General features: G+C 42.1%; 4 protein-coding genes across 15 annotated transcripts; 2 read left to right on the forward strand and 2 right to left on the reverse strand.

The window, feature by feature from the left end:
* Nucleotides 1–74,606: 74,606 nt before the first annotated feature.
* On the reverse strand, nucleotides 74,607–86,800 carry TIGD4 (tigger transposable element derived 4). The gene is made up of 3 exons (XM_061142510.1): nucleotides 86,587–86,800; nucleotides 78,138–78,233; nucleotides 74,607–77,975 (listed from the first exon to the last, which is right to left on the reverse strand). The coding sequence occupies exon 3, from the start codon at nucleotides 77,440–77,442 to the stop codon at nucleotides 75,904–75,906; it is 1,539 nt and encodes a 512-aa protein (XP_060998493.1). The 5' UTR covers nucleotides 77,443–77,975; nucleotides 78,138–78,233; nucleotides 86,587–86,800; the 3' UTR covers nucleotides 74,607–75,903.
* Nucleotides 86,801–87,003: 203 nt separating this feature from the next.
* ARFIP1 (ADP ribosylation factor interacting protein 1) lies at nucleotides 87,004–215,379 on the forward strand. 10 transcript variants are annotated; one of them, XM_061142516.1, is made up of 10 exons: nucleotides 87,005–87,157; nucleotides 106,200–106,279; nucleotides 135,937–136,038; nucleotides 155,223–155,331; nucleotides 162,423–162,518; nucleotides 164,059–164,171; nucleotides 170,122–170,343; nucleotides 176,667–176,824; nucleotides 188,519–188,693; nucleotides 213,511–215,379. In XM_061142516.1, the coding sequence occupies exons 2-10, from the start codon at nucleotides 106,202–106,204 to the stop codon at nucleotides 213,664–213,666; spliced, it is 1,209 nt and encodes a 402-aa protein (XP_060998499.1). In that variant the 5' UTR covers nucleotides 87,005–87,157; nucleotides 106,200–106,201; the 3' UTR covers nucleotides 213,667–215,379. The 10 variants fall into 10 exon arrangements, with proteins under 10 accessions (XP_060998503.1, XP_060998499.1, XP_060998498.1 ...); XM_061142515.1 differs by having other exon boundaries at nucleotides 87,019–87,292; XM_061142519.1 differs by lacking the exons at nucleotides 87,005–87,157; nucleotides 106,200–106,279 and adding exons at nucleotides 110,123–110,263; nucleotides 112,082–112,395.
* Nucleotides 120,975–122,668, reverse strand: LOC133056778 (sorting nexin-2-like). Its single transcript, XM_061142511.1, has one exon. The coding sequence runs from the start codon at nucleotides 122,652–122,654 to the stop codon at nucleotides 121,104–121,106; it is 1,551 nt and encodes a 516-aa protein (XP_060998494.1). The 5' UTR covers nucleotides 122,655–122,668; the 3' UTR covers nucleotides 120,975–121,103.
* A 17,180-nt stretch (nucleotides 215,380–232,559) lies between the features above and the next one.
* FHDC1 (FH2 domain containing 1) lies at nucleotides 232,560–273,527 on the forward strand. Of its 3 annotated transcripts, none has more exons than XM_061142524.1 (12): nucleotides 232,560–232,667; nucleotides 238,401–239,013; nucleotides 249,512–249,573; nucleotides 250,237–250,339; nucleotides 255,963–256,048; nucleotides 256,136–256,236; nucleotides 259,427–259,497; nucleotides 259,601–259,708; nucleotides 261,435–261,505; nucleotides 263,571–263,688; nucleotides 267,132–267,296; nucleotides 269,306–273,527. In XM_061142524.1, exons 2-12 carry the CDS (start codon nucleotides 238,537–238,539, stop codon nucleotides 271,352–271,354), a joined length of 3,411 nt encoding a protein of 1,136 aa, XP_060998507.1. In that variant the 5' UTR covers nucleotides 232,560–232,667; nucleotides 238,401–238,536; the 3' UTR covers nucleotides 271,355–273,527. The 3 variants fall into 3 exon arrangements, with proteins under 3 accessions (XP_060998507.1, XP_060998506.1, XP_060998508.1); XM_061142523.1 differs by lacking the exon at nucleotides 232,560–232,667 and adding an exon at nucleotides 233,363–233,499; XM_061142525.1 differs by lacking the exon at nucleotides 232,560–232,667 and adding an exon at nucleotides 233,897–233,984.
* Nucleotides 273,528–288,358: the final 14,831 nt, after the last annotated feature.

Genomic DNA, 288,358 nt, shown 5'->3' on the forward strand with positions numbered 1-288,358 from the left:
AGCACCCACAGGCTAGCTTCAACTCCACTCCATGCAAAGAGGCTACTTCCTTCTAGGTCTCACTGTGAGGTTTTCCTCTTTGAGGAAAATAGCAACTCCTTATAGCTGATTCGATAACTGTTCCCAGTTCTTGATGCTGTCTCTGAATGACAGGAATTTCCTCCTTGCCCTGTGACTTGGCGGTCTCTCCCACTCACGTAGGCACTGTTTACCTCCCTGCCTTACTGATCTTGAGCCAGGCCATGTATGACTTGCTCTGACCAAAAAAGCATGAGTGGAAGAGACAGTGTGGGCTGAATTCTTTGAGCGCCATCACACAGTACGGCTCACTGTCTCCTGTTTGTTCCTGGAATCTTGCATTTCTGAGATCTGATACCCCAAGCCCCGTGATGTGAAGCAGACCTCAGCAAGACCGGCAACCTGGAATCCTGCCCGGCCCAGCCCGGATCAGCCATCTCAGCTGACTGACAGAGCCATGAACAAGGACATAATGTGTATGATTGTAAGCTGCGGAGAGATTTAGGGCTGTCTTTCACATAGCATCAGTGCAGCAGTAGCTGACTAATAATACAGCTCTTAAGATCATTCATTCACAAGTGGCAGACCTGAGCAGAAAAAGTCAGAGAAGAAAATCAGAGCTGCTTCTGGCAAAACCATGAAAGCACGGAGAAATGTGACTGCCACATCATCCTGTAGACAGTAAGGATAAGGCTTGTGAAGGCAGGGCTGTCCACACTCAACTCGCCACTCTCCTCTTCCTACCCCCACCTGCGGGACCCATGTTCGACCCACAGCCAGCAAATACCCATGGCTGAGTGGTGCTGCGCTGTCGCCCATGGCCTTTCTGGATTTCTTGATCCCTGGACAACTAGGTGTGCTAGAAACACTGTTTACGGCAGTGTTCATTGGAAAAGAAGTATATTGCTAGCATCTGCAGCATGTTAGCTGTCCTCATGACCTTTATCACATTATATTTGCATTATATAATGTAGACAATCTCTTTCTTCCCTGAAAGAGAGCAGTATCCATGTCTCAGTCAACTTGATGACTTCTTCTGCACGCCCCCCAAGACAGCCCCAAACTAATACATGCTGAATGAACAAAGGAATCAGAGAAAGAATCTAAAAATGGCCCTTATTCAAATGGTATTTTAAAAAATCTTTCCTTTGCACACTGACACCTGTATTTGTAAATGGTCACGAGTTACCGAACCAGAAACAAAATAATTCTTGCTGTCTCTCAGCCAAGAATTTAAATCCGTAAGCCTTTTCAAAGCAGCACGGTCCCTGGAACGAGCTCCGGTCACACCACGCCTAATTCTCCTCCTCTGGTGTAGCTATTTTTTGCTGTTGCATAAACCTGTCTGTACTCTCTCATCAGGGTCCTTTGCAAAATTTGTTGCTTCTTTGGAAAAAAGAAAAGAATGAAACAGAATGGAATGGAAGTCTTAACATGTGGGTTAGGGTGTGAATACCTGCAGGGGTTCTCTTGGCCATGTTGGGCCACCAGTGTTTCCAGAGCTTGGTGGTGGCTCCTGTGGGGCTATTGCAAGAGGGAAATCTGTTTCCAATACCTGCAGAGCACTAATAAAACCCCCTCTTTGACCATCTTCAGCGATGGAGAATTAGTCTGGCTAGGGACAGAATAAGAGAAATCTCATCATCTTCATATACAAACATTAGCATGTTGAAAAAACAGTGAGGAAAAAATATGCTTCTGGATAGACCACTAGAAGATAAGATCCACCAGGAATTAACATTTATCTCTGGAGGGAGAAGGGGCTTCCCTGATGGCTCAGACGACAAAGAGTCTGCCTGCAATGCGGGAGACCCAGGTTCAATCCCTGGGTCAGGAAGATCCCCTGAAGAAGGAAATGACAGCCCACTCCAGTATTCTTGCCTGGAGAATCCCACGGACAGAGGAGCCTAATGGGCTACAGTTTATAGAGTCACAGAGTTGGACGCAATTGAGTGACTAACACTTTCAACTTTTCAACTTTCTAGAGAGAGATGGTAAAAGCTGGGTGGGAGGGGCAAAGAGGAGGAGGGGAAACCAAGGGGACAGATCTCCTTTAATACATCTCGGTACTATTGGGGAAAAAATGTAATACATGTGTTACCTTCTTCATATTAAAAAACAGAACAAAAAAGATGTGTGAGGGAAAAAAGAGACCCACAATAGGGCTGCAGGTAGGTTGGAAAAAATGTATATTTTTAAGGGAGATTGTGTGTCAAAAGTAGGATTGTTTAGTAAACAAAGATGGAAGGATGAACTAGAAAAGAGGAAGTGTTTTTGAGTTTAGTGCCCAGGAAATGATGTTCTCTTCAGGGAGATTCTGTGGACAGAATCCAGAGAAGCTACTAAGTCTGCACATGGGTAACTGCAAAAACATCTTTATAACAGGTTGACTGAGAGTAGGGGAAGGCACTGGACATGGAATTTCTTAAAGTTCTGTTCATTTGATGACCACAAAAGCCTGCAGATGGGGCCGAGGGAGCAGGGTGAGGAGGAAGATGGAAGGGTGACCAGAACCCAACTCTAAAAGTTCACCCTACACCCAGCGTTCTCCCCAGGGCACTTTCTCCCCAGGGACATTTGGCAGTGTCCATTTTGAGTGGTGCTACTGGCATCTACTGAGCACACATCCACGCAGGCCTGTTCCCCACCAGCAAAGACTCGTCCAGCCATCCGAGATATCAGTAGCCCTGAGGCTGAAAACCCCTATGCTAAACTAAAGTGAGAGCTGAGATTTACTGAGACGTGAATGCCTCTGTTTCCACATCCATGTACTCTTCATCCCAAACTCTGAGGGAAGCAGGGCAGGCATCCTCATTCCCCAGAGGCAGCTGAAGAAGCTGAAGTCTGAGACCAGAAGTCTGGGACCAACCCAAGGTCCCTCAGCTTGGAATCCAGGCTCTGGGCTCCAGTTGCATGTTCATCTGAGTCTCTCGTGGAACCCAGGGGACACTCCAAAGTCCTCTTGCAACCAAATGGTCGAGTGAACATGTGCTGTCCTCAGGGGATGGGGCTGCCATTGAAAGGCATGGTTGGAAGGTCCCCGTTCCTGGCAGTAATGATTGGAGGAAACTGATGGAAAACTATCCAAGTGTCAGTGACCTAACTACAGAGTCTTCTCCTCACTGTGGTCCTTGGTCATGTTTGTGGTACACTCACAGGACGAATATTTTAACATAAGAGATCAGAAAATGCTAGGCTTGCTCAGGAAAGGGCAGTCTCAGATGGTTGGAAAGTGGGGTGTATCAAGAGATGTTGGGGGGTGATAAGGTTGGAGAAAAAGTTGGGACAAGGGCTGGAGATGGAGTGGGGAAGAGAACCACGTTCTGTCAGTGATGAGGAACCCTGGACGTTGTTAAGGGCAGTGGTGACCTGGCCTGACTGGTATTTAGTCAGCCCACTCCTCAGAGAAAACTGTCTTTCAAAGCACCTTTATTCCTCCTGCCCCTATTACAAAGTGGGTTGCTTTTTAAGTGGCTGCATTTGACTTTGATGGGTTTTCATTGAGGACTGAGTGCTTAGATACAGCTTGGATGAAACCGCTTACCCGGGACTGGAGGCAGATGAAAATAGTGTCTTGCACAGCTGTCCATCCTCTATTTAAGGACATAGTAAGTGAAGTCACAGCACAAATGCTCACATGACCACCACCAACTGACACTACCCACATGGGCTTAGTACTTCAATTCTAAATTCAAATGCGCCAAAATAGTCTCCAGTGTGTTTCCAGGATGTCTGTGTCCTTTCCATGTGCTAACTCTGGAATGGAGATCATCACCCTCAAAGGCATTAGAGAGGAAAGCCTCTATTTACTTACGGCGCCATGCTGGCTGCTACACCAGATACATTGCTGTCTTTTCCTTTTAACTGCTTACAATTCATATACAAAATACAACACTTAAATTTTTCTACATTCTGACTGTAGAAACAATAGAAAATGCAGATAAGTAAATGGCAGAAAGTGTCACTCCCTATTTCTTTCTAGAGTTGTTTTCAAATTAATAAGGATAAGTTATCTTTTTCTTTTAAGAATTTTCTTCTAATAATGCTGAAATCACACTTGTGTTTTCCTGTTTAAAAATTAAAATCTTCCGTTTAAGTGATTATATACACTGAATCTATCTAGTTAGCTCTGCTTTTTCTTGGTTAAATTCATGCCAATGTGATCACCTCTCTGGAAATATAATCACATGCCCAGGAGTATCTGACCGTAAAAAAACTACAACATTGCTTCATCCATTGTTTTTCTCTTAACTAGTTAATTTAACATTTTCAAGTATTTTTAGTCCTTCAGAAATGATGACACTGTGGATGATTTGTTCCTATAGAGCACATTTTTGTTCCAGCTTTGATAATTCAGTTTCTATTTCTTTTCTTCAAAACAGGTTAAGAATCATTGCTGATTCTATTAAAAGAGAGACTTTGATTCCATTTTACTTCATGCTTTAAACCTGTGGTGGGAAGTCAACGCGCCTCACTCAGTACAGCTCTCCAGGACACGGAGACGCAGGGGGTACTGTATCAGACCACGGACAGAGAGCCTAACTTTAGAGTTATTTTCCTTCTTTCTTTTTTAAAGTCTTTATTGAACTTGTTACAGTATTGTTTCTGTTTTTTATGGTTTGGTTTTTTGGCCATGAGGCATATGGGATCTTAACTTCCCAGTCAGGGATTGAACCCATACCCCCCAGCATAGGAAGGTGAAGTCTTAACTGCTGGACCATCAGAGAAGTTCCTAGAGTTATTTCTAAGTCATCCTTTTAGACATCCAAGTCACAGGGCCTTTCACTCCTAAATTCCTCTTATAGTTTCAAGGAAAACACATCAGAATATTTTACTGTCTAGAGACTCATTGTCGCCAAACAGATACTCGATCTAATGCTGTTCCGTGACCCACAAGGTAGTGGGCTTGAGGGCTTTGACCCTGTAAAGGTGATCATAAGCTAATCGAAATTTTCCCTTCTGATATCTGGACTAAATGATGCATGATCTCTTGGTCAGTGGGTAGTGAAAGAAGGAGAATTCACAAGCAGAAAAGAGAGGTGCAAACAGGAGACCACATGGGTCAGATAAGCTGGAGGCAAGGAGAAGATAAACTCAACTGTGAGTGGTCCATCTGCTCGCATCCTCATAAGAAACCAACTTTCTCTTTAAGAGGATGAGATGCCTTGTTTTCGTTTTGAACAATCAAAAATGCCCCATGCTTATTTGCATTCTAGAGTTCACAGTGATTAGCATAAGCTTGACACAAAGTGAGTCTTAATGTTTATGGAAATAAATAATTCATTTGTTTTCTCAAACAACATTGCATTCAAGACTTTGGAAAAATTCCACATAAAATGTCATGATTCTGAAGACAATCTCAAGAGAATTAGCAGACAAGACCCAGACTGAGAGAAAATACTTGCAAAAGATAAAGGATCTGATAAAGGACTGTCATCCAAAATATACAAAGAACTCATGAAACTCAACAATAAGAAAACAAACAGCTCAATTAAAAAGGGGGCCAAAGACCTTGACATTTCACCAAATAAGTGCATGGAATGATGCTCTACATATGTCATTAGAGAAATGCTAATGAAAATAGCAGTAAGAATCTACTACACACCTATTTAGTTCAGTTCAGTCACTCAGTCGTGTCCAACTCTTTGTGACCCCATGAACCACAGCATACCAGGCCTCCCTGTCCATCACTAACTCCTGGAGTTCACCCAAACCCATGTCCACTGAGTCGGTGATGCCATCCAACCATCTCATCCTCTGTCGTCTCCTTCTCCTCCCTCCCTCAATCTTTCCCAGCATCAGGGTCTTTTCCAATGAGTCAGCTCTTCGCACCAGGTGGCCAAAGTACTGGAGTTTCAGCTTCAGCATCAGTTAGAACACACCTATTAGAATGACCAAAATCTGGAACACTGGCAGCACCGCGTGCTGGCAAGGATGTGGAGCAACGGGAGTGCTCCTTTATTGTTGGGGGGAAAGCAGAATGGTACAGCTACTCTGGAAGACAGTTTCTTACAAAAGGAAACAAACCCTTCTTACCACATGATTCAGCAATCATGCTTCTTGGTATTTACCGGGAAGAGTTAAAAAATTTAAGTGCACAGAGCATCCTGCACATGGATGTTTCTAGCAACTTTATTCATAATTGCCAAAACTCGGAAGCAATCAGGATGTCCTTCATCTGGTGAATGGATAAATAAACTCTGATATATCCAGACAATGGAATATTATTGAGTGCTAAAAAGAAATGAGCTCTCAAGCCATGAAGAGACTTGGAGGAACCTTAAATGCTTATCACTAAATAAAGGAAGCCAATCTGAAAAGGCTATGCATACTCTTTGATTCCCACTATATGCCATTCTGGGAAAAAATAAAACTATGGAGACAGTAAAAAGATTGGGAGTTTCCAAGGTTTGAGTGGGGGAGGGATGAATACGTAGAGCACAGAAAATTTTTAAATCAGCGAAACTACTTTGTATGATACTATTAAATATCGTGGTGGACTTATTTACATTTGTCTAAACCCATGAAATGTCCCTGAAGAAAGGAAAGGCAACCCAATCCAGTATTTTTGCTTGTTGAATTCCATGGACAGAGGAGCCTGGCAGGCTACAGTCCATGGGGCCGCAGAGTCGGACATGACTGAGCGAATCACACACACACACACACCCATAAATGTACAGCACCAAGAGTGAACCCTAATGTAAACTGTGGTCTTTGGGGGATGATGATGTGTCAGTGTAGATCCCTTATTTGCTGTTGTCCAGTTGGTACACTGTTCCACCCGTAACAAATGTACCACTCTGATGGGAGATCTTTTAATGGAGGTGGGGGGTAGGGGGTGGGGACTATACAAGTGTCAGGGCAGGAGTATACAGGAAATCTTTGTACCTTCTTAATTTTGCTATAAACCTGAAACTGTTTTTAAAAATATGAAAAAAGCATGATTCAGTCTCAAGGAATGTATGAGATATACACACAAATATCTGCAGACAAATAAAAAATACAGTAATTTTAAGATGGCTAAAATAACATGTATCATTTAGGACGCTTTTGACTTCAACAAGCAGAAGACCTAGCTTAAATGGCTTGAACAAAGAGAATCTCACATACTCAGAATCTGGAGATAAGGCAGGTCCAGGGCTGGTTGGTTCAGCCAGTCTCAACAAGTCTCAGGACCGAGTTCCTCCCATCTTTGTGCTCTGCCACTTTCAAGGCAGTGACGTTGGTCCTGAGACTTGTTTCCTCATAGATATCCTCCAAGGGTCAACCCTCACACGGCAGTCTGAAGACTGGTACAGAGAATGTTCCTGAGTCCCGGGAAACTTTCCCAGAGACCAACCAGCTGACTTCCTTTCACATGTATTGCCATTTTTATATCAGTCACTTGCAAGGGAAATGCAATTACCTTTATTGGTTTAGCCTAATCAGGAGTCACACCTGATTACACTGTATTATATAATTGAAATTTGCCAAATGAAATGTTCCCTATCTGTCTCTCTCTCTCACACACACAAGATAAATATAGAAGATGACAGATGGTTAATTAACTAGATGAGAACCCTTTCACAGTATATACGTATATCAAATCATATGCTTTAAGTATCTTACAATTTTACTTGTCAATTATACCTCAATAAAGCTGAAAAACCCTTTAGAGGAGCTCATGAAGCACTATTGTTGTTTAGTCACTAAGTTGTCCTAAGTCACTAAGTCCGACTCTTTTGTTACCCCCGCCAGGCTCCTCTGTCCATGGGATTCTCCAGGCAAGAATACTGGAGTGGGTTGCCATTCCCTTCTTCAGGGGATCTTCCCGAGCCAAGGATCGAACCCGTGTCTCTTAGCATCGGCAGGCAGATTCTTTACCACTGAGCCATCTGGGAAGCGAGATGCAACAGGGCTACTAAGCCCGAACACCACAACTGGAGAAAGTCCACATGCCACAACAAAGATCCAACACAGCCAAAAAAATTATAAAACTGAAAAGATCAACAGGCAAACAGAGCAAAATAAAAACCAGCACCTGGACCAGTCCCAGGGGCAATGGCCCTCTGAGCCTCTTTAGCACCCCACCCTTCACCGTTCCTTCCTGAGTGATCACCTGTTTAGTTGCCCAGCCAAAGCTAAAACCAGTGGCTTTCACCCTGACTATGCTTTCGAATCACCTGGAGAATATTTAAATAAAGTTTATATCTTGGATCCCACCTCAAACCAATTAAGTCGGGATCCCTAGAGGTGGGGCCCTGGCATCCATTTTTAAGAAATCCTTAGGTGATGCTTTTGATGCCATTGCTTTGACCCACTGGCCTAGAGCCTCTGAGCTGACAGCTGAGGTTCAGAGAGGCATCCTGCTCTCCGTGGTGCCCATGGCCTCACCTGTGCAGCTCGTACCCCAACAGCCTGGCTGAGAACGTTTAGGAAACGAGGAAGCCAGCACAGGTGCAGCTCGCTTCTTTCGCAGGTCTACAGATTGTGCATACTACCACTCATCTGACCCTCAGATAACTCCACCTGAATCCCAGGTTGCCCTGTGTGGGAAAGCGCAGGCCAAAGCTGAAGTCCTTTCTGTCCTCTGTGTTTCCTAAACTCCTGCCGGGAACACAGTGCCCTCCAGCAAGGCAGCATCAGATCAGGGCAGCTGCTTTGGACGGAGGCTGGGCGTGGCAAATAAAAGCAAACCACAGTGTCAGCAATTCATCCAAGCGCTCCCCCGAAGAGTGCCCTGACCAGGCTGAGCCGGTGCTTCACTCTTCCTCCAAGAACGCAGCACCCTGTTTATCACAGTCTTGGGCAGGTGTAGGAGCCAGTTATCCTTCCTGGCTCGTTTATCCTTCCTGGCTCGTTTTCACCCCCTCTCACCTGATCCTTCAGCCTAAGTTCTGACTCCAGGGTCCACGGCCCACACCACTGACCTCTCATTGATCAGCAGTGCCTGCAAGGTAAGACACTGCCGGTTCAGCTGGAGAAGGATTTCTGGAGTCCTGAACATTAGACCAGAATCCCGGCCTCTGGTCCTTTCCTGAGTCATCCCCCTGAACGTGAAGACAGACTTCTTCTCCCTGCACCCCCGCCCCCCGCGCCTGTCTGCCTGTCCACTCACCCTGGGATCTGCTGACTCATTTCCCCCACGTGTCCCGCAGTCAGCGAACCTGACCTGCAGGGTCCCCTCATCACACACCCTGAATGTCTGAACCAGTGGCTCTTGATCATGGCTGGACTCCCCTGAGAAGATTACATGTATAGATTCGTACTGATAGTGCTTTGTGGTCGTGATGGTGAGTGCAGAGAGGAAACCAGGGGGGGCCTAAGGAAGGAGCCTGAGGGAAAGTAAGGAGTTTGTTATATATATTTTATAATTATATATAAGTATAAAGAATTTATATGATGTGTATATAATGTATGTACAAAGGAATTTATGTATAATGTCATGACATGTAATAGGTAAGTTTATATTAAAGAATTTATATATATAGTATAATTATTATCTATCATATATAATTTAGTATTATATTGTTTATGTTATATTAAATTCATTTATATATTATATAATCATACATATACATGAGTTTCTAAGAAATTACATATAATACTTTATATATAAGGTTCTAATTAATATAATATGATGTATTAATTATATATAATTACATAGCATATGTAATTATATACAAATTCCTTTATATATTATGTCATTATAATATTATGATGACATGATTTCATAACATTATAATGACAATATGTATATTATAATGATATATAATATCTAAAGGAATTTTATATAGCATTATAATTAATATAATATATGAGATACTAATTACATATGATTATGTATTATTGTGTATATAAATTCTTTATATAAATTCACTTATACTCAAGGTAATATATAAAAAATCCTTTAGCTATTATGCTTGTTATTTTATATAGCATATATAAATTATTTTATATTTATATTATATATACATAAATTCCCTAAGTTCCCTTTTTAGAGATTCTGATTTAAGCAGTCTAGAGTGAGATCTGAGCATTCTAGAAGTTTCTCAGATGATCTTCCTATGCAGCCAGGATTGAGAACCATTGATTTAGAGTGAAACCTTTGTAAACTCAGATTTTTAGAAAAGATAAGTATAACATCTTTAAGGCCAAGGGAGGAACACAGCTAACAGAAGTCCCCACGTGACTCACGTCGGGGGAAGAAGTTGTGGCCAGTGGCCCGCTCTGCCCTCATCCTCTGCAGAAGCCTCGCAGAGACACGGTCAGCAGCCTCCAGAGCCGCGCGGACGCCCCCGCTGAACCTCCGTCTTCCGTCACGGCCCGAAGGCCTTGCTCACCCTCCCCAGCCCCAGTAGGGAACCCTTTACACCTACGTCTGCTGCGCGGTCTCCCTGCAACCACACACACGGCGGATGATCCCGAGGCGTCTCGTCTCTGAGGCCAGCTTTGCGGAACCTCCCGGTGCTGGCAAAGTGAGACACGCGAGAGAAGTGCCTCGTGGGCACCAGCAGGCACCCACAGCGGTTCAGCAGAGCAGAGGGCTGGAGGTGGGCGACCAGCTGCCCCGGCTTGCTTGTCTCAGAGCTGAAACTGGGACAGCCTAGGACAAGCCGGGTCAGGGCTTTGTACCCTTCTGGAATGGAAACTCGTGTAGGGCAGTGAGCCTTCTTTAACACAAGCATATTCTGTCTTCCTTTTGCTCTGTACCCATGCAGGAGTTAATTTTCCAGTTTTGTCTTTTTGTTTTTCAAAAAATTAAGCAATTAATGTATCAATCACAGAAAAATTTAAATATCCAGAGAAGCAAAAAAAAATGAAATCATGTGTAATCTCATTCCCTAGGGTTAACTACTTTTAAAGTAGTTTCTTAAAGAAAGTAATTTCTCCTCTCCTTCTTTTTGTGCATATATATTCTAAATTTCTATGCATATATAAATATTAAATTAATGTTTCTGTTAGAGAAATTAAAGCTACTGGGAGAATAGAAAAGACCCTCAGGTGCAAATAAAAGGTGGTATACCAAAGAAATAGGAAAATGAAAACATGAATGGCTAGGTTCGTTAGAGTGGAACACATCTGAGTCTCACCAGAGCCGCAGCCTGCCTCTGAGGCACTGGGCTGGTGTTGTGTCCATGGAGGGAGGTGATTAGATGCATGAGGCCATGATCCCCGCATCCCCTCTGATGGTGACCAGGGTTCTGTGTACGTTCAGGCTCCAGAACTCAGGGGGCTGGACCACACTTTCCTGAGAGGCTGTTGCTATATATAGCATAGGGCAAAGGCTTAGAGAAGAGCAGCAGAGATGACCCAAGGGAGCACAACAAAGCCTTTGAACAGAGGCTAAAAACTAGAACTCTTCAGCCTGGAAAGACGGGAAGTGAGGAGCAACTTAGCAACCTTCATGGAGATGAAGGGTTTGCCCCACAGGGCGACCTGTGTTTCTTGGTCTTCACTCAGGACCAAGAAACGAAAACAAATAAAGGTACCTCTCCCGTGTAGGGGCTGTTTACTTTGCCCAGTGACTTTTCTATATTGATAACGCCCCGAGAACATCCCTGAGATGCTGAAGGAGCTCATACGTGGGATTTAGGTCCCACAGGAGAAAATGCTGTGAGTGTCAGAAAAGCATCCAATGAGATTTCCCGTGGAGGTCACAGACTCTTCTTTAAAAGAGTTTTATAAAAATAAAACCATTTTTCATCAACTAGGGATGCTTTATACATCACCCTGCCTAATCAGTATACCTTCCATTTATACTGGGTTGGCCAAAAAATTTCTTTGGGGTTTTCTGGCAAAACCTGAATGAACTTTTTGGCCAACCCAATATATGATACATTTTTGTATATCTTTCACCTGCCTAAGTTCAGTCAGTCTATGAAAGAATCATTTGAGGTCACAAAGAGATGTTATTTTCCCATTTTCCGGTTGAGGAAAATGAAGGTTTAAAGAAATGAAGTGACTTGCCCCAGGTCCCATAGTGAATTGGGAGGTAGAGTGTATTCTAAACCTAGTGGTTATTGGTTTCCAGGCCTCCTGCCGCACTAGTGGTTCTCAGCTTTGAGCACACATCAGAATCCCCAGGAGGGCTTGTTAAAACACAGGTCACTGGGCCCACCGCCACAGTTTCTGATTCAGTAAGTCAGAATTTGCATTTCTAACAAGTTCCCAGGCAAAGCTGATGCCGCTGTCTGGGAACCACACTCAGGCCTTCCAGCCAACTAGACTAGCAATAGAAACAGTTTCATAAAGGCGTTAGACCCGTAGAAGTGGTATTTAACTTGAAACATCATCTCCATGGAAATCATCAGCTCCTGACTGCCTTTACAAGAGGCCCCTGGGCGATCAGAGCACAGCGGCCCAGGCGTCTGCTCACAGCCAGGGGCCACCCCTCCTGCAGAGCAGTACAGCCCAAAGGCCGGAAGTGATGCAGGAGACAAAGACGTTTTCAGCATCTCTTCTATTCTTCTCTAAAAATTATTTTAAATTTATTTTTTGATTTTTAAACTTATTTTTATTTATACCTATTCTATGACAGGCACTCTTCAGGTCTTTTATAATTATTTTACATTTGCAGTTACTCTTTGATATAGACACAATTATTCCCATTGTGTAGATTTAAGAAACTGAGGCTCAAAAAAACCTATGCAACTTGCCTAAGAAAAGAATTAGAACTTCCAGTTTCAAAACTACTTTTCTTTGGCATCATAGATTTATTTTAGATCCATTACCTGATTTCTATTATTCTCAGCCTAATTTTTGTTAGGTCCTCAGCATATTACACAATGGTTCTTTCCCCTATTCCGCATCGTTAGTAATTTTCCCCAGCCTAAGGCGTTGTACTTAATTTCATTCTAGTTCATAAAGTTCTTTCCTGGACTTTGTAGCCAGAATCATTTAGAACTTGTTAGCTGGCTGATTAGTTTGATGCAAAAGGTATACCTAGGAGGAAATTAATTAGGAAATTGTGGTACAGCCATACTGTAATGTCTTATTAGTACATATTGACAGGAAAAGATTGTCATGATATATTTGATTTTTTAAAAGCAAGTTATGAAACATGCACAGAATGCTGTTTTGTAAAAGAAAAATTGTATGTAAACACACATATGCATATGCAAGGGCAAATACTCACAATTCCAATATATGCACTTAGAGCAAACGTCAAAATGTTAATTAACTCAGAATCAGGGGCTAATGGGTGACTTTTTAATTTTATCCAATTTGCTTCTCTGAATTTTATAATTTCTCTTCCATGGGTGTGTATTATTTTTTGTAAGAAGGTCCTCCTTGCCCATCCTTAAAATTTCCCTCTTCTCTCCCCAGACTAAGTTCTTTATGTGTTCCTGGTGTTTGTTCTCCTAATGAAATATTTAGCTCTATGTTATTCTCTATACCAGAAAATGAGTTGTTTTGGGAGCAGAAAGGAAAAAAACACCCATCCTCCCACCTGTGTCTAGTTAGTATAGACAATCTTATTTACAAAGCAAAAACAGAAACATAGAGGTAGAGAACAAACACGTGGATAGCAAGGGGAAAGGATGGGTTGGGAGACAGGGATTAGTATGTATTTATGCTATTGATACTCCGTATAAGGTAGACAACTGATGAGAACCTATATGGCACAGGGCACGCTACTAAATACTCTGTGGTGAGCTGAATGGGAAGGAAATCCAAAAAAGAAGGGATATATGTGTACATATAACTGATTCACTTTGCTGTACAGTAGAAAGTAACACAACATTGTAAAGCAACTGTACTCCAATAAAAATTAATTTAAAAAAAGAGAGAGAAAGCAAGACAGCCGCCCTTGGACTCCCATTTTGTATGTGCAGTGACAGCGCTGTTCAAGGGCATCTAAGGGGAGAACATTTGTAATAATGATTTCTCCAGGTTCCAGGGCTGGGCAAGCTATGTGTAAGAATTTATTAATCATTTAGACTTATGTATAAATCTAAATGATTAATGATAACAGCAAATACACCATAATAAATTGTTACAGGAATCAATGAACTAAACTTATACGTGGCATCAATGCCTAAACAATTAAAAGCTGGTATTTGAAGCCTCTATAGAATAAATTCTCTAGCAACTCTCCACCCAAGTGACTCTGCTGGAGACTCCAGTACAGTAGGGGCCAAAGCTGTGTAAGTTTGAAGAAGGAAGATTTTGCAGTGTGGAGCCAGGGCCCCTTGAGGAATAAGCCCCAGGTCCAGGCCTCGTTTTCTTTTCTTAGTGTTAATTTATTATTTGGTTGCATGGGTCTCAGTTGTGGTAGGTGAGGTCTTCACTGCGTTACGTGGGGTTTTTGTTGTGGCTCATGGACTCTCTTGTGGCTTGGTTGCTCCTCCCCATGTGGGATCTTAGTTCCATAATCAGGGTTCGAACCCACATCCCCTGCCTTGCAGGGTAGATTCTTAACCACTGGACCACCAGGGAAGTCCCCAGGCCTCTTCTAATAACGATCTTTCTCCAGTGAAATGGGAATGACCAGCTGATGCCCTGGGTCGGGGAACCCGGTCACACTTGATCCTCTGGGTCAATCCACCCACCCAGTTAAAGGGAGTAGATCATCAGGAACAGAATCACCTTTGATCTCTAACGTGGTTAGAGCCAGAAAACAGAAGGAATGTGCCTTCTTTCATGTGAGTTTATAGGAAGGACAGCGTCAGGAGGTGGGGAGTGACGGGGCAGGGAATTATTCACTGTGCAAATAGAAATGTTTGAAACTAGGTTGTCTCTAAGCCTGCAAATAAAAAATCTATAAATCTTCAGAATAGGATTATGAGAGTGAAAGTAATTTCTGGCCCAGGTCCCAACCCTTACTAAGGGCTTCATGGGGACAGCTTTCCTGAGCAAAACAAACACAGCGACCCACTAGGCCCGTGGGGCCTGGCCTTGGGGCTGGTTGCTTAACACTGATTGTCTTCTAAGGAGCTCTGCTGAGAGCAAAAGTCATACAAGCTTCCCAAGTTTTCTTCCTGGGAGAGCCAGCCTCTGGCATTCCCGGCCCTCCTCCTGCCTTATCTGTCCTGTTACGTTAAATAGGTGCTGCAGGCACAGGGCATACAAAGAGAATGACCACAGGCCCTGCCCTGCAGGCTCGGGACCAGCACAACAACCAGCACAGCAGGAGGGTGTCTGGTGCCCAGAGCAACGTGCGCCCTGCTGCACTTCCACGAGGCAGATCCCACTTGAACAGATTCCCTCTGCCTCCTCTCTTGGCCCTGTGGTGGATGAATGTATCCCAGACTCGCTTGCTCTCTGCAGTGATCTTTGGGAACAGACATGTGTGGAAGGCAGCCGCTCCTGGCCCAGTCGGCCTGCCTGCTATGAATTAAATCCACATCTCGAGCCCCACTTTAGCAACACCCCGGGCTGTCTGTGGCCTGTTCCTTCTCCCCCTCCTCAGAGGCTCTGCACAGACTGAGGCCCCTGGAAGGCGGGCTGGGCAGAACAGCGGGGAAATAAGCCACCTGGGGGCCCCCTCACACCCTGAGTCCTCAACCGAAACAGCACTGAGATGTTTCTTGAGTAATCTAAGCCAGGATGGAAACGCAGAGCAATCATGGGAACGTCTCTGCCTCAGCAGAGAAGCAAACCATCACCTCGAATCCGCCAAGGAGGAGAGAGCTCTCAGAGTCTTTAGAGACCTTGACAAGAAGCTAAATACCATGAGGTTAAACACAATGTGGATTTTCTAGCCGCACTTTTTGCAGTTCTGTGTTTTGTGTTTCTAATTCCTAACCACTCACTTTATCACTCTGCCTCCTACTTCTCCAGAAAGGTCCAAGGAAGTAGAGTCTCACTGAGCTGACTTCCAGAATCGCAGTGTTTCTTGCCGTCTGCAGTATTGGGACCCGTCTTCTCTACCTGTCCTCCTCCATGCAGGAGAGCCATTGAGAACACATTCCCTCTGCCTTTCTACATTTTATCTAAACACCATGACACTGATCCTTCTGATCCACCCTCCCCCTCCCCACCTATTTCTCAGGGTGCACTGCATTACTGAATTTCTAAAACCACTTGTTTCGACAGCTACGAGAGCCCTATTGTGTAGAGAGCCTCAATCTCAGCTACTAAGAATGAAGCTAGAGCAACCATTTGAATGGGCCCGTTAAAAGTTAGATGGATGGCAAACAAGCACGTGACAAGATGCTCAGTACCACTTGTCCTTAGAGAAAAGCAAATTAAAGCCACACTGAGATACTACCACCTATTAGAATAGCTAAAACTAAACTACTCCAACAATACCAACTGCTAGTGTGAAACAGTTGGTTTCGCAACTGAGGATGAAACCATCCTCCAACTGAGAATGTGAAACAACTAGAATGTTCACACACTGCTGGTGGGAACATAAAATGGCACAACTGTTTCAGAAATCAGTCTGCCAGTTCCTTATAAGGTTAAACACATACCATATGACCCAACAATCCCAGTCTTAACAGAAATAAAAACCTATGGGCATATAACAAACTTGATGTGAATGTTTACGGTAGCCTTATTAAAAACTGCCCAAAGCTGGAAACAACCTTAGGTGTCCCTTCACTGGGAATGGATAAACGATTCTGTACCCATACAATGAAATATTACTCAGCAAAGAAGAGTAAAGGATATTTTTAATAATACATTCCACAACAGGAATGACCCTCTAAAACATTACACTAATATAGGTCATAGGGACTTAAGATCCTGCATTCATCTCTGGTTTCTCAAACTATGAATGTTGGTGGTCTCCAAAGGTCTACCATTAATGGAGGCTGAGGAGCAGACTTAGAGGAGAGACGAGGCAGGTTTGGAAGAAGAGACTGTTAGATTTAGAATATCTAATTTAGATTTTAGCATTGTTAAAATAATAAGACTTTATGTACCAATTAAATGGAGCTAAAATGACTATAAAAGGCAAAAGTATCTATAGACATAGACATTTGTCCACACTGAGACATATAACCACATAGAGATAGTGAATGAATCTTTGATTTACCACTCATTTTGCAAGACTTAAAACCAAAACAACAGATTTTCAGATTGTTAAAGTATTATTCTGAGGAAACAAACAAAAAAACATTACACTAAGCAAAAGAAGTCAGACTCAAAAGCCCACATAATGTATGTTTTTCCTCTGTTATGATATTTTCATGAGCATCTTGCAAAGGCAAAACTTTAGGGGCAGAAAACAGACCAGCAGTTGCCAGGGCCTGGGGGTGAGGAGAGGGGTTGACTATGAAGCAGTGTGGGGAGATTCTGGGAGTGATGGAGTGCTCTAGACCCTACTCAGATCCTACTTAGGGTGGTGGTTACACTGCTGCGCACATTCCTCAAAACCCACCGGAACTTTACAGTGAGCATGAGTTTTACCCTATGTAACTTGTGCCTTAAATTTAACATGAAGCCAGACATTGACTCTGTAAGCAGGCTGTATAAACACCCACGACATCACATTCCCAGCCAACCTCTCCTGAGGGGCCACGTCACTGCTTCTCCCCTCCCCATCCGTATGAGAAACGTCACCCTGCTGTCCGTCAGCTCGAGTGTGCGCTTAGTAGTATCCCGCTCCAGTACTCTTGTCTGGGAAAGTCCATGACAGAGAAGCCTGGTGGGCTACAGTCCATGGGGTCGCAAGAGTCAGACACAACTGAGCGACTAAACTGCAGCCACATCCAGGAAGCCCTCAGAGGAATCGAGGCAGAGAAGCTGTCGCCCCCACAGGGTTCCTGGTGCCCCCTCGGAAGTCCCTCCTCCTGCCCTTGCTTGCCCCTCAGTCTCAAGAACCACTAACCTGCTATCGCTGTAGGTTAGTTGCATTTTTACAGTTTTACATAAATGCAATCATACAAAATTGCACTTTTTGGGGGGAGGGTCTGGCTACTTTCAGAAAAATTATTTTAAGATTTATCCATGTTCCCACATGCATCAAAAATTCACTCCATTTCAGCAATGAGATGGTTGGATGGCATCACTGACTCAATGGACATGAGTTTGAGCAAGTTCTGAGATGGTGAAGGACCGGGAAGCCTGGCATAATGCAAAGAGTCAGACACGACTGAGTGACTAAACAAAAAAAAGGATTCCACCGTGTGGCTACACCACAATCTAGTTATCCATTCATCTCTTGATGGACATTTCAATTGTTTCAAGTTTGGAGCAGCCTCTCTCTTGAACCAGTCAGACTGGCAGTTATTTAGGAAATACCCAGAGCTCCTCACTCTGGCTTCTTGCCTTGACCCCCTCCTACCCTGCCCCGTGGGAATGGCAGGAGTCATTCTGAGGTAGCAGACAGATAGGACTCAGGTTAATCTGCTGCAGCCAGTTTGATGCTGACCCTATAAGATAAAGGGTCCTGACTGAGTGAAAGACAAAACGGCCCTCCATAACGGCCTCAATTTTGTGGTTGAGACGATTTCCCAGACTGACAGGTGCACAGAAGGGGTCTTAAGACATCTTCTAGTAACCTTGGTTTCTTTGTATTATCATTACAATATCATAAGTATTGTGGTTTTGACACATACACCCTCGTGGGTTTTGTTTCTGGAAAGATTCAAGATGGCACCTGGAGGAAGCCCAAATAAGAAATTATAGATAAGGCGATCACAGGGGAGGGAAAAAGGGAGTCACCCTTATCCAAATCCTGGAAGACTAATAACCTAAGCTTCCCCTGTAGGGTGTGCCCCACTCTGCAAGCTTGCCAGGGCACAATACCCCACAGGTATTGTACTTCTCATAAACTCCTTGCCTGCTCTGCCATCTTGGTCACTTTAATGAATTCTTCCTTCAAAGAAGATGAGGCACTTCACCTGCCGAAAACAATTCCACAGAACATGAGAACAGCAGTGGGGAGCAGGAGCTTCTCTTTATGGCCCCTCCACTGCCCTCCTCCTCCCCATTGCCCCCACTCCAGTGGCCTCTCAAATCACAACTGCCCCTTGATTTGAGCCAGAAAGAGAGGCGACCCTGTGAGGACTGGGGCAAATGGGGCAGTTCAGTAGTGACACCTCCTCTCTGTCTCTGCAGGGTGACTGGTTGCTGCCAGTTTCTATACTGGCTCTTGGAACACATTTTTAAGAGCCCAGCATAGAATGTCCGTGGCAGTGCTTCTTAAACTTTGATGTGAACGGAAATCATTATAGAATCATGCTAAAATACAGATTCTGACTCAGGCCTGGGAAAGAGGCCTCAGATTCTAGATTTCTAGCAAGATCCTAGATGACTTGATGCTGGTGGGCTTCATACCACACTCCTGGGAAGGGTCAGCCACAGGTGTGTAATCATTTAGTAATTGCTTTTTAACAAGAGTTTAATCAGTACCTGCAAAACTCCACTAAATGCAGGCTGGTTGCAGGCTTCCACTCTCCTGCAGAGCCCCACGGCTCTTCTGATCCGGCCAGGGCTGCCTACTGAGCACCTCCTGTGCGCCCTTGAAGCCAGGAGGCAGAAGGACTGGATGATGTCAGATGGTGGAGGGTTAAGAACAGCATCTCTTGTTGGCAAAATATCTGATGCTTCTCTTATCCTCTGCCTTGTACAATAGTTCCTGGGAAATATCAAGTTCAGGAACTAAGATTCTGTAGAAATGGGTTATAGGATAGGCTGAGAGACAGAAAAAGGGGGAAAGGAAACAAGGATATTCAGAAGAAAGCCAGGAGGAACTCCTAAGTATGTTCCCAGGCTAATCTAGTGTCAGACCAAGGACCAAACAGGGAATCAGATGTGCTGTGAGTTTAAAACCTCAGTCCTCAAGAAAACTTTCCAGCAGGTCTTAACTTCTCCACTGGCCCCATGAAATGCCCCTTCCCTTCCTCTGAGTGGCCCTCAATAACCCCCATGTCTGAGAAATGTTTGCATCACTTTGGCTCATTCTTTAGGCTGTATATACTTGGCACAGAGCCTAATCCTAATGGAATCTTTTTTTCCATAGGGACCAACCATCACAGACCTATCACGGGTGGAGATGAGCTGTTAATGGTAACTGTGGAAAAATCTCAGATCTCTGGGAGAAAAGTTTCCATAAAGTGATTCACTCAATCAGGCAAATGAATGTCCATCTCCTCTTACGTGCCGGGCACTGTGGACACAGCGCTCCCCTCAAGAGGGGACATGACACAGACTAAGGTGTCTCCACTCCTTCGTGTGGGGAGGCACAAGCAAGCTGCTTCTCAGGAGACCCGAGAAGAGAGGACCACTTCGAACCATGGCTACAGGGAAGGCAGCCTCGGGCAGATGGCACTTGGCTGGTGAAATCTAGGGAGAGGGTTTTCCAAGACAAAGTTAACTAGGTGAGAAGGCCTGCTGTCTGTGGAGAAAGGAGGTCACCCGGTGTTTGTGTTGAGAGGAATCGGACAGGGAGATGTGGCGTGAGGCCTGAGGCCTACCTGCATGCTCACTCATGAGTGAGCACTCTGACTACTTGTGACCCTACGGACTATAGCCCGCCAGGCTCCTCAGTCCATGGGATTCTCCAGGCAAGGATACTGGAGTGGGTTGCCATTTCCTCCTTCAGAGGATCTTCCCGACCCAGGGATCAAACCCATATGTCCTGTATCTCCTGCTTTGCAGGCAGATTTTCTTACTAGTAAACTATGTTTTACTAGTAAACTACGTAATAGTAAACTATTACAGAAGGGACAGAACCAAAACAGTTCTTTAAGGCTGATTGGCCCCAGCGTGCTCGGATCAGAGAACCGAGAGTCGGGAGGTGAGGGGAGCAGTTAGGAGGCCCGTGTGTCAGTCCAGGTGGGAGGGCCTCAGCTGGGAAGAGGTTCTGAGAACAGAAAAGTGGTTCGGTTGAGCGGTAGGGAAGGAAGACGCCCCCGGATTGGGCGGCTGCATGTCAGATGTAACGGAGAGCAGCTGCGGTGTTGAGTCTTTCTGGGAGAATGAGTTTTGAACCGGAGTTTGGTCTTTGGGACATTGAGACATTTATGCGACTATGCCCAGTAGACAGTTAGAAACACAGACCTGCAGCCTTGAGAGCCACGGCCTCCTAGAGACACATACTCAGGTTGCTCCTGCCGAGGTCCTTCTACGAGCAAGCCGACAAGAGAATCTCTAGTACCCCAGCAGTGCCGCTCATTGGGCTCAGAGTGAGTCAGAAAGCTCGTGGAATGCTCGTGTTTGTAGAGGGAACAGGCCACCCTGCAATAACAGACCCAGGGCCGAGCACTGCCCACAGTGGAAGTGCGTGTGGAGCTGTGGGAACACGGCTTGCGGCGGGGAGAGGGCAGGCTCTTTTCTCTCAGGCCTGCATTTTCCTGGTGCTCACAACACCAGGCAGTGGATGAAGCTCAGCTAAGTGCAGGCTCACCCCAGTAGGTTCTGTCTGCCTTCTGTGTGCAGAGCAGAGAAACTAGTCCAAGAAGGAAACAGTCCCAGGGGCAGGAATTTAAGATGCTGAGATGCCCCTGCAGTCAAAAACAAAACAATTTCAAGTGATAGCCATGCTTATCATTGTCAAATGCTCCCAAAAAGTCAGGAAGGAGAACTGAGCAGAGGGGACCAAACTGGGGACTTCAAGGTCACAGTGACCTTTGGTAGCAATTTCAGAAAGACAAAAACAAATATTGTATATTAACACATATCTGGAGGAGAAAATGGCAACCACCTCCAATATTCTTGCCTGGAAAACCCCATGGACAAAGGAGCCTGGTGGGCTACAGTCCATGGGGTCACAAAGAGTCAGACATGGCCGTGCAACAAACCACATATCAATGCATATATGTGCAATCTTGGAGAAGGGAATGGCAACCCACTCCAGTATTCTTGCCTAGAAAATTCCAGGGACAGAGCAGCCTGGAGAGATACAGTCTATGGGGTCCTAAAGAGTTGGATTGGAGGAGGAAATGGCAACCCACTCCAGCATTCTTGCCTGGAGGATCCCATGGACAGAGGAGCCTGGCGGACACGACTGAGTGACGAAGAACATGCACACATGTGGAGTCTAGAAAAGTGGTGCAGATGAACCTGTTTGCAGGGCGGGATAGAGACGCAGACACAGAAAAAGGACTTGGGACACAGTAGGGCCAGGAGAGGTGGGATGAATTGAGAGACAGGCAGTGAGTAGGAAGCAGCTGTTCGGCTCAGGGACTGCAGCTCAGCCTCTGTGATGGCTACAGGGCTGGGAGTGGGCTGGGAGGCCCAAGAGGGGCGGGGTGTATGTATGCATGTAGCTGAGTCACTTCGTTCTACAGCAGGAACTAACACAACATTGTAAAGCAATTATACTCCAATAATCAAGTTAAAAACCAAAATATCAGTATTTTTAAAAATTATATATATGTGTGTGTACGTATGTGTTTATATACATATATATATGTACATATTTAGGAAAAGTCTTCTTTAAAAAGTCAATAAGGAGAGCTGAGCAGAGGCCAATCCCAACTGGGGACTTAGAGGTCTTGGGGACCTTTGGTAGCAATACCAGTTAAGAAACCTCCAAGAAAGTCATATTCTAAGAAATTAAGGGAGGTGGAGGAGGGATATTCAGTATAGATGTCTTTTTGAAAAATTTTGGTAATAAAAGGGAAAATGAGTGCTGGTAGTTAAGTGAGAGCAATGTATGATTCCTCTTTCTTTTACAGTAAGAGAGCCTGGGGCAGGTTGATATTCAGAGGAAGAAAGAACCGATGGGATGGGAATGCTCAAAGATGAAGGAGGTAATTAACATACTAGATTCAAGAATGTAAAACTCTCCTGGGCTGCCCACCTCTGGGGGCCCTGCCCTCCGCCAGGTCCTCACCTGTGCCCACAGCCCTCAGTGGGGAAATGGGGTCCGCAGTCGGCATCCCTCTGGTTGGACCTCGAGTCCTTCTGGAGCCGCCCTGCGGGGATCTGTGGTTTCTCTCTTTTGCTTTATTTCCCTGGCAATGAATCATTGGCCTGAAGCCCAGTTTCCTAGTGGTATTAATTCTGCGTGTTCTCACCTGCAAATAAACTCCTGCCCAGACCCAAGATCTCAAGAAACTGGTTTTTCTAGTCCTGGACACCAGAATCCCCTGATATCCAATGACTCCTCTTTAAGTGCTGACCACTTGTCCACCTCGATCTCTATGAACCCCAGCTTTGTGAACGTGAACACCAAGGATATGGGACTTGGTTTGGAAATTTCACTAGTTGTCCTTCTCCCAAGAGACTTCACCTGGGGAAAAAAAAAAAAACCTTTTAACCCGTAATTATTGAATAGCTTGCTTTATTTGCCCCAAACAGCCAGTGTTTGGCTTTCTCCAGTTTGGGCAGCCTGCTGTTGCTTTCGCTTCGGGGTTGAGACCAGGAAAAACTGCTCCAGGGCGTGGGTAGGGGTGGGGTGAGGGCTGGCACACCCCTCCCTCCAGGAAGTTTAAAGGAGGGGAGAGTTCAAGGAATTCCAGCAGGTCAGCCTGAGCTCCCCAAGCTCCCCAGTCAGCCATCCGCCTGTCTGTCCTTTCATTCAGCCTCTATAGCATCCAGTTCCCTGTTTGCCACAAAACGTTACTGAAACACCTGCAACACTCCAGGCTCCAGAAACAAGAGGGAAAAATCACTGAGAAAGACTTAGGAAAGACTGAAACTGGCCCATCCGTGACTCAGAGACCTGGACACACCCAAATCTCTTTGCTTTCAGCTAAAGAGGAAGGGGAAACCTGTTTTATTTGCAATCTCAGCGCTGGGGCTTCCCTTAACCAGTAAGACCTCAGGCCTCTCACCCCCCACCCTAGTCCTCCCATAGGAGGTGGAGGAAGCAAAGCCATCCCTGGGCATTGCTGGGCACGATGGCCAACACAGGATGCCAGGCACTTCTACACTGCAAGCCTGGAGGTGAGCATGAATGAATGCAGCCTGCCTGATCATTCTTGTTATTCATCATAGCAACAGAAGCATAAGCAATTTTAAAATTTTTTATTTTGTACTGGGGTCTCGCCAATAACAATATTGTGAAAGTTTCAGGGAACAGCAAAGAGACTCAGCCGTTCATATCCATGTATCCATTCTGCCCGAAACTCCCCTCCCATCCAGGCCGCCACATGACAATGAGCAGATTTCCCTGTGCTACACAGTCGGCCCTTGTTGGTTATCCATTTTAAATACAGCAGTGTGTACACGTTCATCCCAAACTCCCTAACTATTCCTGCCCCCTGTCCTGTATCCCTGGGAACCGTGTTTGTTCTCTCACTCTATGAGTCTGTTTCTGTTTTGTAAATAAGGAACATGATGAGTATTTTGAGTGTTTGAAACTCAGCTCATACACCTGGCCCTGCTTCAGCAGAAGCCCCATCCCCAGCGGCGTCTCCACCTTCTACTGTTTAGCAGTTAGAGAGCAGCAAGGGCCCCCACATCAGGGTCCCCTTAAAACAACCACGAAGAACTATTCCTTAGTAAATTGCTAAGAAAAACTGAATTGAACATCCTTGAATATACAACTTTGTACACATGCTTAATTATTTCTTTTCAATAATTCCTAGGTCAAAGGAAAAACTTACTTTTAAGACTTTTGATAACAACTTATATTCTACATATATGAAGGTATGACTTTTTAAAGGATGCTTACCAATGCTGGGTATTTTTTCTTAATAATTTACTAAGTAAATGGTTCTTCATGATTGTTTTAATGTGCATTTCCTGGTGGCTCAGATGGTAAAGAATCCGCCTCCAATGCAGGAGACCAGCGTTCGACCCCTGAGTCGGGAAGATCCCCTGGAGAAGGAAATGGCAACCCACTCCAGTATTCTTGCCTGGAGAATCCCAAGGACAGAGGAGCCTGGTGAGCTATAGCCCATGGGGTCACAAAGAGTCCGACAAGACTGAGTGACTGACACTCAATTTCCTTGTTTACAAGTTTTATAGAAATTTTGTTCACAAAATTTTAGCTACTTGATTTTTTCTTATAAATACCCATTTTGATTGTTAACAGATTTTTTTCTGTTAGAGTATTCTCTTTTCTTTTAATTAGAAGAGTTTCTTGTATATTAAGATTTTAAATCTTAGGTCCGCTATGTGTGTTGGAAATACCACTCAAGGTTGTCCTTTGCCTTTTAATGTCGTTTACAGTGGTTTTAAAAATATACAGACATGTTCGTTTTTACTGTGTCCAATTCACTGATTTTTCCCCTTATGTTCTGTGTTTAACGCCATGTTTAGAAAGCATTTCTCTACCTCGAGAGATTAATGTTCACTTATATTTACTTGCAGTTCTTTCTGAACAACAACATTTAATGGCTTTATGATCCAGTGAGGAAAACTGAAGAAAATCAGAGCAACTTTCCAATGACTTGATTGAGTGCCCAGCTCAATATCTACTTTGCTGTCATTTAAAAGATGTCCCTCTTGGGAAAGAACAGGATTCCGTGGCATTTTGTGAGCCTCCTGGGAACTGCCTAGCATTCAGACTCAGGAAATTTTCCCCTCATCCCCCGAGGCTTCATTTCCCGTCTCAGAGGTTACCTGCTTGAGTTAAGCTGATTTCTTTGCTGCTGTTGATGAAAGCCATGGGTTTACCATCTGTGTGTACTTGGACCACTTATCTTCCTCTCCAGTCTTCTCCAAAGAATATGTTTAGGAAAAATAAACACCTAGGGCTCCCAAAGACATTGAAAATTGGTCCAAGGACCCCAACACTTCCTTTCTTAAAAAAGAAGAAGATCATTGCCTTTGTAGACCCTCACTAAACCTTCTTCCTGCAGGAACAGCCCACCCAGGGGAACACCTCATTCTGGCTCTGATCCTCACTCAGTAAACTTGTTTTCCAAGCTCTCCTGGGCATTCTTGAGTAGTGAAAGAAGACTTGGGTATTCAGCAGCACCATCTCGGCAGCCACCTGAAGTAGGAAAAGATCATCTAAGCGCACGATCATCACACACTGCGGGCACAGCGTGTCCTTCTGGACAGACTTTACCAGGTGGGGAATGAATGCCTCAGTAAGAGGCAACAAGACAGTCAAGTGAATGGACCACTTGTGAGTGAAGAGCCAGTGAATTCCCGAACCTTGTAATATTTCTCCCTCCTTATTGTGAACAAAAATGAAGAAAAATATTTTCTCTGCGTAATTTATCTTCATCCCCTCATCTCACCATCTTTTCCCCCTTGTATTACAATTATTACAATTACTACCATTGTATTTTTCCTCTTGTATTACAATGACTAAAGAAAAATATTTTCCATGCATAATTTATCTTCATCCCCTCACTTTACCATCTTTTCACCCTCTGTTACCATTACTGCCAGGGTCTCTCAAGAGTCATCCCAGAGAACTACAAGGACAAAGATAGAAAGGAGAGACACCTCAGCTGAGACAGGGGTGGAGGGACTCTGTTCAACCCAACCGGATTCTTAGAAAACAGCCTCACTGGGCTAACCCAGGGTTTCTCCCTGCCCTCCTGCACCCCCTCCCCAAGAAGACTCAGGACTGCCAGGGTGTCTGCCGTCCCTGCCCTGGGAACTAGCAGTGGGTCTGAAGCTGGCAGCAGCCTGCTCCTTCTTCTGAAACAGAAGAGCTTCAAACTTAGGAGAGAAATAAATGCCTGTGAAATACCAGCTTTCAGTCGTGTTCCCTTTCTCCTCTCAGAAACAGACTTAAACAGTCTTTACCAAGGAGTGCAGGACCTCTGGGGGCAAAAGCCCACTGCTACAGAGAAGAGAAATCCTGAGAATCTCAGCACAGCAAACGACCACACGAAACCCAACCATTAACGGTTTTGTTTGTCTCAATACACTTTCCTTTTTAGAGTTTACTTTCAGATTTACAGAATTATTGTGAAGAGAGAGTTCCCATATACCCAGTTTCTCCTATTATTAACATCTGACATTCGTATGGCACATTTCTTACAGTTAAAGAACCAAATATTGATACACTATTATTAAAGCCATACATTATTGAGGTTTCTTGGGTTTTATTCAATATTTTTTTCTGTTCCAGGTTCCTATCCATGACTTCTCCCTACCATTGCGTGTATTTGTCATGTCTCTTTGGGCCCCTCTTGGCTGTGAGTTTCTCAGACTTGACTTGTTTTGAGCGCCTTGACAATTATGAGAACTGGTCAGGTATTTCATAAAACGGCCTTCAGTTTGAGTTTGTCTGATGCCACTCTCAAGATTAGACTGAGTTACTACATTTTTAGGAGGAAGATGGCAGAGGCAAAGGCTCATGCTCGTCACATCCTGTCATACCATCAACACCTTCACCACTGCTGACATTATCCTTGATCGTCTGGCCTGAGGTGGCATGGGGCAGGCTTCTCCACTGAACAGCTGCTCTTTATCTAGCTGTTTCCATTGACTTCCCTGGGGGTCCGATGGTAAAGACTGTGTTTCCAATGCAGGGGGCATGGGTTCGATCCCTGGTCAGGGAACTAAGATTGCAGTGTGGCCAAAAAAAAAGGAAGAAAGTTAACATGCTGAGGCCACACTGAAGGAGTGGGGAGCTGTGCCCTGTCTCCCTGAGGACAGTTTTCCACACTAATGATTTGGAGTTCTTCTCTTCTTCCACATTTATTTATTTTATTTATATCACTATTGATAATATTATATTATAATACATTTAAGTTCTATTTATGAGTTACATATGTTATAATTATAGTATAACTTTAGGTTATATTTCAATATGACTTTAACCAATAGTTATTTTTTTACTTTTTATTACAAAATATTTTGAATATATGTACAAAAGTAAAAAAAAAAAAAAATAGTAAAATGAGCCCTCACATACCAGTCACCCAGCCCCAATACCCATTAAACAACAGCAATTCTACCCCCCAAATATCCTTAAGTATTTCTATATGTATCCCTAATAGACAAGGATTTAAAAAAAAAATAACTAGGATACAATGAACACAGCTAAAACAATTAATAAATCCTGAAAAGCAAATAGTCAAAATTCAAATTTTACATTATTTTATAATTGTAAATTTTATAGTTTTTCTTATAAATCAAGATCTGAATCAGAGCCACACATTGTGATTAATATGTGCCCATTAAGTCTTAAGAAATCTATAAATTCCCTTTTTATCTCTCTTTTTTTAAATTTTGCAATTTACTTGATTAAGGAAACAATTGTACCTCCTGAGAGTTTGCCACACTGGTTAGGCTGATGATATTACTCAGGTATAGTCAACGATTCCTCCAGCCTCTGTAGCTCCTTTAAATTGGTAGTTGATCTAAAGCCACTGCTGGTTTTCAAAGCTTACGTCAGTCTTCGGTGCATAATGAGACAGAAGGCATCTGTCCTTGTCAGTGAGACCAAGGACACGGAAGCTGGTCTGGGCAGGGTCGCCTTTGAGCCTTGAACCGGCGTTGCCTTCAGGTGGACATGTGCCATGAGCCTTCAGAACACCATCCTCGCCTGGAGCCCCGTGCAGGATACCCCCTGGCTGGCTGTGGAAATGGCAGCATGCTACCTTGGCATGAACTGCAACAGAATCCCCACGGAGTTCAGGCTCAAAGTGGTCTGCACAGACCTCAACCTCCTGTTTCTATTAATTTTTAAATGTTTCTGAGGTTCTTTATAAGCAGCTGCTGATATGCTGTTTCTTTTTTAAATTTACTTATTTTTTAATTGAAGGATAATTGCTTTACAGAATTTTGTTGTTTTCTGTCAAATCTCAACATGAATCAGCCATAGGTATACATGTGTCCCTTCACTCCTGAACCCCCTCCCATCTCCTTCCCCATCCCACCCCTTAGGTGGATACAGAGCCCCTGTTTGAGTTTCCTGAGCCACACAGCAAAGTCCCGTTGGCCATCTATTTTACATATGGTAATGTGAGTTTCTATGTTACTCTCTGCAAATATCCCACCCTCTCCTCCCTTCTCCCCATGTTCATAAGTCTGTTCTCTATGTCTGTTTCTCCACTGCTGCCCTGCAAATAAATTCTTCAGCACCATCTTTCTAGATTCCATATATATGCGTTAGTTATATGATATTTATTTTTCTCTTTCTGACTTACTTCACTCTGTATAATAGGCTCTAGTTTCATCCACCTCATTAGAATGGTCTCAAATGCATTCCTTTTTATGGCTGAGTAATATTCAAATTAACTATTCAAATCCTGTGCCCTTTGATCAGAAAGAGCTACTTAATAGGTATGAAGTCTAGGTTTTGAAGAGGTGGGGTCCCTTGTTCAAATTAATAAGAATTTCAAGATGACAACAGCATAGCTTTAAACCAAGTGCTGGGCCCTTCTGAATGTAGGACCCCATGTGACTCCAGGACCCAGGAAGCCCTTCCTGCCTGAGATAATCCTTAAGAGGTAGATGGGGAGATGGGTACTCTTAGCATCTCCATCCCTTATACAGGCTGAAGGAAAGGCAGCTCTGTAGACAGACCACTTCCAGCCAGGGCCCTCCACATTCTCTGTGGCACAGCCTAGGACACCAACACATACCACCCTCCAGGGCAAAACCCTCGTGATCTGACCCAGGGACACCGTCAGCAAAAGCATCGGCTCTGCATCCAGGCAGGGTGGAAGAGTTTGGGGGCCAGTTGTGTAACAGGCAAGACCATAACAGGACTCCATGTTGGATCTGTTCCTTTGACTTTCACCTTTGCTTTTCATTACTTTTGTAATTATAATCATACATCATGGCCTGCCTCAGGGAACCCTGCCCTCATTTGGAAGCCTGCGGTAAAGAAGAAATTAACACAACCCCTCCCTGATGCTGGTCAAAGCAGACAAAACTAACAGCCTTTTTACTTTACTTCCTCACCTTCTCTCTCTCTTTGTTCTATAAAGGAAACTGGCATCCAGACCAATAAGATGGCTTTGGGGGACCCTAGTCCATAATCTTCTCTGTCTGCTGGCTTTCCAAATAAAGTCATTATTCCTTGACTCCCAGTTTATTGGCCTGTTGTGTGGTGAGCAGAGGAACTTGGACTCGGTAACAGTTCCACTTCTTGGCACCAGGGAGTTCAGATTCCAAGAGCCCTAGCTTTAGTGTCGTGATTATGTGGGAAATGTCTCTTATTCTCGAGATAAATGCTTAAGTATTTTGGGGTGAAGCATTAAAATGCTTGCAACTAATTTTCAGGAGATTCAGGATATATCAGATTAGCCAAAAAGTTCACCTGGGTTTTCCATAATATGGAAAAACCCAAATATATATGCTCCATATATAACATACATGTAGTAGTAAGGGAAGGCCTCTCTAAGAGTGTGTCAATTGGACTCTTAGGAGTGTGTCAATTGGAAATCTGGGGAAAGAATGTTCCAGAACAGAGAACCACAGGAGCAAGCCTTGAGCCAGGGTGTGGTAGCCAGGCAACCAGCATGGCAGAACTAAAAGCTTAAATTGAGGGTTTCAAAACCGAACTGATATCCCCCACAGATCCCACTGTATTCCATCACGGCATTGGTGGCTGTAGGAACTCATCCTGCTCCATCATTTGTTCTCCCTTGCCCCACTCTGCTAGAAAGGGAGGTTATTGGAGAAGGAAGCTTGGGTTCCTGACTCTTCCTGGCCCACCTGGTCCCAGCACCCTGAACAGGGCTGCACCTGGAGGAAGTCCGGATTTGTCAGCTGGGTGACGGTGGATGAATAAGTGGTCAAAATGAGCATTTAACTCAAGAACATCCTTGGGGCCCATTTCTCTTGTCCTCCCAGCACTGTTGGGAAGAAGGGAATCAGTGATGTCAGTCACATTGACCCATCAGGGCTGCTGCAGCGTCTCTGGTGTATGAGACATTTCAAAGAAAGCCAAGGAGAGGAAAGTGCTTTTGCTAGATCGGCCAACATCTGTGGCAGAGACAGCTGGGGTGGGTGGGAGAGGCGGATGAACGGGGCGCTTTCCTGCTGCTCAAATCATTCCACACAAACAGAGTCTGGGTCCCTCCCTTCCTTTCCTTTTGTGGACTCTCCTAAAATGTGGAGGGTGGAGGAGTCACCATGCTATATTTCATCTTTGCTCAGCAGCCCTCTCATATCAGAAATAGAAATTCAAAGGCCCCAGGAATAAACTACCATGAAGCTCCCTCACCAGGCTCCCCAGGGCGCTTTACAACCTGTTTGAATTAATCTCCTGATTAGGCATAAACCACAGACGGAGGGGACTACTAGAATTTTTCAATCTGGAAAGACACAGGAGCAGGCCAATTTAAAGGGAGATTTACATTAACCTGCTTAGAATGATCTGGCAGAATTACAATGGAATCCAGGGCCACATTTTCAAAATAATTTTTAGCAGACGGGCCTAGTCTGGTGCCAAGAAAAAGAAAACAACTGTCTGGGAGATCAAATAAAACGATAATTCCAGACCCTGAGAAGCAGAATCGGGTACACACCATAGAGCTCGGGACTCCTGTTGAACATGTTTTAAGAGCAGCGGGTTTCTTAAAAACAGCCCCACATGTAGTATTGAGCAACCTGTGAGGTTGTTTCGCTGCCTTGTGAAAATGTGTGCATTTATTCATTCTAAAACACCCTGAGTTTGTCAGATATTAAAAAGCAAAAATAGGACTTGTCATGTCAGACAGGATTTATGAACCAAATATGACTTGTACATCAGAGAATAAACAGAAAAAGCATCTGAAGAGCTAGAAGTTTGAAAATCTGAAGTCTTTTCCCCTATCATTTCCCAAAACCAAGCAAGCAAAATAAAAATTATGCCAAATGATTCCAGTGTTTGTTTCTGTTGGTGAGTTTAAAATCTTTTTAGGGAACAGTCCATCTGTTTAGACAAAAGAGCAGCAGGCCCTTAGCCTTGACACAGGTCAAACTTTTTAAGAGACTTGGCCCTTTGCCTCAAATAAAAGCTAGACACGCCAAGTCCATAGACATATCAGAAATAAAGGTGATTCCCTTCCAGGAATTAGTTCAGTCATTTGGCAAATGAATACGTAAGTGTCTCGTTGACAGACAGATAAAAGTGGCTTGAAAGTTTCTGTAGCTTCTCTCACAGTCAAAGAATAGAACGCTGGTGAAATGAACCAGCCCATTATGGACTAGAAAAATTGGAACTAAGTATTGTATTGCAGCAGAGCTTGTATCATACAAACAACTAATCTAACCAATCAATCATCTAACAATAATTAGACATTTGCTTAAGAAGAATTGTCATCTAAATCTTCATCTTAAGTCATCATAAGTTTTAAGAACAAACTTAAAACCAGCGAGATCAAGCAAATCCCTCAGATGGTAAGCAAGGGTTTAAAGATAAACTAGGAAATAAATGTAAGGGAAGGCCAAGCTCATTGTCTTACTTTTCTTTGGGTCTTTACTTCTGCTTCTTTTGCTTTCACGCTGAGACAAGTCCTTTCTTAACAGCATCCAGCTAATGTCTTACAAACTAAACCAGCAAGAACTGATATGGGGAAACATGCTATTGAGATATTCTTCAAAACACATTGGTTAAATAGTAAGTGTTTTAAAAAATAGTTTGAAATCTGAAACTATTTTCTCCAACCTATGTCTAAATATTAGCGAACTTTTTAAAAGACCAAGATTTCATGAATTCATTTGGGGAAAAATGTCTGTTCTGTATGCATGTGTTAGTCACTTAATCATACTATTTGCAACCCTATGGACTGTAGCCCACTAGGCTCCTCTGCTGGTGGAATTCTCCAGTCAAGAATACTAGAGTGGGGATTCCCTCCTCCACGGCACCTTTCTGACCCAGGGATCAAATCCAGGTCTTCTGCATTGCAGGCAGATTCTTAACCATCTGAGCCACCAGGGAAGCTTGTTATATATGTTGTAACCAAAACAACATCTTTAATTTTTAAATCTCAGTTTCTTTATTCATATAAATGAAGTCATTATTTCTATCTTATGATTGCTGCTAGAGAGGAAGACGATTATATACTAAGATTCCCAGCAAAGAGGGCTGATTATACGATCATGTGTGCATCTTTGGTCTCTCTTGCCTATAATGGTATACAACACTCGTCCTCTATTTCCTGAGACTCACTATGTGCAAAGAAATGCAATAAAGGCTTTGGTGCACACAGAGATGGCGCAGATGTAGACAATTTTGCACGAGGTGTATAGGACAAGGGACACCCAGAGTTAATTAAAGGATTGAGCTCTAGTCCTGGGTCTTCCACCCACTACCTGACTCTTGGCAAATCAACCTCTGGAGGTTTCGTTTTCTTCATCTGTAATAAGAGGAAGAAACTAGATCGGTATTTCCAAACCTGGGGTCTATGACCCACCCCTGAGGTGTCCAAGGATAATATTCAGGGTTATCAAACTTGTGCAGGGGGAAAAAAATGCATTATATTTCCACTAACTGAAAACGAACATTTCCTCCCATTGTGAACGCAGGTAACAAGCCGCAGTGCTATTAGCTGTATATCAGTAGTGCTTTGTCACCAGGAGAAATCACAGATATCTTCATTTGGCAATTGTTGCAGATATCTTGAAAAATTGCTTAGGCCCATTATTACTTTGAAATTATGGTAGTTATTAAGACCAGCTGCTAGAGTTTTTTAAACTATCATCTTATTAAAAAGCATATATATCTATTACTATATTACAATTTTATTTTTTAAATATGTAGAAAACTCCACCTTATATCCGTTAGGATGGTTACTATTCTTTAAAAAAAAGAAAATAGCAAGTGTTCGTAAGACTGTAGAGAAAGTGGAACATGTATGCACTGTTGGTGGAAATGTAACATTAACAAGGTGCAGACACTGTGGAAAGCAGTATTTTAGGTCCTCAAAAAATTAAACTTAGAATTACCATATGATCCAGCAATTCCACTTCTGAGTAGATAGCCAAAAGAATGGAAAGAAAGAGCTCAAACAGTTATTTGTAAACCCATATTCATAGAAGCATGATTCACAATAGCCAAAAAATGGAACTCAAATGTCCATCAATGGATGAATAAATAAATAAAGTATGGACTATACTTAACAACAGAATATTACTTGGCTATAAAAAGGAAGAAAATTCTGATACATACTACAACATGGACAAACGTTGAAGACATAATACTAAATGATAGAAGCCAGTCACAAAAGGGTAATACTTTTGATTCCCATTTTTCAAGGTACTTAACAGCAGTCAAATTTATAGAAACAGAAAGTAGAAGGGTGATTGTTGCCTGGGGCAGTGTTGGGTTGGATGGAGAACAGAGAGTGTTTGTTTAATCAGGGCAGAGTTTCAGTTTTGAGGATGAAAAGAATTCTAGAGATGGATGGTGGTGATGTTTGCACAACAATGTGAATGTACTTAAAGTCACTGAATAGAACATTCTCTTAATAAAATGGTTAAGATGATGAATTTTATGTGCATTTTATCACAATTTAAAAAATAATACTATATTGATAACTATATTTCAATGTGGTTGACATTTATGGAATCTTATACATTTTATTTTATTTATGTAAAAATATTGTCCTGAAAGGGGTCAGTGGGCATCACAAGAATACCAAAGGGATCCATGACAGAAAAAGACTAAAAACTCCTTAAAAATCTCCAAAGTAGTTGTCAGTATGGAAACTCTAGAATTCTCTGAAATGGAAAGGGAAGCAAGAGAAAAAATTAGCTGTTTTATCAAATGAAAGAATGCAGCCCTACAAATATTAAAATCTTCACTATAAAGTATTTTTTTCTAATAAAAATTTTAAGCTGGATTCAGAAATATTTAAAATGCTCTTCAAGTCTCAAGAAAGAACAATCACATTATTAGCTGCCCTTTTCAAAATGCTTACCTTGGGCATCTTGTCAGGAGCTCTATGAATGATTTTAATTATCAATTAGAACTAATCAAGCCAGATTTCTTTTCAGCATTTATCAAGATACTGTAGCAGGCTAAGGACTTTTATATCCTTTTGCATGTAGGAAAAAAAAAAAAAAACAGGAGAAAATCTCCTTTCCCTTTTTTAAAATCTTGACTTCAAACAGGAAGAAGATAGTAATTCAAATCTTTAAGGCAGTTTATGTGCTCATTTGCTCTGATGCCACTGCTCTGGGAGCTGGCCCTCCCCTTGTCGGGCTCAATCGGTCCCACTGCACAAAGCCGGCCAGGCTGGGCAAAGGTCAAAGGGAATTTCCTTCCTCAAGTAGAAGCAAAGTCCCCTCCACCAGTTCTATTTCTCTTACCCGGTCCCCAAGGTTTTCTCCAATTACTGAAGCTGCAAGCAGGTCATTTTCAGTTGTAAATGACTTTTATATAAACTGCTAAACAGGGTGTCCTTTGTACAGCTGTCTGCCCTGCAGAATGTCTTCATGCTCCTCATCTCAGTCGTCCCGATTTTGTCCCCCAGAGGACGCTGGCCACAAGTGTCTCTGATCATCGGGACTTGGGGTGGGGGAAGTACTGACATTTAGTGGCGAGACGGGGGCCAAGAATGCTGCTACACCATGCTGCAGTGGGACATGCTGCAATGGGCTGCAGGACAGCCTGTTACCCCCAAGAAAACGTTGTCCTGCTCCAAGTGTTGTTCAGTCGCTAAGTCACATCTGACTCTTTCCGATCTCAAGAACTGTAGCACGCCAGGCTTCCCTGTCCTTTGTTGTCTCCCAGAGTTTGCTCAAACTCATGTCCATTGAGTCAGTGATGCCACCCAACCATCTCATCCTCTGCTATCCTCTTTTCCTCCTGCCCTCGATCTTTCCCAGCATCAGGGTCTTCTCCAAAGAATCGCCAAAGTATTGGTGCTTCAGCATCAGTTTTTCTAATGAATAATCAGGGTTGATTTCCTTTAGGATTGACTAACTCAAAGTGTCCATAATGTTAAAATTGAGAAACCCTACTTTATCTGATTTTGTCCTAAAGCAAATTAGTCTCAGACGCCTCTTGGGAGCCATCTTGGGGGAGAGGGAGTGGGCAAGGAAGGAGAGCAGAAAGTCATACTGAGCACTTTAGGCTTTGCTTACAAACACCTGTCATTCTGACTGCAATCATGTATCAAATGAAGAAATAGGCTCTGAACAAGCCACTTGTTGGGGCTGTAACCTGACAGGTCTAGAATGAACTCGGGCCAGGCTGGCCCCAAAGCCTATGAGTTCTCTATTATTTGTGATCTAAGTACTGAAAATTCAACTGCAGTGTAATAGAACAAAATTTCAAAAACCCAGGTCCCTAGTCTTTATTAAACCCTTATCATGCTAGGGACAGAGACCTAGGATCTCATATGAGACCCCATCCCATCTAGCGTAAACTTTTGTTGCTAAAGCAGCTTACCAAAGAAGTATTAGATTGTCTGAGTGGGGCAGAAATGAACTGAGGAGGAAAAAAATGAATCAATATGAAGTTACTAAATAGTAGTACAACATATTATAGCACAGTGTATTGAACTGAAATAATAGCACAGCGTATGACATGAGTTGAATTATCTGGCATCAGCAGTGTGTGATGGGAGCTGAGAAGGGGCGCCTCCCGTGTGCACGGGTATAGGCAGGATGGTTTCATGAAGGAACGCTTTCAGAGAGCACAGGCTTTGAAGACAGAGTCAAATTCAGGAGAGTAAGGTAATTTCCCTGATCGCTCAGACACTGAAGAACCTGCCTGCAATGCAGGAGATGCAGGAGACTTGGGTCCCATCCCTGGGTCGGGAAGATCCCCTGGAGAAGGGGATGGCAACCACTGCAGTATTCCTGCCTGGAGGATCCCATGGACAGAGGACCCTGGCGGGCTGCAGCCTGCGGAGTCACAGAGTTGGACACGGCTGAGTGACTAACACACACACACAGGCCGCTGGTCATTGTGGTGAGCATGAGGTGCTTTGGCAACAGATTCCCTAGGTTTAAGTCCTTCCTCTAGCACTTAATAACCTTGGGCAAAGCACTGAAACTTTTGGTGTTTGTTTTTTCTTGTGTAGAATCCAAATATTACATTTAGATTGCTAAGAGAATTAAATAAGATAATGCATGTAAAGGCTTAGCATTGGGCTTGCCCCATGGTAAATGCTCACTGACTATTAGATTAAAAAAAGAGAGAAAGACAGGGTGTGTGTGTCTGTGTGCACATGCGTGTGCATGAACCATGCCAACAGGGATACTTATTTGGAAGCAACAAAAATCAAGCTAACCTAAGCGGGGACTAATTTTGCTAGAAGGCTACAAGGTAACTTCAAGAATTGACAGAAGGCAGGAAACTTGGATCAAGAAGCCAAGGGCAGCTGGTCACTGAAATTACAGCCCAGATTGTGGGATGACGGTCCTGCCCCCCACCACAACTTACACAGGAGGGAGTCCCCCAAGGAGGAAGGGGCCGAGGAAGTGGGGTAGCTCCTCAATTAGCAAATATCTACTAAGATGGGTGTTGTGTTTGGGGGGAAATAGAATAGATTTTAGGGGTTTGATGATGAGGGATAACAGAAGAAAAGCCTCAAATATTGAATGGGCACAGGGCTGGGGGTGCAACAGAATCTTCCATGGGTGCCTGTGAGAGCAAGGAGAATGAAAGGAGGTGTGAGTGGAGGGAACTCAACTTCACCGGCAGGTGAATGAGAATGAAGTCTTATCTCTGACAGACCAGAGCGAGCAATCCAGAGGGACCTGCCACAAACTGAAAACTTCTTTTAAGTGTCCTGTTCGGTCTTTAAAGTTGCTATGAATTTAACCTTCTTGTTCCTAATAGGTTGGTTTTAATATATAATATGATTTACCTAAATTTAGCTATACTAGTTAAACTTTTTAATGTTTTTCTCCTAAATCTCCAAGTAAAACAAATGTTTACAGGGAAATACGTTTTATCCATGTGTCTCCACACATCCCCACCTAACCTGGCCTTTACCCTCCTGGGGGTACTCACAGTTTCAAGCACTCCTTCATCAAACATTGATTAAGGCCTGCCTATGAGCCAGACACTAAGGATACAGAAGTGAGTAGCAACCATTGAGGCCCCTTCCCACGTGGAGTGATGGTCTAGGTTAGGCTCTGGTCTAAGGAGCACGAATCCTAGGGGACTGTGAATAAATACAGCTGGAGAAATATGGATGGGGCAGACCACGGAGTTGATCTCAGTTCAATAAACACTGATCCTTAACTAGAATAACAAATTTACACCAAACAGGAGTGGCAGACAGGGAGAGGAGAAAATTAGACTCAGAATGTGGGCAGAATTATATATAAAGACTTATGAATGATGTGATTCCTAATAGAAATATCTATAAGGAAGAGAGATGACACAAAGGAGGCAGAAATAGATTTTGCAGGGAAGGAGCTCTTGGCCTGAAGACGGTTTTAAAGAAGCTGTCCAGACAGACAAGGAGGGAAGGGCCTTCCAGGTGAGGAAGATGGGCCTAGTGACCCAGCGTGGGGTCTTGGAGGGTTTTAAGTGTAAGGTAAAAAGTGGAGAGGAGACCAGGGGCCAGATAGTGGTCTGTCTGTCTGTCACATAAACGCTGAGACTTAATCTGAAAGCAGTGGGGAGTCACCGAAAAGTTTTATAACAGGGGAATTTAACTATCATATTTGTTTTCAAGAGACATAACTATGGAAGCATAGGGTAGGTCTAAAGCAGGCCAAGCCAGGGACTGAAAGACTACTTTTGAGAGTAGTGAGATAGTCTAGGCAAGAGCTAGTAAGAGCCTGAGGTGGTGAGGATGGAGAGGAGGAGATAAATCCAGCAATGATGAAGATGATGATAATTATAGCAATAAAAATACTGGTTAAGACAAATAAAACTATTACTATAGTATAGGTACTGTTCTAAGGCCATTCAGTGAATTATTTCATTTTATGAATTCACTCAATAAATATTTATTGACCATCTACTATATGCTAGATACAGAGCCAGGCAATAGGATGCAGCAATGAAAAAAAATCAATAAAAAAAAAATCCTTGTCTTTATAGAGCTTACATTCTACCAAGGGAAACAGGATAACCAACAAGACAATAAATAAAATTTAGTAACTTTTTAGATAATGCTAAGAACTAAGGAGAAAAATCTAATGAAGGAAAGGGAAATAAAGTATTGTGAGGGTATAAAGATTCTAGAGAGCAGAGTGGGGCAAGGCCTCAATAAAAGATGAGATTTGAATAGACTTGAAGAAATGAGGAAACCAGGCACAGAGATGTCTGGGGGAAGGGCACTGTATGCAGAGTGGACACAATGTGTGAGACAGAGGCAGGAGTGTCCATGGTCAGTTCCAGAAACAGCAGGAAGGTCGGCTGGTCGTAGTCAATAAGGAGAAGAGGAACTGGAGACATGCTGAAAGCAGTGACCGAGTCCCAATTTTGTTGAGACTTTGAAAGTCATAATAAGGACTTTGGCTTTTACTCTGAGTGAGTTGGGAACTGGAGCACCTGGAGCAGGAGAGTGACATGGTGGGGACTTTAAAAGGGTCACTCAGGCTGATTTCTGAGACTAGACTGCAGGGATCAGGGCAGACCCAGAGAAACCAGTGTGATGCTGCCATCCAAAAGAGAAACGATGGCAGCTCAGAGCGAAATAGTGTAACAGGGATGGTGAAAAGTGATCAGTTTCTGATTAGAATTTGAAGGTTGAATCAATAAACTTTGCTGATGAATCAGATACTCTGTGTAAGAGAGAGAGAGAAAGAGAAGAGAAAGAAGACAGGAACCAAGGATGTTTAAGGATTTTGGCTGGGCAACTGGGAAAAAAAGTGGAATGACCTTTAGGGGAAGAGTGGCAGGGAGGTAGATCAGCACTTCTGTTTGGGACCTGATAAATTAGCAAAGTCAAGTTGGTTTCTGGATGTATTGGCCTGGACTTCAGGGGCATGGTCTGTGCTGGAGATAAAAATGTAAGAGGCATATAGGTGATGTTTAAAGCTTGATGAGATCAACTAAGAAGTGAATAAATAGGGGGAAAAAAAGGCTCAAGGACTAAGGCTTCTGACAATGAGAGGCTGAGGAGGTAAGGAAGAAAAAGAAACTCTTATAGCAGATGAAGACAGAGCAGCCAGAAAGCTGGAAGGAGAATAAGGATGTGTGTTGTCCCAGAAGCCAAGTGAAGAAAATGTTTCAAGGAGGAAGGTGTCAGAAAGATCACCTGTGTGTAACTTGAAACTGCTGAGACTTCAGACAGGGGTAACACTGGAGACACGGAAGGTGAGACTATCAAAACAATAAAAAATCCCAAGAATGCCTGGAGACTCAGTACTGCATCTGAGGACAAGATCATGGTTGAAGCAGCAAGGAGGAGCCCTGCCCCACCTCCAGCCCCCAGTGGAGGGCACAGGGGAAGTAGTATCCCCAAAGGACTGAGCCACGGTTCAGTGAAGGAGGGCAGGGACCGCTCAGGAGGGCTGTGGGATGGAGGATTTTGCTGATGATTGACCCAGGTTCCAAAACAACAAAGTCTCTCACTGTTTCCATTGCTTCCCCATCTATTTGCCAACAAGTGATGGGACCGGATGCCCATGATCTTAATTTTCTGAATGTAGAGCTTTAAACCAGTTGTTTTACTCTCCTCTTTCACTTTCATCAAGAGGCTCTTTAGTTATTCTTCACTTTCTGCCATAAGGGTGGTGTCATCTGCATAACTGAGGTTATTGATATATCCCCCAGCAATCTTGATTCCAGCTTGTGCCTCATCCAGCCCAGCATTTCTGCATATAAGTTAAATAAGCAGGGTGACAATATAGAGCCTTGACATACATCTTTCCCGATTTGGAACCAGTCTGTTGTTCCATGTCCAGTTCTGTTACTTCCTGACCTGCATACAGATTTCTCAAGAGGTGGACCAGGTGGTCTGGTGTAGCACTTTAGCTAAAACAGTGAAATTGGGAGTGAGTGGGGGTGGGGGTAAAGGCTCTAAGGTCATGCTGAGGGTTCTGGAGACTGAGGATGGTGACAGGGCAGTCGTTTCCCACTGGTTATTGCTGCTCCCGTGATTCCCTCTCCAGACCTGCAGCCCAACATCTAGGATGCTGCCTATATGGAGAAGGAAAAGGCAACCCACTCCAGTATTCTTGCCTGGAAAATCCCACTTCATGGCAAATAGATGGGGAATCAATGGAAACAGTAACAGACTTTATTTTTGGGAGTTCCAAATTCACTGCAGATGGTGACTACAGCCGTGAAATTAAAAGATGCCTGCTCCTTGGGAGAAAAGCCATGACCAACCTAGACAACATATTAAAAAGCAGAGACATTATTTTGCCAACAAAGGTCCATCCAGTCAGAGTCATGGTTTTTCCAGTAGTCATGTATGGATGTGTGAGTTGGACTATAAAGAAAGCTGAGTGCTAAAGAATTGATGCTTTTGAACTGTAGTGTTGGAGAACACTCTTGAGAGTCCCTTGGACTGCAAGGAGATCCAACCTGTCCATCCCAAAGGAGATCAGTCCTGGGTGTTCATTGGAGGGACTGATGTTGAAACTGAAACTCCAACACTTTCGCCACCTGATGCGAAGAGCTGACTCATTTGAAAAGACCCTGATGCTGGAAAAGATTGAAGGTGGGAGGAGAAGGGGACGACAGAGGATGAGATGGTTGGATGTCATCACCGACTCAATGGACATGAGTCTGAGTAAACTCCGGGAGCTGGTGATGGACAGGGAGGCCCGGCGTGCTGCAGGCCATGGGGTTGCAGAGTCAGACACGACTGAGCGACTGGACTGGCTGACTGACTGACCCAGGTTCCAGAGGACAGGTGAAAGTGTCTCAGGGTGCAGAGGGGCCAGATGAGGTCAGAAAAGGAATGGGATTAGACTGCCAGGTTTGAAAGATGACCTGTGAGTCCTGGGTCTTGTGGGGCTGGACATCAGTGGGGATAAGGCACATGGCAGGGTTAGTCCTGATGGTCACAGCAAATAGCAAGGGATCTTGGTGGTCTTTTTGTCAAAAAGAATTTTTGATGTGGACCATTTTTTAAAATCTCTATTAAATTTGTTATATTACTGCTGCTGCTGCTTTTTTTTTTTTTTTTTTTTTTAACCTTTTTGGGTGTTTTGGCCTCAAGGCTTATGGGATCTTAGCTGGCTGACCAGGGATCAAACCTGCATTTCCTGCAGTGGAAAGTGAAGCCTTAACCGCTGAACTTCCAGGGAAGTCCTGAATATGGGGGTGTTGATAGGAGTTGGGCAGGTTCTGGGGCTCAGCTGACGGCTGCTGGGAAGGGTGTGGAGCCCTGCACCGCGGGGGGCTCACCCTAAGCTGGGCCCTCTCTAGGGCTCTGTTTAATCCAAATCACATTGTGATGTGATTATTGTCACTATTCTGACTTTATGGAAGAAGATGTGTTCAAAATGCAAGGAGGATGGAAAAGCAGTAGGGCTTGGTGAATAAAGGCCTTAAATCACAGGGTGAATCTGGTCTTAATCATCAGTAAGGGAGTTGAGAAAAGAGGCTATTTGGGTGTGAAAGTGGAGAGAAGAACTGACTGGGAAGTTGATTCCTGTTTAACAGGTTTTGAGTTGAAGCTGCAGGCAGAGGGGACTGACAAATGAAAATGAGTTGAAGACAATGGGAAATCTAGATGTGGGCTTGGCTGATGCATCAGAGCAGGAGAGATTGACTTAGAAGTCATCAGTCCGAGCCAGGGCACATCTTCCCACCCCAGTAGGGATCTCACTGCCACAAGGAAAACAGATTTGTTTTCCAGGGATGAGAAACAGGAGATTAGAAGCGGATTTCAGTTTTGGAACTTGATAAAATGTCAGCTGCTGCTTTCAAAATACCCGTATAATACCTTCTCACTTGGTGTACTCTGAAGGATTTGTTCTCAATTTTATTGCTGATGTAGCTTCTGAAATATTGCTGTAACAGTGACCTCTAGTGTTATAAAGAGATCTCTACTAGCCGCTGAGGCAGTCTGAAAAGGAAAATTCCGTTAACCTAAGAGTCACTGTGAAGATTCATGTTGCCAGAAGGTACCTTCATAAATTATTCAGTTCATCTCTCTGCCTTTAGGGAGGACATCACTTGAACAATTCCAGGTCGCTTCCCTTCAAGGCAGATGTAATAGAGCTTGAGAAAGCTCCGAGAATGGCTACTAGAGTAAACAAGGAGAAAAATGTACTTTCCTCTGAGAACAGATTTTCCGTAAGACGAAAAAGAGCCCACCACAGACTAGAAAGCCGTCACGTGTGAAACACTGAGCTAATAGAACAAATATTCAAGGGTGAGATCTCTTTGAAACCATGAAGAGAGGGCTTTGGGATAACACCGGCTACCACTTCTGAGCACTCGCTCCGTGCCAAGTATGCTCACAACCACCTTTGAGGTAAGACCTTTATTATCTCCATTTTACAGATAAAGGAACCAAGGTACAGCAAAGTGATTGCTATTGTAATGAACCAAGGTGACACAGCTGAAAGGGTGGCAAAATCAGGATTGGAACCTGGCTTCCTGAGTCTGTGCTCCTAACCTGTAGACATAACAACCCTGGAATAAATGGGAATGCTAATTTAGACGTAAGATGCACATGAATTGATGAGTCAACAAAAGACAAAAATATAAATTTGTTCAAGAAAAGTGTGGGTGTGGACATGGTTGTTCGGGAACGACTGGGATGTTCCAGGCATGGGTGGTTCCCTTCCATTTCTCACCCAGCTTTCCTCAGTCCTTGCAAACCCCGGATCTACAGACCTCCACAGAAGAAACCCCATGCAGACTGAACCGTGCATTTCAAGTTTTTAAAGTCCTCATTAGCAGAAATATTACTCCTGTCTGTCCTCAGTGAAGATGGAAAACATGTGGACAGAAACCTCTCTAACCTCTTCTGTATGTGAATACCATTGCTGTCACTCTTAAGTCTTCTGGTCAACTCACCTTCATGATACACAGGCCCCCATCCATTCCAGTATCTCCATAGGTCTTTGTCTACCCTAAGGCTTTAAGGCATCTTATGGGAGTATTTTTAATCCTAAAAAGAAGTTTGTGCTTACATACTTAATAAATCATAAATATGTCTTCCTTCCTAATATTTATGCAGTGTTTCTCATTTTCAAAGGGCTTCCATCTACTTTATCTTGCTTGTCCCCATTTAACAGAAGAGAAAGTAGGGCTCTGGGAAGTGAGGTGATTTGCCAAAAGTCCCACAAAGTTGACAAGAAAAGAGGTTGCATGGTATTTGATGACCACCCCCCCCCAAAAAAAATCAGAAAGTTTTTTTTAGAAGGCATATAAGTGTTGGAAAATAACCCTTTTCGCCTTTTCTGTTTGTTTTGGTAGCTATCAGCATCTGATAATAGAAATATCTAGCAAGCAAAAGTACAGCCTCCCTTTCTGGTCAAGCTGGGGAGTTTTCATTTATATTACTGGGGCTCAGAGCTTCTCATTCAACTTAGGGGATTTAGGTAGCTGCCAACTCAGTCCACCTAATTATTATTATGGTTCAGGCATGCTTTCAACCACCCTCCCTGTAACAATTCATGTGATCTTCACCACAACCCTGTAAGTGAAAGTGAACATGAAAGTCACTTAGTCATATCCGACTCTTTGTGACCCCATGGACTATACAGTCCATGGAATTCTCCAGGCCAGAATACTGGAGTGGGTAGCTTTTCCCTTCTCCAGGGGATCTTCCCAACCCAGGGATCGAACCCAGGTCTCCCGCATTGCAGGCGGATTCTTTACCAGCTGAGGCACAAAGGTAGAGTAAAATCAGTCTAAATTCTGCTATAAGCAGTAAGCATCCATCACAGACTGTGACCTGTTATGAAGATGTGCAGATAGGACAAATACACTTCTTTTGATGCTGGAGGAATCTGGATCTCAGTAGGGTTAAATCACTTCGTGTTGGTCACACTGTGGGGCAGGCTCCTCTGGTGGCTCAAAAGGTAAAGAATCCCCCTGCCAATGCAGGAGACGCAGGAGACCCATGTTCAGTCCCTGGGTTGGGAAGATGCCCTGGAGAAGGGAACGGTTACCCACTCAAGTACATTTGCCTGCAGAATTCAATGGACAGAGGAGCCTAGTGGGCTACAGTCCATGAGGTCGCAAAGAGTTAGCCACACCTTCACTTTCACACAGTGAGGCAGGGCTGGTACCCAGTGGCGCTCTCCCATGGTCCGACCAGTTGTAAAAAATACAGGTGGACAGGGCTTCCCTGGTAGCTCAGCTGGTAAAGAACCCGCCTGCAATGCTGGAGACCCTGACTCGATTCCTGGGTCGCGCAGATCCACTGGAGAAGGGATGGGTTACCCACTCCAGTATTCTGGCCTGGAGCATTCCAAGGACTACGGTCCGTGGGGTCGCAAAGAGTCGGACACGACTTTCACATGCTGGTGGACGGTGCTGTTGCCTCAAGCTTCCCAAGAATCCCCATCACCCCTGCTGCCCAGTCTTCTTCCTGCAAGCCCTTCAGATCTCTCTACAGTCCAACGACTCCACGGCCCCTGCTCCAGGGACGGTTTTCCCTGGCTCTGGCAGGCTCCCTTTTGGGACTGGCATCAGGGAGACAAGAGGGGACATGCCGGAAGGGGAGGGGACCAGAGAAGAGTCGACAGCCAGGGACAGAAGAATTTGAGGGTTGTCGGCTGCATGGGTGGCTTCATTTCCCCTCTGCATTATTACCTAAAAGACAAAATAGTTCTCGGCAACAGCAGAGGAAGTATTTCTCCTTTATTTTCACATTACCTGGAGAACTCTCAGAGTCTGAGCATGGAAACAACCCTGTCTGTGCCCTGAAGGCCTTGGAGGAGAGAGGAACAGCATTTGGAAAGAGCCAGAGGGCTGGAAATGAAGACCAAGTGACCTCTCTTCTTCCTGTTAGGTGGATCCATGATAATGTGTCTGTGTGTGTGCTCAGTTGTGACCCCATGGACTGTAGCCCGCCAGGCTCCTCTCTCCATGGAATTTTCCAGGCATGAATACTGGAGTGGGTTGCCATTTCCTCCTCCAGGGGATCTTCCTGACTCAGGTATCGAACCTGTGTCTCTTGCGTCTCCTGCATTGGCAAGTGGATTCCGTGTCACTAGCACTGCCTGGGAATCATCCATGATGTTACACGCACATAAAGCCCTCCTACACCAGGTCAAGCCCTTACCTGAGGCTTGTGTTTCTTTCTTCAGTTAGGATGTGAGTTGTTTTAAAAAGAGCTGTGGGTCAGATTTCAGCCTTGAATTTGGTAGGGGAATTACTAAAGGTCCAGAGCAGACAGGCAGCAGCCCAGAAGGGGTTACCAAATAAGGAGATGCTATTTGGGTAAAATAAAAAGTCTCTGAAATGGGCCAGTCGTTATAAATATCAGTGGCATGCCTGTTTGCTGACGTCAGAAGATGAATAGTAAAAGCTAGAATGTCTTAGAGAAGGCCTGAGAGTAACTGATTCTTCTGAGTAAACCCTCTCAGTTCATCTCAGTATCCTCAGGCGTTAACATGGACAAAAGGACAGCAGATGAGGCATCCACCCGTCTGTACAAACACTCTCAGGGCACAAGGAAACAGAAGCAAAAACAGAAGTAAATGGCACAGGGTGAGGAGTCAAGATGATGACAGATGACCGACAAATGGAGTTTGGAAACCAGCAAGGGTTTGTGAAGAAGCAGTCCTTAGTCAATAAAGAGAGTCCCCAAAGATTCACTTGTTGCGTTTAATAACCTCATCCTGGCCAAGGGTAGAGCGCAAAGAGAATTGAGTCACAAAAGGCAGAAGACGTTTGTATTACTCTGCTAGGACTGCTAACTTGAGAGACAACAACAAAAATTTATTCTCTCACCATTCCAGAGACCAGAGTCCAAACTGAAGGTGTTGGTAGGGCCGTGCTGCCTCTGAAGGCTCCAGGGGACAAGCTTTTCTTATGTCTTCCAGCCTCTGAAGGCCCCTGGCGTTCTGTGGCCGGTGGCAGCATCACTTCTGTCTGCCTCTGTCTTCACAGAGCCTTCTCCTTTGCATGTCTGTTGGTTTCCTTCCCTCTTTTTATTTTATTTTCTCTGTGTGTGTGAATTTTTCTCTTCCAGTTTTATTGAGATATAATTGACATACAGCAGTGTGTTAGTTACAGGGTCATGATTTGACTTACATACATCATGAAATTATGACCATAATAAATTGTGACTATCCATCACCTAGTATACAGAATTAAGGGGAAAAAAAAAAAAACTTTTCTCTTTGTGATGAAAATTCTTCAGATTTACTCTCTTAACAACTCATATAGCATACAGCATACATATAGCATACAGCATACAGCAGTGTTAATTATGTTTATCATGTTGTGCATTTTCCCCAGCATTGATTTATCTTATATCTGGAAGTTTCATACTTTCTGATTGCCTTCATCCAATTCCACTTACCCACCCCCACAACCACCGCTCACCACCTCTGGTAAACAAATCTGATCTCTTTTTCTGTGAGTGTGTCTGTTTGTTGAGGTATGATGAACCTACTTAGGTATGATGTGCCTAAGTTCCAGGCACAGCTTTTCCTCTCCTTATAAGAACACTGGTCATTGAATTTAGGGCCTGCTCTAAATCCAGGATGATTTCATTTCAGGATCCTCAATTACATCTGCAAAGACCCTCCTTCCGAATAAGTCCACACTCTGAAATTCTGGGTGTGTATAAATTCTGGGGGGGCGCATTATGCAACCTACTACCATGTGTGACCTATTGCAGAAAATGGACAAAAGGGGAGACTATGCATTTATAATGGAGAAGTGAATGGCAACCCACTCCAGCACTCTTGCCTGGAGAATCCCATGGACTGAGAAGCCTGACTGAGAAGTCAGACACGACTGAGCAACACACACGCACACACACGCACGCACACACATGCACGCACACACACGCACACACACTCACACGCACATGCACATGCACTTATAAGATAGGAAACTAATTTCCTCTTTGTGATGACCCTGGCATTCTTACTACAGCCAGCTATCTCATGATCACTGACAATTTAGAGTAAACTTGACCTTTATCTATATGCTGTAGAACAGAGGTTCCCAAATGCTCAGCAATAGAACAGCGCTGATCTAAGGGCAGTTTTCACAGGCCAAAGCATCTTTCCCCACAAACCCAGCAAGCCCTGAGTTGAGGCCCTGGGGCCTCCAGCCGCCCAGCCCCAGCCAAGGGGAGTCACTGAATAGGAGTGGTTTATAGGTACCTGGGGGCTTCTGGGTGGCACTAGTGGTAAAGAACCTGCCTGCTCAGGCAGGAGATGTAAGAGACGGGTTCAGTCCTGGGTTGGGAAGATCCTCTGGGGGAGGGTATGGCAACCCCTGCATTGTTCTTGCCTGGAGAATCCCATGGACAGAGGCTACGGTCCATAGGGTCACAGAGAGTCAGACACCACTCACGTGACTTAGCAGGCACGCATGCACAGGCACCTGGGTCCTACCACACCCGGATTCTTCGGGGTCCGGTGAGGAATAAGTATGGCATCAGAGCTCTCACTGAACTTGTTTCAGTTTATATGAAACAGTCTAAATTAAGGGACATGCCACGAAGAGTGTTACTTCCATTTTTTGTTAACAAATCTTAGAGAAACACAGTTTAATAGTGAATGATAAAGGCAAAATATAATGATAAATGGAAAATTTCTGCTCGTTTCATGGTATCTCATTGAATATATAACCACAAGCTGACAAATGTGCAACACACTAACAGTTATATAAATGTAATACCATAAAATAAAATTTCATGTTGCAATTCTCCTAAAGTCAAACACTAGGTATACGTTTGTAAAATTATATCTCGCTTGTATTTGTTGTCAGGCTATACCAACTGACCTTTATACAATATCCTTTTTGCTTTTTGTATGTCAAATTAGTATTTCTTTAATGAAATAATAGCAAAAATAGATTTCTACCTCACAGAATTTAGAGAGGGCAACTTATTGCTGTTCTATACCTTAAAAAAATACTGAATATACTTTACATTTAATGACTTATTAATCTATTGCTTTGCAACACAAAATAATTTCAGAAATAGATTTCAGAACATAAAGGTTTTTCACCACAAGAAAACATGCTGTTTAAAAGTCAAGTGTAAAGGCTATATTGGTTAAAATATTGCTATGTGTGATGTTTTGCTTTACAGTAAGAGAGTTTGCCCTTGAGGGAAGGTCCGCTGGGTGTCCTTTACACAATCAACTCCTGAAGTGCATTTATAACATGATCCCATTTTACATTTCAATCCAAAACTTCAAGAACGTGGACTCTTTGCAAATCAAATGACAGCCATCGGTAGGCAAGGTATTTTATCTGTAGCCCCTACCCATTTAGCCAAGCTATGTTTTTTCCAGTAGTCAGGTACGGATGTGAGAATTGGACCATAAATAAGGCTAAGCGCCGAAGAATTGATGCTTTTGAACTGTGGTTGTTGGAGAAGACTCTTGAGAGTCTCTTGAACAACTAGATCAAACCAGTCAATCCTAAAGGAAATCAACGCTGAATATTCATTAGCAGGACTGATGCTAAAGCTGCAGCTCCAATACTTTGGCCACCTGATGCAAAGAGCCATCTCAGTGAAAAAGACCCTGATGTTGAGGAAAACTGAAGGCAAAAAGAGAAGGTGGCAGCAGAGCATGAGATGGTTAGATAGCATCAACGACTCAATGGACATGAATTTCAACAAACTCCAAGAGATAGTGGAGGACAGAAGAGACTGGTATGCTGCAGTCCATGCATTCACAAAAAGTCAGACATGACTTATTGACTGAATAACAGCAAAAACTTCACCTGTCCCACGCACCTGAGTGCTCCCCAGGCACCTTGGGATCAGGCAGGTATAAAGGCTGGAGAGGTGGAAGCCATACCCAGGCTGGGCATAGTCATCCTGCCCAGGGCATTGGCGTTTCTTTTCCCTGGGCCTCTACTGTAATTGACCAGCATGTGACAGCTAACAGCGAGGACAGGGTCCCTGGATCGTTCTTCCAACCAGTTTCAGATGTCAACAGACCCCAGTCCTCTTTCAGAAGGACACCCTCACCTCCTTGTATAAAGGAAGCTGAACATCTACTCTGTCCAAGGTGCTCCAAGGGGAGTGGCTTACGGTCTGATCATGTTTTATTGTCATTTCCTCTTTGATATTTCATCTGTGTAATTGCTTCTGTGCTTCTCTCCCTGTAAGCTTAGGGAGAAAAGTCAAAACTTTCCGGTGCTTTACTAGAAATTGTTTTTGTTAGCTACTGACAATTAGAAAGGCACTACATCAGGTTGTCATCTAGTCTTTCTGAATAATTTCAGGTTTTTAGAAACCAAGGTCTTATTCAGGTCACTTGAACTGTTTCTGAATTACACCCAGAGGCTTTGTTTACCAATCTCCAGTGCAAAGAGATATGTCTGTTACATGGCTGACTTGCTTTCTGATTCTAACTCGTGGAAAACTAACCACATATTTACCTTTGCCGGGATAAGATATACGTGTATCTTGGCTGATTCCAGTGAACTCTCTTATTCACCTCCATGGAGATACATAGTTTAACTTGATGCATCAAATTGTTGAATCCTGCATTCCAGAGAAGGACCTGGTGTAGACACAAGGAGATAAGGAGTCTAAAAAAGATGAAAAGCAGTTTCATCTTAGCCTTTTTTATGCTTCTGCAAATCATACATAAAATATATTATGTCCTTGGAAATGGCCCTTTTCTCTCTCCTCCTCCTATCGTGTCACAGTCTAATATATCATAGTGTGAGCCAGATATAAGCATCCTTTTGAATTGAGCTGCCCAGTAAATTAACTTATGCTAAACGGCTGTCTGCCCACGACTGTCAACTCTGTCATCCTTGTCAGCCGCCTTTTCCTTCCCCCAGACATTTCATTTCACTGGGGATGGCATTTCATTTCATTCTCAATACCACTTCATCTCTTTGCAATGGATGAAATTTTTCAGTGAACAGCATATGCGCTGACCCTTCTGAGGCTGACAAGGATACTCATACGTCCCCAACAAGTCCAATAAAACAGTTTGAATTTCCTTCCAGTCTCTCCCAAGGTTGTCTACACTTCGGAGGCTGAGTTCTTAAAAAGCAGAACCTCTCCCATCTTGCTCAAATCGCCAAACTGGACTTAAGCCTTCATGATAGACACACACCATCAAGAATAATCTGTCATGTGAAAGTCTTTAATAGTGGGCAAAGGTCATCTAGGAATCAGAGATAAAGATATTTTCTGAGCACTTCCAGTGTGACCTTGGGCACTGGCCTGGTCTCAGAGTCATCTTAGGAACATGTGATCCCCATGTGTTTTATGATAATAAGAAAAGATCTGTATTCTTGGCAAAGCACATTTTTGGAAGTCTCCTAGAAATATATCGGGAACCTAAGCTCCTCCCACCTCTTCAGTCCAGATACACAATCACCTTTTCACATAACTATTATTGAGGTCCCACAAAATGCCAGGATTAGATATTGTACAAGGCTGAAAAACATGGGTATTGCTTAGTTCCTCATCAAGCTTATTGTCTGGCTGAGGATCTAGACAAGAAAATCATGAAGAAAAGAAGCTGGCAAGTATAGAACGCTGTGGGAGCACACGAAAAATCCCTTACACAGGTCTTGGGAATCAGGAGGCTTCCAAGAGGAAGCAATTTTAAGCTGAAACCTGAAAGGTGAGTGGAAATAAGATAAGGGAATGATGAGGGGACCAATCTCCTGTGGGTTAAACATTGACCAGGTTTATTATAGTAATCACTCACACACATACACCCACCATTCTAGATTAACTCTAACTGAAATCTTACTATTTCATGCTCTTCTGAAACGTGAGGTGCCCAGAAGACTGGGCAGTTCTACTGCCCAGTCTCTACAGCTTGGCCTTAACTAAGTCCTCTCCTGGCATCACAGATCAGGAGCTCCTAGGAGAAACATCTAACTCTTTTGTATAGCAACAATTACCAAAATGACAGTGACTCAGAAAATGACAATAACTCACATTTGTTAATTTCTAAAGCACTATCAGGTGACATTTCATTCGATTCTTGCAGTTTGCCAGGTTTTATTATTCTCATTTAACAGATGAAGAAACTGAGGCTCAAAGAAGTCAAATGATTAGACCATAACCACACAACTTGTAAGAAGCAAATTAGGGCTCAAATCAAGATCTAACAGAAGTTAGGATTTGTAAAATGCTTTGAACAGTGTCTGGCTCATAGTAAATGATACATGGTGTTGGTTAAATAAATAACCCAAAATGCTTATAAAATAGGCTTTATGATTTCCCAGACAGAGCTTTCCCTTCAATCACAATGGTTTCTCTTGTGTCCTGTGGCACAGTAGAGTTCCTTGAGGGATTATTGGAGGTCACCTTAGGGATTCGAGGGCAAAGCAGAGTGACTTGGGCTCAAGGCCACTGTACCCCCCACCACACACACCGACCAGAAGGACTCTGCTTCCCCCGCCCCCAACAGTTCACCTGCTTAAAGACTTTCCTGGGGAGCAGACGCGCTGCAGGGGAGCCGCGTCGCCAGTGACTCAGCATGCATGTATCCTTTTAAACTGAAGTATGGCTGATGTACACCGTGGTGTTCACTTCAGGAGTGCAGCAAAGTGATTCAGCTACACATGCATATATTTCTCAAATTCTTACAAGTCAGTAAGAGATATTGAATAAAGTCTCCTGTGCTGTACAGGAGGACCTTGTCATTTAGTGTTTTATATGCAGTAGTGTGTATATGTTAATCCCAAAGAGTTGGACATGACTGAGCGGCTGAGCATGCACTCTTTCCCCTTTGGTAATGCTAAGTTTGTTTTCTATGTCTGTGAATCTGTTTCCATTTTATAAATAAGTTCATCATTTTTTTTAGATGCCACATATAAGCACTATATGCTATTTGTCTTTCTCTATGGCTTATTTTACTTAGTATGATAATCTCTAAATTTATCTATGTTCCTGCAAATGGCATTATTTCATTTTTTTATAGCTGAGTAATATTCTATTGTATGTATACCACATCTTTATCCATTCACCTGTCAATGGACATTTAGGTTGCTTCCATGTCTTGACCCTTTTAAATACTGCTTCAGTGAACATTGGGGTGCATATATTCTTTAAGTACTGTTTTGGGGTGATGATGACATTATTGGGAAGCTGTAACCTAAATGTGAGGAAGAGAAACAATAGCTTCCTAATTTCCAAACACTGTGTCCTATGGGGGAGAAGGGTTTATATTAAGGGAATAGTAGGTTGAAGCAGCATTATTTCCTGAGCATAGTGGGGTGAGACCCAGAATTTCTGAGAGATTTAAATTTAAACCCTGAGCCTTCAGCTGGCCAGTGTAAGCCTGTTTTATCACTTGTAACAATGGCGCCGACACAGTCCCTTTCCAGGGTTATCATGAGGATGCCCTCTGTTTGTTCACTGCTGTATCCTGAGGCCTAGAACAGTACCTGGCACATGGTCGGTGTTCAGTAAATAGTGGTTAAATGGATGAAATGAACGACAGCTGTGAAACTTTCTATATAACCAGCATTTGACTCTTTGAAGATGCATTACTTTTTTCCTGGAAAGATGAATCGACTGAATGGAGACAGAATGTTTTTGGAGAGGAAGTAGAATGAGACAATAATAATAGGTATTATTACATACTCACACATACTGATACACCAGATACTATTCTGTAGATACTATTCTACATGTTCATGTATGTGCCTGCATGCTAAGTCGCTTCAGTCGTGTCCAACTCTGTGCAGCCCTATAGACTGCAGCCCGCCAGGCTCCTCTGTCCATGGGATTGCCATGCCCTCCTCCAGGGGGTCTTCCTGGCCCAGGGATCAAACCTGCATTTCTTGCATCTCTTACATTGGAAGGCAGATTCTTTACTACTAGCGCCACCTGGGAAGCCCTTACCTATTCACACATGTGATTCAATAATGCTGTGCTCCTAGGATGGTTACTTAACCTCCCTCTGCCTTGGTTTTTCCAACTCTAAAGCGGAAATAGTAAAAGCACTGACGTCATATGACCTCATAGCCTTGCCATGACAGCAAAGTCAGTTAATCTATATACAGTTATTAGAACAATTCCTCGTATACTGTAAGTCTTCAATATGTTTTAACTTGATTAGGTTATGAAATCACTACTCCATGTATTACCAATGTGCTGTTCTGAGATGGGGTCAAGGTAGGCAGCGGGAGCATTTACCAGAGGACCCAGGATGTAAGCTGGGCCTTCACTCAGGATGGGTGGGCAGAGTGGAGTGGGAAGGGCATTCCAGGAGGAGGCAAGGATGTGTGGGGACAGAATTAGTCATCTTTTAAAATGCCTGCCTCCCAGCCTGACCATTTACTAGTTTTTCCATGTGTGATAGCAGGACACTATCTGCCTCACAGGTTTATTACTGTTCAGGTGTTTTATGGGATAAGGAACATAAAATTCTGAGCACAGTGTCAGCACACTGGAAGCCTCCGACGTAGGTAGCTTGTGTTACTACTACTGGGCAGAAATAGAAGTTTGGGGGACGACGAGGAAACTTGCCACTTCCATCTGGGAACTGATCTAGCCTTGGCTCCCTAGATCCATCATTAACTTGGTGATTTTTTCACCTACATAAGACCTATGATTAGCACAAACCTGGTTTAAGTAGAGCCTTAAATTTTAATGGTTTGGAATTGGGGGGTGGAGAGTGGGATCTGATTTTGACTAGACTACTTAGAATAGCTTTCTTTCTTAAATTGGTTAAGGTTAAAGTTACTGAGAAACTGAATCACTAGCTAGTAAACCCAGTAGTATCTGAAGTGGGGCAGGGAGTGGCGGTGGGTGGAGGCCGAGGTTGCTCTCTCATCCCACCCTTGCATGCAGGCAGCCTCATGCTCCCTGTAAGTCACCTTGCTGCTGAGTAACACGAGCCAGATGCCTTTCCAGCCACTCCTTAACATACTTGATATGAACTTCAAGCTCCCAAAATAATTTCACTGACCTCAGCATTCTTCTGGATTCGGGTTTTCCTTACATGATCTTTCAGCCAACCCTACCCTCAGATTTATTACAGAAGCACAAGCTTAGGTCCCCTCTAACTTTTTCTTTCATATGTAGGGCAGGAATTGCTGTTTTGATTATGGTTTGGTTTCCTTGTGAAGATTCCATGCACACATGGAATGGAAGGGCAATTTCTCCTTGGAGCTATTGCACCCAAGGGTGGCTTCCTGTAGATTTATCCACAACCTGTACAAAGTCCCAGCAGCTTCATGGACCTGTCTTCTACAGTCTGCATTTGGAGATACTGTAAATGTACACCCTTCCTTTATTATATACAACACTTGCATGTGTGCATGCTAACTCACTTCAGTCATGTCCAACTCTGTGCGACCCTATGGACTGTAGCCCGCCAGGCTCCTCTGTCCATGGGATTCTCCAGGCAAGACTGAAGTGGGTTGCCATGTCCTCCTCCAAGGGATCTTCCCAACCCAGGGATCAAACTCGCGTCTCTTATGTCTCCTGCATTGGCAGGCGGGTTCTTTATAACTAATGCCACCAGGGAAGCCCTATATACAGCACAGAAAATATCAAATTAGAAATCTCTGCATTCTTCCAGCCTGGCTTTATTGCCCTGTATTTCACCTGTCTAGGCCTAGGACCCTCTGCAGGAAAGCTTCCTGCCTAAAGCAGCTCACACCAAGCTCTTCTCTGTACTTTAGGAATTCTTATGCTGTGTTGACTTGAAACTTAGCATACAACGGCTTTTATTATCCAGTATGTTTATTCTGTCTCCCTGACCAGATGGCAAAATCCAAGGTAGGGATGAGGTCTTCAACGACTCTTTATCCCCTCTCACTACCTAACACAATGCATTGGCAGAGTAGGCTCTCAAAATGTCTTATTCCAATGTGACAGTCCTCCTTCCAGTTCAAAAATAACTCAACTTATAATGATTCTATGATTGAATCGTTATTTTCTTTGCTCTGAAAAAAGAAAATATGTCGTTCTGAAGACATTAGCTTGGGGTCTGTAGGGTTCAGTTTTTAAACCTTATGTTTTGGATGCTTCACCAGATGATAATATCACCATGTGTCAAAATGAGCACTTCCTGCAGACAGAGATTCAGCCAGGGACTAATTCTGGACTCTGCGTTCAGCTGCTAAAGAGCCACGGCCTCAGACAGTCCTATTTATTAGTTGGATTTGGCAAGGGGAGGTCATTCCTTGTTAAAATACGCAAGCAAGCTATTAAAAATAACATTCAAAGAAGAAAATTAAAAATAATGTGCAAAAGACCAAATTGCTTAACTCAAATACAAGTTTAGAAAAACAGTTCTACTAAAATATCTTTAAGTATTTATCGGTAACGTTGAAGTGGTTGACAAAGAAAAGTAAGAGGTGGGTTGTTAGCTTAGTCTCCTCAGAGACCGAGGGTTTGTTTTTTTCTTTTTTTAACATGCTGTGTAGCTTCGAATAACAAAAACTTTATATATGGTACTGAAATCTGAAGCAAATTTTGTATGCAAGTACTTTTGCTGGAAAAAATCGAAAGCTTTATTTGGATTCTTAGAAGACACTATTAATTAGAAGAGATTTAAAAACTACAGGTAACCTTCCTACATATTACTCTGAGTTTAATAGGAGAGGTGTAGACACTTCCAAATTACCTTTATTCCAAGTACATCTCAAATGTCAATGCATTTTTACTTCTTTTAAAGTAAACAAAAAAAAATTCTATAAATTTACAATCTTAAAATTAAAAAGAAAAAAAAAAGAAAACCCCACAGGTAGTATTTATCCAAAGTCTAAGCTTTTATAAGGATCTGTTGGGCCTATGGAACTTGACTAGGATTTCTAGAGTTGCCCTCCAGAGCTTTGAACATCTGCATTCCTCATAGCAGTGGGCCACTTAGTCATTAAAAAGTGTTAGCTTTTTAGTTTGCCTGATTAAAAATGTAGTATCATCTCCCTCAGGTCCCACAAAACCCACTAGAAGTACTTAACAGATTTCCCACACAGTGAAACCATTCTCTGGGCAGTTAATTAGGAGCTGGGCGTTTCCTAGACTCAGATGCTTTTTCAAAAGTGAGTGCAAGTTGCTCAGTCGTGTCCAACTTTGCAACCCCATGGACTATACAGTCCATGGAATTCTCCAGGCCAGAATGTTGGAGTGGGTAGCCATTCCCTTCTCCAGGGGATCTTCCCAACCCAGGGATCAAATCTGGTCTTCCGCATTGCAGGTGGGTTCTTTTTTTTTTTTTAAATATAAATTTATTTATTTTAATTGGAGGCTAATTACTTTACAATATTGTAGTGGTTTTTGCCATGCATTGACATGAATCCACCATGGGTGTACACGTGTTCCCCCATCCTGAACCCCCCTCCCACCTCCCTCCCCATCCCATCCCTCTGGGTCATCCCAGTGCACCAGGCCCGAGCACCCTGTCTCATGCATCGAACCTGGACTGGCGATCTGTTTCACATATGATAATATACATGTTTCAATGCCGTTCTCCCATATCATCCCACCCTTGCCCTCTCCCACAGAGTCCAAAAGACTGTTCTGTACATCTGTGTCTCTTTTGCTGTCTCGCATACTGGGTCATTGTTACCATCTTTCTAAATTCCATATGTATGTGTTAGTATACTATATTGGTGTTTTCTTTCTGGCTTACTTCACTCTGTATAACAGACTCCAGTTTCATCCACCTCATTAGAACTGATTCAAATGCATTCTTTTTAATGGCTGAGTAATATTCCACGGTGTACATGTACCACAGCTTCCTTATCCATTTGTCTGCTGATGGGCATCTAGGTTGCTTCCATGTCCTGGCTATTATAAACAGTGTGCAGGCGGATTCTTTACCAGCTGAGGCACCAGGAAAGCCTGCAATGCAGGAGACCTGGGTTTGATCCCTGGGTTGGGAAGATCCCCTGGAGGAGGCATGGCAACCCACTCCAGGATTCTTGCCTGGAGAATCCCCATGGACAGAGGAGCCTGGTGGGCTACAGTCCATGGGGTTGCAAAGAGTCGGGTACAACTGAGCGACTAAGCACAACACAACACAGATGTTTTTGAGCTGATCAGCAAAATGTGTCTTTTCCACACATTATTGAAAGTAAAAAAAAGAAAAGAAAAAAAAAAAAAGATTGCCTGAGTTTGTGGAGAAGATCCTTAAAGATAAAAATCAAAACAGCCATCTTCTAACCAGGGGCATTATGTGAGATAGTTTTTAAGAAATCTGGCTTCTGGATAATGAAACAGGGTGGAGGTGGAGCACTATGAGAAGAAAAACTTATTTTTAGTGAATAATTTTAAAGATGGCTGCTCCTGTCAATGTGCTCATCACAAAGCAGTGAATGACACTCCAGCAGGGAACTGTGGACACACAACTGACAACAGAATTTGTTGGCACAGAGAATGGCAAATAGTTCTAAAAATATATATTCTATCTTTTATGTTAAGGGTATCTGCAGAATATGATTAAAACACCAAAGACCCAGGATAAAATATTAGATAATGAATCCTATCTGTTGTGTTTTCCATATCCTAAAATATATTTTTATTCTACACCTTCTTGAACCGTGTAATATAGACCAACACATCTTGTTACTATGTGTATGTGTGTTAGTTGCTCAATCATGTCCGACTCTTTGTGACCCCATGGGGTATAGCCCACCAGGCTCCTCTGTCCATGGGATTTTTCAGGCAAGAATACCGGAGTAGCTTGCCATTTCCTTCTCCAGGGGATCTTCCTCACCCAGGGATTGAACCTGGGTCTCCTGCATTGCAGGCAGACTCTTTACCATCTGAGTCACCAGGGAAGTTACACTAGATAAGAAAAAAAAGAGAGAGAGAAGTAATTTATTAGACAATCATTTGTTTTTAAACATTTATTTTGCCTTTTGTCATGTTTTCCCCCTCCTCAAGTGTTTTCATATCCTCTTTTTGAGGCTTAAACTTTAAAAAACATGGCTTTCAGATGGATTATTTACTTCTTTTCCAATAGTATTGAGGATGTTTTATTCCAAGGAGAATGTTTATTCCCAATAAGACTATTGGCCTAACATAATTCAAGCTGTCCCTGAAAACCACACCTTGAAACAGAAAACTAGGAGAACCCTGGTTATTATTCTACCTGTGCTTCCTAATTACACACAATAGTCATAATATTTACAGAGAAGTGGCAGAAAGGGAATCAAGAATGTTAATAGGAGACTGCTGAAATCTATTTTGCTTTGTTAAGATGTATGTCTTGTAGCATGGCCTTCTCTATTTGCTGCATAGACATGCTTTTTTCTTCTAGGTTTATCTTAGCATAAAGGAAATGGTTTCACCACTCTGAGAGGGTGCGTTGGGAGGAGAGAGGACAATTTACAGAGATCTTAAATGAGCTCTGTTTAGGTCCTATTTCAGGAAAGGGAAGAGTTCTCTTCCTCACCCGCTGACATCTCAGAAGTTTCCAAGGTTCATCCGCCCTTCTCTTGGGCAGTTGAAAGCTAGGCTGCTCATGTGGGAAAGTAGGTAACATCTGCCAAGGTCTTGGGGCTGAAACTGGATCATTTTTGCAAGGTGGTGTCAACTGAAAAAATATTCACAACCTAAAAGTTGAGAATAATGTTTTATTCAGTGGAAATTTTGGACACTTCAAGCCCAAGAGACAGCATCTCAAGTGACCCTGACAGAACTGCTCGAAGGAGGCATGGGGAGGAGCCAGGTTGTATAGAAGTTTTGCAACAAAAGGCAGGTAGTCTGAACATCTGAACAAAAATAACAATATTATTGCTAATTAAAGAAAACCAGATAACCCAAGTTAAGGAATTTAGCACTTCTCTGTGTATGGGAAGATGCAAGAGTCTGGGTTCACTGAAATCACTCCTTTCTTATGCACCTCAGCTATCAAGCCAGTATCCTGTGTTTTGACATCCTGAGCTTCCTCTCCTCGGGGCTCACCGGAGGGAGTGACTGCAGTCTGATGGCTGCTAGCTGGCAGGGCTTCTTCTCCCTCCTGAATTCCCTGAGGGCTCACTGTCTCACATAAGAGCGCTGCAGTCGGTAAGGACTGTGACATCCTTGTTTACCGATATGGCAGAAAACATCCCATTCATCAGTTTCCTCTCTTGGCCCAAAATTCAACCAATATTTGGGAGACATATCATGACCAGTTTTTGTCCCACAGTGCTGGGAGGTTCATCTCAGAGCAAGCAAAATTTCACATTGGTGTGCCATTCCAGATGCTAATTTTTGGACTAGGCCCAGTGATAGATAATAAAAGATTCTATGGATCCTGTCTTGCTAGTCAAGACATGTTTTCCCTTGTTGTGTCTTCCCATATCCAGAGTTTCACTATTACAATCACTGATTGCATACAAAACTATATATCTGATCAACTGCTTCAAGTCACCTAGTCATCATTATTTTGTTGGAGGCCTAAACAATCTTATAAAATAGACAAGATATAATATAGCTAGTAACATTGACAAAGTTGTAGTGTAGTAGAGACACAAGCATAAACAATTTGGAAACAAAGAACAAATTAAAACAATGATTAGTACAACTAGTTGTAATCCAGTTGCAATAAACCATCAAGTCCACAGGAGAGCCAGTTAGAGAAGCCAAATTCTGGCAGGATCATATAGAGAGAAAAAGAAAAGTGCTTTATCTTGGCTTTCAAATGTATACTTTACCAGCTTGTGCTCACAGTATAAGAGAAAAGTTTTATTGGAAAGCAAAGATTCAATCTAGTATATTTTCCAACATCATAAAGATATAAATTATATTCATCAGTTCATTCAGTCTCATGTAATTGATTCCTATGTCTGCATGAAGTGATCAGATTTTTAAAAATTAATTTTGTCATTTGTTACCCAGTTCAGTGGTATTATCTACAAGCTATCAGAAACTTATACTTGTTTCAAAAGTTCTTTTTACAAGTTTTATTGAAAATCTTCATTTTGTAAAAGCAGTGTAAAATTCTGTCTATAAAGGACAGAACTTATAATAGCATGGCTAATGTAATTAGCAAGAAACTTGTATATTTCTTCAACATACAACATTTTAGGGTAATAACTAGAAATTACAACTAATGACATTATATCAGGACATATCAGATGTTAGAGATTCCATTTGCATTTTTGAGTATTTATATTAATGACATTTATCCATGCATTGCAACCTAAATTTCACCCTCCAATTATTTGATAATATTTCTGAATTTAAAATCCCAAATAAATATAGGTTAGCATTCCTCTCTGAGAGGTCTCAGAGACGTTTCTTTGAAGCATCCAGTCAGCTGGAGGCTAAAAGATCTTTAGTTAGATTTTGTTATTTGGGAAGTTTGTTTAAAAAAATCAAAAAGTTTAAAAATGCAACAGGATTGTAAGTCACTGAAACAATACTTTTTCATTTAACCAAAGTGACAAAACAATTAAAAGAAACAGATCACTTGAGGACACAGAAACTCACACCCCCTATTACCAGAAGAGGCACTTCTAACAGAGAGAAATCAGCTTTCTGTCTTGAATTATTAGCTTACTTAACAAAGTTTATTTAGTTAACTTCAATCTAAATTTAATTATGTGATTGTGGTTTTCATTCTGTCTGCCAGCTGATGGAGAAGGAAAAGAGGCTTATGGAAGCTTCCTGATGGGAGAGACTGACTGAAGGGGAAACTGGGTCTTGCTCTGATGGGTGGGGCCATGCTCAGTAAATCTTTAATCCAATTTTCTGTTGATGGGTGGGGCTGTGTTCTCTCCCTGCTATTTCAGTTCAGTTGCTCAGTTGTGTCTGATTCTGTGACCCCATGGACTGCAACACGACAGGCTTCCTTGTCCATCACCAACTCGCAGAGTTTACCCAAACCCATGTCCATTGAGTCGGTGGTGCCATCCAACCAACCTCATCCTCTGTCGTTCCCTTCTCCTCCTGCCCCCAATCCCTCCCAGCATCAGGGTCTTTTCCAGTGGGTCAGTTCTTCGTGTCAGGTGGCCAAAGTACTGGAGTTTCAGCTTCAGCATCAGTCCTTCCAATGAACACCCAGGACTGATTTCCTTTAAGATGGACTGGTTTGATCTCCTTGCAGTCCAAGGGACTCTCAAGAGTCTTCTCCAACACCACAGTTCAAAAGCATCAATTCTTTGGTGCTCAGCTTTCTTTATAGTCCAACTCTCACATCCATACATGACTACTGGGAAAACCATAGCCTTGAATAGATGGACCTCTGTTGGCAAAGTAACATCTCTGCTTTTTAATATGCTGTCTAGGTGGATCATAGCTTTTCTTCCAAAGAGCAAGCATCTTTTAATTACATGGCTGCAGTCACCATCTGCAGTGATGTTGGAGCCCCCAAAAATAAAGTCTGTCACTGTTTTCATTGTTTCCCCATTTATTAGCCATGAAGTGATGGGACCAGATGCCATGATCTTCATTTTTTGAATTTTGAGTTTTAAGTCAACTTTTTCACTCTCCTCTTTCATTTTCATCAAGAGGCTCTTTTCACTTTCTGCCATAAGGGTAGTGTCATCTGTGAACCTGAGGTTATTGATATTTCTCCTGGCAATCTTCATCCCAGCATGTGCTTTATCCAGTCCAGCATTTCACATGATGTATTCTGCATATAAGTTAAATAAGCAAAGTGACAATATACAGCCTTGATGTACTCCTTTCCCATTTTAGAACCAATCTGTTGTTCCATGTCCGGTTCTAACTTGCTTCTTGACCTGTATACAGATTTCTCAGGAGGCAGAGAAAGTGGTCTGGTAGTCCCATCTCTTGAAGAATTTTCCACAGTTTCTTGTGATCTACACAGTAAAAGAATTTGGCATAGTCAATAAAGCAGAAATAGATGTTTTTCTGGAATTCTCTTGCTTTTTCTATGATCGAGTGGACGTTGGCAATTTGATCTTTGGTTCCTCTGACTTTTCTAAATCCAGCTTGAACATCTGGAAGTTCTTGGTTTGTGTACTGCTGAAGCCTGGCTTGGAGAATTTTGAGCATTACTTTGCTAGTGTGTGAGATGTGTGCAACTGTGCAATAGTTTGAACATTCTTTGGTGTTGCCTTTCTTTGGGATTGGAATGAAAACTGACCTTTTCCAGTCCTGTGGCCACTACTGAGTTTTCCAAATTTGCTGGCATATTGAGTGCAGCACTTCCACAGCATCATCTTTTAGGATTTGAAATAGCTTAACCGGAATTCCATCACCTGTACTAGTTGTGTTTGTAGTGATGCTTCCTAAGGCCCACTTGACTTTACATTCCAGGATATCTGGCTCTAGGTGAGTGATCACACTGTCATGGTTATCTGGGTCATGACGATCCTTTTTGTACAGTTCTTTTGTGTGTTCTTGCTACCTCTTAATATCTTCTGCTTCTGTTAGGTCCATACCATTTCTGTCCTTTATTGTGCCCATCTTTGCATGAAATGTTCCCTTGGTATCTCTAACTTTCTTGAAGAGATCTCTAGTCTTTCCTATTCTATCGTTTTCCTTTATTTCTTTGCACTGATCACTGGGGAAAGCTTTCTCATCTCTCCTTGCTACTTTTTGGAACTCTGAATTCAAATGGGAATATCTTTCCTTTTTTTCCTTTGCCTTTCACTTCTCTTCTTTTTTCAGCTATTTGTAAGTCCTCCTCAGACAACCATTTTGCCTTTTTGCATTTATTTTTCTTGGGGATGGTCTTGATCACTGCCTCCTGTACAATGTCACGAACCCCTGTCCACGGTTCTTCATGCACTCTATCAGATCTAACCCCTTGAATCTATTTGTCACTTCTACTGTATAATCGTAAGGGATTTGATTTAGGTCATACCTGAATGATCTAGTGGTTTTCCCTACTTTCTTCAATTTAAGTCTGAATTTTGCAATAAGGAGTTCATTATCTGAGCCACAGTCAGCTCTTGGTTTTGTTTTTGCTGACTGTATAGAGCTTATTTCTCCATCTCCAGCTGCAAAGAGTATAATCAATCTGATTTCGGTGTTGACCATCTGGTGATGTCCATGTGTAGAGTCTTCTCTTGTGTTGTTAGAAGAGGGTGTTTGCTATGGCCAGTATGTTCTCTTGGCAAAATTCTGTTAGCCTTTGCCCTACTTCATTTTGTACTCCAAGGCCAAATTTGCCTGTTAGTCCAGGTATCTCATGATTTCCTACTTTTGCACTCCAAGCCCCTGTGATGAAAAGGACATCTTTTTTGGGTGTTAGTTCTAGAAGGTCTTGTAGGTCATCATAGAACCATTCAACTTCAGCTTCAGCATTACTGGTTGGGGCATAGACTTGGATTACTGTGATATTGAATGGTTTGCCTTGGAAACAGAGATCATTCTGTCATTTTTGAGATTGCACACAAGTACTCCATTTCGGACTCTTTTGTTGAGTCAGAGGCATAGAGAAATGCAAGTTTCCCTCTAGAAGGGCTTTGTTTAAAGTTTTACCAAACCAGCTTTTTTTTTTTTTTTTTAACCTTAATTTAACTGTGTACACAATAGAAGAGCCCCTCATTTTTAGGGCTTGATTTCCTTTAACTTCCAATTAAGCAAATACTTGGAATTTTTGTACATATATTTACCCAGCTGGGGTATTAGCTGTGCCCTGCTTAGTCACTCAGTAGTGCCCAACTCTGTGCGACCCCATGGGCTGTAGCCTGCCCAGACTCCTCTGTCCATGGGGTGGGTTGCCATGCCCTCCTCCAGGGGGTCTTCCCAACCCAGGGATCAAACCCAGGTCTCCAGCATTGCAAACAGATTCTTTACCATCTGAGCCACCAGGGAAGCCCTGTGGTGTTAGCTGGAGGCTGGCAATATATTGTTCTTTTTTCTTTTATTTTCAAACCTTTATTTCCCACTGTGAAGTCAGTTTGTCAAAATAAAATTGCTAGTGACGATTATGTGTGATGGGCCCAGAGTGGTGCTTGAGAGTTCAACTTTTCTGGTTTTGCCCCAGAGTTGTGTCAGCCCCCTCTTATGTGTCTCAGGTGATTCCAGTGCAATTAAGACTTCCACAGGGACTCATGTTGCAGAATGGCCAATTAGTATGTGAGACCCTGGCTGAGCCAGTTAATTAAGGGAATGAGTTTCCTTACAGGGATAGCTGCAAAGCATGAAGTCTTCCTCCTCCACGCCTGCATGTTTTCCAGTCACGTGAGAAAGACATTGTCAGCCAGGAGGAGAGAACCCCTTGTCCAGAGCTCAGAGGCTCTCATAAGATTTCAGTTTTATTTCAACAAACTCTATTAAGGTAACCAATTCTAGGAAAAATGACAGCCAGTCTTCCCCCAATAACTCAGGTTCACCTTACTCCGTGTTTGAGCAAAGTCTTCCCAGTCTGTAAACTGAGGGTGACCCCTCAATATTCAAACTGAGTCTTCCCAGTGCCTTTTTCACTGAGGATAACCTGCTGCGGATGACCACTCAGTATCCAGACTGAGTCTTCCCAGTGCCTGTCACTGAGTTTAACCTGCTCAGCCACCTATACTGAGCAAAATCTTCCTAGTCCTTCAGCTGAGGATAATCAAGTTACTTCTTCTTGAAAGCAAGTTTCAAGGATAATTTCTTCCCCAGTGAATAAAACTTCAGACCCTCAACCAATACAGGAGATCCGGGAGCCAGGAGACACTCATTCAAATTCATTTGGACTCCCTGAGGGGCTTCTACTTGGTATCAAGGCTCTGGATTCTTGTAGAGTTCAGGCAGAGGAGAGGAATATGCTCTGGTCCCTTTGTAGTTGCTTAATTGTTGACTTTAAAAATACTCACAACCTGAAAGTTGAGTTATGTTTTATTCAGTGGGAATTTTTAGCACTTCAAGCCCAGGAGACAGCATCTCAAGTGACCCTGAGAGAACGGTTCCAAAGAGGGGAGGGGAGGAGCCAGTTCCTTTAGAAAGTTTGAAACTAATAGCGGGGAGTCTAAACATCAAAAGATTATTGTTAAAGAAAACCAGATAACCCAAGTTAAGGAATTTAGCACTTTTCTAAGTATGGGAAGATGCAGGAGTCTGGGTCCACTGAAATCGTTCCTTTCATATGCACCTCAGCTAGCTGGGGTGACGGTTCTGTGTTTTCACATCCTGGGCTTTCTTTCCTCAGAGCTCACCATAGAGAGTGGCTGCAGTCTGATGGCTGCTAGCTGGCAGGGATTCTTCTCCCTCCTGAGTTCCCTGAGGGCTCACTGGCTCACATCAGAGGGCTGCAGTTGGTAATGACTGTGACATCCTTGCTTACTAACATGGTAGGGAATATTGCATTTCTCCGTGGTCACCAGAAAAGTAGTGGCTGCTGTCAGAAGATGATGCCCAAGGGTGCCACAAGGAGGGAGGGGTGCTGATGCCTGTCCCTGGCTGGGGCAGTAGACACGGCCACCCCAGGGATGCTGGGCCACCTACAGAGCCAGCTCAGCTCCCGTCACTCCTTGACCCTCAAACAATGTCCCTCTCAGTGGCCTTGGCTATAATTTTGCTCATTCCTGTGTGGCTCGCAGGGCCTTTGTTTTCCTCCCCACACCAGGAGGAAATCTTTTTTCATCTGTAGAGGAAACTTCACTTTCCTCAGACTCTCTCTTCTCTTACATGGTTGAGGCTTTGGAAAACAAAGATGAGACAATTTCTCCTTTTACTCTTTTTTTTTTAACAAGAGCGTGAATGCTTACCTAGGCCTGCCTGGCAGGCTTGGCCTCTACCTGCCTCATGCCACTTTTCCTCACCTGAGATGCTTTCTTCCAGTTCTTTAACCTACTCAGGTTCCTTCCCTCCCAGAGCCCTTGCCCAGAACATCTCCTTTCATCTCCTTTGCCTCACTGAGACTTCTTTATTAATCAAACTCCAGGTCTCAGCTGACGCTTCCTTCTTGACCTTGAGATTAGGTCAGTTTCCCCATTATATTTTATAGAAATGATTTTATAGAAGCAGGGACTACTCCTGCAGTTTTCAGCACGGTTGTAATTCTATATTTTGTGTCACTGTTGAGTACGGTCTGCCCCCTCCCGCCCCCACTAGCCTGCCAGGTCCATAACAGCAAGGACACTTTTCACTCTCAGCATTACACCCTCAGCACCTCACATAAACAGTGTGACAGATTCTTGTGGAATAAGTAGCCATTTTTTTTCTTTGGGAGTCACTAAGCTTGAATTGAGTCTATTTGGAAAACTGTCTGAGAAACAAAATAAATTAGGCAATATCAATCTGGACTTCCTAGGATTTTGCATGATTTCTCTAACAGAAAAATTGAATATGGCAGATAATGATCAAATGTAGGGGGGAAAAATGACAGAGTCTAAGTCTAAGTGGCTGTTGTGAAAGGTTATTAGCCTTGTAATAGACTTAAACTGTACAACTACAATTCAGGAATGCAAAAACATACATTTTTTATTTTTTAAACAAAATTAAACTGTACTTGTCCACAAGCCCTCATTCCTATTAAGTAACAGAAAAACAACAACCTTTCCCCTTAAATATTAAGTTTCTTCTGCTTTAAAATTTAATTTAAAATTATTCAGACATTGTACTGTTTAGACTATTAAACATGACCTCTCAATGAGGCTGCAGGAGCTTATTATAAATAGAAAAGGCATTACAAAAGAGTAAACTAGTCAGCAGAGGGTGATAACTTTCCCTTTAAGAAAGTTACATTAGCTCTTTGCCTCTGCTACACACAGGATAAATCCAAATATGAAAACAAAGCTTGTAAGCTACTGAAAGAAAATCCAGAAGACTATTTCATGGCCTTCAAGTAGGGATGAGAAAAATAAAATACCAAGTATAAATTTAAAAAAACACAAGAGATTGTGATTTCAATTTTAATAATAAAATGATCTGACTAGAAAACATACTTGAATTAATAAGAAATCTTGATGATGTGACTCAGTTCAGTTCAGTCGCTCAGTGGTGTCTGACTCTTTGCAACCCCATGAATCGCAGCACGCCAGGCCTCCCTGTCCATCACCAACTCCCGGAGTTTACCCAAACCCATGTCCATCGAGTCGGTGATGCCATCCAGCCATCTCATTCTCTGTCGTCCCCTTCTCCTCCTGCCCCCAATCCTTCCCAGCATCAGGGTCTTTTCCAATGAGTCCACTCTTCGCATCAGGTGGCCAGAGTACTGGAGTTTCAGCTTCAGCATCAGTCCTTCCGATGAACACCCAGGACTGATCTCCTTTAGGATGGACTGGTTGGATCTCCTTGCAGGCTAAGGGACTCTCAAGAGTCTTCTCCAACACCACAGTTCAAAAACATCAATTCTTCGGCGCCCAGCTTTCCTCACTATCCCACTCTCACATTCATATATGACCACTGGAAAAACCATAGCCTTGACTAGATGGACCTTTGTTGGCAAAGTAATGTCTCTGCTTTTAAATATGCTATCCAGGTTGGTCATAACTTTCCTTCCAAGGAGTAAGCGTCTTTTAATTTCATGGCTGCAATCACCATCTGCAGTGATTTTGGAGCCCAAAAAAATAAAGTCTGACACTGTTTCCACTCTTTCCCCATCTATTTGTCATGAAGTGATGAGACCAGATGCCATGATCTTAGTTTTCTGAATGTTGAGCTTTAAGCCAACTTTCTTACTCTCCTCCTTCACTTTCCTCAAGAGGCTCTTTAGTTCCTCTTCACTTTCTGCCATAAGGGTGACTAGATATAGTCAAAAATCATTCACCAGTTTCTATACTAGCAGTAGAGCTTCCCTGGTGGCTCAGTGGTAAAGAATCTGCCTGCCAAGGCAGAAGAAGTGGGTTCAATCTGAGTCAGGAAGATCCCCTGGAGAAGGAAATGGCAACACACTCCAGTACTCTTGCCTGGGAAATCCCATGGACAGAGGAGCCTGGTGGGCTATAGTTCATGGGATTGCAAAGAGGTGGACAGGACTTAGTGACTAAACAACAACAACACAATAGCAGTAATCTGAAAATTAAAAAGGAAACTATTACATTCATAGTAGCAATCAAACTATAAAACATTTAGGAATAAATTAAGAAAATAAAGAATATATATGGCAATCTGAAGCCAACATATTATATAAATTGGTAGATATTTATACTTCCCTATATTTTTTTTACTTCCCTATATTTTTAAATTAAAAATTAGAATATATCAAATTAGTGATTACTCAAATTGTGATATTGCATATGAGTCTTCTTTTACCAAGTTTATTGTTGGCTGACTTTATAACAATTAAAATAGTTGCAGTGCATAGGTCTGAGTCTTTTTTGTTATTATTTGCTTTATTTTGCTTTCTTAATTTTTGGTAACTAATTTGGTTGATTTAATTTAACTTGGTAATTGACTATTCATTGCACAAACAGTATGAGAGTCTCCCAGATAGTTAGAGTGTAAGGGTGGGGCACATAACTCTCTGCAAACCACTCCAAGTGTTGAGATATGTAATTCTGAATCTTTTTTTGGAACTGGTTGCTCAGTGGGGCAGGTAGTAACATGAAAATGACTTATCTCCATGCTGAGTTATCTATTTTGCAATATGGAAAATAAGGTGTGGCATCAGCCAGCAACACTGGTGTGACTTTGCATTAACAACAGGGGAGTTTAGTGGCATTTAAAGAGGAAGTTATAGGAAAACAAAACAAAACAAAACCTGGTCTTTATGCCTAATACAGGAAACAAGACTATCTGTAACATTACTGAGTTCCCCAATTGAGCAAGTATTAATTATATCAACAAACTGCTTATATTTAATAGGTACTCTTGGAAAGATACAATGGGATTAAACAGCAGTCCTTTAAAAAGCAAAGCATGATCTTGTTGGGATTTGATGATGCAGAAAAAAATAAGTAAAAGTGGAATGAAATAAGGCTGTTATTCTTTTGATTTTTCTCCCTGACACACCCGCCAAGAGTTCTCCAATCAGGGAAGCTGATTTCTTTGGACTTGTATTGGATTAATGCCCAAAGATGAACATGTATTATAATTTATAGTACATTAAACCAGTAAGTCTAGTTTTTCACCAATTCAGTACTATGTATAGTTTCTGTTTTACTTGGCAAGGAATTTCCTAGCCTTGTGCTGACAGTAAGATGTTCAACAAGGAGAATCAGAAGATTTTAGTTCCAGAATTTGCAATTTAGAAAAATCTGAATTTAGAAAATATTCACTTCAGTTCATGCAAGCAAATTTGCAAATACACACAGTAAAAGAAATTTCTTAAAAGTTTAGATGTTGATATTTCATCAATGTAAACATATATTTAATCAATTCTTAAAAACATTCAGATAGTTTTCAGTCTTTTGCTTTAAGTTATTATAGGACTGCAGTCTGCTATCTGCATTCCGAAATATGAAAAGCTCTGAAAACCTTTTTGTAGCCTTGTGGTGGTAAAAGCTGACTGACACGAACTTATTTGGCAATAAAAACTATGAAGCTACTAAGGTGTTTATAATCTTTACATATCTGACTTCAAGTGAATATGTGTCATTGCAAAATTATTAATGTTTGGTTGTGGGATGCTACCCTAGTATTCCCAGGGGCATTATGTAATATGAATCATATGCATATGCTGTCTTTTCCAAACCTGAGAAATCCTGAAACGTGCATGCCTCCAGGGTTTTGGACATGGGGCTGTGGCCCTGTGTTGCATGCGTGCCCAGTCACTCAGTGTGGCCAGCTCTTCGTGAACCCGTGGACGGTAGCCCACGAAGCTCTGCTGTCCATGGCATTTTCCAGACAGGAATACTGGAGCGGGTCGCCGTTCCCTTCTTCAGGGGATCTTCCTGACCCAAGGATTGAATCCAAGTCTCCTGCATCTCCTGCAATGGCAGGCGAATTCTTTACCTTTGAGCCAACTGGGAAGCCCATGGCCCTATATACACACTGCAACAAATATTCTTGTTATCTCTGTTTTGTTAGGATAAATTCTTATCATGTACAACATATTTCTAAGTCAGGTTTTCTATGTTTAAATGTTCATTTTGTTATTTATTAGCTGTTGTTGTTCAGTCACTGAGTCGTGTATGACTCTTGGGACACCATGGACTGTAGCCTACCAGGCTCCTTAGTCCATGGGATTTCCTGTAACTGTATCTATACTTAAATTTTCTCATTGGTAAAATGGGAATGATAATAATCGGAATTATTCTGAGGGTTGAGTGAGGTAACATGTGAAACACTTAGAATAGTTTGGTAATGAGTAAGCATTTAATACATGTCAGCTATAATTATAGTAACAGTGTATCAATTTTTATTTCCAACAGCAGTGCACCCATTTTTCTATCCTGTCTTTCTTTTGTATTATCATTCTTCATAATCTTTCTAACGTGCTAAAACTTCCCCACAAAGCTATCCCATTTTGCTTTTATTTCTTTGATTTCTAGTGATGCTGAAAATATTTTCATACTCAAGTGTTTTCCTGAGTGTCATATTTTTTAAAGGATCTTCCCTATTAAAAGTTTTACCTTTTTCCCCCTAGTGTTTACGAGTTTCTCTACTTGCTCTCTTTGTTTTGTTTTCTGTGTCCTTTCTTTTTCCCTTTCTCTCACCCTTCCTTTCTCCCTTTTTTGCTTTCCTTCCTTCTTAGTCTTTAATCCTTCTAGGATTCATTTTGAATATGACTTTAAAAAATCCTTTTCTCTTAGCCAGTTGCCTCAATATCAGTTACTGAATAATCCTTCTTTTTCACCACTGAATAAAAACCACTTTTATCATATGCAAATTTTTTCTTTTTTTTCTAGACATCATATATCATTCTTTTGATTGACCTATTAATTCTCTTGCCAACATCATATTGCTAAAACTTCTGGTATAGGTCAAATACTACCTATTTTTATTTTTCAAGAATTTCTTAGATATTGAAGCATTTTTTATTTTTCCAGATAGAAATCAGAATTATTTTTTCAAAATTTTCAAACAATATTTTGCAAAATTTTCAACAAACCTGCAATGGGATTTTGTTTGAAATTAACTTGGAGGAAATAGGCATATTTCAATATCGAGTCTTCCCATTTGTTCAAGGACATGAAATATGTCCCCATTTCTTCTTAAAGTTTCATAAGCTTTAAAGTCTTTGCTAATAGCTACTGCTAATTAATAAGTTCTGAAACATGCATGTCCTTTTAGTTTATAGCAAATTGAAAACGAAGCTGATTAATATGTGAAAAGTTAACTCTTGAACAATGTGGGGGTTAGGGGCACTGACCCTCCAGGATGTTGAGAACATGTGTATAACTTTACAGTGTACCCTCTGTATACATGCATTCAACCCACGGAGGGCCAGTGTAGTCCTGTAATTCATATTTAGCAAAAGAAATCCACATCTAAGTGGACCCTTGCATTCAAACCTGTTTTTCAAGGGTCAACTGTACTTTCATCAGTACGGGGTGGTTGGGTGACTCAGAATTTATATGTTAAAGCCCTAACTCTAGTGTGATGGTACTTGGAGATGGGGCTTGGAGAACATACTCAGGGTTAGATGAGGTCATGAGGATGGGCCCCTCACAATGGGACAGAGCTCTCACAAGAAGACCCCAGAGGGCTAGCGCTTTCTCTCTCTCCCTGTACTGACAGAGCAGAGGTCACAGGAGCATCAGGAAGAGGATGACTGTCTGCAGCCCACAGCGAAATTCCTCACCGTAAACTGACCGGCTGGCACCCTGATTTCAAGACTTCTGGCCTCTAGAACCGTGAGAAAATAAATTTCTGTTGTTTAAGCCACCCAGTCAATGGTATTTTGTTATGGCAGCCCAAGTAGATTACAATAGTAGTGTGTTTATTAGTCTTTCCCCAGACGCTGGGTTACCCTCAGATACACAGCCCAAGAAAACAGTACAATTCAATCAGCTAATGTGATATGACAGGCTACTTAGAAAGCTACTTCGCAATGAGTACTTATTTTATTGAATTGCTTTCCATGAGGATCAACTGAAAAAAAAAAATGAAGCTTTCTAAGTCACCTAATTCCCTCATTCAAAACAGAAATAATTTTTTATTTCTACAGATAAATGGCATATTTCTAGAAATGTTGATTGTCCTATTTTACTGCACAGAAGAAATTTCAATGAGAAAATTCTCATTTGCATTTAGTGACCACAATATTAATACTTGGGCATATCTGGGAGTAGTAACCTGGAAGCACCTTTCAGTCATTCGCTATAGTTGTGGAACGCTTCAGAGTTTGCTGAAAGCGTTCACATGCTAATTTTTCTTTCATCTGCAAAATAAATTCAAATGAAGTGTCAGTCTCATTTTATGAATGAAGGAAACTGAGATTCAGAGAAATGAAATGTCTTTTGCAAGACAGCATAGGACTATGACTAGATTTAATATACCCAGTGACTGAAATGTTTTCTGAGAACTTAACTGTATGCATACTGTGGCCCCTAGCCTAGGCCTTTCTCTCAAGAGATCTCTTCCCAGCAACTAGGGTAGCTGCCTGCACTCAGCCTAGAAAACTTTAGTGTTGACAAAGATGCAACCCACCACTGGACTCTTAACCTCTAAGCAGACGTGTGGTGCTATCTTCCCTGGGGGCAAACTTCTCTCTGCCAGTTTCCAGGGAGCCCCTGCTGGAAGAGGGACTGAAAAGGCTTCTTGTAAAATCTGAGGCATTTGTGTTGCAAGCTCTCCTTTGACTCTTCCTCTCCTACTTTACTTCCCCTTCCAATTATTCTGCTTTGTATATGTTAAAAGGGAGGTTTAACATTTGATCTCAGGTCCAAATAAGAAGCCAGGCAGGTACCATAGAGCCCAACAGGCCTTAATTTACTCACTGTCCTCTTTTATCCTGAACCAAACCCCTCACTGATGGAGTGAAACAGTGTCCCAAATTCAACATAAGATTTGTTGCTTGATGAAGTAGAAACAGGCAAAAACATTGCTGAAACAACAGGAATTTGTAAGGAAGAATAATGTCACATTTAATTGAAAAACTAATGAATTGTAAATCAAGTTCTTCTTTGAAAAGACAAGTGACATTTAGTCCCAACTCTGCACTGACTCTGTGTGTGTGTTATGTTAGTTGCTCAGTTGACTCGGACTCTTTGCTGACTGTGTAGAAAGAAGACAGATCAGGAAAAAAAAAAGAAGACAGATCAGGAGTGAGGCAGGCAGTAGTGACTGTCCTAGGCAAAGTGACTTTTTTGTTTTGTTCTGAAAATGATCTAAATCTATATATCTTGTAAACTACATGGAATTGTGTACACCATCAACAATTTAAAATTTATCTTTGAATTTAAAACTTGGGCACCTTTTTCTTAGTCTTCATAGGAGCCTTAGTCTTATTTTATCACGTTGAGATTTATTATGCCCTGAAGTAAAAAATGGATGATGTCATATAGAGGAAATGAGTAGGTTCTTTCAACACTTTGGGAATATTAAAGTTGTTTTTAAATATTTTCATTAGAACTCCAAGGAACCTCTGTGTTAAAATGGTACAGTGTACCAAATCAGAAAGTTCTGGTATTTCAATAGCAACAATGTTCTTAGGAGAGAGGAATGAATACAGCTCTCAGCAAAGACTCAGGTTAGTCTCTGAAATGCTTTTGACCTCAGAACCCTAAGTTCAAGGAGAAAAAAACCATAGAATTTTCTTTTATAGAGTACAGAAAAGAAGTCCTGTGGGATATAGTTAGCAGAACACAGGAATAGGTGATGGGGAACTATTGCATTTTAGCTTTAGTCCTGAGATTTTAACCAAATCACTGTTCCAGGTTTTAATTCCCTCATCTGTAAAAATGGAGATAATAATTCTTATGTCATAAAATATCTGGAATGATTAAATAAAATATTTGATATCCAAATGGTATGAAGTGGAGAAAGAAAGAGAAAAAAGTTATTGAAGGCTCAGTATTAACCGGGTACTTTAGTTACAAGTGGGACTCTTAAGAGAGATCGAGGTCCATGATTTATGTCCACGATTCCATCACATTAAAATTTTAAATCAGGTCATTAATAAAAATGCTTTTAATTAAATATAAACAATTTATATTTTACTCTAAAAGAAACTTTAATAAAAATACATTTTTCAGGCTTAACAACTACTAAATCTCAAATGCAAAATAAGTCAACAGTGGAAAATAAAAATACTTTCTATAAATAGTCACTTCCAAATGTGTCTTGTGTTGGCAGACTAATAATTCAGAATAAAAATCATCAGTATAATGTTTATACTTTTTCAAAATACTTTTCAAAAGGGACACTAAATTAGATGTAATAACTTAAATGTATTTAAAATTTAACAACAAAAAACTCAAACACATTGTTATATTTTTCTACTGGTTAAAGACTATTTTATGGAATATAAATAATTTCATACAATATTTTAAAATATTCTGAATACAAAACTTCCTCAAACAGAAAGTTAATCCAAAATGCTACCCACTGAATTTGGAAAACAACAACAACAACATCAAAATACGCTGAAAGAACAATCAGTTTGTCCTGAAAATAAAATTCAGTAAAATAAAAAAAATCCAATATTATAGATTAAAAGTTTCAGCTCTTACAATCAGAAAACTAAGAATTACATATTTTATTTTTTAGTAACTGCGTATGTTTCTCCATATTATTAAGAGTAATCTTATTAAAATATAAAAAGAGTTCAATACATATTTTAATAATGTACTTTTCTGTTAAACACACACACATATACATACAAATATTTAGGAAGAATCCATATCATCTTCTGGCTATAGATGATTTAAGAAAACCTGATAAGGTCATAGTCTTTCATTTGACCTTACACAGAAATAATTTGAAAGTTAGATGCATATTTTTAATCATCTGGGTATATAACTGAGTCAGATTTTTTTTCAGTAATTTTTCACAATTTTTATTAGGATGATTAGTCATGAGAAAAATAATTTAAAATTAGCACTTGATACTTCAGTGTCTAGTTAGTATATATTTATAAAAATAAATATCTAACCAATAGATACATGTTTTGGTTCTTAGACGAGGTAGAAAAATTAAAATATCTTACAACATGATCTGAACTTGAAAAAAATAGAAAATAGCAATCACCAATTCAACCAGTGTGAATCAAATAGTTGGAGAGTTCTTTTTGTTTTTGATATATGTGTCATATATTTCAAATATAAGGCCCGTGAAATTTATTTTCTGCTCCCTAAAATCTTACTAAATTGAAATTCATATTTTTCATTTACTTACTCATCAGTTAATCTACCTAGGGAACTTTGCTCTGCAGACAGACCAAAGACATCTGCAATTAAACCAAAAATTATTAGTTAGGCATTTTTTAGGTTTAAGAGGTATTTTCCCTTTACATACCTTAAATATTAATAATAAAATACATTATAAAAAGCTCTATTATCTTCAGATGTTGTACAACAAATAATTACTTAGATGATAAAGAGTTAATAAAAATTTCAAGATCTGCTAAAGAATTATGAAGCTCATCATTTATATCTTGACTTCTAAGAAAAGTTTTCAGAGTATCTAAAGCAGTTATTGCCTCATTTTTTGATGGTAAAGGGAGTTCGCTTTCCAGAGATCCACCATCCTCCTCCTCGTCAGAAGCATAAAATCCAGTTTCATCTGATTCACTTTCTTTGGGGCATACGGCATCATCGCTTGGTGCTGGCTCACAAGTCTCCAAATCATCATCCAGGGCAGCATACTCTTCTACAGATAAGCCTTCGGGAAATTCCACTCCTGCCGCCTGGGCGTCGGCAACCAAATCAAGACCAGTGTCTGTCTCTGCATTTGCCTCCTTACCTTCTCCCCTTTGAGATTTGAATCCTGCCTCTTCATAGCTCTTAACAATAGTTCCTTGGGTGACAGCCCTCCAACAGAGATGCAATGTATCAACTGCATCTAGAAGGGAAAAGGTAAATTCTTTGCTGCCTTCAACAGAGCTCAGAAATTTCTTAATAAGACAATGTCGATATTTGATTTTAAGGCTTCTAATAACACCTTGTTTCATAGCTATAAATTTGGAAGATAAACATGATGGAAAGAACGCTAATTCAATGGACTTCAGGTTTTTTACCTCTGGGTGTGCAGGAGAAGATTCAATAAAAATCACCACTCTTCTTTGCTGAGCTTGAAATCTCTCATCCAGCTTCTGCATCCACTGTTCAAACACATCTGCAGTCATCCATGCCATTTTGTTAGCTTCGTAACACACAGGTAATGATTTTATGCCTCTGAAGCAATGTGGGTTTCTGTTTTTTCCAATGAGAAGCAGAGGAAGTTTCTCTGAGCCGTCCATGTTTGTCCCAACCACCAGAGTTATTCTGTCTTTGCATAACTTGCCAATTGAACAGGTTTCTCCTTTAAATGCAAAGGTATTTGTAGGCAACATTCGATAAAGCAGCCCAGTCTCTTTTACATTAAAAACATTTTTAGGATGATAATCATTTAAATAATAAGGAAGTATGTTTTGGTGCCAGACAGCTGAAGGGTCTACTGATACACCTGTGGCTTCTACAGGTTGAGCTCTGAATACTAGACCATACCTGGATTTAAAACGATCCAGCCAACCATTGCTGCACTTAAAATCATTATGTCCCAGTTTCTGGGCAAAATCATTAGCTTTTAGCCGCAACATTGGACCATTAACTGGCACATTCAGACACTGAGCGATTCGATACCACCTCATTAGTGCCTCTTCCAGGTCTGTGTAAAAAGCAGTTCTCAGTCTTTTTCTCTTTGGATCAAATCTCAGTGACTCAAAGGCTTCCAGAACCTTGTCTTTATTCTTCATAATAGAAGACAACGAATTTTTCTTTATTCCATATTCAGCTGCAATCTCTGCTTTTTTCTTACCGCTTTCTACTGCATTTATGATGTCGATCTTTTCTTCAATGGATAGACTTTTCTTTTTCTTCACGGTTACAGGCAGAGTTGAGGCATCCACAGGAGCTTCTGCCATCTCACCCTGCGCTTATGTAGAGATGTCGTCTCTCTCTGGGTCTGTTTCTTTAGGAAAATTTATTTTCCAGTATGATACAAATTGCTTTCTATGCCACTGCATATATTAAAAGTTGGTCAGTGTCTAACAGTCTTATTTCTGCAGAAATGGATGAATAAATACATCTCTTGAAAGGATCTGAATAAGAAAAATATTGTCTGCAGCTAGAATATTTTAGAAGAGAAACCTCCTCCCCAGGACCTTGTGCAGTTCAGTTTATTCAGAGTTCCAGAAGTCAAGCTAAAATAGAAATCTCATTATGTCAAACCTGTCCAGTCCTGCTGATGTATTTTTGGAGCTTCAATCCTTTAAGATGATCCATTTTATCCATGCGCGCATTCAACCTCCTCTTAATTCTCCACAGAAGGCCTCAGAGATAAGAAGAAAAGCATTCAGAAATTTCATGCAAAACGTCAGCCGCTAATTTCCAAGTCTCTTTAGGGTGGAGAAGAAAATGGCAGAACCCTTCTAAGACTTGACAATATCCTCTGTCACTTGAAACGTTTAAAAAAAAAAAGAGGAATTTTAATGATGATATATCAACTTAATATCAAAAAAATATTTACACGAATTAGTTATTCTTTTAATAATAATGAAAAGAATGGGAACATGTTTCTAAAAATATAGTAACTGAAGCTTCCAGAAGAAATGCTTACCTCCCAAATGGTGTCTCTGTGAAAAGCTCTTGAGCTCCGCTCTGACCCCTTGAGTTCTCGCTTGCCTTTGAATGCTTTGTAATATATACTTCTGGACTAAATCAGACAAATTTAATCTGTTTTAAAAATGTGAGCTTACCAAAATTAAAGAACTAAAAATGATGCTGGGTATATCTTTGGTGGCTATTTTTCCCATGAAGTCACAGGCTGCCCCTCTGGCTTCTCTAAAAGAAAAACATAGTCAGACTGTGGTCACAAGGTCCAACTTTTAATAGCACATTGGAGACAGTGTCTCCTTTATAGGAGTCTGGTAGAAAATGCTTCACTAAAAATCCAATCGATTCCATTACAAATTTTAAAAATGGAAATCTTATTTTAGTTGCTTAAAACTCTAGTAACTTTTTGTCACTTTGACACGTTGGCTGGTTGCACAGAGGCCAGAAATACTTGACGAAACGCATGGGAATAAACAAAGTACTGAGAAGATATAATGCAGAAAAAAACAAAAGAAGGAGGGAGATCATGGTCTTAACCTCTCAGGACCTCTACTTCTGTAAAATAAAGGGCTTATCACAGTGTGAGGAGATGGGCCTCGGTGCCAGACACACCTGAATTGACAAGTGAGTCGGCCATTCAGTACTTAAGGTGATCCTGGGTAGTTCACTTAAGCCTTTGAAGCCTTGACCCCCTTTTTTTTGTAAAATAAAGGTAACTATAGCATGTACCTCATGGAGTAATGGCACATTCAGTAAGATCCAGTGAGAGCCTGTAAAGCACTTAGTGCAGTATTTAGCACCTTAAAAAGTATTCAATAAATATTTGATGACCTCATCACCATTTTGTGGCTCAGCTGGTAAAGAATCCGCCTGCAGTGCAGGAGACCTGGGTTCAATCCCTGGGTTAGGAAGATCCACTAGAGAAGGAATAGGCTACCCACTCCAGTATTCTGGCCTGGAGAATTCCATGGACTGTATAATTCTTGGAATTCTGAGATTTCATAAAATCCTACTTCAAATGATAGCAAGAATCCCACCTTAAATATATACTGAAAGTAGAACTGTTCTTAAGTTAAATAGTGCAGTGAGAATGGTCACCCTACATGGGCTGCCTTCCCAGGCAGCATCTCCCCCACTAGAATCCACAGGCTTTGGGCCTCCTGCAGGCCAAGGAAACAATCTAATCTGATGAATGGAGCGGGGGCGGGCAGGAGAGGGGGGGTTATTTCCTTCCATGTGAGAGGGTAGACACTCCATTCCTCTAGTTTTTCTCTCTGTCCTTGGAGGTTTCAAGATAACACATGGTTTTTTTTGTGTTTTTTTTTTTTTTGCACAAAACTTTATGAAAATTCCTCTACCTTTGTTGTCCAAATCAAAGAAGTAATTTTTATTACGGGAAATAAAACCAGAAAGGAGTCTTTTTTGTTGTTGCTGTTATTGCAAAAAAGATCTTAATAATAATTATGAGAGCCTAGGGTGTAAATCACTGCAAATGGTGATGGTAGCCATGAAAATAAAAGACGCTTACTCCTTGGAAAGAAAGTTATGACCAACCTAGATAGCTTTTCCAACAAAGGTCCGTCTGGTCAAGGCTATGGTTCTTCCACTGGTCATGTATGGATGTGAAGAAGGCTGAGTGCCAAAGAATTGATGCTTTTGAACTATGGTGTTGGAGAAGACTCTTGAGAGTCCCTTGGACTGCAAGGAGATCCAACCGGTCCATCCTAAAGGAAATCAGTCCTGGGTGTTCACTGGAAGGACTGATGCTGAAGCTGAAACTCCAGTACTTTGGCCACCTCATGCGAAGAGCTGACTCATTGGAAAAGACCCTGATGCTGGGAGGGATTGGGGGCAGGAGTAGAAGGGGACGACAGAGGATGAGATGGCTGGATGGCATCACCGACTCGATGGACATGGGTTTGGGTAAACTCCGGGAGTTGGTGATGGACAGGGAGGCCTGGCGTGCTGCAGTTCATGGGGCCGCAAAGAGTCGGACATGGCTGAGCAACTGAACTGAACTGAACTGAGGGTGTTGATTTCCAAACTGCTTTACTTCCTGTATTCCAAACAACTCAGGAGGAAGGTAAAACTGGATTTCAAAGCTCACAGGGTTCTAACATGGTTGAATGCAGTTCAGAATCCAGGCTCTCCAAGGTCAAGTCCACCATTCTTTTTATGCATGGCATGGCTCCTCTAACACTTACACATTCTCTGCCCCCAGCACCAAGCTAGCGTAGAGTTTCCAATGCCTTTCCAAACCTATCCCCCTCCACATGCACCCCAAAAGGCAGTATAAAGTTTCCACAGGAGAACAGCCATTATGAATTCTGGGGACATAAACAGAAACCATACCTCATATCCAATTTTAGGGTGAGCTGACTTTTTAAGTAAACAAGATTTGACCACTCAACTAAAAAAATTCTTATATATGGAAACTACCTGCATATTTTTTTTACTATATCCTATAAATATACCATTATTTGAGAATAAAAAATTAAAAATATCTTCCTCTTATTAGGAAGGATACCAACCTCCAGAAATTTAGGGAGCAAGAACCAATTTTTTAAGAAAAGTCTAAACCAAGCAAAACTACTCTCCAAGAGCAAAAGGGAATCTCTTCCTTCTTTCTCTTTGGTTGTTTTTGTTTTTTTTTTTTCTTTCTTCCTCTTCTTTCCTTCCATTTTATTTCATTTGTCAGGCATAAACCCTATCATCTCAAATAATAAGGATTACAGAAAAAGTGACTTGAATTTTCTCCCATACCCTATCCCAAATAAAGCAATATAATACACACAATCAGAGATGATTATCTTGATCAAATTGAAAATAGTGATACTTTTTTTTAGGAAGATAGTAGGATTTTTTTCCTGAGAGTTAACAGTATATATTTCCTTCTAACACAGTTGTCAATGTTACAGTTTCCCATGGTAAGATGCAGTACATCTTTATTCCTGAAACAACGAAATTTCCAATGCCAAATCAGACAAGCTAGGCTTTTCCCTAGCAAAGTTAGGCAATACTGCCTAATCAATGAAGCTGAATTCATTGAGAATGGGCATTTCCCATTCTCCCACAGTCCAGTGGCTGGGTTTTTTGTTTTTTGCAGGGAATGATGGCAGCAGCTAATATTTCTTAGAAGTGATAATTCTCTCAATCATGCTACTCCTTGAAGATGGGCATGAATTTGAGCAAAGTCCGGGAGACAGTGGAGGAAAGAGGAATTTGGTGTCCTATAGCCCATGGGGTCACAAAGTGTCAGACACTACTTAGCGACTGAACAAAAACAACAAGCCCTTGAAGATATTACAGTCGAGAACTACTGTGCTACTTATTAGCAGTTAGGAACTACTTTGTCTGTACCACCGGTAAAGCTAGCTAAAGACTCAGACTAGGCAACTCACTAAAATAGACTTACCAACTGAACTCCAAATAAAGAAAACAATTGTCCACGCTACCGGTAGCAAGAGAAATGTAAATCTTCCTCCACAACAGGAGCTACTCTGCTCAGTGTCTTAGAGGGCTGAAGTCAAGGTGCCAGTCAGGCTGGGCTCTATCTAGAAGCTGGGGGAGAATTTACTTCCAAGTTCGTTCAGGTTATTTGTGGTCTTCCCTGATAGCTCAGTTGGTAAAGAATCTGCCTGCAATGCAGGAGACCCTGGTTTGATTCCTGGGCCAGGAAGATCTGCTGGAGAAGGGATAGGCTACCCACTCCAGTATTCTTGGGCTTCCCTTGTGGCTCAGCTGGTAAAGAATTTAGACTTCTGTGGTTGTAGGACTGAGGCCCCTGGTTTTTTGTTGACTGTGAGCAGAGATTACCCTTAGCTCCTGGAGGCCTCTCTCAGGCACTGGCCTGGGGTCCTCTTTATTTCAGCAACAGAGAACCTTTCTCATGTCAAATCTCTCTCAAACTTCAAATCTCTCTAATTTCCTCTGTTGCCATCAGCTAGAGAAAACTCTATGCTTTTAAAAGTTTCATGTAACCCAGTTAAACTTAAAGGCTTTTGGACTGCAAAGGAAACCATCGACAAAATGAAAAGACAGCTTACTTGTAAAAGATGTGACCAAGAAAGGGATAATATACAAACTATATAAATAGCCCATACAATGCAATATCAAAAAACCAAACAACCCAATTAAAAATAGGCAGAAGATCTGATTAGATATTTTTCCAAAGAAGATACACAGACGGCCAACAGGCACATTAAATGATGCTCAACATCATAATCCTCAGGAAAATGCAAATCAAAACCACAATAGGATATCACCTCATACCTGTCAGAAAGGCTATCATCAAAAACAGTAACAAACGTTGGCAACGGTGTGGAGAAGAGGAAACCTTTGTACATTGTTGGCAGAAATGTAAATTGGTGCAACAATATGGAAAACAGTATGGAGGTTCTTCAAAAAACTAGAAATAAACTACCATATGATCCAGCAATTCAGTGCTGTGTATATATATGTGTGTGTGTGTGAAGAAAACAAAAACATTAATTTGAAAAGATACATACAACCCACTGTTAATAATAGCATCACTTACAATAGCCAGGATATGGAAGCAACCTAAGTGTCTATCAACAGGTGAATGGATAAAGATGTCGTATAAAGACATAATAGAATATTGCTCAGTCACAAAAAAGAATAAAATTTTGCCATTTGCAAAAATGTGGATGGACCTAGGGGGTATTATGCTTTGTGAAATAAGTCAGGGAAAGACAAACACTCTGTTAACACTTTCACGTAGAATCTAAAACAAAGGAATGTATATAACAAAACAGAGACAGACTCACAGATACAGAGAGCAAACTAGTGATTACCAGTGAGGACAGGGAAAGGAGGAGGGCAAGATAGGTGTATGGGATTAAGAGGTACAAACTACTATGTATAAAAAATAAGCAACAAGTATATGTTGCATAGCACAGGAAAACGTAGCTATTATTTTGTAATAACTTTAAATGGAGTATAATCTATAGAAATATTGAATCACTATTTTGTACATTTGAAACTAATATAATATTGCAAATCAGTGATACTTCAATAAAATAAATAAAATATAACACTCATGTAGTCAGTTTAGGACTAGTCAGATTAACTTCCTTTTGAGTAACTCAAAGTCAATGAGTAGTTACTTCAATTATATCTGCAAAATTCCTCTTGCATATAATATAACCATAGAATGATATCCTATCATGATCGCAGAGGAAGGAATTATACAAGGTGAAAGTCATTGGAATTCATCTTAGCATTATACCACACAAGACTATTTCCTACATGGTTGTTTTACAATTGTAGAGAAAACTTATCATAGAGAAATCTGTAACAAAAAAGATTAGATAAATAACTTAAGGAATATCTATATGTTAAAATACTATTGAGCCACTGAAGGAGCATTTTTAATGATATGAAGGAAATTTCATAATATATCAATATTAAGTGGGAAAAGCAAAATGCAAAACTGCATGCCAACAAATACAACCTTCCAAGAGGGCAGAGACTCGTGGCTATTCTTTCAATGCCTAGTGCCCAGCTAACTGCAGGTTCCCAATAACAGTTTGTTAATAAATGAAGAAAAAATATTTGCATAAGATATTGACCAAAATGTTGTTGCTAACTGTAGACAATAGAATTATAAGTTTTTTCCTTTGTAGTTAAAATAATTTCTACTTTATGTTCTACCCATTCTACTTTTCATGGGCTTATTTAAATATTGCATTAATCAGTACCCTTTAATAAAGAGTTTACTTTCAGGGAACTACACTGTGCAATCAGTAACTAAATATGTCTTCATGAAAAGGAAGCTGTTGATAAAGAGTGATGAAATTACTGCGACACTACCAGAACTCCTCTAGAAAAGACCTAAAGGTCGCCCCTTCTTCTCTCTTTTGAGGAAATAACATTGATGAGCAGAAGACACTGCTGCTGCTGCTGCTAAGTCGCTTCAGTTGTGTCCGACTCTGTGCGACCCCATAGACAGCAGCCCACTAGGCTCCCCTGTCCCTGGGATTCTCCAGGCAAGAACACTGGAGTGGGTTGCCCTTTCCTTCTCCAATGCATGAAAGCGAAAAGTGAAAGTGAAGTCGCACAGTCGTGTCTGACTCTTCACGACCCCATGGACTGCAGCCCACCAGGCTCCTCTGCCCATGGGATTTTCCAGGCAAGAGTACTGGAGTGGGGTGCCATTGTCTTCTCCACAGAATACACTACTAAACATCTAAAGCAAAGAGAAAAGATTATGCCCATTGAATTCACTTGTAAGGGAAAATAACAATATCCTTTAACCCATTGCCTGCTTTTCTTTCTGGTCAATAAATAAAAAATAGGCTGCTACAGTTCCCCCATAGGCCAAGCAAATAAATGGTACCTGGTTTTCTAAAGCTGAATAATAGCCAATAGCAGTGCAAAGGTAAATGACTATATAAGCCCCCTGTCATAAGCATATATGGCAGGCAGCTATTCCCTTCTTGTTATACTTCTCCAAACACAATGCCAATTAAAAGAAAAATAGTAATCTTCTATTCTTTCCAAAGAGAATGGGCAGGAAGAATTCCCCAAACTGTAGGGAAACAGGGAGAGAGCGAGCAAGGGAGAAGGAGGGAGGGATCAAGAGATAGGGAGAGGGAGGGAAGCAAAGAGTGAGAGAAAATCTCCATCTAAGCAGGATTAGGTTTAAAATAGTCTTTTGAGTCAGCATGAAAAAATTTCCCCAAACCCAAGAATAATAGCTACTACTTCCTTTTTTCCCAAAGAAAGTGCATAGACTTTCCCTGTTTTCCATCACCAGCTGAAGTAATTTCCAGTGTATCCTTCAGGCCTTCCTACTTTCTAGTTTCCCTGGGGGTAGCAAAAATCATAGGAGGATTAATCCTGTCTATAGCCTTGCACAGCATAACACTATGTATTAATATAAGGACTAACTGTGCACACTATCAGAATCACACTGGACCAGAGAGCACCTAAAATGATTCACAGCACCCTCACCAAGTAGACGTTAGCATTAGTTCCAACCACATCACATTTCTATCAAATTTCTATCAAAACCAGCAGCTGCCAAGAAAACCATCCAGCTAAGGACTAATAACTAAACAAAGTGTCTACCTTTTTAATATCAGAAATACTTCTGAGCCTAATGGTCTAATAGATAACTTTAGTTAGATATCCCCAAACTCAAGAGACAGCTAGCAAGAATCCTTACAGCCCCAGCCAGCCCAAACAGTTAAGTACACATCGTTCTAGCACCACTGAGCACAGTCACTCACCTCTTCCTACTCATCCTTCGGGGAGACTCTAATCCTTGTACTTGCCACTAAGTTCCATTCTGTTGCTCTACAATAAAAATAGTAATTATTCTAGATGGGGATCCATCTCTTATAATTGAGAAGACTAACAGGAATGCTTTGAACCAGAAAATCCACAGTAAACTGTAGAACTAAAGCTAAATGAACGAATATATATATATATATATATATATATATATATATATTTCCCCTGGAGGAGGGCACAACAACCCACTCCAGTATTCTTGAATGGAGAATCCCCATGAAGGAGGAACCTGGCGGGCCACAGTCCATGGGATAGTAAAGGACCGGACACGACTGAAGCGATTCAGCATGCAACCACAGATTTATGTTTTGGGATTTCACTACGGTTTTTCTCAGAGAAGGTGTCCTGGAAATCTCAGACAATAAATATTGGTATTTACTTTGGAAACATTTGTGGTGTATTTACTCTTCACAGATATGGGATAGGTATTTGTGCAGGGATGTATGGTTCACTATGCTGAAACTCCCTACAAATCCGGAGAGGCAGAATTCTGCCTTCGGGCACTTAGCCATTAAAAACGTCTTGTCAGCTAATGTGACTAGGCAGGTGAGAAGTATGGTCTAGAGGGATAGATTCCACGGAATACGCTGTTTCCTTTGGCATTTCTGCAAGTGACAGGGCTGTCAAAGTAAAAGCAGTCTAGAACCCGGGAGGGAGACTAGCGCGGCTGGATCACCGGTACGTACTGTATGCAAATAGGCTTCAGGGGTCTAGCACCACTGCTGAGCTGTACTGTGCGGGGACAGGCAGAATAGCCGTAGTACAGGTTGGGGCCTTCACTTAGGAAACTACAATGGGATCCAAGAGGACTGTTCGGCGGTTTCTATAGACAGGGCAGTGATCTATTAAGTAATGGGGCAAGCAAAGAAAGCAGAAATCGGTCATCTGAGTAAAGAGGAGCAGGAGAGAAAAGTATCACAGATTCACTCTCTGCTAGCAAGCAGAGCAGAAAGTGATCACAAAGAGCAAATCATAACTCAGGGATGCCGAACAAGGGAGTCTGGTCGTCCAGAAGTGGGTGGGCGTGAGTGGACAGCAGGGGGCACTGGGGAAGGAGAGTGAGGCACCCGCATCCCGTCTGCTCCCTAAACCCCGCATTGCCTCCACCCTCTCAACGCCCGCGGGGTTGGAATAACCTTCTGCGTGCTCTCCGGCAGCTGAGAAAGAAGCTTTGGCTCTCCTGGGATTGCGAGGCGCCCTCCCGCCACCGGCTCACCGTCTGCTGGGGAAAGCCTAACTCGTGAGGCTGGGGTGTGTGAGTGAGAAAGTTATGCTAAGGGCTCCTGGACCTCCGCCCACTCAAGACCAGGCCCGCTTGCCCTGGGGCAAGCTCCGGCAGGTGCATCTGCACCCGGGCTCACACCCTTCGCAGCCAGAAAATTACCCGGGCAACGGCGCCGGCGGAGTCCCGGATGTGGTTGCTAGGGCCGCAGTGGGCGGGGCGGGGCCCGCCCCCTGGAGAGGGGACCTCGCGGGAGGTGCGCTGGCACCATCGAGACGTGGCTGGGCTGGCCAGATTGAGGGAGAGAGAGGCCGTCCAGGGCCACGGACAACGCTACTTCCGGTCCCCCTCACTTCCGGCTCCGCTGCTCCGGGTGCAGGAGCTGTAGGCCGCCGGTGGAGAGGCTGCCGGTCCGAGTGTCCTCGGAGGTTGGTCAGTGTGAGCCTGTGACAGTTGCAGTTGTTCCTCGCCCCGGAGAAGCCGAGGTGCGTGGCGGGAGGGGAAGAAGGAAAAGGCCCGGGTCGCGTTTCCGCTCACTTCTGGCCAGGGCTGAGGCGACTTCAGGGAGCAGAGGCAGGGATAATCCTCGACGTGAGCGCTGCCGGCTTGCCTGCAGACAGGTGAGGGCGGAGCTGGCCGGCTGGGAAAGAGGCGGGGGAAGGCTGCTTGGAGGTGGTTGCCCGGCCGGACGCGTTGCCTCTGGGGTTCGCTGTTCCGTACTTTCACAGGGTACTTCTGTCCTTAGACTGTGTGTACCATCTCTCTCTACCCAGGTACTCGACCTTGGATTTCTACCCATTCGTCCCTCTTGTCACCCTGAGTGTGCCCCCGAAACAGCCGGGCGAAGAAGTAGGACCGGCCTTCCCAGGGCGGCACCCTCCCGGTTGTGAATGCATTGAGTGGGGAAAGGGATTGCAGGATCCAGGTCTTTGCGACTGAGTCTCCGAGTGGGGCCACCCTCAGCTTTGCTGTCCAGCCTGTATTGCTGATCTTCTTTCCCTGCATCCGCCACTGCCTCTCTCCCACAGCGATAGTCCCTGCTAGAGGTTCCTCAGGCTGTGGTGCAGGGAGGAGCCTTGCCTAGGAAATGTCCCAAGCCTCACTGTGCTGGCGAGGACGTCCAAGGAATGCTGGAGTTTGGGAAGGAAGTTGTGCTGTCGTCTCGTCCGTTCCTCTTTGCCAAGTTACTACTGTTTACGTGTCTTGGAAAAAGGAAAGAGGTTTTTTTGTTGTTGTTGGTTTTTTTAAGAAGAGTTTCTAGACGCTTTTCCCTTTTACTTTATTTTATTATTACTTCCTTTGTGTTCTTATCCGCCCTCTTGAGCCCTTTGATCTCAAAAAGTTTAAAGTTTCCACTTCCTGCACATCCTTTTAACCACCCCCCTTTTAGGATTTCTGTCCCCCTCCCTTCCTTTTCTCCCAGATTAAAGCGTGTAATTTCTCTAAGTCGGTTCTTAAGGAGGAAAAAAATGGAAGATTTGAAGGACTTTTGTTAAACTTGTGCTTTCACCTGCAAATGTGGCAGGTGTGTGTGTGTTCCCATTTGTTGTTTAATTAACCTCACCGGTGTGGGAATGTGCACAAGAGTTGGTTATGTTAAATCCTTCCTGTGTTAAGGCTGCAGGAGCTGGCCGTTTTATTGCTCCTCTTTCGATTTGAAGACAACAGATTACACGTCAGTACTGTTTTAATCCCACTTTTGTTTTTCCTTGCTCAACCCTCCCTCCCAGCCACCAGGTCTAACACTCATTAGCTGAGAAAACAGAAAATATTTCTAACGTTATTTTATTTTTTGGGTTAAAACCTCTGCCTCAGTTACTTTCCTTCTTTTTCAAGTTGATAAATTAGTTTGCCTAAATCCTGGGTCATGCCTTAGGGAGTCCGTGGTCTGTGACTTTCAGGGGACTTCCTCATCCCCACCCCCAATATTATGGGCAAAGTTTTGTTGCAGTGCATTTTCTCCCCTCTGAAGAAAATTCTTAAATGAGATATATAACCTCCAGTAGATTAAAAACCACTTCTTAGGCAGTGTCTTCTTCAAGTTAATGAAAACTTCTTGAAGTTAATGAAAAGTTTTTTTTTCTGTGGATCTTTTTTTTTTTCTTTTCAAATGCTACATAGCTAGTTTGGGCACCATGGAGAGTAGAATGCAGAGATTCTAGCTTTATAGTGATGAAATCTCTAGGTACTTCAGAATTTCGGTGTTTCTAAATTCCTTCCTAGACCTAGAGAAGGAAGTAAGGCTGCCTACTTATTTAGTTCCTGATTTGTGGTTTTGAGGTTTCTTTTTAGGGATAGCTATTTGTGGCCAATGTTGTAGAGATCCAGTGGATTTATAAATTGATATGTTTATGATTATTGAATACATATTAAATATCACCAACTCACTGGGTACAGCTCACAGTAAAAGTTTAAACTTCTGTTGTACTTTGTTTTCATTTTCTTATTTTTCACTTAAGGTATCTACTTACTTTGGGCTTCGGCTTATTTAGAAAGGGCAAAGCATGTTTCAGTGGTGTGGTCCCTAAGTCTTTGGCATGCTGCTGCTCATCTTGACATCTCCTTTCTCTCCATATTACCTCTAGATTAAGAATTTAATGATAGTTCTCTTTTGTGACTAAGTTAGTATCCTTCCAGACTTAATGTAAGTTTAGAGTGCATATTGAAATTTGCTGATTTGATGAAGTGTTTGTTGATCAAGGGTTGACATTCTAAAATGTTTGACACGTATTTTATAGAATGTTTAAACTTGAAGAGAACTATACAGCTCATCATAGTCCATACAGAGTGACAGTGTCTTCTGCTCAAAAATTAATTTTCCCTCTATCTAGCATCCTTGCTTTGGGGGGGCAACAGAAAACATAACTTTATAAATAAATCAATCATGCTAAATTCGTTTCCTTCTAAGGTAATGAGGAAGCCAGAAGATTGATATCTGACACCATAACATTTGTTTGCTTACTGTGTGCCAGGCATTATGCTAAGTACTTTATGTGATTATCTCATCTCATCTCATCCTCACAGCAACCTTATAACTTGGCTAAAATTTTCATCTTTGTAGATTAAGAGGGGCTTCTCAGGTGGTGCAGTGGTAAATAATCTGCCTGCCAGTGCGGGAGATGCAGTAGACGCAGGTTTGATCCCGAGGTCGGAAAGATCCCCAGAAGAGGGCATGGCAACTCACACCAGTATTTCTGTCTGGAGAGTTCCATGGACAGAGGAGCCCGGTGGGCTACAGCCCATGGGGTTGCAAAGAGTCAGACACGACTGAGTGAGCATGCACACACAGATAAATTGGAACTAAATGATTAACTGAAGCTAATCTGCTCAGAATTACACTGGTGGAGCCAGGATTGAACCTGGGTTATCTGAATCCAGACAACTACTACTACAGACTGCTGCTAGCATATTTTCTTTACATCTTTTTTGGTACGAGGTGTAGGTATCTCACCTGATTTTCTCTCAGACATTAAGTAAAGTAAAGACGGTCTCTTCCTTTATTAATTTTCAGTAATTGAACACCTGATTTCATATCATATCAAAAAGTATGACAAAAGAAATGAATTTGGAGGAAGCCTATGGAGTGTTGTTTGATAGTTTTCCTATGGGGTAGATATAAATCTGTGTGTGAGTGTGTGAGATAACATATGAGGAGTGGAAAATGTGAAAATAAAGGCTTTAAGTAATAGACTTAGTATTGTAAGAGTCTTGAGGTATAAATACATTCCAGAATGATGAATTTAGGATGGGATAAGGAAGAAATTGAGGATGGAGTAAGTAAATTTAATAGGGAATTTAAGAGAATATGGTTATGGATGAAAAACTAATGATATATGTGCAGACTGGAAAGAGTAGTTCCACAAAATATGGATGATGATGACTTAGGGACTGTAACAGTCTAAAAGTCAAATATTCACCAGCATTAGTTCTAGGAAGTATGAAAAAAAAGACTATAAAACAAAGGAACTTGAAAATAATCTTGTTCTCTTTAGTGTCTCCTAACTTAAGCCAGTCATGGAAGCCATTGAATAGCTCTTATAAATCCTCAACTGTCCTCTACAAAAGTACACATTTTCGTTTTCTCTGTGACTTTCTCTTTCATCTTTCCTCCATAACTTCTAAACTTTTGCATTAAAATAGTTATAGGCAGATATTGCTGGAAATTGCTCAAATGTTTTGTGAAAATTTGGTAGCATCTTTGCCATGTTGTCACCTGAGAGTTTTTGTTTCCTTTATGTTTAGGCTTGATCCTTTTTGATCCTTTGGGAGAACTGTGACACCACTGTCTTTGAAGCAGAATCGTAAGAGTGACAGAGTTGGTGGTGAGACCTAAATCATCTAGAGGGAGGAAGCTGCCAGCTCCAACCATGAGATAGTGTGTTAGAGCAAGGTTTCCAAACTGTTCTGCGTCATGGCACACATAAAATGATTATTTGTACGGCAGACCCCCTGGCTCTCTGAAAGCTGAGGGGACCAGGGAGTGGGGGGGTCAATATTTCATCACATCCATAATTCATTCTTGGCACATTGGTTGGAAAAGCTTTGTTCGAGAGAAGAGGAATGTGGCATTCTGATAAAGTACTTTGTAAAGTACCTAATAAGGGATGGATCAGGAATTCATACCCCAGGTGGAGTCCGGGGGTCCAGCCAGGGGACTGTAACCTCCGGCTGGGTCTGTGCTTTGTTTCCAAGCTCTACATGAAGTATCCAGGACGGCACCAGGACACAGAAGTCCATAGTAGGCTAGGCATGAGGCTTCATGGATGCTTTATGTGTTTTAGGTATCCTTATTTTCCGTTAAATAAAGAAACAGGTGTAGAAACCAGCAGAAGTAATTAGTGCAACTAATTGGACTAATTAAAGGAGACTCACAAAGTTACTTGACTCCAAAGCATGTACTCTTTTTCACTGTAGTGACTAAATGATTTTGTGACATTGTGGTTTCTAGTTAAAGTGTGAGACATTGGTGGCAGAGGGTGATGGTGGTGAAAGGGAGATAAGCAGGAGGACTATTAAGTGTTTATTTTTGGCAGCCTTGAAGTCGAGTTCTAGAGATGATGGCTTTCTCATAGGATTTCTAGAGTGTTGGGGATGGGGGAGAAGAGAAATGTGATAAAACTCAGAGAGAGTAACTTGAGCCATTGGTGCTCCTTCTAACAAAAGGGCTAAAAATGTAGATCCTCTTCATATTTGACTAAATGTAAATTGTAGATTATTTCTTAAAGGTATGTTTATAGATTATTTTTGTTTTTCTTTTTCTGTATTTCCTCATTTTTCTGTACAGTGTATTATTTACTTTTAAAATTAAGCATATTTTCAGCATTACAGCTAAGATATATTCTTTTTTTTTTTTATTAGTTGGAGGCTAATTACTTCACAACATTTCAGTGGGTTTTGTCATACATTGATATGAATCAGCCATAGATTTACACGTAAATCTACGTGTAAGATATATTCTTAAAATAAAAATTCAAATAATAAGCAAATGGAATGAAAGCTTCTACTTCTTTAATCCCTCTATCCCTCACACCTGCTGTCAGTTAATTCACAAAGTAGATGTTGGGGATTAGATGAAATTCATGAAAAAGCTCTAAACTGCTGCTGTCTGACCGAGTAGCCACTTGCCACGTGTGGCTGTTTAAATTAGTTAAGATAGAATAGGATGGGTAGTGGCCACTTGATTGCCCAGCGCAGGTGCTGAATATTTCCAAAGACATTGTCCGGCTCTGCTAAAACTTTAAAATACTATATGGTTGGTGACATAATAAATATACCGTTGAAACAAGGTTTTTTTAAGTCTCTGTTTCGCATGCTGTGTAGTTTTTGTTTTAGCTGATGAAATACTACTGCCGTGTTTTTTCTCAGCTTTTTGTTTTAACTAAATCCAGATGGTCAGAGTCTAATATTTTCCTTGGATGTTTGAGGATTGTAGTTAGCTGCTTTTCTAGGATAAAGATGTCAGCTTTTCTAAGGGTGTGAGTGTTTCCTATCTCCTCTGAGCTCTAGATCTGTATATCTTACTTTAAGTTGGCACCTCTCTGGAATATATTAAAGATATCTCATATACAAGGTCTGAAACTAAACTGATCTCTCCCTCACTCCCAAGCCCCCGCCCCAATATGTTTTTTCCTCTTTCTTTGTTTTTTATTTTAGTGAATGACTCCATTATCTTTCCAGTTGGAAAGTCTAGGAGAGTAGGAGTGATCCTTATTCACTCCCTCTCCCTGATACGTCTAGCCTGTCAACACGTTTTTATTAGTCTTACTTTCTAAATATCTCTTAAATCTGTCTAATGTTTCCCATTTCCACTACCACCACTTTACTTTGTTACCATAATCTTGCTTGAAATTTCTACAGTAGCCTTCTTTCTTGTTTAGCCACTTCGCCTTCAGATATCCACTACCCATCCTAAAGGCACTGTGATTTATTTTGAAACACACATCTGATTGTCAACTCCTCCCTCCCAATATTTTTATGGCTTCTCATTGCTTTTTGGGTAAAAACAAAACTCCTTAACAGTGCTTAGCCCTCCAGCCGTGACTCTCCATTTCACCTGTGCTGGCCTTCACCAGGCCTTTCCGCTCATCTTGCTCTTGTATTACACGGCTTTGGCACTTGCTTTTCTCCCTGTCTAGACCTCTCTTCCTTTACTTTTGTTTTACTTGTTGGCTTCTAATTATCCTTCACACCTCAGCTGAAGTTTTGCTTCTTTAGGACATAATCTAACCTCCCTGATGAGACAGTAACATCGTACATTTACCACAGTTTCAGTTCACATTTATATGTGTGATTGTATGGTTGTCTTTCTCTTCCACTCTCTCCATTTCCATGCAGACAGGAACCACATCTTATTTTTTTTTTGGCTCATTGACTCCCACGGACCTGTCTCAGTTCCTGACACCTAAATATTGATTGAATTTCCAAGTTGATAGTATGAAAGATTTGAGTTCATGGAGTTTTGTAATATAGGATTTTAAATATAAATATTTATAAATATAACAGTTAAATTGACAATTATAATGTTTTTTCCAAGTGCATGAAAATAAATTATTTTAATAGCATAAGTTTGTGTCAATGTTTACAAAACAATACATATTATTACATATTATGTAATAATACTATAGCACAATATTCTTTGATTATTTTATAATAAACTCTTATTTTGGAATAGTTTTAGACTAACAATTATTGTAGAAATAGTGTACAGATTCCTATGTACACTATTCCCAGTTTCCCACATTATTAGCATGTTACGTTAGCATGGCACATTTGTCACAATTCGTGAACGAGTATTTATACACTATTAACTAACGGATATTGAGATTGCCTCAGTTTTCCCCTAACGTACTTTTTCTCTCCCAGGATCCCGTCCTAGAGTGAATCCCAAGTTTAGTTGTCGTGTGTCCTCTGGTGAGGACTCCTCATTTTTGATGACAGGTTGGAGGATATCAGGTCAGGTGACTGTAGCTCTGCATGCCTGCCTAGTCGCTTCGGTCGTGTCCAACTCTCTGCGACCCCATGGACCATGGCCTGTCAGGCTCCACTGTCCATGGGATTCTCCAGGCAAGAATACAGGAGCAGGTGACTGTAGATTGTCCCTCAGTTGGGGTTTGTGTGATTCTCTCCTCATTATTCAACTGGGTAACATGTCTTGGGGAGAAAGACCAAGTGTAGTTCTTGTATCAAGAGTAGATACTGTCAATCTGCCTTACCATTGTTGTTAACTTTGATCACCTGGCTTTTGACAGTGTCAGCTCTGTACATTGTAAGTTACACCCCGCTTTATATATTGTACTTTTTAGAAGAAAGTCCTTATATGAAACGCACTCTTAATGTGTTTGGGTGTTATGTTCTACCTCCTTAACAGTGGTATGTGCATAAATTTGGGGGGATTTTTCTGCAAAGGAGATTTGTCTCTTTTCTCATATTTATTTATTCAATCATTTATTTACATCAGTATTGATTGATTCTTGGGTATTTTATACTTTGCATAAAATCCAGTATTACTTTATGCGGTAATTTCGTATATAATCCAGTATTTATTAATTTTGTTGCTCAGATTGTTCCAGCTTTGGCCTTTGGAAGCTTTTTCAGTTGGTTCTTATATTCTTTTGAGATTTTTGTTGTTGTTGTGTTCTGGTGGGTTTTTTTTTTTTAAAAGCACAGTCTTCCTTTCCAGCAGTACAAGATACTCCAGGCTCATCTTGTACATATCCTGCCCAAGCCTTGGAATCAACCATTTCTCCAAGGAGCTCTGGTGCCCTTTATTGGAGAATGGTGTTAGAAACCAAGATCTGGGCGCTGTGTGTGTTCACTGTTGCTAGCTTTGCTTCTAGGAAATACAGACTGACTCATGTAAATACACATATCTATAAATATCTATTTCTATATAGCTATCTGTATATTACTAAGCTGTATTCTTAGGTTATTTACTCTGAGCTTTTTCCCATTGAAAAAATTACCTGTGAATATTGAAGGGTTTATTTTATATGGTTTTGGAAATTAGTAACAACTAAACGAACTCTCCAGTTCTCTTGGTTCACTGCATTGCTAATGTTCTGGACCTTAGCTAGCCATTTGTGAAGAATGAGGCCACAGTACATTGAATAATTTAGAGTTTATTTACAACTAGTTTTCTTTTCCGGGAGTAGTTTAGCTTTGAGAGTCTTATCATTTGACTTCTCATTAGTTTCTCTGTAACACAATCTGAATGGGGCAAATAAAAAGACTTCTCCAAAGTGTTAATTTTGTCACAACTTCTAAGTTGGTGATAATGATGAGGATGAAAATAGTTGAATATCTGTTACGTTGATTTTTAAATTGTTTCTCATTACTATATATAATTGAGAATTCGCTATATTTTCTCAGAGTTTTCTACTTTTCAATTGTCTAGACTGATGTGTTTATCTTAATGAGCAACATGAACTGACTTTATTACTACTGAAAAGGACTAATGAGTGTCTAACAGCATAGCTTTTACAGATACCAGATAGTTGTTGACATAAAGACAGCACTATAATGTAAATGATTTTTTTATCTTATTTGATTATTCTACTTATGAAAGAAAGTGTCACATACTTTGAACATATTGTATGGTATAACCACTTTCAGGTCAACATCATTTGTGTTGACTATAGGAAAAAGGATTTTCCCCCGAGGTTAAGGAAGCTATCATCATTAAAAAAAAAAAAAAAAAAATTACACACTATTTTAGATTGTTTTGATTAAGGAAACTAATTTTTTAGCTTTATAATTTTTTTAATGTAAACCAGTCAGTGCAACTTGAAGATTAATATTGAATTATGAAATAAAAAGAAATCTTAACCATTCTCTTTTTATTTATCCATGAACAAGAAAAGATAGGAAAAAAAAAAAAAGAAAAGATAGACATATTTCAATAGATTCTATCTAGAGCAAAAGAAATAGAGCCACTTTTCTTTTAATCAGTAGCCAGTCTCTGAAATCAGTGATATACTCTGTCTAGAGAAGTTAAAGTGAGTTCAGACAAAACAAGCCCAGGTTTTGATACTGATTGCCCTCAATTTTCTGTTATCTGCCTCGCTAGCATTGTCCTTGAGTTCCAGCAGAACTCCTTCATAATTATTTATAGTACTTCTCCAACTTTTTCCCTAACGTACCCTGGAAAGAATAACTTCAGATATTTCATCATACAAAATCAAGAAGTTTCTTAGACGGCTTGTATGTATTTAATTCAAGTGAATTTTGTTTTAGATTCTGTAATAGCATACTTATTTTCATTCCAAAAATGTAAATTCTAATTCCACTGTGCTGTGCTGTGTTTATCCTGTTTATGTCTGCTGTGCTTATCTTTGCTTTCCTGTACCTTGAGCATACCTTTTCAGATTCCCTGTGATGTGTGAGTCCCTTAATTTGAAATGTTATAATTTCTGTTCAGCTTTCTTTCTTTAGTATTATACTTCTAAATCTGTAACTCCTCAGCATCATGGTGGTTGTAAATGCAGTTTTTTTCTTTTCTGGTATCCATGGAGTCTTGTGTTTCTTTTTATCTTCCAGGATCCTGGCAAATCTCTGACTTCTGCCCTCTCTTTCCTGGGTCCTGAGAAAGATCCTGAAGGCATTTAACAGTTGTAGGATATTGAATTCTCCCTCATTAAACTCTCCTGCATTGGGACAGGTCCTTTACCCCTGAGTCATCAGGAAAGCCCAAATATATAATAGAACTGGTCTATTCAGTTTTTAGAAAACAAAATGTGACTGTGATAATAAATTAAAAAGCAACTCCAAACAGTGGGATGAAGTATAAACTTTATGTAAAATTAATTATGCCTTTTTACAGATGCTAATTAGTAATTCACTCTATAAGTCATTGGTTCTTACACTCATTAGTTAATGAATACTTCTGGCTGATTTGTAGAAGTAGAGCCCCAGAGATGACAAGATATTTCTGGCTTCCAGTATAAAGCAGGCTGTGAAGCTTCAATGTTGATGGTAGTTTTGAAATAATGATTTATCATTTTATTTTGAAGATCACTGTTAAAGATAACTTTAAATTCGTGTAAAGATCAGAAAACATATATCTTAAACAGCACATATTACAAGTCACTTTTTTCCCCTATAATCGTTAAGTTTTATTTTTTTTCCAGCTTTTTTGAGATATAATTGACATATGAGCTTAAGGTGTACAACATAATGATTTGATTTACATGCATCATGAAGTGATTGTCACAGTAAGTTTAGTGAATGTCATTATTTTTAAATCTTGTCATTCCCTGTGTTGCCAGTTATTAAACTTATGAACAAATGAACTTCTAAAAAAATGTGAAGGTTGGAACTTTTAAATAATATGAATGAAACACAGACTTAGTGCCTGTCTCTCTAATTCATAGAAATTTGATTCCCCCTTTTCTATCTTCCAGGAGTTTTTTTTTTATACTTAGCAGTTTATTATATATTAATAATAAAGGATATGGTAAAGGACACAGATAGATAGCCAGATGAAGTGACACTTTGGACACGATCTGGAATGATTCTGAGAATAGGAGCTTCTGTCCCTGTGAGTTAGGGTGTTCCATGATTCATCTCACACGCTAGTAAAGTAATGCTCAAAATTCTCCAAGCCAGGCTTCAGCAATACGTGAACCAAGAACTTCCGGATGTTCAAGCTGCTTTTAGAAAAGGCAGAGGAACCAGAGATCAAATTGCTTACATCCGCTGGATCATCAAAAAAGCGAGAGAGTTCCAGAAAAACATCTATTTCTGCTTTATTGACTATGCCAAAGCCTTTGACTGTGTGGATCACAACAAACTGTGGAAAATTCTGAAAGACATGGGAATACCAGACCACCTGACCTGCCTCTTGAGAAACCTGTATGCAGGTCAGGAAGTAACAGTTAGAACTGGACATGGAACAACAGACTGGTTCCAAATCGGGAAAGGAGTATGTCAAGGCTGTGTATTGTCACCCTGCTTATTTAACTTATATGCAGAGTACATCATGAGAAACGCTGGGCTGGTTGAAGCACAAGCTGGAATCAAGATTGCCGGGAGAAATATCAATAACCTCAAATATGCTGATGATACCACCCTTATGGCAGAAAGTGAAGAGGAACTAAAAAGCCTCTTGATGAAAGTGAAAGAGGAGAGTGAAAAAGTGGGCTTAAAGCTCAACATTCAGAAAACTGAGATCATGGCATCTGGTCCCATCACTTCATGGCGAATAGATGGGGAAACAGCAGAAACAGTGTCAGACTTTATTTTTTTGGGCTCCAGAATCACTGCAGATGGTGATTGCAGCCATGAAATTAAAAGACGCTTACTCCTTGAAAGGAAAGTTATGACCAACCTAGATAGCATATTAAAAAGCAGAGACATTACTTTGCCAGCAAAGGTCCATCTGGTCAAGGCTATGGTTTTTCCAGTGGTCATGTATGGATGTGACAGTTGGACTGTGAAGAAAGCTGAATGCCGAAGAATTGATGCTTTTGAACTGTGGTGTTGGAGAAGACTCTTGAGAGTCCCTTGGACTGCAAGGAGATCCAACCGGTCCATCCTAAAGGAGATCAGTCCTGGGTGTTCATTGGAAGGACTAATGTTGAAGCTGAAACTCCAATACTTTGGCCACCTCATGCGAAGAGTTGACTCATTGGAAAAGACCCTGATGCTGGGAAAGATTGAGGGCGGGAGGAGAAGGGGACGACAGAGGATGAGATGGCTGGATGGCATCACCGACTCGATGAACATGAGTTTGAGTAAACTACGGGAGTTCGTGATGGACAGCGAGGCCTGAGTGTGCTGTGATTCGTGGGGTCACAAAGTCGGACACGACTGAGCGACTGGACAGAACTGAACTGAACTTGTGATTCCAGGACGTGGATGTGCTCACTGCAGAGTCTCTCCAGCCCGCGTAGCTGAGGGCTTTTGTGGAGACTTCCTCACCAGGCCGTGCTCAGTTGCTAACTCAGTCTCCATCTCCTCCCGCCTCTGAAAGTTCTCCACTTCTAACCGTGGCGTGGTCATTCCAGCAACTAGCCCCCATTTCAGATCTTCATTTGGTCTTTTGAGCTGCATAATAATGATATATTTTCCTATTTGGTGCTACTGGTTCATACACAGGAGCAGATAACTCCTGAAAGTAGCAGACAGCAGAAATGGACTCCCCCAGCTTGCTTCTGTGTTCCATTCCATGCGTCACTTTTTCTGTGGGTTCCTTCCTTTGCTCTTCCCTCTGTGGAAGAGGTTTCTTCCCTCTATCTGAGGGTAATTCCTCTAACTTTGCTCAGACTTCTTTACTGTTCTCAAAAAACTTTTATTTTGATCCGATTTTAGACTTGCAAAAATAGTAGTTTCCTTGTACTTCTTAACTTCTTCCCCTAATGCTTACATAACCATAACATAATTATCAAGAATAGGAAATTAACATTGATATAATATTGTTAACTAAACTACAGACATTATTAGAATTTCATCGAATTTTCAACTGACTGTCCTTTTTCTGTTTCAGGATCCTGTCTAGGAACCCGCATTGAAATTAGTCATTTCTCCAAAGTCTCTTTCAATATGTATATTTCTCAGACTTTGCTAGTCTTTCATGACCATGTCACTTTTGAAAAGTACTGGCCAAGTATTTTCCAGAATATTTCTCAGTTTGGGTTGGTCCAGTGTGTTCTAATCATCAGGGGGACGAATACTGCAAAAATGATGTTGTCCTTCTCAGCACAGCATCTCAGGGATTATGCTCTTGGTATGTCTTACTACTGGTGATTACTTAATCACTTTGAGAGAGATCTGAGTTTCTTCACTGTGAACCAAGAGTTCTACATTTACTGTCGGTTCTTTTTTCAGTTGAGTATTTATAGGAGATACTTGCAGATTATGTAAATTGTTTCTCCTCAAACTCTTGCCCTTTTAACATCCATCTGCAACACTTAATACTGTGATGTTTGCCTCGTGGGGATTTCTGGTTTTCCCTTTTCTGTGCTTATTAATGGAAATTCTCCTGTGAGGACTTGTCACTTTACCCCATTTATATTTGATTACTTTTTTATATCAGTGTGGACTCCTTAATATTTGTTTTATTGTGTGAGTTCAAATCTAGTACTATCATCATTTGCTTTGTTGCTCAAGATGTCCCAGCAGTGGCCATTAGGAACTCCTTCAGGTTGGTCCTTTCTTCTTTTGGCAAGTCCCCTTCTTTTACTGAATTTTTTCTTATTTCTGACACCAGCAAATGTCCCAGGCTCCTCTTGTCTTTTCCTTACCCCAGTCTTAGAGTCGTCCGCTTCTCCTTCAGAACGGTGGTTCCTTTTATTGGATAACAGTGTTCAGGGAGGAAGGTCTGAGCACCAGAGTCCTCGTTGTTACTGGGCATCACTGCTTCTTAGGTCCTGTCAGGGGACAAAGCTAGGAGACGAGTACATGCGTGCATGTGTATGTAACATATACACATGTATACATATTAAAAACAGTACTGACAATGATTTCCAGTCCAGTACAACAGTGCGTATTTAGCATTTCTCCTTTCTTTGTAATTTTTTCTCCATCAGTGAGAAACTTAAGCTTTCAGTACCTACCTTCTATTCACATGTTCTGTCCTGTTACACACAGAAAGTAGTTTAAGAATTATTAACCTGTACCGCTGTGATAAATACTGCATTAACAGGGTTTGTATGTCATTCTCGTTGCCTTTAGCCTCATGGTGTCCGGTCAGGATGTTCTTTCCTCCTCCTTTCCTTTCTGTCCGCCCCCCCATTCTTCCCCTCCCCTGTCTTCGCTTTCTTCTCCTCCTTCTCCCTTTGCCCAGCCTCATTTCGCCTTCTGTTTCCTGGGCTATTCTTTTTTAATACAGTTAGTTGCATTTGTTATGATTTTATGCCATTTGAATTCCTCTCAAAATTACGATGGTTCTAAGAGTCAGAATTATTTAAAACTAAATATTCAAAGAAGTGTCACTCATTCCTTATTCCTGCTACCCTGTTCCCATTTCCTCGTTTTCCCTACTCCTTTCCCACCCTGTAGGTAACCTGCCTCCGTAGTTTCTGGTTTATTGTATTTTTGTCCCAGTGAACAGAAGCATGTATTTTCATGTATCCTTTCTGTTTTTACACTGAGATAGCGTATCTATAGGTACTTTTGAACTTTGCTTTTTTGACTTATCCCTTTGTCTTGGAAATTACTGCATACCATAGAGATCTTCACTTTTTTCAGCAGTTGTATCCATTGTCTGGATGTGTCATAGTTCAGTCAGTCACTTTCCTATGTGTAGACATTTAGGTACCCTTTCCCCAACACTTTACATAAATGAAGAATGCAGCAATGTGTATGTAGTTTTATATTGCTGGTGATGTAGTCCCAGGATGTATTCCTAGAAATGGACTGCTGGATTCAAAACTAAGTGCTTGTGTGATTTTGTTAGGCATTACCAAAGTTCCCTCCAGAATAAATGTACAAATTTGTATTCCCATCAGCAGTGTATATGAGTGCCTATTTCCTTCCATCCTCAGTAACAGAATGTTTTGTTACTTAAAAAAATTTTGCTTATCTAATAGATGAGAAATGGTATCTCAGTGTTGTTTTAACCTGAATTTCTCTAACATGAGTGAATTTGATCAGTTTTTATGTTTTAGAGGCTATTCTAATCTTTCTTTGTGAATTGTCTGTTCATGTCTTTTTCCTGCTTTCTGGTTTTTTGTTTTCTTCCCTTTGTTTTTCAGAGTTCTTTATGTTAGGACTATTGACCTACTGTAGCATATGTTATAAGTATTTCCCTAGTTTTTCAGATGTCTTTTGTCTTTTTAACCCTTACGTTATTCAGTTTTAAAATTCTTATTTAGTTAAATTTTTCAGTTTTTAAAATTGTCTCTAGATTCTTAGAATTAGAAAATTTAAAGTACAACTCATGTATGTTTCCTTTTAGCAATTTGAGTTTTCATTTTTTATATCTAGATTCCTAATTCATTTGGAATTTATTCTTGTGTATGGTGTGAGATATGGATCTAATTTTGTATTTTTACAAATGGCTACCTAATTTTCCTGGTATTATTTATTGGGAAGTCCATTTGTAATTAAGTGATTTAAGATGTCACCTTTGTTGTATATTAAGTTTTTGTGTGTATATGTGGTCTAATTTGGCTTTTTATTCTGGTCTCTTTGTTTATTCTTGTGCTGCTGCCATACTGCTTTAATTATAGATGCTTTATGGTATGTTTTAATGTCTGACAAATTTAGTCCTCTTGTGATTTTCCTTTTTCATTGTTTTCCTGGCTATTGCATGTTTGATTTTTTCCATATCAACTGCAGTGTAACTTGTCTAACTGTATAATTTAACTTGTTATATATTTTTCTTATATTGCATTGAATTTGTAAATTAAGTAAGGAAGAAATGACTTCTTTTAATATCATCATGGGCTTCCCTGGTAGCTCAGTGGTAAAGAAGCTGCCTGCAATGCAAAAGATGTGGGTTCAATCCCTGGGTCAGGAAGATTCCCTGGAGAAGGACATAGCAACCCACTCCAGTATTCCTGCTAGGAAAATCCCATGGACAGAGGAGCCTGGAGGGCTGCAGTCCATGGGGTCACAAAAACTCGGACACAACTGAAGTGACTGAGCATGTATTCACCTATAACATCATCACAGCTAAGAATACGGTATGTCTTTTTGTTTGCTCAGTCTTTAGGGTCTTATCTGTTACATGTAAACATTTTTTCATATAGACTTTATACATTGTTTAATTTATTCCTAAATTATTTAATCTTTTTTGTTATTGTAAATAGGATTTTTCTCTGCCATTATGTCCTCTGATTATTACTTTTCAATATTATTTCAAAAATTATCTGTTTTATATATAGTGGTGTGTATATGTTAACCTCAAACTCCTTTTGTATGTTAATTTTATATCCTACTTTTTCACTAAATTCTTCTATTTTTTACTTAGTTTTAGCATTGATTTTTTGGAGTTTTTCAGGTGTACTATTATATGATCTGCAAAAAGAAATGTTTATTTCTTTACCTATTCTTATAATTGATTTTTCTTATCTCCTTGGATTGGCTAATACCTCTAGTTTGGTGTTGAATAGTAGCAGAGATGGTGGGTTTTTGCATTGTTCCTGTTCTTAATGGAAATGCCTCTGTTATTTATTAAATAAGATAATGGTTGTAGGATTAAAGCCTGTATTGTGTTGAAGATGTCTCCCTTAATTATTGTCTTCCTTGATTATTGAATTGTGAATGGGTGTTGAATTCTGTCAGTAGATTTCTCATCTGTATAGAAAACCATGTTTTTCAGCTTAGATTAATGAATATATTATATATTAGAAGATTTTCTTAATTGAACAGTCTTACATTCCTGGGATAAATCCCACTTGTTCATGTTGTATTATTTTCTTAATGTGGTACTGGATTCACTTGGCAAGCAGTAAAATTGTTTAGAGAAGGAAATGGCAACCCACTCTGGTATTCTTGCCTGGGAAACCCCATGGACATAGGAGACTGGAGGACTACAGTCCACGGGGTCATAAAGAGTCAGATATGACTGAGTGAGTGAGCATGCACAAAACAAAAATTGTTCCCTCCGTTGTATTTCATGAGTTTTTTTGTTTCTCTGTTTCTCTGTATTGTAGTACCCGATGTGGTGTTTTGTGCTTATTTATCTGTCTCCTTGATTAGATTCAGAGTGCAGTCACCCTTGGTATCTGTGGGGCACTGGTTCTTTTACACTCTCAGATAAGAAGGCCCTTGTATAAAATGGTACAGTATTTGCATCTAACTTATGCACATACTCCCATATACTTTAAATCATCTCTAAATTACCTATAATATGTTGTTATTGTTCAGTCGCTAAGTCGTGTCTGACTCTTTGTGACCCCATGAACTGCAGCATGCCAGGCTTCTAATATGTATTTAATATGTACATATGTATATGATATGTACACATTTGTAGTATATAATGTAATGCAAATGTAAATGCTATGTAAATAATTGCTGGTGTATGGCAAATTCAAGTTTTGCTTTTTGGAACTTTCTGAAGGCTTTTTTTTCTTTTTTTAAAAATATTTTCAATTTTTGTTTGAACCTGCAGATATGGAGGACTGACTACTCTTTTAGCTTGAATTAGATTTTACTTTTCTATCTCCTTATTGTTGTTGTTCAGTAACTAAGTTGTGTCCGACTGTTTGAGACCCCATGAACTGCAGCACATCAGACTTTCCTGTCCTTCACTATCTCCTGAAGTTTGTTCAAACTCATGTCCATTGAGTCAGTGATGTCGTCCATCCATTTTGTCATCTGTCGCCCCCTTCTTCTCTTGCCCTTGATCTTTCCCAGTGTCAGGGTCTTTTCCAGTGAGTCAGCTCTTCACGTTAGGTGGCCAAAGTCTTGGAGCTTCAGCATCAGTCCTCCAATGAATATTCAAGGTTGATTTCCTTTAGGATTGACTGGTTGGATCTCCTTGCTGTCCATGGGACTCTCAAGAGTCTTCTACAGCACTACAGTTCAAAAGCGTTAATTCTTCGGTTCTCAGCCTTCTTTGTGGTCCAGCTCTTATATCCATATATGACTACTGGAAAAACTATAGCCTTGACTGTGTGGACCTTTGTCAGCAAAGTGGTGTCTCTGCTTTTTAATATGCTATCTAACTTTGTCATGGCTTTTCTTCCAAGGAGCAAGCATCTTTTAATTGCATGACTGCAGTTACCATGTGCAGTGATTTTGGAGCCCAAAAAATTCCATTGGTTCCCCATCTGTTTGCCATGAAGTGATGGGACCAGATGCCATATCTTTAGTTGAGTTTTAAGCTAGCTTTTTCACTCTCCTCTTTCACCTTCATCAAGAGGTTTTTTAGTTCCTCTTTACTTTCTGCCATGAGTGGGGTCCTCTGGCATATCTGAGGTTGTTGATATTTCTCCCAGCAATCTTGATTCCAGCTTGTGCTTCATCCAGCCCAGTATTTCACAGGATGTACTCTGCATATACGTTAAATAAGCAGGGTGACCATATATAGCTTTGTTGTACTCCTTTCCCAATTTTGAACTAGTCCATTGTTCCATGTCCAGTTCTAACTGTTACTTCTTGACCTGCAGACAGGTTTCTCAGGAGACAGGTGAGGTGGTCTGGTATTCCCATCTCTTTAAGAATTTTCCAGTTTGTTGTGATCCTCACAATCAAAGGCTTTAGCGTAGTCAGTGAAGCAGAAGCAGATGTTTTTTGTGAAATTCTCCTGCTTTCTCTCCCTAACGGATGTTGGCAGTTGATCTCTGGTTCTTCTGCCTTTTCTAAATCCACCTTGTACGTCTGGAAGGTCTCTGTTCCCATACTGCTGAAGCCTAGCTTGAAGGATTTTGAGCATAGTCTTGCTAGCCTATGAAGTGAGTGTGATCGTATGGTAGTTTGAACATTCCTTGGCATTGCCTGTCTTTGAGATTGGAATCAAAGTGATTTTTTTCCTAGTCCTGTGGCCACTGCTGAATTTTAATTCTTTATTTGTAGTTGGCCTTCTCTAATGTTGAAGAATAAGTTAGAAGCAGAAATAGCCTCTTAAAGTTGTATTGAATGACATCTGATTTTAGTGTTTGATTTTGACAATGAGCAGTTACATTTGTTACAGTATTAAAGAGCACTAGCCAGGGAACTGGAACATGTCTGAGTTCTAATCTGAAACTTTGATTTTATGTAGGCCATAAGTAAATAATATTTTGGCTTCATCTTTGGATATCTTGACATCTTTGGATGTCAGATTTTTCATCTGTCAAATCAGGTGGACACACTGGTCTTTTGACTTGTTTCATATCTAAAAGGATTAAATGAAATTATTTTTTAGTCATTGAAATATGTATTTTTACATTTTGCATAAAAACTTTTCCTAAATTTTTGTTTGTTTTTAGAATCACCTGTTACAATCAGTAGATACTCATATGATTGTAGATAGTTTTGCAAAGCAAATTCTGACTGCAAATAAATAATTTATATTGTGGAATGTTTGTAAGAATATCAGTGAAGTGATACAGCCCTCTTAACTAAATTATTTAATGTGTGCTTAACACATTTTACTTTTAGGTATGTCTGACTGCAGCAATGATGCTTCAACTCTTGGTACATCTAAACAAGCCACAGAAGAAGTCAAGTCTAGTTCTGAGGTGATTGGGTGATATTTATATTGTTTTTTAAAGTCAACCTGTATCAATCAAGTTTAGACTGTCCAAACTGAGTTAGTTTGTCTAACCATGTGCCATTCTAAATAAACTCTTCTACACACATAGACACAGGAAAGGCGTGGGAAGAAAGAGAGCCATTTCTTCATAATTGTAAGTCAGTTATCATTTGCCTTTGGGCATATGAAATTCTACAATATACCTGTCCCATAAAAATGAAATAAAAATCTGGTCAAACTGTAGTTTTAAATTTAAACATGCAGCGAAGTTTCTATTGAAGTAATAGTAGTAATTGGTTCACATTTGTGCTCATCTGATCCTGTATTGTCTCTGGTTAATTATACATCAGAATCTAAGTGTAATGTTTAAAAAAAATACTGAGTTCTGGACTTTACCTCAGACTCACTAAATCTTGAGTCTGTAGTGCTAGATACAGGGCTATGTGTATGTTTTTGTTGTTGTTGTTTTTTAATTCTACAGGTGATTCTGTATCACCTCAAAACCACTGTTCTAGCTCATTAGAATACAGAGGTATTAAGAAATTAATCATATGGAATTCAAGTAATCAGATATTTCTTTGAACATCTAATCCTAGTAACAGCTCTCAAATTTATAGTGGTTAAAGATTTACAGAGTAGAACTTTCGTATTTTTCCACCTTGCTCCTTAGACTGATGTGATATAATCCAATTAGGTAAGAAGAACAGTCGTTGTTTCCCTCATTTATTTCTTGAACATATTTTAACTTTCAGAGAGGTAGTAGTTGACTTCGGGTAATGGGCAAGTCTGGAGCATAACATGGGTTCTTCTGACTCCAGCTGCAGTGTTAAAAAATCAGTTTGCTGTCTGTGTAGGTGGCAGTGCTAGTCATAATGTTTCATCATCATCCCAAGACATTGAGTCTGTGTGGCAAGCTTTAATGTAGGATTTAGAGCTAGATAATTTACCTTTCACTCAAAAGTCAAAGATGAGCTCTGGTTGGCAGAATATGTATTATCTGTGAGGGATTCGGAATTCTTTGTGATTTAAAATAGTTTGGCTGTTTACCATTTGTCAAAGCAGTGTTATATTTAGTTCTGAGAACCTAGGGAATTATGTACACCATATGTGTCTTAACTCGTGTTGTTTATTTTTTACGATAGATCTCTGAATCTGTACTGTTGAGAGATGATCAGAAGTTTGACACCTGTGAACTCCAGGAAGGATTGGCAGCCCAGCCAATGATAGGGCTTATAATTGTAAATGAAACTGTTCTTTTTGTGGTTTACCACTGTGAGTTTCAACTACATGAATGTCACCCAGATAGATAACTAAACTAGAGATTTCCTGCACAGTAGAGAGTTAAACCTGGATGACAGTGATCTGAAGGAATCCACTGCCAAGTAATTGTTCAAATTTGTGTGTAAATTCATATTAGGCATTCTCTGTATTTTTAGCCATACCCAGGGAATATTGTACTTAAAGAAGAAAAAAAGAAAAACCAGGTGTGTGAGTATAATCTGAATTTATACCCAAATTTTAAAGGTTGGTATGAGTTTATTACAGTTAACTAAGGTCAGATTTAGGAATATTTTGTGACTTTGAAATTGCTCATTTATTAGAATTCTACTAACTTAAATATTTTTTTTTCAATATCCTTGATGAAAACATTTTAGGGCTCAAATTTGCTTATAAGAATTCTTCTTTTAATGTATTATAACTGTATATGTATTTTGACCATTAACTCTTAAATGTTCTATATATCAAACTTTTCAGTAATTCAGGATAATCATAGCAGAGCTTGGCGCATAAACTGAGGGTCAATTTGATGAATGAATTAATCCTCACTCTACTAGTAAACGATATATGGATACTAGTTTCTTAGAATATGATGACCTGAATTATAGTTTTCATTTCTTTAAAAGCAAAACAAACAGCAAAAACTCTCAACATTTTGAACTGAGCTAAAAACATCAACCCTGAATAAGAAGAGACTTAAGGTTCATTTAGGTTCTGTATGACATTACTGTGTGGATCACAACAGGCGTGGAAACAAACTGTGGCAACTGAGACCTGGAGGTCTTAACATCGATAATGAGGAAAGAGCTGTGATTTGAACATAAAGAAAAATGAGTCAATTTAAGAAACTTAGTAGGGAAAAATTATATAAAGACAGAAGCAAGGAAGTTGGGAAAACAGGTGTGTTTTTGCCAACAACAAAAAAAAAGGGAAAGCAGAGTATTGTATTAGGTATTTAATAGTGTATTTTAGAATTTTTGCATGACGACTTCTTTTCTGTCTGCCCTTTGATATAGTAACAGTAATACATATACTTAATTCTAATACCCCAAAAATATATGTACAAATATTTTCATTCCTTCTTTACATAAGTAACTCAGAGGTCTAAAAGTGAATTTGTTCAGATCCTACACACAAGCTGCATGTTATTAGGGGAAATTTTAAAATAAGTAAAATGAAGTGTAGAATAGTAATGCCTTTGGAGTGGTTCACATGAAGAATTATAGCAGCTCAGGAAGTGTCAGCCAGGAATATCTGTGAAGGTGGTCTTTAAACTGTTTTAACAGTGTGTGGTAGCATTTGAGCATGTGACTGGTGATGGTCACTACCTGGGCAGAGTCATCGAGAAAGAAAACTGAGGCGTGTGTGCTGGGAGGCATGAGTAAGTTTGATTTAATAGGGTATCTGAAGAAGCATAATTGGTGTTAAGATAGTGCAGGTCAGGTGGAGTTGGCTTTTATGTTGTAAATATATTGGGGAGGAAGACAGACATGTTAAAAATATATATAACATATACATAAATTATAGACAACAAAGGTCCATCTAGTCAAAGCTGTTTTTTCCAGTGGTCATGTATGAATGTGAGAGTTGGACCATAAGGAAAGCTGAGCACTGAAGAATTGGTGCTTTTGAACTGTGGTGTTGGAGAAGACTCTTGAGTGTCCCTTGGACAGCAAGGAGATCCAGCCAGTCAATCCTAAAGGAACTCAGTCTTGAATACTCATTGGAAGGACTGATACTGAAGCTGAAACTTTGGCCAACTGATGTGAAGAACTGACTCATTAGAAAAGACCCTGATGCTGGGAAAGACTGAAGGCAGAAGGTGAAGGGGACGACAGAGGATGAGATGGTTGGATGACATCACTGACTCAATGGGCATGAGTTTGAGCAAGCTCCGGGAGTTGATGATGGACAGGAAAGCCTGGAGTGCTGCAGTCCACAGGGTCGCAAAGAGTCGGACACAACTGAGCAACTGGACTGAACTGAAATTTTAATGTAAAGTAATCTTTACTGCTATAAAGCAGGATAAGAGGCTAAAGAGTGATGAATGCTAATTTACATGAGTTGGTCAGGAAAGGCCCTGGGTCAGCAAATACCCCAGTGAGTTGAGGGAGGGGCATGTGAAAATCTGGGAGTAAGAACCTTCCAGAAAGAGGAAACAGCAAGAGCAAAAATAAGATTGGTATGTTGAGGAATAGTGGTGAGGACTCTGGCTGGAACTGAGGGTCAGTGAGAAAAGAGTGGAAGGAAATGCAGTAGCTAGCTGCTAAGATTTGCTTGGCCCCAAAATGAGAATGACTGACAGAAGATTAGAAGCTTGGGAGATCTGAAATGCAGGGTTCAAGTAGCAAGTGGTTGGAAAATATAAGACAAATAAGTGTTGATACTAGTAGATTAAAACGTTTGTTAAGAAAAATTTGCAACATGTGAAATAAAAGTGAAGTAGTAAATGAACTCCCATAAAAAAAAAAAAAGAACTCCCATAGACTCATCATCCAGATTCAATCATTATTTTGACTTGACCACATTTGCTTTATCCATTCTTATGTAGGATCATCTCTCTTTTAAAAACCATGAAATTGACAATGACAAGATGGAATAAAGAAAAAACGAAAGAACTTGGCCAAGACAATAACATTTGTGACTTTATCTCAACTCTGTCTTGATACGAGTCTGTTCTAGAGGAATGCAGGTAGGGTGCACCTAGTGACAGAGTTAGGAGTAGCTGCTGGAACTCCAGTGTTTGTCCGTTGGTCCTCAGCTAAAATCAGTGTGCTAGAACTACCGCATCTTTATGTAATGTTTTTAGTTTTCTAAGCTATTTCACGTTTGATTGTTTTAATAGCTGTGTGAGGTATAGGTGAAGTTAAGAATCTTGTTTTATAATAGAGGAAATTGAAACCTAAGGAAGTACAAGTGACTTCTGAACAGTTATAAAAAGGGGCAGAGCCAGTCCTTAAGTCTGTGTCTCCTGCTGTGTTAATTAGTTCTCTTGAGATATCATGGGTGGGCTTATTCACCTAATGCTCTTGAACCATGTTAAATTAACTTTGCCATGTTTTAAAGGTCATATTTTTACTGATTCAGACAGAAATTTCAAAGACTGAATTATGATTTTAATAGAATTGCTTTCTCTTTCTGTAGGCAAAAAAAGTATCTAATTTCATGTGACGCAGAAGGCATTTGTGCTTTTTGGTTTTAGAACAGAATATGGTCTGTGTTGACATGCATAATTAGTTCACTAAACACTTGGACCTTCATTGTCTGAAGCCATAACTAGAACAATTAGAGCTGAATATTTGTGACTTCTTTTTCTTATTTTCCACACTGCTTACTTTATTCATTGCTGTTTTGTTTAGGTTTGACTGAGATTAAGAAGTTAATCTTTTAAATTAGAAGAAAATATAACTACTTGATAGCAGAACAAAATGCCTACTGATCATTAGAAATACTTCACAGTGTTTTTATAATGAATTTTCAAATAACATTTAAAAATGGTAGATATAAGAAACAGTTAAAAAGCTTGAACCTTATTATTGTACTTTATTTTTACCTGCTCAGTGGCAAATTAGATTAAACAGCAATGTTAAATATATAAAAAAAAAATAAAGAAGTAAGGTCTTATATTGTTCCAGAAGTCTTGACTAAGGTTAAGACAAGTTCTTTTATATCCTTTCTAGAAAGTTTCTATCTTGTTTCTAACAAGCATTTTGGAAATTAGGTTTTACTGTTCTTAATGTAATACATTGATAACATCAAGAAACTTATTTCCAGTATGCTTTCTGTTACATTATTAAGATAGAAAGTCTCTGGGTCTTTGGGTAGTCTTTTAGTCTTTGGGTGAGTTTTTGTTATTGTTGCATCTTTGGTTTTCTGTGAAGTGTTTCCATCATCATAAATTGTTGTTCAGTTGCTGAGTTGTGTCCAACTCTTCTCAACCCTGTGAACTGTAGCTCCCTGAAGCTCCTCTGTCCATGGGGTTTCCTAGGCAAGAACACTGCAGTGGGTTGCCGTTCCTTCTCCGGGAGGCTTCCCGACACAGGGATCACACCCACGTGTGCTGCTTGCCAGGCGGATCGCTGCCCACTGAGCAGCCTGGGAGGCCGTTTCTGTAGCTTTGCTTCCCTGTTTCCCGGCGTGTTGGTTTGGTTACTCGCTTTCTTTGCCTTCTTCCTCGCCGGGCGTCTCCTCAGGTCTGCTTTGTTTCTGACTGGTTGGTGCTGGTTTTGGTTTCTTTGCTCAGAGTCGGGCTCTCACCCTTCATTTTCTTTAGTTTCTTTGGTCTTCATTTTTCTTTGGTCACACACGTTTTGGTTTCGTGTGTGTGTGTGTGTGTGCGTTCCTTTGTTTTTGCTTTCTATTTGTCTGACTGCACCGTTTGTGTTTCATTTTTTGTTTCTTGTTGTTGGTGTGTTTTTGGAGGTTTTTTGTTGTTGTTTTGGGGGAGCTTTCGTGTGTGTGTGTGTGTGTGTTAGCTTGTTTGCTTTAATCCCCTTTATTGCCGTGACAGACGGCTTGTGGAATCTTGGTTCCCTGACCAGAAGTTGGGCCTGAGTTGCTGGAGTGGGCGTACTGAGTCCAGGACACTAGACCGCCAGAGAACTGACCCCAGGGAGTGTTAATCAGTGAGACTCCCACGAAGACCTCCACCTGAATCCAAGACCCAGCACCGCCCAGCGCTGGACGCCTCACCCAGACAAGCAAGACAAGAATAGAAACCCAGCCGTCAGCGGGCGAGCTGCCCACAGGCACCCCAAAGCCCATCACCTCACGCAGCTCTGCCTTTCGGGGAAGAAATGCACCTCCTCATCAACAGTCATAAATGTAAGGCCTTTTACAGTGTTAACTCAAGGCGTAGTTTCAGGAATAGAAAACATAAATAGTGTGAGAAAAAAATTACATGAGCTTTTTCTTTTAGTTTTGGTCTTTGGCAGCTACAGAAAAGACTGTGTAGACTGGGGGTTCAATTTATAGGGAGAAGAGTTACTGCACCAACCACATGGGTGCCGATGAAGTGAGCAGGCAGGCGTTCAGTTGGCCGGGGTGGAGGACGTGAGGGGAGGATGGAGTCTGAGAGGGGACCGGAAGTGGGCAGGGGTCAGGCTGTCAGCAGTTTCTGTTGTTGTTTTTAGTCCATTGTGTTGATTTCTGGCTGTGCTGGGTCCTGCTTGCTGGGAGGACTCTCTAGCTGTGCTGCACGAGCTCCTCACTGCAGTGGCTTCTCTTAGTGCGGAGTCCGGCTCCAGGGTGCACGGCGTCGGTAGCTGAGGCAGGCGGGCTCAGTGGTTATGGCTCTGGGGCTCTGGAGCTTGGCCTCAGGAGTCGTGCACAGGCTTGGTTGGTCCACAGCATGTGGGATCTTCCCAGATCAGGGGCAGAACTCAGGTCTCCTGATTGGCAGGCAGGTTCTTAACCAAATGCGCTACTAGGGAAGCCCCGTCTGCAGTTTTGTGAGCCATGTTGACTAGTGTAGTGTTGAGAAAGTTCGCTGGAGATGGATAGTGTTAAGGGGTTCACCAAAGAAGGGCATGGCGGAGTTATTCTCCCCCAGTGTGGTTGGTCTTATGCTATGAAATGCATCACGTTTATGACATTAAAGTTGTGTTTTTAAAATTACAGTACAGTTGACTCACAATGCTGTGTTTCCGGTGTGCAACAGAGTGATCCAGTTATATGCATACACACACAGTCTTTTTCATATTTTTTTCCAAAATGATTTATTGGTGGTAGTGGTTTAGTCGCTAAGTCGTATCCGACTCTTGTGATCCCATGGCCTGCCAGGCTCCTCTGTCCCTGGGACTCTCCACACAAGAATACTGTAGTGGGTTTCCTTTTATTACATGATACTAAGTACAGTTTCCTATCTGATACAGTAGGACTTTGTCATTTATTTTATACATAGCAGTTTGTATCTGCCAATACAAACTCCTCATTTATCCTCTCCCGCCCCCTTTCCCCTTTGATAACTGTAAGTTTGTTTTCTACGTCTTGAATTTGCTTATTTTTTTGTAAGTACATTCATTTGTGTTGTATTTTAGATTCCACATATAAGTGATATCTTATAGTACTTGTTTTTCTCTGCCTGACTCACTCAGTATGACTCTCTCTAGGTCTATCCATGTTGCTGCAAAGGCATTATTTCATCCTTTTCTCTGGCTGCATAGTATCCCATTGTGTGTGTGTGTGTGTGTGTGTGTGTGTGTGTGTGTGTGTGTGTGTGTGTACACGCACATGCACCACGTCGTCTTTACCCATTCATCTGTTGATGGACATTTAGGTTGCTTCCATGTCTTGGCTGTTGTGAGTAGTGCTGCTGTGAGCATTTGGGATGCATGTATCTTTTTGAATTAGTTTTCTCCAGATATGTGCCCAGGAGTGGGGTTGCTGGATCATATGGCAGTTCTGTTTCTAGTTTTTGAAATAATCTGGTGCTAGTGATAAAGAACCCGCCTGCCAGTGTAGGAGACGTAAGAGATGCAGGTTTGATCCTTGGGTTGGGAAGGTCCCCTGGAGGAGGGCATGGCAACCCACTCCAGTATTCTTGCCTGGAGAATCCCATGGACAGAGGAGCCTGGCAGGTTACAATCCATAGAGTCGCAGAGTCAGACATGACGGAAGCAACTTAGCGTGCACACACTCATACTGTTTTCCATAGTGGCTGCACCAGCTTACAGTCCCACCAGCCGTGCAGGAGGGCTGTCTCTCCTTCATGCTGTCTCCAGCACCTGTTTGTACACTTGATGACCATTCTGACTGGTGTGAGGTGCTACTTCTGCTTTTGATTTGCATTTCTCTAGTGATTAGCAATGCTTAGCATCTTTTCATGTGCCTGTTAGCCATCTGTATGTCTTCTTTGGAAAAGTGTCTACTTAAGTGTCTCCCCATTTTTTGATTGGGTTGTTTGGTTGGTTATTGAGTTGTAAGAGCTGTTTGAAGCCCTTATCAATCACATCATTTGCCAATATTTTCTCCCAGTTCACAGGTTGTCTTTTCCTTTTGTGTGTGGTTTCTTTTGCTGTGTGAAAGCTTATTTTGATTAGGTCCCATTTGTTTATTTTTGCTTTTGTTTCTTTTGCCTTCGGATACTGACCTAAAAACTTATCTGTACAATTTAAGGCAGAAAATGTTTTGCCTATGTTTTCTTCTAGGAGTTCCATGGTGTCATGTTTTATATTTTAAGTCTTTAAGCCAGGGGTCCCAGCTTCCAGACTGCAGGCCAGTACCTCTTGTCAGATCAGTGTCCTTAGATTAGATATAAAGTGCACAATAAATGTAATGTGCTTGAGTCATCCCCAAACCATCCCCCTCACGCCTGGTCCCTGGAAAAATTGTCTTCCGTGAAATTAGTCCCTGGTGCCAAAAAGGTTGGGGACCACTGCTTTAAGCCATTTTGAGTCTATTTTGTGTGTGGTGTGAGGGTGTGTTTTAACATCATTGATTTACCTGAGGCTGTCCAACTTTCCCAGTACCATTTGCTGAAGAGACTGTCTTTTCCCCATTGTGTATTTTTGCCTCCTTTGTTAAAGATTAATTGACTGTAGGTGTATGGGTTTGTTTCTGGGCTCTTTGTTCTGTTCCATTGATCCATATATCTGTTTTGTTTTTTTCCCCCCAATACCACACTGTTTTGATTACTGTAACTTTGTAGTATTGTCTGAAGTCTGGAAAGGTTATGCCTCCAGCTTTGTTTTTTTCCTTAGAATTGCTCTGGCAATTCTGGTTCAATATAATTCTAGGATTATTTGTTCTACTTCTGTGACAGATGTCATGGGTAATTTGATAAAGTGAGTATGTATTAGACCAATAAGTCCTGCTATTATAAGAAGCAGTATGTAGCATCAGGCTATTTACAGGATTTTTTAGCCTAACCAATATGACATATTTTGCGATAAGGTTTTTTTATTGTGGGACATTATCTTCTGGCAACATTCTTGCCCTGTATTTTCAAGATGCCAGTAGCACACCATCCCCAGCTCTAACACACAGAAATGTCTCTAGAGGTGGGGATGGGTACTAAAATTGACCCCAGTTAATAATGGTGGAGTTATCAGGATCAGTAATAACATCCATATTTTCTGGCAGCTGATGCTATTTGCAGTAAGAGGCTTAGTCCGTATCTTGAAGCTCATGATTCTTAGACATCCTAGTTTAATTCTGCAGCCTTCCACAACCAGAAGTAGGAAGTCCTAGATGCAACTGTCCCTGGGGCTCTGGTATTAGCAAAAGACAGCACCAATGATATAATTGGAAGCTGATGCTTCAGTCTTGAATTGTTGAAAGTGAAGGATCAGATTAAGACAAACGCTACTCTAACTGTGTAGGATGATACGGAAATAGAGAAAACAGCAGTACAAGTGGTCAGCATCAAGCAAACACTGTTTGCAGATGACATGATCCTCTATATAGAAAACCCTAAAGACTCTACCAGAAAATTACTAGAGCTAATCAATGAATATAGTTAAGTTGCAGGATATAAAATTAACACACAGAAATCCCTTGCATTCCTATATACTAACAATGAAAAAACAGAAAGAGAAATTAAGGAAACAATACCATTCACCATTGCAACAAAAAGAATAAAATACTTAGGAGTATATCTACCTAAAGAAACAAAGGACCTATACATAGAAAACTATAAAACACTGATGAAAGAAATCAAAGAGGACACAAACAGATGGAGAAACATACCGTGTTCATGGATTGGAAGAATTAATATTGTCAAAATGGCTATTCTACCCAAAGCAGTCTATAGATTCAATGCAATCCCTATCAAGCTACCAACGGTATTTTTCACAGAACTAGACCAAAGAATTTCACAATTTGTATGGAAATACAAAAAACCTCGAATAGCCAAAGTAATCTTGAGAAAGAAGAATGGAACTGGAGGAATCAACCTGCCTGACTTCAGACTCTACTACAAAGCCACAGTCATCAAGACAGTATGGTACTGGCACAAAGACAGAAATATAGATCAATGGAACAGAATAGAAAGCCCAGAGATAAATCCACGAACCTATGGACACCTTATCTTTGACAAAGGAGGCAAGGATATACAATGGAAAAAAGACAACCTCTTTAACAAGTGGTGCTGGGAAAACTGGTCAACCACTTGTAAAAGAATGAAACTAGAACACTTTCTAACACCATACACAAAAATAAACTCAAAATGGATTAAAGATCTAAATGTAAGACCAGAAACTATAAAACTCCTAGAGGAGAACATAGGCAAAACACTCTCCGACATAAACCACAGCAAGATCCTCTATGACCCACCTCCCAGAATATTGGAAATAAAAGCAAAACTAAACAAATGGGACCTAATGAAACTTAAAAGCTTTTGCAGTACAAAGGAAACTATAAGTAAGGTGAAAAGCAAACAGTATGTTTGACTCATAAATGTCTGAAAGCATATATATTGGCTGGCATGACCCGTTGATGTGTTTCCGTCACTTTTGAGAGACTGTATAATGTTGAGGTTAAAAATAAGGCCTCTTGAAGCCAGTGTGCCAGATTTGAATCCCATTTCCTCACTTGGTAGCTGCATGTCATTGAGCAGATTTCTTAATCTGTTTTCTTAGCTGTAAAAGTTTGAGAGTTTTGTGGGTTTTGAAGGAGACAGTGCACATTGAGCAATTAGAATTAAATCAGTTAATATGTGAAAAAACAGAACAGTACCTGACACATAGTAAGTACTCATTGTTTGCATTGTAGGGCTCCATTTGCAAGAGGATACATTATTTAAATCCTTTAACTATCCTAGTCCTCAGTTTTCTTAACTGTTAAATTGGGAAAATCTTATCTGCCTCACAGGCTTCCCTTGTAGCTCAGACAGTAAAGAATCCTCCTGCAATGCAGGAGACCTGGGTTCAGTCCCTGGGTCAGGAAGACCTCCTGGAGAAGGAAATGGCTACTGACTCCAGTATTCTTGCCTGGAGAATCCCATGAACAAGGCCTAGAGGACTACAGTCCATGGGGTCGCAAAGAGTCGGTCACGACTGAGTAAGTAGCATTAACTACTTCACAGGGCACTTGTAAATGTTAAAGGAACTATTTCAGGTAATACGCTTATTAGCATGGCACCTGGCATAGATTGATAGAAGGCAGTTAACAAAGGTCAGCATTCAGTTACTACTGGCAAATTAGGGAACCATGAAGCTATCAAACAGGTTTCATAGGTAGTTCATTCACTAACATTCTGAAAGGTTTCTAGAGCATTTCATGGTTATCATTGATATTCAGAAGCACTCTCAAAGATATCCTAAGACTTTTTTCCATTTTGTCCACTTCTTGTAGTTCAGCTGTCAGTGTCTTATGTTGCAAGCAGGTGAAACCAATTCCAGGTCACTTACATAGAAAAGACATTTACTAAGAGGATCTGAGGTAACTTACAAGAAAGTTGGAAAACCAGAATCCAGGTTCCGTGTCTGGGAGTATGCCCTGAGGCCTGGTTCAGCACAGCCTCAGTGCGGGCACTGTGCTGCCCTGGCTTAGCCCCGGGCTTGGCAGCTGGCACTGCCAGGACTCCGGGTGCTAGCTCTGGTAACTGGTGCTGCCCCATGCGTAGCAGATTGGTCTCACCAGTTACTGCTGCCCCACCGTGAGTTTTTATCATTCCTCTTGCTGTCACTCGTTTCTGATCTCAGGTCTGGGGCAAGTGCCTTCATAGCACCCAGGTCACATGGCAGTTGCCCCAGAGCTTGGGAAACAAGTAATAGTAATGCAACTTATGTAGAACTTATTATTTGCCAGATACTTCTCTAAGTACTTTATTTATATTTCATTTTAGCCTTACAACAACTAAGGTAGGTACTAATATTTTACTGATGAGGAAGGAGAATTTTAGGAACTTTGGGACTTTTATGAATTTTACATAATATGTGGAGGAGCTAGGGATTGAACTCAAGTAATCTGGCTGTAGATATTTGCTTGATTATCAGGTATTTTGAGCTTTTATATAATAAGAAGCAGCTTCTGCCTTTCCCCAGCCTTATGTGGAGGGTTTCCCCCACATTAGAAGGGGACTGTGACTGCGCAGCCAGAAGAATGAGATATAGACTCAATACTTGGCTAAAGTCTAACTTGGCAGACCACTCATTGCCTCTGTTGCTATTTTAAAAGCTCCAAGATGAGGGACACTGAATCTGAGGATCAGAGAGGTTTTTTTTTTTTTTTTTTTTTTTTTTTTAGTGCTCTGCCATTTTTTATTCACTTAGAGGAGAATACTTGTGAGATTTCAGATTCTGGATCAAATAGGGAATATGTGTCTATAAATAACACAGGATTCTGCAGCATTTTTATAGTGAGAGGGTATTGGCCTAGTTTATTTTTGTCATGAAGACCAGTTTTGGAAAATTGGTAAACTTTATTTGCTGCTGGGTCGTAGAGCCGCAAGTCAGTCCTTGCTCGTAGGTGGGCGTTCCATTCAGGACCAGACGCCTGTCACCACCAGACTGGTGTGGTCTCCCTAGGGGTGGAGTTGGGGCTTTCAAGAAAAGCAGATCCTCTGCCATTAGAGGTGGTAGGATGGAATTTCACCCTACAAAAAGCTGACTTTATTGAGGTAAATTTTGCCTGTGATAAAATGTGTTCATTTAAAATGTACAGTTCGATGAGTTTTGACAAGTGTATAAATTCGGGAAACCGTAACCTCAGTCAAGATACAGACAAAGTTTCTTGCGCCCTTTTGCAGTCAGCCCTCCTGTGTCCACCCTCCTCCCTAGGCGAGAGCTGGTCTGTCCTGATACATTAGTTTTATGTGCTCTGTGTGTGTGCTCAGGTGTTCGTCGTGTCCGTCTCTCTGTGACGCTGTGGACTGTAGCCCTCCAGGCTCCGCTATCCATGGGATTTTCCAGGCAAAAATACTGGAGGGGGTTGCCTTTTCCTTCTCCAGGGGATCTTCCCAGCCCCAAGGTTGAACCCCCATCTCTTGTATCTCCTACACTGGCAGGTGGATTCTTTACCACTGGGCCACCTGGGAAGCCCTTCTTCATCTACAAAAATGAGAATTTTGTGTTCTATAGTTCTGGTATGTATTTTTTTGTGTCTGGATTTTTGGCTCAGAATACTGAGATTAAACAACAGCTATTGCGTACATCAGTAATTCACTCCTTTTTATTGCTGAGGAATATTCCATTATAAGTATAAACTATAATTTGTTTATCCATTAACCTGTTGATGGACATTTTTTTCTTCTCATTTTGGGCTCTTATAAGTAAGCCTGCTATGAATATACATATACAAGTCTCTTTGGGATGTTTGTTTTTATTTTTCTGGTAAATGCTTAGGTGTAGAATGACTGAGTTATTTGATCAAGTGTATGTTTAATTTCATAAGAAATTGCTAAGTGAAGTGGTTTTTTACATTTCCTCCAGCAGTGTATTGGAGAAGGAAATGGCAACCCACTCCAATATTGTTGCCTGGAGAGTCCCATGGACAGAGGAGCCTGGCAGACTACAGTCCATGGGGTCGCAAGGAGTCGGACACGACTTAGCAACTAAACCACGAGCAGTGTATGCAAGTTCCAGTACTACTCTTTAACCAATATTTGGTATTGTCAGCCTTTTTGAACTTCAGCTCTTATATTGGGTGTATGCTTGTGTCTCTTGTGGCTTTAAATGTATTTCCTTGATGATTAGTGATGTTAAACATCTTCCATGCACTTACCATTTATTTGTTTTCTTTAGTGAGGTGCCTGTTAAAGTATTTGGGTTGTTTGTCTTCTTATTGAATTTTATTTATTTAAATAAGACATATATATATTTTAAATGGGGCTTCCCTGGTGGCTCAATGGTAAGGAATGTGCCTGCCAATGCAGGAGACTCAGGTTCAATCCCTGGGTTGGGAAGATCTCCTGAAGAAGGAAATGGCAACCCACTCCAGTATTCTTGCCTGGGAAATCCCATGGACAGAGGAGCCTGGTGAGCTCCTGGTGTGGTCCATGGGGTCGCAAAAGAATCCAACATGACTGAGCAACTAAACAACAGCTTATTTTGAATACCAGTTGTTTTTCAGATACATATGTTACATCTATTTTCTCCCAATCTGTAGCTCATCTTTTCATCTTTTTTTTTTTTTTTTCCCACAAGGAATATCATTTTATTACTGTAATCACAAAATCATAATTTCTGTACAGGAATGTATAAGTGAACATTAATCAATGCATTGATAATTCACTTCATAAAGAGGGTGAACACACTACAGAACATAACTGTAAAGAAAAAATATTGTAAAATTTTCTGGCCTCGCAGTGCACTTTTTAGTGCAAGTATTTTAAGACACAATAGTGTTCAATTCAGCAAAGTATTGCAGAATGTCATGCCACAGTCCACTTAATTCAAAGAGGGTCAGGACATGCAGCTTGTAATAAAATGTCAGAATATATATTTATAAAAAACCACATGTAATTCATAAAATATATAGTGGTTTATTTAGATTGTTTTTAATGATTTCACTATGGAATTCTGCATAACTGGAACAAGCATCCAAGATCTTCTTAACAGGAATAATCTTCTTGCTAGGCAATGGCTTTGGCCTCAGGTAGGAATGCTGTTGTTTATCAGCTGTTGTTGTGTTTGTACTAATGATTCTAAGTACTTGATAATAACAGTTTTAAAATCTTTCACTCGTTCTTTCTCAAATCTTCCCACTTCTTTTCTAATTGTTTTAGAGATCTGTTCAAAATCTCTTTCTCCTTGTTGTACTTTTGCCTCCCACTCTCTTATTTCATTTTTAGCTTGCTGTATTTTATCTGGTTTGTTAGCAACCATCATTTTTGCTTCAGTTTCACGTTTTTTGAGCAAAGTAATTTGGGCATCTTCCCATTTCTGCCAGCATTTCACTCGATGGTCAGACACACCTTTCACTGCAGCAATAAGACGAATGTAGTCACTAAGTAGTTCTGAAAACATATAAAAATCAGCAAAAGCTTGTTCTTGATGTAACTGGTCTATCTTCTCCTCAACCTCTGCAAGCTGAGACAAAGCTCTAGATAGAGCAGTATGATCTTCAGAATTACCTAACATGGCAGCACTTTTAGCAAAGGCAGCTGTGTTGGCTGAAAGTTCTTTTCTATGACAGACCAAGGCTTCAACACTGGCATGAAGTTTCCTAAGTTGCTGATCCAGATTTTCAAATTGCTGCTGCTTTTCTTCAAACCATGCATCCGATTCATTCATCTTGATTGTCATTTTGTTGACAGCATCGGCAGCCTTGTTCACCATCCTCAATATTCCTGCTCCACTCAGAGCCTGTGTATTAACTGCTCTAGGCAGCTCCGAACTTTCTAAGAACTGCCTTAAATCAGGATCCTGTAGTAAAGTTGGATGCTTTACTGTTCTTTGAAGATACCTTTCAAGAGCTGCTCTCCATTTTTCTACAAATTCTGTGGATGATGAATCTTCTTTACCCACCTTGACCTTGGTCATGCCTACTATACTCTTTTCTGGTGGTGGTGGCACAATATAACCAACGTGTAAATACTTGCTTGCTAACTTGCTATGCAAACCGAGAAAGTCACTAAATCTTCTTTTAACTGAAAATTCACTTTTACTGAACATGGAAAGAGAAGTCTTTGTCGTTACTCTATAAGCCATGTAAGCATTCATGCCATCACCAACTTTCTCTGGATCTGATACACCAATTTCTATATCAAAAACATCTCCATTTGCTTCTTCTTCAATCTCATCCCTGGATCTATCAAAGATCACAGGAGCAGACATACTCTTTGATTCAACTCCGGGAGCAATGAGTGTTGTGGGGGTCACAGGTGTGACTGCAGGAGAAGGTTCTGAGGAGAGTATAGGTTCCCTTTCTGGACTGTCCAGAGAAACTTCTTCTGTAGCTTCTGCAAAAAGATCTTCTCTGTCATCATCTAGCACAACTTCTGTGGGCTTTGGACCATTGGAGTTCGTACTAATATCTTCTGCAAGAAAGCTAGCTGGATCCGGAGATGATGGACTTGACTCTAGGGTGGAGACAGTGCTGGTGAACAGGTCCTCTCCGTCCTCCAGCTCTTCAAAGTCGGTGGGTTTCCCGTCCCCTAGCGGAGGAGGCTCCCTCTCGGCCGCCATCTTCGCTCGCCCCATCTTTTCATCTTTTAAATGGTGTCATTTTGAAAAGAAATTTTTAATTTTGATGAAGTCCATACTATCAGTGTTTCTCTTATTGTTTGTTTTCCATTTCCTAAGAAAATATTTGCCTACTCCAAAGTCATTGTGAAGTCTACTAATAAACCCATCAAAAGCAGTCTCCATTTCTGTTATAAGTGATTTTTATCTCTAGCATTTCTTTTTGGTTCTTTCTTAGTGTTTATACATCTCTGTTTGCGTTGTCCAGCTGTTCATGCATGCTGTCTGCTTTATGCATTACAGCCGTCTGAGCCACCAGGGAAGCCCATATTACTCATAGTTGTTTTAAGTTCCTGGTCTGGTAATTCCACCATCTGTGCCATTTCTGATTGTGATGTTTGCTTTGTGACTTCAGATTGTATTTTTTGCCTTTTGTAGACCTTGTAATTTTTACTTGTTAATCAGACATGATGTATCAGGTAAAAGGACCTGCTGTAAATGTGGGCCATAAAGTATAGGAGGAGGGGAGCATTATATATCCTATGATTAGGTGCCAGTCTTTTAGTGAGCCTGTGCCTCTGGATTGTGAAATTCTCGAGTGTTTCTCAGTTTTTCTCTCCTCTGCTTATGTGGCACAGGATAGCTAGAATGTGCTGGGTGTTGCCGTCCTGCTCAGCTCTGTTAGCTGCTGGTTATACCCAAGCAGGCTGGGTTCTGGTTTCTCCTGAGGGTATGCCTAGTTAAAAATAGAGTACTTAGGGACCTCCCTGGTGGTGCAGTGGATGAGAATTCTCCTGCCAGTGCATGGGACTCGGGTTCAGTCCCTGTTCTGGGAAGATTCTACCTGCTGTGTGGAGCAGCTCGGCCTGTGAGCCACACTGCTGAAGCCCGCATGCCCTGGAGCTGTGCTCCAGAAGAGAGAAGAAGCCGCTGCGATGAGGAGCCCCCACTCTGCGGCTGGAGAGAGCCCGCATGCAGCAACGAAGACACAGCACAGCCAAGAGAAAAAGAGTGGGCTGATGGACCGCTGAGTGAGTTTCACAGAGGTTCCAGTTCTCACCGCTTGCTGGAAAGAGGAGGGAGTTTTTCTGTGATATTTACTGGGGTAACCTGGCCCCGCTCTTGAAAGCAACACTAAATATTGTGGGGCCTTGCTTTTGACTGGGTTCCTCTGGAGTCTTTAACTCTCAAGAGTTGTCCACGCTGAGGCTCCAGCAATTCATTGATTACAGTTCAGATTTTCCTACCACAGCACTGGTTACTGAGGCGGTTTCCACTGGTTTTGTTCTAGTAAGTCATGACCCTTTGCATTTGCCTCCTTCCAACTTTGTACCCTGTGTCCTCCCCTCTTCTATGAATCCAAGAAGGCTTGTTGATTTTTTTGTGTGTTCAGCATACTTGTTAGAATAAGATGGTGATTTCCAAGCTCCTTACAATGCAGAAACGAAAGCAGAAGTCCCCACCCCAAGATAACTACTGTCCTGCCTACCATCATCGTACCTTATTGGTTTTCTTTTTGAATCGAGTCATATAGTATATACTCTTTGGGTCTGGCTGCGGTGGTTCAACGTGGTCTGTAAGAATATTTTCTGTTTTTAATAGCAGCAGTACTATTTTATTGCCGTGTAGTATAGTGTTCCATTGTTTGATTATACTACAGTTTCTTAATCTGTTCTACTGTTGATGGACATTTGAGTTTCCAGTTTTAAGCTGTATTATGGATAAAGCTGCTGTGAATAGTCTTGTACTTGTTTTATGATGGACAGATGCACTATATTTCACAGGTATGTTCGCTAGGAGTAAATTTTCTGGGTTGTAGAATAGGCATATGTTTAATAGTATTGCCAGAAAGTTTTCAGTGATTTTGCCAAATTTTACTTGTACGGACAATGTATGAGAACCTACATACTTGCTAACACTTAATTTTGTCAGTCTTTCTAAATTTGGCCATTCTAATGGGTGTTAGTAGTATTCTGATCTGTGGTCTTAATCTGCATGATGAATTAAACTGAATGACAGGGCTGTCCCCGTGACTCAGATGGTAAAGAATCCGCCTGAAATGTGGAAGACCCGGGTTCTTTTCCTGGTTCAGAAAGATCCCCTGGAGAAAGGAATTGCTACCCACTCCAGTATTCTTGCATGGAGAATTCCATGGACAGAGGGGCCTGGTGGGCTACAGTCCACGGGGTCCCAAAGAGTCAGACACAAATGACTTGTGGATCTTTCCTAATACTGAAATTTTATGTTTGCTTAAAGAGTCTAGTGCATGCTTATAGCAGTAGTTCTCATTAGCTACACTTTGGAATCACCTGGTGAACTTTTCAAACTTAAAGTTCCCCAGGTAATTCTAGGATGCAGAGAGGGTTGAAAGTCATTGGCATTTTTGAATGAAACATTCTGTGCCTCTCAGGACTTTGCTGTACCCTTTGATGAGTGACATGTTTGTCTTTCTCATTGCCCAAGCCAAAAATTGGGTAGGGAGCAGGGAGAAGGCCTGGGTTACCCTACATTTCTCTGCTACTCTTGATCCCCCACAATCTAGTCACTCTGTAAGGCTCTTACTTTACCTCCTAAAGAATTCTCAAAAAAGAATTCACCTTTTTCTATTCCCACAGCCTTAATGTAGATCTTTATTATTTCTTACTCACACTGTAAAATGCTTCCTAAGTGGTTTTCTACTTCTAGTCTTTCCTTCTTTCCCTTCAGTCTAACTTCCTGTCAGGCTGTTCTCTAAAATAAATTGATCAGATTTTTCTACTTCTCTCTCTGTATCTCTTTTAGGAGAAGTTCAGTTCTTGGTCTAGCATTTGTAAAGTCCAATATGATCTCCTACATACTTTTCTAGCCTCCTTGTCATTTTTATTTTTAAAACCTAATTTTGATAAAATTTCATACAAAAAATTAAACTCTTTACCCAGATTCACCATTGTTTTGTCCCATTTACTTTAACATTTTCTCTTTAAATACAGTTTCTTCTCTAGTGATTTGCAGACATTATGTCCATTTGTTCCTAAGAACAAGAACTTTCTCTTATATAATCTCAGTACTTTTATCAAAATTAGAAAATTATTAAGGAAATTGATACAGTACTATTATTTAATCCACAGTTGTTCCAATAATATCCTTTACAGCTATTTTTTTTCCTGTTTTGTGATCCAGTCTATAATATATATTGTATCTAGCTGTCTTTTCTCTTGTCGTCTTTTATCTGCAACAGTTCATTTGCTTTTGTTTTTCTTGAACTTAAGCTTTATCAAGTATAGGAGCCAGGTTTTCTACTTCCTACATCTATTCCCATGATTTTTGATCTTTATTATTTCCTTCCTACATCTTAACATTTAATTTGCTCGTTTTCTATTTTCTTAAGGTACAATCTTAGATTGTTGGTTTAAGATCTTCTATTCAGATATAGGCATTTAAAGCTATAAATTTCTCTCAGCATTGCTTCTTTAGGTGCATCCCACAAATACTGCTGCGGTGCATTTTCATTTTCTTTCTTTTTTTTTCTCCCCCTCCCCTGCATTTTCATTCAGTTAAAAAATATTTTCTTTCTCTTGTGATTTCTTCTTTTTCATATTAATGTTTTAGATACGTTGTTTAGTTTCCAAATTTGGGGCAGGCCCCTGCATCTCTTGTGTGAGTTGATTGTAATTAAATTTCTCTGTGGTCATAGAACATTCTTTATATGGTTTCAGTCTTCTAAAATTTATTGAGTTATATTTTATGGCCTAAAATATGATCTGTTTTGCTGAACACAGCATGTTCACATGAAAATAATATATATTCTGCCATTATTGTTTCCTGTAAGTATCAGAGTGGTTGATGGTGTTCAGATCTTATGTGTTTATGCTGGTTTTCTTTGTCTAGTTCTGTCAGTTGCTATAAGAGTGATGGTAAAGTCTCCAACTATGATTGTGGAGTTCTGTTTCTCCTTTTAATTCTGTCAGTGTTTGTTTCATTTATTTTGAAGCTCTGTTATTGGAACCAACATACACATTTGTGATTGTTTTGTATTCCTAGTGAATTGATCATTTTATCATTATGAAATATCAGAGTTATACTACCCTCTTTATCTCTGGTAATACTTTTTTAAACTATTAAGCTATTTTATCAGATATTATTAATAATAAAACTGTGCCAACTTTCTTATGCCTACTCTTTGTGTGGTGTATCTTTGTTCATCTATTTATTTTCAATCTGTAATATTTACACCTTTGTCTTTAAAGTGCATCTCTTGTAGATAGAATATAGTAGGATTGTTAAAAATATGTATATATACACCTATATTCAGGGAATTCCCTGGTGGTCCAGCGATTAGAGCTCTGTGCTTTCACTGCCAGCGGTCTGGGTTCAGTCTTGGGCAGGGAACTAAGATCCTGCAAGCCACAGGACAGGGCTTGCGATGATTATAGTGTATACATTAAACTTTTCATATTTCACTTACAATTAATAATGTACTGCTTTTCTCTTAAAACAGAAATTTGTAACCTTTTAGGTCTGTATTTCCCTTTTGTTGTTGTTCAGTCGTAAGTCACGCGACCCCATGGACTGCAGCATGCCAGGCTTCCCTGTCACTCATCATCTCCCAAAGTTTGCCCAAGTTCACTACCATTGAATCAATGATGCCATCCAACCATCTTATCCTCTGTTGCCCTCTTCTCCTTCTGCCTTCAATCTTTCCCTGCATCAGGGTCTTTTCCATTGAGTCAATATTTCCCTTACCTCCCTTCTTGTTCTTTGATATACTTGTTTAATATATGTTACATCTGGATACATTGTAAACCACAGAAATGATGTTATCAACATTTGCTTTAAGCAGTTATATGGTTTATAAAGAAATTTAGATGAATCGGTAAAAACAAAATGGTTTTTGTGTTTACCCAGGTAATTACCATTTCATTTCTTTCTCATTCTTTTCTGAACATTCATTTTTTTCTGTCTGGTTTTATTTCCCTTCAGCAGGAGAATTTCATTTAGCATTTTGTATAGTTCAGGTCTGCTGGTGATGCATTCTCTTAGTTTTATTTGATAATACCCTTAGTACTCTCTGTAATTCCTAATATTTTCCCTGGATATAGAGTTCTAGGTAGACAGCGTTCTTTTTACCAGTGTTCTACTCTCTTCTGGCATTTACAGTTTTTGATGAGAAATCAGCCATTGGTTGGAATTTTGTTTCTGATAGTAATATTTTTTCCCTCTTGCTGCTTTTGAGGTTACCTCTTTATCTTTAAAAGGTTTGACTGTGATGTACTTTGTGTTTATTCTGCATGTTGTTCATTAAATATCTTGCATCTATAAATTTTTGTCTTTCATCAGATTTGGAAAAAATTGGGCCATTAGTTCTCTAAATACTTTTTCTGTACCCTTTTCTTTTTAGCATTTTACTTACATATAAGTTGGAATATTTAATACTGTCTTATGGTTCCATGAAGCTTTTCTTTTAGTCTTTGTTTTTGCTCTACTCTCTACCTTGGATAATTTATATTTATTTAGTTTTACTTACTGTTTTGTATGTCATCTTCATTTGGCTAGGTCCATCTAGTGATTTTTTTCTTTGAAAAATTGTGGTTTTCAATTCTATAATAGAATCCATTTGCTTCATTTTTACTGTACTGAGAGAATTCCAATTTTTTTCACTGAGATTTTTGATTCACTGAAAATGTTTCACTTATTTGCAGGTACTGTAGCTTCGTTTGAATCTGTATCAATTCCAATCTCTGCTTCATATCAGAGCCAGACTAAATTATTTTTCTTTTCTCCTGGGAATCCTGTGTCATTTTCTTGGTTCGTTATATATCTGGTAATTTTGAGTTATATCCTGAACATTTTGAACATTGAGATGCGAAGATCGGAGATTCTCTTATTCTTTTCCAGCATCACTTCCTTTGTTTTGGTTGCTGATTTTCTTGGCTGGGCTTGCATTACAAACTCAGTTTCTTGTCTGTGCAGGTACATTGAGGGGTTAGAGATGTGAGTAGACAGAGTTTGGGAATCCCCTTTCTGGACCTTTCTTTTTCAGTATTACCCCTTTCCTTTTACTTTTGTCAGCTTAACTTTTTCCCAGCTGAAAAGGACTAGTTTTCCAGCTACTGGGTGCACGGCATGGATAGAATTTAGTTTTTGTCTACAAGCCAAAGAAATGGAAACTTCCTCGCATAGCTCCCTGTCTCCCCTTCAAGCATGCAGTCTCCACAAGAGTGCTTCTCTTTGCTCTCCAGTGCCTTCAAATAATTGCTTTTTAAATTGTGTTCAGCTTTTGCTGTTGTTTTCTGTGCAGGGGTGGGGGGGTTTAGCATAGTTCCAGAAACAAATCCTTGCCTTCTTTTTTACCTGTCCTTGGAAGCCGCCTGTTGTGGTTTTTCCTCCTGCCCTGCTTCCCTGCCATCTCTTGTAAGTTTCCTTTGCTAGTTCCTCCCATGTCCGAATACTGAAGTGTCCTAGAACTCACTTTGCTAAGCTCTCTCTTGTATCTGCATTGACTTTCTAGATCAAAAGTCAAGCCAAACCTGTGTATGTGTGCTCAGTCACTCAGCTGAGTCCGAATCTTTGTGACCATATGGACTGCAGCCCGCCAGCTGCCTCTGTCCATGGGATTCTCCAGGCAAGAACACTGGAGTGGGTTGCCATTTCCTCCTTCAAGGGATCTTCCCAATCCAGGGATCAAACCCACGTCTCCTGTGGCTCCTGCATTGGCAGGCAGATTCTTTACCACTGAGCCACGTGGGAGTCCCGAATCCATGCCTAGTCACTTACGTATTTTCTTTGGCTACTTTGGGCTATGGCATCAGAGTTGACAGCAGAGTTGAGTAGTTGTGTAGGCTCACAAAATCCTATAGTGTTTGCCATTTGGCCCTTTATAGAAAATGCTCGCTGACCCCTGATCTAGGTAATCTTATGCAGTCCAGGAATTTAAATGCCATCTACAACACCAGTGACTTATAAATTTCTTATCCCCAGCTTCAAGCTTTCTTCTGGACTTCAAACTCATATACCCAAAAGCCCAGCACCCTTAACTATACAAACCATAACATATCCTAATCTAAACTCTAGCTATTTTTCCTACCTTGTGCTCCACCCTGAGTCTTGCCTAGTTCTGTTAACAGCAATTCCACTTTAACAGCTGCTCAGGCCAGAAACCTTTGCAGTTGTCCTTGACCTCTCTTTTTCCCATCTCTCACACCTGTCTGTAAGGAGTTCCAGTTTGTTCTACTGCAGAATTATGTCTAGAATCTAACCACTTCTTACCTCCTCAGCCACTGTCACCCTACTCCAAGCTACCATTATCTCTTGCCTAGATTATTCCATAAAGTTTTTCTCCCTGCTTCTGCCTTTTGCTCACTTCGAGTTTAGTGTACCACAGCAGGAAAAGAGCGGTCCTTAAATGTAAGTCAGATCATTTCACTCTTAAGTTCAGAACCCTTCAGTGGTTTCTCATTTCACTGAGAATAAAATCCAGAATTCTTGCTGCTGTCTTCAATGCTTCATGTGTTCTTGCTGCCTCTCTGACGTTTCTTTCTGTTCTCCCGGCCCTGAAACTGTTTCCTGTTCCTGGAGAAGCTGAGCCTGTTCCCACCTCCCTGTCTTTATGTTTACTGTTTCCTCTGCCTGGGGTTCTGTAACTGCTTTAGTTGTGTCTTACAGAAATATGATGCCTCTTTCTAAGTTTTTCCCTGACCACATAATTTAAAACAGCACGTGCACGAACAAATGTGTTTATATACATGCTGTTAGCATTTAGGACTGCATGATGTGTGTATTTGTTTGTTTGTTTTCCACAACTAGGATATAAGCTCTTGAGGGTAGGAAGTTTTCTCTGTTTGGTTCACCACTCTGTCCTAAGTATCTGACATCCTGCCCAGCACATCAGAGAGCTCGATAAATCAGTTGAATCAATGACTGTATGAATGAACGATTGTTCTAGCTAAATTGCTCTACTTGGGTTTTGGAATATATTAGATTCTATTCTGCTCCTATTAGTCTTTCTATTTAGAATCTCTCCTTTACTGTGTCCCCATCTGTCATCCTACAAGATCCAGCTTAAGTATCCACCTCTGGTTAAGTTTTCCCTCTGAGTGCTTACTGTATTAAGTGCTTCCCTCAGGTGCTCACAACACTGTATTGTAATTACGTTTTGCCAGTACTTCTAGTTCTTAGAAGCCTAAGGTCTGATTTCTGTTTTATCCCATGCATATTGTGTAGAAGATAGCAAGTACCTGTTGAATCACCAGCTGTTATTAGGAGGGAGAAAGTAAGAGCATATCTTATAATTTTTGGAAGAGTGATAATTATTTAGATAAAAAAATCTTAGTCTTTCTGGTTGGATTAGAGATCAAGTATCTAGTTAGTACTTGTGGTGTTTTAGTCACTCAGTCCTATCTGACTCTTGCAACCCCATGGACTGTAACCTTTCAGGCTCCTCTGTCCATGGGATTCTCCGGCAAGAATACTGGAGTGGGTTGCCATTTCCTTCTCCGGGGGATCGAACCCAGGTCTCCTGCATTGCAGTCAGATTCTTTACCAACTGAGCCATGAGGTTAGTATCTGTGTATCTCTTACTTGCAAGAAGTAGAAACTTAACTCCAGTAGCCTCAGCTAATCTGGATATATTTTAAGGATGCAGTGGCAGTGAAGAAAATAGCGATCTCAAAGGTATCCAAGATGCTGAGACCCTTCCATGGAAAAGGGAAAGTCTCTTTAACAAATGGTGCTGGGAAAACTGGATACCAACATGCAAGCTGGACCCTGTCTTATACCATACACAAATCAGCCCCAAAATGTATCAGAGACCTCAGTGTAAGACCTGTAACTGTAAAACTGAGAAGAAAAGCTTATGATAGTAGATTGGCAAAGATTTCCTGAACATGACATCAAAAGCACTGGCAACAAAAGCAAAAATAGACAAATTGAACTACATCTAAACTAAAACCTTATACATCAAATAATTTTTATACATCAAAACATATAAACAATCAACAGAGTAAAAAGGTAGCTTACAGAATTGAGAGAGAATATTTACGAATTATACATCTTCTGAGGTTAATATCCAGAATATGTAAAAAACTCCTAGAAGTCAACAAGTAAAACACAAATAACCCAATTAAAATATGGAATAAAGACTTGAATAGACATTTCTTCAAAGATAATACATAAATTGCCAACAAACATATGAAAAAGTGTTCAACATCACTAATCATTCAGTTCAGTCGCTCACTCGTGGCCGACTCAATTGTGTGGGTGACCCCATGAACCACAGCATGCCGGGCCTCCCTGTCCTTCACCAACTCCCGGAGTCCATCCAAACCCATGTCCATTGAGTTGGTGATGCCATCCAACCATCTTATCCTCTGTTGTCCCCTTCTCCTTCCGCCCTCAATCTTTCCCAGCATTAGGGTCTTTTCAAATGAGTCAGCTCTTCATATCAGGTGGCCAAAGTATTGGAGTTTCAGCTTCAACATCAGTCCTTCCAATGAACACCCAGGACTGATCTCCTTTAGGATGGACTGGTTGGATCTCCTTGCTGTCCAAGGGTCTCTCAAGAGTCTTCTCCAACACCACAGTTCAAAAGCATCAATTCTTCAGCACTCAGCTTTCTTTATAGTCCAACTGTCACATCCATACATGACCACTGGGAAAACCATAGCCTTGACTAGACGGACCTTTGATGACAAAGTAATGTCTCTGCTTTTTACTGTGCTGTCTAGGTTGGTCACAACTTTCCTTCCAAGGAGTAAGCGTCTTTTAATTTCATGGCTGCAGTAACCATCTGCAGTGATTTTGGAACCCAAAAATATAAAGTCTGTCACTGTTTCCACTGTTTCCCCATCTATTTGCCATGAAGTGATGGGACTAGATGCTATGATCATTGTTTTCTGAATGTTGAGCTTTAAGCCAACTTTTTCACTGTCCTCTTTCACTTTCATCAAGAGGCTCTTTAGTTCCTCTTCACTTTCTGCCATTAGGGTGGTGTCATCTGCATATCTGAGGTTATTGATATTTCTCCTGGCAATCTTGATTCCAGCTTGTGCTTCTTCCAGCCCAGCGTTTCTCATGATGTACTCTGCATATAAGTTAAATAAGCAGGGTGACAATATACAGCCTTGACGTATTCCTTTTCCTATTTGGAACCAGTCTGTTGTTCCATGTCCACTAATCATTAGGGAAATGCAAATCAGAACCACAATGAGATATCTCCTCACACTTGTTAGGATGGTTACTATTTTAAAAATGTAAATAACAATTATTGGTAAGGATGTGAAGAAACTAGAGCCTTTATGCACTGTTGGTAGGAATATAAAATGGTGAAACCGTTATGGAAAATAGTATAGTGTTTCCTAAAAACATTAAAAATAAACTTGTTACTAGAAGAGTTTGGGGTCTGGCTGCTTGTCACTGAAAAGCCAATAAACAGGCTAGGTTGGTGAAAAGGAAAGTTTGCTTTAATTCAGATGCTGGCAACTGGCTGGGAGGATGGACATCTGTCCAAAGGCTGACTCCCTCCCCCCTACTGGCAATCAGTGGGGCAAGAGCCTTTATAGACAGAAATGAGGGGAGGGGGCACCTACATGCAGAAACAAAACAGTCATCTCTGACACTCATGTTTTGTCCTAAGGAGAATGTTTACTAAAGGAGACTCATGCTTGCCTCACACAATGACCTCAGTCCCTGGGAGCAGCGTGCTGTTCCGCTTGAAGAGGGACAAAGGACTCATGAGAGACAGCACGTAGGAATCCTCCCGTCAAACATTCCCTGACAGCCTTGTGTCAAGGATTCTTCTTTGGCTCAGTCAGTGGCCACCTCTTAACTGGGGACTGTGAAAGAGGCAGTTTCTCTTATTAGAGATCAGTGAACGTCCACAAATACATGCATTCAGTTCGGTTCACTCACTCCATCGTGTCCGACTCTTGGTGACCCCATGGACTGCAGCACGCCAGGCTTCATACATGCATAAAGGTAGCCAGATATAATTTAAATAAGACATTTCAAATCCTTTTAAAATAGATACTGCTTTAGAATAATCATAAGGAAGATACAGTGGATGCCATGATGAGGGACTCAGTTACCTGCTTCAGGACCAGGACCCTCCTTCCAGGAGTGGTGCCTGCTGAGGGCTCATAGCTGAATCTCTCCAGGAATTGCCTCTGCAAAAGAGAGCTACATTGTCCACAGTTACACCCCTATCTAGCAGATAGCTTGCATCTAATAATCGGGTATGGATGTGAGGGTTCAAAGGCCTGGTCCCATTGCCTTAATTTGGAACAACTTAAAGAGCCTCAGCTTCGTCTCTGTGTAGCATGGGCCGAGCCTTATAACAGCACTGCAGCTCTGTCGAGTCTTGCTGCCCTCACTCACGTTAGTGGGGGCTCTGCAGTAAGCTTCACGCGTTGAGAGACTTCTCCAGAATCCAGCCTAAAGCAGAGGAATGTTTTGTTTTCCCGCCTTCAACTTTTTGAAATCTTCTCTCTGAAATTTCTTTTTTCAATTTTCAAGGCTTACATGAGATGTTCAGTTTATTAATTCTGTCACTAGTTTTGAGCCTGTGGAATGATAGACTCTGAAATATGGCATTTTTTAAGCCAGTACTTTTTATAAGATATTTTAAGAATGCAAGGAAGAAAACTAAGTTTTCTGAGAAATGTTTATGTGATATTAATAGGATTTGACATTATTATAAAAGTTCTTTTTTCATTGGCTTAACCAATTAGGATTTCAGTTTGACATTTTAAGTCTTTTATTAAAACTGTCGCCAAGTAATTAAGTACACTGATTTTGAGGTACTAGATAATTCACTTTTTTTTTTTGGTTTTGCTACTTCAGACATTTCTCGTTAGTCTGTCTTCCTGCAGTGATGTTCATAAGAAGTAACAAACATATGGCTGCATGCTCCATGGGTGGGACCAGGGAGTGAGTGTGGAGCCTAAGTGTGTAATGATCACTCTTAACAACTTCGTAACTGTGAGTCAGACTTGATGGACTCATATCCTTTTCATTCAGTAAGCATTTGTTAAGAACCTCTTGCTTGTCAGACCCTGAGCCAATCGGATGATACAGCTCTGACGGTCTCTGTCCTCAGGGACCTGACCTGAGGGAATGTATTAATTTGCTTAGATCTGTATTCTGTTGCCCTGGGGATACAAAGATCTAGAGATAGTCTATTCAGTTTTGTGTCAGACATTAGAAACATTATTATGTATTAATATAAAATTTGTCATGGTAAAGAAAGAGGTTTGTATAAGGAGTAGAAGTGTAATTAATCTAAAAGAGGATCTGTTGAAAGAACATTTCTAGAGCTGCCAAGAAATAGAAATCTGGCCTAGGAAGACCCTAGGATTTATGTAATCTATAGCTATTCCAAAAGTTTTAGAGGATCCTCAAGAAAAAGGGACAGATAGTTAAGTGTCCTAGGTGTTTACTGAAGAGTCCAGTCAGTCTCCCACACTAAATCAGTGGTTCTTTTCCCTAGAGCAGTGACTGCCTTGTTTTTTATATTCTGTAGAATCTAGTAGAGTGCCTTGCACATAACAAGTTTCACCAAGTGTTGGTTAAATTTGTCTGTGCTCGCTTACTAAGTCGCTTCAGCTGTGTCTGACTCTTGTGACACTGTGGCCTGTAGCCCGCCAGGCTCCTCTGTCGTTGGGATTCTCCAGACAAGAATACTGGAGTGGGTTGCCATCCCCTTCTTCAGGGGATCTTCCTGATCCAGGGATTGAACCGTGTCTTAGCATTAGCGCCACCTGGGAAGCCCTTTTAAAATTTGTCCATACCAGTGTTTTTCAAAGTGTGGTCTGTAGATCCAAGAATCTTTCAGGGAGTCTGTAAGGTTAAAACTATTTTCAGAATGTGTATTAGTCATTCAGTCATGTCTGACACTTTGCAACCTCATGGACTATAGCCTGGCAGGCTCCTCTGTCTATGGAATTTTCTAGGCAAGAATAGAAGGATCTTCTCCCAGGCGATGTTCCTGAGCCAGGGATCGAATCCAGGTGTCCCGCATTGCAGGCACACTCTTTACCCTCTGAGCTTCCAGGGAAGCCCATTTTCAGTAATACTATGACATTATTTTCATTTAAAAAAATTTTTGTGTCATTTGCCCCCAGGCACCTACAATAAGATCAAGAAATCTAACTTGAATGCAGTTTTAAAAGCCAAATGTGTTTTTATTATATTGGTATCATGTCTATTATATAAGGATGTAGGCTATAATGGTGGCTTTTGTGTGTTATAAACATGAATATAGTCTTTTGAATATTTGCCTGTTACGATTTGGTGTTACTTATGACTGTTTCTTTCCTCTTTTTTTTAGGAGTCTACCATGGCTCAAGAATCTCCAAAAAATTCAGCAGCAGAAATCCCAGTGACTAGTAATGGGGAAGTTGACGACTCTCATGAACATGGCTTTAATAGGGTAAGAACACTTCTGTCTCTCAATACAAAGAATCATGATAAGCCCTTAGGTGCTGAGATGAAAGTAATAGAGTTTATTCATAATATAGGAATGTATTCTTAGATTGACTATATTCTGGAATCTAATGTTATTATGGAGGGATGACTAGGTGGGTCATGTTAGTAATTTGTCCAGAATAAGCTTCTGGCCAGTAAAGCATTTAGGCTTTCATGTTACTATCTGTAATTTTATTATATAATCAGAGCAAGAGTGCATCTAATGATTTTGGCATATAACTTTTTAAAAAAACTACTTCATTTTACTTGTGATAAGAAAAAATATTAACTTATATAAGATTATCCTTTAAAATGTTGGTCTCTTTTCTTACTATATATTTCCTATGTAGGTGCCTCTTCATTTTGCTGTTTACTTTCTAGAGTGACATACTTGAATCAGTGGAAAATGAAACTTGGAATCTGTTTAATTTCGATGTGTCTCTCATTTGAAATGGAAATTTAATGCATTTAAATGGAAATACCATGGGTTTAGAGATAATGTGGGTTCAAATTTCAGCTATGCCTTTCCTAGCAATGTAACCTTGGGTAGATATTTACTTATTCTAATCTCTCTAAATGAGAATTTTATTTTTATGGTGATGTTAATATTAAATGAGATTAAAATAAGTAATATGCCTAATATAGTCCTAGAAATGATAGTGATGTTAGTTATTTCTGGAGATATTTCCATTAAACATTCTTTTTTGACACGTGTGTCAAACACTTGACATGTGTACAACGTTAAATAACTTTAGAAATATAGTTTTCATATTCTTGAAAAAGTAATGGTTGAAAGATACTTAAATTATTGTACAGCTTAAATTGGACTCTTACTACATACATTTGAGAATAAAATTCTTTATTTTAGTTTAACAGAAGATAATATTTTATTTTTAATTTTTAAACATTAATTTTTTAAGAATATTTATTTTTGGCTGCATTGGGTCTCCACTACAGCACATGGGCTTCTATCTGGTCGTGGCGTGGGCTCTGTGGTGGTGTGTGGGCTCTGTGGTCGTGTGTGGGCTCTGTGGTCGTGTGTGGGCTCTGTGGTTGTGTGTGGTCTCTGTGGTCATGGTACGGGGCTCTGTGGATGTGTGTGGGCTCTGTGGTTGTGTGTGGGCTCTGTGGTCATGGTATGGGGCTCTGTGGTTGTGCGTGGGCTCTGTGGTCATGGCACGGGGCTCTGTGGTCATGGTACGGGGCTATGTGGTCGTGCGTGGGCCCTGTGGTCGTGTGTGGGCCCTGTGGTCGTGTGTGGGCTCTGTGGTGGTGCCGTGGGCTCTGTGGTTGTGTGTTGTCCCTGTGGTTGCGTGTGGGCTCTGTGGTTGTGTGTGGGCCCTGTGGTTGTGTGTGGGCCCTGTGGTTGTGTGTGGGCCCTGTGGTTGTGCATGGGCCCTGTGGTGGTGCATGGGCCCTGTGGTCGTGCGTGGGCCCTGTGGTCGTGCGTGGGCTCTGGTGGTGCGTGGGCTCTGTGGTTGTGTGTGGGCCCTGTGGTGGTGTGTGGGCCCTGTGGTTGTGTGTGGGCTCTGTGGTCATGGTACGGGGCTCTGTGGTGGTGCGTGGGCTCTGTGGTTGTGTGTGGGCTCTGTGGTTGTGTGTGGGCTCTGTGGTCATGGTACAGGGCTCTGTGGTGGTGTGTGGGCCCTGTGGTTGTGTGTGGGCTCTGTGGTTGTGTGTGGGCCCTGTGGTGGTGCTGTGGGCCCTGTGGTTGTGTGTAGGCTCTGTGGTGGTGCCGTGGGCTCTGTGGTTGTGTGTGGGCTCTGTGGTCATGGTATGGGGCTCTGTGGTTGTGCGTGGGCCCTGTGGCTGTGCATGGGCTCTGTGGTTGTGTGTGGGCTCTGTGGTTGCAGCCCACAGGCTCTCCTGTTGGGGTGCAAGGTCTTATTAGCCCCACAGCGTGATGGATCTTAGTTCCTCGAACAGAAATTGAACTCATGTCTCCTGCATTGCAAGGCAGATTCTTAACCACTGGACCACCAGGGAAGTCCCCAGGAGGTGATATTTTAGATCACAATTTCTTGTTCCCAGTATTATTGACATTTGGGGCCAGAAAAATTCCTTTGTGGAGGGTTGGCCTGTGCGTGTAGGGTGGTCAGCAGTATCCCTGAGCTCTTCCAGTAGCCCCTCCAGTAGTTGACAGGCACAAATGTACCCAGACATTGCTGAATGCCAGGCATAGGGAGAAACTTTCCTCTGGTTTCAGATGGATCGTTTTAATGGACTTTTGGGAAATTCCACTCTATTTCACTTATTTTTGCCTCAAGTCATTTAGAAGAAACAGATGTGTCTTCAAGCTTGGGATGTGTTTTTATTTTAATTGCAAGTGTTTTAATTTGGTTTGTAAGGACCCGTGGGCCAGTACCAAGTGCTGACAGAATGTATATACCTGAAATACCTGAAACTCACACAGCATTGTAAATCAGCTGTGTGTGCTCAGTCACTCAGTGGTGTCCGACTGTTTGCAACCCCATGGTTGCCAGGCTTCTCTGTCCATAGTATTTCCTAGGCAAGAACACCAGAATGGCCGTTTCCTCCTCCAGGGGATCGTCCCGACCCAGCGATCAAACCGTCATCTTTTGTGTATCCTGCCTTGGCAGGTGGAAATTCTGAGCACTCAGAGGAAATTTTCACTTCAGATTTTAGTCTTTCTGGTATTTGAAAGCACTGAGATATACTTGCATATTAAGGAAACTCAAGTTACCATCATTAGACACTCTACCAATAGCTTTATAAAGTTCTATTAAATTAAATAACTCATTATACCAGGATTTTAGTTAATGATTGCTTTGTCTTATTTTTGGTAACAGCTCCTTTTTGTGAAGTTATCCTGCAGATATTCAGTGTATGTTGTACACCAGGCACTAGGGGTGACTGCCTGGTTCACAACAACATGACAGAAACAACTGCCGGCAGAGAGTTGATATTCTTGTAGACGGTCTGATGATGCTGTTTGTCTAAGAAGAATGCAGCGCATACAGAATGCTGCGTTGTTTTGAAGATTCGCCTGCCATCTTTAGCTTGGGGTGTTTGGTTTTGTTGTTTTTTTTTTTGAGCTATAGCTTTTACATAGTAAAAAGCACAGATGTTGAGTGTACAGCTCAGCGGAACCACCACCAGCAAGATGTAGACCATCTCCAGGTCTTTCCCAGCCCCCTTACCCTCTTCTAGGTGATACATTTCCTCCCTTCTAGAGTAATTCCTTCTGTCTTCATTCTGTCATCAGTGATTGCTTTTGACTCCTCCTGAACTGCATGTAAATGGATTATACTAAGTGTACTCTTTTCTGACTGACTTTCACCCAGCATTATATCTGTAATATTGTTGTTGTTGCTTTGGCAATATTTCATTCTTTTCCCCTGGAGAAGGAAATTGCAAACCACTCCAGTATCGTTGCCTGGAAAATCCCATGGACAGAGGAGTCTGGTGGGCTATAGTCCATGGTTTGCAAGAGTGGGACACAACAATGACTAAACCACCACCAATTCTTCCGTTGTAATACGGTTTTCCTTTGTGTTAATGCTCCACAGTGTGTGTTAATAGGCCATAATTGGTTTATCCGTTCGGTTTGTTTGTTTTTTAAATTTATTATTTTCTTTTTCTTTTATTTATTTTTGTTTCTGGTGGGTTTTTTTGTTTGTTTTTTTAATGTAGTTATTTTTTAATTGAAGGATAATTGCTTTACAATTTGTTGTTTGTTCTGTCAAACATCAGCGTGAATCAGCCATAGGAGATGCCTAGGTTGTCTCCAGTCTGCCCCTATTACGAATAAAGCTGCTGTGGCCATTCTTGTATAGGTCTTTCGGTGTACATGATCACCTGTTTCTGTTGGGTATTTACCCTGGAGTGGAATTGCAGGTCACGTGTACATGACATTTGGCTTTGGTACATTTTGTCAACTAGTTTGCCAAATGATCAAATTAGTTGACAGTCCTGCTAGTGGTGAATAAATGTTCTAGTTGTTCCACATCATTACCAGTTTTTGGTATTGTCATACTTTTAAGTTTTTGCCATTCTGATGAAATCATAGTAGTTATCTCGTAGTTTTAACATGCATCTCCTTGATGACTAATGACATCAAGCATATTTTCAGATTCTTACTGACTATTTGAATATTATCTTTTATGAAGTACCTTTTCAAGTCCTTTGCTCGTTTTCTGTTAAGTTATGCCTTTTTCTAGTTCATTTGTAGCAGTTCTTTATATGTTCTGGGCATAAGTCATTTGTATGGATGTGTGTATTGCAGATGTTTACCTCCAGTCTGTAACTAGCTTTTGTACTATATTAATGGTATCTTTAGATGACCAAAGGCTAACTTTAATGCAGTCCAGTTTATTAGTGTTTCCCTCCCTTGAGTGATTTTTGTGACCCTTGTATCTTTGCCTGTCCCCATATCATGAAGATACTCCGTCTTCTAGAAGTTTTTCTGTCTTACTTCTCACACACAGGTCTCTGATCCCCCCTGAACTTTGTGTGTAGCATGATGTAGAAGTCAAGGCTCATTTTTTCCCATGTGCGTATCATGTGATATGCATCGTTTATTGAAAAAAAATTCTTTCTCCACACGGGCCTTTGCTGTTAATCAGGTGATCATATATGTGTAGCTGTAGTACTTGGCTAACTGTGTTACTTCTTGGTCTTTTTGTCTATCCTTGCAGTGATACCACACTGTCTTACCCACTTACTAGAGTAATTAAGTCTGAAATAAATAGTAGCATCAGCCTTGTACCTGGTAATTCCTCTAGCTTCTTTCTTCTTCAGGGTTACTTTGTACCTTAAACCTATTCATGAGTCTTTAGTTAAGTACCTTAATTTGCCTTTGAGTATCACTGATAAGTTTTCTTTAATCCTTTCAAATTTTAATTTTAGACTCTTTAGAGTGAAGTGAATTAACTCATATATCTGTGTAAGTTCTTTGCTTACATAGTCAAAGCCAGTTAACTTGCTGCTTTATAGGTTAACTTCTTACTTAATGTCTCTTTTTGGAGATTCCCCTATAATGTTATTTCACTTTCTATTGATGGATAGAGAAGGAAAAAAGGAAATGTCCTGGAAGTCTCCTCTTAATAGATATGAACTTTACCAGTAGGCAAAATTCTTCCCTCATAGCTCAGTTGGTAAAGAATCCACCTGCAGTGCAGGAGACCCCAGTTCGATTCCTGGGTCAGGAAGATCCACTGGAGAAGGGATAGGCTACCCACTTCATTATTCTTAGGCTTCCCTGTGACTCAGCTGATAAAGAATCCACCTGCAATGCGGGAGACCTGGGTTCAATCCCTGGGTTGGGAAATCCCCTGGAGAAGGGAAAGGCTACCAACTCCGGTATTCTGGGCTGGAGAATTCCATGGACCACATAGTCCATGGGGTCGCAAAGAGTCGGACGCAACTGAGCGACGTTCACTTTCACTTCACTTACCAGTAGGCAAGACTCCTTGGAAGCAATAATTCAGTCAACCAGTACACCCCACTTTACCTCCGTAAAGAAGTTCAACATCATAAAGCTTGTTTCTCTTTGTACCTGCTCTTATGAAAGAAAAAATATATCATGAGAGTTTCTTACATATTTAATATTTTGAAATAAAAATCACCTCTATGATCCCTTTTACTATGAGTGAAAACAATATTTCAATAGCATCTTTTGACTCTTTTAAATAAATTATACTCAAGATCTGTTAGGCATATATTTGCCAACATTTTGGCACACTCCTTTATTTTCCTGAGCAATAAAAGGGAAATTGTATCAATATTTAACATCAAATTCATGTTTCTGTTTTCAAATAGATAAAAGTTCATAGAGAAAGTGTGTATAATGTATTAAATATTGTTTAGCATTATGTAGACTAGTAAAGAGATTGTATAAAAAACTACCTCATAACTAGAGTTTTCTAGTTTTAAAAACATGTTTTACTAATATACATCTTTTATACACACTTGATGTCTAAAATTATATAACTCACAACAGTGTAAATAAACTATCTTTTAATGATTGATAAAAAATGAAATAAATCATAATGGCTTTTATTTAATGCATATTACACTTTAAAAAGTATAAAGTCTTATAAAAATTATATATATATATATATATATATGATATGAACGTGTTAGTTGCTCAGTTGTGTCTGACTCCACGACCCCATGGACTGTAGCCTGCCAGGCTCCTCTGTCCATGGAATTCTCCAGGCAAGAATACTGCAGTGGGTAGCCATTCCCTCCTCCAGGGGCTCTTCGCCACCCAGGGATCGAATCTGGGTCTTCTGAATTGCAGGCAGATTCTTTACCATCCAAGCCAAAAAGTTGTCATAACTTGGCTGGCCAGTTGGTGTCACTGTGGCCCAGGCAGTGAGAGTGTAAATGCTTCTGTTCTTTCTGTGTCTAATTGCCACTGTTTCATTTTTCATTTGATTTCCCTTCTTATTCTTATTCTCCTACTATGAGAGGCCCTGGTGGACTTTACCTCAACATTCACATTGAAATAGAGGATACAATGGGAGAATTTGCCCTAGAAATTCCCTAGTAGCAGCTTAACATTTGTTAATGCTTCAAGGTTTGTTACTTGTCTTAGAGGGGCAGCAGCTATGTGAGGAGAGAAGATAATAATCTTAGTATTATTGCAGTTCTTTAGAGCAAAACTATTTTTGCTTCTAAATTAAAAAGCAATTGGTATTTTTTAAAGAGTAGTGTAAACTTTAATCTCTAAAGAATACAAATTATTCTTTTACTTAAAGCTACATGTTATTTATAATTTATTCTTTTATATTGTTGTTCAGTCACCCAGTCGTGTCCAACTCTTTGCGACCCCATGGACTGCAGCACTCCAGGCCTCCCTCTCCCTCACCATCTCCTGAAGTTTGCCCAAGTTCATATCCATTGCATCGGTGATGCCATCCAGCCATCTCATCCTCTGATGCCCTCTTCTCCTTCTGCCTTCCATCTCTCCCAGCATTAGGGACTTTTCCAGTGAGTCAGCTGTTTGTATCAGATGACCAAAATACTGGTGCTTCAGCTTCAGCATCAGTCCTATAGTGCTAGTCAAAATATTAGGTTAGAAATGTGCAATTTGTACCATGAGTTTAAAGAAGCAAATATTAGCTCCTTGTGAGTTAAATGGAAACTTCTTGTGAATTAAGTTATATTTGGCAGATTTAGAAAAATTACCTAAGCTAAAATAAAACTTTTCCTCTGGGAGCCCCAAAACTAAAATTCCTAATTTACCTTTTTCCACCTATGGACCTTGTCTCTAGAAAAACATACATATATACCAAACTGCCAAATCTTGTGTTCAATTTCAAGTAGTGTAGGATCACTTGAATTCTGTCTGTGGATCTTTGGGTTCCCTATGTCTTAAATATTCCTGGTCTACAAGTTTTGAAAATCACAGAATGTTAATTCAATAGAAGTACCTCGAAGATCCCTGAATCTCACTACTTTAGTTTACAGCTGAGGAAAAGGGGCCCTGAGGTTATGATGGAATTGCCTACATTGACTAGCTATACCAAAAACTTATGTGATTGGCTATAAGTACAGTGTCGTCAGGAATGTTCATTCATTACCTTATCTCCAGGGCCTGGCAGCAGTGCTACATGTAATTGATAATCGGGCTTTCATTAGATGTTTGGTGAATGAATGAACAAATATTAGAATGAGAACTAGAAACACAGTTTCAAGAGTTCCCTGGAACAACAGGAAGAAATATACTTTTAGACTGGACACATCCTGTGTCCTTAATTTTCCAGCAAGCATCATCGTCATTGTTGTTGTTGTTGCTGCTGGAAATTTTATTGTTTCAGAAGTTTTTATTGTTATTTTTCTTTTACTCTTTTTGTTGTTGTTTTGTTAAATTGCTTCTCCATTCCCCTGTACTTACCAGTTTGGATAATATACTTTAGCAGCCTAAAGACTTGAGAAAGAATAGAAGAATAGGAATTATAAGAGCCTGTTTTGAACATATTTCCCCCCCTCACCTTAATAATGTAACTGTCCATTTATGTATCTGCTTTTCCCAAGAGCTTGCAATTACATTTAGGACAGAGATAGTATATGCACACTGTACAGCTTATGGATCACAGTAATTTTTCAATAAAAGATTGAATTTTAGTTTGACTTAAATGTAACATATTTTCTACCTCAGTCATCCTACCTTGTAGTTTGAATAGTGTGTGATGAATGTTTCTGCGTTATCTGAAAAATTTAGTAGCTCAGTCACATTTGATGAGGGCTTTTCCCTAAGGCCAGTTTTTACCAGATGTATATCTTGGACACTTTTAAAGGTAGGCAAATGTTTTTCAAGGATTGTTTAATCCTTGCAAATATAGGTTCATTTTAATATTTACTTTTTTAAGTATAGAATATATTCTTAGTGCTGTTACCACAAATTAAATTTTAAAATGTGTTTATTATATATACATCTATTAAATTAACTCTGGATTCCGATTCCTGTTTGGGAAATAGAAAATTGTGAATAAACATAATTTTTAATGAAAGGCTGAAGCCCTGTGTATCTTAATTATAATTTTTAGATTATGCCTTTATAAACAAATGCTATCATGGACAGCTTTCCCTATCTAGAAGAAATTGTTTTGAATGTAGTTACATAAAAATATTTCCACAGTAATAGTTTTTGAATGAATTTGGAGTTTTCTTGATGCAAATTGGTGCATGATTTCATTCTTATCAAACTTCAGTACTACTTAGAATCAAGACCATAGTCTGCATGCAGGGGTTGGGGTGGGACCAAGAGAATAGACAGTAAACTGTCAGAAGATGGTGATGCTTTAAGTTCTTGTTAAAAGTTTGTTGAGTGACTGAGAGGGAGGTGGGGGAGGGAGAGAGAAGTGAGATTGAGACTGTGTGTGCATATATGTGTGTGTGTGTTGATAAAATGGAGAAAGCAGGCAAGCCAGGAGACTTGCTGTCTGGATCACTTGGAATAACAGATATGGGAGAAGACTGTGGTCGTAAAATCAGTTGTTAGGTTTAAAATTCCAAAAGTGTTGCTTCCTGAGCAATGACAAGGTTCAAAGAGTGCCCCTGGGAGTTCCAGTTGCCTAAGTAGAACTGGGCGTGAAAGATGAAAGGCATTGTATCTGACACTTAAGTGTGGGTTTGGGTGTTTTGTATTAGTTGAGTATATTTTTGAGTTGAGTTGAGTATTGAGTGCCATTACACTTTTTTGGCCCCTTGTCTAACCACGAATCACCAAATCAGAATCAAACTACCTACCTTAGGCTTTCTACAAGCATACTGAGGGGAAAAAAATTATACGTCTTTACAGACTGTTATTACTTCAGTTCATCATTCTACATCAATGTAGGTAGATGGGCTCATGCAGTAGACTTTATTTCAAGTATTTCACGATTTATATTTTTTTAAAAAGCAACATACTACATGCTGTACCATTAGTAGAATGTTTTTGATGAGCTATGAAAACTCAGCTTAGATGCCTTATATATCGGTTTGGAAGGAGTTGCAGACTGAACATAGAATCATTCCCTGAAAGTGTGCCCAATATAGCGTGCAAAACGTTGGGAACACCCAGGATAATAGTAGGAGTTGTGGACAGAACAGCAAACCTGGGTGTGTTGGCACCCCGGACTGGCTGAAAAGAAGGTTAAGTGATGGAGTGCAGTAGTTTGGGCCATCCGCAGGGCGCTGAGGGGCGGAAGTAAGCTACACGGGCAGAAGGCTGTTCCCACGGCAGAGCTCCTCCTGGGCCCTACACTCCAGCTCAGCAGGAGTTACAGCAGGCAGCTAAGAAGAGTGCATTTTTAGTAGTGTTCTCAGATGACTCTTACCCAGGCTAAAGTTTGAGAACTGGTAGTTTACAGTGGAGAGCTGAGAAAATGCTGACCCTCCCTCTGCCCACTTGATAAACAGAATGTTGGAGAATAATGCGCTTTGACCCAGGGTAATTGTCAAGAGAGGACACCATGAGGAGGTTAAGGATGTTGCGTTTACAGCCGAATTGGGAATGTGGGAGTCTGTTGAACAACAGCTTTGCTTCTGGCAGATACTCCTTATAAGTAGCTAACTGTTAAAACAACCAAAGGGGATTTTAAATTACCAGAGTTCATAGAATATGTAACACAAAATTTTCGATGTTTCTTTTGAAATTATATAAATGCTATGGAAGGTTTTATCCATTTTGAAGAATGGGATAAGGTGTGTAAATTGAGAAAATTAAATGAAGTATTAGTATTATATATGTGCTAAATGCTATTAATGCCAAAAAGGAGTAAGACAGATGGTCTTAGGGAGCTTGCTGTCTTGAGAAGGAGAGAATACAGACAAATAATGTTGATGCCATGTGAGAGGCGATGTTCTTAGCCTGGTATAGCATGGTGTAAGAGGAAGGGTATGACCAGTTAGGGAATTGCTCTCCAAGCCAGATCCAGAGGATGAGCTAACCAGACGAAGAAGGATAAAGAGTAGTCCCATCAGAGGCAACTGTGAAGACCTGAAAACAGTAGGAGACCACAGAATTGAAAGTTCACCGTTGTTGGAGTGGGGAATATGGGGGCAGAGGTGTGAGAAATGCGCCTGAGGAGGTAAGGAGGGATAAGGTTCCGTAAAACCTCAGAACCATTTGGAGGTTCTGACTTTACCTAAAATGATGTAAAAACTTGAAGGGCCTCATGGTATTTGCATTTTAGAAAGTTGTTTCTGCCTACTGTTCAGGGAATCAGTTTCAAGGCTGAGGAGAGTAGAGACAAGGAGATGGTTCAGTTAGGAACTCGGGAAGAAGGGAAGTGAGACTTTGGACTTTGCTCTCGGTAGATAAACAGTAAAGGACCCCAAGCCATCTTTAAAGAAGGAGATAGGAAAACTGGGAAAATGCAGCGTGAGGAAACTAGGGGGACGGGAGTCTGTAGTTTATAGACTACTTGGAGAACCCGTACTGATTGTTGGTGGTTATAATGCATGCCTAGCAAATTCCTCCCTTTTAAGCTTTTTCCTCCTCTCTCTAAGTAAAAAGGGAATTCTCATTAATAAATCTCTAGTTCTGCTTCATTGTAGTGTTGTGCATCTTATTAAGGATGTGTATTTTAAAGCAAAGTTGCTGAACATTTGGTTTTTTAATTGTTAATTTTGTACTAACTTTAGTTCAAAAGTAGATTACTATGCTAAATTATAAGGTTACATTTTTACTGCTACTGCTAAGTCACTTCAGTCGTGTCCGACTCTGTGCGACCCCATCCCTGGGATTCTCCAGGCAAGAACACTGGAGTGGGTTACCATTTCCTTCTCCAATGCATAAAAGTGAAAAGTGAATGTGAAGTCGCTCAGTCATGTCTAACTCGTCGCGACCCCATGGACTGCAGCCTGCCAGGCTCTTCCGTCCATGGGATTTTCCAGGCACGAGTACCTCATATTTATTCTTTCCTCTGTTAAAATATGCAAATGAGCCACCCCGTCACAACTTTATGGAAGCTGTAACTACAAGTATTAAATTATGTCCTTTGAAAAGAAACTATATGTGAAACTTTTTTTGACAAAAGCATTATATTTTAATTGTTTGAAGATTTATTTTTAAAAACTATTAAATACTCCAGTATTATAGTATTATCCTAGTAGCTTGAATAGAAAGTTAACTTCGGGTTTATACTGTTTTATTGTACAGTTGTTAAGCACAACTTTGCAAAGTCTTAAACCTTGAGTTGAATGTGAGCAATATAAAAATGCAAAGTAGGGATTTTACATTGTTGGTTGCAAATAGGCTCATTGTCTCCCAAATACATTCTGGAAAGTAGAAGAAAATGCAGTAGCAGCTATTTTAAAAGTTACTAAGGTAGACACAACCTTACCACTGAGACATTTAAAAAATTTAAGGGTTATGTAAAAACACATTTTAAAGTTCTTGTGAACTATGGGGCTAAATTATATTACTTAGAGAATGTGTGTTTTACAGAGAGCCTTCAACAAGCTTGTAAAGTACTGAGTGTTTTCTCACAAGTCATGCATTCCTCCCTCATAGAGCAGATCATTTTGTGTTGGAGCAACTTAACAGTCAGACAGCTATCAAAATGATAATTCTGTTCATAATCTGAGTGGACCTATTTGTACCACTTCTGGTTAGGTTCCGTCTGTTAGTAACAATTTAAGCAAAGGAGCCTTGGTGCTTTTCAGATTTTACAGCTGTTTTACATAAAGGACAGGCGGCTTGCTTTCTGGAAGAATTTTCTGTTTGTTGAGTAAAGGACCCTTGGGACACCATTGGGAGAGGTTTGCATGAAATGTACTATCCTCAGACAGCTAGAAGTTGTTTCTTCCAGAAATCACACATGACAAAATGGAAGCATCCCTTCACTTCTTGAAAAGTTAGGTGGTGAGAGGTATACATCAAATTTAGTGTTGAACTTGTTACTGTCTCTCTCTTCCCAACTACTACTACTGTATCTCTTTTTTGGAAATTTACACACTATTTTGTGACAGGACAGATGATTCAAATGAGTAGAGTTCTTTCAGTTAAGTTCTAAGAATACAGTAAACACAACTCTCTTGAACCTCTTTTCCCCTTTGTATGTTGTTTACGGTTTTTTATCTGTCATATTTTGAGAGATGTCTTCAGTACTTTTTTACTTACTGAGAGTTGAAAAGCTGTCAAGACTTGGAGCAAAGCAATATCTAGGGAAACCACTCTATAAATAATTGACCTCAATAACCAGACTCACAAAGTTTAAGAAGTATCTTGGTGCTTTGACATTATTTATTTTGTAAGTGATGATTATCTGGTTTTTACTATGTGGTTTTAATGTAAATACAAATAAAAGGATCACTAATATTTAAAACTAGAAACCATTAATTTAGTACATTAGTATATTAAAAAATAAACTGGGAAGGTAAAGATGATTTATTCAGCAAAATGAACAGACTCAGAGATTTGCTTTTAAAATAGGAAGTAAGTAAAAGTGAGGGTAAAGAGTGTTTTTAATTCGAAGTGCCCCCCCAAAACACTGCTGCTGCTGCTAAGTCGCTTCAGTCGTGTCTGACTCTGTGCGACCCCATAGACGGCAGCCCGCCAGGCTCCCCTGTCCCTAGGATTCTCAAGCCAAGAACACTGGAGTGGGTTGCCATTTCCTTCTCCAGTGCATGAAAGTGAAAAGTGAAAGTGAAGTCGCTCAGTCGTTTCCGACTCTTAGCGACCCCATGGACTGCAGCCCACCAGGCTCCTCTGTCCATGGGATTTTCCAGGCAAGAGTACTGGAGTGGGTTGCCATTGCCTTCTCTGCCCCAAAACACTACACAGATGAAAAAGATGTCCTGTGACAAGAGATTTTAAGTGACACTAGAATATAAGTGAAATAGAATGACAGTTGTTGTCTATTTTGTATCAGTAGGAAATTACAAGTGGAGAATGTATTTGCATTAGTATGTTTAAACTTGAGCAGATTCTGAAATAATGATTTTTAATAGATATTTCTTAACTAAATTGTTTAAAGAAAACATACTAGGTAAAATAAATTCCGGGTTTCTAATAAACTGCTTGTAGCTATTTACATTTATGATACATTAATTAATGTTGTTTTTTGATGCTTAGTCCTATTTCTGTGTGGCCTTTTTCCCATTTGCAAAATAGTAGTGATAATACTACTAAATGAGGTTATTTCAGGCAGTTCCTCCTTTTATAGTTCCAAATGCATTAATTTTGGTTGCTGTGGTTGCCTGTCCCCAACACCACAGCTCAGATTGCTGTCACCACATTGTATTAAGTATAACTTTATAAAGTACAAACTTAGCATATAAATGGCTCTGTGAATACCAACGCATATCATGATTATTGTGTAATCATGTCACTTTCAAAGTCTTTTGGTGATGGTCACTGTATTTGCTATTCATTTCGTACACGGATAGCAGATCATGTGGCTGTGTTATCACCTTGTATTTTGCTCATAAACCCATGTGATATTCTACAGAAGTGGATAAGCAAAAGGGGATGGGTGAACGAAGATAGAAGTGCAGCAAAGAAGTAGAAAAGGGTAACAGTGGAAGGAGTGAAATTCACATCAGACCTAACCGAGTTGTAGAGGAAACAGCTGACCCGTAGGTCTCTTAGCACTGCTGCACTGTTTGAGGAGCTCTAGACGTGAACCAGAGGAACTTACTGAAAGCTCACTTAGAAGCATAAGCAAGGAAAGAATTTTTAAAGTTTTGAGATGAGTTTTTGAAGTTCATGGAATGATCAGTTTTTCCCGTTAACCACTTTGCATGGTTTCGACCTGCTTGTTTATTTTTACAATCTTGATCTTGCCCTGTCATGCAGAGTGAGAACTGACTATATGTAAAGTGCTTAGAACAATCCCTGGCACATGGTAAGTTCTCGAGAAATGTTTGCTATTGTGATTATTAGTAGTGTTGTAAAGATGATTTTAATAGAGGAGTGTGATGGCTAACTTCAACTGAGTGCCCAAAAACAGGTACTGGGTATCTTGCCCATATTATCTTATCTTTTTTTTAATTTTGTTTTTTATCTTTGTGACTGCTGCTGGGTCTTGGTTCTTGGGCATAGGCTTTCTCTGGCTGCGACGGGTGGGGCACCTCTCTCCAGTTGCAGCACATGGGGCTTGTCATGGTGGTAGCCTCTTCTTGAGCTCTGGAGAAGCGTGGGCTCTCGGGCAAGTGGGCCAAGATGCCCTGTGGCCTGTGGGATCTTCCTGAAAACTATAGAACATCGTGGAAGGTAGTTAAAAAAGGTCTAAATAAATGGAAGGAGATCTCACGTTCATGTATCAGATGGGAATCTCCCCAAATTGATCAGATTCAGCACAATCTTTGTCAGAATCGCAACTGGCTTTTTTTTTTTTTTTTGTAGAAATTGACAAACTGATCAGATGTAAACACAAAGGATGCAGAATGCCCAGAGAATTGAAAAAGAACAGAGTTGTAGGACTCATTACTTCTGATTTCAAAACTTACTACCACAGTAATCAGAACAGTATGGTGCTGACTTATGGATGACATCCAGATCAGTGGAACAGAATTGAGAGTAGAGAAATAGGCCCTACATTTATGGTCAGTTGAGTTTCAGCAAGGGTGCCAAGACCGTTTTCAATGTGGAAAGAATGCATGTATGCTAAGTCGCTTCAGTTGTGTCTGACTCTTTGTGACCCTATGGACTGTAGTTCTTCAGGCTCCTCTGTCCATGAGATTCTCCAGGCAAGAGCAGTAGAGTTGGTTGCCATGCCCTCCTCCAGGGGATCTTCCTGACCCAGGGGTTGAACCTGCATCTCTTACATCTCCTGAATTAGCAGGTGGGTTCCTTCCTTACCACTAGCGGCACCTGGGAAACCTGTGAAAAGAATAGTCTTCCACAAATGGTTCTGGGACAACTGGATATCCTCATGCAAAAAATGAAGTTGAATGCAGACCTCCCACCATAGCCCTCACCATAGTTAGAAATTAACTGAAAATGGATCTATGACTGAAATGTAAGAGCTAAAACTGTAAAACTCTTAGAAGAAAAATTTAGTGGTGAATCTTTATAACACTGGATTAGGCTCTTTAGTTTTTTAAATATGATGCCAAAATCATAAGCAATAAAAGAATGAAAAGGTAAATCAGACTTTATCAAAATTTAAAACTTTTGTGCTTCAAAGACCACCATGAAGAAGGTGAACAGCCAAGAAAGTGGGGAAAAAATATAAGTCATATGACTGATAAGTGATTTTTATTTGTATCAATGAAATGATAGATGCCCCAATTAAAAACAGGGCAAGAGATTTGACTAGACATTTCTCCAGGGGAGATATTCAGATGCAAATAAGCACATGTAAAGATGCTCAACATCATTAGTCATCAGGGAAATGTAAATCATCACTTCAGTAAGATACTACTTCACACCTGCCTTGTTGACTGTAATCAAAAAGACAGATGATAACAAGTATTGATGAAAATGTGCAGAAATCAGAACCTTCATACATTGTTTTTGGGAATGTGAAATGGTACAACCCTTTCAGAAGACAGTTCTGACAGTTCCTTGAAAAGTTAAACATAGAGTTACTATCTGACCTAGCCAGGAACATAGAATAATGTCCAAAGCTGGCTTGAAACTCAGCATTCAAAAAACAAAGATCATGGTATCCAGTCCCATCACTTCATGGCAAATAGTTGGGGAAACAGTGGAAATATTGACAGACTTTATTTTCTTGGGCTCCAAAATCACTGCAGATGGTGACTGAAGCCATGAAATTAAAAGATGCTTGCTCCTTGGAAGAAAAAAATATGACAAACCTAGACAACCTATTAAAAAGCAGAGACATCATGTTGCCCACAAAGGTCTGTATGGTCAAAGCTATGGTTTTTCCAGTAGTGATGTGTGGATGTGACCGTTGGACTGTAAAGAAGGCTGAGCATTGAAGAATTGATGCTTTCAAATTGTGGTGCTGGAGAAGACTCTTGAGAGTCCCTTGGACAGAAAGAATAGCAAACTATTTGTTCCTAAAGAAATCTACCCTGAATATTCATTGGAAGAACTGATGTTGCAGCTCCGATACTTTGGCCACCTGATGCGAAGAGCTGACTCATTGGAAAAGACCCTGATGCTCGTGAGTGTGAATAAGCTCCGGGAGTTGGTGATGGACAGGGAAACCTGGTGTGCTGCAGTCCATGGGGTCTCAAAGAGTCGGACATGACTGAGCGACAGTAGCAACCAGAGTAAGCAATCCACAGAAAGTGGGTGAGTGTTGGTGAGGGGCTGGGGAAAGCTAGAAACGGAAAGTGACCTCTAATGGGTACAGTTTCTTTTTGGGGTGATGAAGATGATTAGATGATGATGGTGTCTGCACAGCCTGTAAATACACAAAACCACAGAATTACATACTTTAAAAGGGTAAACTTTGTAACAGTGAAGTGAATTCACAGTACAGTGGATACTGTGTGTCTTATCAGTCAGTCAAGAAATAGAGCATCATTATGACCTTTTAAATCACTGCTCTTTCCCTGCATGAACCACATGGCTCAATCCCTCATTTTGTTCAGAATTCTGCACACATTTTACCTCTTCAGATAGACCTGCCCTGAATATCCCATCTAAAATAGCACCCTTTGCTTGTCACTCTGTATCCCTCTTACCCTGCCTTAAAAAATTAAACTTACTGCTTATTACAGTTTATGCTTGAACAATGGGTTGGGTGTCCACCCTACCTACAGTCAAATTTTTGTATAACTTTTCCTTTGATTCTCTGTATCCACAGTTCAGCCTCTGAGAAGTCAGCCACCTTGGATCTTGTAGTACTGCAATACAAGCATATTTATTGGAAAAAATATGATATAAGGGGATGCAGTTCAAACCTGTGTTTTTCAAGGGTCACCTGTATTTTCACAGTACTGAGATACTGTACCTGAGATACATTTATTTACTATCAGTCTCCTCCTTCCGTCACACCTGAGATGAGTCTGATGGACAGAGGGTTGTCTGTTTCCTGCAGTGCTCCATGTGTAGTGTCTAGAGCAGTGGCTGTCGTGAACATGGTGCTCATTAGATGTTGATTCAGTGAATAAATAAATCTTCTGTCTTTCAGAGTTCAAGAAGTACTTCCTCTTCTCTTATTTGGTTCTCCTGGACTTGGCCCCTATTCCGAATTCCTCTGACACTGTCTTTACTTTGGCACCAAGTTCAACTTTTATATTAATGTTTGCATATCTTGCCTCTCCCTTATGGTATCTTTTTCTTTGCGCAGCAGGTCTAACACAGTAAGAGTAAGCAGATGCTCAATACATTTTAAAGTGAGCTTATTGGTGTAGCAACTCTGTTTATTTGGGATGTTCTGGGTCTTCGCTGCCACTCAGGCTTTTGTCTAGTCGTGTGTGTGGACTTCTCATTGTGTGGCTTCTCCTGTTGTGGACTTCTCATTGTGTGGCTTCTCCTGTTGTGCAGCACAGGCTCAGCATACAGCCCTCGGCGGCTGTGGCTCCCAGGCTCAGCGCACAGCCCTCGGCGGCTGTGGCTCCCAGGCTCAGGGCACAGGCCTCGGCGGCTGTGGCTCCCAGGCTCAGCGCACAGGCCTCTGTGGCTGTGGCTCCCATGCTCAGCGCACAGGCCCAGGAGCTGTGACACATGGGCTTAGTTGCTCTGCAGCATGTGGGATCTTCCCAAATCAGCGATCAGACCTGTGTCTTCTGTGTTGGCAGGTGGATTCCTTACGTTGAGCCTCCAGAGAAGCCCGCAACTTCTTAATCTGTATGATGTTTTCATAAGTCCCTTAGTTTATTTAACAAATTCATTTATTTGTCCAACAAATATTTATTGAATATGTTAGTGATAATCACTATGACAAAAATAAAACTGGATGATCAGAAAAGAAGTTCCTCTGTGAAGGTTGCTGGAGGTTCAGATTATAGCTGTACATTGTATGTAGTGGAATAGAATTTCAAAGACATCTTCTAGCGTGTCACTAACTTACTGTTATGAAGAGCCAAGCGGGTCCAGTCATAGACTGATTATGAAAATTGGGTAATTCCTCATATCCAAGCCAGAGGCAAGAAAGAACTTTTAGTTGGAAATCTGTGTTTCATGCTTTCTCTCTTTTCTTTTACTTGAATTAAGATTGAAGTAAGATTGAATGTCAGATATTGTATTTATTACAGTTACAAGCTAAATTGCAGTTAGATTGGCAAATATCAGTAGTTTAAAATAAATCTAAATCACAAGAGATTTTCTTTCCCTCATACTGATTGAAGCCCTGTTTACCTAGCTAACCTGCAAATCAAAGGGAAACTTAATATTGCAAGTGAATGATTTGTTTATGTTAAACATCACCCAAGGCTCATCAAGATGGTATTAGACATCAGTGAGCTTTTTAATATTAGACATGACTTTTTAGTCATCTTAATTCTGTCCTTAAAATGATTTTCCTTATGTATCAGAAGACTGGAAATTTGAAATTGAATTTTAATTGAATTTTAATATCTGTCTGATGCTTCAGTCTAAACTAATGAAACTGTTTTATATTTGGTTACACTGTATCTCTTAATAGCAAACCTTGCTTAGTTTGCTGCAGATGTACATCATCTTGGACTGCCATGACAGCATAAGGGAATACTACACAGTAGAGAGAAACAAGTTCACCGTGTGACTAAAAGGACATAATTATGCTGAACTGCTATGTGATGTGAGATGTTTTACAAGATTTTCTTTTTTATTCCAATGTTGCCAAGGATTTGAAGCGTTCATTACCAGCTGGACTTGGTCTCTCAGAAACGCAAATCACATCTCATGGCTTTGACAGTACCAAAGAGGGGGTTATTGAAGCAGGAGCATTTCAAGGTAAGGAACCCATTGATTTTAAAGATGAACCGGGTAGAAGATGGGAGAAGGTCACCAAATGCTACCTTTATTAGAGTTGATAATAGAGTTTTAATTTCATGATAAAACACTGATTATAAACATAATCCTTTTTCTCTTCAATTTAGGAATTGTTTTAATAGTTGTCTTTATATAAACAGATCAATGTGCATAATTTCACTGATTGCTACTTGAAAATTGGTTTTAAAATACTGAAATAAAAGCTCAAAAATTATATCAAGAATGCAGATTTAAATTATTTTAGTGGTAACCACAAAACTTATGTCAATATTGATTTGTATAAATACATATTTCTTATTTCAAAGCAATTAGAAAATGAAACTTTTATTTTTCTTACTCTATATTCTGTGTCGGCAGTCTCCCAAGAGCACCCTCCAATAAAGTAATTTTCAAAGAGGACTAACAGGACTCAGTATATAGTCATAGTTGAGACGATGATTACAGCAAAAGTACACTGAGCACGGTTGGCAAAGGCAAAGGATGCCTGAGCTAAAGATCGAGGGAGACGAAGCATCACCTTGGAAGGGCCCTTTCCCAGTCCAGTCACACAGGACATGCTTCATTCTCCTAGCAGAGCTGCGACCACAAATGCGAAATCTTGCTAACCAAGGAGGATAAATTAGTGCCTAGGATTCTTATTGGAGATTGTTCACATAGGCACCCTCTGCCTTGCATGTGCCCAGATTCCAGACTCCCAGAAGGAAAGCATAAACCACATTGTTTGTATAAACAGTTTAGGCATAGTGAGCAAGTCTTACAATTCCGGGAATGGCGAGAATCACTCCAAAATTATAAGTTCTCAGATGCCAACTGAGACTTAATCTTTTGTAAACTGGTCTTTTCAAGGGTAAATAGTTAGATCAAGTATGTTAGCTCTTTTCTGCATACATCCCATGTATATGGTTTTTTTTTTCTTTTTTAATATAAAGAAAAATACTTCCTTTTTAAATACTCTTGCCTATAATAACCTTTTTAGGTATTTTTTCATTTTTACACAAGTGAAAGAAAGTGAAATCATGTGGATGTAAAAATGGATTGTTTTCTTGACAGAGCTCTAGTTAAAGTAGCAATAGTTGGGTGTTCAATGAAGTATTTTAATTTTAATACTGCATTCAGTCCAGTTCAGTTGCTCAGTTGTGTCCGACTCTGTGACCCCATGGACTGCAGCATGCCAGGCCTCCCTGTTCATCACCGACTCCTGGAGCTTGCTCAAACTCAGGTCTATCGAGTCGGTGATACCATCCAACCATCTCATCCTCTGTCGTCCCCTTCTCCTCCTGCCTTCAATCTTTCCGAGCATCAGGGTCTTTTCCAATGAGTCAGTTCTTTGCATCGGGTGTCCAAAGTATTGGAGCTTGAGCTTCAGCATTAGTCCTTTCAATGAATATTCAGGGTTGATTTCCTTTAGGATTGACTGGTTTGATCTCCTTGCAGTTCAAGGGACTCTCAAGAGTCTTCTCCAATGCTTCTCCAGTTCAAAAGCATCAGTTCTTCAGTGCTTAGCCTTCTGTATAGTCCAGCTCTCACATCCATACACGACTGCTAGAAAAACCGTAGCTTTGACTATATGGACCTCATCGGTAAAGTAATGGCTCTGCTTTTTAATATGGTGTCTAGATTTGGTCGTAGCTTTTCTTCCAAGGATCTTTCTTCCAAGCATCTTTTAATACTGTATTATAATTTCACAAATTGAAAAAAATATCTCCATGCCTTTGTACTCCTTAGCCCTCTTGCAGTATTCTATATTTTATTATACTAATGGCCTATATTTTAGTGAGAAACAACTTATATTTTAAAATATATTCCTTGCTAAATGGATCCTAGAAATAGGCATTTAGGGTAACCCAGTATAGTATCTTCTACTCTAGGCTGTAAAATGAGTGGCTCTCTACTGACATCTTTTTTTTACCGTTTTCATTCTTATGTTCACAAAAACACAGATCAGAAAGGAAGCGTATGTATCAGTATCTCAGTGGTGATTGCATAGCATTGTGGTGGTGTTCTCTAGGCCGTAGCTTTGAACGTGAGAGGCTGACCGGCTGCCTGAGACTCTGAGCGTTTGAGGACACACAGCACACTGTGTGACAACGTGGCAACAGTTTCCGGCCAGCCACCAATTTCCAAATTTAAATGGCAACGTAGAATTTAAAAAAAAGACTTTTACAATTAAAACATTTGAAGATTTTCAGTGGAATTATTTAGCTGACGTTTGGTTTTATCCTTTCCCCCTTAAACAGAATAGTATACGCAATAATCAAAGTCAGCTGGCATTGTAACCTGTTGTACATGAACATGAAGTGCCAGTCAATTTCACTTGCTTATAGATCCATCGTAGTCCCTCAAATTGGAGTAAAAAATATGTTTTGTGATAATGGCAGTAATTTGTGTCTCTTTGAATTGACTTTATAAAACATTTTTTAAAACAAGCTACATAGTTAATCAGTATGTTAAAAAGATAATCATTCTGTCATACTCAGATTCGTTAAGCATTTACTGGAAAGTTGTAGTCAAGTGTTCTTGTTTTGAGGCATGTATACATAAATTGGAATGAACATGATTTTCTCATGTTTAAAATTTCGGATATGTTCTTATTGTTGTTCAGTTGCTAAGTCATGTCCAGCTCTTCGCAACCCCCATAAACTGCAGTATGCCAGACTTCCCTGTCCTCCACTATCTCCTGGAGTTTGCTCAAACTCATGTCCATTGAGTCAGTGATGCCATCCAACCATCTCATCCTCTGTTGCCCTCTTCTCTTTCTGCCCTCAACCTTTCCCAGCATCAGGGTCTTTTCCACTGAGTTGGCTCTTCACATCAAGTGGCCAAAGTATTGGAGCTTCAGTTTCAGCATCAGCCCTTCCAATGAATATTCAGGGTTGATTTTCTTTAGGATTGCCTGGTTTGATCTTGCAGTCCAAGGGATTTCAAGAGTCTTTTCCAGCTCAATTCGAAAGCAACAGTTCTTGAATGCTCAGCCTTCTTTATGGTCCAGCTCTCACATCCATACATGACTACTGGAAAAACCATAGCTTTGACTATATGGACCTTTGTTGGCAAAGTGAAGTGTCTGCTTTTTTAAATTTTGAGTTTTAAGCCAGGTTTTTCACTCTCCTCTTTTACCCTCATCAAGAGGCTCTTTAGTTCCTCTTCACTTGGCATTAGAGTGGTATCATCTGCATATCTGAGGTTGTTGATATTTTTCCTTGCAGTCTTGATTCCAGCTTGTGATTCATTCCAGTCTGGCATTTAACATAATGTACTCTGCATATAAGTTAAATAAGCAGGGTGACAGTATATAGCCTTGTCGTACTTCCTGCCCAATTTTTAAACCAGTTCATTTTTCCATGTAAGGTTCTAACTGTTGCTTTCTGTCCTGCATGCAGTTTTCTCAGGAGACAGGTAAGGTGGTCTGGTATTCATTCCCATCTGTTTAAGAATTTTCCACAATTTGTTGTGATCCACGCTGTCAAAGACTTCTCACATAGTCAGTGAAACAGAAATAGCTGTTTTTCTGAAATTCCCTTGCTTTCTCTATGATCCAGTAGATGATGGTAATTTGGCCTCCGGTTCCTCTGCCTTTTCTAAATCCAGCTTTTACGTCCAGAAGTTCCAATTCACATACTGTTGAAGCCTGGCTTGAAGGATTTTGAGCATTACCTTGCTAGCGTGTGAAATGAGTGCAATTGTGTGGTAGTTTGAACATTCTTTTTGTTGCCCTTCTTTGGGATTGGAACGACCTTTTCCCGTCCTGTGGCCACTGCTGAGTTTTCCAAATTTGCACATATTGAGCGCAGCACTTTAACAGCATCATCTTAGGACTTGAAATAGCTCAGCTGGAATTCCATCACCTCCACAGTAGCTTTGTTCGTAGTAATGTTTCCTAAGGCCCACTTGACTTCACACTTCAGGATGTCCAGTTCTAGGTGAGTGTCCACACCATCATGATTGTTCGGGATATGATAGTTCTGTGTATTCTTGCCACCTCTTAATCTCTTCTGCTTCTGTTAGATCCATACTGTTTCTGTCCTTTCTGTCCTTTATTGTGCCAATCTTTGCATGAAATGTTCCCTTGGTATCTCTAATTCTCTTGAAGAGATCTCTAATCTTTCCCGTTCTGTTGTTTTCCTCTATTTCTTTGCATTGATCATTGAGGAAGGCTTTCTTATTTCTCCTTGCTATTCTCTGGAACTCTGCATTCAGTTGGGTATCCCCAAGAAAACGAAATGCAAGAAGATGAAAGTGGTTGTCTGAGAAAGCCTTATGAATAGCTTAGAAAAGAAGAGAAGCAAAAGGCAGAAGAGAAAGGAAAATATATACCCAACCAAATGCAGAGTTCCAGAGAATAGCAAGAAGAGATAAGAAAGCCTTTTTAAGTGAACAAAATTTAGGATGAAAAAATGTCTCATGAAAAAAGGTTAGGAGTTGGGGCTCTGTTAGCTCTCTGGGAAAATGACTGAATGATAACTTTATAAGGACTCTATTACCATTTATTTTTCCATCTCTGGAGCAAATTTAGAAGAAATTGTGCTTAAATTCAGTGTAACAATAAATATTGAAATCTACCCAAGAAATACATGGTAGAATCAATAACAGTGGAAACCATGAATAAATCAAAACTCTTAATAGTGAGTTGTTCTTGGTATCTGAGTTTTGTTTTAGTGGGGTTTTGACCGTTGCATACACATTATTCATATTCCTAGACTTGTCCTGTTGAGAGAAAACTGAGCTAATTCTCCAAATTTCATCAATTAGCAAAAGCCTAGAGTTTTAAGAGTTATTTTTGTTGGAATGATTTACTTATTATTTGTGAATGATTTTAGTAACTAAATTAGTCTGACTTAAAGATTTGAAGATAGAGACAACAATTAACCCTTGAAAGTAAAGCAAATAGTTGAAGGTATCTACTTACCTCAGCACTATGTCTTTTTGCTACTTTAGTTTGGAAAGTTCTGTATCATTTGTGACATATATGTTATACATATCTCATGTTAAATCATGGGATTATTTCTTATGCAAGATTAATAAACAATAATAGCCAGAACAACAGAGCTCTGTTCCTGGGATTATCATGAAATGGAATTATAGTAGTCATCATTTATTGAACTCTTCTTTATGTAATAGTAGAGATAGAGTTTTTGTTTAAAGTAATGATTGCATTGGATAGCTCATTAGATGCCTTCCTTAACAATTTATGGATTGATGTTTTTTGTATTGAATTTAATAACGGAGATATTATGGTATGGATTCAGAACATGTGAGGATCTAATAAGAAGCTGTTTAAACCTCTCTGAGCCTCTTTTTTCCTGTAGTTTAGTTTTAGACTAGTTGATTTCTGTTGTCCGTTCCAGTTTTAAATTTTTGTGGTTCAGCAGATTTTTTTTGAAAGACAGGTATCTCATTTTGAAAGGTAATGCCATTCTATTTAGATACATTGCATGTTTTGGATTTTAATGTTAGATTCAGTCCAGATTAAGTTTTCCATATTATTAAAACTAGTGACTGTTCCTGATCAGAACTTAGTATATCTGGGATATGAGAAAGTTGACATGTAATTCTTATTAGAATATTTTAATTATAAATTTGATACGTTATATGTTTTTAGAAAACTGGAAAAGAGTGTAGTTGTAATAAAATTATCTTAGAAACATTAAAATATATTCAGCTAAATGTGAAGGATGTTAATAATTTTTTCAGTTTCTTTTCAATGATCACTTCCCTAAAGACATACAACCTTTAGAATTTAAAATAGTCAATTGAAGCTGCACAGTTTTATGCTGGACATTAGCAACAATGTTGGGTACTCAATTTTTCTTACTTTTTAAAAAAACTAAGGCTCAGAGATCTTGAGTAATTTGCCAGGGTGTTCCTGATACTATTTGATAAATAGAGCCAGAATTTCAAACCCAGAGTTAGAATTTTAAAACTCAGTGTGTTTCATTCCAAAATTGTATTCTTTCCTCAGGTTCTCAAATTTAGTTGTGTTTGAGAATAAGTAGCTTTTAAAAAACTACTGTTGCCTAATGAGCAGCATGGTGACTATAGTTAATAATAATGTATACTTGAAATTTGCTGATAGATCTCAGGTTTTCTCACCACACACAAAGAAGGTAGCTATGTGAGGTGATGGATGTAATTATGTTACAGTGTATACATATATCAAAAAATCACTTTTTACATCTTAAATATATGCTATTTTTATTTATCTAATAAATAAAACCAGAAAATCAATCTAATAAAAAAGCTAAAGCTTTCCGCTCCCCCCACCAAAAAAAGCTCTAAAGATAACCTGTTTCTGTGATAATCAGTAGATCTTGTGGAATGTCTCAGGTATGTTTTAAAAGCTTCAGAAGTCTTATGATTAATCAGAATAGCACTCTGTATTATCACTTCTCAGGCTTCAAAATGCATACAAATCATCTGAAGATCTTGTGAAAATGCAGATTCTGGTTAAGTAGGTCCGTGTTTCTGAGGAGCTCCGAGATGACATAACTGATGGAAACCCCTTGCATCCATACTATGAGTAGCAGTAATCTGTACTGGGTGATACTTGATTTATGATTTGAACTTTTGGCTATAATTTCTGTGAAGGCTGATTCACTCACATTTCTGTGAATGTTAATGATAAATTTGATACAAGTGTTACGTGCCTTTGTATTTCTACTTGAGCTTTCCTTCCTATGTTAGAGTAGCAAGTTATAAAATGTTAAGTTAAGCTTCAGTATCATTCAGCTGTATCCTTTAATCACATACTTTTAATTGATTTGAAAATAGCAAAGTCCAGGTAAAGTCCTGCTTAAACATGATCTTACCAAGTTTCTTCTTTCAGTTATGTGTTTTGTTTGGTTTTAATAGTTTGATGAAAAGTTTCTAAGAACTCATTCTGGTAGCATCCATTTATTACTCGTCCATTTCTGCATGAAAGCAAGTATATTAGTTCCCAACTTTTAATCCTTTTTTTGAATGTTTTAAAGGCAATGTCAGTATAGCTGTATTCAAAATGTATGTTGTGTGGAGGAAGAGAAGCATTTTCACAGAGAAATGTCTGCCCTTTTCAGGTTGCCCAGCACCACCTCTGCCATCTGTTATGTCCCCCAGCAGGGTGGCAGCTAGCCGACTGACTCAACAAGGAAGTGATTTAATTGTTCCTGCAGGTATTCACTGCACTGGTTGGATAAAGCCCTTCTTGCTACTGCTGAAGCTAAACTAACTCACTCAGTTTCATATCGCTTGCTTTATATTCTTAGGTGTGTGTTATTCTGGCTTTTCTGGTGGCTGCTTTTTTTTTTTTTTTAACAATAAGGAAACTAATCTCTCTAGCCATAGCTTAATCTTTCTGGCTTTTCAAAGTTCATTAGGTGCAATCTCAAACATGAAATTTAAGTAACGTTATGAGAAAAAAGCACTATAAAGTTTGATTCATTTTTAATCTACCTTTCTTTTCTTTGCTCTGGAAAATGTTACTTTACTTATTTGATCCTAGACTCTCAGCTTTGCTGCTCTGCCATCTGTTTTCAGTTAAATAAAACAGGACTTTCAACAGTTGGGTTGTTCATTATTTGGAATGAATCAAGTGGAAAAGGTTGTGTCTTCCTGTTTTCAACTTTGACTTAACAACTAGTTGTCAAATTGCATCAAAATACTATGTAATTTTCCAGTTATGCCCAGTGAAAAATACTGGGAAAAACCTATTTCTTTGCATTGGATTTGCTTTTCACTTTAATATTGCTGGACTATAAAAACAGGGCAAAAAGTAAACTCTGTGTTTCTTTTTACATGAAATGTTAATATTTTATATTTTGTTTATGTGAGAATTTTGTAAATTCTTAAATGCATTTGATTTTATATACTGTTCTCCTTCTTAGATTATGTAAAACTGTGGTAAAGCCTGGCCTGGCTATAGGGGTGAGAGAAGAAATTTTTGCCGACTCTAACCTTCTAAAACCATTTTATAAAATGTTTTCTCTTGTCTTTTTTTAAAATTGTTATTTTTAAATTATGATATCTATATTCCAAGTTATTAGCATCATAAATGTTACTAAATATGTTCTTCTGTGAAAAATATTTTACTGTGAGAAACTGTATAGTTGTGGCGTTGCTGTTACGTCATAATTTCTTAGTTGTTGGAGTAACACATTATAGCTTTGGGGGAAGTGCTGGGTTTCCTGAGAAAAAAATGAGGCACAATGTAGGTCTCGTTTTAACAAAACCTCATATACTACAGTAAGATATTTTTAATGACTATCTAAAGTTATAGTATTTTTAAACCCTCCAAAATTTTGGTAACATTCTGTTGTTGCTCTCTTCTATGTAGTATAATGAAAGGAGATCACTGTGAAGAGTGTGAGTGAGCCTTTCAGATTTTTAATGACAATTTTTTAAGAATCATTAGGTTATAAGATAAATTGTGGAAATTTTATTTTCCCTGAAGTAAATAGCAGTTTAGAGAAGAAGGCCTATTGCAGAATTTTTTTTTCTTTTAAGAAGATAGACAAACCAAAGAAAATTTTTTTTTTTTACAGTTTCAGGAAATCATCCTTAAAATGATTTCAAGAAGTTCTGGTCCTTTACTTTGTGGGAACCTCCTTATTTCTTTAAATGCATAAGTAGTTTAATTTGAACTGCATCCGTGTTTTGTTTTCTTTCTACTTGTCTGTGTGGTTTGCATTTTTATCTTTTGTTCTGATGTTACAGGTGGCCAAAGAACACAGACAAAAAGTGGGCCAGTTATTCTAGCAGATGAAACTAAAAATCCTGCAATGGAAAAGTTAGAACTTGTTAGAAAATGGAGTCTAAATACCTACAAGGTTTGTAATTTTTTTTAATGTTTCCACCCCAAGTAGCTCTAAGAGTTTCATTCGAATGTTACTCAAATTATTATTTTGCAGTTATATAAATGTATAGGAGAGAATAATGCTCTTTAAACATAAATATACAATTAAAAATATTTTGTCTTACTGATCTTTGCATAAATGTAGTTTAAAAAGTCAGTAGGTTGAGTTCTAAAAAGAGCTACTGAAGTTCTTATTAATTGACAGATAACACATAATTAAAGAAGAGATATGTCTGGGAGCACATTTAGCTGTAGAACTGCCATAGATATATTTGTCACAACCTCCATCTTTTTGATACTTTATAGCAGTGGAATGTCAAGAGAGGTATATTAGTTTTCCAAAGTTTGGAATTCTCTGATCTTATTGTAATAACTGAGCACTAAACTGTACAAATAGTATATGAGTTAGATTTCAAAGGTTTATTGTTGTTAAGTGTATTGCTTCAGAGTAAAAGTGTTGATTACTTTTCTTATATTCTCCTAAAGTAAATAAGCAAAATTTACTCTGAAGCAATACAGCTATATTTGATGTGTTACAAATAGAGAGCTCAAACCCCAAATTAGTACCTTTGAGTCTTAACAGGGATGAGACAGTAGAGTTCGTAGAATAGTTAAGTGGATGAAAACCCTAACAGTTCTATTTAGAGCTCAGCGTTAATACTCGCTCTGTTTGTGAATTGGTAGTGGGCCTAGTGGCTTGTAAATCAGGAATTGTCTGTATTTTTATACAGGAGTCTCTTATGTATCTTCTAAAGAATAATACAGAAGTGCATTTATTTTTTCAGTTAGTATTTTTAAAGTATGATCTTCAATTTTCCACAAAAGTACAGGTTTTCTTAAGATGATAAAAGTGCCCTGAAACTGCTGCATGAAACTTTCCAACAGTGACTTAGCTCTTGTCCGTGCAGAGCTGAGAAATGCCAGTGGCAGCCATCAGAACTCGACGCCTGCCGAGCTCTTCTCCTTCAGGATACGCTGTGTGCCCGTTGCGCCTTTCGTTCTCAGGGACGTGGGTTCTCTCATTCCATGAATACTGTGTTTCCTTTGGTACTCCTTCATATCGCAGCGGTTCATCCAAGTATTCAGATGTATACTTCATCTCCTCACTGATCCCACAAGCCCAGTTAGTTACTAATGGACTCTGCCTCCTTAATGTTGTTTGACTGTATCCTCATCTCCATCTCGCACTTCACAGCCGTGTGATTACCTCTTACACTACTGTAGTAGCTTCTCAACAAGTTATCTCATCCTGCAGGTTCTGCTCTGCCTGGCATGGTTCAGTTTGCTTAAGTCCTTCGCTCAGTCCCCATCTACCCTTCCATTTTTATCCTGCTGCTCCTCTCTTCCACCCGCAGAGCTTGTGGTCCATACCAGCTTCTCCAGAGGGTTCTTAAACAAGCTATGCTTTCTCATGCCTCTGCAGCTTTGTTCACGGGCTGTATTAGCCCACTGCCTGAAATGCCCCTTCATACTCCCTTTCATTTCACTTGTTTATCTTTCATACAAGACTGAGTCTCACTTATTTATTTATTAAATTCGTTTATTCAGCCGTTCCTTTGTTCATTTATTCTTGAAATTTAGCCACACATTTTGAGCCTAAAGAATATAGGTCTTATTTTTTAACCAAATCCTCAAATCCTAATAATCCTAATTTTACAATTTATCAAGTTTAATTTTTTGTCATTTTGGACTTCCTCTCTTGTTGCAGTTGTGTTTTCCTTGTTGTTTATCTTTTTTTTTTTCCTGTATGTGTGTGTTTATCAACTGTTCTTTTCTTCTTTTACCTCTACAGTAATCAGAGTTGAATCATTATTTGTTTATAGTTATCTCTACCTTAACATGGGGCTTCCCAGGTTGCTCAGATGGTAAAGAGTCCCCCTGCAATGCAGGAGACCCTGGTTTGGTCCCTAGGTCAGAAAGATCCCTTGAAGAAGGGAGTGGCTACCCACTCCAGTATTCTTGCCTGGAGAATTCATGGACAGAGAATTCATGGTCCATAGGAGTCCATAGGGTTGCAAGGAATGGGACACGACCTAGCAACTAACATTTTCACTTCTTTTCTACGTTAACATACCACATTCAGATTTTCTGTTATTGAAAATAACCAAACTTCATAATGTATACGCATGACATAGTACTGTGTGAAGGAGTTCTCATTCTTTCAGAGTGATCATTTTATTTTTAACTGAAAAATTGTTTTCATCAGAATAATTTGTATATCTCAATCTAGGTCAAAAGAGAGAAAGTCCTAGCTTACGTGATTTTATGGAGCTTGTAGCTCAGTGTGTCTGGACTGACATACAACTCTGTTCTTCTGGCTTTTTGATCTTTTTAGTCCAAATTATGAGCTGACATAGGACATTCATTGTCATCAGGATAATCTTTCAAGTGTTGATTCTGATTTGTGCTAATTACCCATCGTACTCTGAGGAATTTGATTCTGGCTGACTTTGATCCTCTTTCATAGACTTCAGTTTCTTCATGATTTTTGTTTTTAATTTCTTCTATCTGTTTCTGTTCTCTGGCAGATACTTTAAAGCTTTTACTCAAAGAGAATTTTATTGGTGTTTAATAAAGGAAGTGCTAATATTGATCCCAAGATTAGTGTAGTGATTAAAACCAAATATGTAATAGAAGTGATTTTAAGTTTAGGCCTTGAACCTATTTTCTTAAATATTATTTTAATCTACCTGATTACAGTTTGAATCCAAAATTTATTTATTTTCTCATTTGCAGGAATCAATACGAATAATAAACTCTGGTTTACCATTTTTGTTCATTTTTGTATTTTGCAAATACAGGGTACTTGTAAAAGTCTATCTTATTTTTTTAAGAATAATCTCAGTTTTAGTATTCAGACCTATTAATGTCTCTTCCAAATATTAAATTCTTTTCAAAAATGTTTTAAGAACTTGCTACCAGTATTCATAGAAAGAAAGTGAAGTCGCTTAGTTGTGTCCAACTCTTTGCGACCCCATGGACACCAGGCTCCTCTGTCCATGGGATTTTCTAGGCAGGAGTACTGGAGTGGGTTGCCATTTCCTTCTCCAGGGGATCTTCCTGACCCAGGGATCGAACCCAGGTCTCCCGCATTGTAGACAGACGCTTTACTGTCTGAGCCACCAGGAAAGTCCTCAGTCGTGTCCGACTCTTTGAGAACCCTTGGACTACATAGTCCGTGGAATTCTCCAGGCCAGAATACTGGAGTGGGTAGCTTTTCCCTTCTCCAGGGGATCTTCCCAACCCAGGGATCGAACCCAGGTCTTCTGCACTGCAGGCAGATTCTTTACTAGCTGAGCCACCAGGGAAGCCCGAACCAGTATTCATACCTTTAGCAAATTAATATTTGTTGGCTTAAAGCCAGTATCTTTTAAACTTTCATTCCTGGCTTTCTTATCATATTGTCTTATTTATTTACTGGTTTTTCTGTTTCCACTGTTCAGCTTCTGATATTTACTTTTATGCTCCCTTCTTCCCTATCCTTCAGTCTTAACAACTTTCTTAACATAGTATCTGTCTTTTGCTGCCATTAGCTTATTCTTTTCCTTGTACCTAATTGTTTTACTCTAAGCTCTTGGTGCTATTTAAATACTAATAGTATCCAGTGATTATCTTGTAAATTCATGACCTGTACGGTGGAGATTCATGGTATTTTATACACTATTTGTCATTATTCTATCCTCTCCCAAGTAGGAGATCTCTGCAGAGCAGTGATTACTTTTGCTTCTTCCTGCCTGTTTAACCTGGCTCCACTTGTCCTTAATTTATGTGGAAGACTGAGCAGGACCGCAGGTCACGGCAAGTCATCTGCATTTCCAGGGGCTTTGGAGAAGCGTAAAGAACTGAGAACTTTTAGTTGTCTTCTGTTTTAAACTTACTTTATGATATATACTGACCTTCAATTTTGCACTTCAGTTTCAGTGTTTACTAGGAAGCGACTTAAATAAAATTCTGGTTTTTTAGTTGTCCTGTGAGAAGCCTGCTCCGGGACCCTGATGAGTGGGGAAATGCCTAGCAATTTGGTTTCTCACTGCAGCTTTCTTTGCAAAGTTCCACATGGGCTGTCTGTAGCATTCTCACCTCCTGATGACTTAGATTTCCTTGAGAGTGGCTAGTCATCTGTACTGGAATGTAAGCTCTGTAAGTTCAGTTTTGAAACTTGTTTAAGGTGTCCAGATTTGATGCCTTATACTCTTGCCTTACTTTTCCCATGGCCATGGCTTCCTGGAAAGAAAAATTTCCTCATTGAACCTTTGACCTTGCTGTCTGCTCATCACCACCATTTCTGTTAAAAAATGACCACTCAGACAAAAGTAGACATTTCTTTCATTTTGCCCAGTCTGCCAAATTCCTTCACTGAATTTTGGCTTCTTGATTTTCAACAGACTATTATATCTGGGTTGCTATGGAAGGTACCACATGCTTTGGCTTAAGAGTAGGTAAATGCCTCTGATAATATTCTATTGCATAGGGAAAATCCCTATGTGGAAGAAAAGTGGAAATGAGTGGTATATCTTGATCTTGTTACCATTTCAAATATTACTTGCTGATGTTTCACTCATTAAAATCACAAAGTCTGCAGTTAAACGTTCTCTTTATATGTTTTTCATCTCCAAAGAGTGTTTATATGTTTTCCATAAAAATAGTTTTATCCCTTCTGTGAGTTTGGGCTTTGACCTTCCTATCATTTTCTATATAGTTAATTTGTCTACTTTTTTTTTTTTTTTAAAGAACTCCTTTATTAAAAAATGTTTATTTGTAAAGATCCTTAATTGATTATAATAGTGTCAGGGAATTCATTTCAATTTTAAATAGAAAAATGTAAGTAACATATGTTAACATTAAAAGGATAAATAATACATTTATATTTGTTGACAAGGAAAAGTTTCAAGATACTTGTTCTTATAAAAATGCTCTGGATATTATGTATAGCATAGCATAGTCTCATGTTTACTTTAAAAATATTATAATGTGATTATATAGGTTTAAAGGAGAGTCTAATTAATACTTTTCTACTGTCTAGTCGAATTAAAGGAAGAGGACATTCATTTTTATTTCATTCATTATTTTCACTTATACAACAAATACTAATTCTGTAACCAAGACTTTAAAAGACATGATAAAATAACAAATTGGCAAATTTTAAAAATTGCAATGCTTATTTACTACTTTTTAGATTACTTTTGTTAACTTTAAATGATAATGATGATATTAATGCCCTGTATGGTTGCTCTGATAATGTATTGTTGAGTGGTGAACTGAAAACTATAAGCTCTTGTATCATTTCTGGGGCAGAAACAGAATACCGTAGAATAGAGTAACATAGTTTAATACTGTTTTATCTAGGCAAAAGTAGAAGAAGAATTCAGAAATCTCTAATCTCTACCTCCTTCTCTGTCCTTCCCACTTCCCTTCTCTCCACCCCCTCTTTCTTCTTTCTCCTTCCTTCCTTCCCTTCGTTCTTCCTGCTCACACACACATACACAGCTATTTAAGGGAAAGCTAGAAGGGAAAAAAGCATTTGAAATTGATAAGAGAGTAGAATTTTTGGTGTTATTCCTATATTAATAGTCCAGTATTCTTAAACCAATGCTAAGTATGTCAGTTGTTTTAAATCATCTACCAAAATGCACAAAGCTTGAAATACGATTACATGAGAGAACTCATCTGGCAGTATATAAATTAGCTAGGTAAGTTTTAAAAATTTCTCTGATGAGTAATAGTTAATAAGCATGATTGGTAAATTTACTTTCTGAGTCCTGATGAATGTCCGAACGGGACTGAACGTCTGCAGTTTGTTGGGCTGGCTTGTTTGAAGCCAGAAGTGGTGTATACCCTTCGCTTCAGCATTTGCACTTTGGATTACTGCTTTTATCTTTTGTTCTTTTTTTTTCCCTAAACAAAATACATCTTTCTACTTTTAGTGCACTCGACAAATTATCTCTGAGAAGCTGGGCCGTGGATCAAGAACTGTGGACCTTGAACTTGAAGCTCAGATTGATATATTAAGAGATAACAAGAAAAAATACGAAAATATTCTAAAACTGGCTCAGACCCTGTCGACCCAGCTTTTCCAGATGGTGCATACCCAAAGGCAACTTGGAGATGCATTTGCTGACCTGAGTTTAAAATCACTGGAACTCCATGTAAGATTATTTGAAATAACTATTGGAGGGGAAAGGGGTGAAAATGGCAATAGGAGTGTTCTAAGAGGCAATTTGTTACATTTCTGATTTGTTGAACTCTTAATAAAATTGGAATCTTGTGGTATTCTTTTAAGATATTTTACATAATTTTCAAGAAGGCCCAGCTGACTTTTGTCAAAATACTGATCCAAAGAAAATGTCAGCTGGAGTTTTCAGGGAAAGGGAACTTGGTTAGAGGAAAGGAAAAAGAGTACTCAGACTGCTTGAGCCTAGAAAGAATCGTATATAATCATGTAAATAACTGGGTGTGCGTAAAAAGTAAATTCAGGCACCTGTTGAAAATCTTGGGGCTTCCCAGGTGGTGTTAGTGGTAAAGAACTTGTCTGCCAATGCAGAAGACACAGGTTCAATCCCCGGGTCAGGAAGATCCCCTGGAGGAGAAAGTGGCAACCGTCTCCACTATTCTTGCCTGGGAAATCCCCTGGACAGAGGTACATGGCAGGCTGTGATCCATAGGTTTGCAAAGAGTTGGCCACAACTGAAGCAGCTTAGCACAGCATGTTGAAAATCTCTTACCTAGTCTCTGAATGTCCTAAACAATACTCACTTGACTTGATTTGTGATACACTTTTATTGAAATCATTAGTATAAATTATGAATTTTAGAATGAAATTGTTTTTCTGTGTATATAAGTATGCAGCAGAAAGCATTATTAATTTCTCACGCTATCTCTTTTTTGGCTGGCTCTGTTGCTGCATGTGGGTTTTCTCTAGTTGCAGCAAGCAGGGGCTACTCTAGTTGTGGTGTGCTGGCTTCTCACTGCGGTGGCTTCTCTTCCTGGGAGCACAGGCCCTGGCTTTCACAGGCTTCAGGAGTTGCAGCCTGTGGGTTCACTAGTTGTGGCAAACGGGCTTAGGTGCTCTGCCACATGTGAGATCTTCCTGGATCAGGGATAGAACCTATGTCCTCTGAATTGCAAGGTGGACTCATAATCACTGGGCCACCAGGGAAGTCCCATCTGATGATATCTTAAATTACTCCTTTTATGTCTTTTTTTCCTCACCTGGAACCAAAAGATGTAGAAATCCCTTTTCTACGAAAATCCCCTACAGACTAATAACTTGAGAAGTTAGATAATTTAGAGCATTAAATTATTTGTTAATAATCTAGAATCTTGGACAAAGAAAGTTTGGCTAGAGATGACAATATTGAGATAAATATTGAGATTCACTTCTAACTGAGTCACTAGACAAAAAGAAGAATGAAACTAATATTTAGGAAGATGAGTTATAGCAGCTGTTATTACTGAGTATCCACAATTTCAGTGTGATGGGCGGGGTAGTTTTTAGCCATTATATCATGTAATTTCTCTAATACCACTGGAAGAAATGTTGTCCTGATTTTATAGATGAGGAAATTGAGGTCACGATGGTTAGGTAGTTTTTATAAAATCATGAAAAACAAAAGATGTAAGTGGAATTTATATTCAGGCCTTTCTGTCTCTTTCTGATCTCTGCCTGTCTCTCTAAGTGAAACCTTTAGAAGGTGTGACACAGAAAAAAATCCCCACAGTATGGAAAGAGATGATCAGAGTAGAGGGTCTGGGGAAGTACAGCAGTGTTATCAGTGATGCTACATTGACTAGAGTCTATTAAATTATAATACTTAATGCCAGTTGGGGACTTACTATACATCAGATACAGCTCTAAGTTGCTTACATATGTGTTATAGCTCATCTAATGCTCAGTCTTAGTTAGTAGTACTTTTATTACCTTTCTTTTACAGATATGAAGTCCTTTAAAAAAAAAAAAAAGGTTACTCCTCAGTATTCAAGTCCATTGTTGTTATGTTGTTAGGTTCAGTTGCTAAGTCATGTCCAGCTCTTTGCAACCCCGTGGACTATAGCACACCAGGTTCCTCTGTCCTCCACTGTCTCCCAGAAATTGCTCTAATTCATGTCCATTGAGTCAATGATGCTGTCTGACTGTCTAATCCTCTGCTACCCCCTTCTCCTCCTGCCTTCAGTCTTTCCCAACATCAGGGTCTTTCCTAGTGAGTTGGCTCTTCCCATCAGGTGACCAAAGGATTGGAGCTTCAGCATAGTCCTTCCAATGAATATTCAGGTTATTTCCTTTAGAATTGACTAGTTTGCTCTCCTTGCAGTCCAAGGAATTCTCAAGAGTCTTCTCCAGCACCACAATTCAAAAGCATCTGTTCTTCGGCACTCGGCCTTCTTTATAGTCCAACTCTCATATACATACATAGCTACTGGAAGAACCATAGCTTTGAATATATAGACCTTTGTTGGCAAAGTGATGACTCTGCTTTTTAATACACTGTCTATGTTTGTCGTAGCTTTCCTTCCAAGGAGCAAGCATCTTTTAATCTCTTAGCTGCAGTCACCATCCATAGTGATTTTGTTATCCAAGAAAATCAAGTCTATCACTGTTTTCACTTATTCTCCTTCTGTTTGCCAAGAAGTGATGGGACTGGATGCCATGATCTTAGGTTTTTGAATGTTGAGTCTCAAGCCAACTTCTTCACTCTGCTCTTTCACCCTCATTAAGAGTCTTTTTAGTTCCTCTTCACTTTGTGCCATTTGAGTGATATATGCATATCTGATGTTGTTGATATTTCTCCTGGCAGTCTTGATTCCAACTTGTGATTCATCCAGTCCAGCATTTCGCATGATATACTCTGCATCAAAGTTAAATAAATAAGGTGATATTATACAGCCTTACTCCTTTCCCAATTCTGAACCAGGCCAATGTTCCATGTCCAGTTCTAACTATTGCTTCTTGAACCACATACAGGTTTCTCAGGAGACAGGTAAGGTGGTCTGGTATTCCCATCACTTTAAGAATTTTCCACAGTTTGTTGTGATCCGCACAGTCAGAGGGTTAAGTGTAGTCAGTGAAGCAGAAGTGGATGTTTTTCTGGAGCTCCTTTGCTTTCTTCACAATCCAATGAATGTTGGCAATTTGATCTCTGGTTCCTCTGCCTTTTCTAAACCCAACTTGTACATCTGGAACTTCTCAGTTCATGTACTACTGAAGCCTAGCTTGAAGTAACTTGAGCATATACTAACTAGCATGTGAGATGAGTGCAATTGTGCAGTAGTTTGAGCATTCTTTGGCATTGCCCTTCTTTGGGATTGGAATGAAAACTGACCTTTTCCAATCCTGTAGCCACTGCTGGGTTTTCCAGGTTTGCTGGCATATTGAGTGCAGCACTTTAATAGCATCATGTTTTGGGATTTGAAATAGCTCAACTGGAATTCCATCACCTTCCCTAGCTTTGTTCATAGTAATGTTTCCTAAGGCCCACTTGGCTTCACACTTAAGGATATCCAATTCTAGGTGAGTGACCACACCATCATGGTTATCTAGGTCATTAAGACCTTTCTTGTATAGTTCTGTGTATTCTTGCCACCTCTTTTTAATTTCTTCTACTTCTGTTAGGCATGATAAAGGACAAAAATAAGGATCTGTCCTTGTATGAAATGTTCCCTTGATATCTCCAGTTTTCTTGAAGAGATTTCTAGTCTTTTCCATTTTATTGTTTTCCTCTTATTTCTTTGCATTGTTCGTTTAAGAAGTCATTCTCATCTCTCCTTGCTGTTCTCTGGAACTCTGCATCCATTTGGGTATATCTTTCCCTTTCTCCCTTATCTTTTGATTCTCTTTCTTTCCTCGGCTGTTTGTAAACTCTCCTCAGACAACCACTTTGCCTTCTTGCATTTCTTTTTCTTTGGAATGGTTTTGGTCACTGTCTCCTGTACAGTATTACAAACCTCAGTCCATAGTTCTTCAGCCACTCTATCAGATCTAATCCCTTGAATCTATTTGTCACCTCCACTGTATAATCATAAGGGATTTGATTTAGGTCATACCTAATCTTCGCCATCGGTGGTTGGGGCATAGACTTGCCTTACTGCGATGTTGAATGGTTTCCTTGGAAACGAACCATGATCGTTCTGGGTGAGATTGCACCCAAATACTGTATTTCAGACTCTCTTGTTGACTGTGAGGGCTACTCTATTTCTTGTAAGGAATTCTCATCCACAGTAGATATAATGCCCATCTGAATTAAATTGTGCTATTCTTATCCATTTTAGTTCACTGATGCCCAAGATGTTCAAAGCTATGGTTCTTCCAGTAGCTATGTATGTATATGAGAGTTGGACTATAAAGAAGGCCGAGTGCCGAAGAACTGATGCTTTTGAATTGTGGTGCTGGAGAAGACTCTTGAGAATTCCTTGGACTGCAAGCAGAGTCTTTACATCTCCTGCTTGTCCACATCCAATTTACCTTGATTCATGGACCTAACATTCCATGTTCCTATCTATCATTGTTCTTTACAGCATCAGACTTTACTTTCACCACCAGACACATCCACAGCTGCGCATCTTTCCGGCTTTGGCCTCGGCGCTTCATTCTTACCAGAGTTGTTAGGAATTGTCCTTCACTCTTCCCCAGTAGCATATTGGACACCTTCCGACCTAGGGAATTCATCTGCCAGCATCCTGTATTTTAGCTTTTTCATAGGGTTCTCCAGGCAAGAATACTGGAGTGGCTTGCTGTTCCCTTCTCCAGTGGACCACAGTTTGTCAGAACTCTTAACTATGACCTGTCTATCTTGGGTGGCCCTGCATGGACAGCATGGCTCATCATTTCATTGAGTTACACAGCTGCTTCTCTGGGACAAGGCTGTGATCCATGAAGGGGATTCAAGTCTGTTGTTTTTAATAACTTTATTTCTTTTCTGTTTTTTTCTTAATTTTATTTTGTGTGTTTATTTTTTTTTTAATTTTTGGCTGTGCTGGCTCTTCATTGGTGCGTGAGCTTTTGGTGGCTTTTCTTGTTACAAAGCACGGGCTCTAGAGTCCTCAGGCTTTAGGAATTGCCACACATGGGCTCAATAGTTATGGCTCCTGGGCTCCAGAGCGCAGGCTCAATAGTTATAGCTCCTGTGGCACACAGATTTAGTTGCTCTGCAGCATGTGGGATCTTCCTGGACCAGAGATTGAACCTGTGTTTCCTGCATTGGCCGATGGATTCTTTATCACTGGCCACCAAGAAAGTTAGAGGACTGAGTTTTAATTTTTGAGTTTCTTATTTGAGCATTTCTCTTTGTAAGGATTGATATTTTATGACTTTTATTCTTTCTTAGACATCTTCCAATGATAAATTTACTAATTCTTAAAAATAGAATAAAATGTTTTATCTTGCAACTACCATATGAGTCCATTGGAGATCAAATACACAGTATGGGATCTTAATGATCTTACTTTCCTATATCTGAAGACATTTTGCTGTTTCATCATCTTAGGAATTATTTCATTATTACTCATCAGTTTTTTCCTACCATGTTAAAAATGAGTAAGATAATAAGAAATCAAAAGAATGACAGCATTGCCTAGAAGAATTACGTAACAGTGAGATAAACACTGTTTGTTTGCATTACCAAAAAGAAATCTGGAGAATAGTCTTTTATTTTTTTTCACTTGAAATTTAAAAGTATTTTTAACAAAGTCAGAATTCTCAAAATAAATGATATACCTCATATATTCAGTTCTAAAATTGATAGGATAAAAGTTTTTATTCAGTCAGATATGTTCCTGATAATCAGTTAATTAATCAAACTTAGACTGGAAAGCTTTCTCTGCTGAAAATTTAGTTAGTCCTTGCTGTCTGTATGTTAAGGAGTTGTGTGTAATGTTTGCTAAGCCAAGACTCAGTTTACTCAGAGAGAATGAACTAGAACTGGTGTTGAGTGAGCCTTCCTCAGCCGTTTGTCTGGATGGACCTGAGCATGAGAGTCAGTTGGTCACTAGGTTTTCAAAGAAATGTGAATTGTTAATATTTATACTTTGGGGAGATTCAGTCAAAACACAAAAATTGTAGTCTATTTTATGTCTGAAAGTCTTAGCCAATTGTTACCTAATTTGGTTGTGAAAGTTAAAGCCTCTCTGATTAATAATCTGCTATATTTTTCTTCTTAACAGCTGTGCTTACAGTATAATAGAAACAAAATGTGGAAATGAAAATATTCTTTCTAGTACAAAGTAGTTTAACTTTAAAATTATTTGATTTTAGCTGCACATCTAAGCTAACGGCAGTTTGGTTTACTAGACTTTTTTGTAATTGTATAGCTAGCTGTGATTTAGATTCCTATTTATTTAAACATTGAAAGAAAAAACTTCTATAGCTAGATTTCTAAATCAAATATTTTCCCAATAGTTATGTGTTTGAGATTTTCTTTAGTCACATTTACTGATGTATAGCTGGATAAATTAAGGTGACTTTTTGTTTTTGTTTTAGGAAGAATTTGGCTATAATGCAGATACCCAGAAGCTGCTAGCTAAAAATGGAGAGACTCTTCTAGGAGCCATTAATTTTTTCATTGCCAGTGTAAACACTTTGGTGAATAAAACAATTGAAGATACATTAATGACCGTGAAACAGTATGAAAGTGCCAGGTAAGTATAGATTTTCATTATATCGTTTGTTTTACAGGTAATACATAATTCAGGTAAGATTTGGGGTTGCGAACAAGAGAAACCAACTCTGGTCAATATGAACAGAAAAAGAATGTGTTATTAGAATGTTGTAGGAGAGCCCACAGAGCTAATAAAAAGGCAAGAGAACAGTTCTAGAAATGAACAAGAGCCAAAGTCAAAATAACGCCTCAGAAGAATCTCATTAGGGTTCTTATGCCTGGGTACCTCTGGTACTTGATGCTGCTACAGCTCACATAAATAAAAATTCCAAAGACTCCTGAATACTTCGCTTCATTGCCTTGAGAGTATCCAGTTGAGCCTTGGTCATGTGCCCAAACCCTGCCTGTTTGGATTAGGAAGGTGGGGGAGCTCCCTGCTCCAGCTTTCTTGGCAGAGCATAGGGCCTTATTTTCCACCAGGTCGATAGCAGATGCCCTGTCTAATCTGGCCTGAGCCTGCCTTTTCAGTCATCGTGCTTCCCTGTAAGCAGTACAGTGCTTCTGCAACAGCCATATGCAGTTTCAGTTGCTTTTGAATATAGAAGCTCATTTCTGCCTCCATAATTTCATGTTGGTTATTCAGATTATAACCAATCTTCAGACTCTTCCAGATGTTATTTTTTACATAAATTATTTGCCTTGTATTCCCATGGTGGTTTATAATACAGTGTTTTCATACTTTTTTTACACACCTCCACACACACATGATTTCTCTGTCTCATAACCATCCTGTTAGGTAAACAAAATACATATTAATAGACGCTTAGAAATGTCTAAAATGCAGCAGATCTATGATAGCATCTTTCAACTTCTGATCCCAGACCCAGTTTTTTTCCCCCACTCATTTTTGTCCCCTTTCAGTTTTTTGTCTCTGAACACTTGATTTCTTTATTTTCTGTTATACTTTTTATAGCATAGCCAAAGATGGTACAAACTTTACCTTTTTAGTGTATAACTTTACTTTGTGATCTCTTGGTCTAGTTTAGTGATATGAGAAGTGCCTGTGGAAGTGCTAAATGTATCTAGTCTTTTTGCAGTTGAGTGCTTATTCTTAAGTATATATGTCCTTATGCTTTATATAACTAAAAGCCCAAACCACATGGAAAGTTAACTGTTTTGGTTTTTTTTATTGATAGTAGTTGCTCAAAACATTTTTGTACTTTATAAACTTATATAGCTTCAATTCCAGCTTTAAAAAGTTCTTACCATGTTCTTTCAATAGCTTGCCTTTTTACACACACCCTCTTTCCTGAAATTTTCTTGTTTATATTGACCTGTAGTTGGTTTATAGTATTGTTAGTTTCAGATGCGCAGTAAAGCAGTTCAGTATACACACAGACACACACACATTCTTTTTCACACCCTTTCCCATTATAGGTTATTGTAAGATGCAGGATAGAGTTCCCTGGGCTATGCAGTGAGTCCTTGTTGTTTATGTACTTCACACACACACACACACACACACACACACACACACACACACAGTGATGTGTACCTATTAATTCCATACTCCCAATTTTTCTTTCTCCCCAACTTTTCCCTTTGGTAACCATAAACTTGCTTTCAAAATTTGTGAGTCTCTTTTTGTTTTGTAAATATGTTCAATTGTATCATTTTTTTAGATTTCACAAATAAGTGATATTATTTGTCAAGTAGGTGATGTGTAATATTTGTCTTTCTCTGTCTGACTTCACCTAGGATGGCAATGTCTAGATCCATCTGTTGCTGCAAATGGCAGTACTTCATTATTGTTTATGGTTGAATAATAATTTTAATTTTTTAAGGAACATCCGTAGTTCTGCATAGTGGCTGTACCAGTTTCCATTCCCACTAAGAGTGTAGGAGGGGTCCCTTTTCTCCACATTCTTCCTAGCATTTATTATTTGTAGAATCTTTTTTTTTTTGGTAGACTTTTTAATAATGGCCATTCTCACTGGTATGAAGTGATACCTCGTTGTAGGTTTGATTTACAGTTCTCTAATAATTAGAGATGTTGAGCATCTTTTCCTGACCCTGTTGACTATCTGGATGTTTTTGGAGAAATGTCTATGTAGATCTTCTCCCATTTTTTGATTGGGTTGTTTCTTTTCTTGTTATTGAGTTGTATGAGCTGTTTGTATATTTTGGAAATTAAGCCGTTGTCAGTCACGGTGGTCACCAGTATTTTCTTCCGGTCTGTAGGTTGTCTTTTCATTTTGTTTATGGTTTCCTTTGCTGTGCAAAAGCTTATAACTTTGATTAGGTCTCATTTGTTTATTTTTGCTTGTATTTCTTTTGCCTTTGGACACTGACGTAGAAGACATTGCTACAGTTTATGTCAGAATGTTTTACCCATGTTCTCTTCTGGAGGTTTCATTGTGTCATGTGTTGTATTTAAGCCGTTTTGGGTTTATTTTGTGTGTGGTGTGAGGGTGCGTTCTAACCTCATTGGTTTACATGAGGCCTTCTAGTTTTCCCAACACCAGTTTGCTGAAGAGACTCAGTTCTCCGGTGTATGTTCTTGCCTCCCTTGCCAAAGATTAATTGACCATAGGTGTGTGTGTTTATTTCTGGGTTCTCTATTCTGTTCCATTGATCCCTGTGTCTGTTTTTATGCTAATACTATGCTGTTTTGATTACTGTAGCTTTGTAGTATTATCTGAAGCCTGGGAAAGTTATGCTTCCTGCTTTGTTCTTTTTCCTCTGGATTGCTTTGGCAGTTCTGAGTCTTCTGGAGTTCCATACAAGTTTTAGGATTGTTTGTTCTGGTTCTGTGAAAAAGGTCATGGATAATTTTAATAGCAGTCACATTAAATCTGTAGATTGCTTTGGGTAGTATGGCCATGTTAACAATTCTAATTCTTAAAACCAAGTGTATGGAATAGCTTTCCATTTCTTTGAATCATCTTTAGTTGCTTTATCAGTATTTTATAGTTCTCAACATATAGGTCTTCCACCTCCTTGGTTAGGGTTACTTCAGCTCTGTTTTTCATGTTTTTGTTTGTTGCTTTTGACCATTTTAAATGGGATTTTTTTCTTTTTAAAAAACTTTTGCTCATTTATTTTTGGCTGTGCTAGGCCTTTGTTGCTGTGTGTGGGTTTCCTCTGGTTGTGGCGAGCAGGGGGCACTCTCACTGTGCGTGGGCTTACTGTGGTGGCTTCTCGTGTTGCAGAGCACAGGCTCTAGGGAGTGCAGGCTGCAGCAGTTGCTACTCATGGGCTCTGGAGTGCACGCTCAGTAGTTGTGTATGGGCTTAGTTGCCCCATGGCGTGTGGGATCTTTCTGGACCAGGGATCAAACCCATTGCCTGTGTTGGCAGGTGGATTCCCAACCACTGGACCACCCGGGAAGTCAAGAATTTTGTTTTTGGAAAGTTTACTTTTGATCTTTGCATAAGAAGAGATACTTCTATCCTATGCTGTGTTTGTAGCTCTCATTTTAGTATTAACTTATCAGATTCTCACAGACTTGGAAAGGAAGGTCAAGACAAGTACTTGTGGTTGTTGGTGGGAGAAGGGCACAAATGGATCTGTGTGCCTTATTTAAGTTTTGGACTTGGTTTTTTTACTTTCCTTTATTGTTTGAAGAATTTAGTAATATAGTATTAAAATCAGAAGATGGGAAAAAATGAAGAAATCTATCAGTGTGATTTCACTCAGTAACATTGAAGGAATGTCTCAATAAAATATCCTTCAGTAGGGCTTCCTTCAGTAACATTTCCAGTAGTTGGTTTTCCAATCTCTGTTTAAATCCTTTCATGGATGCTGCCTGTATTTTTCAAAGGATATATGTTTATTATGTTTATTTTTATTTCTATAAGCTGTTTCTTCTCCAAATCTGTTCATTTTCATAGTATCCTAATTTGTTCATAGTGAATACTCTTCCTTTTATCTCGTAATCATTTTAAACATTCTTATTTTCTAATCTAAAAGATTGTTCTAATATCTGTAGTTTTAAAGTTGAAATTTCTTTTGTTCTGAAAGTATCCCAGTTAAGAACTATGTGAATCTAGTTTCTGTCTACTTTGTAATTGTCCGCCTATCCTGATTTTTAAATATAAAGTATGTTTTATTTGAAGCATGTAATATCTTTCTCTTCAGAATTTATTTCTAACATGTTTTTAAAAATGTTAACCCATATTAAAGAAAAATACATTAGATGTCACTTACCATACACAAAACATTTTATATTTAATTTGCAAAGGAGGAAAATAAGCCTCTAGAGGTTAAGTGATTTATTTACTTGGAACCGATTTCAAAGTCAAATGAAAATCCATGGGCTCCTGCCTTCTATTTTTGATCATCAGGCCTCAAACTTGAATTGGACTAATCTCAAATTTTCACATCTAATTTTAAAAAGTAGCTTTCACATCTTATGATGAGAAATCTGACTTAATGTATAATGTGATATAAAAAAATCTCAATTTATCCAATAATACAGGTTTGTTTGAAATTTTTGAACAAAATTATCAATCAAGTTATATATACTGGATAGCTGGTTATCAGGAAACCTTTACACAACCTCTGTGTATAGTTTAAAAATCAACAATAATGACCTCACCCCATAATTTATTCTCATATTGAAATTTCAGTATATGATTTCATTCATTAAGCTTAGCTTGGTGGTTAACTTTTCTATGCTGTTTTTAGAGAAGCTGAGGCATTGACTAGTTGTAACACTAAAACAATGCCTACTGAGGGATAACATTGAAAAAGAATCCCAGACTGAAAGTTTCTCAGTAGCTGAATTTTCTTCTCTGTCAAAACCAGAATTTATTGACTTTTAGGGCAAGGGTCAGCTATTTGATCAGCACAGAAAGTAGCAGTTTAGGCAGATGTCTGGGTGGCCTTTTAACACTCCCTATTATGCATTGTACAAGTATTTCCTAGCTGTCTAGGGCTTCATGCATAGAAAATCTTGTAACAGCCTATTCAAGACTTCTCCAGAGCAGCGCCAACAAGGGAGCCAATTGTGGTCAGAACTTTTCAGATGTGGACACCTGTTTCCTATAAGTTTTACATAAGGCATAAAGTAACCAACTATTACTGACTTAATTGGTATGGAATCAGTTCAGACTGGCAACCTTGAGGTGAAGAGTTGCATTTTGAAAACTTAGTATATTTCTCTTCCTGGTGGTAGTGAGCACTTTTAGCTCTTAGGGAAAGCTCTTAGGGAAAGTTTTACTTTGACACCATCTGCAAACTGGATGTAAAAATTAATGTCAGTATTATAACTTTGACTGTGTTTAAATTAATTGCTGTTATTTAAAGGTATACCCCATGGCAATGAAGAATATTTGTCTTCATGTTAAATCACCACACATTACTGTTTATTTTTGTTCTACTTATTTCTCTCTCACTTCTTACTGATTTTAGTATGTTTGCTTTAGTCCATCTCTCTTCTAATTTGGCTGAAATGATAAGCACTCTAGATAATTATTAGTTATTAGCAGGTGTCCTAAGTACTTTGTATATATGGGTTTTGGTGGGGAAAAAATATGTTTTTAGATTATTATTCCCACTTCTGAAGCAGAAAATGGGAGCAAGAGGAAAAAAAAAAGCTCAAGGCATTGAAGCCAGTGAAGAACAGAGTGGTCATGCAGTTTGACCATTGAACCCATGAAATTTAACTAGCTATTACCATGATTAGTTCCACCTCCTAAATTTTTAGTAACTCTCCACCTCTGTAGCTTTACTATCATTGGTCATTGTCTTCCGAATTCAGTGACTCATTTCTCTTTTGCCCATAGTCTTCTAATTGGTTTCCTTCTGATTTCTTAATCTACTCTAGTCCATCCTCCATGCATGACTTTACCACTAAAGTCATCTTTCTGTCCTGAGCAAATAGAACATGCCACTTTCCAAATCAAAGTTCTTCCATGGCTTTTTATCACTTGTCCCTGAATTCAATCCGATCTCTGTAGTAATGACCTGTATTATTGTTGTTCAGTCATTCAGTCACTCAGTCATGTCTGACTCTGCATTCCCATGGACTGCAGCACGCCAGGTTCCCCTGTGCTTCACCATCTCTTAGAGCTTGCTCAAACTCATGTCCATTGAGTCAGTGATGCCATCCAGCCATCTCATCCTCTGTTGTCCCCCTCTCCTTCTGCCTTCAGTCTTTCCCAGCATCAGGGACATTTCCAGTGAGTCAGCTCTTTGCATCAGGTGGCCAAAGGATTGAAGTGTCAGCTTCAGCACAGTCCTTCCAAAGAATGTTCAGGGTTGATTTCCTTTAGGATTGACTGCTTTGATCTCCTTCCTGTCCATGGGATGCTCCGGAGTCTTCTCCAACACCACACTTCGAAAGCATCAATTCTTCAGCACTCAGCCTTCTTTATGGCCCAGCTCTCACATCCACACATGACTACTGGAAAAACCAAAGCTTTGAGTATATGGACCTTTGTCAGCCAAGTAATGTCTCTGCCTTTTAATATGCTGTCTAGGTTGGTCATAGCTCTTCTTCCAAGGAGCAAGCATCTTTTAATTTCATGGCTGAAGTCACCATTTGCAGTGATTTTGGAGCCCAAGAAAATAAAGTCCGCCACTGTTTACATTTTTTCCTCATCTATATGCCATGAAGTGATGGGTCTGTATACTATGATATTAGTTTTTTAAATGTTGAGTTTAAAGCCAGCTTTTTTACTCTCCTCTTTCACCTTCATCAAGAGGCCCTTTAGTTCCTCTTTGCTTTCTGCCATAAGGATGGTGTCATCTGCATATTTGAGGTTAATGATATTTCTCTTGGCAATCTTGATTTCAGCTTGTGATTCATCCACCTGGGCATTTTGCATGATGTACTCTGAATATAAGTTAAATAAAGCAGGGTGATACTATATAGCCTTGACTCACTCCTTTCCCAATTTTGAACCAGTCTGTTCCATATTTGTTTGTTATAGTCTGGCCTGTAGGTCCTGCTTAATCTCAATTCCACCTTCCTGCCTGATAACTAATTTTTTTTGTGATCTTATTCCAACTTCAGGTTGTAAGTTACTGAATTACTTGTCCAAAGTTTCATGGTATCTTACAAATCTATTCCTTTATGCATACTGTTCTCTTCCTGAAATGCTCTATCAATTTCCCAGCCCCAATCCATCTCAAAAACTCTTAACCATCCTTTAAAACTTGTTTTAATTTTCTCCTGAGTTGCTTTTTCAGATTCCTGATTAAGTAATTCATCTTGATTTCCATCTTCCTTTCCCTGTGGCAGTATCCCTTATCTCATTTTGTTGTAGTTGTTTAAGAGCTTCTCTCCATCTAGACTGTTAACTTCTTGAAGATAAGCTGTGAAGATGGTAGGTAAAGTCTTTGTTTCTAGCACAGTGCTTGAAACTTACAAAGTTAGCATTTAGTATTTGTTGGGTGAATTGTATGATGAATGAACCAATGATATGCTTTTGACCTTGAAAGATGAAATTTATTAAATTCAATATGAGTTGAGAATAAATTGGGCTTGGTGTGAGGGAATCATGTTCTTTCTCGAGTCATATATACATTATAGAGTATGTTTAATTCCCAAAATAGGAGATACAAATTGTACTGTAGATAGTTTAATAAAGAGCTTTAGTTTTAGGGCATAAGTTTGTGGTGCTGATTTTGACTAAATTCGAGATCACTTTGTTGCTTCCTGTCTTGTTGCCCAGTCGTATCTGACTCTTTGCGACCACTTGGACTGCAACACGGCAGGCTTCCCTGTCCCTCACCACCTCCTGGAACTGGCTCAGACCCATGTCCATCCAGTCGGTGATGCCATCCAACCATCTCATCCTCTGTTGTCCCCTTCTCCTGCCTTTAATCTTTCCCAGCATCAGGGTCTTTTCTAAGGAGTCAGTTCTTCCCATCAGATGGCCAAAGTATTTGGCTTCAGCATCAGTACTTCCAGTGAATATTCAGGGTTGATTTCCTATTAGGATTGACTGGTTTGATCTCATTGCAGTCCATGGGACACTCAAGAGTTTTCTCCAACATTGCAGTTCAAAAGCATCAGTTCATCAACTGAGCTTTCTTTATGGTCCAACTCTCACATCCATACATGACTACTGGAAAAACCATAGCTTGGACTAGATTGGAATTTTGTCGGCAAAATAATGTCTTTGCTTTTTAATATGCTGTCTGGGTTTGTCATAGCTTTTCTTCCACGGAGCAAGCATCTTTTAATTTCATGGCTGGAGTCACCATTTGCAGTGATTTTGGAGCCCAAGAAAATAATGTCTGTCACTGTTTCTACTGTTTCCCCATCTATTTGCCATGAAGATATGGGACCGGATGCCATGATCTTAGTTTTCTGATGTTGAGTTTTAAGCCAGCTTTTTCACTCTTCTCTTTCACATTCATCAAGAGACTCTTTATTGCTCTTTGCTTTCTGCCATAATGGTAGTGTCATTTGCGTATCTGAAGTTACTGATATTTCTCCTGGCGGTCTTGATTCCAGCTTATGCTTCATCCAGCCCATCATTTCTCATCATGTACTCTGCATATAAGTGAAATAAGCAGAGTGACAATATATACCCTTGAGATACTCCTTTCCCACTTTGGAACCAGTCCATTGTTCCATGTCTACTTCTAACTGTTGCTTCTTGACCTGCACACAGAGTTCTCAGGAGGCAGGTAAGGTGGTCTGGTATTCCCATCTCTTGAAGAATTTTCCACAGTTTGTTGTGACCCACACAGGCAAAGGCTTTAGTGTAATCATTGAGGCAGAAGTAGATGTTTTTCTGGAATCCTCTTGCTTTTTCTATGATCCAGTGGATGTTGGCAATTTGATCTCTGCCTTTTCTAAATCCAGCTTGAACATCTGGAAGTTCATGGTTCATGTACTGTTGAAGTCTGGCTTGGAGAATTTTGAGCATTACTTTGCTAACATGTGAGATGAGTGCAATTGTGCAGTAGTTTGAACATTCTTTGGCATTGCCTTTCTTTGGGATTGGAGTGAAAACTGACCTTTTCCAGTCCTGTGGCCACTGCTGAGTTTTCCAAATTTGCTGGCATATTGAGTGCAGCACTTTCACAGCATCATCTTTTAGGATTTGAAATAGCTCAACTGGAATTCCATCACCTGTACTAGTTGTGTTCGTAGTGATGCTTACTGAGGCCCACTTGACTTCACATTCCAGGATGTCTGGCTCTAGGTGAGTGATCAAACCATCGTGATTATCTGGGTCATGAAGATCTTTTTTGTATAGTTCTTCTGTGTGTTCTTGCCACCTCTTCTTAATATCTTCTGCTTCTGTTAGGTCCATACCATTTCTGTCCTTTATTGTGCCCATCTTTGCATGAAATGTTCCCTTGATAGCTCTAATTTTCTTGAAGAGATTTCTAGTCTTTCCCATTCTATTGTTTTCCTCTATTTTTTTGCATTGATCACTGTGGAAGGGTTTCTTACCTCCCCCTGCTATTCTTTGGAACTCTGCATTCAGATGTATATATCTTTCCTTTTCTCCTTTGCCTTTAGCTTCTCTTCTTTTCACAGCTGTTTGTTAAGCCCTCCTCAGATACCCATTTTGCCTCTTGGCATTTCTTTTTCTTGGGGATGGTCTTGATCCCTGCCTCTTGTACAGTGTCATGAACTTCTGTCCATAGTTCTTCAGGCACTCTTACAGATCTAATCCCTTGAATTTATTTGTCACTTCTACTGTATAATTGTAAAGGATTTTATTTAGGTCATACATGAGTGGTCTAGTGGTTTTCCCTACTTTTTTCAATTTAAATCTGAATTTGGCAATAAGGAGTTCAAAATCTCAGCCACAGTCAGCTCCCAGTCTTGTTTTTGCTGACTGTGTAGAGCTTCTCCATCTTCAGCTGCAAAGAATATAATCAGTCTGATTTCAGTATTGATCATCTGGCGGTGTCCATGTATAGCGTCGTCTCTTGTGTTGTTGGAAGAAGGTGTTTGTTAGGACCAGTGTGTTCTCTTTGCATAACTCTGTTAGCATTTGCCCTGCTTCATTTTGTACTTTAAGGCCAAATTTACCTGTTACTCCAGGTATCTCTTGACTTTCTACTTTTGCATTCCAGTCCCTTATGATGAAAAGGACATCTTTTTGTGGTATTAGTTCTAGAAGGTCTTGTAGGTCATCATAGAACCATTCCACTTGAGCTTCTTCGGCATTGGTGGTTGGGCATAAACTTGGATTACTGTGATATTGAATGGTTTGTCTTGGAAACAAATAGAGATCATTCTGTTGTTCTTGAGATTGCACCCAAAAACTGCATTTTGGACTCTTTTGTTTACTGTGAGGGCCAATCCAGTTCCTTCTAAGGGATCTTGCCCACAGTAGTAGTAGATATAATGGTCATCTGAATTAAATTCACCCATTCTGGTCCATTCCTAAAATGTTGATGTTCACTCTTGTCATCTCCTGTTTGACCACTTCCAATTTACCTTGATTCGTGGATCTAACATCCTAGGTTCCTATGCAGTATTGCTGTTTACAGCATTGGACTTTACTTCCATCACCAGTCATATCCACAACTGGGTATTGTTTTTATTTCGGCTCCATCTCTTCATTCTTTCTTGAGTTGTTTCTCCATTCACCTACTGAGCTGGGGAGTTCATCTTTCAATGTCATATCTTTTCCATACTGTTCATGGGGTTCTCAAGGCAAGAATACTGAAGTGGTTGCCATTCCCCTTTCCAGTGGACCATGTTTTGTCAGAACTCTCCACCATGACCCGTCTGTCTTGGGTGGCCCTACACAGCATGGCTCATAGTTTCATTGAGTTAGACAAGGCTGTGGTCCATGTGATCAGTTTAGTTAGTTTTATGTGATTGTGTTTGCTGTCTGAGGACTGAACAGTTGACACTACTGCATAATCACTGTTTAATGAGCAAAGCAATGCCGTACCTACTTGGCTGCTCTGACAGAGGCGTGGTGAGGAGTGGGGTCATGCAGTGACAGTTCTGGGGTAACTGTGTCAACTTTCATGGTGAGAGAGCACTAGGGGGAGGCATCTCAGGGAGCAGGAGGTGATGAAGTGCTCCAGGGGAGAGCCGTGGTCACATTCTGAATCCTGATGTTGTGGACGCCCACCTGCAGCTGTGCTGTGCACGTGGGAGCCACTCAGCACAGGTGTCCGTGGAGCACATGAAGTGACCAGCCTGAATTGAGACGTGATGGAAACTTAAACAGTAGATTTCAGAGACTCAGTCTGCCATCCCCCAAAAGTGCAGTAGCTCATTAACAGATTTTTTACACTGATTGTGTATTACAGTGATAATATTTTGGATATATTGGGTAAAATAAAACATACTGTTAAAGAGATGAAGTTAACTTTTTTTTTGGCTATGCCTTTGTGGCACGTGAAATCTTAGTTCCCTGACGGGGGATCAAACCTACACCGCCTGCATTGGAAGCAAGAATTGTTAACCACTGGACCACCAGGGAAGTCCCTAACCTGGTTTTTAAATTGTGGAAATTTTACTTGTCAGTTGATACTGTGCTTGAAAAGGAAGAGTTAATGAGATTAAGAGGCAGTCCCCCCTCCCTCTAAAAAAAAGTAGCTCCCCCACCACCATGCTTATATTAATAGCTCTTTGTAAGAAGATACTTGATTTTTAAAGCATGAAGTATCAAATATGTATGAGGATGATTATATATTAATGTATAATATGGGACTGCTGGGTAGCTCCACTTCACCTCCTGAACTTGCTTCACACTGTCTTTGTAGTGTGCTTCACTAATTCTCCTCTTTCCAGAATTGAATATGATGCATATCGTACTGATTTGGAAGAACTGAATCTTGGACCACGTGATGCAAACACTCTGCCAAAGATTGAGCAATCACAGCATCTGTTCCAAGCACATAAGGAAAAGTACGATAAAATGCGCAATGATGTTTCTGTCAAGTTAAAATTTCTAGAAGAAAATAAGGTAAATGTATTCTTTACCTTCTGAAATTTTTTTTTGTCTCTGTTAACTCTTTCATTATAGAGTTGACCCTTGAACCACCTGGGGAATGGGGGCACTGACCCTCCAATGCAGTTGAAAGTCCATGTGTAATGCAGTTGGTTCCCTGAATCCAGGGTTGCTCTGTGTCTGCAGCTCCACATTTGCAGACTCAGCCCACCATGGATCATGCAGTGTAGTATTTTCTGTTGAAGAAACCTCACGTGTATGTGGACCTACGCAGGTCAAACCCATATTGTTTAAGGGTCAACTTTGGAATTGTCGGAAATGAAATTCCATTTATAAACTGTTTTCATGTTTATAAGTATATAAAGTATATTTACTTTCTTCACCTTTCTGTCATTAAAGTCATCATCAGCTGTGCTGTTCCAGTCTTTCACATTAACGATTGGCAAAAAATACTTGATGTTGATCTTCAGACTGGTGTTGGTATCAAGTGCTTTAAAAAGTTACATAATGGTAGATTCTGTTCTGAACATTTTGAAAACTTTTTATTAATGGTAGATACAGATTTCAGGAAGGAAACAGCATTTTTCTCAGTACCTAATAAATGAAGAATAACTGAAAGGTTCTGATTAGGGCTGCAGTTAGCATAACCCAACAGAAACAAGCTAAGAAATCAATTTTCCAGATTATTTTCATGTAACATGAACACATCCAAAACCTAAAGCAGTGAGAGGTGATATGGACCTACTGTAGCTTTTGTTGGAGGCAGAGTCATGTAATAACAGGCTAGGGGCTCCGGTTTAAGAAGAGAATAGGTTCCAGTGTTTAACATCACCTGCAGAGAAGGATTGCAGTTGTCCGAGTCGGGACAGGAGAGGTGTGGCGTCCTGAGAGATGGGGTGGTCCATCCTGTGCTTTTCACATCCTCTGAAGGCATAATAGAACTTCAGCTCTGCTTTCTCCCAGGTACCTTCTTAGTGTTTTTCAGTTCTGTCTCTTGATATCTTCTTGTCTTCTTTAATATTTCCTTAGAAACTCTTCTGGCTACTATAAGAGCTGCATAGATTTCCTTGAGACCAGGACTGTCTCTTACTTTTTTTTTTCTTTTTAGCCACAGTGCATGAAAAGTACTGATTTTCTATTACACTGAAACCAGTATGTTGTCAGTAAAGGAAATCTCAGCCAAGTCATCAGACAGGTTGCTCAGCGCTACTCAGACAAGAACACAGTGAGCCTTTTAGTTTCATTAGCTGAGCACATGCTGTGGCACTCGTTTTGGTCATTTGGTTTAATATTTTGAAGGATAAGAATATGTCAATACTTAGATATAGATGTATATTTTAAATATGAAAATACCTTTTACATACTGCCCTAACTCAGCACTGTACAGGATAGTGCTGCGTACAGTGTGCTGGCGTTTTATGAGTTCTGCCTGAAGCTGATTTGAATGGAGAAAAAGGAATTCATCTAATTTGAGGGTCCAGGACCTCTGCTAATAGAGGAAATGATTTTAGGGAATGTTTAAAATGGTAATTGTGTTCTATTGGAACCTAATGGTATCTGTTGTGTGCTATTCTCTGAATAGTGAGATTATGGATATTTTTTGTACTTTGTATTTGTCTGTATTTTAAACATTTTCTATGAAAGGTTATCTTGCTTTTATAAAAAAGGGAGATAAGCTTATTTTGAAGTATTTAATGTCCCTAAACCACCCATGCTTATTTGGTTCTTGCCAGCAAATTATACAGGGATAAATAATGGCTGTGTAACTGTAACTCTCTTACTATATGGCTCTTTTTGAAACGTGGCAGTAGATCTCCAGATTTAGACATGAACCAGGGAACGCACTTATTTGTTATTTACTAGGCATTTTACATTTATTCTCTCACTCTTCATCACAACAGTCACTCAGACTCAGGAGCCACACTGAGCAGTGAGGAAAGAAGAGGGAAAAAATGATAAATTGTACATGTCAGACAGATCTCACATCCACAGATGAAAATATCTTTATCTTTGGCACTGGAAATTTTTTAAAGTTGGGAATAATAGAGAATTGTGACTTAAAAACACTCTTCAGGCACCCTTATAAAAAGCCTGGACTAGGATCACTCCATTAGCAGAGAGAGAAAAGAGCAGTGGTTTCAAGGCTGCATGACAGGAGTTGGGAAATTGACAGAGGAAGCTAGTTTGGCCTGAAGGTTATGAGGGATGAAGGTTGGGAACTTGTTCTACTTAACTCGGTGTTTAATTTGAAATGACGACAAGATACTCACATGGAAACAGTTGGTAGGGAGTTTATGGTGTGGGTTTGCCATTTGGATGAACAGGGTCAGAGTTCCAGAGATTAAAGTTTAGAAGTCATTACTTTGAGAATAGTATTGTGATTGTCTCATCTTCTCTTCTTTAGACCTTTCTTACTATAAACTAAAAAAAAAAAGGTGCATTTATTCTCAAGGATATTATTTATATTCATAGAGAGCCTAGAAATACCCTGCTTGGGGTTTTCCACAGTTGTCATCAAGCTTCAGTTTCAACTCAGTAATTAGTCAGCTTTGTCTAAAATAAAATCTGTAAAGAAACTCTTAACATTTTTATCTTTTGTATATAATTCTTTAAAACTGTAAAGAGATACTGTTCTTGGTCTCAGTTATTTCAAGCAGTAGACAGCTATGATTTGGCTGAAAACCTCCTCATCAGAAGAATTTTTTTGTTTTCTTGCTTTTGTTGAAGTAGCTTCTCCCCCTTTTTCTTTAATAGTTCTAATGAGGGGAGGATAAAGCAGGTCTTTAGGCCTAGGAACTGCCTGTCACCCCTGTTTGCTTTTGAAATGCCTCAGATCTGGGGGTTTTCTTCTTTTGTGAACTACGGCTGAATTTGTTCCTTAGTATTTCTTTTATATGCAGTTGTCTTGAATTTTAACAAAATATAAGCTTTCTATTTTTTAAATATCATATGTTGAATTTTTTTAAAAAAATAAGTCATCTGAAACATCAGTGAGTGCTAATTTGTAATTTCATGATGTCCTAAAGGCTATTGTTTTTTTTCTAAAGCTGTTTTTGCACCTCCTTTTGCTGGGACATTGCGGGGAGAGGGAGGTCCTTTTGGTTATCCTGGCTTTTGGAGTATCCTCCTATAGCGACACTCCTCTTATAAAATGTGAGGCCGGATAATCAAACAGCTAGAATAGTGCAAAATTGAAAGCAAATAGTCATTGAGTAAAGGACTAAAGATCGTCCTGTGACTATCGTAATAAGTTTTAGTGGCCAAACATTGTGAGAATATTTTTGTTTATTTTGTTTTCAGAACTTAAGGAAAAAAATTGAGAGTGATTGGGAGGTAGATTCTTTTCTATTAGAAAACTGAGGTGTTTATATGTAGTTAGTCAGCCTTTTTTCTCTCCGGCAAAACGGAAGGAATAGGTATGTATTAAAAATACCTGTGTGTCCTTACCTGGGTATGTATGTGCATGCAGTAATGCTGAGAGTTGTGTACATGTGCCCATGCTTGTCATTCCCTTAATGGAAAAAGTTGAATTCTACTGTTTACAGTCTATACTCTGTCCACCCCCTTGCCCTATCCCCCACCCCTGATATATTGTGTTTACCTTTAATGTGAACAAACCTCTGAATTCTCTTTCTTATTTACTAAACAAGATTGAGTTGCATAACATGAGCACAGTTAATTAGACTCTAATAGTGTTTGTTTTCATCAATATTTCTTTTCCCCTAGACTTTTCAATAATGTAACTTGAGCTATTTTCTGACTTAAGGCACTTTGTTTACCTTTTATTGTTCCTCTCAAAGTTCAAAACAAAACATAGACTAAAAAATATAGTCAAGGTAAAGAAAATAGTCATTTCTGGTGCTTTGTAGACTTTGTCGGAGTAGGTACTGTGCCTTCTTTTACAGCCTCATGATGCCTAGTGCTAAATGTATAGTAGTCATTTAGCAAGTACATGTTTGCATTTCTTCCCAAAATGTGAGGCATGCTGCAGGGAAGGGAGGAGATGGAAGTGAGTAAGAGTCACCTAGGACAGAGTAGATGCTTACCTTGCTCTTTGGTTTAGTGAGGCATAGCATGCTCTCTCAGAAATGCTTCTGTTGTCTGCAATACGTACTGTTTTCATGGAAAGAAAGCAAAAAATTAGAGGAAAATAAACACATCAATGTGAGCAGCCCATGTTTCCTTTTTTCAAAAATTTTTATGTCTTGGAACCGTGTAGAATGTGAAAAAAGTAATTTAAGATGGTTAACATTTCCCTTAAGATAATTATAATTTAAGAGTACAAGTAAATATCTTTTCAGATATACTAACATATTGTGGGGAGGACCCTGAATGTATCAGAGATTCGACAATAGTTTAGGTAAATAAAGACTAATAATCCCATTAATTTTGTTATATTCTTACTTTAAGAAGGATGGAATATACTCTTACTTTAAGGTAATGTCAGTTAATTAGCTGTAACCATTAATTGCACAGTTTTTTCTGTTGTTATAGTCAGTAACTCAAAGGATGACAAGGGAGTTGGGGGTTGGGAGGCTGAGAGAAAAAAGATGAGCCAGACTTGCGATCTATCCTAGACACGTGTTTGATTAATACACTTAATTTTTAAAAATATTTCATAAAAATTATAGTCATTCTTAACACTAGGTTGATGAAAAGAACTTTACTCACATCATGTTTCATATAGAATTATAATACAGTGATAATCCTGTATGTTAGGATTTCTTCTCTGATATATTACAAATTTATTTCGTATGTGTGTTAGTATGAATTTAACTTATCAGAGACAAGTCCAATAAACAAAAGTGATGAGGCAGAGAAAGAGGGGAATACACAGAGAATAAAAACAAGACACATTGTAAATCGACTTTACTTCAATTTTTAAAAAACACAAAACAAAGTAAACACAGATAATGTGAGACAGCTATGTATGTAGTTTTGGTGACCCAGTCACTGTATACAAATATATTCTGTTATAGGAAATACTCAAAGCCTGCTACATTTTTATAAAAATGCTCTGTAAATGCTGAGAAAGGCTAGGAGAGCAAACATATTCTTCTCTTTGAGAAGATATGAGCCTCTGAGTTGGATATCTGTTGCCAAATTTTGAGAAGCATGTTCAGTTCATAATCATTACTTAATATGTACAGCAGATACATTCTTGAAATCTTTTTTCCCATTCTCAAAAGAACTCTCATTTTTGACTCTTGATATTTTTAAAAGATTCGTGCCGGTGATTTACTGTCATCTTTATTTCTGTAACTGTAGGCATGAACAATATTCTTGGTATTTGCTCCTAAATCATGTGAAGTTATATTCTATAGGTAAAAGAACCTGGTTCTAAATAAAACATAGGCCTTTATGGATTGGAAGGTAGAAGTATAGTAAGCAGCCGCAACCCTGTGCCAAATGTGGTCACCTCCATTTGGATCCTGTGAAATAATCCCTCACTCCTGCAGCTTTATTTCCAAACGTAATTCCTGAGTGCATTCCAGTCATGTAATTTCATGTTGTTACTGTTTTTTTATTTATTTAGGAAACATTTATCAAGTGTTATATATTGTGTACCAGGAAGTGTTCTGGACATTGTTCTGGACCCAGTGAGCAAAAGTGAAAAAAACTCTACCCTCAGAGTTTATAGCCTAGTAAAAGAATCAGGGAAGCCTCGCATGCTACAGTTGATGGGGTCCGGAAGAGTCAGACACAACTTAGCAACCAAATAGCAACAAAAGAAGCAACACTGATCACAAATCACACCAAAATTCATGTGTGTATGTATATATAAATTGTGGCTGTGACCAGTGAGTGGTCAGGGCAGGCTTCTATTAGAATGTGATGTTGAAAGTTCACCAGGCAAAGTGAAAAGCAGAGAGTATTCCAAGTAATTGAAACAGTCTGTGGGAGGTGAACAGGGGCCAAACCATACAGGCCTTATATGCCACGTTAGTCAGTCAATCAGTCAGTTCAGTCACTCAGTCGTGTCCAATTCTTTGCGACCCCATGGACTGCAGCAAGCCAGGCCTCCCTGTCCATCACCAACTCCCTGAGTTTACTCAAACTCATGCCCATCAAGTCGGTGATGCCACCCAGCCATCTCATCCTCTGTCGTCCCCTTCTCCTCCTGCCCCCAATCCCTCCCAGCATCAGGGTCTTTTCCAATGAGTCAACTCTTCACATGAGGTGGCCAAAGTATTGGAGTTTCAGCTTCAGCATCAGTCCTTCCAATGAACACCCAGGACTTATCTCCTTCAGGATGGACTGGTTAGATCTCCTTGCAGTTCAAGGGACTCTGAAGAGTCTTCTCCAACACCACAGTTCAAAAGCATCAATTTTTCGGCACTCGGCTTTCTTCACAGTCCCAACTCTTCACATTCATACATGACTACTGGAAAAACCATAGCTTTGACTAGACCGACCTTTGTTGGCAAAGTAATGTCTGCTTTTTAATATGCTATCTAGGTTGGTCATAACTTTCCTTCCAAGGAGGAAGCGTCTTTTAATTTCATGGCTGCAGTCATCATCTGTAGTGATTTTGGAGCCCAAAAAAAATAAAGTCTGACACTGTTTCCACTGTCTCCCCATCTATTTCCCATGAGGTGATGGGACCAGATGCCATGATCTTAGTTTTCTGAATGTTAAGCTTTAAGCCAACTTTTTCGGCCACGTTAGGGGAGAGCTTATTTGAGTGTTGGTGGGAATCCATTGCAGGAATTCTTGGCAAATGACAAGTCTTCAAAATGGTGCAGAGGCTGTAGTAGAACGTAAGAGTATAGGAGTTTAAACAGGATGATGGGAGCGAGGATTGGGGTAGTGTTAATGGAAGTGGAGTGAGCTGAAGGTTTCAGGAGATCCTTAAAAGGTAGAACAGAGAGACATGTAAAATATGAAGAATAGATTGATATGTGATTGGCACATTTGACTTTTTTTATTCCTTTTTCAGCAAATATTCAATACTTGTTTTTCATGTCAGTCACTGAGTCAAGTAGTGGAAATATAATGGCCTTGCTGTCATAGAGCTTATAGTCAAGTAAGATAAATAGACATTGAGCAGCTAATTACAGCAGTGCAAGCTGTGATTGGTGCTGTGAAGGGAAAATAGGGGGGTCTTACGAGCATACAAAGGGAGCATGTCTTGACATGAGAGAGGAAGTGACTCTGGAGCTGAGGTCCACAGGGATGGAGAGGAGGTAACCGAGGTGTGCACGGGAAGAAGGGGTGGGTGCGTGCTCAGCCGTGGCCAGGTTCCACTGCCCATGGGACTCGCCAGGCAAGAAGACTGGAGTGGGTTGAAGATCCCCCTCCTCCAAGGGATCTTCCCAGCCTAGATTGGGATCGAACCCGCATCTCCTGTGTCTCCTGCATTGCAGATGGATTTTTTACCTCTGAGCCATAGGGGAAAGGAATAGAATATGCAAAAGCCAGTCAAGGTCAGTGAGTCCAGAGCATGCGGAGAAACAGGGAGAGTGGCTTTGGATGAAGCTGGACAGGTAGATCCGCCAACACAAGGATGAGATGACCTACATGCGAGGTTACTCATCACAGTGTCACTGGTAACGTCAAAAGGTGAGGAACAACTGGAACAGTTCAGCAGTAAAGAGCAAGTTCAATAAACTATGGCTCACTTATACAATGAAATACTTTTCAGCCATTACAAAAAAAGACTAGGGATGTGATTAATAGAAAGATCCTCAGAGCATACTGTTAATAATAAAGAAAAGACCAAGGTGCACAGCAGTGTATGTGATACAAAACCTTTTGTATAAGAAAGGAAAGACTTAAGAATGTATAATCTTATTTTCTTGTATTTGCATAAAGAAAACCCAGAGAAATTAACTAATTAACATTTTTTTTAACCTGGAAGGGGAATAGAGAGGACTGAAAATCTTGTTAATATACTTTTTCTGTCTTTTCAATTTTGGTCCTACCTATTCAAAGGATGATTTTGATTTAAAAGAAAATGTGTATAGATAGAAAATGTTTGTTTTTAAAATAGGATACCTTCTATTTTCAAAAAGACTTAACCAGATTTCTATTTTTTAAACATAATTTTATTACCTATGACCTATAATTTTGCTCATAGCTTAAAATCAAATGATTGATTCTGTGTTGGAAAGAATAGAAGACAGTTTCATCTTAAGTGTGAGGTTAGAAGTGATATGACAGTGCCTTCCGTATACATCGGAAAATATTTTCCTGTACACTCCCATGTTTGCTGCATTTAATGGTTTGACTTCCAGGTCCCTTTAAAACTTTTTAAACACACATGAAACAGGAAAAATTTGTCTGTGATTTGCGCTGCCTCCTTTCCCTTTTTATAAAAGAGATGGAAGTTAACTACCTTTGTATCAATCATGCAACTAAAAAGAATTGAGAGTTGTGGGTTGATGTTGAAATTAACAGCATCCAAGCTGTACCTGTCCAGAGTTGCTTGGTAATTTGCAGTCCTCAGCTGGGGAGTGAGGGGAGAGCACACCTCGCCAACCAGTTCCTGCCGTCTGCCCGTCAGGTGTGCCAGTTTCCAGCAGGCAGTGTGAAGGGAAGATATTTGTACACTAGATTAAAAGCCTTCCAAAGGGGTAGCTCATGAATTGCTGTTTTTGTATATTTGACTTCGTGTGTGTGTGTGTGTATGTGTGTGTGTGGTTTTTTCTTGGCAATTATGTTTAAAGTACTTGTGTTTTCTTTACCTCTTCTGGACAGAAGTTCTTTCTGTTGTTAGAGGAGAGGGGATTGTTCATTGCTTCTACTTTGAGGGTACAGAATTCGCTCATTAAAGTTTAGTTCTTGACCATCACTGCTGCATTGTCTCTGTTCTGTTAAATGGTTTTGCTTGTGTACACCTCAGACCCGTATTTCCCTTACTTTGCTAGCCCTGCTAATCACCCACGGCAGTTTGTCAGTTTGTGATCAAGGTGAGTTTTTAAGTCTGCAGCCAGTGTGAGATGTGAACAGATCACTGGTATCTGCATTGATTTTAGCGACAGTAGCATTACTGCACTTTTTCTTTTTTTTGGTTCTTAGTAGTTACCATCTTGAGATTTACTTAAAAATAAACCCTTTAATTAGTATTTCTGAGTAAAATCTCAGACTAAACCAGCAGTGTTTAAGAACTTGACTTTGCATTGTTCTTTTTGACCTTTCCTTGGAGTCCTCTCAGTAATGACTCAGTCCTTTCCTGTTGACCATATATATATTTCTTCCATGACTCATCTACACTTTGGTTTCTTAGATTTAAAATAATCACTTTATAACTAGATTTTTTTTCTTTATTCCTCTTAAATCTTGCAACATTCTGGTTTCATATTCATATTTCTTTCAATTTTCAAAAGATCCCTTTTAAAAATTATTCAGTATATTTTTAAGGTGCTTACTTTGGGCTATTATAATGACTAAATCTAAAGAAATATTGTATAATTCTATTATGACAAACTCTCTGCTAACAAGCAACTTACAGTCTAATGGAGAACATTTCTGTTTTATACAAAATGGTGAGTGAAGCATGAGGAAGAAGAAACCTAGGATTTGACAAAGAAAACCGTAGTGGGGGCTAGAAGTGGCAGTATGGCCAGACCACACAGAATGAGGAACATGAGCACTGGCAGAAAGAGGTCAAAACAAAAGCTTTCAAGAAATCCTGGATCATATGTTTCAATGATTTGTAAACTTTTGTTGTATTTTCTGTTCACTTCTTAAAGCAAAACATAGTATTGCTGCTTATGGATTTTTTTTTTTTAAAGAAAACAGTTTTATTATAACAAATTTTGGTAAAGATTTTTTCAGTTTAAACAGTTGTTAGGTGCCTGGGATGAGAATTTTGTAAGCTGTTTAAGAGGGGAAAAGTTATCTTTCCAAAATAAAATACAGAACCACACTATGAAGGAAAGCTATCTTGTGAATGTAAAGATGAGTTTGAATGGACCATCGGTTTATCTATAAGTTCCTGTTGCCCAGTGTCCAAAAGGCCAATGAGAACAGGATCACCTATTTAATGAAAGGAAATACCCAGTGCCTTAACTACTCTCATGGCCCTAAATTAATTTTAAGCTAGGAGTTCATATGCTAACTGGGAAGATTTATGCTATAAAATGTTTCCTCGAGCAACTTGAAAGTTTCTTTCTTCTTCTGTGTATTATCAGAGCATCCAGGGCTTTCTCCAAAGCACAAATCATACTGTGCTGTGAATGCTTGTTAGTCTGTTTCTCCTCCTAGACATGAGTGCCACGGGTACATATTTAGGGCATTCCCTTCCTATAGTAAGTGAACTGATGGACACTGATCTTTGAGTAATCTGCATGTAGAGGAAGTCTATCATCTTCTCAGCCAGCCAGCTTTCCAATTAAAGTCGTATTCCTTGCCTCAAAAAAAAAAAAAAAAACACAAATCAGCAGAGGGAGAAGATTAGAGATACCTTTGGAAAACAGAAGTCATATTGGTCATATCTAAACCTGGAACCTTTGGAGGGAAGGGTGAGGACTGGGAGTTAGCTAGCTTAGGCATTTCTGCTAAAGAGGAGAAAACTTGTGCGAATCTGTTACTGGAGTTTACAGATTGCGTTTCATCAGTTATCTTCTTTCCAAAATAGGACTGCCCTTTTTTACCTCATGGCATTGGGCTCCGCTCAGTCATGTCCAACTCTGCAGCCCCATGGACTGTAACCCTCCAGGCTGCTCAGTCCATAAGATTCTCCAGGCAAGAATACTGGAGTGGGTTGCCATTTCTTTCTCCAGAGAATCTTCCCAACCCAGGGATCAAACCCAGGTCTCCTGCATTGCAAGCAGGAGACACAAGGGAAGCTGCTTTTTTACCTCAGAGGATGCTTTTTTTTTTTTTTTTTTTTAACCTAATTGTCAATGATTTGTCGAAACCCATCCCAATGAGTCAGAAAAATGAAATCTGTTCTTCCACCTCCATATTTGTCTTTCCTTCTCTCCCTCTCTTCCCAAGGCCCACACCCATATTTCTGATAGTGCTTTTCTTTTTCAGCTGGTAGTTGCTTTTATGACAAGCCATTTCCAAAGCTATTACAAATAAAATTATACTTCGCAAACCTAATAAAAGGCCAAGACAGGTATATTTTTCTACTGTTACTCTTCTGCTTTCTTACTTACTGGAAAAAGATCAAGGATGCACAGAGAAAGCACATCATTATACATTTTTAAATAGTTGGGAGAAAAGAAAGGAGTTAATACCTTACATATTAGTGGTTGGAGACTTCTTACTAAACAGTGATTTTGTTCCAGCTTTTCCTTTCATGTTTAAGCCAAGCTACTGCCCCAAAGTTACTGTACACTTAATATAAAACCCTATTTTATAGAGTTACTGTAAAGGAGGGCCAAACAAGTTTGAAGAACTTAACAACTGTAAATAAAATTGTAAACTAATAACTTATTTTAACTAGAAATTACCTCATTTAAAAAAATTACCTTAATGTCTCTGATAAGAAGGCATGTAATCTAAATTTGATTTGGAAAAAAGTTCATTTGGTAGAAATAAAGTACTTTTTTTATTGTTCGATGTCTATGAAGTTATACTTTTAAGTTTTGTAGTCAATCACTTTGTAAGTGGAATTTATTTTCTATTGATACATGCTGTGGAGGCAGGAGAAAGTTTTTAGTGTTACCCATTGGTATCATTATCAGTTCTGCTCTTACATTTCTCTTACTTAGAGTTTCCGTTTAAAGCCCCAGCTTGTCTCTGTATGTTGGCGTCAGTGCTGAAGTTTGTTTGGCGCTTTAACAGTTACAGTATCTTATGGTATATTTTAGGTCATTCACCAGATGTTGCTATAGTGGTTTTCCTTTGGTCTGGTCTGGGTTGCTTTTTGGCAGATCTTTATGAAAGTTCTTTGTGATTGACTTCACAATGATTTAGTATATTTCTAAATTACTGTAACTGTTTCTGACGTTAGGTTTTGAAAATTGGTCAAATCTTTCGTCATCCCACAGGCAGGAAATGTTGCTTCTGTCTTTTGCTTCTATTTTAAATCTGCTTTTCTGTTGTGTTTTATTTAGCCTTATAACCACTTTAAGTTAGGAGATACATACATAAATAGATGAATATAGATTTTATTTTCCTGCTCTGTAATTATGGAAAGATTATATGAAAGTTTTTTATTATATGAATATTTAATATTGCATTATTCTTCATAACTTTAGAAAGAATTAAATTTTAGCTGTTCCAGCCTCTGCGTTAGTTCCTTGTCCTGAGGCTGTTTGCATGCAGCTTGAGGACCAGAGACAAAACAGAAAGAAGGCTAAAGTATCTTTTCTACATTACTGCCCTTCCTTTAGTTGATCTGTTAAACCTTTCTTTGTTTATTTCAAACTTTGTTTAAAAGCTTTCTAAAATGCTTATTGCCTTATGAATAGAGGCAGGTTAGAATAGGGGAAAGAAGCCAGTCTTGGAATAGATATTCCTAAATTCCACAAATCCCATATGCTTCCTAGATGTCTAAAACTTAGGTGAATTACTTAACTTTCTGAGTCTTTTTTTTTTTTTTAATGATAACATGGAGAGAATGGAAGATTTCAAAGAACAGATGTAAGGGTAACATATTTATCTGTTGAACAGAGAGTGCTTCACAGAAGTTAGTGTCACCTACTATAATAAAGAATAGTCTACCAAAAATTCTTGGTTGTTTCTTTGATACTGTATGCTCATAACTTCTCATGATTTCATAGCACAAATGTAGAAGTAAACTGAAAAAGTGTAACGACCCTAAAATATTTCCTTCAGCGTTATGGCTTTTTGACCCTTCTAAAAGTAGGGTTTGATCTTTTCCCCTCATTTTACTTTCTTCACATCTCTCCCCAAGTCAGTTCTAATTGAGCCAGAATCTTGCCCAGACTGACCTTTATAAAGTGAACCTGATGAAAAAACCAAATACTTAAAATAATGCTTTTGAGTCTTGTTAAAATTGCTTATATACAATGAGAACAGCATAATATTACCATGGTTGCAAAAATTATCTTTAAAATTGTACTGCAGCTGTTTTTCTAATAGTTCTTAATTTTTCCCTCTATTGGTAGTGGTTTATATTTATTTAATAACCAGAATATCCTAAAGATTCTTTGTAACTATTATAGCTTCATTGAATACGTTCTATGAGTCCATATCCTAGTGCAAATTAAAATTAGTCTGAAATAAGTAGAGAAATAATAGAAAAAAAATTTTTACAAGAAAAAAATGTAAAAGCGAAATATTCTGTTTTAAATTCATTTAATTTAGAAGGTATATTCCTATGATAATTGATTTATTAGTTTAATTTAACTTTATTTTTGAGTTAGTAATGGTTGGATTAAAGAGTCAACTTACTATTCTTATTTAAATTTGCATACCAGAATCAAAACTTGTACTAGGATAACACAGAATCAGTGCTAATAGAAAAGTGAGATAAGTTATCTGTTTTGGTATAAAACAGCTTCTGAGGTTAAAGTGACAGTGAAATTTTATACTTTATTTCCATAATTACAATTGAAAAGTTTAGAATCCCCAGAGGCTCTCTTTATACCAGAAACTTTTCTGAAGTGTGAAAACTTTAAAATGCTTTTTCACATCAACCTTCTCACAGTTACCAAAAGAATGTTTTTGTGAAAATGGATATTGTCTTATTTTGTTGTGAAAATTAGAATTCAGCCCTAAAAAGCATCTTCTTTTCTTTCTGGATTAGGTTTCACTGGGGGTGGGGAACCATTCTAAATACTGCTGATGTCCCTGTTGTGGGCTTCGTTAGGGTGTCTCTCTGTTAGGTTGGTTGACTGTCAGAGAGTGGGGACACTTGTGTCGACATCAGTAGGGCTAACTGAAAATTGTCTGATGCCCTTCCCACTTTCTTTTTGACTCTCTCCTAACTTTCTAGATTGTTGTAAGAGCTGTCTGCAGTTTAGTATGTGAATCAAACCCTGTGCTCTTTTATTGTCTTCTCCAGTTCTAAAACATTGACAATTAAAATTCAAACCCAGAATTTTTTGTGGCCCAAAAAACAATAATTAGCTAGACCCTATTTCTAAAAATTGGAATTTCACACTAAAAATACAGAAGCCTTTTAGTTTCTCTGTAATTCTAGGAGCCAAGGGTCATCTGAAACTGGAAAACAAGAAAAGCGAAATAATACTAGTAGAGCAAGATAGAAATATTACTTTGTGACTCAAATAGGTTACTAGTGTGAAAGCCTTAAACAATAACTCAAAATAGGGAAGAGTGTTCATAAACTTGTACATAAACTTTCAGCTGAATTTAATACTTCTCTAATCGAAGTGCCAGGTTCTGCCCTTAAAAATAAATAGAAATAATGTTTTTCTACTGAAAGAAAGCCTTTCAACGAAAGGTTTTCCAGAGCCATTTGAGTTTCCAAATATATATATACTGCTATTTAGAAAGCAACTTTATCAGAAACCTTTAGTAGAAAGGAACCATAAAAATCACCTAAATCTCAGTTTCTTCATTATTCACGTGAAAAGAGAGTTCACATGGTAAACTTGGGACAGAAACGGGAATGAAGCCCAGTTTTCTTGAGTCTGTCATTCTCATCCAACTGTATCACCCTCCTTCTGCCGTTAACAAGAGTCTCTACAGGCAAAGAATAAGATTACCTACTTCATGGACAGAGAAAATAGAAAATGAATAAATGATTTATTTGTAGTAGATTTGCTTTGTTCCTAGTGGCATTTTTAGTGAAGGAAATTTTACTTGTGTGCTTTTGCAAAAATTTAAAACGTCACATAGCAGTTTGTAAGGATTGCAGCATGATGTTTTAGGGACAGTTTTCCTTGAATTCTCTGAGGTGTATTACTTTAGACTCTACAAGCAAAGGTGAATGTCTTGATTATAAACAGAATTGATTTGTGGCTTTAGAGAGAATTAGAAACTAGAAAGATTATTTGAAACATTCTAATTTAGTTTCATTTTTAAATCTATTGATTTATAGTCTTTATGTTTTATACTATAATTGAGTCATGAAGCTTCATTAATGTTCTGTTTTTTCCTTTGCTTTTTTATTTAATTGGTGTATGTGTGTGCGTGCTTGTCATTTAGTCATGTCCAACTCTTTGTGACCCCACGGACTGCAGTCCACCACCAGGCTCCTCTGTCCATGGAATTTTCCAGGCAAGAATACTGAAGTAGGTAACCATTTCCTCCTCCAGGGGATTTTCCCTACCCAGATAGGGATCGAACCCATGTCTCTCTCCTGTGTCTCCTCTTTGGCAGGCAGATTCCTTACCACTGAGCTATTTGGGAAAGTCCCAGTCGGGCTACACACAGTTTTTAAAATTTTTTAAATTGGTATGCACACAAAATACATACACTTGGGCTTCCCAGGTGACTCAGTGGTAAAGAATTCGCCTGCCAAGCAGGAGATGGAGGTTCAACCCCTGGGTCTGGAGAAGGAAATGGCAACCCACTCCAGTATTCCTGTCTGGGAAATCCCATGGATAGAGGAGCCTGGTGGGTTGCAGTCCATGAGGTTGTAAAGAGTCGGACACAGCTTAGCAACTACACGACAACAACCATGCATCCCTCTTAGGCCAGTACCTAGTTGTGGAATAGCTGGGCTGTATGTACACATAACACGGAAATAGTAGGTGCGTGTTTAACTTTTTTAAGAAATTGGCAAACTTTTCCTAGATGGTTGTATCATTTGACATTTCCACCAATAATATATGAGAGGCCAGTTTGTTCCACGCCCTCACTGGTTTAAGTCAGAATTTCCCTAATAACTAAAGACATTGGTCATCTTTTCATGGACGTACTTCCCATCTGTTTTTTGTTTTATTTTTTGGTGAAATGCCTGTTCAGACTTTTCCCCTATTTTTTGGTTAGGTTGTTTGTCATTTTCTTATTCATTTTTAAGAATATTTTGTATATATTTTGTGTATATCAGTTCTTTGTCTAATAGCTTTTGCAAATATTGTCTCCTAATATATGGCTTGCCTTTCATTTTTATAACAGTGTCTTTAATTTTTTTTGGGGGGGGAGTTGCTGTGCTGGGTCTTCGCTGTTGCACGGGCTTGTCTCTAGTTGCAGCAAGTGGGAGCTACTCTCTAGTTGCAGTTCAAGGGCTTCTTATTGCATCGGCTTCTCTTGTTGCACGAGCATGGGCTCTAGGGCACACGGACTTCAGTAGTTGCGGTTCTAGAGCACAGGCTCTGTAATTGTGGCACACAGGCTTAGGTGTTTTGCGACACGTAGGATCTTCCTGGATCAGTGATCAGACCCATGTCTGCTACATTGGCAGGTGGATTCTTTACCACCGAGCCACCAGGGAAGCCCATAAACAGTGTCTTTTGAAGAGAAAAAACATTTTAATTTTGATGAAGTCCAGTTGATTGTTTTCTTTTTATAATTTATTCTTTGTGTGAACTGTTTTAAAATTTTTGCCAAACCTAAGATTAAGATTTTTTTCCTGTGTTTTCTTCTAGAAGGTTTATAGTTTCTAGCTCCTACATTTAGGCCTATGTTCCATTTTGAGCTGAATTCTGTATACATTGTAAAGTATCAGTCCTTCCAATGTATATTCAGTGATTTCCTTTAGGATGGACTGGTTGGATCTTCTTGCTGGCCAAGGGACTCTCAAGAGTCTTCTCCAACACCAACCACAGTTCAAAAGCATCAGTTCTTCAGCATTCAGCTTTCTTTATAGTCCAACTCTCACGTCCATGCATGACTACTGGAAAACCCATAGCTTTGACTAGACGGACCTTTGTTGGCAAAGTAATGTCTCTGCTTTTTAATATGCTGTAAAGGTTGGTCATAGCTTTTCTTCCAAGGAGCAAGCATCTTTTAATTTCATGGCTGCAGTCACCATCTGTAGTGATTTTGGAACCCAAGAAAATAAAGTCTCTCACTGTTTCCATTTTTTCCCAATCTATTTGCCATGAAGTGATGGGACCAGATGCCACGATCTTAGTTTTCTGAATGTTGAATTTTAAGCCAGTTTTTTCACTCTCCTCTTCTCCTTTTTCCTCTCCTTTCACGTTAGGTCTTTATTCAAATGTCACCTTAGTGAGACCTCTTCTGGCCTTTTTTTGTTTTTGTTTTTTTTAATTTGCTGTTAGTTTCAGGTGTACAGAAAACGCTTCAGTTATACATATACATAAACTCATTCTTTTTTGGATTCTTTTCCCACGTAGGTTATCACAGATTACTGAGTAGGGTTCCCTGTGCTGTAGTAGACCCTTGTTGGCTACCTGGATATTCTGTGCATAGTAGTGTGTGCATGTTAACCCTGAACCCCTCATTTATCCTTCCCGCCCACATTTCCATTTGGTAACCATAAGTTTGTTTTCAAACTCTGTGAGTTTATTTCTGTTTTGTAAATGAATATGTATCTTTTGTGTTGTTTTTTGAAAAATAGTTTCCACATGCGTTATAGCGTATTGTATTTGTCTTTGTCTGACTTCACTTAGTATGATAATCTCTAGGTCCCTCCATGTTACTGCAGATGGCACTCTTTCGTTCTTTTTTATGGCTGAATAATAGTAATGTTCCATTGTACACGCGTCCCACACCTTCTTTACCCATTCCTGTGCTGATGGGCGTTTAGGTTGATTCCAGGTCTCGGCTCTTGTGAATAGTGCTGTAATAATCACTGCATGTATCTTTTCATGTTATTAGCCTTCCTCTTTACGTTGCAACACCTCTCCTGTACACACAGCTCACACTCTCCTTTGCTGCTTTGTTTTCCTTTGTAGCAAGTGTCATCATCTGATGTACTGTGTACTTTACTGATTATGTATCTCTTTATTCCCTCAATAGAATACAAACTTTGTGAGAATTGTCTGTTTTGTTGCTTGCTTGCATTCCAGCCCCTAGAGTAGTGCCTAACACCAGTCGCTGGTAATATTTACTGAGTGAATGAATGTAAGTAACATTTTAAGTGCAGTATTTTTTTTCCTCTGAATATAAAGTGAAGACATTATCTTTTTTAACTTTTCCTTTATTTTAATAATAAAAAATGTTAAACACGTTCAGAAGAATGTTTTAACATACAGGCAAGCTATAAATAGTAATGACAACAAATAGCAGCCACTTTCCTAACACCCAGGTTAAGAGGCAAAACTGTCAGTACTTCTGAAGCCTCCTTGGTGCTTGCCCTTATCTCATTTTCCCTCATCTGCTCCCTCTATAACCCTTGTTCTGAGTTTTTCATATTGTTGTTGGTTTTCTGTAAGTTTTACTACATTTGAATGTCTCATTCAGTTACATGTGTTTCCAAACTTTATGTAAATGGAATCCTGCTGTGAGTATTCTGTTTTGTTCGCTCTGATCTTCCTGAGAGCCATGTTGATACATGGAGCTCTAGTTCATTTATTTTCGCACCTATATATTAATAGTATCCCCATTGCACAAGGAAATTGTAGTTTATCGGTTTTCCTGTAAATACAAATTTGGGGTTGTTTTCTTGTATTTTTATACTAAAAACAGTGTTGCTATGAACATATTTGTGCGTGTCTCATGTAAAAGTGTAGTGAAGTAAAAGTGTTAGTCGTTCAGTCGTGTCCAACTCTTTACAACCCTGTGGACTGCAGCCTGCCAGGCTTCTCTGTCTATGGAATTCTCTAGGCAAGATAACTGGAGTGGGTTGCCATGCCCTCCTCCAGGGGATCTTCCCAACCCAGGGATTGAACCCAGGTCTCCTGCATTGCAGGCAGATTCTTTGCCATCTGAGCCATCAGGAAAGCCCCATGTCTCATGGAACGCATGTGCAGGTTTTTCTAGGACATGTTTTTTTGAGTTAAATTGCTGTTCCCTAGGGTATGTGCATCTTTAATTTTACTTGTTAATGCCAAATTCTTTTCAAATGTAGTTCTACAAATTTATACAACAATTGGCAATGTACAAGAATTGCTATTAAGTTTTCCTATGGTAGAAGATAAAAAATAACATCTCATATCAGTCTTAGTGTGCATTTTCCTATTTTCTTGTGAGGCTGATGTCTTTTCATATTTAACTGGCCACTTCTGTTTCCTCTTCTGTAAAATGCACGTCCATGTTATCTGCTCTTTTTGACCGGGTTGTTGGTGTGTGGGCGTCCTTCACATTTTCGGCATATGTACCCTTTGTCAGAGCCTGTAATGCAGACCCCTTTCCCCACTTTGTAGCTTGTACTTTCACTGTCTTTGAGTGAATAGGAATTCTAGACTTTAAAGTAATTGAATTTAACAGTCTCTTCTTCATAACTTATGCTTGTTTATCTTTAAGAAGTTCTTTGATACCTAAGGTCACCTGGAAACTTTCCCACCCTTCTGTCCAAGTATAGTGGCGTCAGAGCTCTCCTCTGACCAGTCCTTGACAGTCTGTTCTCCAGAAGAGACCTGGAACTCAGTCACACTGGCAGAGGTGACTGAGAACAGGTCAGTTTTGGAAAACATTTTTACGTAGATAGGAATCAAGTGAGAGCTAACCTGTAATATTTTGTTTTACGTCTTTTGTTCTAGCTGTGGTTTTCATGGTGGCATTCCTGGTGGCTAGGTGGTAAAGAATCCGCCTGCCAGTGAGGGTGATGCAGGTTCCCCCCCTGGGTCGGGGAGATCCCCTGGAGAAGGAGATGGCAGCCCACTCCAGTACTCTTGCCTGGGAGGCCCCAGGGACAGAGGAGCCTGGCGGGCTGAGTCCATGGGGTTTGCAAAAGAGTTGGATGTGACTTAGTGACAAAACAACAAGTTTTCATCAACTCTAGTGGCTTAGAGGAAAGAGGTTTGGTCCTGAAATCAAACTCCACTCGTGTAAGGTAAACCCAGGTTATAACTTTAATAATTCGACCTTATCTTAGTAGGTACTTAGACAAATCAGCTTTCATTTTAAAGCTTGTTTTAAAAGTGGTTGCCATGCAAAACTTTTCTATCTAGACATAGAAAAGGAGATCAATATGAATTAAAGTCTGTATTAAGAATGTTTAAACAAATTTTTAATGTAATACTGTTAACTTGAATGTTGTTAACCAAAGGATAGTTAGGAAGAAATTAAGTGCCTTCTTGGTGCTTGGAAAATGTGTTCATTTCAGAAGTACAGAATCTTTGGGTTATAGAGGGACCCTTAGAGGTTCTTCTGAGGTGATCCGTCAGGCAGAGGAATTCCTTCTAGAGCATCTCTGCCCTTGGACTGAAGGCCTTGTCAAGGCAGGCAGTGTGGATAGAGTGCAGTGTCCATGCACTCTTGTCAACAAAATTGATTTGCTTAGTGCACACCTTTTTTTCATTGTGCTCCGGTAAACGTCACATCACTTTCTAGCTTTGAAAAGGAAAACAACTCAGATTCTGGTTTCACTTACAGCACTTTTCTGGCGTCAGTTGTATGTGGGTATTTTCCATCCACACAGACAGTTCTCTGGTTCTCTGGACACTAGCGGGGTGTCCTGAAGTTCAGTTGACTTGTGACCCTGTGGCCTCCCCCCGCAGCCCCACCTGCACGCACGGTGGGAACTCGGGAATCACCTGTGCCTCTGACCGGTCAGCTGCCAGGTGGTTCCCGCAGCCCCTCAGGAGCCTCAGTCCTTGTCAGAGCAGCTGACAGAGCTCAGGAAACAGCTTCCTTATTACACCCCCGGCTCGTTACAGAAGCATTGAAGATGCAGACATCCACTGGGCAAGGTGTGGAAGGGCTCTGAACATCAGCTCTTGTGCCCACAGGGTTTGGCGGGCACCACCCTCCTTGTTTGTGGCTGTGTCAGCCGGCCCAGACACTGTCCAGACCGGTACTATAGGGATTTTCACACAGGCTTCATTGCGTGGGCATGGCTGATTAAATAATTGTCCAGAGGTTGGGGGGTGAGGGTGAAAATTCCAACCTAATCACAATTTAGTTCCCCTGGCAACCAGTCTCAAGCTATGGTTATCTAGGGGCTTTCCAGGAATCTTATAAAGGCTGGTGTGGTTGACAAGTGCTTGTGAATAACAAAAGACACTCCTTTCACCTTTAATAGCTCTGGGACTGTTTCAGGAACCGAACCAGAGACCAAGTATTACAACTAAAGATGCCTCTTTGGCTCCTATCACTTAGGAGATTAAACAGGTTTTAGGAGCTCTGTGCCTAGAATGGGACCAAAACACAGTATGTATTTCTTATTATAAATCACAGGATCACATGCTTAACTTCTTACAAGTTCCAAATCAATAGGTTCTAAATAAGGGAAATTTTATATCACTAAAAAAAGTGAATGTCGTGTGGAGGTTTAAACCGTCAAATAGGTAAATTTAGATTCCACTGAAATCGAACAAGTACGTACTCTGTGTCAGACACTGTACTAGGTAGCATCTCATTTCATTTAACCTTCCGGCAGCACTACAAATGCGGTTCTCGGTGACGGCGGCCCTAATGGACAGATAGAGACCTTGGCCAGTGAAGTTAGAAGGACCCTTGCCTGGTACCCCTGGAAAGTGGCACAGCCAGGCCTGGCCCACATGCTTCCTGATTCCAGAGCTCCTTCTGGTAATCTCTGTGAAAGAACGGTACTAGTAATAGGGATGTTTTACTGATGGTCTAGATGAATAAAAAATACAAATTTGGGGAGGCTGTGCCCAGTATCAACTATACCTAATGCAAGGCTTGCCAGAAAATTGGAAATAAAAGTTATGAAAGAATCTTTATTCCATTTACTCAAAAAAGTCGTGTCCAACTCTTAGCAACCCCATGGACTAGGAGAGCACATTCTTAACCTTTTTCATGGATGCACCTCTTTTGCTGCCTAACAAAAACACCCACAACTTCGTGACCTAGAGCACTATTATTTCCCACAGTTGCCTGGTGGCTTTCAGCTGGAAGGCCTGCTGGGCTCTGGGAGCAGCTGGAACCATTGGACCTCTGTCCCTGTGGGCTTTCATCCAGAAGGCAGGCTTTCATCCAGACAGGGCTTCCTCACACTGCAGTAGTAGTGATCCCACATGGCCGGCACTTGTGTATCAGGCCTCGTTTTCCGAATTTTATAGGCTGAGCTCATTGTCACTGCAGCAGCCTCCCCAAGGGTGTGGACTGAGAGGGCTGATTGCAGCCACTGTTGTAAGTTATTATAATGGTATGCTTTGCTCACCTCCTGATTCCCTTCTGTGTGCTTAGGCGCTCAGTCGTGTCCGACTCTGCGACCCCATGGACTGTAGCCCGCCAGGTTCCTCTGTCCATGGGGACTCTCCAGGCAAGAATACTGCAGTGGGTACCCTGTCCCTTCTACAGGGGATTTTCCTGACCCAGGAATCGAACCGGAGTCTCCTGCATTGCCGGTGGCTTCTTTACCGTCTGAGCCACCAGGGAATCCCAGTTGCCTTCTGGGAACCTGCACTTCTATGATCATACTGTCTCCTGAATAGTTGCCCCTGAGTGGAGATCTGTCAACATCACTCTTATCTCAGAACCAGAGGGCCAGGGAAGCTAGAGTTCTGCCATCCCGATGTTCCCGTTCAACCTTTCTTGAAAAAACCCTCCTATCCCCACAAGTGCCTTTTTTTTTTTTAAAGTTAACAAGATGTACTTTTACTACCCGTTTATCATATTAATCATCATTTTCCACTGCCCTCTGCTTCAGTTATCCTTGTATTCTTGTATCCCTAGTCCAGTGCCTGACACACAGTGTCAAAGGTTTTGTGTTGTCCTTATACCTGGTACCAAAGCCTTTCATTTAGGAAGGTTGCAGGCCTTAAATTTCTGACCAGATGAATTCAAGGTATTTTTTAGCTGTCGTCATTTCATGCTATCTGGCCCTGTTAAACTATCTCCTTGCCAGAAACTTTCTTATCTTTGTCAGAGAAAAAATCCCTTTTATTTTTTTAAACAGCTTAAGTTGAATCGGCAGCTTCAGATGCCCTGAATGTTAACCCATCTTCTTCTCAAGGCTTGAGCTATTCATTCCCTGGGGTCAGTACTTATTTTGTTTCTTACCTGCCTCCTACCTTCCCAATCCCTTAAGAATGTAAGCTTGGAAGAATGCATTTGAATCAAATCTAATGACGTGGATGAAACTGGAGCCAGAGTGAAGTAAGTCAGAAAGAAAAACACTAATACAGTATATTAATGCATACATATGGAATTTATAAAGATGGTAACAATGACCCTGTATGCGAGACAGCAAAAGAGACACAGATGTATAGAAGTCTTTTGGACTCTGGGAGAGGGCAAGGGTGGGATGATTTGGGAGAATGGCATTGAAACATGTATATTGTATGTGAAACGAATCGCCAGTCCAGGTTGGATGCATGAGACAGGGTGCTCAGGGCTGGTGCACTGGGATGACCCTCAGGGATGGGATGGGGAGGGAGGTGGGAGGGGGGTTCAGGATGGGGAACACATGTGCACCCATGGCGGATTCAAGTCAATGCATGGCAAAAACCACTACAATATTGTAGAGTAATTAGCCTCCAATTAAAATAAATAAATTTTTTAAAAAAAGAATGTAAGCTTGGGAGGGAAGGAATGTTTTTCTGTATCTCCTAGAACGGTACCTGGTATTTAGAAGATACTTAATCTCTGTTGAATGAATAAGTGAATGAAATAAAAAGTTTTCTAAGATACTTTAAAAATCTGTTACTGAAAGTGTGTATAGAAAGTGAAAGTGTTAATCAGTCGTGTCCAACTCTTTGCAACCTCGTGGACTGTAGCCTGCCAGGCTCCTCTGGCCATGGATTTTCCAGGCAAGAATACTTGGGTGGGTAGCCATTCTCTTCTCTAGGGATCTTCCCCACCCAAGGATCAAGCCTGGGTCTCCTGCATCACAGGCAGATTCTTTACCTTCTAAGCCACCAGGGAAGCCCTAAGTGTGCATAATACAGTCCATTTATGTTTTTAAATATTGTATATAACCCTAAAAAATTTCTCAACAGGTACACAATAAAATGCTAACAGTGATTCTCTTGGGTGGGAAGGAGAGGAATAAATGCAGAGTGGAGACTTGACTTTATAATTTTGAGCATATGCCATTTTTACAATATTTTAATCTTAAAAATAAAGGCTTTACAAATCAAAACTATCCAATATAAATATATTAAGTGTTTTCCTTTATAGAGGTACATAGACAAAGAAATGGCTAGAGACTGCATGTGTGTTAATAGTGAATACAGACATCTTATCATATGTGTTATATCCTATTTTTTCACTTAACATCATGTATCAGATGTTTTTACATCATTAAAAATTATTAAAAGTGCAGTTTTAGTAAATATTGCATTGGATGGGTAAATTTTATACTTTATTGTTGAACAGTTTGAACTTATAAATAAGACTTAAGGAAACACTTCATTCATAATATCTTTGTGATATTTTGCTGGTATCTTTAAATAGAAGAGTCATAGAAATAGTGTTACCTGGTTAAAACATACTCATATCATTCGAAGTAATACGCAATTGAAAATAACTGAGAGGCATATGAACTTTAAGTAAATGGCCTTTTGGGACGGCTCTTGCTACCACTTCTTCAATCTGTGCAGAGAACAGCAGTATTTAAAAGTATCCAGCATTTTAAATACTCAGTTTTCACTTAAAGTGTAGCCTTAATGATGTCCATACTTGGCACAGATCATGTATCATATAGTAGTTATTTATATATAATTTTGCTTCTTTGACTTTGAACATACTTAGTTTAAAGAGGGACCTACTGATACTTTTGAATTAAGGTATGCTCAATAATGTTTGAATATGGTTAGCATCTTATTAAACTGATCTGTTCCCTTCAGGGAAGTTAAAAAACTATGAAAGGCTCAGTGACTTTGTAAAACAGTGTACAGTTGGTATGTGTGAAATATTTCATCAAAACAACTTTTCCTCCGGAGAGATATGCTCTTTCATTAAGACATGTAACAAATCACCTTATATTTTATTGTCATTGGTGTTAATGACTCTCCTCTGTTCACAGGTTAAAGTATTACACAATCAGCTGGTCCTTTTTCACAATGCCATTGCCGCTTACTTTGCTGGGAATCAGAAGCAGCTTGAACAGACACTTAAACAGTTCCATATCAAATTGAAAACCCCTGGAGTTGACGCCCCATCTTGGCTTGAAGAACAGTAAAATCACACCTGGAAACAAAGAGAAAGTCACGTTGTTATATTTCTAAACAAACCTAGTAAGAATTAAGCAGAGTTGGGGGAAGAGGAAAGGGGTGACAACCATTGTAGTGATTCTTGCACAAACAGCTTTAATTTTTCCCTTTTTCATACTTTTAACAATTGAGCTGTTAAATTTGATGGGGAGGTGGGTGGTTTTAATGTAAACATAATTTCTATAACCTGAACACAAATATCTTCCTTTTTGAGAAATCCTTTTGTATTGTGAGGGTCGATGGCTATTTCTGTAGTTTGAAAACACCTAATACAGATTTGCACTGACAAGATAAAAATTCAAGGTTTTTGGTCCTGCAAATGAGGACCAGTTGTAACTTTTCCAAAGGAAGGTTTACATGATTTGTATCAACATCAGATATTTTATATAAGAATATATTAAACATCTTTAAGAGAGTCATTTTCATGTATTGTCTTAAAGAGAAAAAGAGACTATTTTGCAGAGTAATATTATATGGTGTTCCTGCAGCACCCACACAGAGGCGGCAGCTCTGATGAATGACTGATTGGCTTGTGGAGTTGTGGCAGATACCTTTTTAAAAATGAATCTCTACCATTGTAATTTTGTTTAGACTTTTTCTTTAAGACACAGGAATCACACTGTCATTTCTTTGAGGCTTTTGAACTTAAGAATTTGCATTACCCAAAGTCATGGAGCAGTTCTGTTAGCAATTCCTTTTGCTTCATAATGAAACCTGCTTGAGAGAATTTTTTTGACAGGTGGATCTGGGAGTAGAAATTCTCAGTGGTTTCTAGAGTAAAAAATCTGTGCTTATTAGAAAGCTAGTTTTTGGGTAAATTCCATTTTGACAGAAGTGAATTCCTAGACAGCTTTCATTGACTTCCATATGTAACAATACCGGTTAAGCCTTAAATCACAGATATGTGCCTTCTCAGATACAGTAATTCTCATTCAACCAATGTACATAAATCCATAAAGAAGCCCCTTTCAGATAATGTTTGATGTGTCTGTTCATTCCTTGGAAAGGAGCACTGTGTATAAATGTTGAATTTCTTTATATTCATTAAGCCACGTTTAAGGTTTATGGAGAAATCAACTTCTGAATTTGCCATTTGGATTTTCCTTGTTCATTTTGCGAAAGGGGAAGACGAAGGACTTGTTTGCCTTTGAGTAGGGGAAAAGGACCGTGGGTCAGTGTGGTCGCAGCAAGACGGCGGGGCTGGAAGGGCCTGTGCTGTTTCGGTTGCTCAGCACTGTTGGTTCTGTGTATGGCCTTCTGCGTGATTTTATCAGTCAAGTAACCCTTTTTCAGTATAAGTTCTCTTGATTTTTGTCATAGACATAAATTAATATCTTGAGATACATCTCTTCACCTGTTCATTTCTTTTGTGTTGAAATGAAGTACTTAAAATTACTGTTATACCAGAACTTCATGGACTGTAAGATTTGTTATATATGTTCAAATGCCATTTAGCTGGCTTTTTAATTAATATGCTTGTTTTCAATGCTTAACACAGTGTAATGTGACTGTAAATCATAAACCTATTTTTAATCATTCCCTCCTATATATTTGTACTCTGAGAGAGCCTTATTTTGTTCTTCCAGCAGAATTACTACTTGTGATAGTTCATTTACATTCCCCAGAATGTGCCTCTGGTGTGAATTTTGTATTCTTATTAAACGTGTTTGCTGGGTACCTCATATCTCTGCCTCTTCATAATTCAGAATAAGAAACAACTGTTTGGAAAAAGAGAGGACATGTGATTTGCCTTTGGAAACAGTGACAGTGACCAGAAGACGATGCTTCTGTCCCTTAGATTGTGTTATTTCAGTAAGTTACTCTCGTCCCTCACTGGGGCTCTGCTGGGAGCAGAACGTGTCCACTCTTACATACTTCAATAACAGCTGCAGCTCAGTAATTAAATCATTTCATGGATTGATGATTTTCAGAAGAAACTAAAGTTTTCAGTTATGTTAAGTAGTGAGTACATGTGCCAAAGAAATAAGTAAATTAATATGTTGTTTAGTCGCTCGGTTGTATCCAACTCTTTTGTGACCCCATAGACTGTAGCTCGCCAAGCTCCTCTGTCCATGGTATTTCCCAGGCAAGAATACAGGAGTGAGTTGCCATTTCCTTCTTCAGGGGATCTTCCTCACCCAGGGCTTGAACCCTCCTCTTCTGAATTGGTAGGCGGATTCTTTACCACTGAGCCACCAGGGTGGACAAATTAACATATTAGCCAGAGGTTTATTTACATTGTTAGGAAAGCAAGTCATATTCATTGTATTAAGTAGAAAAAAATTAGAAGAAAATATCAAAAATTGAGGATAACTTCCCAAATCATTAAGTACTGCATGGGACCCCTTAACTCCCCCTGATGTTACATACTTTTGTTACCAGTTGTTTGTATTACAAGCTCTAGTTTGAATATCCTTTCACACACATGCACACCAGGTTATTACCTTAGGTTAGATTTGTAAAGTGAATATGAGCCCTTACAAAGTGTATGAGTTTATTATGCATTGCCAGTTGTCTTTCAAGAAAGATTTTGCCAATTTATACATGTGTGCCTGTTTAGCATGTTTTTTAAAGCCGGTACACATAAAAGGACATCATGCATATAATCAGCAGAACATCATTTTATAAATATTTAAGTGGAAAGGGAAAAATTGTCAAGAAGGTAAGGGCTAAACCATCAGGATTTGGGGAATTGTGGGGTGTGAGGCAGGGGATGGATAGAAATGTCTAACTTCTCTCTCATTAAAATAGAAATTATTCAAGAAGGAATATTCAGTGAAGAGAAGTCTGTGAAGTTGAACTCTTCATCCTGTTAAAAGGTAAGCAGAGGCATATTAAAAAGTGTAGGCTTTATATTTAAGGTTGATTGGAATCAAGCAGCAGCAGCCCGAGACCTGGTCAGCCCTCCACCAGCAGGAGCTGGGGCTGAGGGAGGCCGTGGGAGAGCTGGGGTGGGTACCAAGGAGGAGACGCATTTGACCGGCTGCAGCTAAAGGCTTGCTTTCTTGGGAAAGCCTAGTTGGCTGTTTGTGACTGGTTGTCCTGAGCTTTGATTTTTCTTTTTGCTTTGTCAGTTGGCATTGGGATCTCAGTTCCCAAACCAGGTACCCAACGCTGTGCTCCCTGCACTGGAAGCATAGAGTCTTAGCCACTGGACCACTGGGGAAGTCCCTTCATAAGTGTGAGGCACTTCTGACTTGGTGATGGTTTGCTTACATAGACTGCTAAGTCATTAAAGCCACCTCCGTCTAAAGGCCTCCTTGTCTGTTTAAAAATCCCAAAGCTTCCAAAATGTTAGGGCACTGGAAGGACCTCGACTTAACAGAAGTAGTTTAGCTGAAATGTAAGCCCCCCCCCCCCCCGCCTTTTTTTTTCACAAAGGCCCCAAAACATCAAACCGATTTAGCCAACTCCCATCTCCAAATGTAATGCCAGGTGAGTATTTGCAACTAAATGTGCGCATTCCTCTTTAAATCCTTCCAATTTCAGCTGCAACTATATAATTAATTCAGCGTGTCAGAAGTGTCATTTCTTCTGTGCTTAGTCGCTCAGTCATGTCCAACTCTTTGGGACCCCATGGACTTAACCTGCCAGGCTTCTCTGTCCTTGGGGGATTCTCCAGGCAAGAAGACTGGAGTGGGTTGCCATGCCCTCCAGGGGAACTTCCCGACCCAAGAATTGAACCAGTCTTCTGCATTGCAGGCAGATTCTTTACCAGCTGAGCTCAGAGAAGTCTGAGTTACCAGGGAAGCCTGTCATTCCTTCTTCTAAAGCACTGTATGGATAAATATAGTTGAAAAAAAGAATGCACCCCCAAACAGAATCATATTAGATACATTTCAAAGTGTATACAATCCACTGATCTTTAACTTAACATATTCTGAAATACTGTGAACCCAAAAAGGATTATATTAAGTAAAACTATACATATTGTAAAAGCTAAAAATAAATCTTTTAATCATGGGACTGTTAATTTGAAGAATAATGTGATGCCTCATGTGCCCAGTCTCCTTTACCCTTCACTTGAGATGGCTGTAAGATGTGAAAAATGAAAGTATATTATCTAAACTGCTAATTTGGTGTAACATTTGTAGCTGATTCATACTGTTATGAAGCACTAAGAATACCTGTATTTTGTAGTAATATTCCTTAATATCTTTTGCCGGTAGCCCTTGAACCTTTCTGGGAGGGTTGAGACTGTCTGAGATCCTTTATTGTAACCAAATTTAGGCCTTTAAAAAAAAGGTATTCTCCCTGTAAGACTGCAGATTTTTATGCTGGCTAAGATTGACTGTCCCGTTGTGAATAGGCTATTTTCTGACCAAAAGGCCAGTTATATTTTGCATTAGTCCTTAACTAGCTTTACAACAGATCAAGACCTGTTAAAATAGAATGGCGGTGCAAACAACTTACACTTTTAAGGACTTGCATTGAATTCTCTTCTATGTTCCCACTTGAAGGTTTCCTGCTTGACAGGTTTCCTGACATAAATGGGTCTTTATAATAAATTGCCAAGTCATTCTCCTAATGTACAGAAAACTATGAAGTTCAGCTTTGTTTTTTGTGAAATAAAGGCTAACTCTTGGCAGTTTCTGTATATGAAGTGAGAACTATTTATTATTCTGGTCATAACTCTGCTATGGGAAGACTGTGTGTGTGTTAGTCACTTAGTCCTGTCCAACTCTTTGCGACCCCATGGACTGTAGCCCACCAGGCTTCTCTGTCGTGTGATTCTCCAGGCAAGAATACTGGAGTGGTTTGCCATGTCCTTCTCCAGGGTCAGGGGGTCTTCCTGACCCAGGGATCTAGCCTAGGTTTCTGGCATCGCAGGCAGATTCTTTACCATTTAAGCTACGCTTCATGTGAGGGAGGGAAATTGGGCCCATTCTGACAACCGTAACTCTGTTCCTAAGTAGTAAATTATGTTAGTTAATATGCTAGCAGATCTGGGAATGTCAATGACATTTTTGCAAATGAAACTTCCATTTAAAAAAGCATTGGTATATTTACACTTGTGTGTAAAATAGATACCTCGTGGGAAGCTGTTGTGTATCACAGGGAGCTTAGCTGCATGCTCTATGATGACCTAGAGGGTGGGGGAGGCTCAGGAGAGAGGGGGCATTTGCATACACATGGCTGATTCACTTTGCTGTTACAGTGGAAACTAACGCAGCATCCTAAAGCGACTGCACTCCAATCAGAAGCAACACATAAACCACAGCTGGGTTTGTGCCCAAGCCAGGCTTTGCCAGAGGTGTCCTCTGTCAGAGACTGAGCTTTCTGCAACTGGTTTGTTGTGAGTTGTTGATTCGTAAGAAAAATGATAGAACCAGACATCACCTTGTTGGCCTTAGACACAAAAATAACTTTCTATAATAGACTTTCCTTTTGCTTTGCTTTTGGTACAGGTATGTGTTTGTATAAATATCTTGTAAGTGAAATGTACATCAAGTTGGCATGGGGCACATAGGAAAGAAAAATGTAAACCCTACTGGTCTTCATTATATGGTGGAGCTTTGATTATTGAAGTTCTAGAGAAAAAGCAAAATCTCACTTTAAAAAAAGAGTGGAGGGTATTATGGGGTAAGGAGAGGGAGGGTAGCTTTAATCCTGCTGGCCTTGCTGAAAAGTTTTTACATTACAAATTTTTTAGAATAGTGAATTAGGTACTATATATATATATATAAAGAGAGAGAGAGAGAGAGATGCAGCTTGACTTCAATCCTCCCCCTACGTGATTTCTAGGGGCTTCTCTGATAGCTCAGTTGGTAAAGAATCCACCTACAATTCAGGAGACCCCGGTTCAATTCCTGGGTCAGGAAGATCCACTGGAGAAGGGATAGGCTACACACTCCAGCATTCTTGGGCTTCCCTTGTGGCTCAACTGGTGAAGAATCGACCTGCAATGCGGGAGACCTGGGTTCGATCCCTGGGTTGGGAAGATCCCCTGGAAAAGTGAAAGGCTACCTACCCTCTCCAGTATTCTGGCCTGGAGAATTCCATGGACTAGTCCATGGGGTCTCAAAGAGTCAGACATGATTGAGCAACTTTTACTTCATAAGTGATTTCTAAATCTGTGTGAGGAAGCTTTTTATGAAAAGCTACCTAAAGTTTTAGGCAGATAATTGTACTTCTTTCCTTTGAGGAATATATATGTACTTATGGCTAGGCTCTAAGCTCTTGAGAAAAGCAGAGGGTATTGCTTTTTATTCACCCCGCATCCCCAGCTCCTTGGATAGATTTTAGCTCAAAGGAGCCATGTAGTAAAAATGTGTCTGCCTTTTGATATAAAATTCTCATATAGAAAAACATTTGGAGGTTGCACTGCCATTTCATTTGAATGAATTATAAAGAAGGTGGTACATTTATATCAATAACTTATTCTGAATCAACATCAGGGTGTTAACTAAGGTACTAGGATGTTTACAGATGAATGGCCATTTTTTTTTTTTTATAAAAATGTAGAGATATTGGCAGACTTAGAAAAATCACCATTTTACAGCCCCTACTGAAATATTGTTTCACCTAGGGATCACCAGTGGAATGTAAAATCATTAGAGATTGAAAGAAAACAGATTATGTCCAAAATACAAAGCATTGCTTCACATATTACTCAATGTGAATGGGGGGAAAGGTGCCATTCCTAAGAGTTTTGTGCTTAGCATCTACCTCGAGAGATCAAAGTTAGCATCGCTAATAACCAGACAACCAGTAAGATACCTCCAGGTATGATGCAGTGTAAGTTATGCAACATCACTTGTGAGATGAGATAGTTCCACTGGCATTGTTTGGCCTACATCTCATCAGGACTTTTACCTTAAATTCCAGTGAACAGAGAATACAAGGGGATAAAGAATAAATACCATAAAGAATTCATTGGACAGACCCAGAATCTGGGACTTCCTACAAGACAATTGGTGTAGTTTCTTCAAAAAGTCGGTCAGGAAAGAAAAATACTTAAGAAATTTGTTAGAAGATAAAAGAGACTTTAGATTACAGTTCAAAAAATAGCTATTGGCAGAGTTAGAAAAATCACTTGAAACACCTGGGGAATAACTGAACAATTTGAATTTGTATTCGATACAACGAGGGACTTTTCATTAACTTTTTGAGATGTGCTCTCGTGGTAAGGTAAGGGAATAGCCTTATAGGAGATGCAGGCAAAAAAGTACTGAAAAGTGAAGTGGCCTGGTGTCTGAAATATACTCTCAAGTGGTACAGAAGAAATACATACATCTCTACATACATGTTTGCAGAAAGCTGGAGGAAAGAGAAAAGGAAGAGGAAAAAAATGTCTTTAAATATGACCCCTGCTCAATCTTATGTATCACCTGGACGGAGGAGAAGTTGGGGGAGCATGGACACATGTGACCGAGTCACTCTGGTGTGCACCTGAAACCATCACAGCATTGTTAACTGGCTATACTCCAATGTAAAACCAAAAGTTTAAAAAAAGAATAAATATGGCTCAATGTAATGGGTGGGTGGACGTGTGAGATTTCATTGTACTAGTCTTTTAACTTTTCCTTTTTTGAACTTTTTCATAGTAAAAATTAGCAAGAAAACATCTAGGGTCCAGAAATGCAAGTAGGCTTCTGTTAAGTCTTCCCTCTTGCACCAGGGTGCCCATCAGGGGCTTCCTTTGGTTACAGCCAATGACAGCGCGTTTCACTCCTGCAGCTATCAGAACCCCTTCACCAGCATGTAAAAGAAATTGGTTTGTACTTAGAAGCACAGAAATTTTAAGAAGTGTGAAGTTGAACGGTTTTCTGTTTGTCAGTAAAGATTACAGAAACTTAGGACAATTGAAGAAGTAGAAATAATTTAGCATATGAGGCTAGTTAGAAAAAAAGTCACGTGAGAAAACATGCATTCACTAAAGTAGACATTTTTCTCATCAGCGTTCTAAATGGCCGTGTGAAGCTATAAGAAACTGCGTGCATGCACATCAAGTCACTCAGCCGTGTTCTGCTCTGAGACCCCATGCACTGTAGCCCCCCAGGCTCCTCGGCCACGGGATTCTCCAGGCAAGAGTACTGGAGTGGCGTCTTCCAGGGGATCTTCCTGACCCAAGGATTGAACACTGTGTCTCCTACATTGCCGGAAGATTCTTTACTGCTGAGCCACTGAGAAGCCCCATAAGAAACTGTAAGGGAAGTTAAGTCTCAGAAGTAAACAGTAACTTGGTGTTAATACCAATTTCTCTTCTGTCTCAATTTTCTCTCCTCATAAGCAAGCATAGATGACTGAGACTCAGTAGCGTACTGAGACGCTAGATTTCTTAAAGCTTAACTTCTTATAGTTTCACTTACTATAACAACTTAGATTGCTTACTTTAAGGTAAATTATATTTATACATTGGTATGACTTATTTTCAATCTGAAAGATATCTAAATAGTGGGACAAACTGTCCTTAATTCACCCTTGTTAAATTAATAAAATAGCTTAAATCTTTAAAGAACTCCCCAAATAAATAATGGATGTTTACATTGATCTCAAATTCTCTCTTTCTTGTTCCCTCACCCCTACCTTAGGTTGAACAAGGAAAATCCTGTGGATTAAAAGTTTCTAACTAGAAATAGAAGCAGTAAAAAAGCCCAGAGAATGTTTTGAGAATCTGAGTTTTTACCATGGCAATGGTTACTATATAATCACTGGTATGATCGAGTGAGTAAGAAGGAAAAATCTGTGTAGGTTTAAACGGTCGTGAGTGTTTGCTGAACAAACCGGTTGGCCCGTCCATGTTGCCTTTCATCACCTGATTCCACTAACACCTTCAAAAGGGTCAGAGAGCTCCTGAAGTAGCTGGGGCAATTCCTTCTTGGACTGGTGTTGGCTGCCAGAGAAGGCCAGGCCTTTAATTAGTCAGTCAGATTCATTTAGCTTTCCCATGGTATGAACTTAAAAAAAAAATAACCTGTTTTCACATTCTCTAAACATTTTTTTATCTAAAAAATTTCACTACATTTTCTTCTTTTTTTAAAAAAAATGCATTTATTTAGGCTGTCCTGGGTCGTCTTGCTGCACTGGCTTTTCTCTAGTTGCGGTGAGCAGGCACTCCTCTTGTTGCAGTGTGGGGGCTTATCTTCTTGCAGAGTAGGGGCTCTAGGGCTTGGGGGCATCGGTAGTTGCGGTTCCTGGGCTCTAGAGCACAGGCTCAATAATTGTGGTGCGTGGTCTTTAGTTGCTTCAAGGCATGTGGATCCTCCTGGATCAGGGATTAAATGAGTGTCTCCTGCATTGGCAGGTGGATTCTTTACCCCTGAGCCACCAGGGAAGCCCCCCTCACTACATTTTCTTTGTGAAGTTCAGCATTTCCCTCCAGTTAAGGCAGTCATAAAATAAGATAGTTAGGAACTGCAAATGAAGAGCTCTAAGTCTAATGATAAAACTTTTGTGTATATATGTGTGTATATATGGGCTTCCCTGGTGGAATGGCTTCCCTGGTGGCTCAATGGTAAAGAATCCACCTGTGATGCAAGAGCTGCAGGAGACGCAGTTCAATCCCTGGGTCAGGAAGATCCCCTGGAGGAGGACATGGCAACCCACTCCAGTATTCTTGCCTGGAGAATCCCATGGACAGAGGGGGTTGGCAGGCTCAGTCCATAGAGTCAAAAAGAGTCAGACGTGACTGAAGCAACTTAGCACACATGCGTGGTCTATATATATATATATATATGACCTGTCTAAACTCACAAGGGAAGAGAAAGTACTACTCTTCATAGGAGGCTCTAGTCCTAACTTGCCTCTTTGTCCTTTAAAAAAAAAAAAACAAACCAGACATCATAAGAGGCTGCTGTGCTGTCTTCGGGTTTTCAAGCTTTAGAGTCACTTTGTGCTCATGACTAAAGCAATGAAAACAAGTCTTTTTTTCCCAAGACACAGTAGCTTCAGTCCAAGCTACTCCAGACTTCCTTGCCAGTGACCTCAACTCTGACCTTGACCTATCCCAGGAAGAACTCTGTCTGTTTAGTTCTTTTAGCTCCTTTTTATGTGAATGTCTGTTCACTAGTTCTGGCTCTTCATCACTGTAACCTCTCATTTCCTCACGGTGGCCTGTTTGGGACCTTGTACACCTGGCCTACAAAACGAGTTTCCAGAAGCAGTGGCAGAACCAGAAGGCTGTCTTTCCAAGGGCCAGCTTGGCTGTCTTCATTTGAAATCAGAAATTCCCATCTCTTTTTGATTCTTAAGCCTCTGTATCAAGTTTCAGAAGAGAGAAAGTCCCATTGGCTATCTGTTTTACGTATTTTACATACGGTGAACAAACATGGACGTTTCCATGTTAACTCTCCCTGTACATCCTACCCTCTCCTCCCTCCCCTCTACTCTGTATCCATGAGTCTGTTCTCTATGTCTGCATCTCCATTGCTACCCTGCAAATAGGTTCAACAGAACCATCTTTCTAGATTCTATTTATATGCATTAGTATACAATATTTGTTTTTCTCTTTCTGACTTGCTTCACTCTGTGTGATAGGCTCTAGGTGCATCCACCTCATTGGAACTAACTCAAATGTGTTCCTTTTTATGGCTGAGTACTATTCCACTGTGTATATGTACCACAACTTCTTTATCCATTCACCTGTCGATGGACATCTAGGTTGCTTCCATGTCCTAGCTACTGTGAATAATGCTGCAATGAACATTGGGGTAAAGCAATTATCCTTCAATTAAAAATACATAAATTTAATTTAGAAAAATTTCAGAAGAGAGAACCCAATGCCAATCACCCTTCTTCCCAAACGATGTCAAAGCTAGAGGTGTTGTTTGGTCCAGGGTTGGGACACACTGCTACGCAATGACCATCAGAGTGTCCTTGGACATGTTTCATGTGATCGGCCTGTATGTGCCTACATTTCTGCAGTTCACCGTGGAATGTTACCATATCTGGTTATTCTCTTCAGGGGCTGCTCATCTTGCTCCAGAGAGCCTGAGTCTCATCCGGGGGCTTCCTTTCTGGCTTCTAGCAGCCCGTTTTGAATATGTGTGTAGCCGTCTCTCTGCCTTGCACACAAGAAGCATTCAGTTCTGTCCATGGTGATGATGGTCATTGCTGGAGCTTCCAGTTTGGAAGGATGGTGGTCCACGGGCACCATTTGCCTGTGATGAGGACTGAGTTTAGCTGGCAGACACAGTGACAACCAGCGATTCATTGTCAGGGCCCTTGGAGCAGATATGGTTAATCCTGAGACATGAAGATGAGTAAGGCGGCCCTGCCCTCAGACTTTGAGGTTCAATAGGGATAAAGTCCATGCAAATCCTGGGAATTCGTGGTGTGTGGAATACATGCTATTGATTAGTGGTTGAGTGGGGAAGCAGCTCCAAACTGGACGGTCTGTGCGCACACACACATTGTGTGCAGAGGGGTGCATTTTGCCCTCAGGCAGCTCTGTCAGTAGAAACAGTGCTGTCTGCGCGGTCAAACTAAGCCTTACAGAAGTCAAATCTTAAATACAATACACTGTTATTTATTCGTAGGCTTTGAATCTTAACACTGTCCCCTGCTGCTCCCAAACAGAATGCTTGATTTCCTTTCTTTCTAGTATCAATAGCACTAGAGTGTATTTAGACAAAGAGGCAGAGCTAGCCTATGGCTTCTAGGTCTTCAGGGCAGCCTTGTTGGTCAGAATAAATGACTTAGTTTCCATCTGGAAGTCAACTTGAATGCTCCCATTTTTTTTCAGTACTCCCATTTTTGAGAGGGAAAAGAAACTGAGAACTAGTCCCTCGCTGCTCAAATGTGTGGATTGTAACACACAAGGAGTAGGCTGCATGGCTGTGTCAGGGTTTCCCGGGAAAGCCCTCGAGTCCGCACAAATCCTCTTCTGGAACTTGAAGACAGTTCTCGTAAAAGTCCTTTATTGTGATACCGATGATTGCAGTCTAATGTAGACGACATCCGCTTACTTTGACAGGGAAGACACTCACATGCAAGAAATGTCATTGGTGGTTTTACTACAGAGTTTTGGCCTGAGCAGAATCACATGTGACTGTTAACAGTCTGATGCTAACAAGGATTTGGGGGTGAATCATCATCTCGGTGGCTGCGCCTTCTCCCGTTATGCCTGCTCCAGTCTCCTGAATCAGCCTCTCTGATTTCTTTATGGTGCCTCAGCCCTGCCTGTCACACAGGACAAAGGTCTTTGAACATCAAGTGACCCTTGCAGACTCTGTACCATGCTCATGGGATCACAAGGGCCCCCCCTTTTTTACGAGTTCCTGTGCGGCAGAGCTGCTGGCTAGAATTCCTTCCTTTTGCCCTCTCCTCCAGGAGACAAGGTTTAGCCTGACTCTGCACAGCAGGCAAGTAGGATCTAGGGAATTAGTCTCATTACTGAGATCAACTGTGAAGAGGGCATGCATGTAGAGGAAAGACTTCGAAGCTAGGAAATACGTTCAAATCTTTGATAATAAGGAATATGAAGAGCGGAACAAGTTGTGTGAACAACTAGCATTTTCTCTGCTTTTCCTTATTTATTCTCCCCTTAAAACTGCAAGTGAGACTTGTCTTTGTGACCCCAAATTTGAAATAAATACAAATCCAGAGTGGAAGGGTATTCAATTTTCCTGGGAAGAGAAACTCCCTCTTTTTTTGCGTGTGTGTGAAGCCATTTCCAAATTTTAAAAATTCCCTTGTACGGTGTAAAGTCAGGTCCTGCGTGTCACTGTGAGCTTGCTGAGCATCTCCCCTCATCATAAACCAGACACTGGGAGTGACACTGCTCACTCATCATCCCTCAGGAAACACAACAACTTGAAACTCAAAAATTCAGAAATCCCATCACCCGCATCCTCAACAAAAGGACGGTGGGCAGTGAATCTAGGGCCTCACTTAGAAAACCAGCACCGTTTCAAGAAAAATTAGTCATTTGCTCTGTTCTCTAGCCTAGTCCTGAAACATCATCACCAATAGAAAAATATTTTGTATAGGTACATTTTACTCTTTTTTATGACTTAATATACAATTGACAATGTTGATCATGTGCTCAAGAACACTACATAAAAGGAACTTAGAATGTGAGGGGAAATTTTTTCGTCCATTTTAAACTACAAACGCCTGAACATGTAATACCACTCCGTCTCTGAGTTAGAGTAAATATAGGAGCCTCTTTCTTCAGGAGGGAGCCAGCAAGCTATTTAAGAGGAGTAAGGATGAGAAGTCCTAGATCTCACGCCATGCACCCCTGCCAGTTTTAGGCTGGTTAGCCCACGTAGGGACGGAACTGTGAGGGCATGTGACTCTGAGTGTTGTGACAGGGATCCTCTGTGCAGAGGCCAGTCAAGGCTTGGGCAATGGTGTTTCCAACAAAAAGCTCACCCTCTTCACCTTCTCCAGAGTGGTGCATTTTCCAATTTCCCTAGCAGTCCCGTGGCTGGGCATCTGCTTGCCAACGCAGAGGACGTGGGTTTGACCCCTGATTCGGGAAGACCCCACATGCCAAGGAGCAGCTGAGCCAGGTAGCACAGCTGCGGAGCCTGGGTTCAGAGTCTGCTCAGCAAGAGGCCTCCGCAGTGGGAAGCCTCTGCGCCGCAGTGAGGAGCAGCCCCGCTGCCCTAATGGGAGAGAGCCTGCAGAGCAGCGACGCCCGCCACACTCAGAACTGCACATGTAGTTTTTAAAGTGGTCCATTTTCATTATTTTTAGAAATCTGGCTTGAGAAATATTAAGATGCTAATTGCTATTGGCTAGTTTTGTTGTTTGCTATCATACCCAGAGTATTTACCTTCTTATTATGGAGATAACCAAAAAGTTCATTTGGGTTCTTCCATAAGATCGAACAGAAAAACCCAATGAACTTTTTGGCCGACCTAATAAAATGGCAGCTTAGTGCAAAGGGATTGTTCATAAACTAAATACAAATTCAGTTTTCCAGAGGAGTAAAAAAAAGCTTTCCAAATTGCTAAGTCATCAACGTGGCTTTTCTCCCACCTTCATACACGCTACAAAGTCCTGCATGGGACATACACAACACACACACACACACACACCATTGCATCCCAATACTGCTGGTTCTCTGGGCTTCTGTTTGGGGGCTGCCTAAACTGTGTTATGGTTTCAAATTACTGCTTGCTCTTCTAACTTCTTGGAAGGTAAACAACTTGGAAACAGAACCGGTAACCAAAGAAATTGGCATCTGACACCCTCTTTACCTTAATTCCTCTTGCTGAGTGAGACACACACTTGTTTTTGATGATGGGTAGTGGAAAGAAGTGATATACTTTCATGTTTATTTTAAAGCTATTTTTTTCTCATAATTTGAATGTTATAACAGCTAGACATACATTTTTAATTAAAATCAACCAGTTTTCTAAGCACTGAACCAAATGTAAACTAAAAAAAAAGTCTAGCAGAAGGTTTTCTGGGTGAAAACTCAGTGATACCGGCAGCTTTTCTCTTACCTGAGTCTCCTTTTTCTTCCCTGTCTCCAAACTCACACACACACATCTTAGAAAAGGGAGGATGGACACTTTGCTCTAAGGAGACATGGAAAGGTAGGGACGAGGGGCGTCTGGTTACACCAGTCATATGTTGGATGAGGACTGTCTGTAATCCTCCTACCCGCAGACAAATGGGGCACCGCTGTTGACAAAGCACCTGTATTCACCTCTGGCAAACGGAAAGCCGTTAATGCTGCCATGGATATCAACACCACGTGGGGAAACATTTTCTATTTACAACTTTCAGAGATCACTACTTAGCATCCAGAAACAGTTTCTCCCTCTTAAGGATCAAAGCCTAGACATTATTTCCAATGTTTATAAAAGGCAACTTGGTATTCAAATTTCTTGGCCTACAAAAATAAAGCCTCATTTTGTCAGTTCCAAGTCGTTTGGGAAATTATAATAATACAGTGTCTGCAATTTGCCAACAAGGTATTGGGTGCACATCTGCATTCGTAGTATAAATTCTGCTCATTTTATTCATGTCACACTTTGGTTCTCTGAAGGAAACAAGGTCTAGCAATTTCTCTTAGAAATGGCTGTTACCAGAAGGGCTGGTGAGGCTTTGCCTTTGTATGCAAGTCTGCTTAACTACAGAGTTGGTAAGGTTTGTTTCTTTTTGCAGTTTCCAATTGTTAAGAGCAAAGATATAGCCTATAATCTACTGATTTCATCAAATATGTTTTAAGAAGAGCAAAGATTAAGTAAATCTCAGTCTATATTAGAAAGAAAGGGAAAGAAAGATTTTAAAATTAATTTGAGGCCTGACTGCTAAGCCAGAGGGGACTCAGTGGGTCACTGCGGTCCCCAGAGGACCACACTCCTTGAGCACATAAGCCTGTCTCAGAACTGTGAGGTCTTCTTTAGATTGCATCCTGACGTTTGCCTCATTTTGGTTTGAAAGTTTTCTTTCATGGCTTCCCAGGTGGCTCAGACGATAAAGAATCTGCCTGCAATACAGGAGACCTGGGTTCGATCCCTGGGTCAGGAAGACCCCCTGGAGAAGGGAATGGCAACCCACTCCAGTATTCTTTACCTGGAGAATCCCAAGGACAGAGGAGCCTGGTGGGCTACAGTCCATGGGGTCACACTGAGCCAGGCATGACTGAGCAACCCAGCACCCACACAACGAGAGATCCAAATCTGAAATGTTCCATGTAGGAGAAACTGAAAGCATCTCAGGGCCAGGGAGGTGAGGCTGAAAGAAAGAAAATGAATTGGGCCCTCAGGGAAGGACAGCCTGGGGAGAGGGAGAGGAGAGCTGCAAACAGAATTCTTCAGTAGGGCTTGCAGCTGGCATCTAGGAGGCCACTCTGAGCCCCCGCCATGCTCCCAGGAGGCCTAGCTGGCCTGGAGAAGTGTGGGCTGGCCACAGCCCAGGAGCCCAGGAAGCAGCTGTAGCAGTCACCTTCTGGCCACAGACTCCAGGAGCTGCACTGACTTTGGGCAGCCTGGCTTCAGGAGTCTTTCCGGCCTCCATGCAGAGTGGCTGGCACGTTGCTGGGAAACAGATGAACTGGAGATCTTAAGTCCTGAGCACAGTTTTAGGTGAGATGAAGGTGTATGAAGGATACAATGAGTGAAGGATAAATTGTCCTCTGGATTTGCAGCCTCAGATCCAACCCACTGGGACATTAGAGAGAGAATTGTGTTCTGCTCTATTCAAGGGCTTTTTGGCCGCCTCATATGCACAACACAGAAAAGAATGAAAATAAACATGTCTCTTCCAGGATCAAGCACATGGTGCTGCTCAAGTGAAATGGGAGGGAATCAAGGTGGCGGAGTACAAGGGCGCGGAATTCACCGCCTCCCGTAAATACATCAGAAACACATCTCTATACAAACTGAGTGAAGTGGGATGCTTTACACTGTAGGAGAGGAGGGAAGGATGCTGGCAGAGTGTCGGACTGAAGGTGGCCATCTCCTCCCCACAGGCACCCGTGTAAACCCACAGAAGGTTTCAAACAGGTGGCGAGTGTGATGAAACCAGGCTTTTAAAAACACTGACCTCACAGCGGAGCCAGGAGAAGAGAGGCAAGGCAGAAAGATTGCTGAGGCAGTGGGTGCAAGAGTCCAGTTTCAACTGTCCAAGCTGGGAAATATAAAAAGTAGGATTTCTAGGATGGTTGTGAGAATCAAGCGTGATGCCTGACACACAGCTAATAGCAAAGAAACATCACCTCCTCCTTCCTCTCACTGGGGCTGGTATAGTGGCGGTGGATATAAAGTACACATGGAGTAGATACTACTTAGTAAAGAGCAACAAATTTGGCAAATACTTGGATATAAAAAATGTAAAAGAGAAAAAGAACCCAGAGGAAAACTGGGATTTTAAATTTTAAAAATCTAGTCTTGGGATTTCCCTGGAGGTCCAGTGGTTACTGAGTTGGCCTTCCAATGCAGGGGACGCAGGTTCGATCCTTTGTTGGGGAACTAAGATCCTACATGCCTTCTGGTCAAAAAAATCAAGACATAAAACAGAAGCAATATTGTAACTCATTCAATAAAGACTTCTTAAAAAATGGTCCACAACAAAAAATCTTTAAAAAAAAATAAGGTTTTAAATAAGGGGTGAAGATGGAAGAGTACTAGTCTTGAGACACAGATGAATTGACTTTTGGACAAGGAATTTGGACTTGAACCATTAGAGGGACAGTATGGATGCAAGACTCCCTGATACAGACGTGAAAACAGAAGTGAATTTACCTCAAGAGTTCACGTTTTCATGCCTCTCACTTTCCCCAGACGCTTCCTAGGACACCTAGCTGGTGTTGTTTGTAAGTCTTTATTGTTTTTCTTTTAAAAGCTCCCTGGTGAGTTGTATATCCAAGCTTCAGGCCCTACAAATTCTAGACCCCTGTAGGTTGAAGTCAGAGATAGTACTCATGGGATAAGGGGAAACTAAGAGCTAGAAGAATCCAGTTACTGTCCTCAGAGGACAAGAAGGGTCAGTAGAGGAGGCTGGAGAGACAGAAGGCCTGCAGGTCAGGATGCTGCAGGGACATCAAAGGGCTGAAGGACTGAGGATGGGTCACTGGACTTGACCCTTCAATAAAAGTGACTGATTTTAGAATGCACACTCAGTACATTGTGAGGAAGGGGGCTTGCTGAGCAAGAAGTGTCTGTAGATGCCTCATCTGGCAAGGTTAACATAAAAGAAAAGAGGATGCCATTAGCGCCTCACTTTGCTATTCTGTAATTTAACTTTTGCCTCTGCCATCAGTATTCCTTTGAGGCCTTCTCTTCTGTAACAGACACTCCTAAACCCTTGAGATTTTCCGTGGTCTTCCTTGGATCTACTTTTCTGGATGGTAGTGTAAGCCTGCTGGGCAGGATTTTGTTTGGGGGTGGGGGCTGTTTGTTCTCGGTTTTACCCTAATAGCTTCTCTTTTTCTATCCACGTGGAGGCCGGGAATTCTGTCCTGGGAATTCAGGGGCTGTGGACAGGGCACAAAGGCGGAAGTCCTCAGGCACCAGAAGCTGGATAAGCCCTGGTCTGTTATCTGCGAGCACAGAGCCAAAGGTAGCAATGACTTCATCCTCGCAGAGGGCACCTCCCCACCCCTGCGGCTGATTTCCCATCAGCCGCTTCGCTCGGGATGAGTTTTCTTTGATTACTCCTTTCTCACTGCCTGGCGTCACAAATCACTTTGAAAAAAGATGCGATTAAACCGTTCCCGGGTTTCCTCCGGTGAGGGGCCTTTCCCAGACAGCGTCTGTTTATCCAATCAGTCCTGGGGTGAACTTTTTCTTTTATAAATAACTTAAAGGTTTCTCTTACCACTATCGTTGAGGAGATTAAAAAAAAAAAAAAAAAAAGTAACAAACTTACCTAATGGCAGGGGCCAGGGAGAAGCTGACCTTTGGGGAGCTACGGCCCGTCTTGGACTCGGCCACGCAGGCTGGGCCAGTTCGACCCAGTGAGGACTCCTGCTCCTGGGAGAAAGGAGTGTGTTGGGCAGAGGGTGGCCTGGCGCGCGTTTGTGTGTGCGCGCGGGGTTTGAGCGTGCATGCATGTGCTAATATGCGTGTGCGCGCGCGTGTGCGCGGGCAATGGAGGCTGTCGCAGAGGCTCCTTTGTGGAGCCACTTGCGGGTTCAGAACCAGCTTGGCGCCTCCCCCTGCTGGTTCCAGGAGGACACCTGGTTCTTCTGCACAGTCCGTACCTCTCTGCCCCCTGCCGTCCCCCGACTTTCCTCGGTGGCCGCTCTGCGCCAGCTTTCGGGTGCTGGCTACCACGCCCCCCGGGTCCCGCGCAGGTGAACGCGGCAGCACCGGCGTGGGCGCTCGCGGAGGGAGGGCGGAAGGGCCGAGCAGGAATGGGCGTGCTGCCCTTTGCAGCCGGCGCTGGGAGCAGCCTGGTCTGCAGCATTGTTACCTGAGGCAGCGGCCGCGCCCCGCCCCGCGCCGCCCTGCCCCCTCGCGGTCCCGAGCTGACGGCGGCTGCAGCAGCCGGGAGGAGGCGGCGGCGCTGGGAGGCCGCGGACGGCGGGGAAAGGAGCGCGCGCGGGGAGCACCGGCCGCGGGTGAGTGAGTCGTGCGGCCCCGGCGGAGCTATCGCTGCTCGGGAGTACCCGGGGACCGAGAGTCCTCGACTCCGGAGGAGCGGATCAGCCCGGACCCGGTGCTGGGGCGCCGAGTCGTGGCTGTCTTCGAGCTGCACCGGGAAGGCTGGGGAGGTTTGGGCTGCAGTCGCCGGGCCGCAGAGGACAGCGATCGACCCCTTGAGGGGAAGACGCTCCGGTCTGGACCCGCGTACATAGAGCCAGATAGGTCCCCGGCCGCCTCCGAGTTAAACCTCGGCTGGCTGATTGAGCTTTAGCTGCGAGGACTCGCATAAACTGCGCTCCCACTGGATCCCCCGCCCATCCAAGAGCGCGCAGCGAGGGGCGCCGCGCCGGGTCCCTGGCCAGCGGGAGCCACGACTCGGCCCTCCTGCCAGTGGGAGCGGGGCTGGCCAGACGGCGTCCGGGTGATGCGGACCGACGACAAGGCGGCACTCGCACTGGCACGTCCGCTCGGCCCGTGCGAAGTTCAGGTTGGAAGTTGAACCCTGCGCTCGTGGAAGTTGAGGGAGGAAGCGGTGGGCTGGCGGGTCACCTGCAGCCGCCGCGGTGCCCCAGCTCGGGGACCCGGGGCTCCCGGTTTAATCCCCTGACCAAACACCAGGCGTCTCCAGTCAGTTCTCCTCGCCGGCTCTGCCCGGCGCCGCACTGCGGCCGTGAGGCTCTCTCCCCCGCGCCCGGGACCCAGACCCCGGACCTGGGAAAGTGTCTTCGCGGAGATTCGAGGAGCGGGCGGAACCCGCAAACTGGGAGACCCCCTCCTTTAGCGTCAAGCCCAGTGACACTTTCCCTGGTGAGCGAGCCCCCCACTCCGCTTGGGGGAACCAGGCTGGGCGGCGGGGCGGGGCCCCGGGGATCGGCGGGGGCCCCGGAGGCGCGGGGCGGGGTCGCCGACCCCAGCAGGGCCAGGGAGGGGCGCGTCGGTGCGGCGGCTGCTCCGGGACCTTCTGCCGGTGGACTCCCGCCCGGCGCTCCCGGGAGGCGCAGGGTCCGGCCGGGCCCCGGCGTCGGCCCGACGGACCCGCTTGTCCCTGCGTCGAGGGCGGCCGGGCCTCCCCAGCGCGCGCCCCGGGCCCGCCGCGGAGCCTGCGCTGCGCGTGTGGGCTCCTATCTGGGCCGCGCACCGGCGCTCTCTCCCTCACCCCTCCCGCCGCCGCCCAGATAAGGACGCGCAGGCGCCCGCGGCCCAAGCGGCACTGGCCAAACGGGGCTCCCCGGGGACTCGGGCGGAGGCAGCGCCCGCGGAGCCTTTCGTGCGGCCGGGCCGGTGGCGCTTCGGTGAGTGGCTGGGGCGGGGCGCGAACCGGGGGCTGGGGGGTGGCAGGACGCGGTGGACCGCTCGCCAGTGCAGACCTGGGGAACTGCTGGGCCTCCAGAAAGAAATCGGGTCCCGGTGTCCCCCACGCCGACTCCTCGGGAGTCCATTTTCAAACAGCTGTTTGCACAGAAACTGCCCTGGGGTTTGACCGTCTGTGACCCCCGCCCCCTCCTGACCCACGGTTGTCTTCCTGGAGCGAGTCGCGAGCGCTTTTTTCTCTCTAGAGCATCCTTTGGCGCCCGGGTGCCCCCCCACCCCCACCGCCCCCCGTTGGTTTGGGGACATTGAGAGAAGCTGAAAATGTACATTCAAAACACAGGCGTTTTTCCCCTCTGCTCCCAGGGTGTTGCGTTGGTGTGTCTGTGGGTTGTTGTGAGACAGGCGGTTAACCCCGGGGACTGGAAGCACCTTGGGTTTCTCACTGCTGGTGAAAGTGCCAAGGTGAAGAGCTGCGTGGGTGTTGCCAGCTCCGGGTCCACTGTGTGGTTGACGTTTTGTGTTCAATAATAGAGAACGGTTTTGAAAGATAGGTGGTGGGGGAGGCGTTTTCCCAGGAAGTTGGTGGGAGCAAACACTCCGTGTTTTAGAATTAATGTCCCTTCCCATCCTCTCCTCTCCCCACAAATAAGACAGAGCTGGGGCTTCCTCTGCCTCTTCCCTCCACACCAGGCTTGCTCTGCCCTCGTTTGTCATCAGAAGGGTGTGGGCCAGCCTTTCCTGCTCCCACCTCCTCTGTGACACAAGTCGGGAATCAAAGGGAAAGGTTTTTCTGGTAGGTTTTCCCTGGCGTTTACTTTTGCTTATTGTTGACCGAGGGGTTGAGTGATCAGCTGAGCAACAGGGCCCTACTAACCCTCTTTCAGGAAAGCTCTGAGCCCTGAACGAGCTTTCAGGAACATGATTTCCTCCTAAATATACTGTGAAATGAAATATGCTTATTCTTTTCTTCCCTGCCACCCACTCCCTTCAAGAGCTTCAACACTGTTTCTGATACCAAGAGCAAAGGCAAGAGAGTTGGGGCTCCTTTGAAGACCCTTATAAACATTCTCATTCTAAGACTTTTTGCTTACTGATCAGCTCAAACATCCCTTTATTAAAAACCCAAAGTTGGGAGATGCTCAGCTGAGCTACAACCTCCCCAGGAGGGACCTCCACTCAGATTTACCCCCAGTGGGTCCTGATTAGCAGTCAGGGGACTTGAAGACAAGTTCTCATCTTCAGAGACTGATTGTGACACCTCTATGATTTACTCAGGGTTGGGCATTTGTCAACCTCATCAGCCGTCCCCCCTGCTGCTGAGGTCCCCAACCTGTAGGTAAGATGCTAAATACAAGCTTGTCTCTCTTTGCCCTGGGGGAGATTGATGAGACACTTGACGTTTTCCAGATAGAGCCGAAAGCTAATTCCATTGTCCGGAAGGCAGCTGCCCACTGTATGAAGCAGTCTGCTTTGGGGCTGCTGCGTCACCTACGTTCTAGTGGGCTTGGAGAGTACACCTTTACATCTTTACTGCGGACAAGCTTTATCTGGTTCTTTGTGTGTCCTCTGTTTTAATATCTCATGGGACTGTGGAAAGGGTTAGAATGTCTGTCTGCACTTTCTTTTTCCTGCCATCTCTTTGACATTGGAAATTGTGGCCCAAGGGGGAAGCCCTGTCAAAGCCCCATTGAGGCTCCTAGTAAAAGCATTAGCATCTTAGCTAATCATTACTGGAGAACTCATTCATTAGAAGCTGTTGGGGGCCTAGGATCCTTGTATGTTACCCTGGGAAAAAATTAGCCAGACAACCTACCAGGAACAATGTTGTAAATTTTCTTTTGTCCCTTTAACTTTCTAAAACAGCATACTTTCTCAAGACAGAACAGTGGTTAGAATCCTGCCCATGCAAAACTAACTCGTGTCACTTGTTACTTTGACAAGCATTAAGCTTGTACTTCCTCTGTAGAAAAGGCTATACTCAAAAAAACGCATATGCTTTGGGGCTTTGGTATTAGGAGACAGTGCTGTTGCACGACCTTTGAGGGCACAGTCTTTCTCACTCTGTATTAGTATCTTCACATTTGCTATGGGAGGTTTAATGGCACAGCTGTGCATATACTAACAGCACCAAATGAGTTACTGCTTTCTAGGACGGGGACTTTTCTAGCTCATCACCATTCTTAACAGGGATAATCTATAAACAAGTCAGCATATCTGGAATTGGAGGTGAATTGGAGGATTAGCAATTCTTCTATATATGAGATATTTCATGTACAGAAGTATTTTAAAATATGTAAGGATAAACTGCCAAGATTACCTGTACAGTCTTGAGAGAAGAAGAGTTCAAATATAACTATAAACTGTAATTGACAATGAGTCATTTGCTTTAGGGGTGCCAACTATGAAAACAGCCTAGTTATGCCCCTAATGATAATTATGAAAATTCCTTTTGAAAGCTGGTTGCATCTCTAGTGAGTTGTAAGTTGGCTTGGATAAATATTTTCAGTTTTACTTTCTAAAAAATTATCCCATGATGACACTTCACACAACAATGTGAATGTACTTAATGACACTGATGTGCACTTAAAAGTGTTTAAAATGCTAAAAAAAAAAACTTATCCAATTCTCCTCTTTTCTACCCATATATAATTTTTAGAACTTAAATATTTAAATGTTTAATAAACACATTTGTTCTTGTAATGGGTAGAAATGTAATATACAATCGCTGAGTACTGAACAAGGACAAAGGTCACAAACCTAGTAACTTAGAAGCAGAGATTGGAAATATCAAAGGTGTGTTTCCAGTAACCAAGGGCAACTTCGCATTTTACTTATAAACCCAACACGTATTTTAAAGCAAATTTAGCACTTGTAAAAATAAACAGAAATTGTATGTACATCTGATACCAGTTGTTAGTAATAGCTAACTATGTACCAGGCATCTTGGTAAGGGTGTACATGTATGAGCTCATTTATCTCATACAGACCAATGGAACGGTGTATGCTTACAGTGTGGAGTACAGAGGAGGATGCTGAAATGTAAGTTAAACAATCTACGTCACCCCAGGTTGCACCCCCAAAGAAGTAGCAGACCTGGGGTCTGAGGAAGAGACTCTGTTTCTGGAGTCATCCCTCTTACTCCCAAGGCAAGCCTGCCTTTTGTATATGATTCTGTGTAAAACATTTAATAACACTTACTCCTGTGGAATTCTGCTGTGTTTGATGAAGATGTGTAAGTGAATGCTGTAGAAGGATGATTGCTCTCAGAGGTCCAGGTTAAAAAGCCCCTCCAGGTGACCCCTTTATCACCTGGGCAGAGCAGCCCCCTTTTTGCATGCGCACATAGGTGGGGTATGCGCTGCACAGGACCCTGTGTTCTGCATCTGCACTCACCTGTCCTCATAGCTGAAGAAATGTAACTGTTTTGACCCCTGTTTTCACACCAGGTTCCGCAACAGCTCAACACCAAAAACAAACATTTAAAGGTCAATAAAAACACAAGCTACTGAGATAAGTCTGTGACTTGAGTGGATGCGGGGTAGACATGTGACAGGTGTAAGGAGACTTCCCTGGTAGCTCAGGCGGTAAAGCTTTCCACCTACAGTGACAGGCGTGGTTCAGGCACATCCCCTTTCTTGCCGGTGTCTGCTCTGCTAATAGTGTCAGATGGAGCAGAAGAGGCAGAGAAATGGTCTAATGGTGTACAGAGTGTCTTAACAGGAGCCCAAAACAACTGCTTCGGAATCGATGGTGGATTTACAAATGAGAAAGCCCAAGTCTAGTGAGGGGGAAGTGGCCCTTCTAAAATTGTTAAGCAAGAAAGCTTGGTTTAGAGCTGGAACCTTTCATCTTCATGCCTGGCATTCTTTCCTCTGCGGGGAAGCAGCGTCTTGAAGCATAGGTAGAAGATGGTGGCCCTGATTCTGGGAGAAGGTTTGGCCATTATTTTATCATATGTGCAAGGTGGAGGATGCCCTCTGACCCGCTGACCCGGGGACACGTCCCTGCTGGAGAAAGGTAGAGTCACTAAGGCTGCAGCCATCTGGGTAATCTGCCCAGGGATGGGAGATCCACGGCCCCAAGGAAACGAGCCCGTTAGTGAACAAGTAGCTTATTCAGAAAGTGAGCTGAACCTATCACAGGTTCTCGGTAAATATGTTTTATTGGTCAATGGAAGGTCCAGGTTGGGTTTACCATTGCTGCTTTGGCAGCATTTCCAGGTAGTAAAATTTGGTTCACATTTAGAAAACTGTTAGTCCCTTCCGTGCTCCTCTGGACCTGCGGCCCCTCATTGATTTTAACACCCAGCTACTCTGGGAGGACAGGCAGCGGCCTCGGAAGGGAGTGGCCATGTGGTAGTGTTCTGAACTGAATTGAAAGTTGTTTTATCTTTGCAGGTTTGGAAGAGGACACACGACCCCGTTGCCTTTTCTCTGGCGGCCTGCTAGCAGATGGAGAAGCATGGCACAAGTTTGATGGCTGTGTCTGCTTCCCCGAGGTCAAGAAATTCCGTCCTTAGAAGGCGACGGTGCTATGCATGTTATGAATTGTGTCTCCTTGGTCAGCGATAAAGGCAATGGGAACACCGCCATGGCGGCCGGCTTCGTGACAGGGCAGGCACCGCCCGCGCCCCCGCCGCCCCCGCCCCCGCCGCTCGGTCCGTACTCGGGGGAGGGCTTTCCTCCCTCCCCGCCCCCGCCCCCTCCACTTCCGGGGGCGCCTCCGGTGCCCCCGCCTCCTCCGGGACTACCCCCAAACTCTCACCTGAACGGCTACAGCCAGCTTGGTAAGAAAAAGCGGATGAGAAGCTTTTATTGGAAAACCATTCCAGAAGAGCAAGTTCGGGGCAAAACCAACATCTGGACCTTGGCAGCCAGCCAGCAGCATCACTACCAGATCGACACCAAGACGGTCGAAGAGCTGTTTGGGCAGCAGGAAGATGCCACCAAGGCTTCCCCTTCCAGGAGGGGAGGGTCTTTAAATTCGTCCTCCAGGGAGGCCAGAGAAGAGGTAAGAGTGACCCACGGAGGGGCGGTTCTCCTCATGCTGCGCGCTTTTGTGTTTGGGTGTGTGCCTCCGTTCCAAAACCTGCTGGAATCACTGAGAAATGACATAACCCAAGTGAACATGCTCTGAAAATGGGGGGGGGGGGGGGGGGGGGGGCTATATGATGAGCCTGAGCTAAGTAGCAAGAAAGTGTAAGAGGCCTGCGAGCCGTATCCTCCCAGACGTCCCAGAGGACCATGACCTCATGCGGAGAACATGCTGTCTGGGGCCTCGCTGCTTGCCTCCCAGCCCAGCCCAGCCCTGCCTCCAGCACATCTGCGTGTCCCACGCCCACCCCCCGCACCCCGGGGGGAAGAGCTCCGCTGAAGTCCGGTCTTATTAGTCTCCGATGAAACAAGACTGAGCTTCTGAACTCAGTTATTTGACATTAACTGGAGCTCTCTGAGACAAAATGCCTTTTATTAAATAACATCATTAAGTAATGTACATCCTTAGACGTTTATCTTTGTTTTTCCCTCCAGTTTTCTTTCCACAAGTGTTTTGAGGTGGTCTGTATTCCTCTGACCTCCTAATTAAATCTTGGCTATTGTGGAACAGAGATTTCTGACAGCCAAAGCATAATGCTATTTTTAGATAGACTTTCTAGGAAGCATGTTTCCAGTGAACACAAACTTACTTTGAGAAAAATATAAAGCTAGGAAGTTCTGAGAAGTTAAGTGAAAGCATGACCTCAGAGAAACAGGTCACCGTATCTTATAGAAACTGAGGCAAAATGACATTTGTAAGTACTCTTTGTTTAGAAACATGGAGATAAATTAAAACAACTCTACTTGCTAGAAGAAGTAATTAGGAAACCAAGAGGTAAAAGAACATTGACACCCCCCCCCCAAAATAAGGGCAATAGAAATGCATTATCTTTTAACCTGTTGGAAAGGAGCAAGGAAAATAGGTTAGAGATAGAGCTGACTAGATAAGAGATTGGGCAGGGCTCTGAAATGAAGTAGTAGCTCTCCACATTGCTGAATTCTTGAGCTGGCAGTATTGACCTCTTTTCTCTGTTTGGGGACTCTTGAAACTGGCTGTATGGTCCCCTGTTCAAACAGCCAAGAGTCTATCTCTTATAAAATGTGGAGAACCCTAGGAGTGAGCCGTGAGACATGTGAGAGGAGGTCTTCAGGACATGCTCAGCGTCCTCCGTGCTGAACCTGGCTTTCCCTGCTCTTTGCTTTACGCAAAGACCTTTTGTTTCTGAGTGCATCGTTCCAGCATCAGAAGGAGCAGGAGAGCATTTCTTCAGTACCCTGGCCTGTGACCTCACTTCCAGCAGAGGCTCCTGCTGGACAATAGGTCATCCTCACAGTTGTTCCCCGGCTCTGCTTTCTGGCCTTCCAGCACTTTGAAGGAGAGAGTGGATGGGGGCCCGGAGTCAGAGCGCGTGTTTCAGGAAAGCCCATCGAAGACAGAAGGGGGTCTGGCGGATCAGGCCCCCAGGGAGGCCGCCGGCCAGATATTCAAGAGGCTGTAGGGAACTTGCTGCTGTATGTTTGTGACTTCAAGAGGGATGAAGACCCACTGATGGAAGGAACAGGAGGGGCTTGTAACATCTTTTCCCAACTAAGGCAGAAGCAGAAATGCCTACTTCTTAGGCCAGATCTAAAATTCAGGCAAAAGAGTCTTTCTCGTCACCTCCCTTTACTCTAGGTACATCTTTACTTTTCTTTTTTTTTTCCTTTAACTTAATAAAAAAACACAAAAAACCTGAAAGTGAATAATTATAAATTGTGGTGATATGTACATAGCATAACATTCACCCTCTTAACAATTTTTAAAGCTGTTTACTTATTTGGCTGGGCCAGGTCTTAGTTGCAGCATGTGGGATCTACTTTCCTGACCAAAGATTGAACCTGGGCCCCCTGCATTGGAAGCACACAGTCTTAGCCATTGGACCATGAGGGAAGGCTCTCTGAACAGTTTTTAAGTGTATAGTTGAGTAGCATGGAAGCATTCACATTGTTGAATGGCCACCATCAGCATCCATCCACAGAAGTCCTTGCATCTTGCAAAATTAAACCTGTTCCCACTGTCCTCTCTCCCAGCCCCTGGCAGCCACCCTTCCCCTTTCCGTCTCTATGAATCTAACTACCCTAGGTACCTCACACAGTATTTGTCTTTTTGTGACCGGACTGTTTCACTTAACGCAATGTTTTCAAGGTTCATCCATGTTGTAACATGTGCCAGAATTTTCAGGCTAATATTCCATTGCACGTATATATCACAGGGTTTCCCAGGTGGCTCAGTGGTAAAAGATTCTGCCTGCGAAGGCAGGAGTTGTAGGAGACTCAGTTTTGATCTCTGGGTCAGGAAGACCCCCTGGAGGAGGAAATGGCAACCCACTCCAGTATTCTTGCCTGGAGAATCCCATGGACAGAGGAGCCCGGTGGACTACAGTCCAGAGCGTCACAAAGAGTCGGACACGACTGAAGTGACTGAGCATGCAGGCATATATTTATCACATTTTGTTTATCTCGTCATCTTTGATGGACACTTGGGTCGCTTCCACCTTTTGGCTTTTGTGAATAATGCTGCTGTGAATGGTGGGTGTGCAGAAATCTTCTAACACATGTAGGTCCTAATCTGAGAGACAGCCGACTAGAAAGAAAAATTAAATCACCGTAACTGTATTATAAGGTGATCTAACTCTTCAGCTCTTCAGTACTCAGGATAAGTAGTGAAGGTAGATGGATTTAAGGGAAGACTTCACTTAGGTAATATTGTCACATCACAGAGGGTCCAGAATTCATTTCCATTTTTCATGCTATCTCCAACATGACTCAAAGTAAGAAGTATTACATATACTTTTTTTTTTTTTTGGCAAAAGAATACAGTACATGCTATTTTATTCCCTCATTAGATTTTCTTCTAGAGAAGTTACAGCCCAGCAGAATGGTAGTCTAACACAGACCAGTGATACATCTTCTGATTCCCTCAGTAGTCAGTGGAGTCCAGGGTGGAAACTCTGCAAGCTGAAGCATGCATGTGGAGCATGTACAGCCAAGGAGGCCCATCCTGAGCCTGGATGTGTGGCTTTCCAATCTGCTGCCACACAGCTCATAATTCTGGAGACTCAGACATACCACGAATCTGAGTATGTCCCCTTGAAATGTGATAACCTCCTACAGAAATGACCTGCCATTATGCGGTTGGCTCTGGCTTTAAAGAGCTTATAAAGCATTACAAATAAGTTCCATTATACTCTGAAGGAAGAAGTTACTGGGAGACAGGGAAGAACTGGATTTGAGAATCGCTAAATTTAGGAAGAGCAACATCTAAAATAGTAAATTAGAACATTTAGTAAGGGGGAAAAGGTTATGAGATACTGTCTGTGTATCTTTGTTAGCTAAAAATTAACTTGAAGAGGCTACAGATGCTACAATAATAAACTATAATAAAGTAACTAGAAATAACACACAGTATTATTGGGGATAGTAATAAAGAGATTCAACTCAGACTCCGTATTCTTTCCCGAGTTTAGTGGTCTCAGGTTTGAGAAGCCCCTGTCCATCTGTTAGCGCTACTCTTCAGCCCCCCAGAGCTGGCTAATTAGGGCTGTATTAGTCTCCCTATAGAATCTGAAATGCTCTGAAGGCGAAGACAGTCCTAGCCATCTGGTATCCTCCAAAGAAAGTAAACTGAACTGCCAGAACTGAGCCAAAGGAGCAAAGGGGCTGTTGTGTAAGACATCAATATGATGGGTCAGAATAGGTGTTCACAGAGAAAACTGTAAGATGAGTAGGGTCTGAGGACATGATGTGGAACCTGCTGACTAGTTGATAATACTATATTCTATAATTGAAATTTTCTAAGAGAGTAGCTCTTCACTGTACACACACACACATGGGCAAAAGAGAAATATGGTAGGTGATGGATGTTATTTAACTAGATGAGGGGACTGTATATCAGCATACAATGTGTGTGTGTATATATATATATATATATATATAAAATCACCATGTATACCTTAAATTTCTAACAATTTTATTTCTCAATTACATGTCCATAAAACTGAAACATGAAAAAAAATGTAAACGTTGAAACACTTGAGGTCATTCACTGTGGTGTCTGTAGTGATATTACAATTACTGTTCATTAATCATACCACATAAGAAAGAATTAAAATTGCTTATTAGAAAAAGGAAGGATGGGAAAGAGAGAGGGAGGAAGGAGGGAAGACTGGCTTTTCTGAATTTGGGGAAAGTAATGTTATTCTCCCACGTAGTAATTCAGGTATCAGTCATTCTTTGTCAACTTCTGTCCTAGTCCCAGAAGGTTCTGAAGTCTGAGACAAGTAGGAGGTGGCCACTAGGGGTGGGGAGGGAAGTCAGTGTGTGATGGGGACGGAGCCTCAGCCTGCAAGATGAAGAGTTCTGGAGATGTTTACACAACAGTGTGAGTGTACCTATTACCGCTGATGTGCACACTTAAAAATGGTTAACTCTTATGGTGGAATGGTAACTGCTATGTGTGTTTTGGGGCTTCCTGGGTAGCTCAACTGGTAAAGAATCCTCCTGCCATGCAGGATGCCTGGGTTCGATCCCTGGGTGGGGAAGATCCCCTGGAGGAGGGCATGGCAACCCGCTCCAGTCTTCTTGCCTGGAGAATCCCACGGACAGAGGAGCCTGGCGGGCTGCAGTCCACGGAGTCACAGAGAGTCAGACACGCCTGAGCGACTAAACACAGCACAGCACATGTGTGTTTCACCACAATTAAAAAGAAAAGTTTCTTCTTCCTGTAATGAATATGAGAGGCAGAGTTTGGAGCAGGTGGATGAGAGTGTAAGAATGGTAGAAGAAAGGAGAAGCGCTCAGTTGGAGGTTTTACCAGGAAGGCGGCGGGAGGAGGCGTTCCACCAGCTTCCCTGAGCGCGGAGACAGCGCTGCCGTTTCAGGGCTGCAGAGGGGCCGGAGCCCTGACCTGGCGGCCTGCAGGAGACTGTTGCTAGAGCTGCTGGCTGCTCGGTGAGCTGGCTCCTGCCCTCGCATCTCGGCTCCCCTGTGCACCGGGGGTAGTGAACTCGCAGGCAGGCCCTTCGCGGGGACGGTCATGAGCTCTGTGCACGCCCAGGGCACCGGCCTTGCAGGCTGTGGTGTCCCGAGGAGTCGCTAGGATTGACTGGCCTGGTGGGGAGGGAGGGGCCGGGTCGGTCACCCCGTTCTTGGGCCGCTGGAGTGCGCTCCTGGGGGTGACTCAGAACAGCAGCACCTCCCGCCCTACACTGCCGGCCAGCCTTTGGGGAAGTGAGATAAGCTAATTTACACGCGTCGCGTCGTGATAACCCTCTTCAAAGGACCGTGTAATGACACCGCTTTGGCAGGCTCACGGGTGGCGCCCTCTGAGGAGGCTGCCCGCGCCGGGCAGAGCGGAGGCGGTCCCCACAGGGCTCTCGGCCGCCTCACTGTCCTGCGCTTTGCAGGAGGCCGGGCGCTGTTTGCCCTTTACGGTGCTCGGTGCTGGCCGGCCCCGGTTTCCCCCGAGCAGCCCCTCTAATGATGGACCAGGCCCTGAAGCTCCACTTCAGGCTGTGGGGACCGCTGCTGCCCCAGGCGTGGCCCCCGCCCCGCGCCCCCTGGCTCAGAGCTCCGCTCCCGGCAGGCATCTCAGCTGGTGGGAACCTGGGTGCTGTCCTCTGTCCCACGCGTACCGCCCTAGGGTCACCGGTGCTTTGGCCAGGCCCTGTGGACGGCTCTCTACAGGCCATTCCTGGAAAAGGACCTCAGTGTGAATACTAGGCTGGTGGGGACCTTCACTATTTCTCTGGATTCCTGTATCCTCAGCAGAAGGAACGTCACAAGAACTAGGTGAATAGGAAGCAGAGAGAGCCTGTGGCTTTGGGAAGGTATAAAATGACATCCCTAAGCCTCAGTTTCCTTATCTGTGAAATAGGAACAATGACAGGGATTTCTCCACCGCTTTTCCAGCAGCAAGTAGCAATAGGTCTAGACTGAGGATGCAGAGTCCCCGAGGGTCGACGGCTGCAGAGGCTGAGGGTGGGGCTGGGGGAGGGTGCTGCCGTCAAGGTAAGAGATATAGCAGGAGGTAGTAGTTTAATGAAAAAATATAGAAGTTGTTTTGTCCTCATTCTGGGTAGATATGAATGCAGAAAAAGCTCTTCAGATACATAAACAGCCAGATCAGTGTGCATGCTCTGACTTTTTAGTTGTGAATTCTAATAAGCACATCGTTTTCTGCCTGAAATCCAGATTCCTCTTTTTGGTGTAAGCTCTCCTCTTAGAGGATGTGAAGGGTGACAGGTTTTATTCTCGCCCTTTCTCTCCCGTCTCCTCTCCCCTCCCTTCACACTGAACTTGAACTGTAATCCCTGCGTAGGATTCCAATAAGGAGCCTGTCCTTTTAGCTTGGGAGTTTATTTTATGGCTGGCAGGTGATTGTGTTAAGATGAAATAAACCCCTCAGATAGTAAATAATGTGATTGTTTAAGATTAGTCTTCAAAAGCAGGCAACCATACTCTTGTAAAAATTTAACCTTTTAGCCAGGAAGTCCCATTAACTTCATTAACTTTGGTTAACAGTCTTGCTGCCTCTTATAAACTTAGAAGTAGGCCCAGAGATCAGGAATTTAATCTGAAACCTGATTCTTTTCTGTTCACAATGAATCAGATATATTTGGAAAGAAAGAGCATTATAGCAACATTCCTATTTAGGTAGTCTCCCTCTTCCAAAAAATAAATGGGGAAAATGGGAGAATTTTAAAGTTCTGTCTCCTCCAGATATTCTGGCTGAATCAGTTCAGTTCAGTTCAGTCGCTCAGTCATGTCCGACTCTTTGCAACCCCATGAATCGCAGCACGCCAGGCCTCCCTGTCCATCATCAACTCCCGGAGTTTACCCAAACTCATGTCCATTGAGTTGGTGATGCCATCCAACCATCTCATCCTCTGTCGTCCCCTTCTCCTCCTGCCCCCAATCCCTCCCAGCATCAAGGTCTTTTCCAGTGAGTCAGCTCTTCTCATGAGGTGGCCAAAGTATTGGAGCTTCAGCTTCAGCATCAGTCCTTCCAATGAACACCCAGGACTGATCTCCTTTAGGATGGACTGGTTGGATCTCCTTGCAGTCCAGGGGGCTCTCAAGAGTCTTCTCCAGCACCACAGTTCAAAAGCATCAATTCTTTGGTGCTCAGCTTTCTTCACAGTCCAACTCTCGCATCCATACATGACCACTGGAAAAACCATAGCCTTGACTAGAATATTTACTTCCAAAGAAATGGCTTCTATGTTTAACAGTACCCACCCCCTAAAAAGGAGCTTCCCTGATGGCTCAGACAGTAAAGAATCTGCCTGCAATGCAGATGACACGGGTTCGATCCCTGGGTTGGGAAGATTGCCTGGAGGAGGGCATGGCAACCCACTCCAATATCCTTGCTTAGAGAATCCCATGAACAGAGGAGCCTGGTGGGCTATAGTCCATGGGATCGCAGAGAGTTGGACACGTCTAAGTGACTGACATTGCTACTACTACCTTCTATAGAAAGAAAGTGAAAAAAAGTCGATCAGTCGTGTCTGACTCTTTGTGACCCCATGGACTGTAGCCTACCAGGATCCTCAGTCCATGGGATTTTCCAGGCAAGAATACTGGAGTGGGTTGCCATTTCCTTCTCCAGGAGATCTTCCCAACCCAGGGATCGAACTCAGGTCTCCCACATTGTAGGCAGACGCTTTACCATCTGAGCTACCAGGGAAGCCCTTCTATAAAAGGTTCTAATTTTCAGTCTGATAAAGCCTCCCCAATTATTACAGTAGTTCTCCCTTATCTGCAGGGAATACTTCCCAAGACCCCCAGTGGATGCCTGAAACCATGAATAGTGCCAAACTCTGTATATGGTCCCATGATGTTTTTGACTAAGATTTTTCAACCTCACGATGGTATGAAAGCAACAGACATTCATAGAAGCCGTACTTGGACTTTTGAGTTTTGGCCCTTCCCCACGGGCCATCTGTGGTACAGTCCTGTCTTCTGATGCTGGGCAGCGGTGGTGTGGCTTCTCCCATCAGCCATGCCATCTCGAGAGGAAGAAGCCAGCACACCGACAGATGGTGTTTTCCACTTTCAGTACAGCATTCCGTCAGTTCCAGGAGGTGTTCAACACCTGATTATAAAATAGTCTTTGAGTTAGATGATTTTGCTCAACTGTAGGCTCATGTGAAGGTTCTGAACACATTTAAAGTAGGTTGCGCTAAGGTGTGATGTCAGTAGTTCAGGTGTATTAAGTGCATGTTCAGTATTTTCAACTGATGATGGTTTTATCGGGACATAAGCTGAGGATCTGTACTGTGTTTTTTTCCTGTACTTAACTGTGATAAATTTTAAGTTATCAGTTAGGCACAGTAAGAGCTTAACAACAATAAGGAATAGTAAAATAGAACGGTTATGATGTTGCTGAACAAAATTTATCTAAAAAAGACAGAAAATTTTATTTGAGCCAAATTGAGGACTATAACCCGGGAACGGCCTCTCAGAAAGCTCTGAGAACTGCTCCTCTCATTACACATAAGAGCACAGTTGTATCAGTTTTTGAGACCGAGGGCTGTACATTCTACACAATCCAGATCTACCCATACAAAGCAAACAGTGAGTGATGAGTCATGGTGGCCCCTTAGAAGATTAAGAAGGAAGGTTATCTCCTAAGGAGTTATCTCGTTGATGCCAAGAGAATATTGCCTTTTATGGGTGAGCAGGTATTTTTGCAGATGGGGAGTTTTGGTCGATGTGTAAGACAGATACACAATATATACTAAAGGAGAAGGAGGAGGTCAAAGAACAGAGAAAAAAAATTATGTTTACATTTTCCTTGATTTGCCTTAGAATATGAATTTTTATTTCATGAACAATAATGTACTGTAATAAAAGTTATGTGAATGTGGTCTCTCTCAAAATATCAGGCACAAATTTAATACCTTTTCCAGCATAACAAAGCACTTATGCACTGTGGCTGTAACTTCTACAATTTAAGGTGCAACAGCAAAGCTAGGAGGAATTTCTTTTTCCTTCTTCATCATTTCCTGGATGGAAGATTCTTTCTGACCATAGATCTTAGCAACCTTAGCATGTGAGTTTTTTCTTTCCTTATTAAGTTGAGAACGTTCACCTTTTCACTTAAAGGAAGCTCTTTACAGCCTCTCTTTGGCATATCTGAGTTGCCAGTGTAACCACTCTTGTGCTTTGGGGCCATTACCAAGTAAAATAAGCAAGGATTGTGAGCGCAAGCACTGTGGTACCATGCCAATAACCCTGAAACCCATAGCTACTGAGTGACTAATGGGCAGGACACGCTGGAGAGAGGGTTGACTCACGTCCCATGTGGATGGAGCAGGATGGTGCGAGGATGCCAGAAATGTTCACATGCCAAAAAAAAAAGCATCTTAGACTTGGCAAAATACAGCCTAGGAGTTTTCCCTTATAAATTCCCTTTTAAATTCTGAAAAAAGTATAAGACACTTTCTTACCTCCTCCTTTAAAAGGGCTACTGGATCTATATAGTCTCTTTGAATGAAAATAAAATTTTTGTTTAGAAAAATATTAAGAATTTTATTACGTTTTTGAAAATAACAGTGTTGGTCCTCTAACATCCGTAAATCAGGGTTGGAGCTCATGCCGCAATATCTTCAGAGTTCAAATCTCATATGATTCTTGTTATGCTAAGACATCTATTTCCAAATTGGGGCTTTTAAATGTGGGCTGTATTGTTCTAAGAGGAAATTGCAAAATTTAGCAAATTAGTTTATTTACAATTGTGCAATATTAAAATAGATCTATATGGAAATTCCCTGGCAGTCCAATGGTTAGCTCAATGCTTTCACTGCTTTGGGCCCAGATTCGATGCCTGGTCAAGAAACCATGGTCCCCAAGCCCTGCAGCTTGGCTAAAATATATATATATGTATATATGATTGTTACCATTAAGGAAATATCGCAGAAAGCTTGGGGAGATAATATTTTGAAGCTATATTAGGTATCAATCTGCATATTTACATACTGGAATTATTCTCTTACTTTAATACATTAAGATTATTCTCTTATATTAATACATTATGTTGTATTTTGATAGGTCTTGCTTCTCTTCTCCAACTCTTTTTAGAGAGATAATTCCATCTGTTTAGGCCGCGCTGGGTCTTTTCGCTGCTGTGCGGGCTCTCCCTGGCCGCAGCGCGGGGCTGCTCTCTGCTGGGTGCTGGCGTCTCGCTGCGGGGCCCCTCTCGCTGCGGGGCCCCTCTCGCTGCGGGACCCCTCTCGCTGCGGGGCCCCTCTCGCTGCGGGGCCCCTCTCGCTGCGGGGCTCCTCTCGCTGCGGGGCGCAGGCGCTCGGGCTGCAGTAGCTGCGGCGCGTGGGCTCGGCAGTTGTGGCTCCTGGGCTCTGGAGCACAGGCTCAGCAGCCTCCAACTCTTCTCGTTCACACTTTAACAATCTTATGTGTCTTATCTTTTTTTCCAGATTACTCTCTTGGATGCGAAGCGGAGCATGAACATTGGGATATTTCTTAAGCAGTTTAAGAAGTAAGATGTTCGCACACATTTGAAACTTTGGTCACACCTCTGCTGTCAGCATCAGACTCTGGGTGTGAGCTGAAACGCTCCCTAATGAGGGAAGGTGTCTCATCCCTTCACACTGTTTTAGGCGCGTGGCTTGAGGAGTCACCAAGTGTGTGTAACTTTCTGCTGTTTTCCTCCATAAAAGCATAATCTAGTCGCTTGGAGTTCAGGGAGAATTGCCTTGAGGCATCTATTCAAGCCTGACATGTCAGGGAATTTATAAATGCACCTGAGGGGTTGCCCCGTTAGTGGAGGATGGACACGTGAGTCAAAGAGTGGTTAAATTCAGTGGTTAAATTCAGACGTGGAAAAGAGAGGGCTCTGGCTCCAGGAGGTTGACCGAACTGCTTTTCTTCTCCCAAAGAAGATGCCCGATAGCTGTTGGCACTTTCAGCCTCTCTGGGATGCCTGAGGGTGGTTTTCTGTGGAAGGGACCTCTGGTATGTCAGGATCCCCAGCTCCCCGTGGTAGGGGGGCTGTTACGATCACTGACACAAAACCACCTGCACGACAGGGAGGGAGGCGGGATGGAGAGGAGGGTGGAGGTGATTTGTTTTCATTTCCACGGGATTGTGTTTCTCAGGCCCTCCAGCAGCTGAAATGGAATCTGATTCTTGTCTTTTCAAGGTCTCCTCCGTCCATCGTGGAAGATATCCATCAAGGAAAGAGTGAACACTATGGATCAGAGACATTGCGAGAATTTCTTAAGCTTTTGCCAGAGTCAGAGGAGGTAAGGAATTTGGGGCATGAGTTTTTGATGTTAAGAGCGATAATAAAAGCTTCATATTTTTTAGGAATGTCAGAACTCACATGGAATGATGCTCTTTTACCCAGAGCCCGAGTTTTCTCTGGTAACAGTAAAAAGTTACCCAGTAGAAAGAGTACGAGTTATGGAGTTAAAGAACCTAGGTTTAAATTGACATTCCTTCCCTTAATTGGGAAAGCGGGCAAGTTTCTTAAGTCCTGTGAACTTTAGTTTCCTCACCTATAAAATGAGGATAATGAGGCTTACCTCATTGAATTGTCGAGATGATTAAGCCCTCGTTACGCATCTAACGTGGTACTTGGCACAGGGGAGCTCAATAAATGTTAGTTCCCTTTTCTGTCAACTAAGGTGATCTTTGCCTAGGGTGTACCTGGGGTTGTTTGATAATGCATGTTTTTTTTAAAAAAAGGGACCCTTGAAAAAAATTTAGTGAAAGGCTAAATAAATACGTGTTATTTGAATAATACAAAGTCTTATAAAGTAAAAAGTGTAAGTTACCCTTTTCCATATGCTGCTGGTTCCTCCCTCCCTAGTCTCTCTCCTTTTCCCAGACATAATTTATGGAACTTGATTTTAGTGCCATTAATAACCAAAAAAAATGTATTTATGCTTTTTTCTTTTCCGTCAGTGATAACCTCACAATGCCAAACTGAGGGTCTTAGTGGGTAACTGGATGTTTAGGTATTCTGAGCTGCTCTCTTCACCTCAGGTTTCTGTTCACAAATTAATTGTAATTTTCCAAAGCCAGGATTAGTTAACAGCATTTGTTACTGTTAGTAAAGGGTCTTACAGAATTGAGGGTAAAGTATGTTAGCTCACAGTTCACCCTGGATCCTACCTGCTGAACGCTCCTTAATCATTTTTGTGAAGAATGGCATTCCAGAATCTTTCTTTGTAATGGAACTAAATTGCTTTACAGTATTGTGTTTCAGATGTGCTCAAGACCTTTTATTAGGATGGATAGTTTTAATGAATTGAGTTTTTAAGAAGATTCGGTTGCTCTGGAAATCTTATTCCTGCTTGGGCATTTCTCATGCCTGCTCCTGAGCACTGCTCCTGTAATTAATAACAGAGCTCTGAATTTCCAACTCAGTGGGAGTTAAGCGTGAGGGGAGGCTGCCAGCTTTATGCCACTGAAGAGGGAGGAGGTTAAATATGATTTCCTTAATATCTTCCTTCCTAATTTAAAAATCAGAGGCAATTGAAAATTAAATTTGAAAAATCTTCAAATGCAAAGGCTGTGGAAGACTTAGGGGTCTTCCAAAGAAGCAACTTAGCTGTCCAACCTCTCATGTTTTAAAGAACCCAGTGTTTTGAGTTGTGTGTGGGAATAATTCAGAGGGAAGAAGCGGTTAAGGACGAGGTGACCAAAACCCACCCCAGCACTGCCATGAGGATCCCCAGGCACTCTCACCCGCAGACGATCAGCTGACCCCAGAGACAAGACAGGGTCCCGCTGAAGCTTTAGGGTCCTGCTGAGGCCTTGGGGTCCCGCTGAGGCCTTGGGATCCTGCTGAGGCCTTGGGGTCCTGCAGGGCCTTGGGGTCCCACTGAGGCCTTGGGGTCCCGCTGAGGCCTTGGGGTCCTGCAGGGCCTTGGGGGTCCCGCTGAGGCCTTGGGGTCCTGCAGGGCCTTGGGGTCCCGCTGAGGCCTTGGGGGTCCCGCTGAGGCCTTGGGGTCCCGCAGGGCCTTTCCAGCCCCGAGACCCGCCGTCCCTCCCCCTGCAGGGTCCCCTAGGTCTGTGTATCTGACAAGTTCGGTCACACTCCGCTCGTTTACATTCCCGCCTCCTGGCCTTTGCCGGGCACACCCTTCTCCGGAGCCGAGCTTCCTGCAGGAACGCCCCAACAGTCCCCCAGGCCGCCCGGCAGCGCTCCCCCAGCCCCTCCCTGGGGGCTGTGTGCCTCCCCGGGGAGGAGCCACCTCCCGTCCGCTGCCCCTGCAGGGACCGGCTCGCTTTGCCAAGTGCTGGGTGGCTCTGGCCACCTCCCGGACCCCGACATGACGGGGGCGACCCTAGAGCCCCAGGTGGAGGGCTGAGGCTGGAGAAGAGGCCAAGGAGGAGGCAGGGCCAAGTGAAAGAGGCTGAGGACTGTGGCAGAAACACGCTAATAAATGCATCAGCGGGCGCATGACTGCGCCTTGCTCAGCCCGTGGGGTACATCCCGTGCCCATTTACAGCACGGGGGTGGCCATGCGCTGACTGCCTGCCCTGTGTTCCCGGCACTAGCTGGGGCTACAGGGAGCGAGTGCTCGGCTCAGCTCTGGGCACACAGAAAGTCGGTAAATCATCCCCGTGGTGGCTGGCTGTATTTTTTTCATTTGATCCTTACGGTGACATTGTAAGCTTCCTCGGGTGACAGACGAGACCCTGTCTGATGCCACAGGACAGACGGGCCCTGGAGGGCGGGGGGCTTGGCCTGACTCATCTAACCCTGGGCAGCTCCCAGGCCACCCTTGCCACCTCCCTCTGAGGACGGAAGGACAAGGGTTCCCCACCCCCTGGCTGCTCCAGACCAGCGCCCCAGGCCTGCGTCACCTCTGCTCTCACAGGGAACCGAGGCACCAGTGTGAGTGTTAGCAGCAGCTGACCTGGTGAACGGGACCAGCCGCCAGCTCACCCCCATTCATTTGTTTCCTGGTGTCCTCTGCCCTCCACCACAAAGCTTTTTATCTGGCACATTCTGTTCATCTTGCCTCAAACTCGTGTTTAAAACTTGTAGAGGGAGATGGTGGTGGTTTAATTGCTAGGTCGTGTCCAATTCCTGGCGACCCCACCAGGCTCCTCTGTCCGTGGAGTTCTCCAGGCAAGACTGGAATGTGTTACCATTCCCTTCTCCAGGGGATCTTCCTGACCCAGGGATCGAACCTGGGTCTCCTGCATTGCAGGTGGGTTCTTTACCAAGTGAGTTCCCAGGGAAGAGGGAGATGGTAGACCCAGAAATGAAAGCATGTTCCCTGCCTGGGCCCTGAGAGGGGGCTTGACAAGGAGCCGCGGGCCGTGGCGGAGCCGTGCCCTCTGCGGGTGCTGGTACCCCTCCGCCGGCTCAGCGTCAGGGACTTGGGGCTGGAGGTGGCGCTGCTGTCTGTAGCAGCAAGCTGACTTGCCTCTCCTGATGTTTTTATCACCGCATTCTTACCTTGTTTGTTCACTCTGCTCCTGGGAGAGGAGAAAGCCCTGGGGTCTTCTGTTGGGTGGGTCTGCCATTTGGTGGGAAACCCTGCTGTTTCACGGCCATGTGAGTGGACTTAGCCGGGATGAAGGAGGCCTGCTCTGTGGAATGCATGAGTCTTAAGGAGCAGGCTGTTTGCTGTTAGGGCAGAAACCGGGCAGAGCCAGGTCATAATGAGAGTCTCTTGGCTCAGCCAAGAAAACGATGCCTAACAACGTTTGATAAATGCTTTTTGATGGTGATGAGAATACACAATAATTACAGGGTTTGTCCACCTCTCTTTTTTACCTCCCTCACTGTGAAGGCACAGTAATCCCTCTTAATGAACATAAATCTCATTTTGAAATGGAATTAAGAACTGTATACATGGCATTTAAATCAAATACTATCTTTAGTATCACTATTCTCTTGAACTCCATAAACATTTTTCACTCATTATATAAGAGAAGGCAGTTAATCATTGTTCATTTACAGTTCAGCACATGTTTAATAGAAATATCTACTGAGTGTACTTAGCATGACCTGGTCTTGTGCTTCAGACAGGAAGCCGTGCTGTGATTCTCAGAAGTTTTGCCCATGCTACATATGTGGTTTTATAAGACACAGACAACTCCACTCTGCCCCTGCCCATATATGGTGAATCGTGAGGCTCTAGTTCAGGAGGGATCAGAATTCATCCTGTGGCTTTTCAGTTCAGAAAGTAGGCACTAGTTTGGGTTTAACTAATGCAGAAGTTCCATCTCTCCTTAAACTTAGTAAGGCTGAAAACAAAAAATTCACTTTGAGGCCCTAAAGGTAGGGGAAATAATGCAGTTCTATAAATGGCTGTTTTCTGCCCATTAGGAAGAAAATGTAGTCTTAAGGCCCAGACTTAATACTGGGGACTCTGAGGTGTGCATCTGCACTGTTACATTTTACATTTCAGAAAAAAATTGATGCAGATGTTTCAGTTTGGGGATCTTTGCAAATACTCCCTCCTCCCAGTTTTTGAACTGTTAATTCCTATTTTTCAAGAGGTTTAAAAATTAGGTTATTATTATGGGCACATAATAATGTGAGATATTGGCACATAACATAATCCAGGGGTAGGAAAGAGAAAGCTTTATAAAGTGTTAAGTGCTTACTGGGAACAGTTAGCTACAAGGATAGACTGTCGGCTTTACTGTAGCAGTCTTTTTGTTTGTTTGTTTTTAATTATAGTTAATTTGCACTCTGTGTTAGTTTCAGATGTACAGCAAAGTGATTCAGGATTATACACATACACACATCTATTCTCTGTCAGACTCTTTTCCCATACAGGTTATTACAAAACTCTAGCAGTCTCAAGGTGCTACTGACCATGAAGTGTTTCTGTTGGAAAACTCCAGTACAGTGGCCAGGAATGTGTTTGGGGTTGGTCCTGTTTTCTGTGTGGGGAAGGCACAGTTTGAGAACCTTCTATGCCTCCATCCCTCCTTGTTAGCTGTTATATTCCTGTGTCAAAACTCTTTTATTTTTTTCCTTTACCACAGTTGAAGGAATATTTGTGTATTTAATAACTTTTAGTTTAGTTTAACTTTTTACAGGACTAGTACATGTTCATTGTGGACATTTTCAGAAATAAAGATGAGCAGCAGATGCAAGTGATACTCACTATGATTCCATCACCTTGTGTAGATGCCTGGTTCATCTTGTTGTGTTTGTAGTATGTGCCTGGAGAGCTGGAGCATAGATGCTTCTTGTCTTAATTTATAGAAGTGGGATTCTCCTGATCCTTACCTGACTCTTTTTCAGAGGGGAAGATCTTGACATCTTTCAGTTGTTTAAGACATTTTCCTCTCTAGCTTCTTGCTGGAAAACCAGTGTGTGCTCACCTCCACATCCAGTGATCCCTCCCTATAAAGCTGCTAAACATGAAGGGGAACATGAAGGAAGATCTGTGTTAGGCCCCCCAGTCTAAGTATCTTATATCCAAAGTACTCAAAATAATAAGACATTTCATTTGTGACTTAGGCTCTGCTATAGTAACTATATATATCGAGCCTCTTCTTTTTTTTCCAGACAGGAATCTCCCCTCCAGCTTATGACTTACTCAACATTTTCATCCTTGGCCTGATCTTCTTTCTGGCTCCCTTAGTAACCCCCTGAGGACTCACTCCAGTGGCTCCAGCTCTCTGGTTTGTGTGGGGCTGTTTATACCCACATGAGTGACACAGCTCTCCTCTCCCTAACTTGCTTGTTTGGGTTTTTTCTTTGAAACAACAAACTAGTCGATGACTTTCTTTTCTCTTTTCTTAGGTCTGCATTTTTGTTAATTTGAATTTAGCTTTGAAATCCTTATTTTCTGAAAGAAATTCTAAGGTGGAATTTAAAATAATGTTGTATTTCAATCATTGGTCCTTTTTCCTTGACCCCCTTTTCCATTTGTCTTTCAGATAAAGAAATTAAAGGCATTCAGTGGAGATGTGGCCAAGCTGTCCCCGGCAGACTCCTTTCTGCACTGCTTAATCCAGGTGCCAAAGTAAGGACCACCCATCACTGCTCTTGGCAGGGCACGGTTCTTAGGTCTACAGCATCACACGCTACAGCTCTGCTTCTTGTTTTCCAGCTATTCCCTGCGGATTGAAGCCATGGTGCTAAAGAAGGAATTTCTACCTTCTTGTTCTTCTCTATACACAGATATGACGATTCTAAGGAACGCTACAAAAGGTGAGTAAATACATGATGTGTTGTGTAATTTGTTTTTATTAATTTTGGTAGCAGCCTATTTTTTAAAAACTGTTCAGTTGAAGAGTTGTAGATATGGAAAGTTCCATTTCTGATACACTCTAGAAAGGGAAATGATGTGTTACCAAGGATGGTATTTAAGGTTTAGCTCCATTTACTACCCCCCATTAATTAATTTAATTAGTTGACCAGTCAATTTATTAGCATATTATCCTCCAATAAAAGAAAGGCATTTCATCTCAGAAAGTGAGAGTGTCAGTCGCTCATTCGTCTCTGACTCTTTTGTGACCCCATGGACTGTCGTCCACCAGGCTCCTCTGTCCATGGAATTCTCCAGGCAAAAATATTGGAGTGGTAGCCATTCTCTTCTCCCGGAGATCTTCCCGACCCAGGGATCGAAACCAGGTCTCCTGCACTGCAGGCAGATTCTTTACCATCTGAGCCACCAGGGAAGCCCATCTTTCATCTCAAGTTTAGGAATAAGCCTGTTGGTTGCAGCATGCTCTTGTTCCTCTCCTGTATTAGCTTTCTGTGTGTGTATGTGGTTGTGTGTGTGCTGTATGTTGTGTGTGGTGTGTTCAGTGTGTGTGGTGTGTGCGCAGAGTATGTATGTGTTGTGTGTTCTCTCTGTGTGTGCTGTATGTTGTGTGTGGTGTGTTCAGTGTGTGGTGTGTGTGCAGAGTATGTATAAGTTGCATGTTCTCTGTGTTCTGTATGTTGTGTGTGGTGTGTTCAGTGTGTGTGCAGAGTATGTATAAGTTGCGTGTTCTCTGTATTTGTGTGGTTGTGTGTGTGCTGTATGTTGTGTGTGGTGTGTTCCGTGTGTGTGGTGTGTGTGCAGAGTATGTATAAGTTGCGTGTTCTCTGTGTGTGTGCTGTATGTTGTGTGTGGTGTGTTCAGTGTGTGTGCAGAGTTAGTATAAGTTGCGTGTTCTCTGTATGTGTGTGGTTGTGTGTGCTGTATGTTGTGTGTGGTGTGTTCCGTGTGTGTGGTGTGTGTGCAGAGTATGTATAAGTTGCATGTTCTCTGTGTGTGTGCTGTATGTTGTGTGTGGTGTGTTTACTGTGTGTGGTGTGTGTGCAGAGTATGTATGTGTTGTGTGTTCTCTGTGTGGTGCATGTGTGTGGTTGTGTGTGTGCTGTATGTTGTATGTGGTGTGTTCAGTGTGTGTGCAGAGTATGTATGTGTTGTGTGTTCTCTGTATGTGTGTGGTTGTGTGTGTGCTGTATGTTGTGTGTGGTGTGTTCCATGTGTGTGGTGTGTGTGCAGAGTATGTATAAGTTGCGTGTTCTCTCTGTGTGTGCTGTATGTTGTGTGTGGTGTGTTCAGTGTGTGTGCAGAGTATGTATAAGTTGTGTGTTCTCTCTGTGTGCTGTATGTTGTATGTGGTGTGTTCAGTGGGTGTGGTGTGTGTGCAGAGTATGTATGTGTTGCGCGTTCTCTGTGTGTGTGCTGTATGTTGTGTGTGGTGTGTTCAGTGTGTGTGCAGAGTATGTATGTGTTGTGTGTTCTCTGTGTGTGTGCTGTATGTTGTGTGTGGTGTGTTCAGTGTGTGTGCAGAGTATGTATGTGCTGTGTGTTCTCTGTGTGGTGCGTGTGTAGCCTGTGTGTATTGCGCATGCGTTGTGTGTGTCGTGTGTATATGGAGGTGCGTGCTCACAGCCTGGGCCCCGGCCGCCTGCCCATCCCCGCAGACTCTGAGCCTGCGCCCTGCTCTCCGGGAAGCAGGGCTCCTTCCCTCCTGACCCCTCCCCAGCGGTGTCTCCCGCACCCCCAGGTCGCCTCCAGACGCTTACGTCTGAGAGGAGCGAGCCGGCGTTCCCGGTCCTTTGAGCAGCTTGCCCTCGTGGAGAGCCTGCTCAGGCCGCTCTGATGCCTCCTCCACGGAGTTGGGAGCTCGCTTTCCCGCAGGCAGGCTGGTGAGAATGCTGGCCGGAGCCGCCTCCTTCCGGCTCGGAGGAGGACTGGACTCCTGCTTTCCTGCGTTTGGCACCTGGGCTCACGGGCCTCATTCCCACCTGGTCACTTTCTGCGTCTCTAGTTGTGGTGGTACACTGCTTGTTCCTATTGTTTTCCCTGCTTAGTGACTCTGACTTGTGTTGACATTAAGTCATATTTTCTTCGGCTCATTATCTTTTCTTCACTTAGAGAAGAAACTAGGAATTAAGAGCATTTTCTTCTTTCACTGTGGAGGCCTTTTAAAATTTCTTTCTGTACTAAGGCTAACGCAGCAGCTTTGGAAGGATTGTCTCCTCTGTTCAAACAGAGATGGAAGCGTGTGTTTTCATATTAAGCAATGCAAATTTGTGGGTACCATGGAAATGTTTTTTATCTGGTTACCCTTTAAAACCTGGCCTTCTTAGATAACACAGTATAGGCAGTGATCCAAGTGTAACTTTTTGAAAGTAATACCAGACATAATGGAGAATATTAACAATATCATAGATGACATTTTATTACCTATACCTACTGTAATTTTAGTAATTAAATTATCTCTTTGTCTTTTCAAATACATTAACAAATTTTAATATTGTTTATTTGTCTTGGTGGGTAATACAAAAGATTTATGTTTAAAGAACTAGTTTACCAATATGACAATGATTGAGTTCCTTTTGAAACCTTGAAGCCAATCCAAATAAAATGTTTAGTTTTGAATAAAATGGAAAGATTCTCTGGGTACCTGCCTCTAAGAGTTGGAGCTTTGCAAGTTATTTACATATCATCCTGGCCTGTTTATTTTGTATCTCCTCACAGCTCATCAGCTAAGCAAAATGCTGCTTACTATTCATTTTCATAGTCCGTAAACACAATTTCAAAGGATATAAAGGAAAAAATAAAGAAATAACTGTTGAGGAGATTATTCCTATAACACAGTATGCTGCTTTTCCTAAGATTTTTGTATTTTCCACTCGTTGAAAATTTTCATCCTTGAAGTATACGGGACACTTAAGTGTCATCCGTATTTGATTCCCAGTTTAACAGGATGGGCATCACCAGTAGCTGAGGTACATTAGATACACCGTGCAATGCGCTGCTTTGTTCGTGTCAGTCTTTTACACAACTTAGGGTCAGCATTTGCTTCAGACACACTTAAACCTGGGTGTGGCAGCTGTCTGATGTGTGTCTGAGCGGCAGGCTTCTCTAAGGTACTGTGTGTGCTCTTTCTGACAGAGCTGATGTCCTGTGAGGAATTGCACTCCATATTACACTTGGTGCTACAAGCAGGGAATATCATGAATGCTGTAAGTAAAGTTCAAAAAAAATTTTTAAATGTTGCATTTCCAACTTTGTCTGTCTGTCTAAATGTGTGTATATATATTTTTCCTTTTGATTTGTCTTCTTTAGGGAGGGTATGCTGGCAATGCAGTAGGATTTAAACTGTCTTCTTTGCTCAGATTGGCAGACACAAAAGCAAACAAACCTGGGATGAATCTCCTGCACTTTGTTGCACAGGTATGTGGAAGTGATTGACAGAGTGTTCGTGCACCCCCGCTGGGGCTGTGAAGTCTTTCAGAGGTGTAAGGGGGCATCAAACAGTCAGAAGAGGGCATGGTAGATGCCAAGAAGTTGCTGTGTGCAGATTCCTGAGTTGAGTGCACCTGGAGTTACAGGGCTGGAGGGACGTGGGGGGTCGGGACTGGGCACAGAGGTGGGTGAAGCCGGGTGATGAAGGATTCACGCCCACAGGTGGGGAATTTGGATTTCATGCTTTAGCACTGGTGAGCCAGCAGTGGTTTGTACACATCATCATGGCATGACCAGGGATGTTTTTTCCCTAGGAAAATGAGGCAGCATGGGGGATGGGTTGGAGTGGAGAGAGAAGAGAAATAGGGGTGCTTCTTGGTGGAAGCTGACGTTCATTGTTTGGGAGAGTTGAGAAGCCGAGTGATGGCCATGGGATAGAGAGCAGAGGCCTGGGTGTTGAAACATTTCTTTCTAGTGTTGAGTCGACTGGAGTTTTGACCAGTTGTGTGTAAAGAGTGAGGGGTCAGAGCAATGAGAGGATGGATCAGTTCATTTTCTTTGTGAACTGGGGGTGAGGGAGCCTTGCCATCCACACAGAGTTTGGGGTCTGAACCCTGTCCACTACTTAGACACATGTGTGACCCCCAGATAACTAGTTACAAAGCCAAAGATCAGCCAAGGACAGTTCCCTGTTTGTTGTTAAATTATCTCAAATAATGAATTGTGCGGGCTTGTTTTTCCTCCTGCATCTCCTTGTTTTGACAGCAATCATGTAGACATAGCTTAACCTGGCAGGAAAGCTGTGTTGCAGGCTTAAGTGTGAGCCTCTGAACAGGATGGAAGGGAGAGTCTTGACCTGTCCTTTATTAGCTGTACTTCCTCAGACGAGTTATGTAAGCCTTAAGTTCCTCAGTTTCTTCATCTAATGATGAGGGGCGGGGAGTGATAACCTCAAAACTCGGTAATTGAGGAGGTGGAGGAAGATAATTCCAGACTGTGCTTATTAGCTCAGTGTTCTGAATATAGTAAATTCTCCATAAATAATACACCCTATTATTACTATATTCTCCAGAAGACAGAGGGCATGTGGAACCTGGTACTCACTGAAGAGTCCATTTTCAGGGCATTAAGACCAGAAAACGTGTTCCTCAGCCCTGAGATCCCCGTTCCAGGTGCTGTGTGGCTTGGTCCCAGTCCTTTGTGGGGAGGTTCCCTGAGTTGCACCCTTCATCCTTGCCTTCCTTTTGCCCTCTGAACAGGGGAAGGCTCCAAACTCCTCCGTGGCCCATGTGCCGTCTCATTAAGCTCAGTTTGCAGACTGGCCTAACAGCTGCTGGAGGCTGGGTCACACGGAGGCGTCCTCGCAGGTGTGGTGGTTTTTCGGCAGGATGGATTGGATTCCCTGGGGAGTCGTGGGCCCTGCGAAGCCGCCGCCTCCTTCCACTGAGTTTTCACACGCGTGTGTTGTGTTTCATGTCAGGATCAGTTGCTCCGGGAAGTTAAATGTTTCTTGAGAGTAGGAGATTTCCAGTCAGTCTTACTGAGAATGTCAGACTAAGTTTGTGTCTCTGTGAATTACTTTGACTGTATCAAGCCTTAAAGGGGGACAGTGATTTTAGGGTTCCTTTAAGCCCTGAAAAAAATTTCTCCATATAGTGGATAAAATTCCAGTTTTGTCCCCATAGAGTGAGATAAAATTCTGTTTTTGTTCCAGGAAGCCCAAAAGAAAGATGCTATGCTTCTAAATTTTTCTGAAAAATTGCTTCATGTTCAGGAGGCTGCCAGGTAATCAAGGAAGAATATGGTTGTTGTTTTTTTCTTAACTACCTTCTTATGAAAACTGATGAATATTTTACAACTTCTGGATTCAGGTTTGAACTTTCAGAAGTTTTGCCTAGTTGAACTTTCAGACCTTCCTTTCATTTGCTTACAGAGGTGTGTGTGCACCTTTGGAATTAGGGGGGTTTTGAAAAATTAATCTTTATTTTTAATCTAAAAAAACCCTATTGCAGTTTATTCTAATGAATATCATCAGTGTAAAAATGTATGTATATGGATTAAGAACTTCAAATACCTCCACACCCAAAAGACAGGGCTCAAAGAACATAGCACTTGGAGATGGGATACATCAGTCAAGCTCTCAGGGCCCTACCTCCCTGATTCCTTTAGAATCTAACATGGTACGTTTACTTTCTATTGCATTAAAAGAAGTTGGAACCATATCAAGGGCTGTGAAAGGATTTTGTTTTAAATTAGTCACTCAGCTTTACAGAGAAAGTGTCTAACAAACATAAAGCTCTATTTACATCCCTATTCTTTGCTTCTTATTCTCATATAGATGTGTATTTTAATGTAGCTATAATCTGTGTATCCATTCTAAGTCCTGTGCTTTTAAATTTACAATACATACCCACGCATGTAAATGTTAAATGGTGGTAGTGTCCCATAGCCAGCTTTTTAAGGAAAAAGGTCCTGATCTGTAGCTACTGCTGATTTCCATGGTATAAATACTGCTGCCATGGCTGACTTCAAGGTCCCAAGTGGCACTGTCGATTACGGAGCTGGGGAAAGATACCCACAGCCACAGCCGTGTCCCATGAGCAGACACCAGCAGTCACCTCACGTATCAACCCAGTGCATGTCATCTGCTTGTTATCTGAGGGACTCTATCCAGTTGGGACAGCTGTGAACCAGATGCATAAACACGCCAACCAGAGCTTTTCCAGCCCCGCCCACCACCGGCCCGCATCTCAGGGATACTGCCTGAGAATGTCTAATCATGGATGGTATCTTTTTCAAAGTGAGAGGGTCGGTCCTAAGTGTGAACAGTTGATATAGTTCATAGTTACAGATCACCAGAGTGTTCCTCCCACAGAATGGGCATCTGCTAAGATGTAAACTGTTTTCACTTTTGAATTACTAAAAGAAGTTTGCGTGGAAATATTTTTTCTTCCTTCTAGTACAGAAATGTTTCTAAAAGATACACATAGAAATAACGGTTCCATTTCTGGTCAGAGTTAGATGGGGAAGGTTAGCTAGATATTGTCTTAGGAAAAACTTACTAAGGTTTATTTGAACTGGAAATTGAAGTATGGACATAGGACACAGGCGGGTGCCAGTGACCAGTGGAGGTGGAAAACTGCTGTGTAAAGAAAAGTTAGAATTGACAATGGAAGCTTGAAAGCATCTTGATCTATGAACGTGCTAATTGAATTCCTCCTGGACTTAGGTTTCACCTGTTCACTTTCCCAGGTGACACGAACATCATTCATGCTCTATTGATCTCAGTGTGACATTTATAACAAAAGCCTTGCCAGCAACCCCACCATTTCTCTGCAGAACTCTTAGCTGTGTGTCCCTCCTCTCTAAGACGCAGAGGATGGACTCTGGTTGCTTGTGGCGGGCAACGTGCCGTCTGTTCAGTGTCTCTGCATCCCCGTTAGCGTCCTGGTTATCAGCATGTGCCGCCACCTTGCTTTTCATGGGTTAGGGCTTTTGTATTTGCATTTTTGTGACCAGAGGAAAGTATAAGTAAGTGAGTCCTGCTGGACGCTAATGCTGATGGCATAAAGCTGTTGAGACCTAGTTTATGAAAAGCTTCGCAAGTCCTGTGCTTTTGGTTATCTCTCCAGCAAGAACAAAATTACAGCCTGCTCTCTTTGAACCATTATGTGTCTTTAGGCAGGAATCGCCTCTTAGAAAAACATAGGAGGAAACTATAAAGGTAGAGGGTAGTAAAGGTAATTGCAGCAGCCCTCCCCTCTATTGCCAGGGTCCCGTTTGATATCCCTGGAGTGACTGCCCCCTCAACCCTGGTGCCAGCTGCCCACTCTCTCCTTTTTTCTTTCAGATTATCTCTGGACAACACAGAGGTGGAGCTGCACTCGCTCTTTGTCAGGACGAAGACTCTCAAGGAGAACATCCAGCGGGATCGAGAGCTGTGTCAGCAGATGGAAGATTTCCTTCAGGTGAGTGATTCGAGTCAGTCCCTCTGATCTCCTCAGTGGCCCTGTGAGGCCACTTACGTTTGCAGGGCTGTGTTTGTGGAAGCAGCAGGTTCCCATTCATGTTTTCCCCCCTACGCTAGTCAAAGGAACTTGATATTTCAGTGGCCAGTCTTTATGGGGGCGTCCCCAGTGGCTCAGCAGTAAAGCATCTGGCTGCAATGCAGGAGACGCAGGAGACCCAGGTTTGATCCCTGGGTCAGGAAGATCCCCTGGAGAAGGAAATGGCAACCCACTCCAGTATTCTTGCCTGGAAAATTCCATGGACAGAGGAGCCTGGCAGGCTACAGTACATGAAGTTGCTAAGAGTTGGACACGACTGAGCAGATGAGCATGCATCCTTTGCTGGATTGGTTTTCTGGCAGAGGATGTGGAATATGTCCAACCCTGAGCCCTCGGTTAGAGATGGGGTCTCTGTTTATTTCTGCTTGGTCTGCAGGATGGCACCCACTCCCACGTGGACTGGGATCACTTATGCTTACGCTTGGCGGCTGCTGCCTGGCAACTCAGGTTTTGGTTCGAAAGCTCAGTTCTGGAGTTCCTGCCTCCCAGTTAAACTTCTGGATGCCAGAATGAGGTTCTCACTGAAGACACCTGAGCACTTGGGCTGTTCTTCCTTCAGTTGTTTCTGTGGAAGAAACAAGCTCCGTTTTGGCATGTTTTATAGGGAGGCAGGAGAGCACGCTGGAGTCAGTGCCTCCTACCACCCCGATCCACTGGCCCACAGGGTGTGGTGGGAGCTGCCCCGAGTAACATCAACAGAACCCAGCAGAGTGGACCTGTTTGTGACAGCTCATCGTGACTCACTAATCACATAGTCTGACATACTTCTTTTATCTTCCTTATTTAAAAAAAAAAAAAGTGGCACCTCTTCATGCTTTCAGTCTTCAGGAAATGGTGTGCTACTCAATTTGCCTTTGCCAAACAGATCTTGAAAGCTCGGTGTCAGGGCTTTGAGGCTTATGAGCCGGGATGCATGAGGCAGGGCTGCCCTGGGAGGTGGGAAAGGGACCGTGTGCTTGAAGATCAGACCAAGGTCAGCCACAGCCTCCCTTGGTTTCCTTGAAATGAAGCCACATCAGACGCTGTGAGCTGCAGCTCCCGTCAGTGACCACCTGATTCTGTTTGGCTCTGCTGGGAGTTTGTTTTTATTATTAAACACGTATTCTGTATTTTCTTTCAAACATCACTGAACTTTCATTTTCCCTTAAAAGTGCACAGATTTTCTTCTCTGAGACAACTAAGTAGACATCACCACAGAATCACATGAACAGGAGCTAGGAAAACACTCAGCAATAAATAAGCCTGTTCAGACAAATGGAACGATCCAGGAATGTGAGGAGAAAGCCTGCCACACGTTGAGAGGAGCATTCTGGAGGCTTGTTTCTCGGTTCTTATATGAGATGTTAATTTCTTCTGTGAAATGGCAGCACAGGAAAGCTTACGATGCAGAGTCGCACACCCACACAGCTGCTGAGAGGCAGTCTTGTTTTCACTCTAAACTCATCTTCCTGGTACTCATTTTTATCTATGTAAGTAGAATATTCCATACAGCTGCTTATTTTTCCCAAGTTTACTTTCTTTTTAAATAGGGGAAATACAATTTTAATGTAGGTTAGGGTCAGGCCACAGAAGGCCCTGAATGCCAGTCTGAAAACTTTGCTCTCTGAGCCAGGTGGGGAACGATTGAAGGGTTTTTTAAAAAATCATTTATTTTATTTATCATTTTGACAGTGCTGGGTCTTCATTGCTGCTCCGACTTTTTCTCCAGTTGCAGTGTGTGGGCTTTCACTGCGTGGCTTCTCTTGTTGCAGAGCACGGGCTCTGGGATGGGCGGGCCCCAGTGTTTACAGCTCCCGGGCTCTGGAGCACAGGCTGGATAGTTGTGGCAGACGGGCTTAGTTGCTCCACGGCATATGGGATCTTCCTGGAACAGGGATCGAACCCGTGTCTCCTGCATTGGCAGGCAGACTCTTCACTACTGAGCCACCAGGGAAGCCCCATTGAAGGTTTTTGAGTAGAAAAATGATCTACTATTTGCAGATCTGTTTCACATTTTGACCCTTTGGGTGAGAAGTATCAGGTGCGCTGGGGTGGACTTGACACTCCATAGCAGACAAGTTTGAGTTGAAAAGTTGGCTACCACAACTACCATTGTGTCATTCACGCTTTGCTAGCGTTGCTTTGAACTTTTTCATCTGTGGCCCCAACCATGAGGGAAGAGTTCAGAAACTAGCTCTTGGCCAGTGACTCCAAGCATGGTGACTTTGCAGGCTCAGTTCAGAAAGCGTCACTCTCCAAGTCCTGGGCGGCCTGCAAGCATCCAGGCACTCTGCTGTCCCCACAGGATCTGACGATGAGATATCCCAGGTAGAGTAAGCTCCCATGAAGGTTCCTGTCAAAGTCCTGTTTTTCTGCAGTTGAGCTGTTCTTGGCTAGGATCCATCTTTCCCCCTGTGCAAGAACGACAGGCAGAGATTTATCCTTCCATTAATACCCTTCCCTCCATGAAGAAAAACATAGCGTGAATGCACACACTGCCTCGGGCTACTGACTTAGATGGTTCCTTTCTCTGGCATTTCATTTCCTAAATAGTTTTGGTTTCCTACTACTTCTCGAAGGCATTTGGTGTGAGAATAGGGCTTTGAAAGGGGATGGTGTGCGGAGTGGATAGGAAGGAGCTCATCTTCTTAAACTTTCTCTTTCTCTTGAGATTCTCCTTTGTGTTCCACACGCGAGCCCAGTGGCCAGGGGGCAGTCCACAGCATCACCATTGCCCAGGCCTGGCCCTCTACCCAGAAGAAGTTTCTCAAATATCAGTTTGGCCAAAAAGTCGGTTCAGGGAAAAAAACTTGTAGAAAAACCGGAACAAACTTTTTGGCCAACCCAATTAAAGTGTGATTTCATGCAACCCCATTGCATGCCTTCTTCATAAAATCCTTGTTTCCCAGTGAAAAAGAAAGCACATGAGGCTTCAGTGTGAGCCTAACAGTGCTCATTTGGGGTTAAGTTTAAACCCTTCCAAACTGTGAATAAGACAACTGGTCAACACAAGAGACTTCTGGGGCCCTGAAGCGGACCCATGACCAGTGTGTGACTCAGTCATGAGGGCAGGAAGAACAGGGGCAGATGGGGTTTTCCTTAATGACGCCAACTCTATGCTGGTGCCGTGTGTCCAGTGACATTACGGGGGGACTCTGGGTTGGCGATAGCCTCCAGGTTAAAGCTCCTCAGCTCCTCTGGCTCCCCTCACACAGGGGTCCACCTTGCTCCCCGGAGTTTTGTTTGGGGTGACTCACTCCCCTGTCGGCTCTGGGGGTCCCGCTGTAAGATCTGAGATGGAGCCCCGGGCCCTGGCGGCTGCCGAGCGCTCACCTCCACGTCTGCCGTCTGTCCTTCCCCCGCAGTTTGCCCTAGAAAAGCTGGCCGAGCTGGAGCGGCGGAAGCGAGAGCTCCAGGTCGAGGCCCACACCCTCATCGACTTCTTCTGCGAAGACAAGGACACCGTGAAGCTAGACGAGTGCCTGCAGATATTCAGAGACTTCTGCGTCAGGTTCAACAAAGCAGTGAAGGTACAGCTTGGGGCAGCTCCGCGTTTTCTGAGTTGTCTGGATTTCTGCCTCTCCTCTGCCCAGCCTGGCCCTGCCTGTGGCGGAAAGGGGCCTCGGTGGCTTCACAGCATCAGGAAGGTCTGGCCCCAGGGGCGCTGCCTGGCTGTCCCCAGGATTCCGGGCAGGCTCTGCCCTCTTAGCCCCGAGCCTTCCCCTGTTGGCAAGCCTAACGCGTGCTGCTCATTCCAGTGCTCGCTCTGATGCTCTAAAAGTGTTTTGTTCGTCAGGCTTGTTTAGGATGGCAGTCACGCTATTAAGGCATCTCTTTGAAGATCCTTCTGTCTTCCCAGGAGACACTTTCCTCCTTCAGGGGGACCTTTCTCGCAGTGGGGTGATCGGAAGGCCCCTTTGCCCGTCTTTTGAGCTCTGTAGCCATTGTCAGGGGTCGGCATCTGGGGAACCAGGCTGTCCGTGGCCAGAGCAGGCTTCAGAATGCCCAGAGACTGAGGGAGCAGCTGCTGTCTGCACACAACCGCTGCAGCCTTGCCCATCAGCCTCCCATTCATAATCTCTGAGTTCATGCAGAATCCAGAAAACTCTTTGGGTTTCTTGACTTTGCACATAAAACTTTCAACTGCCAACTAAAAACAGAATAACAGCCCACCAATTCAGGTGTCGATAAGGAACCACATACCCCTGTGCGCCTCTTTCCCTCAATACTAAGCGCACGTTTGTCCACAGCTGACTTTCTTTGAGGGGCTGCTCACTGTCTCTGCAGCCCCAAATGAGTAGCTCAGAGTGACTGGAGTTCTCAAACCGCGTTTCTCTGTCTGCTGAAAAGGAGGCTGAGCCTGTGGCCACGTTTCCACTCCTCTGTCCAAGCAGTGAGGTCAGCAGGGGAGGTGCTGGTGGGGTGGTACTGGCCAAACTGGCCCTGAGACCTTCACTCCCAGTTGGAGTTCTCCACGCTTGTGAGGCTGCCTGGGTGACGCTCTCAACCCAGCTGTCCTGAGAGCCAGGAGCTGGCCCTGTGCGCTCTGCAGGCAGCCCTGAAAGAAGACCTGGGGACTCTGGGGAGGCCGAGGCTTGCAGGAGGGGCCCAGAGTCCCCGGTGGTCAGAGCCAGAGGCTCACAGAAACTTGGAAGGGAAAGTGCACCACTTGGAAGGGAAAGTCCACTGTTTGCGGAAATTGATTTTCAAGTAAAAAGCACTAACGATAACAGATTTGGGTTGTGTGCTCCTCACATTTACGTGGCACGAGTATAGTTAAGGTGCAGGCAGTAAACTGTGTTTGGTGTGTGCATTTGTTCTGTTCGGTTTTGTTGGAGGAGGGCTGGCTCCTTGGGGCAGGGTGAAAGGCAGAACGGTTGATAAAGCAGATCCTCTTCTCTGATTGTGGGAAGTGTGTAGGGCACAAGGGACAGAGCCTCTGTGGCATTTCTGGTGTTTACCAGGGAGCATTCAGAGATCACAGGCATCTCTTAATATCCTGAGTCTGCATTTCTGCATCCAAATCCCTAAGTAGAATGTGTGCACATGAGTGTGTGTGTGTAGATATATGTGTATATGTATGTATGTGTACACTGATTCAGACTCCTTTTAATACCCGTAGTATTTTTCTGTGTTTAAATGGTACTCCTGGAAGTCCCTTCTGTTTCACCCTACTTAGAAACCAAGTTGCATTTCCTGGGAGTTGAGGTCACGGACATGTGTGCAGTCACAGCCCACACTGAGCACAGCGTCTTGACTGGAAGTTGGGCCCCAGGTTCCGATGACCACCTTAGGTAGATGGTTGGGGTCAGGCCTGGTGTGTCCCGGTCATGCCCACGCAGCTTGAGGAGAACAGAGGCCTCCAGGCTCCTGGCACGTGCACCTGCAAACACAGGCCATCTCCCTCAGTGAGTGAAGCCCGTAACTCAGGGCTCTCCTCCAGCCAGTGTCTCTCGCTGGGGTGTTCGGATAGCTAGCTCTGGAACTGCACTCCGTCGCCACGTCTCATGCATCTACCCCCTCTCCACCCTGCCTTCAGGACAACCACGAACGCCAGGTGCAGGAGCTGAGGCAGCGGCAGCGGCTCAAGGAGCTGGAGCAGAAGCGGCGATCCTGGACAGCGGGGGAGTTTGGATTCGGCCGGAGCAGCAGTGAGAATGATGTGGAGCTGTTGACCAAGAGGGGCGCGGAGGACCTGCCCCCGTTTCTCTGCTGCAGGCCCCCCACCACCCGCCGCTCCCGCCTCTCCCTGGACACCATGGCCGACCGGGAGCTGCTGAACTTCCTGGAGAGCTCCATGGGCAGCCCTGAGAAACTCAAGCCCAGCAACTCATCCCAGGGCTGCCTCTGGCAGGTGCCACCCGACGGAGCCTGCAGGGAGCCTAGAGAACCGAGGGGCCAGGACTCCAGCCTAGCGCACAGACCTAGGGTCTTGGAGGGCCAGGAGGAAGACCCCCACCCCACCACGGCTTGGCTGAGCTGGCTCCCTGCAGCCCACCCTGAGGATCCCACCTGCGCTCTGCGCCACCCTCGGCGCGGTGGGCTCAACACCCTCCGAAAGAGGAGCAGCGCGCAGGTGGGCATGGATCCTGTGAGGTCCTCGCCCCCACTCTCACCGTTGGCTCTAGGGATTAGGGAGCATGAGCTGGTGACCGGGCTGGCCCAGTTCGACCTCCAGGCTCCCAAGGGCCCGGAGGAGCCGGCCAGGCTGACTGGGAATGACTGCAGCCCAATGGAGCTGGTGTCTGTGAGGGGTGAGAGCCCACAGTCCCTGGGCGCCACCAATAGCAGCCCGACGCCTGTGGGCAGAGGTGCCCAAGTGGGTCCCGGCCAGGGACCTGTCCCCCAGGATGGCGGTGCAGCCCCTTATGAGCCCAGAGGCACAGCTGCGCTCTCGGAGGGGAGCAGTGACCCTGAGCGCCAAGATCCTGGGCCTCTGTTCTGCATCTCCGACACCAGCGACTGCTCGCTGACCCTGGACTGCTCTGAGGGAGCCAACTCCAGACCCTTAGAGGGGGACCCGGGCGAGGCGGGCGATGGGGAGGGCTCCATGTCCCCCGGGGCCTGGGAGATGGGCGGCAGTCAGGCCTCCTCCAACCCCATCTGTAGCATGACTGCGGAGGCTCCCGCTGCTGCCTCCACCCCCGGCTCGGGCTCCGTCTCAGAGAGGAGCGAGCGGGAGAGCTGCAAGGGCGGACCGCCCAGGGACAGGCCGGCCAGAGGGAGGGAGGCGCCAGCCCTCAGGAGGAGCTCCCCCAGAGAGGCTCAGCCGTTGGCGGGGCCGTCCCGGGCCGGGGCCGCCCGGCGGAGCGCAGGGCCGGCGGGGCCCGTGCGGCCGGCGGGGCCCGTGCGGCCGGTGAGAACGCTGACCGGCTGCGAGAACGAGAGCATGCGCAGGGTCGTGCCCATCTCGCGCGCTGGCCGCGCGCCCCCGGCCCCCAAGGGCAGCCCCCGCGAGGCCCCCAGCGGGCCCGACCCGCCCCCGCCCCTGGCGCGCCGCAGCTCCATGCGGGGGACCTCGGAGGCGTCGCCAGCGAGGCCCGCGACGGCGGCGGCCCGGCCCGGGAGGGAGCCCCCCTCTCTGCTCCGGAGCTCCTTCAGGAAGCCCAGCGCCAAGCCCCTGCGCAACGTGCCGCGGCCGAAGCCCGAGGAGGACAAGGCGTGCCGCTCCGGCGCCCAGGGCCTCGATGGCCCCGGAGATCCGCCCTGCGCCCCGCCGGCTGCCAGCGTGCCCCGGGGCCCGGCCACGGTCCCCAGCTTCGCTCGCAACACGGTCGCTTCCTCCTCTCGAAGCCAGAGGCTCGACTCTCCCGCTCTGGCCAGAGCCCCCGGCCTCACGCGGACCATGTCTCAGCGGCAGCTGAGAGTGAAGGGCGGCCCCGAGGACAGCGCCCCCAAGGACAGCGGTGCCCTCCGGCGGGCCGGCAGCGCCCGTACCCTGCGGAAGGGGGCCGAGTGCGCCGAGGGCCCCAGGGCCGGCGCAGAGACCCCACCGAAGGGCCGCGGGGCCGGCGAAAGGGCCTCCCTCCGGCTGAAGGAGGCCAATCGTGCGGAGCTGGGGAAGGGGCTTCATCCCTTACGTAAGTGAGGGGCATCCGCCCTCCCCGCTTGCCTTTTGGGGTTCGGTTGGTGAGGACTGACTTGTGCGAAAGGCCGACCCTAAATGTCTGTTCCACATAGAGCCCCCCGCTGGTGCTACCTGCCAGTGCCCATGAAGGTGTAGCCTGCTGGAGCCACATCCCCGCTGGACCATCGGCTCCGCATCGGCCAGGGAGGTGGACCTGCTGAGCCCTGTCCTCCAAACACAGAGACCCGTGGACGATTCAGACAACGTCGTTGTCTGACTCAACATCATCTGATGTTCTTAGGTGACGAGTAACAAGATTTCGGGGCCAGTTTTTATATAGCAGTGACATTTTTTACTGTTATAAAAATTAAACGTTGTTTTAGTTGGTTCCTTTCACAGAGTGAAATGCCTCCCAGGGGAAAAATGATGAAGGTATTTTTTATCTTCCTAGTTCCCTGGCCTCAGGGTTCCACCTGCCCGTGCTGTGCATTGCGGGCAACTGGACTTCTGCCACAAAGCATTTGGGTGTCCTGTGGTTGGCACCGTCTTCCTGAAGACTGTTCCTTGCTCATCTCCACCTGCTACCTTTGGTGAGGTGAACAGGAGGGAAAGTGAAACTGATGGACAGAAATCTGGTGCTCCCGGTGTGTTGGGACTGTGGGGCAAGCCTCCCCTGTAGATGGGTGGCCACCCCTGGGAGAATGCTGGAGCTTCCAGAATTTAGAGGTGCCATATTTTGATGGAAGGTCGTCAGGACTGTTCAGCTGAGCACATCTTTCCCGTTCTCTGTTTTCTCATTTGAGTATTTGTTGTAAAACTGAGTGAAGGCTGCTATGACTTGTGTTCACTCTAGTTCCTCTAGGGAGGAATAAACCCAGACTTTCTCCTTTGCTAATGTGACCTGGAGCCTGGAGAGAAAGAGTCACTTTCTCTCTCCATGATATTTTTAAATGTTGATGTCTGTTCTTTGGTACAGTGGTTTTAAATCCTGAGAAAAACCAGGTCAAGTTTTAAAAACCAGACCAAAATTGAAATTGCTTTAAGAAGACTTTATACTATCAGGAAAATTTTGAAGAAAAAAAAAGTAAGGCTTCATTCAAAAGAGAAAAACATACTACTCGGTTCCAATTTCACTGTTTCCGTCCCAACTAGCTAATTGGGAAGTGGGGGAATTCTTGAAACATTTTTATTATTTAAAAACTGCCCTTTCTCCCACTTTTTCACTTTTGATCACTTATTAGTGAAACTTTGTTTTAGATCTGACAGCGGGAGGTGGATTTTGGCAAATATAGTAATGTATTCCTGGTGAATCCATACGGTTGATGTTACAGTCTCCCTGCTGTAGAATGTTGCCTTCCGTCCAAATCAATTAGAAACTCTGAGCTTCCATAAGTCAGCTAAACTGAAAAGGAAAACAAGGCACCTGACCACAAAACCTCTTGTAAAAATAGCCCTGAGTAGTATTTCCAGGGCTCCACAAAGATGGTTGTGAGAATCCTGAGCCATTTTCACCATCTCAAAAGCCTTAAAAAAAAAATCATGTATTTAACCATGCAGACAAACCTGTTTGAAACCTAGGGCCTGTGAAAGAGGTCAAAATTTGTGGGTTTGTGGGTAGTGCCAGGGTTGTGGCTCCTTGGGGAACCCTGGAAAGCAGGGTCCAAATCCCTGTTCCCTCACTGATGAGGTGAGGCTTTGGCAAGTCACTCCCTCTCCTTAAGCCTCTGTTTCCCAGTCTGCATAAGTGGGGGCATGGCCTCTGCTGTGGTCTTCAAGGGTTCTGCCAACTCCCAGAGTCCAAGTCATCATGAATAGCCAAGAACTCATCTCTGCCGTGGGATCAGCTTCCAGAACTAAACTCCAGCATTTCCACAGTGGAGGTCTCACATAAAGGCTTGCTGAGAAGAAAGCACCTTCAGAATGAGTTGTTGCTTTGAAATCTAATAAGCTGAGTTTCCTGAGAAGTGGTGTTTTGCTTAGCCCTGTGGACCACTTGTATGCATCTGTGTGAGCAGGTGATCATTCTATTACCTTTTATTGGTAGTAAGCTTGGAAAAATAATTTAAATATATAATGCAGAAATGTAAATAATTTTATATATAAATTTTAAGATGAACTGAATGTATTTAAAGGTCCATTTATATGTTTGTTCTTTTATGTAATGTGTAGTTTAATAAAGTTCATGTTTATGAGATTTGTGTTTTCTCCTCAATTGCTTCTGTGGATGTGGGCATGTGACCCCAGTAAGAGAGTGCATCATTTCCTGTACAGAGAGAAGGGTGGAGATTGGGTGGACAGGAGGTGCCAGAAGGTTGGGATAGAGCAGCCAAAAGTCTCCAGAGCCAAAATCAGCTGTTGATGTGTGTCTTCTTAATAGCATAGAACCTGCATTTAACTGCGCGGGCCCCGGGGGGGGCCTTGCACCACACCTGGGATGCAGGCATCCATCTGATATGCAGGCCATGCATGGAATGTTCAGCACCTCATGCACACTTGCATTATTCCATGTTGTGGGCCAACCTTTGCGCAATCTCCACGGGGCCGGCAAGTCTGGATCTGCTCCTGTGCGCTCGCGTGTGTTTTGGCTCAGGACGCTATTGGGAAATCGCAGCTCACCTCTGTGGCTGCCTCAGGAATGAGTAGGGAGGGAGGGACGCATGCTTTTATTTGAAATGCAGTATTGGTTTGAAAAGAAAGGGGGATTGTGTGTAAGATGAGACTCATCCCTTGGGATTTCCTATCAAGTTTTAGTCCTAGCTGCTCTCTCAATTTAGCTGACGGGTTAGAAGAAGATCCTGGGGTCAGACAGCAATGGATGAGAGAGCAGATTATGTCCTTGTCTTGCTTGTGAGGTGCTGCCCCGTAGACATTTGGAGCCTGGTTTTGCCTGTTGGAAGTGGTTTGTAACATTGGACCCCTCCTCTATCATCATCCCTGTGGTAACTGGGCTTACTGACACAAACCAGAGTGAGGCCTTTTATTTCCATAGTGGGTCTCAAGTAGTTCTCTTAGCCCTTTCATTTTCTCAAGGAACCTGTATTCTAGTCTTCCTTCTAAAGATTCTCATTGAAACCCAGGGACCACAGTTTCCTAATTGTTCAGTCTGCATATTTATATATTATGGTGAGAGGCTCTGGAATGGTTTGATAGAACTACTAATTCAGGTTTCTGAGATGAACAAATTCACCAACTCCTGCCTCTAAGGGCATAGTCTTTCCCTCCTCTATCTCCTCCCCTCTAGCAATGATGATGTTTTGCAGTTTCACAGAATTATCTATTGAAACTTAAACTTTGTTCTTAATTCTTCATTATACTTTCGCTTCATGCTTCAGTCCTGCCATAAAAACAGAAGAGTTTTTTTTTTTTTCTGGTATGTATTCCTGAGCACATTTAAGCATACACGTTTAAGCCAAATGTGACTAAGAGACATTGCAGTTGACCCACTAAGTACTTCTTAAAATTATTTGGGTTGTGAGCACAAACAAAATGGGTGACAGTGGGTCAGTAGAGTCACCCTACTCAGCTTCTGTGGAGCTACAGTACACAGCTAGGAATGAATCCGGGACAGGCTTGAAAACATAACCCAGAGCAACCTCTCCAGGAGTATTTTCGTCCGCAAATATCTTCCAGTGAAATGCCCTGTGGCTTGCTGGGATTTGTCAGTGAAGACAAAGGTAATGTCCTTGTGGTTGAAGAAAGTGGCTTTTCTGTCTTCTGGACCAGAGCCTGGCAGCTCATTGCCTCCGCTTTCCTTCCTCATTGGCAGGTGGGACAACTGGCCCCACTGCAAGGGGGGTCACGGCCCGAGCAGCACCCACGGTCTCCTTCATGGGCCTTGACCAAAGGCCACCTGGAGCCTGGCGCTACCTGACCACCCCCCTGTCAATGCTCGAGGTCCTCGTAGGCACTTTAGTACCAGACCTCTGGAGTCAGGCTTTGCCCTCAGCCTCCTCAGAAACATTCAAACGCTGAGTCATAGAGGCGGTCCCTAACTTGCTAGCAGATGACGTTCCCCAAATTTGCTCAAAATTAGACTTGAGAAATTCAGAATGCACATTCCCCAAGCAATCATGTCATGGTTATAGGTAGGTTTCCAAGGCAGCCCGTCAGAAACTTCCTTAACCCATCCTTGGGTGGACGGCGGCACTGGTTTTGTAGGTGAGAACCTCACTTGTAACTGTCGTCCTGGGGGAAACACCAGGGTGCTGCGAACGTGTCCCCCTAGTTAATGACGTTATGCGGAGGTGAGGGCACGCTCACGTTCGCTCTCTGCCACTGGACAAGAAAAGCCTCTCCACTCAGGTCAGCCACAGGCGCGCCCGTCTCCTAGGCCAATTCCAGTAAATACCGGCAGTTTCCTGTGGGGGGCTGCCTTTTGTCTGTCATTCCTGATAGCACACTGTGCAGCTATCAATCCTCCAGGACTGGACTCAACCACACTGCCTCAGCCTCCTGAAAACCAGCGGCAGGTGGCAGGGCTGTGGAGAGGCCACTTGTGTGGCCAGGGCGTGCCTCATGAGCCCTGACTCTCTGCGGCCCCATGAACTGCAGCATGCCAGGCCTCCCTGTCCATCATCAACTCCCGGAGTCCTCCCAAACCCATGTCCATTGAGTCGGTGATGCCATCCAGCCATCTCATCCTCTGTCATCCCCTTCTCCTCCTGCCCCCAATCCCTCCCAGAATCAGGGTCTTTTCCAATGAGTCAACTCTTCGCACGAGGTGGTCAAAGTATTGGAGTTTCAGCTTCAGCATCAGTCCTTCCAATGAACATCCAGGACCCATCTCCTTTAGGATGGACTAGTTGGATCTCCTTGCAGTCCAAGGGACTCTGAAGAGTCTTCTCCAACACCACAGTTCAAAAGCATCAATTCTTTGGTGCTCAGCTTTCTTTATAGTCCAACTCTCACATCCATATATGACTACTGGAAAAACCATAGCTTTGACTAGATGGACCTGTGTTGACAAAGTAATGTCTCTGCTTTTTAATATGCTGTCTAGGTTGGACCACTTCAATGAGAGCTGGGTATTTGATGAGGGCGGTAAGCTCTCCATGGTGACCCCTGACAGTGTCAGAGCCCCAAATGGTGCGTACTTTCCTCTGGGGGAGGGCTCTAGTGTGGGACAGGACACCTGGAGATGGTGGGGGGTTCCTGGTCCCACCCCGGACCTGCACCAACTCAGCATCCTTTGGTGGGTCCCCTGATTTGCACTGAACAGCTCCCCAGCAACTTGAGAACCAGTGGACCAGAGAGAGGCCAGAGCCTGGCTTCTCTGGCCTGGCCCTCTCCTTGGGCCTCTGCCGGTCAAAGCAGGTGCTTTTCCCCTGGGCAGGGGACACAGTTCCCTCCGTACTCAGCGCCCGGATGGGAGGAGAGCTGCCCCCAGGAGCCTGAGGAGGTGGTCTAATTTGGATCTTGCAGCAGAAGCACCTCCACTGGGAGGCTCAGCCACTCCTGTGAGTTTGGAGCTCTCAGGAGCACGGCACCAGAGAGCCCAGAACAGTGGCTCCAGGGGAACATAGGAAGTGACTCAACGATTGCCTTTTAGGAAGATCATAACTGAGCAGTGAAGCAATTTGGCAGGAAGTGCTGAGCAATGCCACACCCACCTGTCTGCCAACGGCGAGATTTTGTCAGCAGAGTTGCTCTTTGGAACCCTGCTCCCTAGGCCTCTTGGATTCTGGAGTTTTCAGAGAGTTTCAGAGAGTTTCATGAGAGTCGCTGCAACTCTGTTCTTCGGAGCTTTTCCTGGTGGCCGCGGCTCCTTCTGCCGCTGCGCGGGCGCGTCTGCGCTGACCTCACCGCTCAGGAAGGGGGTGGGGCAGCTCTCCAGGGTGCTGACTCAGGGCGGCAGCGCGGCGCCCTCAGGCGAGGCCGCAGCGGCCGGAGCTCAGCCCCTTCTGTCTTGCTTTAGGGGGTAGAAGCCCTCCCTAGAGGGAGGACCGGTCTCTGGTTCTTTCCAAAGCTGTCAGCACAGAATAATTCACCTTTCACCGCTTCGTGCTGTAAACAGCTCCCCCTCAGACCGGGAAAGTTGCTGAGGTCTGGACAGTCTGGCTACTTCCAGGGACAACTGTTTTGCCCGTTCCCAGAGGGCAGCAGAGGCGATTTAGCTATATTTGGATTAAAACGATGGCTCAGCCTTGGAAGATGCCCCAGCAGGAAGAACAGTGCCTCCATTCAGCTGTGGAGACGGCAGCCTGGCTGGTCAGCTGTATTTCTCTTTCCCGAGCACCAGCAGTTCCCACAAGCTGATTCATCTCCAGGGAGGAGAGGGAAGAGGTGGGCTGCCTGCAGGGCAGGCTTCTTGCCCCAGCTGAGACAGCGGAACTACCTCCCCGCCCCCACAGGGCCTCCTACTCCCGAGTCCAGGTTTGCCTTTTATACAATGGAAACGGGTCATCAGAGCAGAGCCTGGATAAGGTGCCCACCGCTCCCAGCCCCTCCCCGGCCCCTGCGGTTCTCAGTCAGCTCATAATGGGTTGGACTCCGGCCAGTGCTTTCCTCCCAAGAAGCTTACGGCTTTGCAGACAGGTACTCATCACACCCACAATTCTAGTGACCTAGTGGGAGGTGGAAATTTGCCACCCCACTTTTCAGCAGAGGAGTTCCTTCTGGGAGAAATGGAAGGGGAGCAGGTGAACCACTGATGCTGCATGACTACCCAAGGCACCACCTGTGGCCACATCTGTGGGGTGATAATGCCCAGCATGAGGTCCTCAGCCCTGCGCCCCTTTTCAGGGGGAAGTGTGGTGAGCTGGATCATGGTGGAAGGAATGAAGGGACCCCAGGGGTCTGGTCATCATGTTTGAGGATGAGCCCACTAAGAGTGTTCAAACTGAAAAAAGGCGATAAGAACATGGCAGTGAGATTAATCATATTCTGTGTTGTTCCAAAGCAAAACAGAGCTAAATCTTCAGGTACAAGAGAGCTCACACCAAAGCTGCCTGTCCACCTCCCCGGGCCAGAGGCTCCCAAGGCCCTTCCACTTGGAAGACTCTGAGCCTGTGAGATGGCTGCCTCAGACTTAGTGGCTGAGTTGACCCAGTAGCCCCCGAAGGCCACTTTTTCCTCAAAGGGGTCACCTCCTGGGAGGCCCAGCTGTACCTTAATATGTCACAAGAAGCAGCTTCGTGACAGCCACCCTTGACACTATGCCAAGAAGCCCTCATGTGGGGTCTCCTGGGCATAGGGCTTCCTGTTGTCACAGCAGCACCTGCTCATTCCTCTGGATCTGACCGTACAGCAGGAATGCAAGGACAGTCACCTTGTGAAGATTCTCAGTGGAAGTTCAAGGCAAGCTTGTGATCCTGAAAAGCTCTGGGTCTTGCAGGGATTCTAAAATGTGGTGCCCAGGCCTGTACCATCTGGTGGCTCCTCAGAAGCACAGCCATCTCCAAGTCCAGATGAAACAGTTCTTTCCCTCCTCTGTCCTTTTGCTCTGGAAATCGATCTTTCCCTCCCCTGAACTCACAGAGTGCTTGGGATTAAAGCCCTGATCCCCACCCACCTTGTAAGGATGGTTGGTTGTATCTGACTCCTGGACTATGGTATGTGTGTGTCGGGTGGGGATGGGGGTGATTCTCCATCTGTGATCCTCTAGGTCCCAGCAAGGGCTGCCGCTAAGTGGGTGCTCCACACACACGTGTGGGCAGATGGAGTCCAATGAGTGAGGGCAAGCCTCAGGGACCTGTGTGCTAGCGGAATACGTGGTCGAAGACCACTGCCTGTGTCTGGACCGGGCCTAGGTAGATAAAGGTGGGGCATGCATGAGTCCCAGCAGAAGGCCCCATGGAGGGGGCAAAGGGCTTCTGGGAGAGGAGGACTCAGAAGCACGAGGAGGGACAAGAACAAAGATAAAGACAGTACTGGGCACCCAGATGCTCAATCTGCACTTCACATGGAAAATCACGGGAGCCTCGTGGCCACCCTGCCAACCCTCAGGCCTGTTGGAAGGCAGCTGGACACCCCTTAGCCTTACCCTTGGGCACTGAGAGCAGAATGAAGCGGCCCCGGGGTGTATCAATGTGACGCTGCATCCTTGATTTGCACAGGATGGTGACACCGTTCTGGGGATGTGGGGGGGATGGAGGTCCCTGCCCCCCGCTGACAGCCAGGCTCCCTCCCACTCTGCCATTTTATAAGCTGTGTGTGATTCTGGGAATTTCTTAACGCCTCAGCTTGGAAATCATATCCCATTGTAACTTCAGAGAAGCTGAGAGGGTTTGATGGTTAAATACGTTAGACAGTATGTTTGCCATTGTCATTGTCCAAGGTCGGAGCCCACAGCTGGCAGCTTCTCAGGGACCCAGTGATGGGGGCTGGCTAGCAAGGAGGCCGACAGACCCAGGTGCGTCAGGCGGGGGGCCTGCAGGGGCCGAAGCAGCCTGCCGACTCGGCGCTGTGTCCTTACGGGACTCTTTCCTCATCCATCTGGGTGACCTGCTCCCTGAACGCAGTTTACCTTTATTTCTGTTTCCTCCTCGAGCCAAGCAAGCAAGGCAGGGCCCCATGACACCTGCCAGTGTATAACCAGCTGGGCTGTGTCTAATTTATTGGATCTATAAAACACAGCTGCTCCCAAGACCCATGATCTCACTCTTGAGGCCAAAGTCTTCAGGGGATTCCTCTCATCTGGGACTCCTGGTGTCCTTTCCCTGGGAAAATATTTGTCCACCAGGTGTCTGGCGGGAGGTGCTCTTGACAGCAGCAGGTGTGGTGTTGGTTCGGGAAAAGGAGACTCCCTCAAGGTCACTGAAGCCCAGCAGGAATGAGAGGAATGGGGATAGAGCACCTCCTGCCTTCCTGGCTCCACCGGGGGACCACCTGCTGCCTTGGGCCACCTGAGGGGGTGTGCCCTCTGCCCACTTAAAACCTGCCACCCCAGCTGCAAGGAAGGCCAGCCAGACAGACAAAGGAGGCCATCCAGTTTGAGGGGAAGCACAGGGGCCTGGAATTCCTGAGCTCTTCTGCTCTGCCCTGGGTCACCCTGCTCAGTCACACGTCCCCTCAAAGCATCTGTGTCCTCGTCCTCCGAGAAGGGCACAGTGCTATATCCTCCCAGTTCCCATCAGGGCTGATGTTCTTTGGAGGCCTGCTTCTTGGCGAGAGTGTGAGTGATGTGGGGGCCACACCAGAGCCCACCCCTTCTGCCTCATCACTCACATCTTATACCAGCAGCTTCACTCCTCTCACAAGAAGGAGCTCAAAGAGCCCACCCATCTCTTGTTCTGTGGTTACCCCAAAGGCCTTTCTGAGGACCTTGAGGGCATGGGCTGCGGAGAAGGACAGACGACTCAGATCTCAGCTCTGCTAACTGGACTACTGTGGGGAAATCACTTACCATTAAGTTTCAGTTTTTCATCTCTAAAATGGTAAAAATCGGGCCCACTTTTGGGGGTTGCTATTAAAATGGGAGATATATTCTGGTGCATAGAAGGTACTCAATAAATGGTGACTGGGATGACTAGGGAAGTTTGTTCATGAATGTTTCCCATTTGCCTAGTGACAGTTGACTGGGGCTCTGTTTTCTGATGAGCCCCCAGGTGAGAAAAAAGTTTAACCATCTGGCTTCACTTTGCCGATAAAGGTCCACCTAGTCAAGGCCATGGTTTTTCCAGTAGTCATGTACAGATGTGAGGGCTGGACAGTAAAGAAGGCTGAGCACTGAAGAACTATGGTTTTTAAACTGTGGTTGGTGTTGGAGAAGACTCTGGAGAATTCCTTGGACTGCAAGGAGATCAAACCAGTCAATCTTAAAAGAAATCAACTCTGAATATTCATTGGAAGGACTGATGATGAAGCTGAAGCTCCAATACTTTGTCCACCTGAAGAACTGACTCATTAGAAAAGACCCAGATGCTGGGAATGATTGCAGGCAGGAGGAGAAGGGGACAACAGAGGACCCAACCAACAGATGGTTGGATGGCATCACCGACACAATGGACCTGAGTTTGAGCAAACTCCAGGAGATAGTGAAGAACAAGGAAATCTGGTGTGCTGCAGTCCATGGGACTGCAGAGTCAGACACGACTTAGTGACTGAACAACAAGAATCTGGCTCTGAAGGAATTTGTAAAAGAGAAATTCTAAGAGTGATTTGAGCATACCAGACCACTGGTTCTCACATGTGGCTGCAGTGTTTGATTGTTTCCCACAGTTTAATACATCTTTAAGCTTGAGGTTTGTCGCCATTGGAGCTTCTTATAGGAAAGTGCTGACAACTCATCCAGGTGCCTATGTCACATGCCAAACCTGTGTGCTCCCAGCAGGGCCCATGTGGCTCAGCAAAGAGCTACTACCCACTGCATGATGCCCAAGGTTGTCAGACAGTGCAGGGCAAGCCAGCAGTGCACCCACTGTGGACTGGCTGAGCGGCAGGTTTCTGCTGACTCCCCATAAGGCTCTAAGACGAAGCAGTCCCTGAGTTCTCTTGTTTTTCCTCAGCACTCCCAAGGATGGGGACATTGCCTGTCACCTGCCTATCTCACTAGAGAACTGTGGGGCAAACGCATTACTGTTTTAAAGGGACTTTGGTCCACTAGCCCAGGGTTTCTTGTCTGCTGACACCCTGACCTTGACGGTGACAGAGTTAAAATGGGAGCCACACACTCATCTGTGTCAGTAGAAGTCAGCCAAGTAGCGAGCCCCCCCCTGGAGAGTGGGCAAAGGCCCAAAAGGGACACGTGGGGCTTCTGTGGTCTGGGACTATTCTGAAATGTCATCAGGATATTGATTATATGGGGAGGTAGAATTTGCAAACATTCATTCTTTTTCTTCTTCTTTTTTGTGTATTTTTCTTTTGTTTTTGAACATTCCTTCTTACGATATACGCTCTTTTCCCTGTGTAAGCATATTGTGCTTTAATTGTGAAAAGCGGGCCATGTAGGATTGGGGGGCGTTGATGATCTAAGCCTGTCTCGAGGGCTGTTCCTTAGAGAGGTGCCCCAATATTCACTGTTCATCTCCTTCCCCCAGGAAAGTTAGCCATAAATCTCCCACCAACTGCCTACATTAATACCCAGTCTAACTTCCTTGTCAGCAGTCTTATGGGTCTGTGGGTTCCAACAAATCTGTTGGCATCATCACACCGTACCCATCCTGTGCAGGGCTTCTGGACGAGCCGTGGGCAAGGCACACGCTGAGTGGGCTGTGGGAAAGGTGGGTCCTTTAAGGGTTGGCTCCTCCCACCCTCAGCACCACAATGACATCATTTCCTCCGGCAGGACTCACTCCCATTAAAGCCCTGTCCAAGTTCTGCACTTGCCTGCCCAGGTGAGTCGATGAGCTCATCTGAGCTTTGAGGAAAAACACTAAACAACAGAGACAGAGGAGTCCCCGAGCCTCCCAGTTCCCTAGGAGTTTCTCACCTTGAACTCTACCCAGGAAGGGCCAGTTACTGCCAGCGCATTACCTCAGCCTGGGTGCTCATGTGCTCAGACAAACACAGCCCAGCCCTTTAAACAAACACTCTCGGGAGGCTGGGCTGGGCGCTCAGAAAGTGGAACTGGGGAGAGTAGAACACGGGGCCAGCCAGGCATCAGGGCTCCCCTTTGCCCTCCAGAGCGTTGTGCAGCTGGCCGACTCATGTGCCCTCTCTGGGCCCTGGGTTCCTCAACCCTCAGAGTGGGGGGTTGGGTTGGAATAACTCCTATAGCCCCTGAAGAAAAATGGACTGCAGTCATCGCGCCCAGCTGCAGCAAGGCCAGGGCTCTCACTGGCCAGTTGGTTGGTTTTGAACTGTCACACCCTGTGTTGGACCACGGGTGCACGGGGTGAAGCTGCCCAGACTCAGTCTTGGAGCACAGCTCCCACCGGTCTGGGCAAAGCCCCTTCATGCTGGACACTGTTTTATCGCTCCACCTGTAATCTCCACTCCCACCCCCGATCCCCTTGGGAGCCCACCATAACATAACTGATGGCTCTTCTTAGGTTTGTGTGTGTGTCTGTGTGCGCTCAGTCGTGTCTGACTCTTTGCCACCCTTGGACTGTAGCCCACCAAGCTCCTCTGTCCACGGGATTTTTCAGGCAAAACATTGGAATGGGTTGCTATTTCCTTCTCCAGGGGCTCTTCCTGAACCAGGGATCGAACCAGCATCTCCTGTGCCTCCTGTGCGGGCGGATTCTTCACCTGCTGAGCCATTGGGGAAGTCCGTGTGTGTCTATATGTCTGTATATAAACATATCCCATTGCTTTGCATGTGTATTTTTAATTTACATGGGTGATGGCATGCTATGAATCTTGTCCTGTTCACTCTTCACTGTTCTATGATCCTTCCGTGTTTCTGGGTGTTCGTCTAGCTTATTCATTCTTACTGACGCACTGAAGTCCTGAGTGTGTGGCCACCACGTCGTTCCTGTCCATCCGCTACTGATGGACCCCCATGGCACTCACACACTGTCACCAGACCTGGCACACGGCTGACGCTTGCACACACACCCCCCAAGGACCTCAGAGTTTCTTGGGACTGCCCTGCACAGTCTGTGTGCAGTCACTGCCGTTGGTCCTGGCAGATTGTTCTGGACAGGACGAGAGGCAACTGCCTAGGGTTTGCGAGGCTGGGCCTGGATCAGGGCCTGTGAGCCTGGGGCTGAGTTGTCGGGCACTGGCGCTGGATGACCTTCTCTGGGGAGGGCACAGCTTTCGCTGATTGGCTCCGATTTTGAGGTCAGCGTCCCCTTCCTTTATAATTCATGTGTGTGTGTGTTAGTCACTCAGTCGTGTCCAACTCTTTGCGACTCCATGGACTGTAACCCACCAGGCTCCTCTGTCCATTGGGATTCTCCAGGCAAGAATACTGGAGTGGGTTGCCATTCCCTTCTTCAGGGGATCTTCCCTAGCCGGGGATCGAACCTGGGTCTTCCACACTGCAGGCAGATTGTTTACGGTCTGAGCCACCAAGGAAGCCCATAACAGTGAGCTGTAACTAAAGGTGATTTGATTGACATTTGATTGTCTCCTCACCTCCTAGACTGCAGGTTCTGCAAGGGCAGGGCTCTTTGCCCCTGCCATCAGATTGGGCTCCACGCCTAAGGCAGAGCTGGTCTAGCAGACTGCGGCAAGCAGACGCTGGGGTTGTCAGTGGTGAACTCAGGATGTGAGGAGTGCGTGAAGCCTGGGCGGGACCAGGCCCGGGGCAGGGAAGAGGAGCTCCTGGGGGGCAGAAGTTGAGCAGGCCTGGTGCTGCCTACCCGCGTGCCCCCTGAGCCTAGGGCCCCCTGCCTCAGTCCAGACCCCACTCTGACTGCAGGTACTTCTGCCTTAGCAAAGCCCTGACCTCAGGTTAGCATCCAGCCTGCTCCCTTCTTCTCTCTTCCCCCGGCCTTCCGCCCCCTTTCATGGACCTTTGCTGTGGCCTCGACCCTGTGCTAGGACCCAGCAGGGTCAATGTCCCCAGGAGAATAACCATTATGATGCATGGACATGAGTTTTTTTAAAAAAACAGAATGAGTCATCACCCAGGATGTTGGAGGCAGGGACAGCACAGAGGGTGCAATGGCTTTGGGTAGAATTTTGTCAAGAGGTGGAGGATGGAGCATGTCTGAGCCGGGCACTGGGTCAGAACCACACGTGTGGTCAGGGCTGGGGTGGATCTGTTCCCAGAGCCTGAGGTCCAAGGCAGAGGCAGGTTCTGGATCTGGGGAGCAGTCGGGGCCAGGCTGCAGGGGCAGGGGGTGCAGGGGTGGTAGGGGAAGGGTAAAAGTGGGGTGCCGTTCAGAGGGGCCACTCAGGCGGTACCCTGAGGGCCACGAGTTATGGAAGAATTGTAATCTGGGCATGGCAGGAAGAAGTGTGCCCTTTAGAAGATCACACATCGTTTGTGTAAAAGTGTGTAAAGTCACTGCTGGGTGTCCAGAGGAGAATTGAGGCATCTGGGGAGCCAGTGGGTAGGGTCTCACTGGGATCAAAAGAAAGGGAGCCCCTCTGAGTCAGAGATGCCTCCCCAGCTTTGTGACCCAAACAACCATCAGCAAAGCTGTTTTCCATAAGCGAGAAAGGTCCCCCGCAAACTGTCATCTTGCTTGGAAGAAGCAGGACCTCTACCCCAACCTCGACCCCAGAGGGGCCATGCAGGCCCCGGGCTGGCTGTCCCGCGTCCCACCCCGCGAGGGGCCTCTTGTCTCCACCTGCACTCTCCGCCAGTGAAGGGGACTTTCTCTTCCCTCTCCTGAAACTGAAGCCTCCAAAGCGGCTTTGGGAGTGAGTGGGCCCCTGCTGCGGGGCCAGGCTGAGGAGCCTCCCAACGGAGGGAGAAGCCATGATCTCCGCGCTGGTGCTGAGCAGAAGCCTCTCCCCCCGGCCCCAGGCTGGACTTCCAGGCGGGGCTACCCTCGGGCCGGCGTCTGGGGGCTCCCGCGCCTCCTCCCCTCGCCGCGCCCCTCCCGGCACTCTGTCCGTCCGCGGCTTCCTCTGACTTTTCTCTGCCCCGTGACCCTCGGCCCCGCGCCGTGACCAAGTGTGACCGCCGGGCTTCCCGCAGCAGCAGCAGCCCTGCCCTGCCAGCCCCTCGGAGGCCCGTGAGACGCGTCCTGGTGCAGCGCTGGCCGCCAGGAAAACCCCGCGGGAGCCGGCGCCCGGGCGCCCTGCGCTCAGAGACGCTGCCCCAAGCCCGGCTCTGCCGTCCGTTCTCTGCGCTGGCCCTCGGGGCCCCGCTGTCCCCGCGCACCTTCAGCCCCGCCTGAGGGGACCGAGCTTCCTCTCTCCTGTGGAAACAGAACTTGGGGACGTGTTTCGGCCCAGCCTGGGGAGAGTGACATAGAGTTGCAGGTCCCCACTCAGGGAAATGTCAACATTATCTGGGGGCTTATGTTTTCAATTAAAAAAAAATTCAGTTGGTTTTTAAAAGTTTTTTTTTTTACAAAAAGTTCAACCTGGAATGGCAGCTGCCCCCACTCCCCTCCCACCCCCTCCTTCCTGTCTTCTCACTTCTGACCCTCCCTGGGCTGTGGGTGGGCATGAAGGTGTCAGCAGAGTCCAAATCCCCCGAGAAAATTCCCCAGGGGGTTTCGGTGCGCTCCACCGGCCTGGCGAGTGCCGCCCCATCGCTTCTGTGCACTGTTTGCACTAGCAGAGCGCTGGGTTGTTAAGATGCTAAATCCAGGGAGTGGAGGCCTGGGAAAGCAGGTAGAGAAAGAGGCAGTTGCTTGGGCTTGAGGCAATTTGTGTCCATGGAACCCGGCCAGCTATTTGGCCTGCTGGTCAATGAAACCTCTGACCTCAGTCCCCAGGGGTTTCCACGTTTGAAGCCTTGACTTTCTCCTGTGTGTCTGAATTCAACTCTTTGCCATGGCACAGGCCAGGTCTCTGAGTTCCTGCATCTGCCTGCAGCCTGGGTAGAATAGGGAAACAGAAGGAGGTGGGGAGGGCACAGCTATCTGGGATCCTCTGGAAGAATTTATTTAGGTTTAATTATTGATAGTAGGTCTTTATTTCAATGCTTCTGCTCTACAAATGTATGTGGTACACAATGACTGTTGACGCCCCCACCCCAGGCCAACGCTGCTGACGGCGCTCTTGGGAACCCGTCTGTCTCCCTGGCCTCCTCCCTGAGCCTGCGCACACACTCACACGTGCTTGCTCAGCATAGCCCTGGGCCCATCCGGGGGAGCCTGAGGCCGGTGCCCATCTCCCCGGCAGGGGAGTCACCAGCCGTCCGTCCTGCCTGGCAGTGGGTGAGGTCACCTCTCCGGTGCCAAATCAGGAGTGAAGGGTGACTCACAACTGTTCTCATGTGTCCAGTTTGTGACCAGCTCTGTGCACAGAATAAAAGAGGACAAGCCTTTTTTGGGGGGACAAGCTGTTTTATTCACCTGAGTGGGTCCCAGCTTTATGATTTCTTCTTTTTTTAAAATTTTATTTATCCCATGCAGCATGCCCGATGTTAGTTCCCCAGGGATCAAACCCGAGCCTCCTGCAGTGGAAACTGGGTGTCTTCCAGCGGTTGCTGGACCACTGGCTAGGCCCTAAGGTTTCTTCCTAAATCCCCAGTTCATAGATGTATCAGAGAGCAGATCATCGGTGTAGAAAGGGCGCTGGACTAGGAGCCCACCAGCCAGTCCATAGCTATTTACTGACGTCCTGCTATGTGTCACTAGTCAGGCACAGGGGTGTAGGAAGGACAAGAGAAACCAAGTCCCAAGGAACTTACCTACTGGTGGAGCTTATGTTGGAGACAGGAAATAGTCTGGAAATATGAAGGCATTTAGACGCTGGTCACTGCCATGAAATTGAAGTTAAAATGAAATTAAAAGACGCTTGCTCCTTGGAAGAAAAGCTATGACAAACTTAGCATATTGAAAAGCAGAGACATTACTTTGCCAACAAAGGTCCTTGTAGTCAATCAAAGCTATGGTTTTTCCAGTAGTCACATATGGATGTGAGAGACCGTAAAGAAGGCTGAGGGCCAAAGAATTGATGCTTTTGAATTGTGGTGCTGGAGAAGGCTCTTGAGAGTCTCTTGGACTGCAAGGAGATCAAACCAGTCAATCCTAGAGAAAAGCAACCCTGAATATTCATTGGAAAGACTGATACTGAAGCTGAAGCTCCAGTACTTTGGCCACCCAATGCGAAGAGCCGACTCATTTGAAAAGACCCGGATACTGGGAAAGATTGAGGGCAGGAGGAGAAGGGGGCAACAGAGGACGAGATGGTTGGATGGCATCACTGACTCACTGGACATGAGTTTGAACAAACTCTGGGAGATGGTGAAGGACAGGGAAACCTGGCTTGCTGCAGTTCATGGGGTTGCAAAGAGTCAGATGTGACTAAGCGACTAAACAACACTGCCATGCAGAAAGTTCGGTATGTTGGGCTGCTGGGGGGCTCAGAATCAGCAGACATGGGTGGCTCCAGTCCAGCCAAGAAGCCCCTACGTGATACAGACACTGCACGGATCTCTCCTCCACCGCATGGTGACGATGTCGGCCCAGCTCGCCTCCTGTCTCCTATCCACAGCGGGAGCACACAGCTCTCAGCACAGTGTTCTCCGGTTCTTCCCCGAGTCCATTTTCAGTGGTTGCAGCCTCC

This window comes from Dama dama, chromosome 5 (assembly GCF_033118175.1).
Source record: "Dama dama isolate Ldn47 chromosome 5, ASM3311817v1, whole genome shotgun sequence".
Classification (NCBI taxonomy): Eukaryota; Metazoa; Chordata; class Mammalia; order Artiodactyla; family Cervidae; genus Dama; species Dama dama.

Bases quoted from the DNA above. Each gene is read 5' to 3' on its own strand.
- TIGD4 (XM_061142510.1), bottom strand. From the start codon at position 77,442: ATGGCAGAAGCTCCTGTGGATGCCTCAACTCTGCCTGTAACCGTGAAG.
- ARFIP1 (XM_061142516.1), top strand. From the start codon at position 106,202: ATGTCTGACTGCAGCAATGATGCTTCAACTCTTGGTACATCTAAACAA. The intron at 164,172-170,121 runs GTTTGTAATTTT...TTCTACTTTTAG, and splicing joins GGAGTCTAAATACCTACAAG to TGCACTCGACAAATTATCTC. The intron at 176,825-188,518 runs GTAAGTATAGAT...TCCTCTTTCCAG, and splicing joins AAACAGTATGAAAGTGCCAG to AATTGAATATGATGCATATC.
- LOC133056778 (XM_061142511.1), bottom strand. From the start codon at position 122,654: ATGGGGCGAGCGAAGATGGCGGCCGAGAGGGAGCCTCCTCCGCTAGGG.
- FHDC1 (XM_061142524.1), top strand. From the start codon at position 238,537: ATGCATGTTATGAATTGTGTCTCCTTGGTCAGCGATAAAGGCAATGGG. The intron at 249,574-250,236 runs GTAAGATGTTCG...TGTCTTTTCAAG, and splicing joins TTTCTTAAGCAGTTTAAGAA to GTCTCCTCCGTCCATCGTGG. The intron at 250,340-255,962 runs GTAAGGAATTTG...TTTGTCTTTCAG, and splicing joins TTTTGCCAGAGTCAGAGGAG to ATAAAGAAATTAAAGGCATT.